General features: G+C 36.9%; 34 protein-coding genes, 2 long non-coding RNA genes, 3 other non-coding genes and 3 pseudogenes across 52 annotated transcripts in view; 18 read left to right on the top strand and 24 right to left on the bottom strand.

The window, feature by feature from the left end:
- The window catches only part of LOC103323206 (hydroxyproline O-galactosyltransferase GALT3-like), a 3,480-nt pseudogene extending 3,287 nt beyond the window's left edge, over positions 1-193 (top strand). Inside the window, exon 5 of the transcript XR_016123658.1 lies at positions 1-193. This exon is cut by the window's left edge and continues 38 nt beyond it. The product of XR_016123658.1 is annotated as a hydroxyproline O-galactosyltransferase GALT3-like (transcript).
- Positions 194-1,227: 1,034 nt separating this feature from the next.
- Positions 1,228-1,933, bottom strand: LOC148920128 (uncharacterized). The gene is made up of 2 exons (XM_089047457.1): positions 1,673-1,933; positions 1,228-1,585 (listed from the first exon to the last, which is right to left on the bottom strand). Exons 1-2 carry the CDS (start codon positions 1,887-1,889, stop codon positions 1,389-1,391), a joined length of 414 nt encoding a protein of 137 aa, XP_088903583.1. The 5' UTR covers positions 1,890-1,933; the 3' UTR covers positions 1,228-1,388.
- A 6,766-nt stretch (positions 1,934-8,699) lies between these two features.
- LOC103323207 (hydroxyproline O-galactosyltransferase GALT3-like) lies at positions 8,700-10,533 on the top strand. Its single transcript, XM_008225181.2, has 2 exons — positions 8,700-9,906; positions 10,025-10,533. Exons 1-2 carry the CDS (start codon positions 9,733-9,735, stop codon positions 10,391-10,393), a joined length of 543 nt encoding a protein of 180 aa, XP_008223403.2. The 5' UTR covers positions 8,700-9,732; the 3' UTR covers positions 10,394-10,533.
- A 14,254-nt stretch (positions 10,534-24,787) lies between these two features.
- On the top strand, positions 24,788-28,552 carry GALK (Mevalonate/galactokinase family protein). Its single transcript, XM_008225183.3, has 12 exons — positions 24,788-25,226; positions 25,312-25,496; positions 25,664-25,710; positions 25,918-26,012; positions 26,139-26,221; positions 26,342-26,596; positions 26,771-26,905; positions 27,048-27,182; positions 27,287-27,357; positions 27,858-27,935; positions 28,079-28,220; positions 28,309-28,552. Exons 1-12 carry the CDS (start codon positions 25,055-25,057, stop codon positions 28,417-28,419), a joined length of 1,509 nt encoding a protein of 502 aa, XP_008223405.2. The 5' UTR covers positions 24,788-25,054; the 3' UTR covers positions 28,420-28,552.
- Positions 28,553-30,947: 2,395 nt separating this feature from the next.
- LOC103323209 (uncharacterized) lies at positions 30,948-34,305 on the top strand. Of its 2 annotated transcripts, XR_001677407.2 has the most exons (5): positions 30,948-31,253; positions 31,675-32,563; positions 33,221-33,365; positions 33,525-33,842; positions 34,051-34,305. XR_001677407.2 is itself a non-coding variant. In XM_008225184.3 (4 exons), the coding sequence occupies exons 2-4, from the start codon at positions 32,017-32,019 to the stop codon at positions 33,583-33,585; spliced, it is 753 nt and encodes a 250-aa protein (XP_008223406.2). In that variant the 5' UTR covers positions 30,948-31,253; positions 31,675-32,016; the 3' UTR covers positions 33,586-33,996. The 2 variants fall into 2 exon arrangements, 1 of the variants encoding a protein (XP_008223406.2); XM_008225184.3 differs by lacking the exon at positions 34,051-34,305 and having other exon boundaries at positions 33,525-33,996.
- Positions 34,306-34,957: 652 nt separating this feature from the next.
- LOC103323210 (Plant invertase/pectin methylesterase inhibitor superfamily protein) lies at positions 34,958-35,868 on the bottom strand. Its single transcript, XM_008225185.2, is given in 2 exon segments — positions 34,958-35,318; positions 35,320-35,868. Coding segments are annotated over 2 exon segments (618 nt in total). The 5' UTR covers positions 35,728-35,868; the 3' UTR covers positions 34,958-35,108.
- Positions 35,869-36,321: 453 nt separating this feature from the next.
- On the bottom strand, positions 36,322-37,317 carry LOC103323258 (cell wall / vacuolar inhibitor of fructosidase 1 pseudogene; annotated as a pseudogene).
- Positions 37,318-49,429: 12,112 nt separating this feature from the next.
- Positions 49,430-49,625, bottom strand: LOC148920127 (U2 spliceosomal RNA). The gene has a single exon (XR_016124876.1). It is a non-coding gene; the product is annotated as a U2 spliceosomal RNA (small nuclear RNA).
- Positions 49,626-65,512: 15,887 nt separating this feature from the next.
- LOC148920126 (uncharacterized) lies at positions 65,513-66,173 on the bottom strand. The gene is given in 2 exon segments (XM_089044547.1): positions 65,513-66,012; positions 66,151-66,173. Coding segments are annotated over 2 exon segments (390 nt in total). The 3' UTR covers positions 65,513-65,645.
- Positions 66,174-69,747: 3,574 nt separating this feature from the next.
- LOC103323214 (uncharacterized) lies at positions 69,748-73,470 on the top strand. Of its 2 annotated transcripts, none has more exons than XM_089046284.1 (3): positions 69,748-70,334; positions 71,566-71,852; positions 72,957-73,470. In XM_089046284.1, the coding sequence occupies exons 1-2, from the start codon at positions 69,954-69,956 to the stop codon at positions 71,803-71,805; spliced, it is 621 nt and encodes a 206-aa protein (XP_088902410.1). In that variant the 5' UTR covers positions 69,748-69,953; the 3' UTR covers positions 71,806-71,852; positions 72,957-73,470. The 2 variants fall into 2 exon arrangements, with proteins under 2 accessions (XP_088902410.1, XP_008223410.1); XM_008225188.3 differs by having other exon boundaries at positions 72,942-73,470.
- An 817-nt stretch (positions 73,471-74,287) lies between these two features.
- RWA2 (O-acetyltransferase family protein) lies at positions 74,288-79,253 on the top strand. 2 transcript variants are annotated; one of them, XM_016792315.2, is made up of 16 exons: positions 74,288-74,737; positions 74,872-74,963; positions 75,117-75,254; positions 75,335-75,391; positions 75,485-75,557; positions 75,796-75,954; positions 76,275-76,424; positions 76,516-76,771; positions 76,849-76,964; positions 77,124-77,210; positions 77,285-77,373; positions 77,465-77,527; positions 77,745-77,801; positions 78,188-78,284; positions 78,369-78,527; positions 78,897-79,253. In XM_016792315.2, the coding sequence occupies exons 1-16, from the start codon at positions 74,705-74,707 to the stop codon at positions 78,900-78,902; spliced, it is 1,632 nt and encodes a 543-aa protein (XP_016647801.2). In that variant the 5' UTR covers positions 74,288-74,704; the 3' UTR covers positions 78,903-79,253. The 2 variants fall into 2 exon arrangements, with proteins under 2 accessions (XP_016647801.2, XP_016647800.2); XM_016792314.2 differs by having other exon boundaries at positions 74,302-74,737; positions 75,114-75,254.
- Positions 79,254-79,446: 193 nt separating this feature from the next.
- On the bottom strand, positions 79,447-81,969 carry LOC103323216 (Rab5-interacting family protein). 2 transcript variants are annotated; one of them, XM_008225193.2, is made up of 5 exons: positions 81,831-81,969; positions 80,863-81,011; positions 80,241-80,436; positions 80,023-80,042; positions 79,447-79,754 (listed from the first exon to the last, which is right to left on the bottom strand). In XM_008225193.2, exons 2-5 carry the CDS (start codon positions 80,976-80,978, stop codon positions 79,724-79,726), a joined length of 363 nt encoding a protein of 120 aa, XP_008223415.1. In that variant the 5' UTR covers positions 80,979-81,011; positions 81,831-81,969; the 3' UTR covers positions 79,447-79,723. The 2 variants fall into 2 exon arrangements, with proteins under 2 accessions (XP_008223415.1, XP_008223414.1); XM_008225192.3 differs by having other exon boundaries at positions 81,812-81,950.
- Positions 81,970-82,066: 97 nt separating this feature from the next.
- On the top strand, positions 82,067-84,854 carry LOC103323217 (Pentatricopeptide repeat (PPR) superfamily protein). The gene has a single exon (XM_008225194.3). The coding sequence runs from the start codon at positions 82,296-82,298 to the stop codon at positions 84,288-84,290; it is 1,995 nt and encodes a 664-aa protein (XP_008223416.2). The 5' UTR covers positions 82,067-82,295; the 3' UTR covers positions 84,291-84,854.
- A 1,082-nt stretch (positions 84,855-85,936) lies between these two features.
- LOC103323218 (desiccation-related protein PCC13-62-like) lies at positions 85,937-87,471 on the bottom strand. The gene is made up of 3 exons (XM_008225195.3): positions 87,083-87,471; positions 86,765-86,990; positions 85,937-86,524 (listed from the first exon to the last, which is right to left on the bottom strand). Exons 1-3 carry the CDS (start codon positions 87,412-87,414, stop codon positions 86,147-86,149), a joined length of 936 nt encoding a protein of 311 aa, XP_008223417.1. The 5' UTR covers positions 87,415-87,471; the 3' UTR covers positions 85,937-86,146.
- Positions 87,472-89,425: 1,954 nt separating this feature from the next.
- On the bottom strand, positions 89,426-92,582 carry LOC103323219 (Translation elongation factor EF1B/ribosomal protein S6 family protein). The gene is made up of 5 exons (XM_008225196.2): positions 92,223-92,582; positions 91,733-91,787; positions 91,538-91,594; positions 91,183-91,260; positions 89,426-89,969 (listed from the first exon to the last, which is right to left on the bottom strand). Exons 1-5 carry the CDS (start codon positions 92,526-92,528, stop codon positions 89,572-89,574), a joined length of 894 nt encoding a protein of 297 aa, XP_008223418.2. The 5' UTR covers positions 92,529-92,582; the 3' UTR covers positions 89,426-89,571.
- Positions 92,583-93,951: 1,369 nt separating this feature from the next.
- LOC148920125 (uncharacterized) lies at positions 93,952-95,147 on the top strand. Its single transcript, XR_016124342.1, has 3 exons — positions 93,952-94,321; positions 94,434-94,512; positions 94,917-95,147. It is a non-coding gene; the product is annotated as an uncharacterized LOC148920125 (long non-coding RNA).
- Positions 95,148-95,919: 772 nt separating this feature from the next.
- Positions 95,920-101,356, bottom strand: LOC103323220 (Chaperone DnaJ-domain superfamily protein). Of its 2 annotated transcripts, XM_008225199.2 has the most exons (11): positions 101,114-101,356; positions 99,448-100,381; positions 98,993-99,122; positions 98,443-98,894; positions 98,090-98,170; positions 97,896-97,994; positions 97,398-97,556; positions 97,164-97,250; positions 96,876-96,947; positions 96,412-96,731; positions 95,920-96,309 (listed from the first exon to the last, which is right to left on the bottom strand). In XM_008225199.2, coding segments are annotated over exons 2-11 (2,226 nt in total). In that variant the 5' UTR covers positions 100,273-100,381; positions 101,114-101,356; the 3' UTR covers positions 95,920-96,308. The 2 variants fall into 2 exon arrangements, with proteins under 2 accessions (XP_008223421.2, XP_008223420.2); XM_008225198.2 differs by having other exon boundaries at positions 96,243-96,731.
- A 2,753-nt stretch (positions 101,357-104,109) lies between these two features.
- LOC103323221 (F-box family protein) lies at positions 104,110-105,645 on the bottom strand. Its single transcript, XM_008225200.3, has one exon. The coding sequence runs from the start codon at positions 105,334-105,336 to the stop codon at positions 104,254-104,256; it is 1,083 nt and encodes a 360-aa protein (XP_008223422.2). The 5' UTR covers positions 105,337-105,645; the 3' UTR covers positions 104,110-104,253.
- A 424-nt stretch (positions 105,646-106,069) lies between these two features.
- LOC103323261 (protein AGENET DOMAIN (AGD)-CONTAINING P1) lies at positions 106,070-108,760 on the bottom strand. The gene is made up of 3 exons (XM_089046552.1): positions 108,256-108,760; positions 107,122-107,595; positions 106,070-106,905 (listed from the first exon to the last, which is right to left on the bottom strand). Exons 1-3 carry the CDS (start codon positions 108,679-108,681, stop codon positions 106,855-106,857), a joined length of 951 nt encoding a protein of 316 aa, XP_088902678.1. The 5' UTR covers positions 108,682-108,760; the 3' UTR covers positions 106,070-106,854.
- A 3,927-nt stretch (positions 108,761-112,687) lies between these two features.
- LOC103323222 (uncharacterized) lies at positions 112,688-113,873 on the bottom strand. The gene is made up of 2 exons (XR_513520.2): positions 113,737-113,873; positions 112,688-113,584 (listed from the first exon to the last, which is right to left on the bottom strand). It is a non-coding gene; the product is annotated as an uncharacterized LOC103323222 (long non-coding RNA).
- Positions 113,874-117,761: 3,888 nt separating this feature from the next.
- SFR2 (Glycosyl hydrolase superfamily protein) lies at positions 117,762-122,605 on the top strand. The gene is made up of 10 exons (XM_008225201.3): positions 117,762-118,151; positions 118,903-119,275; positions 119,428-119,566; positions 119,844-120,010; positions 120,198-120,419; positions 120,630-120,798; positions 120,902-121,135; positions 121,232-121,381; positions 121,497-121,626; positions 122,160-122,605. Exons 1-10 carry the CDS (start codon positions 117,980-117,982, stop codon positions 122,369-122,371), a joined length of 1,968 nt encoding a protein of 655 aa, XP_008223423.2. The 5' UTR covers positions 117,762-117,979; the 3' UTR covers positions 122,372-122,605.
- A 7,909-nt stretch (positions 122,606-130,514) lies between these two features.
- Positions 130,515-134,302, top strand: LOC103323224 (gibberellin 2-beta-dioxygenase 2-like). The gene is made up of 3 exons (XM_008225202.2): positions 130,515-131,107; positions 132,194-132,557; positions 133,815-134,302. The coding sequence occupies exons 1-3, from the start codon at positions 130,728-130,730 to the stop codon at positions 134,082-134,084; spliced, it is 1,014 nt and encodes a 337-aa protein (XP_008223424.2). The 5' UTR covers positions 130,515-130,727; the 3' UTR covers positions 134,085-134,302.
- Positions 134,303-135,565: 1,263 nt separating this feature from the next.
- A/N-INVC (Plant neutral invertase family protein) lies at positions 135,566-139,773 on the bottom strand. The gene is made up of 6 exons (XM_008225204.2): positions 138,571-139,773; positions 137,658-137,823; positions 137,179-137,390; positions 136,526-137,019; positions 136,352-136,400; positions 135,566-136,199 (listed from the first exon to the last, which is right to left on the bottom strand). Exons 1-6 carry the CDS (start codon positions 139,363-139,365, stop codon positions 135,873-135,875), a joined length of 2,043 nt encoding a protein of 680 aa, XP_008223426.2. The 5' UTR covers positions 139,366-139,773; the 3' UTR covers positions 135,566-135,872.
- A 6,797-nt stretch (positions 139,774-146,570) lies between these two features.
- On the bottom strand, positions 146,571-148,903 carry LOC103323227 (transcription factor MYB108). Its single transcript, XM_008225205.3, is given in 4 exon segments — positions 146,571-147,283; positions 147,286-147,568; positions 147,728-147,857; positions 148,436-148,903. Coding segments are annotated over 4 exon segments (1,029 nt in total). The 5' UTR covers positions 148,638-148,903; the 3' UTR covers positions 146,571-146,869.
- A 16,772-nt stretch (positions 148,904-165,675) lies between these two features.
- UPL6 (ubiquitin protein ligase 6) lies at positions 165,676-178,201 on the top strand. Its single transcript, XM_008225206.2, has 26 exons — positions 165,676-166,148; positions 167,694-167,791; positions 167,909-168,036; positions 168,853-168,964; positions 169,422-169,602; positions 170,014-170,196; positions 170,445-170,627; positions 170,975-171,056; positions 171,304-171,422; positions 171,535-171,839; positions 172,012-172,108; positions 172,332-172,475; positions 172,666-172,749; positions 172,822-172,908; positions 173,161-173,301; positions 173,675-173,800; positions 174,268-174,366; positions 174,438-174,505; positions 174,614-174,680; positions 174,919-175,089; positions 175,248-175,337; positions 176,454-176,534; positions 177,089-177,162; positions 177,286-177,357; positions 177,471-177,560; positions 177,706-178,201. The coding sequence occupies exons 1-26, from the start codon at positions 165,990-165,992 to the stop codon at positions 177,770-177,772; spliced, it is 3,108 nt and encodes a 1,035-aa protein (XP_008223428.2). The 5' UTR covers positions 165,676-165,989; the 3' UTR covers positions 177,773-178,201.
- A 3,311-nt stretch (positions 178,202-181,512) lies between these two features.
- Positions 181,513-188,422, top strand: EMB1441 (zinc knuckle (CCHC-type) family protein). 2 transcript variants are annotated; one of them, XM_008225208.2, is made up of 14 exons: positions 181,513-181,777; positions 181,897-182,009; positions 182,102-182,198; positions 182,306-182,430; positions 182,629-183,163; positions 183,309-183,494; positions 183,802-184,095; positions 184,175-184,327; positions 184,632-184,786; positions 185,431-185,536; positions 185,653-186,594; positions 186,982-187,054; positions 187,165-187,524; positions 187,901-188,422. In XM_008225208.2, the coding sequence occupies exons 1-14, from the start codon at positions 181,673-181,675 to the stop codon at positions 188,095-188,097; spliced, it is 3,441 nt and encodes a 1,146-aa protein (XP_008223430.2). In that variant the 5' UTR covers positions 181,513-181,672; the 3' UTR covers positions 188,098-188,422. The 2 variants fall into 2 exon arrangements, with proteins under 2 accessions (XP_008223430.2, XP_088900609.1); XM_089044483.1 differs by having other exon boundaries at positions 187,162-187,524.
- Positions 188,423-188,558: 136 nt separating this feature from the next.
- RPS1 (ribosomal protein S1) lies at positions 188,559-191,431 on the bottom strand. Its single transcript, XM_008225210.2, has 7 exons — positions 191,046-191,431; positions 190,477-190,752; positions 190,219-190,299; positions 189,646-189,927; positions 189,448-189,558; positions 189,073-189,159; positions 188,559-188,833 (listed from the first exon to the last, which is right to left on the bottom strand). Exons 1-7 carry the CDS (start codon positions 191,337-191,339, stop codon positions 188,726-188,728), a joined length of 1,239 nt encoding a protein of 412 aa, XP_008223432.1. The 5' UTR covers positions 191,340-191,431; the 3' UTR covers positions 188,559-188,725.
- Positions 191,432-192,067: 636 nt separating this feature from the next.
- On the top strand, positions 192,068-192,138 carry TRNAG-GCC (transfer RNA glycine (anticodon GCC)). Its single transcript has one exon. It is a non-coding gene; the product is annotated as a tRNA-Gly (tRNA).
- An 88-nt stretch (positions 192,139-192,226) lies between these two features.
- Positions 192,227-192,297, top strand: TRNAG-GCC (transfer RNA glycine (anticodon GCC)). Its single transcript has one exon. It is a non-coding gene; the product is annotated as a tRNA-Gly (tRNA).
- A 3,171-nt stretch (positions 192,298-195,468) lies between these two features.
- Positions 195,469-197,676, top strand: LOC103323231 (galactinol synthase 2). The gene is made up of 4 exons (XM_008225211.3): positions 195,469-195,857; positions 196,556-196,876; positions 196,979-197,113; positions 197,242-197,676. Exons 1-4 carry the CDS (start codon positions 195,567-195,569, stop codon positions 197,482-197,484), a joined length of 990 nt encoding a protein of 329 aa, XP_008223433.2. The 5' UTR covers positions 195,469-195,566; the 3' UTR covers positions 197,485-197,676.
- A 1,537-nt stretch (positions 197,677-199,213) lies between these two features.
- LOC103323232 (stress-response A/B barrel domain-containing protein HS1-like) lies at positions 199,214-200,717 on the top strand. The gene is made up of 2 exons (XM_016791825.2): positions 199,214-199,567; positions 200,411-200,717. The coding sequence occupies exons 1-2, from the start codon at positions 199,320-199,322 to the stop codon at positions 200,598-200,600; spliced, it is 438 nt and encodes a 145-aa protein (XP_016647311.2). The 5' UTR covers positions 199,214-199,319; the 3' UTR covers positions 200,601-200,717.
- A 2,650-nt stretch (positions 200,718-203,367) lies between these two features.
- LOC103323233 (stress-response A/B barrel domain-containing protein HS1-like) lies at positions 203,368-204,151 on the top strand. The gene is made up of 2 exons (XM_008225213.2): positions 203,368-203,601; positions 203,777-204,151. Exons 1-2 carry the CDS (start codon positions 203,459-203,461, stop codon positions 204,030-204,032), a joined length of 399 nt encoding a protein of 132 aa, XP_008223435.2. The 5' UTR covers positions 203,368-203,458; the 3' UTR covers positions 204,033-204,151.
- Positions 204,152-204,696: 545 nt separating this feature from the next.
- Positions 204,697-207,517, top strand: LOC103323234 (craniofacial development-like protein). Of its 2 annotated transcripts, none has more exons than XM_008225214.2 (5): positions 204,697-204,834; positions 205,693-205,782; positions 205,893-206,014; positions 206,105-206,314; positions 206,718-207,517. In XM_008225214.2, the coding sequence occupies exons 1-5, from the start codon at positions 204,765-204,767 to the stop codon at positions 207,078-207,080; spliced, it is 855 nt and encodes a 284-aa protein (XP_008223436.2). In that variant the 5' UTR covers positions 204,697-204,764; the 3' UTR covers positions 207,081-207,517. The 2 variants fall into 2 exon arrangements, with proteins under 2 accessions (XP_008223436.2, XP_088900607.1); XM_089044481.1 differs by having other exon boundaries at positions 204,777-204,834; positions 205,675-205,782.
- Positions 207,518-207,961: 444 nt separating this feature from the next.
- On the bottom strand, positions 207,962-210,384 carry LOC103323235 (dihydrolipoyl dehydrogenase, mitochondrial). Its single transcript, XM_008225215.2, has 2 exons — positions 209,969-210,384; positions 207,962-209,444 (listed from the first exon to the last, which is right to left on the bottom strand). The coding sequence occupies exons 1-2, from the start codon at positions 210,248-210,250 to the stop codon at positions 208,194-208,196; spliced, it is 1,533 nt and encodes a 510-aa protein (XP_008223437.2). The 5' UTR covers positions 210,251-210,384; the 3' UTR covers positions 207,962-208,193.
- A 569-nt stretch (positions 210,385-210,953) lies between these two features.
- LOC103323236 (putative protein phosphatase 2C 13) lies at positions 210,954-213,557 on the bottom strand. Its single transcript, XM_008225216.2, has 2 exons — positions 213,184-213,557; positions 210,954-212,278 (listed from the first exon to the last, which is right to left on the bottom strand). Exons 1-2 carry the CDS (start codon positions 213,391-213,393, stop codon positions 211,286-211,288), a joined length of 1,203 nt encoding a protein of 400 aa, XP_008223438.2. The 5' UTR covers positions 213,394-213,557; the 3' UTR covers positions 210,954-211,285.
- Positions 213,558-217,080: 3,523 nt separating this feature from the next.
- LOC103323238 (Galactosyltransferase family protein) lies at positions 217,081-221,467 on the bottom strand. 3 transcript variants are annotated; one of them, XM_008225217.2, is made up of 8 exons: positions 221,140-221,467; positions 219,969-220,875; positions 219,400-219,635; positions 219,003-219,281; positions 218,336-218,464; positions 218,064-218,240; positions 217,869-217,976; positions 217,081-217,633 (listed from the first exon to the last, which is right to left on the bottom strand). In XM_008225217.2, the coding sequence occupies exons 2-8, from the start codon at positions 220,735-220,737 to the stop codon at positions 217,427-217,429; spliced, it is 1,905 nt and encodes a 634-aa protein (XP_008223439.2). In that variant the 5' UTR covers positions 220,738-220,875; positions 221,140-221,467; the 3' UTR covers positions 217,081-217,426. The 3 variants fall into 3 exon arrangements, with proteins under 3 accessions (XP_008223439.2, XP_088902814.1, XP_008223440.2); XM_089046688.1 differs by having other exon boundaries at positions 219,969-220,854; XM_008225218.2 differs by having other exon boundaries at positions 219,969-220,846.
- A 370-nt stretch (positions 221,468-221,837) lies between these two features.
- LOC148920124 (zinc finger BED domain-containing protein RICESLEEPER 1-like) lies at positions 221,838-225,855 on the bottom strand (annotated as a pseudogene).
- Positions 225,322-228,442, bottom strand: LOC107880355 (zinc finger BED domain-containing protein RICESLEEPER 2-like). Its single transcript, XM_089044480.1, has 3 exons — positions 228,326-228,442; positions 225,846-227,504; positions 225,322-225,714 (listed from the first exon to the last, which is right to left on the bottom strand). Exon 2 carries the CDS (start codon positions 227,500-227,502, stop codon positions 225,874-225,876), a length of 1,629 nt encoding a protein of 542 aa, XP_088900606.1. The 5' UTR covers positions 227,503-227,504; positions 228,326-228,442; the 3' UTR covers positions 225,322-225,714; positions 225,846-225,873.
- An 893-nt stretch (positions 228,443-229,335) lies between these two features.
- Positions 229,336-231,598, bottom strand: LOC107880356 (zinc finger BED domain-containing protein RICESLEEPER 2-like). Its single transcript, XM_016791650.2, has 2 exons — positions 229,653-231,598; positions 229,336-229,544 (listed from the first exon to the last, which is right to left on the bottom strand). The coding sequence occupies exon 1, from the start codon at positions 231,193-231,195 to the stop codon at positions 229,681-229,683; it is 1,515 nt and encodes a 504-aa protein (XP_016647136.2). The 5' UTR covers positions 231,196-231,598; the 3' UTR covers positions 229,336-229,544; positions 229,653-229,680.
- Positions 231,599-233,842: 2,244 nt separating this feature from the next.
- Positions 233,843-236,547, bottom strand: LOC107880357 (zinc finger BED domain-containing protein RICESLEEPER 2-like). Of its 2 annotated transcripts, none has more exons than XM_089046569.1 (3): positions 236,402-236,547; positions 234,189-235,826; positions 233,843-234,079 (listed from the first exon to the last, which is right to left on the bottom strand). In XM_089046569.1, the coding sequence occupies exon 2, from the start codon at positions 235,822-235,824 to the stop codon at positions 234,217-234,219; it is 1,608 nt and encodes a 535-aa protein (XP_088902695.1). In that variant the 5' UTR covers positions 235,825-235,826; positions 236,402-236,547; the 3' UTR covers positions 233,843-234,079; positions 234,189-234,216. The 2 variants fall into 2 exon arrangements, with proteins under 2 accessions (XP_088902695.1, XP_088902696.1); XM_089046570.1 differs by lacking the exon at positions 236,402-236,547 and adding an exon at positions 235,937-236,384.
- A 2,033-nt stretch (positions 236,548-238,580) lies between these two features.
- Positions 238,581-241,233, bottom strand: LOC107880358 (zinc finger BED domain-containing protein RICESLEEPER 1-like). The gene is given in 4 exon segments (XM_089044479.1): positions 238,581-238,775; positions 238,898-240,380; positions 240,383-240,721; positions 241,106-241,233. Coding segments are annotated over 2 exon segments (1,806 nt in total). The 5' UTR covers positions 240,720-240,721; positions 241,106-241,233; the 3' UTR covers positions 238,581-238,775; positions 238,898-238,911.
- A 1,525-nt stretch (positions 241,234-242,758) lies between these two features.
- Positions 242,759-279,344, bottom strand: LOC103323263 (calcium-dependent lipid-binding family protein). Of its 3 annotated transcripts, none has more exons than XM_089044476.1 (63): positions 279,009-279,344; positions 277,582-277,663; positions 277,230-277,333; positions 277,017-277,112; positions 276,823-276,867; positions 276,271-276,321; positions 275,525-275,628; positions 275,246-275,363; positions 274,747-274,848; positions 274,373-274,573; positions 273,878-274,035; positions 273,358-273,516; positions 272,329-272,421; positions 271,812-272,163; positions 271,385-271,498; positions 271,107-271,202; positions 270,942-271,009; positions 269,199-269,319; positions 268,893-269,114; positions 268,546-268,770; positions 268,337-268,446; positions 267,151-267,247; positions 266,694-266,792; positions 266,458-266,598; positions 266,193-266,261; positions 265,380-265,868; positions 264,898-265,218; positions 264,599-264,730; positions 264,376-264,489; positions 264,030-264,214; positions 263,450-263,558; positions 263,231-263,374; positions 262,381-262,656; positions 261,059-261,733; positions 260,499-260,714; positions 259,883-259,983; positions 257,972-258,267; positions 257,780-257,864; positions 256,235-256,936; positions 255,820-256,138; positions 255,157-255,315; positions 254,886-255,049; positions 254,615-254,795; positions 254,221-254,484; positions 253,916-254,122; positions 253,396-253,450; positions 252,754-252,884; positions 251,679-252,638; positions 251,512-251,588; positions 249,765-250,215; positions 249,556-249,642; positions 249,036-249,191; positions 248,758-248,942; positions 247,973-248,500; positions 247,003-247,180; positions 246,757-246,899; positions 246,542-246,668; positions 246,016-246,237; positions 244,833-245,189; positions 244,376-244,534; positions 243,988-244,272; positions 243,313-243,606; positions 242,759-243,215 (listed from the first exon to the last, which is right to left on the bottom strand). In XM_089044476.1, the coding sequence occupies exons 1-62, from the start codon at positions 279,021-279,023 to the stop codon at positions 243,445-243,447; spliced, it is 12,444 nt and encodes a 4,147-aa protein (XP_088900602.1). In that variant the 5' UTR covers positions 279,024-279,344; the 3' UTR covers positions 242,759-243,215; positions 243,313-243,444. The 3 variants fall into 3 exon arrangements, with proteins under 3 accessions (XP_088900602.1, XP_088900603.1, XP_088900604.1); XM_089044477.1 differs by having other exon boundaries at positions 242,759-243,203; XM_089044478.1 differs by having other exon boundaries at positions 242,759-243,173.
- Between the last annotated feature and the right edge of the window lie 430 nt (positions 279,345-279,774).

Below are 279,774 nucleotides of genomic sequence, written 5' to 3'. Positions count from 1 at the left end.
GGCTACCTCACTTTTGGAAGGCTTGGGAATCTCAGTTTAGCTATAGACATTAAAGCAGTTACAGAGATTGAACATTCTTTTTTTCTGTTGTTGTATTGTGAATTTGTTTCCCTTGGATGTTAAAAACTAGCTGTACTGTCTTGATGTCTTGAGATGGGTGAATATATGATGCTAAATTTTACCCTATTGCTGCGTTTGTATATTGCACTTTGGTTGAAATTCTGGTAACTTTACTGGTTCATAATATGGTAAAAGTTGAATTACAATATCCTGTGTGTTTTGAACTTTGATTTCATTGTGGTTTTGAACTGTCCACTGACACAGATAGTTTTATTAGAACAATAACCGAGGACATGTTGAACAAGTATGGTAAGTACTGGGACTACATGTTCTTGCTGCTGGCAATAGCCGCAGTTTTGGATCCTCGATTTGAGATGAAATACGTAGAATTTGTTTGTTTATTGGGAGCTTTTACAATGAGGAGTTAAAGTGAGGAGGTTATTTGAGGAGACCGATCCGACCGTCAAAACATTTAAAATATTTAAGTCCCATGATTTCTTTACATTTGTTGATGGTGAGATTTGACCTCCTCAAATAACCTCCTCACTTTAAGCCCTCATTATAGCATTTCCGTTAAAAGTCAAAGGGTAGGGACGGGAACTCACAAGTTGCAGCTGTTTTGGACGAGGCCCATTTCTTAACTAACCCTCATAACCAGCCCATATCATGAGTTTCACCATTTTTAAAAGCCCATTTATTGCCATTAGAGGTGGGCGCCGTTCGGATTGGATCGATTTCATATCGAAACCGCAACTGAATTGATTACAATATAATAGTTTGGCTTAGTTCAGTTCTGATAAAAATCATGAAGGAAACCGAATCAAACCAAACCAATTTAAGACAGTTTGGTTCCGCCAGTTTGGGCCTAAGCCCAATTCCCCTTCCTTTTTCCTTTTTTTTTTTTTTTGCTTTTGCAAAGTCCGGTATAGAAAAGTCCGGTTTGATTTTGTCTTGGTCAAAACCAAACTAAACCGGTAATTACGGTTTTGATTTGCGGGTTTCATTAGTTCGACTTGATTGATACCCACCCTTAATGGCTATGGATGAGATGCAGAGGGTGTGCGAAAGTGGAGGAGAGATGAGAAAGAAAAACTTTAATTAACATACTCAAAATTCATAAAACATAATAAATGAAATATAAGCAATTGCCCATTTTTAAGTGAAAAGAATAGTAATTAAAGTAGAACTTATAAAAGGCAATTAAAGAAAAGAAAAATTAGGTTTAACTCGAAAAAAAATCTTTGGTAAATCATCATGTAGTAATTGTTTTCAAGTGTTTATAACTAGGGAAAAACAAAAACAAAAACAAAAACATTAACAATTCTGAATCATATTGATTCACGGGCTGTAGGAGTAGGAGAATACATGGTCGATTGAGCTGCTACTATGATTGGATTTCTGTCATTCCCTTTTTCAAGCTCGGCCTCAAATTCAATGAGCCATGAGCGCAATTTAGCCCCGAAACTTTGCTCTGAGTCATGCTTGAGTCTCAGTCTAGTCAAACGACAAAGGAGCCACACAGACACTGCAAGATGAATTAATGGTTATAAATAAATAAATAAGCATTTACACAAACACAAGTTCAAAATTTGATCCAAAAAATTATACTTACAAACTCCAAGATGTATCAATTGAACAGTCATTTGCAATAGGTCAAGGCAAAAATTTAGACATGCGCAAATCACCACCCATGATGTATCCGCCTTCAACAACGAAATATCATAAGAAATTGCCGGTGTAAGAGATCCTGGAATTAATACTAGAACGCCAATTTCTAATCTCTTAAGTAGGCTTAAAATCCTGCTACCAAAAGATTCATGATCCATCATCGTATGGTACAAGTTGATTCTAGAATGGCTCTAATTGCTTTGTCTCTTTTATTAATTCTTCAATATGCAACTCTTGACACACACACATATATATAGGTACATAGGATGTGAACAAGTAGGTTTAGGTTTTCAATCAAAGTGAGGAGTCTGAAGATTGAAAGGATTTGTAATTTGATGTGAAGATAAAAAACCGAAAAGTGAAAGCATATATCAATATTAATTATACAGGAGTGAGGATTCCTTGTTTAATATGAACAGTACAACTCATTTAATTTATAGCAGATAAATTATTTTTATTTTTTTTCTAATTTATAGCAGATAAGTTACTACGTAGGAGTTTTTGTCAATTGTCAGCCTAGAAAATAAACTAAATTTTGTCATCGACCTTCCTTTCCTTATTAATTGATTAAATCATTTGAGAATACTTCAAGTAAAACCGCCTAAAAGCATAACGGCTATAGCAACTCGAATTGGGTTATTTCGAGATATAACCTTTATTTTTAGTTTTTCTATGCATTTCAATTAGAGATCTTCCCTTTTGCATGGATGACGTCAATTAGTTAACAACCACCATTGCTATTCCAAAAGGTCACTTGGGTTCTATATAAACCTAAGTTGTATGATATTCAAGGAGTTTTCACCACTCATGCTATGTTAGAGTATTAATCTTCAAGTTTCCTTCCGAAGTGTCTCGAGAGTGTACAAATATATAATTGGTCCGCCAAAATCTTAAATTGAAGTGCTTCAATTTAGAATTATCAATTGTTGAATCCTGGGAGATAAACGACTATAGAACTACGAGTACAAGAGCAAGGGCGAAATCTGTTTGCAATTCTTGCAAGCCTCAATTGCTAAAGTTGTCAGAATCTCTATTTGTGTTTGTTGATTTACATTAATTTCATGTAATTTGTTATTGTATTTGATGATTATAATTTTATTGAGAATTATTATAATTTAAATTCATATTTCCTATTATTCCGCCAACACAACGTTCTCTTGTCAGATAAATATTTATATATCGCCAAACAGTATACTTACAAAACATTTTTGTATATGTATATAGATGAGATGTGTTTTGATCATCACATACCGCAGCACAGTAATGAAGGACAACCTTCACTTGGTCAATGTCCACATTTTCAGGGTGGCGCCACAAGAGAGCCATAAGAGATTGTGTGCAGGTGGGATAGGCTTGTATACATCCATGGAGAACATGTTCAAAAATTCCTCCACATCACCAAAATTAATTTTCAAAAATCCCAAACCAACCTACAAGGACGAAATCATCAGAGAAACACAAACAAATAAAGGACCATATTGGATTATAATTTACCTGCTCTGCAAATGAGGAAGGAGAGGTGACTTTGAGGGTCTAGTCAGAAGACGAGGCACATAGACAAACATCCCAGCATTGAAGTAAGGTGGTGTTGGTGAGCCCAAGTCGACTGGCCAGTGAAACTTCTCAGGGCACTGCTGGCAGTATCCAATCTTATGCTGAGGAGTCTTACTCCATGTCTTCTCACAAAAGCAATCCATCACAGCATAAAAATAACTCTCCGGCATGTCGAAAAGGTGATCGATATCATCAAACACTTGTATGTCTCCATCCAAGTATATCATCTTCTCGTACTCCCCAAACTACAAATGTCTATACGACATACTCGAATTCATTCATTTACATATATGGTACATGGTTAACTTGCATGATTGAAATGCACTCATGACTGGTAAATCAATCAATTAAGGGAAATTTTTATCTTTCATGTTTTATTTAGGGCTAACGTCAAAAGACCGCCTAAAGATTTGGGTCATTCTCAATATGGGCTTTCGAGTTTTAATTTCATCAATTCATACTTGATGGTTTTCAAATCTGACTAATTTAAGCCTTCTGTTAAGTTGATTGTTTTGGTCAGACGTTAACTGATGACGTGTCCACTGTGGGGCCCACCAATTCCTTAAAAAATCAATAAATCAATTATATAGTATAATAAAATAACATTTTAAAAAGAGCTTATAAAAAAAACCCTCCCACTCTTCATCCCTTAATTTTTTGGGCTAATCTCGTGGAATCAAGGCTGGAAATGGGTATAGACATGAAGAGGAGGAAGAGGCGAGCAAAACCCGTCCAAGATTGACGGCAACCGTGGCCGGACGACGAGATCTCTCGCTGGGAAGTCGAAGAGACGCTATGCGCAGTCCATTGAGAGAGAGAGAGAGAGAGAGAGAGAGAGAGAGAGAGAGAGAGAGAGAGAGCTATTTAACTTTGCAAAAATTACAATTGTGCCATTGTACTTCTGTAGATCATAACTTTTTTGTTTTAACTTCAAATTAAACCTGCCACCTATGAACTCATATCGTCGAGCTCTACGCAACAGTACCACTCAATTCCCCAAATTCCTTTCTGAACAAAAAGTGACTAAAGCCCCCCTACACCCAATGGCATAAATGTAATTCCACAATAAATAATCAATTGAACAGTGATTTTTGGGACGGGATGTTACATTCCATAAGTGCTCAACTGATGTTACTCAAATGTTTATTCTCGTTTTTCATCTTAAAAATGTGCTAATAGTCATCATATTTTTACCTATGTACACTCACCATATACATGTGACAACATCAGCACCAAGGAATGTCATATATATAATCCTTAGTTTAAAGGTTTAATGAATGAACATGATAGATAGCTCACAAATTGGTTACTAGTAACCAACTCACAATATAAAACATGGATAGTTTCAGTCACTAAATATATTTCAATCAAGTCAGCTTTCATTATTTTTTTAGTTCAAGCGATGATCAAAGATCACAAGTTTGTTTAATAATGTTCTACGTTTATTCTTTTTATTTTATTTATTGTTTTTGTTATTAATTGTTTCATTTAATTTGTTTCCGGCTGGTTTTAGGCCAAAAACAATTTGGGTAGACTTGTACCAAAGCATCATCATGCAGTAATGTTTTCATGTGATACAATTGTCTCCTGGATGAACAAGAACAGGAAAACTTCGAGCACTAGAACATCAAGTCCTTTCTTATTAGAAAAGAAAAAAAAAAGTACAATGACTACTGAATATAGAAAAAAACAAAGAGGATTTAGAGAAGACTAGATTGAAAAACTAATATAATTTTAGTTTTGATCAATAACTATGCAAACAATTACAACCAAGTTCTAAAAAAAACACATAACATGCATGCATTGCTACCACCATGTGTGCAAGTGATTCTACTTTGCAAATTAGCATGATTTCATGTTTCCCATTTTTATGATTCCAGAGTTGGAATCAATACCTTTTCTAATTGTAGGGGACTTTTTCTTTCGGCAGCTGTAAATGGGTCGGGCTGTCGTAAATGGCGATGATGAAATTATCCCCTTTGTCTGGATTCGAAAATTAAGCCCCAGAAATGATTCGAAAATAGAGCCTTAGGAAGTATTTTGGTTACCTTCACAGGCCAAAACAATGGCAACTTACAGGTAATTACTTCAAGCTTACAGATAAACTTTTGAGCTTGGCACGAGAGGCATGTGGCATGGAAGCAAAATCAACATGAGTTTAGCACTAAGGGGAAATTTAGGCTTTCTTGGGGGAAAAAAGGAAATGTTAAGGTAAGAAAGGAGAAGTTTGTAAGAGATTTGGCTGAGAAGAGAGAAATAAAGAACAATGCTCTTCCAGCAGCTTGACAGATACTCTGCTGCCAGAAAAGGAAGATGGAGAAGAAGGGTGAATAGTGCACGATTGCTAGATTTTTGCAGGTGGGAGAGGTAGCTTGCTCTCTCAGTGTGGATTGGTTTTGTTGGGTAAACGATGCCTCATTTTATAGCTGCGGGAAACTATCATTTCCCAAGAAACCCTAATGGTTTCTTCCCAACTTGGCCAAGCCTTTCCTTCATTTCTACTCTCCTCCCTTAACTTTCATATCTTGGTGAGATTTCCTCTATCAATTTGCACTAAATTAGGAATTTTGGGAGCTCAAGGCCCCCTTTCCCACAGCTGTTCAGTGGGAAGTTCCATTCTTAGCTAATTTTCTTCTTCTTTCCTTCCTTCTTCCCTGGCCAATTCTGATGAAGGAAAACAAATGGGTGTGCATGATGGTTTGAAGGGTGCTCCTTCTCCTGGCAGCTTACATGCTAATATCCCTTGGTTCCTTGATTGTTTTGGCTTTGAAACTTGCTCCCCCCATGTGCTGGCATCTCCCAGCAGCCTTTGTTCAATAAATCTTCTGCACTCTCTCTTCGTGGCTTTTATTTTTCTAGCAAGGGGCTGAGGCTTTTGTGGCTTGTTGTGAAGTTTTGTATGGGCTAATGTGGTTCATTTAAATAAGTGGGTTATTTTATTAAACATTGGGCTTTTGAGCCAATAGGCTATTTTGCTTGGGCTATTTAGGCTATTTCTTCCCCCTTGTGCTCACCCACATGTTTGGGTCTAAGAAATTGGCTTGAGTCCCGAGGCTCCCAAGCAACCCGAGACTTTCTATTTCTCGACCCATCAATGGGCCTTATGTTGATTTATTACCGTCCATACCACAACCCACTCAAGCAAGCCCCGGGCGTTTTGAGTGACTTGGGCCCACTTAGGCTTGTAGTGTGATTGGATGCGAAATAACGATTGCGTGCTTGGCATGGCATATCACTTGGCGTGTTTTAATTTTATCATCCTTGGGAAGGACTGTGATGTTTAATTTCGGCATGGGGTTGTAGAGCCGGTATACTTTATCTTGACTCCTAGCATGACGAATTATTTATTTAGCGTGGCACGTGAACTGTAAATCGCGTGTGGTGGTTTTAGTGCACTCCGGTTTATGTCTCCTTTTAGTATAATGTCATTTTGGGCTTGATAATTTATTCGGGCCCAATCGTGAATTTTTTGGGTCTCAACACTAATTCATATATATATATACATATATATTTGTTTGTAACATATTTGAAAAATGGGCCAAAGATGGTTTTGTTTTTCAAATAAGATTACATTAGACCCAAGCCCAACCTCTTTCTTTTAAACTAACGAAAATGGCTTTTTTAGATTGGGACCAGCAATGGGCGAAACCCATTCAAAAGCCCATTTTGGGAAAAGACCCCAGTTTTGACCCACACTAAGTTAGAAAAATGAGTAACTCTTATCCATCAACCCACGTGACAGTCTGAAGATGGGTTCTCGCCATTAAGAGTGACTTGACTGTCGTCTCTCTTAGCAAGAAAGCATGCTGGATAATGGACGTCATACCCAAGAGGAACCACCTTCCAACCTGTTTTTCAGTTGCGAAACAAACCAAAAGGACATCCCTTGAGACCAGTAGTTTCATCTGAGATATCATTTTCCCTACTTGTTGATTGGCTCACGAGGACGGATCAACAGCTGACTTTGGACAAACATCCAAGTAACCTCCTCTAGCTTTCATCATTAGGGATTCTTGCCTATAAGTATAGAGGCTCTACAACATCATAAGAGGACTCTCTCTCTCTCTCTCTCTCTCTCTCTCTCTCTCTCTCTCTAAAATCAGGCGCAACGTCTTGTAAACACTTGAACAAATTCCAAGATCTTTCAAATGGCCAATTTTTTGCCCAGATAACCAATTGACAACTCTTGTGTTTATCTTTTATTGCCCTACCATCTCTATGGTATGATTCTTGTTTAAACACTTGATATATTTTTCTTCTAAATAACTGAAACATGTGCAGATTGGATACGAGAAATCTCCCGTCTTTTCAATATTGTATCTTGTTATTGAAAAAGCAACTAATTTGTGCAGGCCCTTGTGTAAAGCTTTGGTTCCTTTGACAATTCAAATATGAAGAGTTGTTCCCAGGAACTTACAGTAATTTTATGTATATTTTTATGAATTTTAATGATTATAAATTTTACAAATAATAGAGAAATGGCACAAGTCATAATTGCAATGCTACATCAGTCCTTGTTTGCCACCAAAATTCCATAAACGCTTCAAAATGATTCTTTAGAGTTTCAACATCGCTTCATTTACTATTCACTAAAGCTTCATAATATTATTTTTAATTTTTTGACTTTGTCTTCATTAGTGCTTTTATGAATGCTTTAAGATGAACTCAAAAGACTTGGAAAGTGTCACATTGAGTTTGTAGAAGAGTGCATCATCAGTGCTTCTGACAAGCGTCATTTCGTGTTGCGCCATGTGTCAACATGGTTTCATTTTGTGTCTATTTATCTTTAAAAATTCACAAACAATTAATTTTTATAAAATAAAAAAAATCCTTAATATCTACAAATTTCATGCGACATTATCTTTAACTATTATGTGCGAAAATCAAAATTTGACTCTAGAAAATTTGAATTAATAATTCCAGGAAGAGGTGTAGTGAGGAAGAGTAATGATCTTAAACTTGGTGTGTAGTTAGTATATAAACAAATTTGAGTTTGAGAAATTATTTGAAATTATTTGAGATTGGAACTAAGGTCTGTCTTGTAAATTTTGTCTCTTTCTCTTATCCGTTGAGTTTAAAGTGATGGGTTAATGGGTTAATGGGCATGAGCTCAAATAAAGAAATTGCATGTGTGTATGTCAAATTTGACACTGGGTCTGTGACTCTGTGTTATTGGGCTCACATTAAGCATACCCAAAATAGCTCTTTTTTATTTCTCTTCTATCTTTTAAAGTTGTAGAAATGGGCACTAGTTTGGATGGACAGATTAACCAAAAACAATTTTCTTTTTGGGGAAAAACCCAATATGAGTTAATTAAAACGGGCCAGCCCATTTCGTTTTAGAGTATATATAAAATCACCAGTAATTTCGATTCAAGGATACTCCAACATTTTTAAGTTTCTAAACTAAAGAAAATCCCAATCATCATCCTCATCCAACAGACAAAATAGAAAGTTTTAGTTCTTACAAACTGTGACAAAAAATCAACATAAAGTCAGATTTTACAACCCATTTAAAAAAACGAAATTGCAGTTTGTAATTTGACAGCCAGCCTCCACGGGTCCAAAACCTGCGGGGGGGAGAGAGAGAGAGTGAGAGAGAGAGAGAGAGAGAGAGATTGTGACAAATTAATTCTGGCCAGAGTTCCCATGGAACTTTCCCGAAGTTGAAAAACCAAAGGTGTGAATACACGCCACAGTCTTAAAAGAAGCGGGCCGATCAGAAATTGTAGCAAGAAAATGATACCGAAGAAGAAAAATCTTATTCTCTGCAAAGCATTCAAGAGCCACGCTACCGATTCAGCCATCCTGCTCAGCGAACCAGACTCATTAAAGACTGGCCTGTAAATATTAATCAGCTGCTGAACGCCACTAAGAATTTCTCTCAGTGCTTGAAGAAATTTCCCCACGTTCAGCACTAGATCCACCACGAGTGATCCTGGCGATTGCTGAGGCAGCCCAGTGTTATGAGTTTGCTGAAGTAGCGAACCCAGACGAATGGAGTCAGAAGAGGCGACTTCTTGGGATGGTGGCGGTGACCCTTCTTCTATCTCGGTCGATTCACCTCCTCCTTCAGAGGGTGCCACTGCTGATGATGGTGGCACCTGTATTGTCATTTGTCAGCATAACACATAATGACAGTAGAAGAAGCAAATAAACTCATGCAAAAATGATCCCATGTAATTAAATTCATGATAACTTTAGAACACTCATTTGTCCTCTGTATTAATCGAAAATGTTATAATGTATAACACTGTTTTCATACTAATCAAATAAAGATTATTTATCATATCCTGCTCTTTTTCTTTAACTTAAGAGTAAGGTTCCTCTTAAAAAACAATAAGGGTGTTACAGGTAGAAATCTTACACCTTTTAGCAAATTTGACAGTTGATGGACTTGTTCTTTGCAATGAACAAGCTGTCAGAAGCTCCTTGGAAGAAAATCTAAATATGAGTCAGCCTAGTATTGACATGTTGACCAATGTTTCCAGGGGAGGTGCCTTTGGAAGTGCAAATTTCCCATTTGTTGAAGGGAATCCCTTTACTGCTACATTGTGGGTTGGTTTAGAGGGATTTCACATGACTGTGAATGGAAGGCATGAAACATCTTTTGCATATAGGGAGGTAAGGTCTGATTTTATTGGTAATAACAGATTATTGCCCAAAACTTGTTTTCTGCAAGACAATTCCATTTTGGAAAAAGTGAATAATTCCACCCTACATTGCTTTTTTGTATATGTAGAAACTTGAGCCATGGTCAGTTACCAAAGTCAAAGTGGCTGGTGGTTTGGACCTCTTATCTGCCTTAGCTAAAGGCTTTCCTGTTTCTGAGGATCATGATTTAGTTGTTGATGTTGAGCACCTCAAAGCTCCTGCAACTTTGAAGAAAAGGCCATTGATGTTGGTTGGAGTGTTCTCTACTGGAAATAATTTTGAGCGTAGAATGGCATTGAGGAGGGCTTGGATGCAATATGAGGCTGTACGTTCTGGGGATGTGGCTGTCCGGTTTTTCATTGGCCTTGTAAGTGAATCATTGCAGACTCTGAGTCATTTGCGTGTGCATACCAACATGGTCTCATATTCTTCAATATCCTCTGGTTTTTCCCAATAAGAAGTCTAAAGGCTGTGGTTTTGTCTGTTAGTTGAATTATTTTCAGCAGTGGTCATAGCAAGGATGTGAGTTCCTTTTCATCAGTTTCAGATACTATTGGATGTTAGTCCGATGATTATAGTCCAGTGGTCATCAGGATTTCCTGAATATTAGGTTGGCTTACGGTAACACTGGACAATAAGGGGATAGGTCAACTACTCATCTATGTTCCTTCTGGGTATTGTTTGTTCCCTAGGTGGTTAAGAGTCCGGGTCTCTTGTGATTAGTATATCTTTGTGTTGTCAACTCCTTAATTCAAGGAGCTGTTATTTGTCTTCCCTAAGCCACCAAGTTGTGGCGTAAATCAAGGAGTCAATCTCCTTATATATTGCTGTACAATTGTAAAGAACTTATGATGAAAATACAACCTTCGAAATTCTACATGGTATCAGAGCAGGAAAATTAACCTGCGTCTGCTTTACTGCTATCCGAGCGTCTTCAATCTTCAAAATGGCTGAAGACAATCCATTCGGATCAGAAGCTGAAAGCTCACCGGTGTCTTCCTCCTTAAATGTGCATGAGGTGGATGTCAACCCAAATCAACGATTAAGCTCAGTCTTGTTGAATGAGTTTAATTACTTGCCTTGGTCGAGAGCAGTGTCTCTGGCTCTAGGTGGAAGATCCAAGTTGGGGTTCATAAATGGAAACATCGAAGTGCCTGATGCTTCCTCACCAACCTATGAATCCTGGCTTAGCAAGGATCAGCTGGTTATGTCGTGGCTCCTGAATTCCATGGAACGTAAATTAGCTGAAATATTCAGTTACTCGAATCCTCATACAAGCTATGGGAAAGCAGTCAAGAAATGTATGGCAGTCAGAACAATGCTGCACGGGTTTTTCAATTAAAGAAGGATATCTCCGATCTGCAACAAGACGGCAAGCCCTTTGTGCAACTCCTAGGGAGCATGAAAATCATGTGGAATGAGTTGGAAATATATCGCCCTCATACAACCGATGTAGCTCTGCCACGAAAGAGAGCGGAAGAAGACAAGATATTTCAACTCCTGTCCAGTCTCGATTCAACATATGAAGATCTACGATGCCATATACTCATGAACACTGAACTTCCTTCCTTCACCAGTGTATGTGCGACAATTCAACGTGAAGAAGTAAGGAGGAAAGTCATGAACATGGGTACAATGGCCAGTGTACCTGAGGCTAGGGCCTATCTAACCAACGAGAGGAAGTACAAGGGGAAGCATCCGAACTTGAAGTGTCAAAACTGCAACAATACATGCCATGTGAAGGACACATGCTGGATTTTACATCCAGAATTAAAGCCTGATTTCATGAAGGACAACAAGGGTTTCAGAGGTGAACCGTGATGCACACCGTGCAAATCATGCGTTGCCTCCACCTCTAATGGGTCTGATCCATTCAAGAACTTCACAGCAAATCCAGCTGAACTCATGAGTGAGTTTATGGTGTATCTTCAAGGCAAGATAGGAGGGGCTGGAATTGACCGTGCAGACTGAAGAAGGGAACTCGACAGCATTGCTAGGCAAGTTTGCGGGTTTCTTGGCAGATACAAAACCCATACCCCAAGAGGACATGCAAGGTATCATGAAAGCCTTTAAAACTGCTTTTAAAATAAATATGTTGCATGATTTTTGGGTTGTAGATTCGGGTGCCACATATCATATGACCAACCATGTGTCAAAGTCTCATAAGTTCGAAAAATTAGCAAATCCTTCTCAAGTTTCAATTGCAACTGGTGAGAATGTAAAGGTTTTAGGAAAGGAAAAAATAAAATTAATGTCAGATGAAATTGAGTCGGTGGCTTTATATGTACCTTCCTTTCCCTTTCAACTTCTGTCTGTGGGAAAAATCACAAATACCTTGAATTGCTTAGCCATATTTTCTCCTCACAATGTCGTTTTTCAGGATTGTGCCACCAAGAAGACGATTGGTGAAGGGTTTTATTTAGATGGTCTCTATTACATATCGAAGAGCAATCCCAGAGGGTTTCAAGCCAAGTCAAACCCCATCCAAGATAATCAATTGTGGCATCAACGTTTAGCTCACCCTTCTCCACCCATTTTGTCAACTTTATTTCCAAACTTAGGGAAGGATGCAATTTCATGTGAAACTTGCCACTTGTCTAAGGCCACTAGATTACCTTTTAACTCTTCCTTGTCCAGGGCTAGTAAGTGTTTTGAACTAGTTCATTCAGATGTATGGGGACCAACTAGTGAATCTTTTGATGGTTATAAGTATTTTGTGATTTTTGTTGATGATTTCTCTCGAGTCACATGGTTGTATCTTCTAAAGTCTAAGAATGAAGTTATGGAAGTATTTAAGGACTTTCATAACCTTGTTAAAAACCACTTCTCCTCTAAAATTCAAACCTTAAGGTCTGACAATGGCACCGAATACATGTCCCATATCATGAAACAATATTTGAGCACTCATGGCATCATGCATCAAACAAGCTGTGTTGGCACACCTCAACAAAATGGCGTAGCCGAACGCAAAAACCGCGACTTACTTGAAAAAACTAGAGCAATAATGCTGCAAATGAATGTACCAAAGAGATTTTGGTCCCAAGGGGTTATGGCAGCTGCCTACATCATCAATAGATTACCCAGCCGAGTCTTGGATTTCAAGTCTCCCCTAGAGGTCATGAAAGGAAGTCAAATTGACCTCTCACACCTTAGAGTCTTTGGCTGCATCTGCTTTGTACACATTCAGCCTCATCATCGAGATAAATTGGATCCTAGAGCTATTAAATGTATTTTTCTCGGTTATTCATCTACACAAAAGGGATATAAGTGTTATAATCCCTAACTAAGGAGATTGATTGTGTCAAAAGATGTTCAATTTCATGAAACTAATCCTTTTTTCAGCAAGTCCCTTGAAATCCCAAGTCAAGGGGATGGCATCTTGGATGTGTTCCCACTACCAAGAATCGAACTTGAGGCTCCACAACAAGAAGATCCCAACCATGTCAACATTGATGCATCTCTCAATGAAAGTAGCAATAAAGGGTCTCGCCCTGATGGTACACTACATGAAGATGGTGACAATCAAGATGATCCTCCTAATATGGTCCAAGATGTGAACGAGTGTGAGACAACTCCTCCTGCTCCACGACGCAATCCAATACGTGTTAGGCAACCTCCCACAAGATTTCAAGACTTTGTCACCTACAAACCCACACATCTCATCTCCAATTGTGTGTCGTACAAGAGAGTGACACCAGCCCATGCCGTATTCCTCAGCACCATATCGAGTTACAGTGAGCCTCAGAATTTCCATGAGGCCAACAGCCAAGAGGTGTGGAAGGAAGCCATGCAAGAAGAACTTAAAGCCCTAGATCAACACAACACCTGGAGCATCACCAAACTTCCAAAAGGCAAGAAAGCTGTGGGTTGCAAATGGATTTATAAGCTCAAATTCAAGTCAGATGGATCAATTGAGAGGCATAAAGCAAGATTGGTGGCTCGGGGATTCACTCAAACATTCGAGGTGGATTACAAAGAAACGTTTGCACCTGTTGCCAAAATGAACACAAAGTAGAGTGCTACTGTCGTGGTGTAAACAAGGGGTGGCCCATGTACCAAATGGACGTGAAGAATGCATTCTTGCACGGTGATCTCAAAGAAGAAGTCTATATGAAATTGCCACCTGGGCATCCTCAAAGCAATGAACTGGATTTAGTGTGCAAATTGCACAAATCCATTTATGGCCTGAAACAGTCCCCACGAGCTTGGTATGCCAAGCTAAGCTCGATTCTCACTAGTGTTGGTTTCAAAAGCAGCAATGCCGACTCCTCACTATTTGTTCGCACAGGAGCTATGGGAAAATTGGTTGTGCTGATCTATGTAGATGATCTGATAATTACAGGTGATAATGCTGACGAGATCTTCAACCTCAAACAGTCCCTCAGACAAAGGTTTGCAATTAAAGACCTTGGGATATTGAAGTACTTTCTTGGTATAGAAGTGGCAACCTCGCACAGAGGACTGTTTCTTAACCAAAGGAAGTACGTCCTGGATTTGCTCAAGGAGGCTAACATGAGCGATGCTAAACCAGCCATTACCCCTCTTGACAGCAAGCTCAAACCTAGCTTGAAGGGCACACCACTCACGGATATAAGCTATTATCAGCGACGGTTGGTAAGTTGATCTACCTAACAATCACTGACCGACATCACATATCCTGTCAGTATTGTGAGCCAATTCATGCACTCCCCGACACTTGAGCATTTGACCCTTGTTAAAAGGATCTTACGCTACTTAAAAGGATCAGTGGGTCGTGGTATCATCATGAAGAAGAATAACAACACACAAATCATGGGGTATTGTGATGCTGATTGGGCAGGAACGCAATCGATCGTAAGTCCACCACCGCTATGTGACATTTGTCGGTGGAAACTTGGTCACATGGAAGAGTAAGAAGCAATTGTCATCGCCGATCAAGCCGAAGCGAGTATCGTGCAATGGCTTCAATCTGCGTGTGAGTTGATATGGCTCAAGGGCCTTCTATGTGATTTAAGTGTTCCTACAAATCTTCCTATGTCCTTATTTTGTGACAATCACAGCCATGCATATAGCATCAAACCCAGTGTTTCACGAGAGGACGAAACACATTGAAGTTGATTGTCATTACATTCGGGAACAAGTTCATCGCAGGTGATTCAAACACATTATACACGAAGCTTCACCAAGCCGACATATTCACCAAGCCCTTGGCTTCTCATCGTTTAACGACTCAAGCTTGGATCCATAAACCTTCGGATCCCTTGAGGGGGAGTATTGGATGTTAGTCCGATGATTATAGTCCGGTGGTCATCAGGATTTCCTGAATATTAGGTTGGCTTACGGTAACACTGGACAATAAGGGGATAGGTCAACTACTCATCTATGTTCCTTCTGGGTATTGTTTGTTCCCTAGGTGGTTAAGAGTCCGGGTCTCTTGTGATTAGTATATCTTTGTGTTGTCAACTCCTTAATTCAAGGAGCTGTTATTTGTCTTCCCTAAGCCACCAAGTTGTGGCGTAAATCAAGGAGTCAATCTCCTTATATATTGCTGTACAATTGTAAAGAACTTATGATGAAAATACAACCTTTGAAATTCTACAGATACAAAGGTCAAGGAGGTAGTTGAATATGACCAGCAGAAAGATTTAAGGACTCTTCCAGAGTTGATTTGCTCTGGAGCACTGGATCCTCGATTCAAGATGAGATATATTGAATTCTTTTGTTTAGAGGATAAGCATAAGGACGGAAAAAACAAAACAAAACAAAAACAAAAGTTGCAATTGTTTTGTGGGCGATGCAGGAACTGTTTGATGACTATGTCGTTTATTATATTTACAACGTCGTTACTTTCTTAAAGTCGACGTGGTTTGTTGTGTTTGTAGGAATATTTTATTCTATTTCATTCAAAATATTCATAATAAATGTAAAATATATCAAAAAAATGCAACGTCAACTCCTATGAAGTCATTGATATATTTTCTTCCCCATAAACCTTTAAAAAATTCAGTTTGAGTAATACAATTTTAAAATGACCACCCAAAAATAAATTGTTTTGATGAGTCATAACATCACTTATAGTTTGAGGTTCAGGGTTTAGGGTTGAAGGCTTAGGGTTGTTATTTATTAGGGTTTAGGGTTAAAGGATAATTTTTAGGGTTTACGGTTTATGTTTGTTGTATATTAGGCTGTAAAACCATAAACAATTTTATAAAATTATATTTTAAAAATATATAATTTAGATTTTAGGGTTTAGGTTATTACTTTTTAACGACGGTGATTGAGTCGTGGAATATTGAGTTTACGTCGGATGGTGAAACATCCGCCATGGTTTCTCTTTTAAACGACGTCCTTTTTACAACTGAGTCGTTTATTATTATTTACAATGTCGTTAATTAATTAACCCGACGTGGTTTGTTGTTGATATAAGAATATTTTATTATTTTTAATTCAAAATATTCAAAATAAATTTAAAATAAATCCAAAAAATGCAACGTCAACTCCTATGAAGTCATTGATATATTTTCTTCCCCCTAAACCTCAAAAAAATGCAGTTTGAGTAATAAAAGTTTAAAATGACCACCCAAAATAAAATTGTTTTGATGAGTCATAACATCATTTATAGTTTGATGGTTTAGGGTTTAGTGTTTGAGGTTTAGGGTTGTTATTTATTAGGGTTTAGGGTTAAAGTATAATTTTTGTGGTTTAGGGTTTATGTTTGTTATATATTAGGCTGTAAAACCATAAACAATTTTATAAAATTATATTTTAAAATATATAATTTAGGGTTTAGGGTTTAGGGTATTACTTTTAACGAGAGTGATTGAGTCGTGGAATATAGAGTTTATGTCGGATGGTGAAACATCCGCCATGGTTTCTCTTTTAAACGACGTCCTTTTTACAAGTGAGTCGTTTATTATAATTTACAACGTCGTTAATTTATTAACCCCGACGTGGTTTGTTGTTGATATAAGAATATTTTATTATTTTTAATTCAAAATATTCAAAATAAATTTAAAATAAATCCAAAAAATGCAACGTCAACTCCTATTGCTTCAATAGACGACGTGGTTTCTTCAAAATAAACAGCGTTATGTTCAGTGTTTGAGTCGTGGAATACTATATTTACGTCGGTTTTGGTAGAACTTTCGCCATGGTTTTTCTTAGTTTTGACGACTTCTGTTTGATTTTGCGTCGTACATAGTTTTACCACGACGTCTTTAATGTAATAAGCGTCATGTTTAAAGTGAACTTTTAACGACGGTTGTTTTTTCCGTCGATGTTTTAAAGAGCGCGCTTTCTAAAAATATTCGCGCGACCTAAAATTTTCAGATTTGGCTCTTAGTTTTATACTTCTAACCCTGAACCCTAAAATTTTCAGATTTCGCGCTACATAACATTTCGCTCTCTCACTTCATCTCTAATTCAAAGTTGAGCTCTCCAGGCTCTATCGAATCCAAGTATGCCATAATCTGTGAGCTCTGCCAACCTGTAAGTACAAACCCTCTCTTCCCCTTGTAAATTCATTGAATGATATTAGGTTGTTTTGTTAAAGAGTTTTAGATATATGTTTTGCGATATGTTAATAATGTTGTTGAAGCTATGGGTTCATGGATTTTCTGTTTAATGTTTTCTGGATCACTCTATGTTATGTTGAATAAGGAATGGATTTAATTTTGTCGGATCTTTTAATCACTCTCTGTTATGTTGAATTGGGAATGGATTTATTGTTTTCATGCTTAGTATATGTTGGTTTCATGCTTGGTTTCATGTATATATTGTGTTCTTAATAGGGTTTTGGGATCTTGAAAATAAACTGGGATATCGACGCGTTTTTAGGCATACGATGACGGTTTTTTCATAAACCGTCGTTTGTATTACTTATACACGATGGTGTTCTTTAACTACCGTCGTAGTTATAATTAGACGACGTTTATTGAAAATCCGTCGTCTATATATGTCAAATACGTCTGTTTTTGTTTAAAAATCATCGTCTGTGTTGTATATTACTTGCTATTAAATTGTATATAATCTGCTATAGTGATGGTCATTGCTTGTCTTTTCACTTTATTATATATAATATGGTATAGTGTCGGAGATGGATAAGTCATGGATACACTCGGATAGAAGATCGAAGGTATATGAGTTAGGGGTGGAAGCATTTTTGAACTTTTCTGTAGAAAATCTTCTAACTACAACACATATCCGTTGTCCATGTGTTAAATGTGTTAATTTGAAATTGTTTGGGGTTGGAATTATAAGGGATCATTTATACTTTAATGGAGTTGACCAAAGCTATAAGAATTGGACATTTCACGGAGAACCTTGGGAAGTAACTACTAATGCTAGTAGAAATGTTGAAGAAGATGATGACCATAGTAGGTACAGTTTTGTGTCCGAAGAAATAGAGATGGATGATAATGATTTTGGTGATTTTGGATCTGATCCTTATGAGTTTGCCAATGTGATTGGGGATGGAGATCAACCATTGTACCCTGGTTGTAGAAAGTACACGAAGTTATCGGCATTAGTGAAGTTGTATAATTTGAAGGCAAAACATGGGATGAGTGATGTCTGTTTTACAAAATTATTGATACTTCAAGGCGATTTGCTTCCAGAAGGAAATACAATACCGACCTCTATGTATGAGGCAAAAAAGACTTTGTGTGCATTGGGGCTGAGTTATGAGAAAATGCACGCATGCCCCAATGATTGCATCTTGTATAGAAATGAGTATGAGGATTCAACTAATTGTCCTACTTGTGGTATCTCAAGGTGGAAGGAAGGCAAAGATTCAATCTTGAAAGAGGGTGTGCCAGCGAAGATGGTGTGGTATTTTCCTCCAATTGCAAGGTTTAAAAAGATGTTTCGATCACATGAGACAGCTAAGAGTTTGAAAACTTCTTAATGATAAATGGCCCGAGTTTGGTAATGAGCCGAGAAACTTGAGATTGGCTCTTTCATCTGATGGATTCAATCCCCACAATTCTCTAAGTAGCAGATATAGTTGCTGGCCAGTTATCTTAGTTACATATAATCTCCCTTCATAGCTGTGCATGAAACGAAAGTTCATGATGTTGACCTTATTGATCTCCGGTCCTAAACAACCCGGAAATGATATAGACGTCTACTTGGAGCCTTTGATTGATGATTTAAAATCTTTATGGGATGGGATTAGAGGAGTGTATGATACACATAATGGAGAATACTTTACACTCAGAGCTGCATTAATGTGGACAATTAATAATTTCCCGCCTATGGAAACTTATCTGGTTGTGTTGTTAAAGGATACAAAGCTTGTCCAATATGCGGCGATGATACACCTAGTCACAGGTTGAAAAATGGCCACAAAATTTGTTACATTGGGCATAGAAAATGGTTACCAATCAATCATCCATATAGGAGGCAACGTACAGCTTTTAATGGGAAACCTGAATATGGCACGCCTCCCAAGCCATTAACCGAAGAAGAAGTGTTGCATATGGTTGAAGATGGTGACAGATTTTGTTGGAAGAAGAAATCAATATTCTTTGATCTCGAGTATTGAAAATACCTTCCTGTGAGGTATGTCCTAGATGTCATGCATATTGAGAAGAATGTTTGCAATAGTATCATTGGTACATTGCTGGAGATCCCTGGAAAAAATAAAGATGGGATTGCTGCTCGATTAGATTTATTGAACATGAGGAAAACTAATTTGCAACCCGAGTATGGAGAAAGACGTACTCATTTGCCTCCCGGGCCTTGGAATTTGTCAAGAGCAGAGAAGAGAGAGGTTTGCAATTCTTTCTATGGTATGAAGGTCCCTGAAGGTTATTCTTCAAATATAAAAAATCTTGTATCTTTACAAGATTCAAGACTTCTTGGCCTTAAATCACATGATTGTCATACCTTAATGCAACAATTGCTCCCTGTAGCAATTCGTTCTGCTTTTGGAGAAGCCTGCAAGGTATGCAATAACTCGTTTGTGCTTCTTCTTCAATGCTATATGTGCAAAGACTGTTGATGTTTCCAAGCTAGATAAGTTGGAAAAAGATGTAGTAGTTACTTTGTGTTTGCTTGAGAAGTACTTTCCCCCTTCATTCTTTGATATCATGGTTCATCTAGTAGTACATCTTGTCAGAGAAGTTCGTCTATGTGGCCCAGTATATTTTAGATGAATGTATCCATTTGAAAGATATATGAAAGTGCTAAAGGGTTATGTTCAGAATCGTACTCGTCCCGAAGGTTGCATTACTTAGCAGTATATAGCTGAAGAAACTGTAGAGTTTTGTACCGAGCATTTATCTAATGTTAGTACAGTTGGAGTGCCTTCAAGCCAAAATATGGGAGTTTCAAAGCCATTATCAGGTTGCACAGTGAGCGTAGTTGATCGGGACCTATTGAACCAAGCACATCTATATATCTTGGAGAATACAGAGGAAGTCCTACCTTATATCGAGTACATATGAGTTTTATTCTTTAAGTTTCCATTTTAAATTATTTCTTATGTTTATCTTGTATGTTTGGGACCATAATGCTTGAATTTTTCTGTCATATAGGCAACATATGATCCACATCAAGACCGCTTATCCAAAATTTAGAAAGAAAACAAAGTGGCTGCAGGATAAGCACAATAGTACTTTCATTCAATGGCTACGCTTCAAGGTATATGTTATTGAATAACATATTGGACTTTTAATTTTCTTCTTTCTATGTTAGATTGAATTAAGTTATGATTAATTTGCAGGTTCAAAGTGAACTTAATGAGGAAGACAATCATGGCGTATCAAAAAATTTAAGGTGGCTAGCAGCTGGTCCAAACATGGCAGTGCCATTATATAGGAGCTATCTTATTAAAGGTATTAAATTCAATATCAATGCACAAGATAGCAGAATCTCATAAAGCAGTAACTGCGGCAATAAATTATAATAACAAAGTTGTTGAATGTCGTCTAGCTTCTGTAAGTTTGATAATCTCTGTAGTAAGATATATCTTCCATGAGATCGATCAGTTTGGAGAAGAACAGAGAGAGAGAGAGAGGTGAGGAGGAGGAGAAGAAGATGAGATTGATCAATGTTGGAGGATTTGGGAATTGTGTTCAAATCATGATTGAGAAAGGAGAAAGGAGAAGAGAAGAGAAGAATAGATAGAGGGAAGGAAAGGAAAGGATGGAGGAGAAACAAAGCTGAGTCGAAATATCTGTGGGAGAGAGAGGAGGAACTGAAATTAAATTAGGATTATTATTTACCTATACTGTTCGGTACAGTATGACACCAAATGGGAGCACAAATCTGGAATCGGTGTCATGCCAAACAATAACGGGATGACACGGTATCATCCCTTTTACACGTCAACACCAAATGGGACGACACGAGATTGACACGATTTGGCATGGTTTCGGGATGGTTTCGATATTCCAGTTTTGATGCCCAACCCAACCCACAGGCTCCTGCAAGATTAATTCAATTAAAGATTTGATTTAATTAAACAAATAGAAACAACTTTAAAACTTGATCCAAAAAATATAAAAACACATGACACTTACAAAGTTGAAGATGCAAACTCGAAAACCACCATAAACGCATCCAACGGCGAAATCTCACAACAAACCACCGTAAGTTGCATAATTATAAACTCATTTTATTGACTAATATTTTAGCTTCTTCCAATATCTCAAATATATCTTGAAACGTTCTTGAAGCATTTGTACCATAAGTCCTCAACTAACGTTACTCAAATGTTTATTCTCATTTTTCATCTTAAAAATGTGCTAATAGTCATCACATTTTTACCTATATACACTCACCATATACATGTGACAACAACATCATCAAGGAATGTCATATATATAATCCTTAGTTTAAAGGCTTAATGAATGAACATGATAGATAGCTCACAAATTGGTTACTAGTAACCAACTCACAGTATAAAACATGGATAGTTTCAGTCACTAAATATATTTCAATCAAGTTTAAACAATAAATTTAGACAGATTGATTTTTTTTTTAATACCAATTATATCTTATATAGTGGTTTTAAACCGGTCAAACTAAAACAATCAAGTCAGCTTTCATTGTTTTTTTTTAGTTCAAGCGATGATCAAAGATCACAAGTTTGTTTAATGATGCTCTACATTTATTCTTTTTATTTTATTAATTGTTTCATTTAATTTGTTTCCGGCTGGTTGGGTAGACTTGTACCAAACCATCATCATGTAGTAATGTTTTCAAGCGATACAAATGTCTCCTGGATAAACAAGAACAGTAAAACTTCGAGCACTAGAACATCAAGTCCTTTCTTATTAAAAAAGAAAAACAAAACAAAAAAAAGTACAATGACTACTGAATAGAAAAAACAAAGAGGATTTAGAGAAGGCTAGATTGAAAAACTCGTATAATTATATATAAATAGAATAAGAAAGGACCCAAATTGAAGGACTCTGTGAAGGATATTGAAAGGATCCGTCAAAATTTATGAGTGAGGATTCCTTCCTAGTTTAATATGAATGAAACTGATTTGTCTTCTTTACCTGTTTTGTTTGTCTTGCCAAACTTTGGGAAATGCCACAATGCCAGGTGAAATTCAGTCTGGTTTCCGCCCGGACCTATATAGCTCGTAGCAACTCATGTGGAGACGGCCCTGCTCAAAAGCAAGTCTGATTTCAAATCGTTTTTTAATTTAAACCTACCCTTTACTCTAATTTAAATCCAACGGCTCGGGTTTAATCTCAGTAATTCCAATGGAATTTTTTATTAATTTGTTTGTTCATGTGGAGTCCACTTCAGCCAAAAAAAAAAACCACATAAAAAAGGTCACGCGAGCACGTAATAGATTGACTAACAATCTAACTAACAGAGGCTCTAATTTGTATGTTTTTTGACAAATTGAGTATGCCCACAAAAAAATTACAAGATTAGATACTAATTTGAAATGACTCTCAAAAGTTAGGTACTTTTATGTAGTTAACCTTAAAAGATTTGATATGTGTTTGTCTTCTAAGTGAATTTATTTTATAATATTGTTGTTTTTTTTTTTCAGACCAAAAGAAAAGAAACTAAACTATTACAATGATCAATTGTTGAAAAGTATAAGTTCAACTTCAAAGATAATGACTAACTAACTTTTGGTTTAGTGGTATTTTCATAATATTGAAAAAGGTTTCAAATTCAAAATCCCTCAGCCCGCATTAATTTTTAAAATAAACTTAAAATGTTCAAAAAAATGAAAATTCATTCATGCGTATTTTAGTTGTGTCAGCTTGTAATTATCAAAGTGAAGGTGCATTATCAAAGAATTTGAAGCTCAATTAGCTATAATTATTTATTCATACTTTGAAGTTTTGTGTTTGAATTTTTCCATTATATTGCATGTACAAAATGAAACTCCTATTAAAAGAAGAAGAAAAAAAAGATCGAAATTTATTGTCCATAGCTTGGTGGCCTAATGTTTTGGATTTATATAGCCAAGGTAAAGGAATGGGTTACTAAAGCAATTTGTTCCGTTAGAGACAAGACAACATTTAAAATATGATATTCGTTTCAAGAATAGTTTAGGAATTTGTTCTCCATAGCGTGGGGGCCACTAGATCATTTGATTAATGTAGCTAATGTAAGAAATGGGTTATAAAAGCAATTTGTTCCGTTAGAGACAAGGCAACTTTTTCATTTATCATAAGCTATATAATTAATGCTATCATTTGATATGTAGAGTAGGACAACACATCAATTAAAATTAATTTAAAATTTTCTTATCTTTTATGATTTAACACTTTTAATTGATGTGATTGCCACAGGTATGAATAATGGGATATAAATGTAAGTGTAGCATTACTCTAATTTTATCGATAAAGGCATATTCTAAAAGTTCGTGAAGCGGATAATCTACTCTGCTATATCTAACTAATAACGCCTATGACACACGTGACATAGCATTATTGGTCGAGTGCTATCCTGTTACAACTAAATTTTTCTCCTTGCAACGACACCAACTCCCCCCCATACAAGATAAGACAACATTTAACCTATAATCAATTGTCATATTTATATCGTAGTGAAATTATTCAAGATTAGTATTTTGGAATTAAATGCTAAAACTTATCCCTAGTTAGTGTTTTTAATTAGATGGCAAGATTAGATAAGGGGGTAAAAGGCACTCCCCGAATTTGTCATGAGCCAAATATTCTAAAAGAGCACACCAATTACCATATAAACTTTTTTTTTTTCCAGTTTCAGTTCATCCCCTAATGTAACTGAAGATAAAATTCCATTTCTTATAATTTAGCCAAGTTAGCTAGAACGGATGTGCTCATCAGTTTAAATCCCCATTTCTATAACTTTTTATAATTTAAAAAAATGAAGATGAAATTCAAATAATTATTAAATAGTTTTAGAAAATAAGAATACTACATGCACTAACTTTAGTATCAATATGTTCTTATATAAACAACAAATTAAATTACTATAAATTAGTCTAATATACAATGAGATGACCCAAACTTCGGGTGCAATAGAGCAAATTCAATACTCTAACTAGCCTAACTCACGTATAATTCAGTCCGTAACTTTTTTACAAACCTGACGTGGCAACTACCATAGTAATCCGTGTCAATGTCATCATTCATTTTACCGAAGTTATCCATAACCACGTCGGATAGTGAAATCATCCCTAACCAATTAAGAACAAAACTCCTATTTTTGAATTCGAATTATGAATTTTCCCACGTAACTAGATTTAGATTTCGCTGTAATCCGTTAAAGACAAAAAGGAAAAAAAGTGGATGAAAAGGAAAACTGATTAAACCGGGATTATCTTTTGTCCTCCTTCCTTTTTAACTTATCGGAATCTTAATCCTATGATTTTTTACTTTATCCATTAGTGGTTTCTGTCCTGCGCGACACTCCTCCCATCCACCGTTTCAGTTTTTTGGCCCAAACTCCTCTCTCTCTCTCTCTCATCTCTGTCTCTCCCTCTCTAGAAGAAAAGCCCAACGACAAACCACCTCCAATTAAACTACTACAATTTTCTCTCGCTTGATATATATACAAAGTGCAATTCAATCACCCTCGTCATCATAGTGCCGTAGATTATTATATTTCCTTGGTATTATTATTCCACCACAAGAAGAGTTAGTGTTGCGGAGGAAGCAAATCAATCAATCGAATGGCTCAAATCTTCAAGCACGAAGAGCTCCCGATCCCAATTCACGACAGCCTGGATCCTGTCTATGGCGACTCTTCCCAACTCGAAGAGGCGCAGCTTCGTTTCCACACTTTGAAGTCCAAGTTTCAACAGGTCTTCGGTCACGCCCCTCAACTGTTCGCTCGCTCTCCAGGTCTGTATCTCTCTGTCTCTGTCTCTCTCTCTGGTTTTCAATTCTGTGTATGTGGTTTTGATTTTGTGTGATCGGACGGTGGCAGGGAGAGTGAACTTGATCGGAGAGCATATAGACTATGAGGGCTATTCGGTGTTGCCGATGGCGATACGACAGGACACCATTGTCGCAGTTCGGAGGCACGACGAGGTAGAGGCCGAGAAGGTTCTCAGAATTGCCAATGTCAACGATAAGTACCAAATATGTACTTATCCCGCTGACCCTAACCAGGTCCGTAATATTTGCCTTTTTTTTTGCACTGTTTTTTTCTGAAATTTTGTATCTTTTCGACCCATAATTTTTGAATTGCGCATTTGCTTAATTACAGTGGTTCCCCAGTCGATTTTCAATTTCGGTCAAAGTTCATGACTTTTCTTTTTTTGGTTTTTTGGGTGCAGGAAATTGACTTGAAGAATCACAAATGGGGCCATTACTTCATTTGTGGGTGAGACATAGAAAAACCCATGCTTTAGTTGTTGCTTTCATCTCAGTTAATGCTTGTTAATTAATCAAGCAGTTTGCCTGATAGAAAATATAAAGGGTTGTTGGTACTTTATATTTATCTTAATTCGCCTTAATGATGATGAACACTTTTGAATATTCTAAAGTTAAAACTATCAATTATGAGGTACTGATGGCTAATGTTCTTCAGGTACAAAGGTTTTTATGAGTACGCCAAATCCAAAGGAGCAAATTTTGGCGCACCAGTTGGACTTGATGTTCTTGTTGATGGAACAGTTCCTGCAGGTATAGTTCCCATAAATTAATTAATACATATAGAAAATCTATATATTGCCAATTTTAAGGTTAAGTTTTTCTCATGTAGTGGATAAAATCTGAGATGTTACATACTGGTTCGTTTGTTTCATATAGGGTCTGGACTATCAAGCTCTGCGGCATTAGTTTGTGCTTCTACTATTGCTATAATGGCTGCTTTTGATGTGAATTTTCCCAAGGTAAACCACATGTCTACCAATAGTCTGTAGATGAATAAATAAGTTTCTTGGTAATCTTCAAGGGACCTTCTGATTTTAGAATCTCCTCTTTCAAATGCTAACATTCTTTCTTGTGAGCAGAAGGAAGTTGCCCAACTTACATGCGACTGTGAGCGACACATTGGTACACAATCTGGTGGAATGGATCAGGCAATCTCAGTGATGGCCAAGACTGGATTTGCAGAGCTAATTGATTTCAATCCTATACGTGCTACTGATGTGCGACTTCCAGACGGTGGAACTTTTGTTGTAGCCCATTCCTTAGCAGAATCTCAGAAAGCAGTAACTGCGGCAATAAATTACAATAACAGAGTTGTTGAATGTCGTCTAGCTTCTGTAAGTTTGATAATCTCTGTAGTAAGATATATCTTACATGTGATTTAATGTAATTTTAGGCATTGGTCCAAACATCAATCTTAGATCCATTTTCTGAGATCCTAATACAGGGGTGGGTGTCTTTTATTTTCAGAAATATTATATACTCACAATGTGGTCTTGGAATTTTTTTAGATTTTGCTGGGTATAAATTTGGGGATGAAACCGCAAGAGGCAATTTCAAAAGCCAAAACTCTTTCTGATGTTGAAGGGTTGTGCATATCATTTGCTAGTACTCGCGGGTCTTCAGATCCTGCCCTTGCTGTAAAGGTAGTTTCCTTCATTGTGTGCAAAATTTTCATTTTATCAGCCAGTGGTTGATACATGTAATTTATGCATTTTGTCATTTTAGGTTCATATTAATCACTCCAGTATCTTTATCAGTTAACATAACGCTTTTTCTTTACTGCAGGAGTATTTAAAAGAAGAACCTTATACAACTACTGAAATAGAGAAAATCCTTGGGGAAAGTCTACCATCTATCTTCGCAACTTCTCCATCTTCTTTGAATGTGTTGAATGCTGCTAAGCACTTCAAGTTATATCAGGTACTTCTTTTGTTGTCTCCTATATCAAGTTATCTCTAAATCTGTTGATTCTTTTCATTCAAATTGGAAATTTTCTTTAATTTTGACAAACTCCTGTTTACCAGAGAGCCTCCCATGTCTACTCTGAAGCCAAGCGGGTACATGCTTTCAAGGAGGCTGTATCATCAAATTTAAGGTGCGCATATTAGTTGAGGAAGTGGCAATTTGTGTATGCTACAAGAAGGGAATAGCCTTCCCGTTTTAAATTCTACCCCTTTATTAGACAGAGAAATAACCCACTTTTGCTACAAGAGCCAGTGGTGTGTTATATTAATTCATATGGGATATTTTCCCCTTTCCCTGTGATGCAGTAAAAGTGCGTTCTTTTTAAGATAAATAAGAAACAGTTCCATTTAGAAAACGCTGAAAATTGATGAATTCCAAATTTGAGCTTAGAGATACTCAAGTGAGCTTAGATCTGTCTGGTTTGAATGAGGAATTTATACTCTCACGTTCATTCTGTAGCCAATAGTAATTACAGGTCACTGCAGTGCATGCTCTGTGATGGACATGCACTGGTGTTTTAACATGTACACATGCATTATAGACAGTCTTTAATATGTCTGCGTTGCAGAGCTTGTTAGAGGTAGGAACATTCCCAAAGGTTTTATTCTAACACTAGAAGTATTTTTGCAGTGATGAGGATAAGCTAAAGAACCTTGGCGATCTTATGAATGGGAGCCACTATAGCTGCAGTGTGTTATATGAGTGCAGGTACAAATTTCTATTTTCCAGCTCCCTGGAATCTAGATGCATGCTGACACAGTTGCAATAGTTTTTGATCCTTCGTACATGTGTCTGTAATTTGAGATGGTCCTTACCCACTTACAATGTCTTTTCTTTTTTCACTCAACTAGCTGTCCGGAGTTGGAAGAACTCGTAAATATTTGTCGGGAGAATGGGGCTCTTGGGGCAAGGCTTACAGGAGCTGGATGGGGTGGCTGTGCTGTTGCTTTGGTAAAGGATAGTATTGTCCCAGAGTTTATCCTTAACTTAAAGGTTATATCCTTAATTGGACTCTTTCTCCATTGTTGATTTATTGGAGTTGTTGAACCTAAATATCATTATATTGTTCAATCTGTATCAGGAACGGTTCTACCAGTCGCGGATCGACAGAGGTGTCATAAACAATAACGATCTCGGCCTATATGTTTTCGCTTCCAAGCCATCGAGTGGAGCTGCTATTTTCAAGCTTTAGCATATGTCAACTTGTGCAGTGCTTTGTGATTTCGGCTTCAAACTATATAGTACTCTGTCTTAACTAAATGTATGTCGATATAAACCATATGAATCTCTACTCTAATTTAATAAAACCTGGTGCGTTCCATTCAGAGTTCTCTCCAATGTTTTAAACCTGGCGCGTTCCTGCTAGCTTGCCTTTCAATGGACTGTAGGACCATTGTGTTCAAGAGGGTAGCCTTCCTACTTGCCTCAAGCCCCACGTTATATTCATAGGCCATAGTGACTAAGGGCATCTACAATGGACTCTCTAAACCACCTCTTAACCACATATTTCTCTCTAACTTTCTTTTTTGGACGTTCTTCTTTTTCATGCATGTGTCACTTTCTTTACACTTAAAAGTTAAAACAATGTCATTAAATATATCACACAAATTAATTTTTGTTTTTCAAATTTACCCTTATTAAATGTTGGAGGTGGGTTGGAGGGAGCAAGGTTAGGTATAGGTCTCATATTTAAACACTCATGTCATCATAGTTTATGTGTGTGTGAGAAATCTCCTTCCCTATAGTTTAAACTATCACTTATACTTAATAAAAAAAAGATAACATAATTTAATCAACTACTCCCCTAGCAGATCTCCCCTAATTGATGGCAGAGTAAGTCAAGAATGGGAATCATATGAGAAGGAGCAAGTGTAAACATGCCATTACAAGATTGTAAAACAGATTTAGGTCCGTATATTGTTATGTATGTATTTCAACATTTGACCCCAAAAAAATGTATGTATTTCAACAGAATGGACCAACTTTCTTGACAACCTAACATGCTTGCATCGTTGGGTGCCCTATCCGGGGACCCAGGCTCATATGCAGCATTGTTTACGTTCGATAGCTCAGATTTAACAGAATCTTAAGTGGTCCCAAATCGATATATGTGGCCGAGGAGCAAAAATAAAAAAAAATAAAAATTATTATTATTATGCCTTCGCTGGCTTAAGTGGAAGATAACCACTTTTCTTTTTAAGTTTTTTCTTAAATCTGAATTTGAACCTGCTCAATGTTGAAGTTCCTGTGCTTTCGTTGTAAACAACTTATCAGCTGCTGGGGCTACAAATCAACTGCTACAACAAAAAACTCAACCAACGTCTCGTACAAATGCATCGACGTTTCTTACGTTAACACTCTAAAACAACATTTTAAATACTTCAATTATTTAGTTGTTTCCTTAATTTTGGGAAATTACCCACCTAAGCAATGCATGCACCACAGGAGCACAATATCTCTGAATGTGCCCTCCATATCAAAGGATGGGACACAAACTCAATTATCAACAACAACATCAACTTAATTAGCAAAAAAAAGAAAGAAAACAAGCTTTGTATTTGATCATATATACACGTATGTCGGTGGGCTCCAAACAAGTCCCCCACCTACGCAACATCAAAAGCCCTTTAATTAAATTCCGATATCACCTTTAAGATATCTGCATTTTTATTTCACGTGGAGTGTAGAGTGTGGAATTAGTGAAGTGGAGGTTGGCCTACCCCATAACCCATCCATTTTTATCTTCTTCTTTTTTTTTTTCATGGATTTTGGTCACAGAGAGATCTTTCTCAATTATATGGAGGAGCAGTAATTGGAGGTCACAATCCAGCTAAGACTATGACTATCTTTTCTTTTGTCCCTACAAATGTCCTTATGAATTTTAATATTTTGGACCAATTTTGTCTGTACGACATTTATATCATTCATATTCGATTTACCTGTTGTCAGTATCTTTTTGGGTTTTGTCAATTATCTTCATATTTTGTTTTGCAAAAAAAGAAAAAAAAGAAAAAAAAAGAATTTATTAAGAACTTGTTTAGTTTCTCTTCTTTTTTGTGTGTGTGTGTTTATAATATCTATCTTATACTATTACATGTGAATTAGTTATACCACGTCACCATACAGTTTGTTACTTATTAAAAAAAAAAGACCAAACTACTCTCGGTTAAGATTTGTGACATCTGTTTTATGAAGAAAATCATAATCCTTATACCATATGTTATGAATGATTGTAAACCTATTTCCTCATACCATATGTTATGAATGAATGATTGTGATCTTTGGAATTACAGCACAAATTTGAGGACAGAGATATATGCTCCCGGATTTATTGAGGATAAAGATAAATAACTGAGTTATTGCTAAACTTAGCATTATAAAGATTGATTAATTTCTATTACTAGACATTCCGGTTGATTATGTAGTTGAAATGTTAGTTAAAACTTCATAAATAAATAAAACATTGTTAGTTAAAACAAATAAAAACAAAAGCCTGAATTTAATTGAAAAAACTAACAAAGAATATCCCACAAGATTGTATGGCATATACCCATTGTTATTATAAAAGAATTTGAAGAGACTAATGAAAAATTAGAAGTATTTGTTACTAATCACAAAGGCCAACCCCAATTAGCCAACTGTAATCAAAAGTAGCCAAAAGGGATTTTAAAAAAAAAAAAGATTTGAATAAACAAAGTCAAAGACTCAAAATGCCATGCAAGTGTCGGTGAAGGTTTTGAGGAGAGAAGAAAACATCAGATTCCCATCATTTGCGGTGGTGTTTATCCGACGAAGATATAGCGCCACAATAATGAAAATCTGAAAATCAAAATATTTATATAAAGCACAGCACTTTCTCGGTGATTCCCCTAAAACCCCTCGTGTCCATTCCCTTCTCTCTCTCTCTCTCTCCCCCTTTCACTCTGACTCGCTTTAATTAGCACTTGAGCCTCCATATTTGACGCTAACTTCGCTGGAAGCTCTTTCTCCGCATCGGATCTGGGGTTTCTTCGCGTTCTTTTGAAGGTTTCTACTTTCCCTTTTCTTTTGTCTTTTATTAATTTTTATTTCATTATTCAAATCATTTCTCAATGTTTAGTTTTGGGTTTTTTGGGAACTACAATATTATTTTCCTGATGATGTGAAGGGGTTGATTGGATGTTCATACGGTCCATTTAAATCTTTGCCTGATGTAGTTTTGATTGGTTTTGCTTTAAAGTTTCAGTCTTTAGTTTTGTTTGATCAGGTTTGTTTCGATTTTGCATTGCTTTGGAAGCTCATGTTGGTACATTTAAGCAATTGAAAGCTGTTATTCACATTCAAGTTTTTATTATTAATTTATTGATTCTCAGCACGTTTTTGTGCACATTACATTCGAGTTTTTGTATGTTTTATTGTTTTTGGCTTGTATTATTGGTAATGGTTGAAGGGTTTTGTTGATTGACAGGAAAGGGGAAAAAAAGAAGGGAGGTTGTTGTTTAAACTTTAATGGTTGATTGTTCTTTGGGTAAGCACGTGAGCCGTCTCGAACAAGTTAAATTGCATTCAATTAAGCTGTCTTCCATTTGATTGCAAGTTAAATTGGAAAGTGTTGTTTGCTTGATGAAGCTGGATATCAAGTTTCACCTGTAAAACTAATATATATGTTGCAAAGAGGTAATTCCTTATAATGGGTTGATTCCGAAGTTTCAAATTTGGCTGTTTCCTTTTGAGGGGTGAAAATATCGTGGCTTTGATCGTTTGGAGTGTGGGGAGCAGGTTAACAATTACGTTGGGTTAATTGGTTGTAATGGATCATAACAGTCCGAGGGAAAAAGACTCTGAAGTTGATCTTGAAAGTGGGGTGGTAGTTAGTGAAGAAGATTCAAGCGACAGCGCTGTTTCGAGTGCTAAGAAGCAGGCAAAGACATTAATTTCTAAGGTTTGTGGTGGACTTTTGGATGGATCAGTTAAGGTTGAAGAGAGGGTCAGTTTGTGTGGCAATGGGTCCAATTCCAATGGAGTATCCCCCGAGAATTTGAAAGTGGCAACAAACAAGATGTTGCAAGGAAATGAAGGTACAGATCACGTAGAGAAGACACGGGTGAAGGATAAGCGTAAGAAGACGAGCAATAAAAAACCTCCTAAACCTCCCAGACCTCCAAGAGGCCCATCTTTGGATGCAGCAGACCAGAAGTTGATCAAGGAACTCTCTGAGATTGCCATGTGGAAACGTGCAAGGATTGATCGGATGAAAGCCTTGAAGAAGATGAAAGCTGCTAAGGCATCATCTTCCAATAGCAGCATATTTGCCATGGTGTTCACCATTCTCTTCTGTCTTGTGCTAATCTTTCAAGGTAATATTTCTTTTATTGAACTTGAGTGTCAGTAACCAGATCTGCGGTATTTGATAGTTCTTAACTTGTTTCTGGTGATAATAAATAGCTTAGTTTAAGACAGAACACTTTTTCCTAGTTAGGAACCCAATGAAATACATGGCCAAACTGTTTTGGTGAACTTGTGATGTGCATATCATTTTTGCTTTATGTGATTGATAGTTAAACTTTTGGATCTCATCAGTGCTTACTCTATCATTTCTTTTGGCTAATCCCTGAAACATAAATGGGTTAATTTTTACATACATTGTTTACAGAGATGCCTAAAGCCCTTTCCTTGCCCCTATTATTTGGTTTTTATTTCTGTTTATTTGATTAAATATGCCTTTTGTCTTCAAAAGTGTAATACTAGTTTCTTTATCATCTTTTTCCTCTATAGATAGGGTCAGCAACTAACATAGGGAGACTAGGCTATATCTGATTGAAAGTAGGTTAGGCTTTAGAAAACACTTTGATGGAAGTGGAATTTTTTTTTTTTTGGGGAACAATTTTGTGGTGCTTTTTTCCTTTCCTATTAAGGGTTTATGATCATTTTTCCCTACTCATTACTAGACATTTATATCCTTTTTGCTTATACTCATAACTTGACAGTAACATTCTATTGGCATTTCTGTGCAGGAATTTCTTCTAGAAGAAGCTCACCTGTAAGCTTCGAGGGATCTCCTGTGTCTGGAGGAGGAATGGAGGGCAGTTTGATCTCCGTTCAGTACTACCCAAATCTGTCATCAACTGCCCCAAATGGGCCTGGTTCTGAGTCCCCCAAGTACGTTAGTTCATTTTAGCTTTAAATGTATCCTGGTAAAATTGCTGTTTTGTTGTTGTTGGGAATCTTCATATCTTAGAATTTTTTTTCTTTAACGGGAGGAATAATATTAGTTTCAGAGTCTGAAATAAAATATTTCACTTTTATTGCACCTTGCAGTATCGTAGAGCAGGTTGCTGGTTCAGATCCGCAGGAGAAGCTGAAAAGATGGGCAGGATGATGTTGCAATTTTGTTGCCTAGTCTATCTGGAAGAACAAATTTCCATATGCTTTTGAATCCTCATGCAAGCCATTGATACTTCCACTTTTTCGTTTGAATGGTCTACTGAAGCTGATACATCCCCTGTATGTACAAAGAGAGAGAGAGAGAGAAAGAGAGAGGTTACGTACGATACAATTTTTAGTCGTGTTCTGCAGGTGTTGTCAAGTGCATACTGATGAGTTGCCTTCTTTGCAACCTGTCCAAATAAAATTATGGTAATTATCCTACTAGTTTAGTTTTCCAAGATTTAGAATCGAAATTCTTTTCCCTTGTAAATTCTAGAAAATCACCAATTCTTCTGTTCAAATACTGCATTTTTTTTACCCTTTCGGCTGAAATTGGAAGTGATAAGTGAATCCCATTGGCACTTAGTGTTTATGCAGGCATGTGATCTAAATGCCATTTTCCTTTTATGAAATTCAGGGTTTATTATGATGGGGTTTCTAAATGTAGTTTGGATTTGGATGATGCAACGGTTTCTTTCGCAAGATGCAAAGATTTCCTTTATGGCTGGAAATGCCATGAATGTAGGTATGTTTTCCCAATGAGCGCGAGGGGTTGATAATTTTGATCTCCTGTTGTTTTGCTAGAAAGTCTAGTAACTCTTGTTATGTAATGTGTATTGGTTTTGGCCACAAATGGTTTTGAAGAAAAGGGAAACGACTTTTCCAAACTTGGCAATATGGATCCATTGATTTCTCTTTTCTGGTTGTGTGGGACCATTTAAGGCAATCCCAAATGTTGTGCGCGCCTTGGTTCCCTCTTCCCTTTTCTGTTTATCAAAGTCCTGTGAACCAGGTTGTTGTTTTGACATGCTGTGAGGCATTGGCCTTGGCAATGCTGGCATGTGATTTCACATGGTATTGGCTTCATCTTCTAGTCAGCGGCTCTCCTCTGTATAATTGCTGCATGGGAATTGAGAATAGACCTGTCTGTCTACACCTGTGCTTCTAGAGCCTTCCCTCCTTTAAAAAATTATTATAATTTAAATATGAAGGGCCCCAATTAGTCACAAGATACCATTTGCCTTCACATGCATACATTAAGCAATCTTAAATGCTTGGTTAAGGCAAAATCTGGATCAAGGTATACAGTAAATTACCCTATAATCTGGTCATCTAAACGCTTTAATGAATTCTTGGAACTAGTATTTGCACCAAAAATTTCAGAATTTTTGGATCTCCCCTGGAAGCCTTCTGTTCACTGCACCATGAGGCTTAAAGCTATTGGACAATGAAAAACTTGATCAGGCCCAAACGAATTCCAAATTTCAATAACACAGCTAAAATAGTGTTATCCCCGTTTCATACAAGAAGCCCACAAAAGAACATGAAAGAGAATAGAAATTCTAATTTCATTGGCTGAAACTGCTGCTGCAAGTACAAATATCTAAACAAAAAGCTGAAAGCTTCACAAACAAAAGTTACAGAAGAACAGCAATAATAGTACATGACATTACAATAAGAGGGAGAGAGAATAATTCAGCTGCCCTTTAACAAATTGATAATGGCCACAGCCACACCAGAGAGGTTGTCTACCAGTTTGTTCCTATCAGTCAGAGGTGATTCGGTAGATCCTGAAAACTCTTTCTCACATGCATCAGCCTCCTTGGCAGCATCAGAAATGCCATAGTTGGCAAACCCAAAATGGCCATTGGTCAGTGCATCAATTGCTTGTGGCAGACTAAACTTTCACCACTGGGATGTACAATTCAGCACAGTTTGCCAAGGCTTTCTGTAACTCTGCCTCTGGAGACTGCTTGAGCAGGCCATGGATGTAATCCAGTGTATCAGTTGCCTTTGCTAGAAGAAAATCAGATATTATGTGGGCTAGTCCTGGAACATCTGTGTTTGAGCTTTGAGGGTTTGATTGTAGAGTTGACACACAGAGATCATAATTGGGTGTTTTCTTGCATGTCTTTACTATGAGATCACCGCCTTCATCTAAGGGAAAAACAAAAGATTGGGTAATTGGTAGCACCATGAGTAGAAGTACAAAATGAAGAAGAAGAAGGAATGAAATTGAGCAACTCATTTTCTGAGAGTGAAAGATTGGAGGGGAAGAGAAGAATGGGGCTAAGGAGCTGTCCAGCTTGTTCATTGGGGGGTTTTGCTTCTTGGTTCTTGTATCAGCAAAAGAAAATGGATCTCTTTGTTGGGCTTGTTTTTCTGGTTCTGTTGCGGATTAATTTATACTCATGTTTCAGTTTGATGGATTGGCAGATTGCCACCTATTATTATGTTCAATCGTCTTGCAGGCGGTTTTTGTAACCATGTGCTGCGAGTTTCAATTGCGTCTACATTTTGTGTTGGTTCACATGTCTTAAAGTTGATCATCATTCTCACACCAACCTTTTTCAAGCCAAAGTGCTCAAGTAAAAACAATTGGAAAATTGAAAGAAACATACGCTTCAAACAATCAGTATCATTTTTTTTCCCTCTTAAGCTTTGTGGCCTCAATGGAAAGAAACAGGGAACAAGGCAAAACAACAAACAGAAAAAACCAGAAACTAGAAACAAAGCTTGGAAGCAAAAGTAAACCCTGGATGGGGTAGGCCGTTCCTGTCAAGATGTGAGGCATGAAGAAGACACACAAGTCAGCATTCTTGTGCCGCGTGGACGAGATATTACATCAGCACTAAAAAGGGTGGCTTGGACAAGAAATCACAGTAAACTCAGTTCATATCAGTATCACTCAAGGAATGCAATTGATTATAAAATTGGTCTATAGTAATTTGAGTGTATTAACATCATTATGTAAATGATAACGATGAAATAAAGTGAGGCTCCAATTGGAGGGAGGAGTTCAAAATATGTGGATATAATACATGTATGTCAAGATTTGGACAATCAAAAAAGGAAGAAAACAAATGGATTTCATATGATTCCTTGGATATAGTTGTTTCAAATCCATTTCAAATGTATTGTCTACTTATTTCAAATACGTTTAATCTAATGCGGTTCTTGTTTTTTTAGCAAATTTAGCCTTATTGTCAAACTCAAATCCTTTCGAATCCCTCCATCCAAATGGAGCTTAAGGATTTTAGATACTGAAATGATTTATTGATTTACCAAGGAAACTAACATAGTTAAACAAACCAACAACAAGAAGAAACATATCAAGGCAATGTCCTGGCAATTGCTGCAGCCACAGCCGCAACATCAAGGAGAGCTTTGTTGTTATCTACCAAAGGAGAGCTGCTTGAAAAACCACTTTCACATGAATCTGCTTCCGTGGCAATATCATTCATGCCTTGCTCTGCCAACTTAGAATCACCTTGAGTGAAAGCTTGACTGCCTTGTGGGACATCATTTTGTAAAACCTCATTGTATATTTTGACGCAAGAGAGTAAGGCTTGATCTCCTGGGCTCTGCTTAAGCAGCTCGTTGGCTTTGTTCAGAGCACCGGTTGCCTTATCCTTAACTGCATCAACCATGATGAGGCCTAAACCTTTGACATCTGCACCGGTGCTTCGAGGGTCTGAGTTAATAGTAGAGACACAAACATCATAATTGGGTGTTTGTTTGCAGGTTTTGTCAATGAGACTGGCATCCATTGGCAGGTAAACCCTGCATTGGCTTGCTGGAAGTAGGGAAACTTGAATGAGAAATATGAGTGCTAGAGAGATTAAATTCTTCATCTTTTAAAGCAAAAGAAAAGATGAAAAAACTTGAATACTGCACATCTTGCTAAGATGTGAGTCCCTTTATATAATTGTGCGAAGCTTGGTTGACTATAAAAAACAAATATGGTTTCAGTAACCTTCTTAATATGGAAATCCAAATCCAATTGATTTTCTTAGTTCTGCGGGAGATCATTCAGATATGCTACTTTTGGTACCATATCTGTATAATAATAAAAAAACCGAAAATCAATTGCTTTTTAAGGAGACAATAGAGATTTTATACCTTCGAAAACCGCTGTATACAGATTAAGAAGAGGAGCTATTGACTGATGTAATGCATCATCTGAGCACAGTCAAGGGGCTGCTGTTGATATGTTTATATAAAAAAAAGCAGCCAGCAGCTTCCCATACGTAAAATTTTGATTTTCTGGGAGAAAATGAAGAATTTAAGCTTCTCTTGTCAAAATATTTTGATTTATCTTAGAAGGCAGCCAGCAGCTTGAAGATGAATTTTTTTAATGTTCTTGTCAAAATATGTAAAGCTGAAGAAGACCAATATGTAAGCATTCTTGTGCCGAATGGACAACATGTATGTGGGAACCGAATTAAATCATACTCTAGGTCAAATAATTCCTTCCATTTGGGGATTATTTGACCTAATTGGGAATGACTCAACCTAATTGGGAGTTACTCAATTTAATTGGGAGTTACCCAATTAAATTGAGAATTACCTAATTAAGTTGGGAATTGATTTGATTCCTACCCCAATTCCCAATTAAATGAGGAGTTACCTAATTAAATTAGGATTTGATCTGATACCTACCACGATTAGGGATTTGATTTACCATAATAAATCAAATCCCTAATTAATCAAATCAATTCCAAATAGGGGAGGAATAATTCCCTTCCATCTATGGAATTATTCCTCTGAAACCCTAATCTCGGAGACCATTATAAATACTTGGCTACGCACAAAGGTCAAGGTACGTCTAAATTCCTACTGAAACTCTGCAGAAATTATTTCTCACAAACCCTAGCCACCACTTTCTTTCTCTCTCTGACACAAGGCTCCGGCTACCACACAAGGCTCCGGCCACCCGGTTTTCCTTGAAATACCCTACCTAACTTAGGCATCGGAGGGCCTTTGGCCAACACCCCCCGGGTGTGGTCCTTTTACCCCGATCTGTTTTGCAGGGAGAAAGAGAAGTGGAGAAGACGAAGGAATCTTAGACGAATATTCTAGTGAGGAAATTTGTACAAACAAATTGGTGCTTTCATTGAGAGCACGAGATATATTCAAAGCGTGAGAAGAGACGCAACTTTGCTCCCGAGCGGGTCGCAATCATTGAAGCCGAGATCGATAAGCTCCTAGCTGCCAGTTTCATTGAAGAAGTCTCCTACTCGGAATGGCTGGCCAACGTTGTTTTGGTGGCGAAACAAGAAAAGGGAAAATGGAGAGTATGCGTTGATTACACCGACCTCAACAAAGCATGCCCTAAAGACAACTTCCCATTGCCGAGAATCGACCAGCTCGTGGATTCAACTTCCGGCAACCAGCTGCTCGGCTTCATGGATGCTTACTCCGGCTATAATCAAATTATGATGTACGATGATGACAAGGTGAAGACCTCTTTCATCATCGAAAGAGGGACCTACTGCTACAAGGTCATGCCTTTTGGGCTGAAGAACGCCGGAGCAACCTACCAAAGGCTCGTGAATAAAATTTTCAAGGAGCAGATCGGCAGAACCATGGAGGTGTACGTGGGACGATATGCTGGTTAAAGCCCCCAAGCGGGCAGACCACCTCAAAAACCTCACCAGGCGTTCGGCTGCTCCGCCAATATCGCATGAAGCTGAATCCAAGTAAATGCGTTGGTGTATCGTCTGGCGGTTCTGGGGTACTTAGTAGCCGCGAGGTATCGAGGCACACCCGCGCCAAATCAAAGCCATTCTCGAGATGAAGTCGCCTTCCACAGTGAAGGAAATACAAAGCTGTGACGGGCAGAGCAGCGGCCCTTAACAGATTCCTCTCAAAATCTACGACAAGTGCAGACCATTCTTCAAAGCTTTGAAGAAAGGACAAACAGACAAATGGGACGAAGTAGCTTTGCGAAGAGTGCAGTAGCTTTCCATAGTCTAAAGACCTACCTTACTTCACCTCCCTGCTCTCAAAGCCAGTTCTGGTGAAGACTTGTTCGTGTACCTGGCAGTGTCCAACTAGGCTGTCAGCTCAGCTCTCATTCGAGAAGAACTTGGGGCCCAACATCCGATATTCTACACGTCAAAAGCTCTCCTCGATGCAGAGACTCGTTACCCGAAATTGGAGAAGCTCATTTTGGCCCTTGTGGTTTCTGCGAGAAAGCTGCGACCTTATTACCAAGCTCACCGAGTCATCGTCATGACCGACTTTCCTTTGAGATCAATCCTCCACAGCCCTGATGCTTCTCAGCGACTCATGAAGTGGGCTATAGAGCTAAGCCAATATGACCTCCTCTACCGGCCGAAGACTGCAATAAAAGCTCAAGCCTTAGCAGACTTTGTTGCAGAATTCACACCATCAGCCGAAGAAGAGAAGCTGGTCAGCAAAAGAAGGAAAGTTCGAGAGCAGATAAGACCTCTCTGAACGACCAACCCGAGACATGTGGCGGTTGTGCGTAGACGGCGTCGAACGAAAGGAGTTGGGCGAGCGTCGTCATCATCACCCAGATGGAACCCTGCTAGAGCAAGCTATCACACTTGGCTTCCGGCTTCAAACAACTAGGCAGAGTACGAGACATTGCTCGCTGGCTTGCGCTTGGCAAAGGAGCTATCAATCAAAAAGCTGGCCATCTACTCAGATTCCCAGCTAATCACAAGTCAAGCCTCAGGAGAATACATGGCGAAGCACCCAAGGATGATCTTGTACCTTGACAAAGTCCAAGAGTTGTTGAAGGCGTTTCCCACCTTCACCATCCAGCAAGTTCCCAGAGCGAGAGAACGCGCGCGCAGATGCAGGCAAGCTTAGGATCGGCCGCTGGATACCCAGTTGAGCGATCCATCCCGGTCGAGCACCTTTACCAACCTAGCATAGAAAGAGCAGCGGCGGACTGATGCGGATCTATGAGGATCCTAGTGGCAAGACCCAATTATTGACTACCTAGTGAATGAAAACCTGCCCGAGGACAAGTCCGAGGCCAGAAAAATCAGCAGAAGGCTGCGAGATACTACATGAAAGGCGACATGCTTATCCGCAGATCATGCCGGGCCTCATCTCACTTGCATCAAGTACCCACAAACGCTCGAGGTTCTCTGCAAGATACATGACGGCGAATGTGGAAATCACGCTGGAGGCAGATCGCTTGCTCGAAGGCTCTCAGCATCGGCTATTTTTGGCCTACCATGCGCCAAGACTCCACGGAGTATGCTCGAAGATGTGATCGATGCCAACGCTACAAGCCTGTCCCTAGCCTGCCCGCTGAGGAATACCATCCGTAGAATAGTCCATGGCCATTCATGCAGTGGGCCATTGACTTGGTGGGACCTATGCCGACGGCACCTGCTAATAAAGAGATGATGATCGTTGCCACTGATTACTTCACCAAATAGATCGAGGCCGAGGCTTTATCTTCTACCAAGGAGGCCGATGTGGAACGGTTCATCTAGAAGAACATTATTTGTAGATTCGGTTGCCCGCAATCGATAGTCACCGACAATGGTACGATTCGTAGGCGGCGGATCACGCATTCTTTGCAGTATGGCATCAAACGGCATCATCAACACCCGATACCCGCAAGGCAATGACCAGCGAGGCATCCAACAAGATAGTCTGGACTGCCTAAAGAAAAGATTGGAAGGCGCATAAGGAAAATGGGTCGACGAGCTGCCGAGAGTCCTATGGGCTTATCGCATGACCAAAAGGAGATCGACCGGAGAGACACCATTTTCCCTGGCCTATGGGGCGAAGCAATCATTCCCCCACATCACAGTCCCTTCCATGATATTGAGGTGGCGGTCTTGACCAAAAGCGCAGCGGATGAAAGTCAACCTTGATCTGCTCGAAGAAGAACGAAAAGGCCATTGTTGAGTTCGCCTACCAGCGATTGGCGTCCTACTACAATAAGAAGGCCAAGATCAGATTTCTGGAGACCTTGTGCTTAGAAAAACTTTCATCACCGCACTAAGGCAAGGGTCAAAGAAGATGAAGCCAACTGGGAAGGCCCCTACGTGATCGCCGATCTGAGGAAGTTACACCCTTGATACTCTAGAAGGAAAAGAAATTTCGAGACAACGGAATGCCCACCACCTTCGGAGATACTATCCATGAAACTCTTCGCTTACGACAGCTCATAGCAGGCGCGAGCCTCCTGTACTTCCATTAAAGACGACCAACTTTTGATATTACCTTTGTTGTTAATTTCCTTTATTCAATAAAGCGATGTATTCACACCAACATCAATACAAGAGCAAGCTTTTCAATGAAGTACTTTTTGAGCATCTATGTCTTACGAACATACACATGCGCCTGCAGCAAGCCCTCATCTCGACATTTGCTCCCACGAAGCGAACAAACTCATCTCCATGGAGTATTTTCGAGCGCCAGTCCTTGACATACTCATGACAGCCTCACTCAATAGAGTAAGTCCCATCTCTCATTCTTGCACTCAAACTCAGCATTTGACGACAATGCTATCTCGTCTTTTTCTATGTCCCCAACATATGCTAAGCCTCACCTCCACTCATCTACAAACTTCATTGCCTTACAAGCTACTTTACAGTACAAACTCAATGGAATCTCTTTCAAGTGCTATGTCTCCGGACGTACACTTACAAGATACAATGCAATTGAAGTTTACTGAAAATTCATTCTACTGACTCACCCTACTCATTCGCATATGGTCTAGCCTTATCAACTATGCCACCTTGAGAGTTGTCTTCCTCATTGCAGCTTCATGCGCTATCTGCTCTTCTTCTTCATCCACAACATTGCTCTGCTCACGTTGAGCAGCAGGTCAAGATAAAGCTACTTATCGTCTTCATATTCGAGAGGGCAACAAGGAGAAGCACTATTCCTGCAATCCAAGTAACCGATCTCATGCTTGGATGCCTCTGTGGCTTCAACATGAGTGTCGAACTTGACCCGGTGGAGCTATCACCCTATCGGCGGTTCGCGCAACAAGGACTCTTTGCTACTCTTTAGCTCTCTTCCGTGGCTTTGTAGATGAGTCGTGATTGCTGGCAAGATGATGATTAGATCCGGTGGCAGATGAAGAAGCAACTCCCATAGGGACATTCCCGAGAAGCGAGACCCCTTACGGAAGACTTGCTCGTGGAAGAATGAGGAAGCTTGGTCGAGGACTTCTCCCGCTCAAGCTGGCAGATCATCTAGGTCAGAGCCATGCAGCTCTCATCTTTCAATATCTTGGTGAGGCGGACCATCAGCCTCATTCGATGTTCACTCGGCCGGTGCAATCCACGGAACACAAGGGCGTTCAAAGCTTGATGAACATTGGTCGTATGCAGGCGAGATCGAGCTTCTTGTGGATGTCATTTTCTACAAGCATGAGACAGCCAGTCAGTCAAACACATAGCAAAGAATTCCATGGCAGGTAGCAGATCAAAGGGATGCAACTTACCATCCACAGATGGGTGAGAGGAATGAGCGGACCGTCGCCAACCTCCTACCCATCGTGACTTCTAACATGTCCGTGCTCCACACATGATCGCCTTGACTCATATTGTTCCTAGTTCGTGACACGAAAAGAAGAAGGAATTGAAGTAGTTTGGATCAACCACAAATAAGCCGACCCAAGCGCCACTGCTCCAAGGCGGCTTGCCTCCGGCCCGATTTATATTGGGCGGACCCAAGTCAAAGACCAGTTGGCAAGTCAAAGCCTCCTCCATTCAGAGCCCAAATCCAAGGAGGAAGCCCGATTCTGGACAGCCCAACAAACAATTCACATCTCCTACATGTCACCACATGCCATGCAGAAGCTTTGGGGCATTTATGGGAACCGAATTAAATCATACCCTAGGTCAAATAATTCCTTCCATTTGGGGATTATTTGACCTAATTGGGAGTTACTCAATTTAATTGGGAGTTACCCAATTAAATTGAGAATTACCTAATTAAGTTGGGAATTGATTTGATTCCTACCCCAATTCCCAATTAAATGAGGAGTTACCTAATTAAATTAGGATTTGATCTGATACCTACCACGATTAGGGATTTGATTTACCATAATAAATCAAATCCCTAATTAATCAAATCAATTCCAAATAGGGGAGGAATAATTCCCTTCCATCTATGGAATTATTCCTCTGAAACCCTAATCTCGGAGACCATTATAAATACTTGGCTACGCACAAAGGTCAAGGTACGTCTAAATTCCTACTGAAACTCTGCAGAAATTATTTCTCACAAACCCTAGCCACCACTTTCTTTCTCTCTCTGACACAAGGCTCCGGCTACCCAGTTTTCCTTGAAATACCCTACCTAACTTAGGCATCGGAGGGCCTTTGGCCAACACCCCCGGGTGTGGTCCTTTTACCCCGATCTGTTTTGCAGGGAGAAAGAGAAGTGGAGAAGACGAAGGAATCTTAGACGAATATTCTAGTGAGGAAATTTGTACAAACAATGTACTCATGCTTTGCAAGTGGAGGGAATGTAATTGATTACCAATGGCATTAACACCTTCATATAAAAGTAATGGCAATGATGAACTAAAATAAATGTTTTAGATACTGAAATGATTTCCTTTATTGACCAACTATATGAAAGCAATGTCCTGGCAATTGCAGCAGCCACAGCCGCAACACGCCATGGACATATTTGTTGTAATCTGTGAGAGGAGAACTGCCTGAAAAACCATGTTCACATGAATCAGCCTCATTCATGCCTTGCTCTGCAACCTTGGGGTTACCTTTATTAAAAGCTTCACGGCTTTTGGGATATCGACTTGTGAAATTCTCTGTAAAATTGGGGCAAGAGCTTAAGGATTTGTCTTCTGGCCTCGATCACGTAGCTCAGTGACTTTGAAGCAGAGTACTTGATTGCCTTGGCACTGAACTATCTCAACCATTATTAGGCCTAAGCCCGAAACTCTTCCCGGGAGCTCTGGGAGTCTTGTTTAAGAGAAAAGACACAAAGACTCTAATCTGGTGTTTGTTTGCAAGTTTGTTCAATGAGGTCATTCTTAAGCCTAGTTTGGGATTGCAAACAGTTGCTTCTGTTGTGCTTTGAAAATAATTAGCTGTAAAGTAAAACAGCTCCATGTTTGGTAAATAATATTTTTAAAGTGATGTTAGTACAAAAAACAATGTCAAAACCATTTGGTAAATTTTAATATAAAATTGTTGTAACTGTGAATAATGACTAAAATAGACATGATGTTGAAAGTGTTATGTACTAATCATGTGGTGGTAGTGTTGGTGATGGAGTGGAGGTGGTGGTGGTGATGAAGGTGGAGTTGGTAGTTGTGGTTGTGGTTGTGGTTGTGGTTGTGGTTAGTGGTGGTGGTGGGGATGGCGGTTGTCGAGGTGGTGGTGGTGGTGGCAGTGGCAGCGTGGTGGTGGCGGTGGTGTTGGTTGTAGAGGTGGTGGTGGATGTGGAGGTTTTGGAGGAGGTAGTGGTTGTGGTGGTGGTGTGGTGGTTGTGGTGGTGGAGGTGGAGGTGGAGGTGAAAGAGGCGTTGGAGGAGGTGGTGGTTGTGGTGGTGGTGGCGGAGGATGTGGTGGTGGTGATGGCGGTGACGGTGGCGGTGGTTGTGGAGTTAGTGAATGTGGTGGTGCAAGTGGTGGAGTTGGATGTGGAAGTGGAGGTGGTGTCATTTTTTTTAAAATGAATGATGATATTTTGGGAATTAAAAAAATTCATTAATGGTTCATCTATGCTTCTTTTGAAAGCAGTTTTGAAAAGTAACCCAGAATCTGCTTTTAAAAGCTGCTGTCAAAAGGCCACTACTTTTAAAATAATTGGGATATTTTATTTTTACCAAACACTTTAAACTATTTAAATTTAAAGTGAAGCAGGTTTTTGGCCAAAAAAAACAAACAATCCCAAACAGGGCCTTACTCACAGGTAAGACAACCTTGCACTGGCTTGGAAGAAAGACGGTTAGACAAACAAGTTTAATGAGACACTAAATTCTGTTGGAATTTTAAAAATGTTTTAAAAATTTAACCGTTCTGATTTATTTAATTATTTTGGCTGTTTTATTTTATTTATTGTGGAGGTTATACATATTTAATTTTTAGGTATTATTTCTATATTGAATGCCTTAATTTTCTGGTTTAATGTGATAAAGTTACATGTTCTTGGATGCCTATAAAAGGCCACTCCTCATTCACATTTGATATACTATCAAAATATCACATACCACAATTACCATCACAATCTGATTCTCTCCTCTTCTACCTTTTATACTTTATCTACTTATATTATTATTTTTGGGCATCAGTTCTGTGACTTTGAGACCTACATCCGACTGTGAACGTGCTCATAACAGACATTGAGCTTGTGTATTGGGGGTCGTATCTTGAAGTCTTGTAGTTCGTCATTACCTACACGTAGGGAGGTTACAAAGACTTTAATATAGTGTCTTTGACGTGCTTCACCATACTAGGCTTACTTTCATATTCTTAATTTATTTTACCTTTATTTACCAATTATTTGTTTATTTAGTTTTACTTCACCTTAAAAGACTTTCCAATTTGTTTTATATATTATTTATATTATAAAGGGTTTTGTTTGGTTTATATAGAAAGAGGAAAACTATAATTTTATAACAAATTCTTCATCTTTGCAAAAAAAAGGTTTGAGAAGTTGGTTGATGCATGTGTTGGGAGAAGTGAATTTACCTGTACGATGACTAAGAATGCCTCTGGGGAAATCCACGAAACTCCTCGATCTAACAGATGGCGGATCAGGATTCAAAAGTCAAGTAAGCGAAACTTACCTTAAAAACTCGACTGTACGAGTGAATTTTATTGATAAAAATAAAAAGATATACCTAGTCAGGGGGGACGTAATGAGCCTTACCCTCAAATATGCATATCTATACATAAATAAAAGCTTAACAAAAAAAACAAGAAGTAAATGCAATGCAACACAAAAACTAAACTATTTTAATCTAAAATTGTACCCTACGAGGCTTAGAAATCTTAAATTCTTAAATTATCTCTTCATTATCGATACTATTAGCAAACTCTCTTTCAATGTGGAGAATCATGCAATCAGTAAGGAATTCATCAGCTATGGTGCTTCGAAGTCTATTCTTAATAATTCTCATACATGAAAAAGCTCGTTCCGTTGTTGCTGTAGAAACAGGAAGAGTCAACACCAACTGAATCAATCTGTAAAGCAAATGGTAGTTTTCTGCCAAAGTTGTTTCGCACATTATCTTGTTCATTCACCGAATATTGGCATATTTGAAGACGTAATCCCGGATCACGCTCAAGATAATTGATATTAAAATCTTGACCACAATCAACTCTTTGAGTCTCAACTCTTTCAACTTGAGGCTCGACAATGGGAGAAGAGAGAAGATTTGGCTCATCACAAATGGGAGGCATTCTAGAAGATGATGACCCATAATTCTTTTTCTTAAAAAAAGAGAACAAATTCTTTGTTTTCTTGGGGTTTCGATTGTGATCCGACATAATAAAAGATAACCTATTTAATCAAATATCCCAATAAAAAATCAAACAATTTCTCATAATAGCATCAATGAATTTAGTCAAACATTAACATACCAACAACAAATCAAACATCTCAACAATGCCAACATCAAATCAAACATCTCAACAAAATTCTTAAAATCAAATACCTAATTAATTTCAACAAAATCCCTAAATTATATTTCATTCCTAATTAAACCCTAGAAAACTCAATTTCAAATTAAAATTAAAACTAAGATGCATACATTTATTTTAGGAATAACCCAGTAGAAGAAGATAATTAAAGAGAAGAGATTAAGAAGAATACTTGTTTCCTTGTATATGAGAAGAGAAGAGAAGAGGCTGTCCAGTGTCCACGATTGCACAGCACAGCCAAGACTTGCGTTGAGAAGAAGCTCTCGACTCATGCGGAATTGCACTGCACAGCCACTATTTGGCTGCTTAAGTTATATTCTTTCTTTTATTAAAGTTTGACTGGGCCATTCATAACATGGGCTGGCTGGTTATAATTTTTTTCAGTTTTTTAAAGTTTGAGTGGGCTTGTGCTGTGGGTTTTATATGGATTGGGTAGGTAAGAGTGTATACCAACACATGGAATGGATATCAATTACATAGCTTATATATAGGTTTTTTTTTAGTGAAATATTTTTGGGTAGGCGGTAGCCTACCCTGCCCTGACTTAAGATCCACCCTTGGTCCAAAACAAATCCACTATAGAACGATGATTACAAGAAGTACTCACACACTTATCCTGGACACATTCTAGATAATATTTACTAACTTCTTCATAACTCAACTTTTGTCACGGAATGATCTTTCAACACTCCTTATGTTGAACGCAATATTGGTCGCAATTGCTTCAAGCTCGTCGAAATTCTTCCAACTCTCCTTATGTTGAATCCGATATTGGTCACAATCGATTCAAGCACACCGGCGAAAAACCAACACAGCGGTTTTGGTGTCCTCAACCATATGAGTCACCGAATAATGCAAATGAATACAATATGAATGATAAAAGTGTTTGATAAATCACGAAGTAAACATGGAACACTTGATGATTTATTTCAAATAAAAACTCAACTTTCCAAAGTTTATGGATAGAAAATATGATCATGAAAGCTCCGAAAAACAAAGAAGACAAAGGTCTTAGATTTTATAGACTTTTTCTTTACAAGAAAGAAAACATGTTGAAAACCAAATCTCCAATTTCTATGGCTTGACAGAAAATCACAAAAGTATCTTTTCTATTCTAAAAATTAGTCACGTGTAGTCCAACTAATAGGAAATGAGATATTTAAGAAAGGAAGATTTTAATCAATCACAATATCAAATGAATCCTTATATGCCTAGTCAACTATTAAGGGTATCTTGACTCCTTGATATTATGATATGATTGAAACATGATTTCCAAGCAACCAAAATGTGATAGAAAATCAAAGGGATGTTAAAACAAGAAAGTAGGAGAAGTAAATTGATTTGGGCCAAAATTGCTTAAAAAGAAAACACTCCTAAATAAACTTCAATTCACTTTTAAAAACAGTAAATCAATAAAACATGATTGTATCGTCCTTTAAAACAATCCTCTAATATACATGCATGATAATGACATCACTTACACTTGAATCAAATACCTCTCACGTGTCAAACCACAAGTTTGAATTTCAAGCATTGCTGAGCTGCATCAATCCTGCCATGATCAATTATGTCCTTAGACTTTATGAAAGCATGTTTACAGCCTATGCTAGAGTTTATGCTAGTATCTAAGAAATGCCAACACAAAATTCATACTAACAAGAAGGTTGTTGAAATGAAGAGAAACTGAAGAATTCTGCACATCTGCTAAGGTCTTTATATTATGAGTAGTGGTTATGAAACTTGATTTTCTTACCATAATGATGCATTAATTGCTTTCTACACATAAGGTAAAAAATATTTCTGCAGGTAAAGTCTATGTTACCATAATAATGCAATGCATATATAGCATGCTTCCAAAACCTGCTGCTTAGACGAACAATGAAGGTGAGTCAAGAAATTTTTGAGATCGTTTCTATTCATATCAGTTCAGCTCTAGGCTAACTCAGGTTATTGGGGAAGATTTACCTAAATGCATGTCCGTCTTACTGCTAATTAGGATGGCTCCCGTTGCACTTTTCCAATTATTAGAATAAAATTCTACTGCTTGTTATAAAAATAAAAATAAAAGACCTGCTGCTTAAACGAAATCTACCATATATAAACCATATGGTTAAATTTCTTTTGTAGGAGACAATAGACATGGCACATATATATATTAAGCGTTAACACGCCGACAGAAAGGCCACTACTCGGGGAAAAGTAATCTTATAAAATGATTTGCATTACAACTTTAAAGAAAATGACCAGAATTTTGTGGCCTACGGGTGGTTTATCAACCTTAATTTTTGGGATTTGCACTACAACGTTAATTGTTTAAGGGCCGGGGGACAACGATATAAATTATGAACAACATTTTGGGCAAGGCCGTATAAAGCTTAAACTTGTTTTGGTGAGGTGCGCCAGGCCCATGCAATAGTGCAACGCTTAGGCGACGCTTGAGAGCTCCAGTAGCAAGCTACTGTTGTGAGCCCTCCCCCTAAAGAAATTAATTTAATATCGTGTGGGCCATTGGCCCACGTATCAGATATTAAACTGATAAGAACAGATACTACACTTGATCTTAGCCAAAAGGCCGAGAAAGGTATGCTTACTCCTGTTTTGGGCTGATTATTTTATACATAGTTCCGTTCTCCTCCTTTCATCAACTGGTCGATGTGGGACAATGGGAGTGCCAATTCCCTGTCTTGAAGAAATCTTTGCTGTCTTTGTGCTTGAATGCAAGTACAGCTAAAGCCTCTCCTCCACAAACTTATTATCATCATAGGTATAAAGCATCCAATAACTATAAAACATTTTAGAAACTAAACCAATTTATTGATTTGCTAAGGTGCTACAAATGAAAGAAATATAGATAATCAACCTCATTGGCTGCATCATTCATGCCCTGCTCTGCCTCGTGGGACATCAGCTTGTGAAACTACTGCATTGTACATATCCTTGCAAGAGGTTAAGGATGGCTTATTATAATTATATGTGGTGATAATTCTTAACAAAATTTGGTTTGATCTTGACATATATCAAGCCAACGTCTCTGAAATTGTTGCAGCTACAGTCCCAGCATCATGGGCAGCTTAGTTGAAATCCCTCGGAATGTTAGGGGGCGTTTGGTATCTTATTCAAATAAGAAACTCAAAAACTTTGATTTTTCTTAAAAATAAGGAGTTCTTGAATCTATTTTAAGATTCAAAAACTTGTTTGGTATGCATCTTGAAAACTATTTTCAAATCTTAAAAATTTGAGAACTTGTGGGTTGTTAGAAAAAAATGAAAAAACATATATATTTTGTTTTTAATATTTGGGGTGTTTTTTAGTTGTTCTTGAGTTTGAGTTTTTAAAAATAGGGCTACCAAACAAGTTTTCTTTGTTTTGAACACAAATTTTGTTTTTGAGTTTAAAAAGTTGGATTCAAGTTGAATATCAAACATGTCCTTAGTTAGAGGAGCCTTAAAATTGTTCATCACACCAATCAACCTCATGGGCAGTATCCTTCAAGCGGTCTTCGGCGGCCTCATGATCACTGTTAAGGCCCAAAAATCCGTGGATTGGGCGAGCAATTATCAGCCAATCGATAGTCCGGAAGGAAAAAGCGTAAAGAGAGTGCAAAGACCCACCACATGCGAATTACAGTTCACATGCCACGCAGAATAAATAAATTTGCCAAGGGTTGAGATAAAATATATCTGGTCTACAAGCCCATGCCAAAATTAAACATCACAGGACGATGAATTAAAACATGTCAAGAAACATGCCACGCCAAGCACGAAATTGTTATCTCACACCCAATCACGCTACAAGCCTAAGTGGGCCCAAGCCACTCAAACACCAGGGCTTGCTTGAGTGGGTTGTGGTTTGGACGTAATAAATCAATATGAGGCCCATTGATGGAGCGAAAATGGAAAGTCTCGGGTTCTTGGGAGCCTCGAGGCTGGCCCATTCTTAAGTCCAAACATGTGGGTAAGCCTGAGGAAAAGAAATAGCCCAAGAAAGCCCAAAAAGCCCAAGAAATCCCAAAAGCCCAAGAAAGCCCAAATAGCCTATTGGCTTAAAAACCCAATATTTAATAAAATAGCCCATTTGTTTAAGGGACCTCTTAGCCCATACAAAACTCCAAAAATGACCCACAAAAGCCTCAGCCCTTTTGAAAAAAATAGAAGCCACGTGAGGAAGGTTGGCAGATTCATTAAGCAAGGCTACTGGAGGTTCCACCATACCAGGAGAGCAAGTTCCAAGCCAGAGATGCTTAAATAACCAAGGAATACTAGCCTACAGGTTGTCGAAGCACCCTTGGATCGGCATATATTTTCACTTCCTTTCCTTAATCAGATTTAGCCAAAGCAGGGAAAGGAAAGAAGAAAAAACAGATAGCTAAGAATGGAAGTTCCCACTACACAGCTGCGGGAAAAGAGGGCATTGAGCTCCCAAATTTCCTGAATTCGTGCAAATAGACAGAGGCAATTTTGCCAAGATAGGGAAGTTAAAGAATAAGAGGAAAAAGGAGGAAAAAACTTAGCCAAAATGGGTAGAAGCCATTAGGGTTTCTTGAAAAATGGGGGTTTCAGCCTATAAATTAAGGCATATCCTACCTAAAGCAACTCAGATTGAGAGCAAGCATTCTCTCTAATTGCAAAACCCAGCAAACTCGTGCAATGTTCATCTTCTTCTCCATTTTGTTCTTCTGGCAGCTGCCAGAAGAACTCTGCTCTTCATTTTCCCTTTCCTTAGCCAAATCCCTCACAAAACATCTCCTTCCTTACCTTAACACTTTCTTTCCTCATAAAGCAAGCCTAAATTCTCTCTTAGTGCTAAACTCATGTTGATTTTGCTCTCATGCCACATGCCACTCACGCTGAGCTAAAAGATTATCTGTAGGCATGCCAAAAACACCTATAAGCAGCCATTATTTTGGTTGGTGAAGATAACCAAAATATTTCTTAAGGCTTTGCTGCCCTTTCGAAGTATTTTTGAGGCTTAATTTTCGAACCCAAACAAAGAGGGACGGTTTCCTCAGTCCGCCTTTTACACCGGCCCATTAGCTGCAGGAAGAAAAAGTCTCTTACATAAATTGGCGACTTTGCTGGGGATTAAGTCATTATCTTCATCAATGCCTCCAAGAAAGAAGACCAGAAGCAACAACATGACTTCCCAGGATGGGCCATGCCATGCTTGACTCAGAGTCAAGGCAACATGCCTCTTCTAGAGAAGAAGAACGTGCAAGTGAAGGAACTTTTACCCTCACGGACCTTGTCGCAACCATCCATGCTATGGGTGAGACCCAGAGGGAGATGGCAGAGATGATAAAAGAACTCAAAAATTCGGCTCCAAAGCCAAGTGAAGAAAATGAGAAACACCCACAAGAGGAATCTGTTGCTGCTGAAAATGAGTCCGAACAAAAAAACCATCGTTTGTCACTCAAGAGGAGCGTTGTTGCCATCTTTGGAAAAGGAGTGAGTCGAAGTCGGGAAGATTAGAAGTATCTTCCTCACCCACCGTACCCAGCAAGCTTGCTCCCAGCCATACCCTAAAGGCTATGAAGCACCAACTTTTGTCCTCTTGGCGGAAGGAAGGAGCCCGAAGGAGCATGTCAATTCGCTTCATTGATGCCTTGGGACCATATGCTGGTGATCATAATCTACGACTTAGAGAATTTTCAAAGAGTCTCACCGATCAGCTTACACATGGTATACAACATTGGCACCAGGCTCTATTCACTCTTGGGAAAGCTTGGTAGCGAGTTTTGTAAGAAGTATTTCGGCATGAAGAACGAGTCATCACCACTCAACTCAACAACACTCGTCAAAAGCATGGTAAGGATCCTGTAGACTTTGTGCGTAGGTTCCGGGACATGGCATTGGATTGATACGATGAGAAAGATGAGGAGGGCGCTTGTGGAAATCTGCATCAGCAATATTGTGGCAGATTATATAGTTTATTTAGAGAATATTGGCATTAGTCAATTTTCTACTGGAAGCTGTGAGGAAGACAAGCATGTCCGTCAAGCCAACGGGACAAATGACTTGGAGGAATGAGAAGAAGGAAATGCATTAGACATTAGCAATAGATGACAAGTCATTCAACGACTACAATTCGCGCAAACGGAAGGATAGGGAGACGTATCCGCCACTACCATGCAAATATGAAGAATTTCATGCTATCCTTTGGCTGATGGCGCAATCAAGCCTGTCATACCCTACAAAATTCCTACACGAGAGGAAAAGAATGATCCTAGGTACTGCCGTTATCATCAATTTGTGGGGCATCCAACTACTGCCTGTCAGAGTCTGATGAGGATTTTACATGCCAAGATACATGAGGGAGTCCTTGAACTTCCCTCTAGGAAGCAAACAATTGATGAGGACCCCTTGCCAAAACGAAGGGAAATGAGGGAGCTGTTATCATTACATGTTCCGATGATTTGCTCGATGATGATGAATCGTGCCACCCTTGGAAGAATGACCCAAAGCCGCCAAAAGCTACGTGGGAACCTTGCAGAAACATGGAGAAGGCATATTGGAGTAAATATTCGAGACCTTCAAGTTACAAAACACCGATAACAACTGCAATAAAGTTTTTGTTTTAGACATCTTTGGAAGAATGCTACTCGGGGCTTTATTGGGGCAGCACAAGCATTCTTGTGACATTGCATAATCTTACGGAAGCTGAAACAAGCGTGATGGAGCTTTATTTAAGTCTGAAACATGGGCCCACAGCTTCGTAGGTCCTTCAAAGAAACCCGAAGTTCAAATCACTCTTTGACCAACTTGGTTTCGGGCCTCAAGCAAGAGAAGCAGCTGTTGTAGCTCTTATGAATATCTCTGCAGAGTCTAACCCTCATTGCTTTACCACTCAACCACAAAGGTCATTTTTGGGAAATGACAATGCTATTATCTTCACGGACGAAGACATGGAAATTCCATACCCGGACCATAGGAGGCCGCTTTATTTGGAGAGACAAATCAACGATGTGTTTATAAAATAGCTTTGGTAGACACGGGTTCCTCTGTCAACATATTACCTCTGTATGTGCTTACGGCAGCTGGTATCCCATTATCCAAAATTATCCAATCACAAACAAGCATCAGCGGTTTCGAGAATAAGAGTGAGGTCATAGTCGACATGGGCAAGTAAATTTGAAGGTCGAGCCGATTAGGTCATTTACCAAGTTCTATGTTATAGATGTGGATGTGGCTTACCATGTTTTGCTAGGAAGGCCATGGCTCAACAAGCATAAACTTGTGGTCTCTACTTATCACCTAATGCATAAAGGGAAAGGATTGGGCTAAGGCCACTACGCATACCTGGAAATCAAGCACCATTCAACAAGGATGAAGCACACTACTCGAGGCAAAATTCTACCTTGAATGCACAGGTCTTTGGAAGCAACCCACCCAAGGATTTGGGACCTACCTTCCTTCGTGGACTGAAATTCGTGATCTAACCAATGAGGAGCTCATCACCATTGTCGATCGAGAGAGAAAGAGGCACTCAGAGGTCGACAATCATGCCTATGATTATCCCCCATGCTCGAAGGTGACTCTGCCGATGGATGTACCATGTACCGCTTATGACGGGGTTGGGGGCTTGACCGTGTCTTATGGGAAAGCCCCGAGTCGGAGGAGAAGTAATGCAAGCAAACAGCCGTAAGGGTCCCAATGACAAGGCACCCATGCCTTGTGTTTTCCAAAGCCGATGAGCACAGACACATGCAAGATGGATCGGCGGTATCTGAGCAGCTGAAACAATTGATTTGAGTCACGAATCCCTCTACCCCAAGGCCCATCTCCATCAACGTTCATTTAACAAATAAAGAGAGGGAGGCCATGATATCCTTGCTAAAGGAATTCCGAGATGTGTTCGCTTAGAGCTATGAGGAAATGCCTAGCTTAAACCCAAACTTAGTAAGTCACACTTTGAATATTGAGCTCGGTACAAAGCTATTGTGCAACCAAGGAGGAATTTCCATCCCGAAATTGAAAAGCAAATCAAGGTGGAGATCGAAAAATCGTTGGCTGCTGGATTAATCAAGCCAATCAAGCATCCAACGTGGTTAGCAAATATTGTTCCTGTGAAGAAGAATACCGGAGTAATTAGAGTATGTACAGACTATCGAGACCTCAACTGAGCTTACCCAAAGGATGAATTCCGGCTGCCTAACATGGATATCTTGATTGATTCAACCTTGGGTCAAGGCTTGTTGTCATTAATGGATGGGTTTAGTGGCTACAATCAGATCAAGATGTCACCCAAGGATGCTGAGAAGACAGCCTTTTGAACGCCATATGGGAATTTTTATTATACGGTCATGATGTTCGGTCTCAAGAATGCTGGCGCCACCTATCAAAGAGCCATGACAGCGGTGTTTCACGACATGATGGGAAAGGAAGTCGAGGACTATGTGGATGACCTTGTGGTCAAGTCCAAAACCAGAGAAAGCCATTGGGAAGTTTTGATGAAGGTGCTGAAAAGGTGTCGGTTGTACAGTTTAAAGATGAATCCAAAGAATGTGCGTTCGGGGTTTCATCCAGTAAATTTTGGGGTTTCAAGTACACCAGCGTGGCATAGACATGGATCCCGAAAAGACTAAAGCCATAAATTCTCTTGCACCGCCTAGAAACCCAAAGGAATTGAAAAGCTTCATGGGAAGATTGTCGTATGTTCGACGCTTCATCCCAAGTCTTGCTGCCATTATGAGTATTTTTACTCCTTTACTCAAGAAGGGCAAGCCGTACAAATGGAGTAAGGAATGCCAGGAAGCCTTTCAGCAAGTGCAACAAATAATCACCAAACTGCCCACTATGAGAGCACCCATTCCTTGGCTTCCTCTCAAGCTTTATTTGGCTGCAACAAACACGGCGGTTGGGGCCTTACTTGCCCAAGATGATCACGGCGGGGAAGAAAGTCTCATTTATTACGTAAGTAGGCAACTAAGGGAAGCTGAAATGAGATATCCAAAGACCGAACTCTTGTGCCTTGCTCTTGTCTATGCTGCACAGTGTTTGCGGCATTACTTCCTTGCTCACAAGCTACATCTCATGGTGAAGTCTGATCCGTAAGATATTTGCTCATAAGGCCGGTGTTATGGGCGTCTTGCACGTTGGTTGCTACAACTGTCCGAGTTTGATATCACATGTACCATCCCAAAATCCATCAAAGGACAAGCCGTAATTGACATGCTGTCTCTATTTCCCAAATTGAAGAATCAATCTCAAGGCTGCGAAATGGTTGTTGTAGTCACAGAGAACCATGGATCCTCTACAGTCTTCTACATCGAAGGTGGAGGGCAGTCTTTGTGCTTGTCAATCTCGAGGGGCAAGCCATGGCCCTCTTATTTAAGCTAATTTCCTATGCACAAATAATACGGTGAAGTACGAAGCTTTCATCATGGGGATGTCTACAGCAAGGGAGATGGGTGTCGAAAGAATTAAAATTATTAGGGACTCAAACCTGGTGCTGAGTCAATTACAAGGAAATTTCACTGTGAAAGAGCCAACATTGGGGTCGTATCATACAGCTACTGAAAGGCTTGTTCGTTCTTTCAAACAAGTAGTGTTAGAACATATTCCCGGGGTTACTAATAGGTATGCTGATGCCTTGGCCACTTTGGGATCGAAGCTCTCATTTGTTGAAAAACAACCCAATATTGCTGTGATCAAGAAAGACATGCAGTGATCGAAGCAATGGCTCAAGAGGAGTATTGGAAGAGGATAGTGGAGAAAGCCTGTGAAAGAAAAAATAGGCGAGAAGTGATATCAAAGAATTAAAAGATTCTGCGATCATCTTTAGAGAACTATCAGAGGCGCCTTTCATGAAGGTATTTTGACCCGCATTGCATAGGAACAACATGAAGCACAAGTGAAGCTTCAAGAGGTACATGAAGTCACTTGCAATGTGGAGCCAACAATAAGCTTGTATCAGCGTTTACAAGCAAGGGTTGTCTGGCGAAATGAAACAAGCGGCTGAAATGCAAGCCAATTGTCCCAAGTGTGCAATGATACCCTCCAGAAGAATCATTCACCATCTCATTTACGGAAGATTGAAGGCTCCGTGGCATCCTTCATCAGCGAGTCCTGCCAACCAATCCCAAGCATGCACGCAAGCTCAAAGGGCAATAAAAGATACTTCATAGATGGGTCAACTCTTTACATAAAGGTTTAGCGGGAGCCATTAAAATGCTTAGGAAGTCGGAGGCACGACAAGTTATGCAAGAAATTCATGCTGAAAAATGTGGTGAACACCAAGGAATGAAGAAGCTTTACTGGCAGCTGCTAAGTGTTGGGTATTATTGGCCTACAATGAAGATCGATGCATACAACTTCGTGAAGAAGTGCCACACATGCCAAGTTCATGCAAACTTAAGTCACAAGCCTCCCACGCTGCTTTGCAGGACATGCGCACTCCTTGGCCCTTTCATACTTGGGGGCTTGACTTGATCGGGACTATCCATCCACCATCAGACGGCTACATATGGATCCTCACAGCCACTGAATATTTCACAAAGTGGGTTGAGGCGGTTCCTCTTCGGAAGGCCACGGGGGCTGCCGTCGCAAATTTCATCCGTGAATATATCGTATGCAGATTTGGAATCCTGTATAAGATTGTCACCGATAATGGCACCCCGTTTGCCAATAAGCAAGTAAGCTCGACGCTTAGTGGTAATGGTGTCAAGCATCGTCGCTCCACGCCCTATTATTCACAAGGAAATGGTCAAGCAGAAGCCACGAACAAAACTTTATTGAGGATCCTAAGCAAAATGGTCTATGAGTATGAAGGAGATTAGAGTGTTCACCTACCGGATGCTTTATGGGCTTACCGCACCTCTTCAAGAAGTGCCACAGGTTTCTCGCCCTATTAAACGTATGCAGGTCGATGTCATTTCACCAGTAGATATTACCATCCTCACTGCCAAAGTAGCAGCTGTTAGGGACCTCGAATGGGATACAAAGTCATGCTCGGAATGGCGCCTGCTGGACCTTGAAGCTTTGGATGAAAAAAGAGCGGAAGCCGAAAGGAGGACAGACCTTTGTACCACAGAACCATAGCTCAAGCCTATAACAGGACAGTCAAGCCTCGCGCCTTCAAGCAAGGAGACCTCGTGCTAAAAGTCGTGGAGCACGTGAGTAGACAAGTGTCGGGACCTTCCAAGTTTGCTCGCAATGGGAAGGCCCGTTTGCGATCAAAGAAGTTTACAACAGTGGCTACTATCGCTTGGTCTCTGTCAAAGAAGCCACGCTGACGGATCCCGTCAAGAAGTGGCTTAAGTCTTACTACTGCTAAGTTAATTTTATGCCCGGCACCTTTTATTATCGTATTACCCTTTGTTTAAAAAAAAAAATGAACTCCTTTCGTCTTATTTTCATATCTTAAAAAAAAAGACACTTTTGTATGATGCACCATTATGGTAGCAAGAGCTTTGCAATGAAAATGAAGGGTTATTTTGAAAAGGAATATGTGTATGAAGTTTTATTACCCCTTTATACATTTTAAATATCCTTTACAAAAAAAAAAAAAAAAAAAAAAGCAAAAAAAAAAAAAAAACATGCACTTAGCAGTAGGACATGCCAAGCAAAGCTACTTCAATGGGGTCTCGAATGGGCGACAAATACCAGGCCCAAGCAAAATAATATAAAGAAGGCAAAGTCAAGCTATTACAAAAAAAAAAAAAAAACACATGCAACCTTGAGGTCTTTGGAACAACATGATACGCATAACACAGGAGTTTTATAAAAATCCTGGTAAGAAGCATACATGTACCAGCTTGCTCTTTTTCAAGCAAAACAGGAAGCTATTTTGTCAAGCTTAGAATTTAGATAAACCATGCAAAAGAAACTTTCGAAATTCTGCTTCTCTAAAAAAAAAAAAAATCGCAACATATACCCTGTTTTCAATGACATCTAACCTGTCAGAAAATTGCAAGCAGTCCACAAAGACAAATCTTGCCAACAAAGCAATACATACATGTATATATATAGGAAACATGCAACATGCCTCAAGCATTCGGAAATTCATACAAGCTTCAGTAGTTTAATATCAAATTACAAAGGCATAACGACGTAGTCGTTAAAGTCTCAAAAGGAAAAAAAAAACACTACAAACAAAGCAAAATAAAACTACACATGCTAAAGGTTCATGCGTCCTTAAGTCACAAAGAAAGTAGGGTCATGTGCCAAGCTAACTGGTTACCAAGCCAATGATGGACAATCTGCAAAAGAAGATGTGTGTCAAAACTAGTGATCTTTGGAAGGCGTAGCGTGATAAAAAAATGATGAATGGTGAGTACCTTGAGGCTATGGGAATGTCAGAAAGAAGAAGAAGAAACCCTAGGAGATAATCAGCTGCCTCAGTCACACACCGCATCAGCGAAATACCCTTAGCAAGGAGGAGGGCATGCATCTCCATCTTTGGTTCTCCAATTCATGCTATTTAATATTCAAGGCATCTGCAGCAGCTTTTACTTCATCAGAATCGTGCGATAATTGCATACTATGAATGGCCCGTGCTCCAAAGACGGCACGCACCAAGTTCTTCACGAGTTTGAGAAGAAACTTCACGCGAAAGCCCAGAATCATGGCCTCACATATTGCATCTCGCCAGAGTAGCTTGTGATCCGTAATATCAAGGAGCTGCATGGTGTCCATCCCGTGAAGCACTAGGCCAAAGGCTCGGAGGGCGTGCACCATGCAACTCCTTGATATTACGGATCACAAGCTACTCTGTTGGCGAGATGCAATATGTGAGGCCATGATTCTAGGCTTTCGCGTGGAGTTTCTTCTCAAACTTGTGAAGAACTGGCGCGTGCCGTCTTTGGAGCATGGGCCATTCATAGTATGCAATTATCGCGATTCTGATGAAGTAAAAGCTGCTGCAGATGCTGAATATTAAGCAGCGAGGAATTGGAGAACCAACGCTGGAGATGCATGCCCTCCTCCTTGCAAAGCCTATTGTGCATTGTTCATCTTCTTCTCCGTTTTGCTCTTCTGGCAGCTGCCGGAAGAACTCTGCTCTTCATTTTCCCTTTCCTAGCCAAATCTCTTACAAAACTTCTCATTCCTTACCCTAACACTTCCTTGGAGGAGGTGACATTTGCAGCTTCCATCAAACCTCCGTATTTGTCCATAAACCTTTTCAAGGCCTCAACCGTCTCTGGAAATACAAGGGCACCTTGGAATGTCACATAACCATTGAATCTGTGGCAAAGCGGAAGAAGCTCATCAATGGATCTAAGAATGGTGACACCGCCATCAAAAAAGGCTTTGAATGCCATGTAGGAATTTTCCAATCTTGCCAAGACATGCCTTTCTCGGATGAATGCCCTTTGGAGGAACCTGCGATAAAGGCATCGCCATTCTTATGACTGTTGTCAATAATCTCAGCAAGAGCGGTCTTTGTTGGAAGTGGTGGGCAGTGCAGCCATGTCGATTGTGTCTAGGATCGGAGAAATAGGAGGAAGAAGCTGCTGGAAATGGTGGACGCAGTGCCGGCAGCCATGTCGGGTGTGTCTAGGATCGGAGAAATATGAGGAAAAGCTGTTGGAAGTGGTGGAGCAGTGTCGGCGACCATGTCGGTGTGCTTGGGATTGAAGTAGGAAGAAGAAGCCGGAAGTGGAGGAGAAGTGCGGCGACATGGCGAGTGTGTCTAGAGTAGGAAAGGTAGGAGGAAGAAGCTGCTGGAAGTGGCTGTCAAGTGTCGCAACCATGTCGGATGTGCCCGAGTTAGGAGGAGAAGGAGGCTGCCTTGCCCAAAGGCTCGGGACAACATCAACAAGTAGCGGGAAAGGCAAAATCGGTCTCAATGAGGCACTGTGTGTCCTCAATGGTGGGCACAACCTATAGGAGAAGAAGCGGAGTATGAACTATGGGACACAACAGGCAGTATGCAATGTCAATATGCCAAGTAGAACAAGCAAGAAGGTCATTTGATACCAGTTCAATGTCAACACGCTGCCCACGATCACTAGCCACAGCGGGAGGCGTATCTGAGGCATCGGGCTCCTCCAAGTTAGTGCCGAAGTTCGGATATGTGTCTTCATCATGGTTATAATATTGGTCTTCATCAAGGTCCTCATTCATACCACTTGTACTGCGAGTGCTCTCTTGCTTGTGGGTGCTAATCTTAGTCTCTGTAGCACCGCTTTCATCGCTACCATCATCACTATTATCATCAACTGTTACCACTACTTTGGGTCCCGAGTCTTCGCCTTTGTTCTTGTGGGTATTGGCAAATCGTGTTTCAAGAATGCGCATGCTCAGCCGGGATCACTGGAACTTCCTTACTCTTACCTTTATTTTGGGAGTACCTGTAAAATAAAATAAAAGGTATACTTATATATATATATGAGGGAAACAAAAGAAAGCAAAAAATGGTGGGACTTCTGAGAAGAGCGAAGCTCCTAGCTTGCTTGTTTGCTTGGAAGCTCTGTTCTTTGTTGTGGTAGAGGCTCTGGCAAGGCACCCTTTTTGAGCTAGGGGACCACTTGGTGCTATCTTGGGGATGAATCTTTTAGGTCCCTTTTAGCTTGTCTTTTCTCACTGCGGCTCTCCTCCCGTTTGTTTCCCATGTGTAGCACTTTTCCGGTGTTGTGAGAGCCGTTTTCTCCAACTTCGCTTTAGCTTCGAAAAATCACCAACAATCTCTCCGCTTTTAGAAGTGAAAGGCGATTCCGCTTCTCACTTAGGAGATGGCTTTCTCTTCCAACAATAAGCGGGTGTGACGGACTATGGTGGGAAGTAATCGATCGCAATGGGTAGCGTGGAATCGGCTAAATGCAGCAAAGCGATTCGATGGCAGGTAAGCTTTCAAGAGACCGCCACGCCATTGGCCAAAGCAAGGGCAAAAGGTCGCCATCTCGGTACATGGTCTTGATCAAAAGATTCTATGCGATGAAAGGCTCTCCGTGGATAGGTGAAAGGCACACTTTGATTAAACCCAAGCTATCGTCGGCTCGGTAAGGTGAATAATGCACAGAAATTTCCACGTCACTCGGTGTAGGCAAAGGAAGGCACAGCACTTAGCGCTTCCCTTTGTAATTGCGACCTTGTGTTGTCATTATTGTTGCCCCAACTAGATCAGGAATCGGCATAGAATGGTATACATTTAAATCCTTTCATTAGAGTACAATAAGGGCGAAAGATAAATCTCTCAACATCATCCAGTGAGCTCTTGAAATTCTGGCCCTTCCTTTGCATCTGTCGTGACCACCTGCAAATCAAAGGGAGACTTTCTATGCGTAGGAACCCTCATCGAAGTAAGCGCCTTGGCCTTGAGTAGGAAGTGGTGATACCTCTATCCCTTTGAAGCGCTCCCATAAAAGACTTGCGAAACTAGAATTCAGGAAAGTCTCCAAAGCCATGGTTCCGCCGCCCCTTTCTCAAAGTCGAACCTAATCAAGCAAGCGGTATAGGTGTCCCGGGAACATGGGGCTAGAAAGCACTGCGCCACGTGCTATCGCCAATGCCAAAGGAATACCGCTCGTGCAAAGCAGTCTTGAGAAAAATCACAAAAAATGAATCTTCCAAGCCATAATGATATAAACGCTGCAAGGCGACACGGCTCATTCCTATTAACATCCCCGAAAAATTGTATCCAGTTGCTAAACCACAGGGAAGTCTTTGGGAGAAGTTAGAGCACCCTTCCGTAAAGTCTCAAGCTTTAGTTTATCTTTCGAAGTTAGCGCAATATGGAAGGGGTCTTGGCTGCCCCAAAGTGGGAGGTGAAAAATATTGGCTACATCCTCAAGTGTGGGAGCAAACTCCCCCCATGAGCAAATAAAGGTGTGTGTTTCGGTACTCCATCGCCTAACCACGTGCCGAGCATCTTGGCTTCAATATGAATGTCGCAAGCTTTAGAAATAAAGATGGCATCCAGCACCCCTGCCCGACTCGAGAATGTCACAAGTGAAGGGTCCCTAAATTCACGATCAACCCACTCTGACCAACCCTTGCTGGTGCCACACGGATATTAGAAGAATAAAGGGACTGCTGGAAATAAGCCCCTCTCTATGCAGCATCTCGATATGGATGCGGGATCAACCACTGGAGTTGTTTCCGGTGCTGGCTTCCCGTTAATGATTATATCTTCATCAGTGCTCTTAAGCAAAGGAGGCAGCCTCCCTCTTTTCAATCTATCATCTATGGAATATAGATGATCCCTAAGGATGGATGATGGATTAATGGAGGTCATAATAACTCTTGGTGAAGCGATAAGTACCTGCACATAGAAATATGAAAAGAAGCAAAATAGAATTAGCACACGTAAGATATGTGTCAAGCATGGTTAGTTGAACTCATCCAAGCGAACATGCAATTTAAAATTCAAGCTCATGACAAGTAAAAGTCCCACTCCGTGATCAACAAGCATGACAAGCAAGTCTCTTCTCAAAGTAAAATAATAAAATTTCAACCAGGCAGTACAAAACATGCACTCTGTCAGTTTTTATTTCCCACAAGCAACACACACAAAGATCCACGATTGATCAAGCATGTGTTCTCAAGGAAAGAAAGCCTTAGGCCAAGCATCAGTCTACACCTATTCTAAAATACCCAAAGTTGGCAGAGTTATTTACCAAAAGGTTAGGACGAAAGCACCAAAAATCCAAGTTAGAAGTGAGAAATTCAAAGGTTCCAGCAGAAACATCAAGGGTTTCAGCACCTACCCTCACCATATGCAGAGGCGTATATACACACAGAAATAAATAAAAAGAAAGCAAATCATGCCAAAATTAGCCTTTTTACACACAAAAGAGGAAGCCCATGCAAAATAAAAATGAAGAAAAGGGGAGAAACCCAAGCCAACAAAAAAATTATTACCTTTCCAGCAACTCGAGCAAAATCAATGAAGGAAGAAACTCGGACAATGGCACGGGCCCTTCCTTGCTAGTACCCACTCGTGAGCACTCTTGTTGCAGCGGTAACAAGATGGGTAAAAAGGGGGTTTGGTATTTGGCTGCCAAAACAAAAAGCAACACCCATGGGTATGAGAAACCCAACAAATTCTCCAATGAATCTAAGGGAAAACTGGAGAAAAGGGGTACCTTGTTAAATCTTCCAAGGGATGGCCTTGAATGCACCAAGAAGAGGAGAAAATCGGGGATTTGAAGGCAAAATCCGCACAAAAGAAAACCCTTCCAGCATCAGTGAATGGATTCTCTTTGAACGAAGGAGGGATGACGAGGTTGAGTCGGACTGGGGCTTTCTTCCCAGCAGTGAAGATGGGTTCCCACATATGAATTTTGGTCCAGCCACTTTTTGTTGACTTTTCTCCACTTTATCTCATCTTTTTATTGGATCCCACCTACAAGAGATTTTAAAAAAAAGATGCACATGTACATCTAAATTTGCATTTCATGGTGGTGATACAAATTTACACTTGTTTACACCTCCCTATTGTAGGTGATTCCAATCACAAAATGTGTATATTTAACATACACCCTATTATACACCCCCCTCCAATTGTGGATGCTCTAAGTAGCTCATTGATTGACACAAAAAGTGAGAGAACAAATTGCCATGAGCATATCGGATGTCTTGACTCGAGGCATATATGATCTGGTAGCTTAATGTTTTGTAAAAAATGATTGTATGTTCTATATTAGCTTAAGCAATATTCTTCTCTTCTAATTCTTTTCAACACAAATCTAGCTTAAATGTGAACAGAAGTGTTTTCACCTTTGTGTATGTTTTAACACAGTTTTCTTTGTAAGGGGTTTGTTAAAAAGCATTTATCCTTGTGTCCGAGGTCTTTTATGCTCAATTCCCAATCCAATATCGCTTGTATCAAAAACATACTTTTACCTTCACTCTGATAGTGCATGAATCTCATCTTCATTTCTAACACCTATCCGGTAAGGATGTAAATAACCAACATGGACCCCAAAGGCGAAGGGCTAAAGGACAAACCCACGACCAAATCATATAATGGTCACAATAGCACAAAAGCCCAAGTAAAATTACTAGTGGATAATCGAGGTGATCTAAATGGATCCACTTTCAGGTTTTCCTTCAAATTTTTAAAGTAAAGTCGGTCTTTAGCATTAATCAAGACGTAAAAATCAACTTTGATACTGACTGTCGCAACAAGTCATCAAGCGTCTCACAAAAAGAAACTTGAAAATAAAGATGATCGTATAGAAGATTGTGTTTGTTATATAATTGACTGATCATCTAAATTTTTGTTGCACTCGAGGGTATGGCCTAGCTCAAAAAACGACGTTGCAATTCTCCTAGCGGTAACACGCCGACAGAAAGGCCAGTAATTGGGGAAAAGTGTTCTTCTTTTCTTGTGGCGATTGCAGCTTTGGTGGTTTGCATTACAACTTTAAAGAAAACTCATCATTGGACTTATTAATAACGAAAAATATTAATAATTTCTAAAGTAGCTAATTAAACATGAATAAACCATCCCAAAACCAAAAAAATGGGACATCAATTCATAAACAAATGCGTTAAAACAAAATGAAGTCGAAAATCAACTCAACCCACCATCATAAAATTGTATGATCAAATTAATTTCGCCAACTAATTAACCCAAGAAATTATGCTAACATATTCACAATCTAAATATTTATATATATATCTAATTTTTATAATTAAAAAAATTGAAGAAAATGATATGGATCAGAGGGTACAACCGCAGAAGACAAAGAAGAAGCAAAGCATGGCAGCCAAGACCAAGGACTCTACCACAGTTATCAAGGTCCACAGCACATCATCAAGTATTGAGAACCGCGGCCATCTGAAGCTCTGCAAATTCAAGCTCAAGCTCCACCCAGAAGTGAAGTAGGAGAAGTCGAATATTGCCGCCCACCGGAATATTCCTGCTGAAGGCATGGAGAAGTCAAAGTCCAGCCAGCTGAAAGCAGAGGACTACGACGTTGCTGCAGGGCACAGGATGATATATATATATGATCTGTGTGTTGTGTTCCTTCCTTGAATCTTTTTCTTTTCTTTTCTCCTTCTTTTATGTTTGACAGAGCAGAGGTTTCTAGCATAACATCAAAGGTAGACTTGGCGGAGGAATAGTAAGTGGGATTTATTAGGCTTTATTAGGCATTTATGTACCAAATCCACGTGTTCCAGCTATGATTAATTTGACCCTGCCAATTGGGTGGTGGTCGAGTACTTTGAATGGATGACCTGAGGCATGGATTAATTCATGCGGGGACGATTACTGATATGTCAATTTAAAACACAGTGACACAGATTCTACTGTATGCACTAAATATGGTCCTTTTATTTTTCTTACCTAGAAAGGAGAACATAAAAAGTCGTAACTGCATATGATAAACATGAGTAAAAGTCGAATTCTTGTTGTGAATATAAATGAAGTGAATAATCACTTTTAAATTATAAGTTCTTATAAAATTTACCCGTAATTACGACATCCGGCAATATATTAACACATAGTAGTAAACTTGGCATTTCGGGAACTTTCAACACATTATTAGTATTGTTATTTGGGTCAAAGTTTAGAGATAAATATACTCTTAGTTTCTTGTTGTTGAGACATTAGAGGTTGGATTGTGGTAGAGAGGAGAGCAATTAGGTTAAATCAAGATATAGTTGGATATATACATGGATAGATAAGGCATATGCAATCCAAACAGAACAGTGGTTTTATGTTTGAAGGGAAGGTGATCATGAAACGCTAGCAGGTATTGTCGTTTCTTGGATTCGTGACTCATGAGATGATGATGAGAGCCATCCCGGCTGACTTTTAGGTGAATATATGTCCAATGTTTTTTATTATTATTTATTTTATATATATATATATATATATAATATATATTTTGCAATGAGTTGTTAATATCGTGTTGGTTTATTCTATTGTTTTACCTACCTTACTTGGTAAGTCTTTGAACGCTATACGTTCGACCCAACAACCATTTGAACCATACCCTGTCATTCTCAATCTCAACTGTATACTATTTTTTTTTCTTTTCATTTTCCTTTTCTGACAATGAAATTTGAAAATTCCGCCTAATGGGTTTGAATGGACCGGGGACAATTTTTGCATGTTTCTCCCACTCAAGGAAAGTGTGGGGTTTCTTGTTTTTTAAGAAAAAATTAAAACCCAACACAGCACCTTACCTTCCAAAATCAAATCACAACACTATACAGAGTCATGCATATGCACCAAAACTATGTGAAATCACCAAAGACAAAATCCGAAGGGTAACAAAGATTTTTTTTTATTTAAGAAAATACAAGTTTATTGAGTTTTAGAATTTGGGTGTTTTGGGTTTGAAAATTTTGGTATATAATTGTTATTTTAAATTTAGGGTTCTCGTCTATGCGACTGTCACTATAATAACAAAGAGGAATGTTAGCAACCTTCTTTCTAACATTCTCCTTTGGATCTTCTCCTTTTTTTGCTTGACATGTGTTATTCTCTTTGCACTTAAAACAATGTCATTAATATATTATACAAGCTAACTTTTTCTTTCCAAGTTTATCCTTATTAAATGTATTCAATTTATCAAAAAAAAATTCACAACTTTCTTACCATCTTATTAATTTTTTTCTAACGTCAATTATTTTTTTTAAAAGAAAATATCTACTTTTAAGAAGAAAAGTCCCTTTTTTTAAATAAAAAAAAACACAAAGGGTTTAGATTAAATTTAAAAAAAAAAAAAAAAATCCTTTGTGTTTTTTTAAAAAAGGGACATTTCCTCTTTTTTGAAAAAAGAAAACATTTATCTTTATAAAAAAATTGACGTTTAAAAATAAAAAAAAGATGGTAAGAAAGTTGTGAAATTTTTTTGGATAAATTGAATACATTTAATAAGGGTAAACTTGGAAAGCAAAAGTTAACTTGTATAATGTATTAATGAGATTGTTTAAAATGTAAGGAGAATGACATATGTCAAACAAAAAATGGAGAAAATCCAAAAGCAAAAGTTAGAGAGAAGGTTGCTAGAATTCCTCAATAACAAAAGCATCAAGGAAGTAAAATTTTGGCCATGTTCAATAGAACTGCCAGACTTTGCCTACTATTAATGTACTTGGTTTTGCGAGATAGATTAAGACACCAGCATGTGCATCGTAGGGCCTCTATGTCCGTAAGGCGTAAACAAAAAGGTTAGGCGATATAAAAAAAAAAAGGAATAAATATCTTATGGTATAAGTAGCAATGTGCATGGTATAACCGTATAAACCATATCACAAAAGTTTACAACTTTTTTCTTATTTAAGGGAAGAGATACACTTTTCCCTAAATATGGTATACACGTGATAGAGTATAAAATTAAATGATCATAAATTATTAGAATCTATAAAGACAGGATTCAGAATGAGGGGAAAAAAGACGGGTATTTTGTCATAGCAAACTAGCATATCCCACATATAAAGAGAGGAGAGACTTCAATTAATGATATTTTTTGTATACAATGCAAAGAGATTAAGGGCTCATTTGGGACTGATTATCTAGGAAGCACTTCTACCAAAAGCACTTTTATTATAAAGATGTTGAAATTTCATAAGAAATCAAAGTACTTCTTGGAAAAGCACTTAAGAGTGCTTCCTGAAGAAGTACATGACAAGTGTTTCTCCAGAAAGTGCTTCTAAACTTTTCATCAAATCTTTGTCATAAGTGCTTTTGTTATTAGAAAACATTTTTAATTGTTCCAGAAGTAATCCCAAATGGGCCCTAAAACTGGTTGAACTTCTTGAGAATGAAACTCCATGTCTAATCCTATGAGATGGAAATGGAAGATGTTCATTCCCATGTTTGGGAACACTGGAAAATGAGGATCAGGAAATGTCACTTTATTTCATTCCCATGTTTGGTTTGTGCAGTATTTGGAATGAAAAGTTGTTGAGGTTTCAAATAATATCAATTTTCATTTATTAAAAGTTATGAATAAAATAGTGGTATTTGAAATTTTGAATATGGGTAAATTAGTCCAAAATAACTGCACTAAGAAGAGCCAAGGGTATGAAATTCCTCAACATGGGAAGTTCAGAACCAATCAGGTATTACATTCTCAATACTCAATAACTTACCAAACATAAAATGTAATTTCATACTCATTCCAAACTTATATCTAAACCTTAAACCAAACAAGCCCTAACTTAGATTAACATTAGTTTTTACACGAATTTATAAATAAACTCAATCCTAGACATGTATTTATAAAAAAACCCAAGCACTATTTAAACATAGCCAAAATTAACTTTTTGGGTGTGTTTATAAATGAGTTTTGAGTGTGTGTAAATGGGTTTTGGGTGTGTTTATAAAGTATTTTGGGTGTTGGGTTTTTTTATAATTTCAACCTCTATTTTGGGTGTTTTAGTGAAACTCCCTAGTTTTTAAATATGACTGCAAAAGAAATACACGAAATTACCAAAAAAAGGTTTTAACATTGTGTAAGAAAGTTTTGTTTAATATTGAGTTGTTTTTTTTATGAGCTCCATCCTAGCAAAACAGAAAAAAATAAAATAAAATAAAAGATGGGGGCCCACAGCATGGCTTCATAAGCCCCCTCAGAAAACGATGGGCCAGATATTTTGGTTTTTAAACTTTTGATTGATAGCCTCGATCCGGAACGGTTAAATAGCTTGCCTAGCCCAAAGCATATGGGCCCAAAATCTGGAGAACACGAAAAGAAACCCTAACCCTAGAGACCTCGAGCACGCCCTCCTTGCACGTGACGATCAGCTGACTACAAACGAATATGAAGCGCCGCAGGAAACCCCATAAACACAAAAGTACAAATTGGCTCATGAGGACCGTCCGATTTATGGCCACGTCACCTATCCGCGTGAACCCGTGTTTCAGCGGCTGAGATCACTGGTTGCAGAGCTACTGGTAGAGCGAACCAAGAAGCTCCTCTCTCGTCCCTCTCTCTCATCCAAATCCCAATTCGTTTTCCAGACAAAAACCAAGAGATTTTCTCTAGGAACTTGTGTGAGGTTTGTTTAGAGATGAAGTTTATGGAGGAAGTTGTGGAGGAAAACGAAGTTAAGCCTTTGACTGCTGAGCAATTGGAGCAATCTGAGTCGGAGTCTGAGTCGGAGTCAAATGACAGCCTAAACGACGAAGAAGAGGATGGTGATGATGATGACGAGGACGACGAGGACGACGACGATGTGGACGAAGACGACGACGACGATGAGGATGAAGACGAGGACGATGACGACGATGTGCAGGAGGTCGTACAGTCCTCTGGAGGTCCTCCAGTTCAGTCGGTCGATGACGAAGACGATGAGGATGAAGACGACGAAGAAGGTGAAGGAGGTGACGATGATGATGACGGCGAGGGAGACGACGACGACGACGACGACGAGGGCGAGGCTGAAGAGGAGGTAATAAGCTCTAACTCTTTTTTATTTTCGTCTTTTCAAATTAAAAAATTTATATTATTATTTCTTCTGGTTTTTTGTTTAAATTCATCAGATCTGGTATTTTTTGTATGTATTTTGTTCTGTTTATGTGGATAGATGTTATTTGATCTGATTTTGCCAGTAGCCTGCTCTTGAAATTTAATTTGAGGAATTTTTATTCTGTTTATTTTTTCTTTCTCAAGGTTAAAGTTTGTTTTCCCCTAATTTTGTAGTCTTTTTGTAGATTCCAAAGATTTTTCTCAGATCTGTTTTTCTGAATTTCTAGCAAACAGTATTGGCCCTGTTTGTAGTCAATCGCTTCATGACTTTGTCAACAGAGAACTATGTATTATATTTGTGGTTCATTTGCAGTCCATAGTTACATTTTTTTTGGTCAACTCAGTCCATAGTTATATGCTTTGCCTAAAGACTAGACATTTAATTAATTTCTGGTTTTCTTTTATTTTTTATTTTCGGGAATAAATTGAATGGTAGTATTATCACAGATCTTGAAGCTTTTCCATCTAGTTTATTATTTGTGCATTTAATTTTTGAATTATCTCCTGTAAGAATCTTTCTCTGTTGCTATGATAGAGAAATCCTGCATCCAGATTCTCCTTCTTGCGTTTAATACTTTGGCCTGTGACTGATGGTTGTGGCTAAGGTTTTGGACTTTTGTTTTTTGCGTTAAGCTTTCATTTTTTTCTTTTCATGTCTCATACAACTTTTGAAATTATCTTTATGAATTTGCTTTTTTCTCTGTTTCTTCTGTTAATTTGGCAGTTCGTTTATTGCGGCTTTTGGTGCTTTTTTACTTTTGGCTTGTTTAAATTGGGAAGCTCCTTGCAGCCCGTACCCTTTGTTGACTAAAATACTGATGTATTTCAGTATTTTACCTCTGATTTCCAAAATTATATCTTTTTGTAAACTTTGCTTTCTGAGAAGTTATGTGGTAAAGGTTTAAGTTTTCAAAGAAATTAATCCCCAATCTGAGTTTGAAACTGACAGTCTGATGGAATTGACAGCTTGGTTAATTTGAAGAATATGAGTTTCAATTCTCCTTTGTTTGAATAAAAATTTGTCTTTTCGCCTCCCGAGTGGTTCACTTGTTTGACAGTACCATTTTTCATTTCATGATATGCATCTGTTTCTGTGATTTTAATGGTACCTGCTGTCAGTTAGACCGTCGCTGACATCTTTTGAAACTATATAGGATGATATAGGAACGGAGTACCTTGTCCGGCCAGTAGGGCGTGCAGAGGATGAGGAAGATGCCAGTGATTTTGAGCCAGAAGAGAATGGAGAAGATGAAGATGTGGACGAAGAAGAAGATGAGGACGATGATGCGGGTGGGAAGGTGGAGGCTCCTCCAAAGAGAAAGAGATCATCAGACAAGGATGATTCAGATGGTGATGATGGTGGAGAGGATGATGAGAGACCCTCCAAGCGATAGGGCAGGGCCCCTTGTCCTTGGTTTGAGGACTGACCATTAACAAATAGGTCAATCTCTCGCTTCACTCACTCTCTTAAACTCATGTCCTGTTTGTAGAAAGAAAGAAGGATACGATGCGTCCTGAATTCTGTGCTACCCTTTTTTTTTTTGGTTGCTGTAGTATCATTGTCATGGTGCAGTATATTTCTTAGGGTTTACAATATTTTGTTAATGCTTAGTTATGTCAATCAGTGAATTGTGTGGTGGTGGTGGTGGTAGTGGTAGTGGTAGGGCATTTGAAAGAGGTGGTTTTAGAAGTTATGTAAGTTTAAGGAACTCGATTAAGGCTTGTAGCTTTAAATACTCTCTCTCCCTCGCTCTCTCATTTGCTAGGTTGTTCATTTGCAGATTTCCTTAGGTAGGACCCCCTTCCTTTTGCTCTTAATTTTTGGTTGGTTGAATTGAAACTTGGAAGGTTTGGTAAAATCTTATCGCTTGATATATTATGGAAGAAGCATCAATCCGCATCTTCCCATCATCTATTAATATTTTCCTTTTTATTTTATCGTATTTATTTGCTGGGTGTAGTAGTTGGTAGCTTTTTGGTAGAGGTTCGAAATTCTCATGCACTCAATGAATATTTGTGTAAATTCACCTCTTTTAATCGATTGTACTATTGAAAAAAATATATTGGTCGGAAACTTCAAAAAAGTTACTGTGAAATAATAATTGAAAATTATATAATACCCAACGAATTGGGATGGTGCAATTGAGTGAAAGAGACGAATGCCCTTAGAAAAAAAAAAGCAATAAGGTTAATAAATGAATGATGGGCCGACGATTATGAGTGTTCAGTGTATGTTGCTATCAGTTAGCTATTTTTTTATTATTGAGAAATTAACTGGCATTGTTTGTTTATAGTGACCTAGTCCATTGTAAAAGGAAATTAACTTCCGGATAAGTAGTTTCAAGTTTGAATCTTTACGACATCTTAGTAGTGTGTGAGTGTGAAAGAAACTTCTCTTCTCTTGTAGTTTATTAGCTTATATTAAAGTCTAATTCATTTAAGTTTTCCTTATCGTTTTTATTCAAGTTTAGTTTAGACTTAAATTTGTGTCAATGAATAATTAGTGATGACATGACCTTTTTTTTTTTAGGTCTCGTCAAAGCAGATGGGTAGTCGGGGAGTGATGGGACGACACTGATAATGAGTAACAGGAACAAACATGGACTACATTCAGAGCCATGGACAAGTTGGGCCTGGTCTTACAGTATATCATTTGGTTGGATCCGAAAATTTGACGCAAGCTCTTCAATTCAAAGTCTGCCGAGAAGAATTTTATCAGGCCATCCTTTTCCACAGAGAAAAGGCTTTAAAAAGAAGGCAAATTATATATAAAAATATCCGAAGACGGCAAACGCAGGAGAAAAATTTAGTTTAAATGGAATAACATTGTTTTTGCTTTTTTTGTCCAATAATATTATGCCACATGGAAGAGTTATCATATTTGTCATAGCGTTATTAGTTGGGAATAACAAAATAGTGTTATTCCAGTGACATGAAAGTTTTTTTCCAAATACAGAGTGCTTACACTATCTCCAATGGAAAATGTGATGAGTAAGTGTGTGTTAAAAATGAATTCTATGTATTTTTATGTGTTCGAAATGAATTTTGATTTATGTGAAGTTTTACTTTAAGTTAAATCCATATGTACTTGTAGTATTGACCTGTTTTTGAAATAATTACAGATTGATGTGTTTCTTATTATGCAATCAAACATGCGCTTTATAATTGGAGTAGTAGTTTAACGAATAAAATTTTGATAAAACAAAGACTTCGCCTTTGTAATAATATGGTTATTATTTATGGTAATAATTTCAAAACATTATAATGGAAATGGAAATGGAAATATTTTTGCTTATTATTTTAACTCAAGGTGTATACTCATTATCTTTCTTAATACTTGATACGTGTCTAAAATTGAAAACATTTATTATAGGCAATATAGTTGGATACCAACTCCATTCACTTAGGTAATATGGTTCGATACCAACTCCATTCACTCGTTTGAAGTGTCAATCTCAATCTTTAAAAAACAATATCCCTAAAGTTGAAGTTAGATGTGACAAGTTTGCTGTTCTATCTCCCTCCATTTATAATTAGTCATTGAAATTTATCCCACTTTCCCTTAACAAGAAGATAAGAAAATAGCCAACGGTCTAGCGAGTGGAAATAACTTTTACTTGCAAATGTTCACAGATCCAAATTCTCATATACTTTGACAGTGTGTGAGAAAACCTCATCAACCTCATCGCCTAACATCGGTTATATGTATAATTGGAAAAAAATTTGAAAATTTTTTGGAAAACACGGACGTTAATGTGTGGGTGTCAGAACCCACTCAATCCTCACAAGTGAAAACGGTGGATCCACATCCACACCGTCCGATTAGAATCCTACGCCTCACAAACAAAGGGCCCTAACTCCATCTATCCCCATACCATAACAAGGGAAATTAAGGAAACGATTTAATTTAAATAATAGTTAGAAGAAATGGCGCTATCCCAAGAAAATAAACGAAGTAAAACAAACAAGAAGATCTTTCATTCAAAGAATTTTTTTAAAAAAAAAAGGAAAAAGAAGGCAATTATAATCATATATGGTTGTCACTCACTAACTCACCGTCTCTCTCCCTCTGAGTCTGTTTCTCACTCGTTTTTCACCTTCTCCTTCCCTCCGACGCGCTCTCTCTCTCTCTCTCTCTCTCTCTCTCTCAATTTAATACTCTGTATCGCGGCGTATATTACAATACATTGCATTTCATCCTTAGATTCGTTTCCATTTCTTCTCTGAGCGAGTGAATCGGATCCGTGAAATGCTTGCTCGTTGATCTCTGTGTTTGATCCGAGGCTTGCTAAGATGATGATCTTTAGCCCCGTCACTGTTGGCCAGGTACTCAATTTCTCAGCTTCCAGTGTTTTCTTTCAGATCTTGCTCGGATTTGAGTGTGCGCTTTTGAATTGATGTAGTTCTGTCGGTGATTTTTGTTCAAGGATAAGTAAGGATTTTACTTCCATGCATTGCAGGTTTCGTTTTTGCTTGGAGTTATACCTCTCATCGCAGCTTGGATTTATTCTGAGTTCTTGGAGTACAAGAAGAATTCACTCTCTTCAAAATTGTGAGTTTAAAACTTTTTGCGCTGTAGTTCAATTGCTTATTGTATTATTATGCATATAACCATTCAATTTAGAACTACATTGTATGTGTATGTAACTGATCGAATAAGCGTTTTGTGTTTGTGCTGAATAAGATTGGTTTTTGACACTAGTAGGTACTCTGAAGTAAATTTGGTTGAAGTGGAAAAAGAGGCGGTTAAAGAGGATGACAGAGCTGTTTTATTAGAGGGCGGAGGTCTCCAATCCGCCTCACCGAAAGCTCGAACTTTATCTGCCTGGTCGCCTATATTCAGGTTTCTAAATTACGGTCATTGCACAAGTTTTCAATTTAAAATGCTCATACCATGTGCTTATGATTATTATATCGGTGTAGGTTCATTTTGATGGATGAGGCCTTCTTGCTTGAAAACCGGTTGACGCTTAGAGCAATGTAAGTCAATTTATTCATGGATCAAATTAAGGAGTATTCTTTACTGCTGTATTGGAATGTTGACCTTTGCCTTTCTTTCTCTCTCGTCTACAGATCTGAATTTAGTGTCCTTTTAGCATACTTCTACTTATGTGATCGTACGGATTTCTTCAACACATCAACTAAGGTGACTTTGATAACTTAGTTGTTTGTATGTTAAGCATTTCAGTCTTCCTACTCGGCATTGTTTGGTTTTCAATAAAGCAATGTCTCTAAACAAATATTTGTTTACAAACGCTGATTTAAATTGTAGAAAGAAAAAAAAGCACTAGTGAAATTCATCTATGTTCTCCATTTTGCCTTTTGTTTTTAAAATATCTCTTTGTGACAAGCCTTATATATTTAAATGTCATCTGTTTGTGCAGAGTTACAACCGGGATCTTTTCATATTTCTTTACTTCCTTCTCATCATAGTTTCGGCAATGGCTTCTTTCACGATACATAATGAGAAGTCTCCCTTAACTGGGAAATCCATTCTTTATCTGAATAGGCATCAAACTGAGGAGTGGAAAGGCTGGATGCAGGTTGGTCAATTTGTTTTCATTTATGACGTATGCTTGTTGATTATGCTTATATGTTGGTCAATTGATTTTGGCACCCATGTTCGACATAAAAACCATTAGTTCTTGGTGTATGTTCATCAAATCATATGCTTCTGTCATCTACAATACTACAAGGCATCTGGTTTTCCATGTCTAACTTTGTCATTTCCAGCACAAAAAGTTCATCAGTGTTAGAGTGCATGGAAGATTTCTAAACACGTGCTATTAGGACTTATATAATTATATATCCATGTTAGTCTTGTCATCATTGAGGTCTTACCCTTTGTTCCTCCATGTTACAGGTGTTATTTTTGTTGTACCACTATTTTGCTGCGACAGAAATTTATAATGCAATCCGAGTATTTATTGCCGCATATGTCTGGATGACTGGATTTGGAAACTTTTCTTATTATTATGTTCGCAAAGATTTCAGCCTAGCAAGGTTTGCACAGGTATGCAGTTCCCTAGATCTATAAGATTGTGTGGGTGAGTTTGTCACATTTAGCGTATATCTAACGCATTTCATTCCTTGTTGTTGAGCAGATGATGTGGCGGCTAAATTTCTTGGTATTGTTTTGCTGTGTTGTCCTTGACAACAGTTACGTGCTATACTACATCTGTCCCATGCACACTCTGTTCACTCTTATGGTTTATGGGGCACTCGGTATTATGAACAAGCATAATGAGATTGGGTCAGTGATAGCTGTAAAAATCATTGGTTGTTTCTTGGTTGTTATCTTGGTATGGGAAATACCTGGAGTGTTTGAATTGCTCTGGAGCCCACTCACATTCCTACTTGGTAAGTAACTGGTTGAGCATTATTTTCCATGTAAAGACATTGCACATCACTGACCCGAATTCCTAATAAAATTGCAGGTTACACAGATCCTGCGAAACCAGGTTTACCCCTCTTGCATGAATGGCATTTCCGCTCGGGCCTTGATCGATACATATGGATAATTGGAATGATATATGCTTACTATCATCCAACCGTAAGACTCAATAAAAATCCTGTTCATTTTTCCCTATTTTCTGATCTAATTTTATCTTTCGTGTAAACTTTCATATTTGACTGGTGTGTTCGATATGGATCTGTTTGGTTTGTCATTCCTATGATTCAGTAGCTAACCAATTGGCGTAAGTCTTTATAGGTTGAAAGGTGGATGGAGAAACTGGAGGAAGCAGAATGGAAGTGTAAAATGTCAATCAAAACAGCTGTTACACTGATAACCGTAACGGTATTATAATTCTCATAATCACGAAAATTCTGCTTCTTAAACATTCATCTCTGATCCAGTCTCTGAATTTCTAGGTGGGATATCTGTGGTTTGAGTATATATACAAGATGGACAAGCTTACTTACAATAAATATCATCCATATACCTCATGGATTCCTATAACGTATGGTATCTTGCCCTAAGTATTTTAACATTTTCGACCACCCCTAAATTTTTTTTATTTGCTAATATAGCATCTTGGTCTTGCTGATCAGGGTCTACATAAGTTTGCGCAATGTCACACAGCAATTCCGCGGCTACTCTTTGACCCTTTTTGCGTGAGTGTTTCATCTTGCGATCTCTCTGATTTTAATCTGTTTCTTCTCACACATTAGAGTCATAGCATTTGCTGCAGACACCATCGGGTGTAATTCTTAAAGATTATGGTAGCTTTATCTTTTTTGTTTTCAGTAAAAAATTACACCATTATAAAGATGCTTGTGATCTTTAAAACTTATGGTTTTTTTTTCCCTAACATTATTTTTGGTTTACCAGATGGCTTGGAAAGATAACACTGGAGACCTACATCTTGCAATTCCACGTCTGGTTAAGGTACACTGAAGCTCACTTTGTACTCCAGTTATTTGCTAAAGACAGTCCATAAGTGTTTACCAATGTTAGCAAAAAGGAAAAATTGTCATAAATTCCCTGTGAATCTTAGGGTAATTTTAAATATCCCCTCTCAACTTCTATTTTGATCAATTCCCCCTACACCAAAGAAACACAAAGAAGGTGGAGCAGTAGTTCCTTCTGTTAGTCTATAGTAAAAAAGGGATCAATATCTTAAATGAGAAATGAAATTTTCTTGATGAGTCACTGAGAATTGGTCGAACCTCAGTTTCCCTTTTAATTTTGGTTTTAATGGAAGGTCGCATGGTACACATGTTTATGCCTACATTACCTACGTTTCTTATTCTGACTTGCATGAAAACTTGCAGATCTGGTCTCCCTGATGCTCAGCCTAAGTTGTTGCTCTCTATGATCCCAGAATACCCGCTATTAAACTTCATGCTCACTTCCGCCATTTACGTCGCAGTAAGTAAAGGATGTTATATGCTGTAATCTGAAAATATCTGGCCTTTCTTTTTCATGCTTCAATTTTTGCATGCTTGCTTGCAGATCTCTTACAGGCTTTTTGACCTGACAAATACATTGAAAATAGCATTTGTACCCAGTAAAGATAACAAGCGCCTTGTCAACAACATAATTACAGCCACAGCAATATCATGTGGATTATACTTCATCTCTTTTGTCTTCCTAAAAATCCCCCAAATGCTGGTAAGTTTTACTCCTCTGAATTGGTTAATCAAGTCTCAGTCCGTTTCACGCTGTCCAAAATGTGTATGAGTGCAAATCATTCCTTGGCCTTAAAAGCTGAAGACCTACTCATGGAAATGCATGTACTAACCTCCATCCTAATGTTCGATATCGCATTTCTTTAAATAGAGAGTGGGATGGTGGGATATGTACACTACGGTTTTCATCAGGAAGGTCAAGTGCCAAGGAATGACGGCCCTACGTAAAGCTGAAATTTTGTTCCGTCAAAAATTTAACTTGAACACTACATCGGAAATTTAAAGTTGAAAGTTTTAATATGGTTTCGCATCTCACTCTGGAATTTGGTTGATACTTGAAAAAACTCCACAGGTGTGATAATTCAAATACGAAAAAAGATATATTACACAAGGCCACTTGCTTGTAAAAGTTATTCGTGAACACGGGAGAATGCCATTCCACTGCAACAGTTCTTTGCCTCCGTAACCCATTGGAGATACGGATTCATCTGCTGCTGATCGTCTGGGTTATTAATGGAAATGCAGATCATTGTATTAGTTTTTCTTTTCTTCTCAGCAATGAGCATTGTATTAGTATTAGATTTAGGGACATAAATTGTATAGGGAAGGGTGGGTAATCAATTTGACCTCCAACCAGGGGGATACCTTTGCCATACTTAATACTCAACTTTTGCTACCATTATAGTAAAGTGATCCAAGTGTTTGTCAAGCATCTCATACTTCCTTTTTGGTCTTTTCGTTTTCAAAATAGTTAGTCCTAAAGAATTTTACCCAGAAAAAAGTAGAAAAGAAATTAGTCACTTCTTTGGATGGGCTCTCTGATCCATGAATGCTACGCCTCAATATATAAAATTTCATTTCATCACCTTTATCTAACATTTGAATTGGTTAAAAGAAAACTATTTTGATTACAATCCAACGAACAAAGCAGCTTTCATAAAACAAATTACCTAAAACAAAAAGTTCTGCAGGTACGTCAATAAGCCTAAGCATGCAAGCCTTTTAGCTAAAGTGTTTTCATGGGGAAAAATAGAGGCGGACAAAGCCCACAATTACATTCGTTTAACACAAATAACTTGGCCATCCCCAAAGCAGCAGCGGATTCACTTCATTCTTGATATGGTAAAGAGTTGGCAGCAACGCAGGGTTCCTTCAGTTCGAGATGTTGCAGATAACTCCTCAGAATATATGCACAATGTCATAAGCAAATCTTTTTATGTCAAGGAAAACAAGTGAACATCAGAGACATAGGAATTAGCTAAAACGCATGTTTTCAGATTTTCACAGAAATTCGGTCTAACATGATTTTGCGAAATACCAATGCTCTTGGAGGCACCATGGTCATGCCATAAGAGTTGTCATGTCGAAAAAGTACTAGTTTTCAGATATTAACAACATCAATTCAGTACCATAAATCGGTCACACACATACACACATATTGTTATTATTAAGTATGCTCTCATTTGTTTAAAGGATACGTCCAGAACAGCACAAATGACTGCAAAATGAAAAGAAAACAGTTGTTAGTCAAAGGTAAAAGAGAAGAAGGAAATCAAGAAGATGAAGGTATTGATAATGTTAGATGTGTCATCACAAATTTTACATAAGTTTAATAACTATATTAGATATATCAGCAATGACAACTATTTTAAAGTGTAGCCTATCAAAGAGAAATGTTAAATAAAAGAGAGCGTACCAAAAGCCCACCGAGAAAGCCATCAAGTATAATCTGGTTCCAGCTATCAAAATATGAATGAACTGTAAACCCCGCCTTGGCAATGAGTCCAACTGAAGTGACAGCCATAACAAGAAAATAAAAGATAAAACCAGTAAGGCCTGTGAATCCCAAAATTCCAGCAATGACCCCACCGATGATAGACATAAATGTTCGGCTGCACAAGGGGAAATACAGAATTTTTTAGTATTGACACAGAAAGTTGTAAGAATGGATTAGCTAGCATGACAAAGTTTGAAGTTATCAAATTCTTTGGAGTGAGATCTTCCCACATGTTATTATGATGAATCAAAAAGGTTATTTTGTTACACTAGCCTGTTATCATATAGTAATCAACATGAGCAATATCTGGAACCACAATCCCTCCCAACATTTAACAAGACATTTCATCATCAATTACTGGAGAAAACTGAACAAACTATAAGAGCTAAAATCTATAAATAAATAAAAATTCCTTGTTGTATTGCCCTCCCTCCTCCTAAGATCGACATAGAAACCAACCTTTTGAGGCTTGACAAGTCAATGTAAAGAACATATGGGGGCAGAGAATAGATTCATGGTCTACGAAGTTATCAAAACAAACCTGTAATATATAACTTTCATGTTACTTTGCAAATTCTCAGCATTGAGGGTTGGCACAACATTTGCAGCCTCGCTCAGTTTCTTCTCAGATGCACTTGAGTCATTATGTCCATCCATACCTTCTCCTTTCTGTGAGCTGACAAATAATTTCTGAAGAAAAAAGACAAAATAAAAACCATCCCTTAGTTTGGTACAAACCATCAGTGAATAACTAATACAAGTTCATAGAGCACCCAGTCAGCGAAAACATAAATCATAGCATAAGCATGAACCAAAAAAAAAAAGGAATTGGAACAGGTGAAACTACCGAGGAAGCAAATATACACAAAAATTTCAGAACACAATGGGTGGACTCCTAGGTACTTCCTAAATTCACAGGCATGGTAAATCTCAAACTCCACCGCCAGAGGAGAAAAACTAGGGAGAACAAGGGTCAAATGGGTTTGCTTTAAGTTTTGCAAACACATAGAAGACTCTTTAATGGGTTTAAGATGAATTAAATTATCAAGATTTCAACATATAAACCTCACTTAACCAGCTAAAACCAGTCATGAATATTGGCGATCCTGGCGCCTTAAGTCCATATCAGACCTTTGATATCTCTCACTCAGCACATCAGCACCAGTTGAACTGGGTTATATTTTCTATTTTTTTTCCTTCTTCTAGGAACTACATCTAACACCAAGAAAATTATACATAAACAAAGATAGAATCACACAAAAATCCAATGTTTACAATGAATTACTGGAAAAAAAAAAATTAAAACCCACGTCCTTATAAAGAAAAATTAAAACACAGAATATGGTTCCGCATGTTCCAGATTCAGTTAATATAGAATAGATAACAAACGGTAAGATCTGTTATTTGGGAACTGAAGACAACATAACATCAAATTCGTCAAAAACATAAACAACCAAAACGGAAAACAGAATTGAGGAAATTAAGATTACCAGAGATGGATGTACGTACACTGAGGAGCGATCGGAGGCCTGCTCTTCCACTCTGCTGCTGAATGAGCTTTGTTTTTGTCTAATTGGGTTTTTGGGTTCTTAGAAGAAAACTGAGTCCGAGTCGGAGTGTGTTTGTGTCCGACTTTTTATTAATTCATATTTCGCCCCAAATAGTTTTATATTTACATCAGCACCCCACATTTTTATTCTACATACATATACAACCCAAACTTCTGAGAAGACGATGGTACTCCCCTCCTGAACATGAAAATCCGGCGTTGAGCTAGAATTTGAACCATTTACTGCAAACCCAACTCTAAGAAACCTTCAAAATTTCGAACTTTCATTATTTGCACACTCAAAATTTTATCTTTTTTTTTTTGGTTCTTGCTTTGGTCACCATTTTCGAATTCATAAACTTTGTGTTAGCTGGGGTTTGGGGGTTTTTGTTATTTGATGAGCTGAATTTGAGCTTGTCCTTATCATGTATTTGAAAGAAGGATGCTCCCTGCTGCTAAAAGTTCACAAACCATCAAGACCATTTGTGCTCAACACAAACCCAATTCTCAATTCAAACCCTAAACCCCAAATGGAACCCAGCCAAGCCTTTCTTGAAGAGTATGATGTGTTGCAGAGGTTAAGACACGAGCACCACATAGCGTCGGCATTAGAATACTTCAGGTCCATTTCCAATTCAAGAGCTTTCAAGCACACCCCATTAACGTACGAGGCCATGATTGTGAAGCTTGGGAGCCAATGTGAAATGGATGGTGTGCAGTACCTATTGAACCAAATGAAATTGGAGGGACTTGGCTGCTCTGAGGAGTTGTTCATAAGTGTGATCAACTCTTATAGGCGAGCTGGGTTGGCTGAGCAGGCGTTGAAAATGTTCTATAGGATAAGAGAATTTGGATGCAAACCAACGGTCAAGATTTACAATCACCTCTTGGATGCATTGCTTAGTGAGAATAGGTTTCAGATGATTAATCCGATATATAGTAATATGAAGAAAGATGGGATGGAGCCAAATGTGTATACATATAACATTCTTTTGAAGGCGTTGTGTAAAAATGATAGAGTGGATGGTGCTCACAAGTTGCTTGTTGAAATGTCGAAGAAGGGATGTTCTCCAGACGCGGTGAGCTATACGACTGTAGTGTCTGCTTTGTGTAGAGTTGGAAAGGTGGAAGAAGCCAGGGAGCTTGCTGTTAGGTTTGATCCCATTGTGCCTGTTTATAATGCTGTGATAAATGGGGTATGCAAAGAGTGCAAAATTGAGGAGGCTTTGGAATTGTTGGTTGAAATGGTGGATAAAGGAATAGACCCTAATGTTATCACATACTCAACGATTATTAATTCTCTTTCTGATATGAGGAACGTTGAGTCTGCTCTTGCACTTTTGGCTCAAATGTTTGTGAGAGGATGTAGTCCTAATATTCACACATTTACTTCTTTGATAAAGGGTTATTTTCTAGAAGGGAGAGTCCATGAAGCTCTTGGCTTGTGGAAACGCATAATTCGTGAGGGATTTGTGCCCAATATTATTGCATATACTAGTCTGATACATGGTCTCTGCTCCAATGGGAAAATGGGTGATGCTGTATCTGTTTTACATGAGATGGAGAGAAATGGCTGCCCTCCAAATGTGACCACATATGGCACTCTTATTGATGGCTTTGCAAAAGCTGGTAACCTTGTTGGTGCATCTGAGACTTGGAACAATATGATGAACCATGGTTGCCGTCCTAATGTCATAGCATATACCTGCATGGTGGATGTTCTTTGTAGGAATTATATGTTTCATCAAGCTCAATGTCTTGTGGAAAATATGACTGCTGAAGGTTGTCCTCCAAATACAGTTACATTTAACACATTTATCAAAGGGTTATGTGGCGATGGAAAGGTAGATTGGGCTGTCAAGATGCTTGATAAGATGGAGAAGCATGGGTGTTTTCCTAACATTACAACATATAATGAGCTATTGGATGGTCTCTTCAAGGTGAACAGATTCGAAGAAGCATTTGGACTTGTTAAGGAGATACAGGAAAGAGGGATGGAACTGAATTTGGTAACTTACAATACCATTTTGAATGGTTTTTGTCAAGCTGGAATGACCATGGACGGTATGCAGCTTTTCGGCAAAATGCTGGTAGGGGGAACAAAGCCTGATGCCATCACATATAACATAATTATATATGCCTATTGTAAGCAAGGTAGGATAAGCACCGCTACTCAGATTTTCAACAGTATTGGTGCGGCAAAGGAGTGGCAGCCAGATGTAATAGCTTACACCAGTCTTCTGTCTGGGATTTGTAATTTGATAGGTTTAGATGAAGCCATGGTTTATCTTCATAAGATGATAAGGGAAGGGATCTGCCCCAACATTGGCACATGGAATGTGTTAGTGCGGTGTTTCTTTAGCAGTTTAGGTCAGTTGGAGCCAATCTACATACTGGACGATATACTTCGCAATGGATAAGAAACATGAGCTTGATGTTAATATGAAAATTCATCCGTTTTATATGTTCTTAGCCTAACATTGATAAATGTGACAGATGCTAAACTTAACACATTCCATATGCTGCGATCTCCTGTCTGCTTACACTTATATGTCCTGTTACTTGCGAATATCTCGCAGTTCATATGCTAATTCCTTGCTTAGCTGCTGCTTACCTTACGATGACTTTGTAACTGCAATTTTGCCCCTTCATGACCAACGTGGAAACTTGATGTACAAATGGTTCTTGCAGCAGCAGCTATTGGTTCTGCTCTGCATAAAGTGGTATGGATGACGGTTAAGAGCTTAAGTGCAACAACCATTGACACCAGAAATGCTGAATGCATGTGCTGCAACAGGTCACTGTATATCAAAACCTTCCTCTTATGTCTTCTTGTCTTGATACGCGATTACTTTTTTCATGTAACCTACGTCCTTTGTTTCTCTTTTTTGTGTCGAAAATGATCCGTGTGGTGTGCAGACTTAAATATGTATCATGTTCATGGGGTGTATAAATGAAGAGTTTGGGATGCAACATTAACTGTATCTTCTTTATTGTCTAACTTGCAACCTTATATTATGAACCTCCAGTCTGTGAGTTAAGCTTACTGATTGGTTTTTCTGTTTATTTATTTATGGCAAAACGTCATTTTTGGTCTCTGTGGTTTGTCGCATTTACTTCTATTACTGGTGGAGGGGTAATCTAGTCAACAAGTTATTAAAAAATTAATTCTTTTAAAAATAAACAATACAAAATGGAAAAATTAATAAATAAAAAATATATCTTCTTCTCCCCTCCCTAGAAGCCTTCGTCCCTCTCTGCTGTATCTCTCCCTCTTTCATTTCTCCACCACCTGATAGCATCCTATCCCCAGCCCCACCCTTAACCCTAGCCGTGACCCACCCCCAACCCCATCCCTACCGACAACACAACCTAAAACTAGATATTCTCCAATATACAGCTTTGTTCATCAATCGATTTTTAATAACTTGGCGATAGCTATAGAGTTTACCCTTCCCAACTTCAAGTTCTGCTCCTCAAAAATACAATCAAATAAACCATAATAAGTGAGAATAAAATTGAAATAGGAGTAGTTCTTCGTGGGTGGGCTGGGTTGGAGCTAAATTTTTGTTTGTTTGTTTGTTTGTTTTTTGTTTTTTTTCAGATCTATTGGCCATATTGTAATAAATTATGAGCAATGTGGTCTTTTGCTTGCATTCAATTTTTTGGGCTGGACTTGAGACAGAGAGACAAAGAGATAGGTGAGGTGTCTTGAGAAGCTATGTGATGAGAGGGTGGTAAGGGTTGGTTGCTGGGTGGATGATATTGGGCAGTGGTTTGTTAGATGGTGTTTATGGTGGGAGGAGGGCATGGGAGAGAGAGGGGGAGGGCACCAGAGTTAAAAAGGAATGAATTTGTGTTATTTTTCCATTTTGTATTTGTTATTTTAAAAAGGAATGAATTTTTTAATAATTTGACAGAATTGCCCCCCTCACAAGTAACAGAAGTTTAAAAAATTTATTAGAAATTGAGAGTTGTCTTTGAATTACTTGAAATTGAAAACACAAGGATAAAAATGTTCAAATTGAAATCACAGGGACCTTAGTGGTAAAAGTGATAAATTGCATGAACTAAAAGTGACTTTTTGCCTTTATTTATTTTTAAACTACATTAGTTATCGAATTGAAATGTGTGCAAACTGAATCATGAAGCAATTCCTTGATCACAATCATTATTAAGAACATTAATTCTGTCTACAACTACTGAAAACACACTGTCTAAACAAGGAACCTGAACGCCATGGCAACCTAACTAGTACCATTAATTTGTTCAAGTTCTATGCATTGGGTAAATAAGATTTAGCAATATGGCCATCAGCTCCTTTAGGATAGAAACCTCCAGGGACATGTTCATTACCACTCCCATATATAATTCTTAGTATCTCCTGTGGTGTCCTGGCATATCCGAGTGAGAACTCATCCCCGGCGAGAACGTTGCCACTGATTTTTCCCTCAGCACCTCTGTATTTGGGAACCACAAGGCCTTCATCTTTCCAACCTCCATGTCCTAGCTTATTCCTTAGATCTGAAATGCGATTAGTGAACTCAGCCACTGTTATACCATATGGTTGCACCTTCTCCGGGGCACGCTCATATAGCAATGCTCGAATCACTGCATCTTGACCTGATTCCACTGCCAAAAGCCCTGCAACAAGCTGAACATAACCCACATAAATTAATAATGAGTAATGTTAGAGCTAGCTGTTACATATAGATATATATATCAAATCACCAAGCAATTTGAATTTGTCAATACTACTAATAATAAATGAAGTTCAGAACGAACCCAGATTTGATTTGATTCAAATAAACGAAACACTGCCAGATCATTTGGTGGACGTGAACAAATAATCGGGTTATATTTTCAGTTTCTTGTTATTGTGTTTGAAGCTTACCGATTTGGAAGCATTAGCTTGGAGCTTTGGGGCGGTTCCAACATACCCAGTGAGACCAACATAAGGAATCACATAGGATGCAAGGAGATAGTTGATTGAATTGGCATAAGGGTCAAAAGGGGGAACCAAGGGATGACCAAATGCAGAATCAAACACCTTGGCAAATGATTCTGTACTCAAATTCAACAACGGCCTTGGGAATCCCTTTACTACACTTTTAATAGCTCTGCATAAAATAACATAATTAATACAAAGTTTGGTATGAGAAAAATACTATAAAAAAAACTATTAAAACAAAAGAAAGAAAGAAGATTGAACCTCAAGTGTCCAACTTCTTGCCATGCAAATTGCGTGATAACATCCCTAGTGAACTGGTCCAAGTGGGCTTTTTTAGCACCAATGGGAGATGGACCTCCTTGGGTTAGGCCTGGATTAACTTCATCCAAGCCATAGCCCAAAGAGCCATACAGAAAGAACTCGGCTTCCAAATACTCTAAATTCAGAGGAAATTCTAAAAGATCAACATCTGATTGTGTAAGTGGGTAGGAGCGAGGGTTATGGCTTAAAATAGATCCAGAAGTATAAGATTGTGGAAGGAGGATGAGGAAGAAGGCAACAATGGCGGTGGTGACATAAGCAAATTGTGCCATGTTTGTTTGTTTCTGCTATAACTACTGGTGTGGTGTATGTCCTCTAAACTGAGGGCATTGCTCATTTATAGAGATGGCTGCAGGAGGATACTCGGTCCAACTTGGAATGGCCACCTGGGTCTTGATCTCAATGCCACCATTTCTTTTCCTATTTTTTTTAATCATTTTAATTTTAATTTATCATATTATTCAGATACTTATCAAAATCAAAGAGGAGAATTTAGGATCCTTAATGCACGTTTGTCTTCGCATGCATCCCATGATCGGGGCATAATTCATTCTTGAAAATAGAGACTTGCGTTTGCATTTGGAAAAGTCTGCTATGACTGTGGGTCATTTTTTATAATTAAATTGTTTTCCGCACGAATAGAAGCTTCCTTTTTCTTCTCAAAGAAATTTATTTCCAGAATTGCTATAATAATAATAATAATAAATTATTTCTCAAAGCCATCATTACCATACCTATCAAAAAGGAAAAACAAAAAAAATCATATATTAACATATTTATGAGACTGACTTTATCTCATTTTCCACGTAGTGTATTGAAAATGAGACAATCGTTTTATGGCCTTTTTGCTCTGCCCATCTAAACTAAAGTATGAACAAAGAACACCCCATCTGATTTCGGCTTTGTAAATTACGGATCTCGAATCTCTATATTTAAAGTTCGTGAATTTATTGGTATTTCACTTAATCTAAATTATTGTAATAATCTAATGATTTAGAAAATGACATGTCAACTGATAGGTAGTTTATTTTTTTTTTCCTAAATATTTTATTGTTACTGGCCCAAAAACGGAGTCGTCGCTTTGAACTCTCGGTGTTCTTCTATTTCAACATGAGGAGAGTTCTGCCTCAGCTTCTCAACTTTTACAAAATACACTCCCACACGTTACTCTCACCCACTCGCTACAAAATATTAGATAACAAATGAAAACCTAAGCTTTACTCATGCCACGTGGCCTTTTAATTGTCTTGCAATCCAAAATTTCTTAAACATTAAATATGTCATACGTAATACTTCAGGATCAGGAGCAGTTGACTCGAAGCCATGTAATGTAGGATTAGATGGTGATGCAATGGTAATGAAGGAGTTTGAACAATCCACCGAACAGTCGACGGGTTTGAGTGTTCTGCTTTCAGAGTTAATCCTTTTTTCGAGGTTACAGATCAATTGTTCCATTGACTAGAGGTTGTTCACCTTGGAGACCTAATGCGGTTATGATTACGACCGGATGTGAAATAGGAGAAAAACTCAGTTTCAATTAGGGTAACACTGTTTTGCTTATTTCTTAATAATACTATGTCACGTGGAAGTATTAACACATATATCATAACATTATTAACCGAAAATAGCAAAATAATTCTATCCCTGTTTAATAGAAGTATTTCTCGTGAAGTAGGGCTCTGGAATCTCTCAAAATGAACCTCACCCAAAATATCCTTATGTCAATTCAAGCCACGGTCCCAAATATCGCAGGAATAGTATCAACCAGAACAACTGTCATCCATAATACTTTAATCTAGAAGAAACTAAAGGGCTTATCCAAAAATAACTTCTATGGAGAAACATGCAGACCCCATAAGTGATTCTAGATAGGCCAAAAGCTCGGATTGGATCCATAAATTACATTACTCAATTTAATTAATCGGATCTAAAGTTTTATGAATATCAATTTAATTAAGGGTGGTGATTTTCCTACTCCCATTTTATCCACCTACACTCCTTTTTATTTTTTTTAATACTTTTTACTATAAGATAAAAGGGAGTATAAGTGAACAAAAAAGGAGTGAGAACATACAATTTCAAAAAAATAGAGTGTAAGTGGATAAAAAAAGAGTGGGAAAATCAGTAACCTTAATTAATCGGATTTAAAGATTTCTCAAACCACTTATCTTAGCGTTAAGCAATTCCTGTCGCTTAAAGGCCATCAAGGCTTAAACAGGTTTATTGCGGACCAAATCAACCATTTCTGTCGAAACACTGGAATATATTAAATCAACTTAGACATAAAATCAAAGCAAGCATATATGCCATTATATACTTAAATATGATCTGTTGTTCTGAACGTTACACAAATTTATACAAAAACCAATACGCAAAACTTTCTGATTTCTCACTTGTTTCAGCCCTCAGTTGTCTCATTCCTGTTTTTCCTAAGCTACTTGTTCTACCATTCCTTGTTTCCTATCTTCTATATCAGCATTGTCAGCGTCAACAATAATAATCCCATCTTCATCTCCGTACTCTTCGTCGTCGTATTCCATATCCTCCTCCTCTTCCTCATCAGAATCTGTACCTGCACCGACGGTGTGAAACTCAGGAGGAGGAGGGCAGTCCTCTGTGATTGCCTCATCCCTCTTCATCACAAGATGCCGAATGACTCTTTCATCCTTGTCCAACATGGTCTTAAAGTCATTTATCCATTTGGCTTCTATCTCAAAGTTCATCAAAATGTAGTAAGCATTCTTGGCTTTCTTTATTTGGTATGCTAGTCTTCGCATTCCCCAATCACTCACTCTCCATATCCTGGCTTTCTTCTCCCTTAGAAAACCTGCAACAAGTAATTCACAGATAAACATCAATAAAAAGCTTTGGCATTTCAACTGCAACTCAAAAAGGGAAACTCGTCCTACAAGAATTCTGATAAGTATATGCATGCATCAGTAGACCGTTCGCAAGTTCCTAGATGAACTTTCATTCTAATCAATGTCAAGTTATTTATGGGTTCAGGAAACTCAGTGAGGAGCTAAAGAAATTACAAGCAAGTAGATGAGTTTTCATTCTGAGCAATTACAAGCTGCTTTCTAAGTTAAAATTAATTAAATAAATAAGCCATCCATCCAAGTTCACAAATTGTTTTTTTACCACTCAAAATTCTTCAAATATGATATGACACCTAAAGTAAAACTGCTAAAGATTATTTGAAGGGCCAGTGCTGACCTTCTTGCCCAAAGAGACACATTGCCTGCTCTCTCTATGAAATAACATTTGAAAAGAAACATATTACAAACTGTTGGGCACTCAGAAACAGATTTCCCATTTAAGAAATGCAAGCTAAACGTGGCACCCTTGAGAGATATTCAGACATCAGAGAATTTTACCGTTCTTTTGAACTTCATTCTTGTTGAAAATAATGCACATTTGTGGTAAAGAAATATGGAAAAATCTAGAAGCTTGAAGAAATTCTATAAGCTTCATGGGAATGTCGGCAAACTAAATGAATATGTAAGAATTTTCTCAATGAAGTCACAACAAGCAAGCAGCTAGAGAAAAATGTCTATGGCGGTGGAGCTAAGAGCTATCCAAAACTAAGTTACAAGGGAGCTAGAAAGAGAGCTACCCAATCTAAGGGGGTGTGGTCAAGCCAAGAGATCTCCCAACAAAGGGAGCCAAGTGTTGAGAGTGACCAATAGTCACATAGAGGCCAAGAGCCTTGTTCTATAAAACAAAGAGTTGACCAGCCAATAGCTATACGAATGAAGGGCCCCAATAGCCTAGAGTCATAAATCTAGAAGATAGGTAACCAATAGCTACACCACTAGGAGGCCAACTAGCCTACAAAAGCCATGTACTATTCTCCTCCATTCTAATAAGAACAGTTTGTTTCAACTATTGTCTTATTGTTCTATAAGACAAGATAGTATAGAAGAACAAAGAAGCATGCCAAAAGGAAAAATAAATTTAAATACATCAAAATCCATGGTGAATTCTATCATATTTGGTTCAGTAATAATGTACACAGTACTAAGAGATTAGAAGTCAACCTTCAATTTTCTCCTTGACACTCTCAACCTCTTCCACATGCTTCTCATTAATCAGATAAACCACCTCATAGTGGCGCACTGTGACCAGGAAAACAGTGTCATAAAACATGTCAGTCTAGAAGCCAACATATCGTAAATCACGCAGTTAAAAACTCATAACATTGTCCCTTTGCTCTATGAATTATTAAAGGCAATTTATTCCACCATTTCAATATAGTAAAGCCGAATTGCATCTCAAAAATCCAACTAGCAAAGAAGTAGATGCAGCCTAGAACATAAAAGTGCATTATCCTGCCCCCTAAGGAACCACATGACAATCCTACTAGCAAGAAGAAGAAGCAGGAAGTACACTTACTTCGTTCCTCATTCAAATCGCTTTGTAGCTGAAGCTTCAAATATTCATATACCTTCTCTGCATAGTGATGAAAACAAAATCAATAACAGCAATCCCCATAGGGCCAAAATCTTTCTTCATAACAAGAAAACTAATATTGCGTCCTTCTAAAAAGATAGCAATCACCTATAACAAGTTTGAATCAGAATAACTCACCTTCTTCTGCGTCAGCAAACTCAGGGAGAAGTTTACCATCTTCCTGAACTTTCTTCTGCAATTCATCACAAAAATTCATCTCAAAATCAATTACAATTAGAGACACATGCACCTAAACTTAAGCAACCCAAAACCTTATCTTATCCAACTTCATTTAGTTTTTCAAGAAAAAGAAGATCCCTTTGTACACAAGGTTCATACTTTAATGGTGAAACATTATAGTCCAAAGAAACAGAACAAAGGAAAGGACAACTCAGATACCCACAATATGAATGTACTTAAGCCACAATTTACATAGCTTGAATATCAGATAACCAATATGAACATTCTACAGCGGTGGCTGAAAAGTAGAGGGTCGCACTAAAAAGTCTTTATATTTCAGAAACCGAAATTCGCAGAGAGGAAAGGAAATTTAAAAACTCATAATACCAAATAAAGAAGGGAAAAAAAGAGTAAAAGCATGGAGTTGTGTCAAAATTCAAAAGGCAACCTCTTTAAGCAGCACAGCTTCAGGGAAAGGGCCAGTGGCCTCATCCGGTTTTGATACGAAGCTATGATTGTCGTTCTTCTTCTTCTCCTCCTTGTTATTGTTCTTCTTTGCACCAACAATCACCGACTTTCTACGTCCAACAGAGAGCTTCTGAGAGGTAACTGGCCTACGAGAAGAAAACGAGGAGTACCCATTTGCGAATTCCAAGCTTGAAATTTGGTTTCTAGAGGACCCATTTCCATGGACCAGTTTTAAAGCTTTTGGAGTGATAAAAGCTACAGAGAAGGAGTGTAAGAGTGCCCCCATTGAACCAGCTTTGAAGCAGACTACACTGCTGCTAGGATATGCGATTTGCGGTAGAGTTGGAAGGAAAAAGGGTGGTTTAGTAATTTCGATGGAGGTATATATCATGGTTAATCCTGGTCCACCGTTCGATACATCAACTCCTTCATTAGTAGGGATCCAACGGCCTAAGTTATTGGCTTTTCTTCTATTTGTTTTAAATCATAATTGTTTTCATTTTTCCTTTTATAATCGGGTATGGGCAAACTCTCTCCTCTCCTTTTTGTCCTTTCTGTATAATGATATTGGGACCATGTTGGTACGGAATGGTTATTTGATATACTCGTAGAAGATGTAAACCTTGATATTCATTTTTAAATTCAAGTTTCCCAGCATTTTAGACCCCAAAAAAAAAAAAAGGATTGATCTGGCCCCAATTGAAAAAATACATTTTCTAATGTATGTATTTGGACCAGTCCAGTTTTAAGGCAAGATGAGGGGTTGGTTTTTCTCAAGTGTTGGCCCGGGCAAGAGTGGGCACACGGTCAGTTTTTTTTTTAATAAAGAAAGGGAGTTTCACTAAAACACCCAAAATGGGGGTTGAAATTATAAAAAAACTCAAATACTATTTAAACATATAAACACACCCAAAATCCATCATTACACACACTCAAAACCCATTTATAAACACACCCAAAAAGTTGACTTTGGGGTTGATTTTGGGTGTGTTTCTATGCTTAAATAGTGATTGGGTTTTTTTATAAATACATGTCTAGGATTGGGTTTATTTATAAATTTGTAATAAAGAAAAGGGAGCAGCAAAAGTTGACTTTCCAAATGCAATGGCCTATGAGAAGCTGCCACATGGCGCTCTCAATGACAATGGAATGAAAAGGCTAACTGCTGGCTTTTTATTTATTATTATTATTTTTTCCAGTTCAGCCTTTTTTTTCAATCCAACAGCCTCTTTTTTCAATCCAAGGACTAATCCAGTCTTTTTTATATATATAAATATATACTCCAAATAGTTTTATTTGTTTATCCTTTTGATATTTCTACATTTCAAACCTCAATAAATAGACTTTTATCTCCATCTTCTAGATTTTGTATACAGTACCATTTTGAGAGGCTAAAACAGCACCTAGTTCATTGCCCCTTGGCCTTGCATTAGACATGCAGAGGGTCTTTCTCCTTCTAGAAAAATGTGTACAAGGATGATAATTTTAGTCATGAAACAAATCAAAGAAAAAACTCGTAAACCGGTTAAGACTGATTTTTACTTATTCCTCCAAAAAGGAGAAAAGGTTGAGTGTCACCTAAAATGAATACGAAAATGACATAATAAATCTTATCGAGTTTTGTGTTGAACATGAATTATCCTATTTTAATATGGCAACCTTAGGGCCTGTTCGTTTATGTTTTAAAGGTCCGTTCTTGTTTTTAAAAAACAGAAACAGAGCAAAAACATGTTCAGTAAATAAAAATAGAAAACATCAAAAACGTTTTCATAAAATGAGTTGGACTTCACGTTTACTTCTACAAAACAGAAAAAAGATGTTTTTGTTCTCCCAGAAAACAAACGCTCAAAACAGACTTCTGCTCAATCTCTCTCTCAATTTTCTCTCCCTATCAGAATCGTTTTTCTCTCCTCCTCACTCACCCTTCTCTTCTTTCCCCCTTTCTTGACCACTCTTCTCTCTGGCTTGGCTCACTCCTCTCTTTGGCAATAGTCTCTCTTCCCCTCTTCACCACTAAGGCTTTTTGTTCTGTCTGATTGCTCCATCACCACAGACCACAGCTGCTCTTGGAAGATCTTGGTAATTTTCTATATTTTTCCTCTTTTTCTAGCTTTGGGTATTTTGTGCCTTTAGATCTAGGGTTTTTTGTTCATGGCTGTTCTAAAAATAATTGTTGTATTCTGTAAATTAGGTTTCTTATACATCTAAAAATTACTGGGAAGAAGAAGAAGAAGAAGAAGAAGAGTGACGCAGACCTCACATTAACTGAGGTAATTCCTCGTTTTTCTTCTCATTGGTGCTTCATTATTTATTTGGGCAATTTAGCTTTATAATTTTCTCAATTGGGTTCCTTGTTGTGCTTAATTTTGGGATCTTTGATAATGATTTTCATAGTTTTGAGTTGGGTTTTGTATATGGTGGGCAAACCCACGAGTTGATATAATGAAATTATGGCATGATAATTTTTTTGCAAAGGAAGCAAACTCACGAGTTGATATAATGAAATTATGGCATGATAATTGCTTAAAAAAATCGCATGATAATGGATACCAAAGCCCTTGGCTTTATGCCATTATTAATGGAGATATATCTTGTAGTGTATTTTTTTTGGGATCTTTGAGAATGATTTTCATAGTTTTGAGTTGGGTTTTGTATATGGTGGTCTGTTATTCAGTTTACTTTTGGAAGAGAAGCACGTCGTGATAGGTTGTTCGAAGAGTTTCAAGTAGAAGACATCATTGTTGAGGGTGAAGATATGGCTACACCAAATTTAGATATGTCTCCGGAAAATATTGCACAAATGACCAACATTAGAGATAAGATTGCACAAGATTTGTGGCGTGATTTCACCTAAGGCTCTTGATTATATTATTGTAATTTTTAATTTTTATTATTATTTTTTTTTCTTGTGTGTCAATGAACAAGTTTTTGTAATATTTGGTCTAGAAGCCAATGAATGTTTCAATCGACTAATTTAAACTAAGCCAAATGCATAGATATATCACTTTTTCTTAAATCTAACTTAATCCAAGCTCTTTAATTTTAGTAAAATAGATCAAACGAGAAAAACATGTTTGGTGTGCATAGTAAAAAAGGTGTTGGACTAATTACATACATAAATGTGTGAAAATGTTAGTTTAAAAAATAAAATAAAATCCTCTTACCGAACGCATATTCACTATTTTTTGTCATTTTCACAAATTACTGCCAGACGCGTTTTCACTGTTTTTGTTCTCTGAAAACAGTTTTTAACTAAGCTACCATACGCGTTTTTGTTCTCTGAAAATGCGTTTTCATTTTCTCGTTTTCATTCTATGAAAACATTCTCTGAAAATGCTCTCTGAAAACGTTACCAGACGGGCCCTTATTTTCTACTTTTGACAATTTCATAGCTTGGTAATAAAATTAGATTTATAAAACTAATTTTCTGGAATCTTTATATACGCTGTGTGTCAACCAAAATTAAAATTGACTAATAATTGACCCAACTCCCATTGTCACTCTCCTCACTTTAATTAGGTGCCCTGCAGAGAATCAATCTCAAATTGAGCCATTGGAGATTGGAAAAATATTCCAACACTACGAGTTCAAAGATATAATCATCTTGTTTTAATGGATTTTGATGTGGGTTAGATTCATCGGGGTTTTATCTGATGAGATAAAGGCTAACCATCAGATTACATGCACCAGATCAAGTTTCATAAAAATAAGTTGGCTTCACATATCATCCATTTCCATGAACATAACAACAATGCATTGTCTAACGTCATTCTTTCTTGATCATCATTCCATGCGTCCAATCCTTCCAACCAATTCAGATCCCTCCGCATACCAAATGCAAAATATGGGCAGTGCCAAGAACATTATTGCCTTGCTCCTCTGCGCAAATGTAACTGCCTAAACTTCTGGCAATCTATTTCGAATGGGTATAGCGGTCCACAGTTAATTCTAAGACGATTGAGAATGATGAAACGATATACAAACTCTGTAGTATGCACTATGCAGGCTAATGGGGGATTCTATACTTATGATTAATGAAGTCAAACTTTCCTCAGGCCTTCTTTTTTCTGAAAAAGACAATAGGCCAACATTGAAACATATGTTTTTATCAGATTCACTAATGCTTACAAAGATTAGTGAGAAACAATGGGAACAACTTGGACACTCACCATTGCTTCTTTCCCTTTTTCTTCCTCTTGTTAGCACTGCCACTGTTGCTGCCACTACTACTCTTGGTGGTACCATTTCCAGATTTGGCAGATGGGCTCTCAGTGGAGGTGCCGGCACTAAAATTTTCAAACATGCCTGTTTGCACTGCATTCTGTAACCACTCAAAGAATTCTTCCTCTGTCATGTTCTCTTCCATAGATGCCGGCATCCGGCCTCCTCTTTGTCCTGAACTTGCTCCCTTTCCAGTATTATGCTTGGAGGTCACACTAGTGTTCACATGAAAACTTGGCTTGTGAGTGTTGGCTGGACATCTCATTCCCTGCAACAAAAATTAGCTTCATGTACATTTTCTTTCAACATGACAAGAACTTTGTGTGGGTGTTGGAGCAGGCATGAGTGTTTTTAAAAAGGAGAAGAGACGTCAATGAAAAACTAATGAAGAAAAAAGTTAAAATTGAATTACCTGGCATATATACCACTCAGTAGCATTATATATCTTGCTATCTGCACAAACAAATGCAGATGGAACATCTACCTGCACGTGCAACATTATTCGAAAAGGATAATCTGGTATTAGATGCATTTCAGATACTAATGGACAACAATTCTTTATCATTTTCTTCAAGGGTTTTTTTTTTCCACTAGCAAACAATGAATCATAATAGCACATGAAGATGACAACTTAGTAAGAGCAGACAATCCAAATGCACGTATATAACAAGCTTTCTCCAACATATATAAATACACATACCTTCTGCAAAAATCCAAAGAAGAAGGGTTGGGAAGATTGTTCAACCCACCCATCACCATCTTTTGCTTGATGCAAATCCTTGCAATCCTTTCAAAAGAGAAATTCCACAAAGAAAACATCAGAACCAGGTGCAAAATCTCTCATCTTTATGAAAAAGGAGCATCATGCTTAAGGAGGATTTGATGAATGCAAACTCAAAGAACATCATTAAACACTGTAAAGGTAAATGACAACCTGACACCATCGCGCTTGAGACTTTGACTTCCTAGTGAGTACCCAGACATGAAAGTTGCCACACTTATTGCAGGCAATCCGCCTAGAATCTCCAAATGGGTCCTCACCATCAGCTTCCGGGTGTGCAAATCCAGAAGGAAAGACACCGTGTCCTCCATTCTAGGAAACACATTGCAGTAAAAGCTTAGGTAAGGTGGATATGTAAACAATCTTAGAACGAGTAATGATTTACAGCCCTTAGAATTATATTGAGTTAAAACGAGCATATAATTCCTGGCAGAAGCCACATCTATGGGATGGGACCAAAATTACACGACTTTCTACAAACAATTCCAAGTTAATGACAAAGTTGAATGGAAGGAGCCCCTTGGATTTGGGGGAACCAACTGACACGGGTCACTTTCAAGCTTAATCCTCATGGTTATTGAAGAGATTGGTCAGCAGATTTCATTTTCTCACACCAATTACAACAATGCATACAAAAAGGATGTAAATTACCTTTTGTGAAGCACTTTGAAATCTACGGAAAATGTTCAGCAGTTCCTCTCTCCTTAATTCGTCATCATATGCTTTTCGCTTCAATGAATCAAGTAAAATCTAGAAAAGATAAAAACAAAAAAGGCCAATGGTACAATCAGAATGAAAAATCAAATAGATCATAGAAAAAATCTCGACGGGTATCAAAAGATCACCTCATATGCATTCTGAAGTTTCTTGAAAGCTTCAGCAGCCTTTTCATTTCCCATATTTTTATCGGGATGGACCAACATTGCCTGATAAGAAATATAACAACCTCATTCAAAGAAAGTATTTTAACATATTATACAGCATGTTATCAAGAAACAGTAGTTCTATATAAATAAACCAATCTCAGGAAAGATAAAAGTCATCATTTAATATAACGAAAATAAAATTAGATCTCAGCCTTGGCCATACAGAATACAGATCTTGAAACTTCGAAGAGAATAACATAAAAAGAAATTACAAATTAGTCAGAAAATATCCCTTTTCATGCCAATTATAGCAAACAAAAAATGGCACATACCTTTTTCCTATACTCCCGCTTCAGTAAAGAAACATCTATATTCTCAAACCGGGACAATCCCAACACTGAATAGTGATCAGTACAGTTTAGCAGCCGAACTACTTCATCTTCAGAGGTTATCTCAGAATCAGCCCCACTGGTTGAAGGTACTCCAGGGCTACGATCAGCAGAAAACCATGGCCCATTATCAGAGGATGAAGCATGCTCCTGCTCACCGTTAAAAAAGCCTGGTTGACCTTGCATTCCAGATGCTTGTTCAGGGAATCCGGTGGGTCTTCTCTGCTGATTTACATTGTTCTTTAAGAAATATATCAGACAATCACTTGAGATAAAAGATAAATTCAACCCTATAAGCAAACCCAGCCATCCAACATATGTCCAAGCACAATAAATGGAATACACAGTGGCGACGAACAGGGCAACACGCTCATGGCTCAGTGTGAATGCCAAACCTGAATGTTGAAGAATGTTAAAGCTCAGCAAGCTGTGATGAGGAAGTATGCATAATTGAAATAGATGATCTGCAGTTTTACGAGGGTAAAAGAATCACCTGCCAAGAAGATTACAAGTGCTGTTGTCCAAAAGCTTCCATAGAACCACAAGAAAATAGCTCCAGAAATAGCAACCACCAAAATCGAAAGCATGAAGCCAATGAAAAGTCCAATCAGAGCAGCGAAGACCTAGGTATTTACAATAGTTATGAGAGCATATTAACACAAAACTTAACGGATCATCTTAACCTCAATCATCAATGCACCCTTTGCAGAAAATAATTATTCCAAAAGGAACATTCAGAAAGTCTAGAAGCTCAACAAGTCATAAGCAAACAGAAAGAACCAAATAGGTGTAAAAGGACGAGGGGCCAGACACGGGTGCATTTTGTTGAAAGAAATAAGTAAGAATAATCTCAATTACAATAATGAAAAGAAGAAAAAATAATAATAAAAAGTTTCTGGTTATAATGAAGTCAGTGGTCAGCAGCAACTTAGCAGTACTAGGGCTTACCAACACAATCAGAAACTTAAACATCCCAACCATAGCAACTACTGAGAGAATGCTGCACCATATAACAGAAAAGAAGGATGTTGTCCCCATCCGGAGTAAGCTATCGATGCCCCTTACGGTACAATCCAACCAAGCCATTGATAAAAGAACCAATATGCTCCCAAACTGCATAAGCCACTTCAGAACAATGGGATATGCCTGCTCAAACTTTGTATTGACATAATCGCGAGCATTCAGTATGTTACTTTTGACAGTAAGAAACATAGGCTCATGCCTCTGCAGCCATTCACTAGCCACCTTCAAGAAGGACAATGTTGATGCCTTCAAGTTTCTAACCAATAGGCTATCTGAAAACTCTACCCGACTCAGAAAAGTTTTCATAGGCCACCATTTCAGGGAGGACCCAAATTTTCTTTTTGTATGTTTACGGCGTAAGTCACTCCGAGGTAATGACCCATTTTCTTCTCTAGTGCTTGGAGCTTCATTGTTTCCATTGCAATCTCCTGAATCACTCCCTAAAGACATTGCCTCCTCCGGACCCCGCGTTGCATCCATACCTTGCTTATCTTTCCTCAAAAGCTTTCCAGATTTTTGTTTGCTTTTATTCTCATCTCCAGGATGATTGGTTTTACTCCCACCGGCTGAAAGAGGACTGCTTGGCTGGTCACCATTTGGTAGTTCTTCTCCAGGGAACACTTTCACCTCACTTGCTTTTCCTTGCCCTTTCGTTTCCGCTAGTGTACACCCTGAATCTGTACCCTTCCTTTTGTGCTTCGATGTCTGGCGATCTACCCCATTCTTTTGTTGATTACCCTTCCGAGCCATAAGATAAAAGGCCTTGACGTACTGTTTTAAAAAAAGTCAAGCTAAACGATCTGTAGTTGATTCAAAGCAGTGATGTCATGGATGCTAGATTCTCTGTGAGAAATACAATCTGCAATTAAAAAATAAATACAATTACAAGGATGCATATATACATAAAATCAAGTTTTTGTATAGAACTACAAAACATCATTTAAATAAATAAAACTTGGATTTGTTTTTATAAATTAATTATCAAACTGAAAAATGGTAATGACAGTCATATATCAGTAAAGATCTAAGCTACCCCCATTTGCTGATAATTGGGCCTTCAATTAGAGTTGGAGTTCTACTAAGAGTAGAAGTAGTAATAACACAGTATGCAATCCTCATGCAAAAAGGGTCACCATAGATTGGTTATGGAAAACATATCAGTATTGGGGTAACCTGCATAATTGCTGAAGCAATAAGAAAAACTCAAGAATTTCAAGCCAACAAATATCCAAAAGCTCATGCAAAATAAACCCACAAAAATAGTTTCTGAGACTTACATTGTTCATTTCGCAAGAAACAAAAAGAACCCAAAAAAAATATTCTTGAGAAGAAAACGTATTACACTGTATTATAAACACCATGGTTATCGTCCATGAATTGAATTAAAAGAGAAAAATGAAAAACCCCATTTGAGATTTAAAGCCCCAAATATTTGAAAAAAAAAAAGAAGAGGAATAAAACCCATTTCCAACTATTCAGCAACGCAACATAGCAAATAAAATTCGATGAAAACAATGAAATCGAGCAGAACCCACAAATTATAATCAATGGTAGATAAGTATTTAACATTAAGATTTTTGTACGGACATACCTGGAGCAAGAAGAGATTTCTTTGTATGAAAGAGAGAGGCACACAAAGGGATTAGTGAGATAATAACAAGGATATGAAAGTGGCAGGCTTGACCAATTGGGTTCTTCTGGAAATGAAGGAGCTGACCATCAGCATGTAATACACATGTCAGAGTTTTTGGGTCTGCAAAAAGACAGAGAAACACTCATGAAGCTCTAAAGCCGAAGGAGTTTTCTGTGTCCCTCATCCAAGACGTTGAATGCAGGTCTGTTTGGCTGACTGGAATTCCTTATTCCAAATCCGGATTGGGCTTGGCCGGGCCGCAGATTATAGTTGTCATCAGGGCTCGAAAACCCACGTGTCCTTTTTTTGTTTTTTTTGGTTCTAAGCCCATTAGTTTTCTTTGACAGTCAATAAATCAATAATTTTCATTCTGTACATTTTGATTACTATGCTGCTTCTTCTTTCTTTAGGCATGTTTACGTATCAGTAATGGAGAAAGTAAAGAATTAGAGAATTTAGGAATCGGGGAAGTATTAAATCGGTATGAAAAAATCATTCTCATTAAGTTGTTTACTAAACATATGGAATTAGCAAAGGAATAGGGTTAATTTCCATTGATATTGTTTACTAATTTTCATGAATCAGAATCCAAATTAATTTGATTACTAAAATGTCATGCACATTTTCACCACAGCACATATATAATTCTCAAATTTGCTAAGGAGACCAAACTAATCCTGTAGCAAACTAGTAAGGCGGTGTAAATATGAGGAATCAATATGGTAAACAAGATGAACAGCAAGAGTCCAATTCAATGATAATTTTAATAACACCTTTGTCCAAAGCCAATTTCAAACAAAAAAATAAACTCCAATAACATCTTGGAGCGTCTTTGAACTTCTTGGCATAAGTTTTTATTTTTTTTAGGGTTTGGGGTGTTTTGGAATTATGGTAAAGTGGTAACGGTATTTTTGGAAGTTAATAAGGGAAAACATGAATGGGAATCGTATCAACTACCTCCCTCTAGTTGATCTGATACCTAATTTTGAGGGGATGTGATTACGGATTTTGAGGTAGGGCCCACTTATTTTTATCTAATTCTAATTACACTTTTACTTTTAATAAATTACTTTTTTTTTTGTCAAACTTTTTATAAATTACTTTAAAAATGATAAATAGCACAACTCTAAGACGTTACATGCATCATAGCCGTATATGTAACGCCCTACTTTAGCTAGGACACACATAAGGTGAGCAGCATTCTAGTTTTCCTTAACTACGGTGCCCCTCTCATAGGGATGTTGGTGGTGGTTATGGTCGCAATCAGAACAAAATTTATAGGGGAATGCTAACAACCTTCTCTCTAATCTTCTCCTTTGAACCTTCTCCCTTTCCCTCGTGACATGTGTCATTTTCTTTACACTTAAAACAATGTCATTAATACATCAAACAACCTACTTTTTGTTTTCCATATTTACCCTTATTTTTGTATTGACTTTAATGTTTACTTCAATTCATTCATTTTTTTTTTCCAGCTCTCTCTCTCTTCGAATAATCACAGACTTGCAGCCCCAAATACAACCCTCTATTATCATTTTGAGAGAGGCAGACCTTCACACCTAAAACAACATGACATCTCCTACAAAAAAATCAAAATCAAAATCAAAATCCATCAAAATCATTTTGTTTATTTCTCATATTAAAGTTTGCAACTTTAAGGTGAGATTTTTAAATTTGGGTTGGGCTATTGTTGTTGGTGCTTGGTAATGGTCCTCAAACCCAAATTTAGTATAATGGCCAATACTTGCCGTGGCCTTGAGGTCTTCTTACCGTAGCCAAAACTTGCAGGGGCTTGGTTTTGTTTGAAGAGAGAAAAAAAGAGGGAGAGAGAAGGAAGAGAGTATGGGGAGGTGGTGAGGAGAGGGTGGGGTGGAGATGGGTGGCGCTAAGGAGATGGTGGGGAAGATGGAGGTGCTGGGCTTTGGGGAAGAAGGTGGGGACGGCTTGAGATAGGTTTTTTTTTTTTTAAATAAAAAAATTAAATGAAAATGAAATTTTTTAATATTTTAATATTTAATAAATTAATATAATAATTTGTTACAAGTTATTAAGAAAGCTGTAAAAAAATTAATAAATTAAAGTAAAGTCAATACATCAAATAAGGGTGAATATGGAAAACAAAAGCTAGGTTGTTTGTTGTATTAATGACATTGTTTTAAGTGTAGAGAAAATGACACATGTCATAAGGAAAATAGAGAATGTCCAAAGAAAAATGTTAGAGAGAAGGTTGCTAGCATTCCTCAAATTTATATAGCGCAAACATGATATAATCAAAAGTTGTTTTAAGACTTGGGGTTAAAACACAGTCAGTCGAAAAAGATAGCAAGTTAAACTTGTCTTCCTCGACTTAAGAATTCTTCTTCAGATTTTTGGATCACAATTGATTAACGAAATAGTAAATCGCAAAACCTTCCTCAATACAATTGCTTGCACATACTCATCTTAAATACATGTCCAGAAAAGAGAGTTTTTCTTATTATTTTTATTTTTGTTTAGCAAGGGGGATTCAAAGATATGGCATGTTTCAACACAGGAAAGAGAGCTATCATTAAGCTAGTTAGTCCAAAACAGAGAGTTAAGAGAAAGTGGAACACCAAATTAGTGCTCCCATTCTCCCCACAGTTGCTGCACTAAAATATCAAGAGAAGATGTCAAAATCTCTATGTGACACAAAGACCAACTCAAATATCCAGAAGAATGCTGAAGGATAAAGTTTTCAACTATATCCATATCTAAACAGGCAATCATGCCAGAATTTGATGAACAACTTCATTCTGAAAAAATCCATTCATAACTTCATGAATCATCGAGTCTTAAATAGTTTTCGTTACAGAAATATGGGCAAGAAATAATTATGATAGGCCCCAACATTCCAGCACAATATGAAGATGGATAGGCTAAAAATAAAGTTGAAGAAAACAAAGGATGTAAAGTGAAAGAGTAAGCCAGAGCCATACACATAAGAACATAATTTACATTTCATACTTCAAATGTTGATAACTGTTGATAACTGTTGACAAACAACAATCGGCCAAACGAATAGAGATACTTAACATAGGAAATTTATGTACACAAGTTCATTACATGCAGTCCACGTCTTAACGACAGGAAAAAATCGTGCTCCGAAATGCATGTGCCGAGTACCACAATGGGAGTGTAGAGCTGTTCTTCACAGAGTACATCTCCTTCCACACACGAGTCTTGCGATAAAACACCAAAATCTGCTTATGGGTTGCTAGGAAAACATATTCACCAGTCTGACATATGGGGAAGATGCCTGGCACAAGTCCTTTGATACATCTAAGACTCACTGTATCCACCAAATGCCATTCCTCTCTCTCATATTCTCTCAACACCCAAATTCTCATCCAAGCATCTGAAATCTGGACCACAGACAAGCAACCATCGGACTCCAACAAATAAAACCTATTTCCAGACCCGCAACTCACTTTTTCGGGCAACGACATCTTCCTCCAAATGTCATAATCCAAATCAAGCACAAGAATGCAAGAACAACTGCCTGTCAACCAATGAAGAGCACCATTTGCATACACAACTTGATTCTTGTTCATGTGGGTGAACTGATCATCCTGAAACGAAACGAACTTCCTCCATTTGTTTGACTCAGAATCATACACCATACAAATAAAAGTCCCATCGGGCCTATGACCAAAAGTACGGTGATAACCAGCTAAAACAACATTAAACTTCTGGGTGGATAAATTGCAGGCCAATCCCACTAGAGTGGCCTCACCATCAGGGTAAAATCGAGTCACATGCCTTTCCCTACTCTTTGGAAGCAACTTGAACTCACGGGTCATAGGATTGCATACATAGTAAACACCCTTATCAGGTATGCTAGAGCAACACAACAGACCATTACATGAGGCTCTAACCTTAACTCTGTCCTTCAAGAAATCTAAGGAAAATTCAGAAACACCCCTCTGATTGTCAACAACAATCAGATTTGATCTTGATCCCAATGAATCAGAAACCTCAACCAATAGCATGGGGTTCTTAGCAGACGCTTCATTGTACAGATGAATGAAATACTTATCAGAAACCAATCTATACCAAAGTTTACAAACAGTTCTGCTCCTGAAAAGTGACTTAATGGGAAGTCTTGAAAGAATCTGAAGGACAACTTCGTCCGGAAAATAACCACATCTTTGGGAATTCATTATCAAATTCCAATAACCATGAACAAAATTCAGATTACCCAGTTACCTAAATCATGAAAAGGGTATGGAATTTTCTTACCAGATGGTGATTTCGAGATGGGTATTTGATCAAATTGCGTTTGATGCAAAGAGATGAAGTGGGCTTTCACTTCTGAGTTTCAAAGTTCACCACTTTTACCTTCGAAAAGGAGGAGGGAGCATCTGTGATCTCAATTTGGGGAATAGTATTATTATTATAATTATTATTATAATAATAAAAGGTAGGGATTGGAAGAAAATTAAGGATTGTACACAGGAGTAGATCCGTGGACAAAGCAAGCACATGCGCCAGGATGAAGTTTTATAAACGGTGGCGATCTAATTTAGGCTTGGTGGGCTCTTAACAAGTTGGCCAATGACAATGGGCTACATCCGAGCATAGCAGGCTGAATCCAAGTGGATATTACATAAAGTCACTGAATTTGAAACCCAACTTCTTTTTTCGCTCCAACAAAAAATAAAAACTTCTTTATTTGTTGGAAGTTGGAAGTTGGAAGACAGAAAAAAAGGAAATGAAGACATTTTTGTACGTTCCGGGTACTCAACGTGTCCCCATTATTATTTTTTGCTGAGTTCGTATTCTTTTTATTCAATAAAGGAGGAGGCAACCTTCATATTCTTGCCATTAGCATGGAGGTAAAATGTTCCGTATGAGAATTGTACAAGGACAAAAATTATAACAAGGATATTGGTAGATGTTAAGGACTTCAAGATTGCAGAACAACTTTAGGTTGCCTGAGGAACCTCAAGTAACATATGATGCTATCTTACATATAAAGACGTCCACTGACCACTACTAAGAAAGAACAGGAGAATAAGAAGTTACAACGATTTATACCTACTAACTAGGACTACTTAAGGATTAACCCTCAATTTCTCTACACAATCCTCGATCGTTACAGATGATCATTTCTCGACAGAATAGGTTTCGTCACAGGAGATAATATCTGAGAGGGAAGTCCAGATCCAGAACAACAATGCCTACATGATGTAAAGAAACTGCTAGAAATGATTACATGATGCTGAATTGAGATTATCCTGAATGGGGAACTTTGGTACTATCCGGGGGTTACAATCAGTCAAGCACACAAGACTTGTGACAAGATCAACTATAGATTCAAAGATGCCTGAAATATGTAAAAGAAAACAACCTTCATCACTATTGACCTCTACCTCTGTTGCCCTACTGAACTTTGGCATAGTTTCTTTCAGCTATGCATCTACTGTTGAAATTTACTGATGTAGCTACCGCCTCACGAGAATTTTCCTGCATTTTCAAGAATTAGTGCTTGTTTTCAACCAAATAATGAAATTCGTGATCATGATGGCGGACCATTAAATTTGATAAATTCAGTGTGGCATAACGGACTCTCCAGAATATCCTCATACGACAGTTGTTACTGGCCCTAAACCTACTTTATACATTATTCACATACTGGAAAAAGCAACATCGTCGAGATGCCTCCTTTGCTTATTTATCTATTTCCTTTTGTCAACAAACTCTTTGCGATCATATCCATATTTATTGACCTGCACCAAACAAAAATATGCAGCAATTAATTAGAGATCCTCAATAATATAGCTTCTTGTTTTTCATAAAGCTTCCCATAAGTAATGCTTTCTCATTTTATGATAATCTCAAGGAAACACACACAAAAAGAAGAAACAAAACAAAAAAGAAAGAAAGAAAGTCAAAAACATTGCTTCATGATTTTGACATGGACAATAAACAGCTTTAAGTCATACCATGTAACCATGGATCCATCGTCCATTAATCCAGTCTTGATGAGGCCTCAAATTGGAATGTTTAAACTCTAATTCCTCATTCGTGGTGCTGAAGTAGACAACATACTTTGAGCCGCTTAGAACTTTGGAAATGGTACCCTCCCACCATCCATCATTGTACAAAGTATCGACTTTCTGGAGCACTTTGAACTGAGCAACTGGTGGAAGCCGAGGTGGGCAAGGTCTAATATAACTTGCACATGTTTCTTCTCTCAAGAGCTCTGTTCCATCATCGGTTACCAGGTGCTCGTATTCCACCAGAAACTTGTCGCTTCCTATATGGTCAATTATTTTAGCAGTGTACCAAGCACCCTTGTAACCTTCCTCATCACTGCTAACCTCCACCACAGTCCCATTTTCGAAGCTTGCCCCCGATGTTCTGTTGCTGCACTTAATTTTCAATACCAACTTTCTGGACTTCATCGGTGACGTTTTCTGCAGCTCAAGATTTCACAAACTGAGTAGACATTCGAAACCAATAAATTTATAGAAGAACGATCACACAGAAATGCATAACTAGACCATACACACATGGCAGGCATTAGCAACCAGTGAATTACCATAATGGCATAATGTCAATATCAGAAATCAAATACCATAAGCCACTTTACAAAGTTGCACAAACATCAAGAAACAAAGCAAAGCATAACAGCTGACAACATGTGCAATTTAAAATTGAGTAATGATTTCAAACCATTTTCCTTAGTTGCCTGCCTGAGACATATTTGCTTGAAAATATATATACAATATAATAATTGAATGTCAACCACAACCACTTGCAGCAAGAATCTACATACACATATAACAAATTATATAATGTCATTGCACTCTTATTATAGCATTTCTATCTACCAGAAAACACCATAAGGATATAAAAAGGAAACTAAAATAGACTTGAAACGCATCAATTCCAGAGTGAACTTAAAAAATTTCATAAAGAAATTAAAACCCAGCACCAGAAGCACAAACATAAAACTAAAAGCACCAAAGTTTCACCAGGGAAAAAACAAACCCAAGAAAGAACCCATCAAGCAAGAACATAGAAAACAAGTTTAAATTTTTTTATAAAAAAAAAAAAAAAAAATTTAAATAAACCTCTTCTTGAAAGACAGGGACCCAAGAGTCATCTTCCCACTCTCTATGCAGCCTCAAATTAAACTGCTGACACTGAAATTCTTGACCATGGAACGCAACCAAGTACTTGGAATTCTCCAAAATTTCCCTGACAGTCCCGCGAGACCACCCTTTATCTCTATAGGCGTCGACGTCGTCACCGACTTTGAAGAACTCGTAGAGCTCTTTGGGCGGCATAGGCCTGGCATTGCGCAATTCGACAATCTCGGTTAGGGTTTTTGAGCCGTCGGCGTTGGGGTTGGTTAGCGTTTGGTGCTGGACCAACATGTGGGCCTTGTCCTTAAATACAGGACGGAGCACCGTGGCTGGGTAGTAGGGTCCGGTGGAGCCATGGCCTGGCCTTGTGACCTCCACTTGGTCTCCCTTGTTGAAAGGGATCTGCGACATTGGGAAATTGGAAACCCTAGGAGGGAGGGAGAATAATATTATAAAATGGAGGTAACGGGAACTGGCGGGAGAGGGAGGTGGTGTGATCTATGTTGCAACGGACACTCCACTAAGTCCATATTTATTATAAAATTCACATATCAAATTTCAGATAAAATTTTCATATAAGTTTTTTATTTGCCACGTGTCCAAATTTATTATAAAATTCACATCTCACTCATCATACAATTGAAATAGTTATTCATTCATCATATAATTGAAATATTCTCGATCCTCATAGTCCAACACAATCGAGTATAAGGATGACTTAATCATTGGCGAAGGCAGTTTCATCGGATCATGACGTGGGGGAGTATTTTCCTTCAAATGATGTAATAGTACCATTAGTTTCGGCATGAAACGCACTGTTGGAACCGATTGCATGCATTGTTCACTTGAGAAGCCATGTATAATGGTTTTCCTCTTTTTTTGTTTTTCCTTGAATAATCTATTAAAAATTGGAAATTGGAAATGCAAGAAAATACAAATAAAAAATTGACATTAAATTGAATAAAGCGGAAATATTTTTTTTTTACCTCGTCGCCAAGATTTTGACATCTTCAAACATTTTTCCATACCCTTCTACTTTAATGGAAGAGGTCATTTGTATTTTTACACAAATGGAAATTTGTAGTAGAAAATGTGGTGTGGAAAGTGAAAAATATTTGAAGAAGATGAATTTGCATGAAGATTTGGTGTGAAAAGTGAATAATATTGATAGGTATTTATAGAAAAAAAATTCCATAATTTTTTGAATTTTTTTAGTCGGAAAATGGGCAGTTGTTGGATTGGATGACATTTTTGGATCGAAGCCTCCAGAAGAAGACACGTGGCTTGTAGCTGTTGGTTTTTAGCATCGTTGACATCAGTAGCCCGAAGGCAAGACGGGCCAAATCTCCCCGTGGGCTTGCCTGGGCTCATGGGTCCCACGCCTTGCTTAGTAAAATAAATGGAAGAAAATTATTGCATGCATCATATGATATGTTCTTATAATTTATTCACATAATAAACTATTCTTAGATCTAATCATCTGACCGTTCTTAAGAATTTTGCTTCCAGATGATTGCAACCCAAGTTTCATGCTATGTTTGTAGTTTTTTACGTTATGATTTTGACATAGTTAACTACTTTAAACTGTGAAATTGTCAAATTGCCCTTTAAAGTTTATAGTTTGAATTTTAGGTCTTTCTCTAAAATCTAAAAGTTAAACCCAAACCTAAGCGAATCAATCTTCAATTGGATTATTTGCTGCCTAATTTATTTTTTTGTTTTTGAAAAATGAATATTTTAATTATAAGGAGTATAAGGAAACAGACACACTGCCTTGACTAACTTGCTTAACCTACAACTCATCTCTGTATAATTATAACGAGTCATTCTATATTGAGGGCATTATTTAAGACCCTTAGATAAGGCCCTGTCTCTTAACCGTTTGATCAAACTAACTAATTTAATCCAACGGCTAATCTTGATCTAATAATTAAGAAATAAGGCCTTTAGATAGAGCATCTTCAACCGATGTGTCAAACGTGTCACATAGACATTTAATAGCTATAAATAACATCTCATATCACTCCAACCGATGTGTCAAAGCTGATGTGGAATGAAGGCTAGAGGTTGAAATGTTATTTTTGACATCCCAAAAGCAAGATGTCAAATGAATATTTTATTATTTTTTCTTTTCTTTTCTTTTTAACTAAAAATGAATCAACACTAAAATGTAATAAAATAATAATTTAATTTGACTTATCGGGTGGAGTGTAAAGCTGTGTAAGATGTCAAATTGCCACATCAACCATCAAATTTAAATTTGATGTTTAGTATTTGACATCTCCCTTGGAGATGCTCCAACTGATGTGTCAAAAGTGCCACATAAACCTTTAACGGTTAGAAATAACATCTCACATCACTCAAACTGATGTGTCAAAAGTGCCACATCAACATTTAACGGTTAGAAATAACATCTCACATCACTCCAACTGATGTGTCAAAGCTGATGTGAAATGAAGGCTGGAGGTTGATATGTTATTTTTGACATCCCAAAAGCAAGATGTCAAATGAATATTTTATTATTTTTAAAAGATAGCTAGATGTTACTTTCATTTATTATTTTCCTTTTTTTTATTTTATTTTCTTCTTTATCTTAAATGATTGACTGTTACAATAATTATTTATTTGACATATCGGGTGAAATGTAAAATTGTGTAAATATCAAATTGCTACATCAACCATTAAATTTAAATTTGATGTTTGATATTTGACATCTCCAAGGAGCTTAAATTCTACGATAAGAGCAATGCTAATACTCCAGCCCAAAGTTTTGTGGATTTAGCTGAGTTGGGCCTTTTTGTTTTCAGGCCTAGTCATTTAAATCATCAACCAAACAGTGTGGTAAAAATAAAATAAAAACAATAAAAAATACTTTCCAAGAAATTCAGGTCAGGGCTCTTACCTTTTTTATTTGTCAAAGTTAAGAAGATGAAGGGAAAAAAACTCACATACACGGAATTGAAGCCAGGTTACCTGACCACTCCCTTTTTATGAAATTGCAAAGCACATCTGAAATTTGGTACAAATCATTATTGAAAACGTCAATCACCCTCCACCTTTTCACTAGTCTTCAAAGGAATAATTTGAGAAAGGAAAAAGTGAATATAAAAAAGAAGGGATAAAAATAAAATGAAACAACCCTAAGCAAAGAGAAGAAGAGGCATCCATGCATGTTAGCATGTCACCCAAAGCAGGAAAAAGGGGTGGAAGAAATGGGGCCAGTGCTGGCAATACCCAACACAAAATAGCTATAGTGGGATATGAGGGAAATCATGAGATTTTCCCCATCAACTTCTCCTCACTACTTTAATTTTTTGTTGTCATGGAGAAGGTTAAAAGGAATTTAGCTTTTCAATGCCCACTTGTGAACATCATCATTTTATGCTACAAGTCACCACCACCTTCTTTCTGACCTCCTTTTAGTACTCAAAAGCTGTAAATTTATTTATTTATTTAAAATAAAATAACAACTAGGGCAGGCAACAATTCAATTAGTACCAACTTTACCTAAATGCACCCCTACCTTGCCCATTACAAGGAAGGTCCCCCTAGGGACCTTTAAACCAACAAATCAAAATACGTAGAAAATACTCAAAGGAAAATTCTGAAATCAAATACAAGTATCTGAAAGTACGTAGTATGATCGTTTTTAAGCGTCCGCTACTTGATTAGTTTCTCTATAAGCATGAGATAATAAGTATTGTCGGAAATCTTGTAAGAGTTGCCAAAGGCCATACGTTTTCATTTCTATTATTATTCAACCCACCTTTTATTCTATTATTTCACCCAAAATGTAGAAATTGAGGGACCTAATTTGTTTGAAAAGTACAAGTTAGAAATTTCACCCTAAAGATTGCACAATGTGCGCAAAAACAACAACTAGAATTGGACACAAACTACAGAAACATCATTTTCGCGACACATGAAATTGAAATAAAGCACAAACATTTGCGCAAGAATGATTGACTAATTGGTCTGGCAACCTAAGCCATTATGTGGTCTACAAGGCATGCAAAATTTTCAATACGATGCTGACATATGTTCCAAATTTAGCATGGGAATCTTGATCAATAATATATGCCAAGTTAAAAACCCCCCATTTTCACCCCACAGACAGGTTGGTAAAAACTTTTTTACCTAACAAGTGTCATGATTTAAGCATTAGTTAGTTCTAGCTGTACCTTGGTAGGTAGGACATGCACTTAACATATTCTTCGGTCAATCAATTTTTATTTTTATTTTTGAATTTCTGAATATTAATTTATTAACTTTTTTAAAATTACATTGGAGGAAATCAAACCCTAATCGCTTGACCTAACCCAAACTCGAAGATTGCTTAGTATCTGCAACCCTAAATTTGGGTGAGAGGCCATCAGCTTTTGTATGAAGCAGAAACTTTCTGTGGCACAGAAAAGTCTTTAGAGAAGAAAAAGGAGAAAGCGGTCTCCACTCTTCAATAATAATAATGATACAGTGGATAGATATATTTTGTACATTGGAGCAGAGCAGTCACGAGTTCAACTCTTCTTACAGAGATTGAGAGAAAATATATTCTCCTACTTTCTCAGCCAACAACATATAAAACAACGAAACTGATGCCTCTCTCTCTCCTCTCTTCTCTCTCTTCTCTCTCTTTCTGCAACAGCATATTTCTGCACATCCAATAATACAATATTGAAATTGATGGTTCTTTTAACAGAACAATAGTAACAGCAGAGGAGGCTAGTAGCAGTAAGTGATAATAATAAATACATATTAGGGTAATTTGCATTTTTATTCTTTTTCTATATAATGACATGGAGGACCACACACACAATCAGCATTTCCCTGACGCAAGTCGAATTTAATTGCATGAACCAAGCTTTGAGTTGAGATAGTGTTTGTTGCAAACAGGTCCTTGAGTTTGATGGAAATTTGCTATGGTGGGCTTCATATAATTAACTTCATCAAATAATTGTGGAACAGCTCAGGAGGGATAGACAAGGAAGGAGAAGATGAGTTGGGCGGCAACAAGGAGAAACGCTGGCCAAGCTCTACATGAGATAATTCTCACACAGAGCTTTGACCAAAACTACAAACAAAGACAACAGACCCGGCGTGACATCTTACAAGGTCAAGAAAAGGTCTTACAAGGTCAAGAAAGAAAGAAAAGAATTCGACGAAAGACGAAACGAAACGAAAAAAAAAAAAGAATGAAAAAGCTCAGCTAGGATAGCACCCAGTTCACATCAACCATCACCAAACAACATCACAAAGCTCCAGCTCTGATCGCTTTCAGAGCTTCCATTTCGGCCTCTGCTTTCAAGCAGACCTCCTGAAAAAAAAAATTACAAAACACAGAACATATATGAATTATCAACTCGTGTGATGACATTTTAGATTGTTACATGAAAATGGTAGGGTTGAAACTTGAAAATGAAAAAAAGGGCGCATTCTAAAACGAGCTTTGGTTTGGATTTTTCATACCTCGCTGTGGAAATTTGTGTCTGGCTTTCATCTTTGATGAGATGTTGAAAAACTCCCACATCGAGAGATTATGAAGAGAGGGGGAAGAAAGGGAAAATATTTATGTGGAAAAAAAAGTGAGGAAACGGCGAGTGTTTATAAAGGAGTGGGACTGGCAGTGGGCTGACAGCGACACGTCCAAGGCCCAGAAAGAATGTAAACGGAGCGGTGACGTCAGCCCAGAGCGACCTCTGCCCGCCGTGTGGCTGCCCGGGCTGCCCGGCCGACCGTTGGGGGTGAAAAATAATGAAAAGGGGTAAGTAAATAACAGTCAGTCAATAAGCCAAAATGTGCTTGGCCCAAATATTATTATTACCCCCACACTCTGGAGAGTCGTGTCCGTACCATCAAACAGGGACCATCTCTGAGCTCTTCGTGGTCCACGTGGCATGTTGTGTACCGTTGGGCCATGGGGGTCGAGTCCCCGTGGGGTTCTCAAATTTTGAGATTTCTGTGGCGATAAATTAATAAACTTTCTTTTTGTTTTTGGTTTTTTTTAACCCCCAAGTACGGCAGACTTAAAATTTAATAATTTGTTTAATATTTTTTAAAGAATAAAAAACAGCCTGCTTAGAGGCCGGGAACATTGACTATTATTAACGAAAGCCAGCTGGCTTAGCTATGAATCATCAAACATTAATGTTATTTTACCAAGGACAATGATCCCTGTTTACAATGTAAAAACTATGCATAGAGAGTTAGTATTGCATGTATATTATAGTTACATTTCACATTTGTGTGTACAAAAATATGTATGAACATTCATGTTGCCGACAAAATTTGCGCATGAATTTCACATTTCAACTTTTACATGTAACTTTTATATGAAAGACGCATAAAGTGAATCTCATTTGTACTTTTTTTTTATAAAAAAATTTCTTATCGAGATGGACGATAATATATTAAACTCACATACACAACACGAATGTTAGGATTCGAACCATAACCTTTTCTAGAAAAATAATTGCTCCAAATCACTACATTAATGGTCATTTGCCAACACATTTGTGTTTTAAACTGCAAACAGAGAGAATCTCTGATTCTATATAGACACAGAAATATATTGGAGGTAAGTGCCATCTCTAGGTCGAAGTATAAAAGCAAATACAAAGACGGGGAACAGGGAATCTTGTTAACTGCAAGAAACCTTAAAATTCACTATATTTTATTATTCGACTTCAAAAATATGTTTGCTCACTTCTCAGTCTAATTCATATTTATGAACTAAATGCAATTTTTTTTCTATAAAAAATTATAGAGGGTTGTGGGAAATGAGCCTCGAGGGCGTGCGGGGAAGGGGTAGCATTAGAATCACAGTCTCCCAAGATATATATGGTCAAAGTAAAGGGACGAGATCACCTTCCCCAGTATTCCTTGGCCTGCGTTCTCTAATATTTTGTTAATATTGAATTATTAATTAATTAATTTAAATTTTGTTTTTAATCACAAGGAGGTTTGGCTCCTCCCAGCTTTGGGAGATCCTTACTGGCTTGTTTCTTTGTAAAGCTGGCGGCAACTATGAGTCTATGTATTTGATTTGCTCACAAGTCCCACGTATCTAATTTTGAGATCAGAAGTCAAGTGCATATGCCCTAAAATTTTGAGCTCAACTTCTGCTTATTGCAGTGAATCTCTCTCTCTCTCTCTCTCTCTCTCTCTCTCTCTCTCTCTTGTGTGCTGTATTGATGAGCTGCCTCTAAACTAGTCTATAAGGGCGGCAGCTGCAGGATATGGTTGACCTCTTCCACCACCATTGCTTCAATTCTTGTTAACATATATCCATATATTTTCTGTCTTGGCTTTTGTCCCACCTCATGATCCATTGCCATACCTCTCTCATTGGGGGGTTTTTTTTTCCTTTAAAAAGTTAATATCCTCAGTCTGAATATTTTATGATTAGTGGTACTAAAATTAGGCACATTAATTGGTACAAGAAATAGATATTGTTGTAGCACAGAGCAGGTTAATGTGTACTGATATAAAATGAATGAATGAATGGAGCAGCTGCAAAATGCAATAGAACTTCAAGATATTTCATGAACAGCTCAGCTTGTCTTGCGCAGATGGGGAAGGTGATGTGACCTATGCATGACTAGGTTGAAGCTGTATATTACACGGTAGTTATTTTGATGTTGCTTAGAAAAAACCGTGTGGAGTTTTAACACAAAAAGCCTCGATAATATTAATAGTAGAACCATTCATTATATCTTGTATTTTACTTAGTTAAGTTTCCGATGTAAGACTTATATTCTTCAACATGTTTATGTCAAAGCAATCAAATGATTTAGTAATTTATGATTTTCTTTATTTTTACTAGAACGATTTATGATTCCATTAAAACTTGAAATTAGATGATGGAATTATTGAAATGCAATGTGAAGTGGTTTATATTTTAGGAATCTCTCAATTGAAGCTTCTTTCTGTATATATCGATCTATAAACGATGAAGATCAGTACTGTATATAAGTACCATGTAGACAAATCACGGGACTATTTTTTTTTTTTTTTGGTCAATAATCACAGGACTACTAAGACACAAGTTGGATGAAGAACCAAGTACCTAGATGCACAACAACACTTAACACTATATAGCTATATAGTGGAAGGCAGAGTAGGCTTTTGTTCCATGAGGTGACTTGATAGTTATTCATTACCAAATGAGGAATCCAATCATGTTCGATTTGGGGATAAAGCAGAGCCTTGAAGACACGTCCTAGGGGGAACTATTTGGGTATAGTTTTTTTTTTCTTCTTTGCTTCTTTGGGAAGAGAGAGAGAGAGACGCATTTGCATGGGTTTTGGTCCTTTGTAAAAGGAGAAGATAGAAAGGAACAAAGCAGAACCAGCCCTGCAAAGATTCTGCAGAGACGCACAGAGTGTGCGTGTGAATTATTTGAACTTCTCTCCACTGAGAATTCGCAGGCAAAATAGTGACATCCATTTCGTTTTCATTTTTACAGTGTTTGCTTGTGCAGATTCCTTATAAAGTATTGATCCAGAAAGAAAATCGGAAGAGGAACTCTTAATAGTTGCATATTTATCACAAAACATGTTGTGGATAAGTTATTATTACCTGATTTGATACAACTTATCCAACTTTTTAAGACTTATTTAATCACTTCAAGAGAAACAAGTGTGCTAAAAATAAAGGAACAAACCCTTTCTCAGAGTCTTAGATCATACGCCATTCATACACCATAGTCACTCACTCCCCTCCATTTCTGAACAACTCTTTCTTGAATTGTGTTTAGGTATTAGGATGGCTCCATTCGTAAGTGGACCCTTCTATGTTTGATGCTTTTCCAAGTTCGAATCCCTCTTACCACGTTAATAATAAATATAAATAAACAATTTAGATCCTCTTTTTTTTTAATGAGAAACAATTTAGATCCTTTTATTATATTAAAAAAAAAGAGCAATATGTTAAGCTTCATATAGGTTATAATGTTTTAAAAAGCACCCAAAATAAATTTAGGAGGTTCATCAAACTAAATACACACGTCTCTTGTAATATAAAGCATAACAACATCATTAGTGAAAAGACGAATACTAATGAAACCATCCAATGGCAAAACCATCCTTCAGACTAGGGTGGGCTCTAACCTAATGCAAGTTCATTGACAATTAGAAACTTTGTGCTATTTTTTTTGAATTTCACCACATTAAGTGGAAATTAGCCGACAAATGCAGTAATTCAATCACACATAATAAACCTAAAAATCATGACTCAAATAACGAATAAATAATGTGATATGGTAATGGACTTGTAGATGAACTGGTTAAGAGCATTTACGCATACTTGAGCTGGATATGGTGCATTCGGCTTTTTTCTCTTTTTGGTGGTTAGGCATACTTACACGGGTTGGGCCTTCATGGCTTTTTCCTGAGTTTAATTGGGTTGTACTGGCCCATTAGCTTCATTTTAAGGCCTCAAGGCCCAACCAAGAATCTAACGAAACAATGAAACACCTCCACGCTCCATCCGTCATTGGTAGTCGCAATCGCGAACTCGCGTGCACTCAAGTTATACTCGAGCTGCCACCCTCCATTCAAATTCCGTGACGACGTAGTTAACTGCGTCTGCCACGTGGACGACTTATACGGGTTCATACGATTACCCAATAGGCCTTCTTATATCATTTCAAACGTAATAAATTAATAATTTATGCTCAGTCCAATTGTTTGGGCACTGATTTCAAGTAGAAATGGCGGCAGTAGCTCTGTTCGTCTCGGCGACGAAGCTCGCCGGACTGCTGGTTACGGTCACAGTTGCCGCCAATGCTTTCTCTTTCTCACGTTTCTGGAAGAAGAATCTGCGGCCGTTCCAATCGCCGATCGATGAGTCCGACGAGACTCTTGCCGACTTCAATCTCGGCGGTACTGTAATTTTTCCCAACCTGCTCACACCGTAACCCTAGTTCTAATCATTTTGCTTTATAATCTGCACAAACTTGAAGTTTTGCTTGTTTATTTGTGGATTAAGTTTAGGTGAAGAAGCTTAAATTTTGTGGATTAAGTTACGAACAGCAATTTTCTCCTTCTAATTTTTGGCGAGTTAGCTAATACTGGCATTGCTTTGTATTATGCTTCGTGTTCAATGAGGTTGTGGTGGCTCATAGTTAATGACAGCCATAAGCTCTACTGGCCGCTGATTTTTACTGATAATACATGGTTAATATGCTCCTCCTCACTAATGACATCTTATCTTATCTTATCTTATCTTATCTTATCACTTTCCTTTTTTATTTTGTAATTTCTTTGTCATTAGAATTAAAGACAGTTGGTGCTGTGCTTATGTTCATCCATATTTGTGGAACTTAACCACCCAAACATTCACTAATTATGAGTCTGCTCTCTTTTTTTTTTTTTTTGTGTGGGTGAAATGGAGGTTGAGGCTTGAGTTTGGTCACTAAAAAAACAAATCGAAAATTGAAATATATCCCGAAGTTGAGGGAACCATTCTATATAAGATATATAATATGTTGTCATGCCAACTGTACTTAACTATTCTGCTTGAGTGGGGTTCAAATAGAGTGAGACTTGGTTGATCAGATTTTCAGAACTCAGAAGCACTTTTTTTTGGGGATTTGTTTATCATAAAAGTATTCCGTTATGTGATTATTTGCAGAAGGGGAAGATGAGTTTTTCTTCGGGTTGGCAACAGCTCCAGCACACGTCGAAGACAGGCTAAATGATGCTTGGCTCCAGTTTGCAGAAGAAGATCCTGATGACAAATCAGAGTCACAGGGGGAACTGCTAACCACAGATGCTATAACGGGTTCTGCTAGTGGTGATGGTGGATCTCAGCCAGTTTCCTTATCAGGAAAAGCTACGAAAACAGATACAAAAAGGAAGCCTCTTAAGATAGCTATGGAAGCCATGATTAGAGGGTATGAGAAGTACATTGAAGGAAACGGAGGAGAAGAAGAAGAAGTAGAAAAACCTGTCCCAGACGAAGATTGCCATCATAATGTAGCTGCATGGCACAACGTTCTGCACCCGTAAGCCTCACTTTTCAAACTTGATGACTTGAAATTTAATTATACTTCAAAACATGTCATGCTTATTTCTGGCTCTCATTCTGCTCTGAAATTTATCGATTTCACATTACTGATGTTGTCTTGTGGGTAATGGATTCTTGAATTGATCTCAGTGAAGAGAGGCTAAGGTTTTGGTCTGATCCTGATACAGAACTAAAACTGGCTAAAGATACTGGGATCAGTGTCTTCCGAATGGGAATAGATTGGTCGCGAATTATGCCAAAAGAGCCGCTCAATGGTTTAAAGGAAAGTGTAAGTCTGATGGTTACTGTTTATGCACTTTCTAAGCATTTGGTACACAATGATGCTTTTGGGGGAAATTTAGATACGCATAGAAATCAGGAATGATGCAGGATTTTCTTACCATATAGGGTTCATCCTTGTGTAACCTTTTCATAAAGATATAATGTTGACAAGTTAATGAATATTTGCATTGATGATCTTTTCAGGTTAATACGCTGTGTTGGTTCATTTTAAATGGATTATCATTATAAGTTTGACTGAATTCAGATGTATCTCCTTTCTTTAGGTTAATTATGCAGCATTGGAGCGATATAAGTGGATCATCAACAGAGTTCATTCATATGGAATGAAGGTGATGTTGACTCTGTTCCATCACTCATTGCCACCATGGGCTGGCGAGTATGGAGGGTGGAAAATGGAAAAAACGGTTGATTATTTCATGGATTTTACAAAGTGAGTCTTCCTTTCAGTGGTAGAGTTTCCACCAGTTCTTCTGGGGTTCTGATTTCTTTCACTGCTTTCTAGGCTGTCTAGATTATGCTAGTGCTTATCCTGTTTTCTTGTCATGTAGCATTTCTTCTTTCCTTCCTTTTATTTTTTCTTCCTTAAATTTTGATTCTTTGATTCATTCTTTTTTCAGGCTTGTTGCTGACAGTGTGTCAGATATGATAGACTATTGGGTAACATTTAATGAGCCTCATGTCTTCTGCATGCTTACTTATTGTGCGGGTGCTTGGCCTGGTGGTCATCCTGACATGCTGGAGGTTGCCACTTCTGCTCTACCAACTGGTGTTTTCCAACAGGCCATGCATTGGATGGCCATTGCACACACAAAGGCCTATGAATATATCCATGAACAAAGGTTTCTCTGCCTCATATAAGCTCTGGGAAAGAACAATTGTTTAAAGAATATAACAAGCGTGATCCTGTGTTCTGATTGCCTAATTAATTGACTACTTTATAATGCCTTAGTCCTTTCTGCTAGCGATGGTTCTGCGACTTCTTTATTTTATCATTAATTTATATCCTAAAGTTAATTACTTGACTGAACTTTTTGTTTTATCTTCTTCAGTTCCTCATCAAAACCAGTAGTTGGAGTGGCACACCATGTCTCATTTATGCGACCGTATGGTCTCTTTGATGTTGCTGCTGTTTCACTGGCTAACTCCTTGACTCTGTACCCATATGTGGATAGTATTTCTGACAAGCTGGATTTTATAGGCATAAACTACTATGGACAGGTTTCCTCACCTCTCTTAGCAAGTAAACTGACAGTCTTTTGCTGCCATCTCCTATATATAGAGCAAGACGAGTCAACTGTAACATTAATCTTCTGCCCTTCAGGAAGTGGTATGTGGTGCTGGACTGAAGCAAGTAGAGACTGATGAGTATAGTGAATCTGGACGTGGGGTATATCCAGATGGCTTGTACCGCGTGCTGCTTCAATTCCATGAAAGATATAAACATCTAAATGTACCCTTCATGATTACTGAAAATGGGGTATCTGATGAGACCGATTTGATCCGTCGGCCATATCTGCTAGAGCATTTGCTCGCTGTTTATGCAGCAAAGATCATGGTTTGATTCTCCATTGCACTTTTCAATTGTTCTTTAATTAAATATACCTTTATTTGGCAATGATGGGTGTTATAAGTTCCTACATTTGACTTGTAGGGTGTACCTGTGCTTGGGTACCTGTTTTGGACTATTTCTGATAACTGGGAGTGGGCAGATGGGTATGGTCCCAAGTTTGGACTTGTAGCAGTTGATCGTGCCAATAGTCTTGCCCGTATTCCACGTCCTTCATACCATCTATTTACTAAGGTCAACGTTTTTCTCCTTTCCTGCTCAAGTTTCTTTCCCTATTCTGCTTGTTCCCCCGAAACACAGCCCTGATTGTGCTCTTGGTTAAAAGTTTGAGAGTATGTTTTCATTTCAGGTGGCGACAACGGGTAAAATTACACGGGATGACCGTGAAGGTGCGTGGAATGAGCTCCAAAAAGCTGCTAGAGCGAAAAAAACACGACCATTTTATCGGCAAGTTAATAAACAGGGTCTGATGTACGCAGGTAAACCATGAAGCTTAATATTGTTTTGGTTTCAAGTTACTGTCTCTTTCCTCAATTTCATATTTTGTTGTCCACTATTTTCCTGTTCTTTGTGTCTTCAATGGAGACGATGGATGAATTTGCACAAGTAATCCATTAATAAACTTTTTTCTATCCAAATATCCACACCGAAAAGAACATCTTGGGGGCAATATCTGAGCCTCTAGGTACCACTGGAAGCCGGTTTTACGAAAAGTTTTTCCCTAGGTTCTTCTAAAGCTTGAAATTAGAGCAAGCTCACCATGCAATTACATCAGTCCTCAGATTGGTAGGTGAATGAAGCTACCCAAGAAAGGAGAGGGCCACCTGGATATGGACCCTCCTTCCGCACCATAAAATACTGCAACTCTCAAGAACCTTGAAACTTGTCTTGTGCATGAAAAAGTTCACTTATTCTCCATTTGTGATGGTGCTCATCTTTTATTTTTTGTTTTTTATTTTCTGATATTCTATTGATTAATGGATATCTTTTACTTTTCATATTATTATAACAGGAGGCCTGGATGAACCGATACAGCGACCCTTTGTTGAAAGAGATTGGCGATTTGGTCACTATGAGATGGAAGGTCTTCAGGACCCCTTAAGTCGCTTCTCTAGATTCATTCTCCGGCCCTTCTCCCTCATAAGGAAACCTAAAAAACACTACTCGTTTTCCAGTGAGTCGAAAACTAAGAACCCTGCTGCAATGGAGGAGTATCTTTTGTGATTCTCCCTTAATTTTGGGCCAACACTCTTTATATCATCAACTTTTCATAGATTGGTTCCTGTAATGGACATAAATTTCATTAGACATTAGTTGAAAATAAGAACTATAGATTTCTGTAGTGACCCAACTAGAGAAATTAATCACGTATGTGTAAGGAATTACTATTTGTCTATGTTGCACGGATACTCCTAATTGGAGGGGTATGCTCGTATAGTCCGATACAAAATTTCGTTTGTTGTTGGGATTTAGGTGCAATGGCTAAAAAACTTACATGGAACGGGATAAGATGTTTTCTTATTCTAAAATAATACAATGACACGTGAAAAAATTATCCTACGTATCATTACGTTATTAGTCAAAAATAGCAAAAAAAATGTTATTCCCTTTACTTGAGAGTTTCTCTTGTGCAAGGGGCATATTTATGATGGGCTATGAATTTGATGAAATCTTCAGGTCCATTTATTTCATATTCATGACTCGTTCTTATCAATCTAGATTTTTTATTTTTTTGGCCGAAAAAATGGAATAATTAATAAATTATCAATCTAGATTGGACCCAAGCTGTAGTTGACGTGATCAGTTTCCTGAACCCCATGTCAATTGTGTTGGGGGGACCTTTTCTAAATGACGCCTTTGATTATGAATTCAAGGCCACAACGTGAAGGACTAGGGCGTATAAGGGAGGGACCCAACAAATCGTTTTCATGCGTTTGAAGAAAAATAATAATAATAGGGAAAATGAAAGGGCGAAATCTTGGTCAACAAATATATACCAACGAATTCGTGGAAATTTTGAATAAAAATGAATTATTTTGCATATATGATGTCGTTCACACCCCACACATTTCGTTTTAGTTTTATTTTCCTGTTGGAGCAACGTAATTCCTCATTTTGAATGTGTGTGTTCTAGAAAGAAATTGATGGAGCAATGTCACATATCATGCAAATTCGATTGGTGACGGGAAGACTTGAGAAAAATACTTGGACAATTTATATTAGATAATGGAGAGCACGTGTGGCTCGGTATTTGGTCGCTCGTCACTATCAAAACTCACCATACATCGAGTATTTAATTGAAAATCAATTAATAATAAATGAAGAGACACTAAACATTATATATTGTAACACAAGTCTTTAAAATGCTAATGTGGACTAGATCATTGATTAACTGCAACCATATACTTAAATATATAGTGCATATTATTAATTCGATAATTTAATAACATGCCTAAATTCTAATAAATGAATATTTCATTTCTAGCATACTACATTGCATAAACAAAATATTTATAAAAATAATTCGAACTCACAATACATATATAATGACATCTTTACACTTTTTCTTTTGGTAATCTACAAATTAATTGAAAGATTCATTGAACTCAATAGAGAATAACTCAAACTTTTACAAATCCTAACAAACCATAGGCAAAGAGAAAACAATAAATAAAAAAATTAGAGAGACTCCAATATAAGCCCATACAACTGATATCCCCTAAACACAAACCCATCTATCTATATAACTACGTTGAAAACCCAAATTCAAATTTAAATGACCAGTAGGATATAAGATAGTATTTCTATGTTTTTACATCGTTGCCACTAAACTTCATATTTTATTTATAATTTATTTCAAGCATTTCATTAACTGCCATAATTGTATTTAATATACTCCCTATTAATAGCATATCAATCACCCCATTTCTTTTAGTTGTCATTCCCTCTCACATCTCGCCCCTAAAATTGCAAACAAAAAAAAATCTGTAAATTACATATCCAATAATGTACCTATGAAAAATATAATATAAATATATACATATAAAATATAGGTATATTATTTAAAAAAAAGGTTACTTTGTAATTGCGTATATTTTTCATAATTAAAAATAGGTACACAATAATTTATATAAAATATAGGTACATTATTTGAAGAGGAAAGATAGGTACATTCTTAAAGGAAAAAAATTGGTAAGTTATTTGGAGAGAGAAAATAGGTTCATTTAAAAAAATTCGTTTGATAAAACAAATAATAGGTACTTTATTCTATATTATTTATAGTAAAATAGGTACATTATTTAGATAAATAATAGGTACTTTATTCGTAGTAGGTATATTATTCAAATGGTAGGTACATTGGATGACATATAATACCTAAATCCTAATTGTAAGTACATTAAAATTAATGTAGGTATATTGGAATAGATAATTATGTACACTTTTCATACTAGGTAAATTATATTTTTCATAAAACAAATAGGTACTCAACATAATTAGTATGTACAATTTTATTCATAAACAATTATAAAGTGGATTATTAGTCATGTATAATTCATAAAAAGAAAATAACATAAACATTTTATTAAACAAACCAATTACCCAAATTTGAATTTATTGTTATTTTTTTTTAAAATGTTCCAAAATTAATTCCTACATCTATTACAACCATTTGGAGATATTTCCAAATTCAACATCTGTCATTATATACAATCCCATTAAAACTGTGTCCATATTGATTCCTACATTAATATACAAAATGCAATAATGGCTTAGTTGGGGGTATTTTTGGAATCTGAAAAGTACAATAAATCAGATTTTATGCTTAATTAGGTAACTTGCTGAGTTGGATCCTAGTCATGGGTTTTTACTTATACAAATTGGGTATTATTTATAGGAACAAAAAGTGAAGGGTTTTAGGTATGGCAAATTGAATTTAAAGGGTGTAAGCCAAATTTACTAAAAAAATTAAGAGAAAGATTAACAATCTTAATTAAGTAAGTCAACCCAATTGAAACTTGATAATTTGGCCAAAACAAAAAATTGAAACTTGATAATATATTATATATGGAGAATAAGAGAATAAATAGCCACAAATCTAAAGAAATGGGTGAAAATGACTCTTAGATTTGAAGGACTTGTGTACAAAATAATAATATGTATACTAAATTTTTAGAAAATTGATCTAAAACATGAAAAAAGATGTAAACTTGAAGAGAAAACCCTAGAAATATTAGAAGTATCATAAAAGATATTAATATATAATTTTGTTTAAAATATAAAAATGAGAGGGAGCCGGGGACCACACTGGTCCCTCAGTAGCTCTACCCCTGTCTCCATTTAACGGCTTAAATCAAGCACCGTGTTTTTGACTTTTGATGTCAATGACTTCATCAATAACTAATTTTCAGGGCATTAATGGGTGCCAAAATAAATCATCATATGTCTTGACCATCTTGATTCAATTTGTGATTATGATTATGATTATAAAGCATAATTAATAGAAAAGGGATCTTCTCTGAAAAGAAAAAAATAAAAAATAAAAAAATTTCAAAACCTAACTTGTCGTAGATGATGATTGTTGTAGGACATGATTTACTTCCAGGAAAAGGCCCAGCTAAATGGTTTTCAACAAATTTGGCATATATCATCATCAATTGGATATGGTATGGAAAATTCATGTTTATCTTAAGCTCTGTGTTTGAAGTTGAAAAAAAAAAAATCCATATATATGATAAAGACACCCACATGGATCGATGCATCTTAATCATGTGTGAATAATTTTCTCAGTATTTTTCTATTCATTATTGGCCGTTTGACAAACTCAAAGAACTTGTTATTTTTGTTCAGTTCATCAAATGTGTTAATTACCAATGTTTAATTACGATGGGATAAATTGGGAAAACCATCCCAAGTTTCAACCAAGTAGCTAGGATAATGGATTATCTACTTGTTTTTGGCATTGCTTTTATGGCATGTTTACTTAGTTGGAATGACAGACGTAAGGAATTAGGAAATTAAGAAATTGAAATTGGATTAACTACTCCACCTAGTCGATTAAATTCTTGATTTTGAAGGTATTTGATTATATATTTTAAGATGGATTCATTTATATATTCGATCAGTTTCTATCCTTTTCAAGGAATTCCATTTTGGTAAGAGTTGAATTAATACTCATCCTAGCTAGCTAGCTATAATCAACAACTTCCATCTACATAATAGCTAGCCAAGCTAGGCTGATCTTATTAAATTGCACAAGGAACTGGTCACTGGTGTGTATGTGTGTGCTGAACCAGTTCATAAATTTCTCAAAATAAATGTTATTGTCAAAATAATAATAATAATATTCGACTGTTTCATATTTTATCAAAGCAAATCTTTGATATTGTGTATAAAAAAAATACTTTCTTTCGTATCATGTAAGTAGGAGCTTTTATATTCCTTCTAATAACATGCAGTGTGACATGTGAGTAAAAATCTATCTCTTTTTTTCTGTTTTTAATGATTCTTTTATTATATATATGTCAAACTGTGATTAGCATAATGAATATAATCACATGATGAATATTTCCCTACGGTATACTGCAATAGGTTTAGAATTGGAAACTAAACTACGGAAATTAGTGCGTGCAATGAAGTAAGTGGACTACAACTCAACTACCAATCTTTATAATTAAAAAAATGCATGCAGAAAACATATATATATACATATTTCCTTCTTTTGCTTGCTTGCCGTACAGGAAAAAAGTCTTCTTTAAGCTCCATAGATGAAAACCATATCAATTTTTTTATATATTTATTCATCACAATATATAATGCAAAGGCTAATCTGCCACGCCTTTCCGTCACTGTCAAAACCGAAACTCAGTCACGGAAAGCATATTGGCTCTTCACTACCCATATATGGAACCTTCTTGTTTTGCTTTTTGTCTACATTTTTTTACTAGCTGTCTGCATTGAATCTTTGGTTATTGGGCATACATAATTGATGTCTCAAGTTTGAGTCGGTCACAAATGGGCAGCCAGTAGCATTCCTGTGTGCTTTTGTTCATGTCAAAAATGCTCATATATTGCCATCACCTGGTCACATTCTGGCTAATTTTCAAACTCGAAACCAAATCAATGCACTATTTATACACATGGTATGCAAATAAAGCCTGTTGGTTTGATAGGGAAATGACATTATAGCACTTGTTGGACCGTGGAAAATGATTGTTAACTATCAATGTATGAATATATATATATATAGGTAGTAGTTGTGGTTCACACATCAATACGCATAATCAGTGTCATCTCTTGAGTCATTCGTTTATCTATACCAATTTATTCATCTTAAATTATGATCGACACACATGATTCTCGTCAATAAAAGTACTTCAGCCTTAGTTTTTTTTAATATACATATATATATATATATATTACCATGACTTAAAATGTTGAGGTATCTTCTGTGGAATAATTATATGTTTCATAATTAAATAAAAAAAACCTCTTTTCACACACGACTTTTTTAAATCAATCAATAATATATATATACACACACATACATATACAATTAAAGTCAATAATGATGAATATGATACCATGTATGATTCAGTTAATGTGTCTCTTCCATACCGAATAATGAAATTATTGCCTGTTGCAAAACATCAATATCTTGTCGAGAACGACTGCAAATCAAAGATGAAAGATGGTTTTTGAGGCACAACTTCATGCGTACACAGATTACATTATTTTATATTAATTATAAAAAAAAAGGACATTTAAAATATATAAATATAATAACAAGGCGTGAAATCAACAATATCCATATATCATATTCAACGACCGTCTCTAAGAAATAATAACTTGAACAAGAGTCGGATTGAGACATCAAATTGGTCTTTGCCTTCGAACTATTGAAGTAAGAGGTCTGACGATTGCATGGGAATGCAAATTAACACTGCTTCTGTTGCATAGAGGTCAACAACAACTACCATTGTTATTTCAAAAGCATATCCATATTTGTTAAGAAATTAAAGTTCCCGTCAAATCATCTAACTATTCATAGATCATTGATAACCGTTGATTGATTATGACCACATTTATATTCATAGACCATTGATAACCATTGAATCTAAATTTTATGATGCAACTCATCAATCAATTATAATAAAAAATATTACGCTTTTTATTTTTCTAAATAAGAAACCTTTTAACCTTGTAATGTGCATATTGTGGTGGCCACATATCGAGTTATATAAAGATTTTGTGATGCTTCATGTTAATTAACCTGTCTAGCTACAGGGGAGAAAACGACTTCCCATCATGTTAATTTTAGGTCTAGTTTGGGATTGCTGCACTTTGAAAAAAAGTTGCTTTTGCTGTGCGTTGAAAATAATTAGCTGTAAAGTAAAACAACTCTTTGTTTGGTAAAAAAATATTTTTAAAGTGCTATTATTACAAAAAGCAGTGTTAAAATCGTTTGGTAAATTTTAATATAAAACTATTGTAACTGTGAATAATGACTAAAATATACATGATGTCGAAAGTGTTATGTGCTAATCATGTGGTGGTAGTGGTGGCGATGGAGTGGAGGTGGTGGTGAAAGATATGGAGGTAAAGGTTGTGGTGGTGATGATGAAGGTGGAGTTGGTGGTGGTGGAGATGCCGATTGTGGAGGTGGTGGTGGCAGTGGCAACGTCTTGGTGTTGATGTTGGTTGTGGAGGTGGTGGATAAGGATGATGAGGAGGAGGATTTGGTGATGGTAGTGATGGTGGTTGTGGAGGTGGTGAATATGGTGATGGAGTTGGATGTGCAAGTGGAGGTGGTGTCATTTTTTAAAATAAATAATGGTATTTTGGGAATTAAAAAAATTCATTAAAGGCTCATCTCTGCTTCTTTTGAAAAGCAATCCAGAGTCTACTTTTAAAAGCTGCTGTCAAAATGTCACTGCTTTTAAAATAATCAGAATATTTTATTTTACCAAACACCTTAAACTACTTAACTTTAAAGTTAAACATATTATTGATGAAAAAAAAAAACCAATCCCAAACAGGGCCTTACTCACCCTAAAAAAGCTAGAATCAACTTTTAACAAAATCAAAAGATTCATTCCCTTAATCAAATTAAAACTTGTCTATCATGTATGTAAGAAGGCAGCCACTGTAATTAACCCGAGCGTTTTGCACTATCAAATGTTGCAATCTTATTATAGAAACTAATGATAAAGAACATCATTCTAATTTAGATTCGAATGTAAAATAGTATGTAAAACCGATTAAATAATCCGATTAGTTGAAATATAATCTAAAAATGTCAAATTCTGAACCATTAAAATTCCTAATCAACCACTCAATTGGTCGTCCACACTTCCCCTAAATTCTAAGCATGAACATTAATATTCCATCGATTTGGGGCATGGCCAAGACTTGATGAATCATGAGGATGCCTTGAACCTAGAACAAAAAGCCAGAAAGAATTACATGTCGTGGTCAATTAAAGATGGTGTTAACAACAAATTAAAATGGACCAACACTAATATCTAGTATTGTCTTTATCACGATTAGACATAGGATGGATGGATGGATGGATGGAAAATATGGGAGCTGAAGTCGGTACCTTGGGATAAGAGTTGTTGCGCAACAAAAGGTTACAAGTTTTGTTCTTCTTTCTTTTTACTTTTTGTGCAAAAAAAGGTTAAAAGTTTAGATGATCCCAAACCCAAGCTTGATATCAAGTCGACACACATTGGTAAATGGTCAGCAATTATAAAGGCATGCCAAAGTGTGGTCAGAATAATAAGAGATTTGACCACATGCACACTAGACTATAGTAAGCAATCTGAAACCACCCACCACCAATTACTTTACTTCAATGAGAGTTAGATTTGTTCGAATGGGATGAAAGATAAAGGATATACGTTGAGGAATGTTTCTAGAATTTCCAAGATACCAAAGTTGTAAACCAATTTCACTTTCTTTCAATCTCATCACATTCCACTCATACATCATGAATTTGAGCATCAACAAATTTGGGTTGCTTATTACATGGATGGGAGGAGTCTGTAGGGATTTTTCTTTGTAGCTTCCTTTTGGGATCAAATACTCATACACACGTCTTTCTAACATATGCTAGCATCACCCAAAAAAGCTAGTGAGATGATTCAATAGGAAAACAGCAGAAAACCAAGTCAAGGAAAGAGTGCACAATTAAGTCAACCTTCTCGTGTGACAGAAATTTGCTAGTTGTACTTCACCCAAAAACAAGTCGACGATTCCTGAATCCCCAAGTAACCCTTTCTTTAATCCCAACCGCTTACATAGATTCTTCTCTCTCTCTCTCTCTCTCTCTCTCTCTCTCTGTGCCCATAAATACCCCATCAAATATCACTGCCTCTCCAAACTCTCCCCCTACAACAAAACCCTCCTCTCAGTTTTCTCTCTCTCTCTCTCTCTCTCTGCACACACAAACCAAATGCTACACAAAGTGTAAGACAGCTATACTAGATTAGAAGCCTCATCTTTCTCTTCTTAGTTTCTACAACCCATATCTCTTAGATTATTACATATTTGCAGCTCCAAATTAAGCAAATTTACAACCATGGTGGCAGCCTCTCCAAACCCAATTCACAATGAAAAGATCGAGGCCATTGAGCTCCCCATCATCGACCTTTCAGCCGAGAGGTCCCAAGTGAGGAATCTCATTGTCAAAGCTTGTGAGGACTACGGTTTCTTCAAGGTCATCAACCACGGCGTCCCTCAAGACATTGTAGCCAAACTGGAGGAGCAAAGCCTCAGCTTCTTTGCTAAAACAATGGCCGAGAAGCAAATAGCCGGGCCAGCCATTCCCCTCGGTTATGGCTGCAAGACCATAGGCTTCAATGGTGATATGGGAGAGGTTGAATACCTTTTGTTCAACACAAACCCAATCTCCATTGCTCAAAGATCCAAAACAATCTCAAATGAGCCTACCAAATTCAGGTACATCAATTATTTATTTCTTTACATTTTTTTTGTTGGTTCTTTTTGCATGTTTTAGTTTATGCTTTTTTACCTCCTTGGGTTTTTTTTTTTTTGGACGAAACCTCCTTGGGTTTTTCATTCTTTATGATGAAGGTACTTTTTGGCTAGAATATATTAAATGAAAGACGGTCGGGGGAAGGGGTAACAAATTTTGGCGAAGGGTTCGGGACAAACTGTTCATTATTTACAGGCATTACTGTTCATTATTTACTAGGCATTCACTCTTTTTTCCATCTTGGTGTTTTTCTACTTCTTTTGAATTCATTTCAATTTATTTGCTTATGCTCGTAGAAATTAAAATGAAAAATAACAAAAATATTAGGCATACCACCTTGTGTATCAGAAGCGAGATTCATTATATTGGTGGGCTTCGAAAATAGACATGAAGAAATGTAATAACCATTTTTCACGGGAATTGTCAAAACCGTACCAACTTTCAAAAGTCACATGGGAACTAATTTAGGGAAATGATTCTCTCCCGGATGGTGGGATAAGCTGTCAATTAAATTGTAGAATTTGAAGAAGAAAACAAATAAATTGAGGATCTTTTAAAACAAGCATATATTTTCCACACGCAAAGGTATACGGCGAGTGGAGGACAGGAGAGGAGAGGAGAGCTGCATGTGTTTCTCCATTATTGAATTAGGAATGAGAAGAGAGTGAAATCCAGTACAATACTGTTCCACTGTTATAATATTGAAAATTGGGAAATCAGAATGACAAGTCAGAGGCAGAGGCAGAGGCAGAGGCAGTGGCAGTGGCAGTGGCACATCAAGAAACGTCTAATCATACCAAATTAAAAAAAAAACTAAATTATTATAATTTTATTGTTGGGTTTTTGAAAGAGAAATATGAGTTTTAAATGGGCCAAAAAAGGAAACAGCTTCCAGAATTAGATGGAAGATGCCCCAGTTGCAGTGACTTTATTATTATTATTATTTATATTTAAAAAAACAGAAGAAAAAGAGAAAGGGTCAGAGTCAGAGTTGCAAGTCTGCTTGCTGCTGATGAATTGAGTGGGTATTTTTGTGGTACATTTTACAGCTCCGCAGTGAGTGGGTATATTGAAGCAATGAAGGATTTGGCATGTGAGATTCTGGATTTGATTGGTGAGGGATTGCGGGTCCCAGACACATCAGTGTTCAGTAGGATGATCAGAGACGTCGAAAATGACTCCTTTTTCAGGCTCAATCACTACCCACATCATGTAAACAAGGACTGCACCAACAACATCAACAGTAGCTGCAGCAGCAAGGTTGGGTTTGGGCCGCATAATGACCCTCAGATCTTGACCCTCCTCAGATCCAACGACGTGGGTGGCCTCCAAATCTCTCCACAAGATGGGCTGTGGGTCCCTGCTCCTGCTGACCCCACTGCATTTTGGGTTAATGTCGGTGACCTGTTGCAGGTTGGTCTCTCTCTCTCTCTCTCTCTCTCTCTCTATATTCATTCATGGTAATCATAACAATCTTAAAAAAGGATGACTGGAAACTGAATATTGAATTGATTGAAAACTGACTGAGAATTGATTTGGGTAAATCACTGCCATTTTGACTGCATGTAAGCTTTTGTATTGATGGTGAAGTGGGGGACCACCACATCAGTCCATAACCAATCAGAGTTTATGGTGGGGGACGGGGGGATTGATGACTAGACATTGGATAATTGAATGACTAGCCAGCCAGATGGTACTGAAAAGTGGTTTTGTTGGTTGGTCAGTATGCCATTTATGGGCTGTTGGGTTGGGCAGCCTAGATTCTCTCTCTCTCTCTCTCTCTCTCCAAAGCTTTCTTCCTAAACTTCTCTAAGGAATATCATAACCACCTATTCAGTCAGTCAGCAGTTCCATTTATCATGGTATGTTCCCTTTGGTTGGGTCCTTGTTCAGGATACTTCTTCCTTTGAATTTGTCTATGTGATTCGGATTTCATCCATCTCTCATCACGTGATTATACGATGAAAGATGCAATATAGATATAATAAAAATATATAATCCGTTATGATAAACTTTTTTCTCAACATAAAATAGCGTAAAATCCTTTATCGTTCGTAACAATAAAAATTTACTCATTGTAAACTTGATGAATAGGCATTCCTCTGGTAGGCAAATAGAAAGGAAAAAAAAAGGTAGTCATAACGTCTTCCAAAGTAGCTAAAAGAACTTTAAAAGAAAATAAAAGATATGGTTGCCATAACCTCTTCAAGGGACACCCAGATGCAACCTAAGAAAGGTGCTCATTTAAGGTAGTCATGTCTTGGGATAAAAGATACTTCCTTTTGGTCGGAGAAAAAAGAAACGAAAACAACTACTCATACATAATTCAAATTTTTTATTATTTTTATAAATTTTTTATGACCACATATCTAAGTTCACATTAGAGTCATTCAACACGCTCTGATACCATGTTAAATTCAAAGAAACGAGTCATGATCCACTACTAGAACAGATATTGTCCTCAACTTATCCACATACAAAGCCCAGTAGGTGTGTGGTTTTATTACAAAAAGCCTCAGATATATTAATATTGAAATCATTCACGTTATATATTTTATTTTATTTAGTCAAGTTTCCGATGTGAAACTTATGTTCTTCAACACTACAATGTGCTTTTAGTTTGATTAATTAGTTGTGTTTTATCTAATAATTAATGCCCTTAATGTGAAGGCGATGACTAATGGAAGATTTGTGAGCGTGAGGCACAGAGCTTTAAACAACTCCTCCAACTCCAAGTCAAGAATGTCCATGGCATATTTTGCAACTCCACCCCTAAATGCATGCATCAATGCTCTTCCAGAAATGGTCACACCAGAGAAGCCTCGTCTCTACAAACCCTTCACTTGGGGTGAGTACAAGAACACTCTTTACTCTCTCCGCCTCGGCGACACCCGGCTTAACCTCTTCAGAGCTTCGACAAACGACGAACTTGCTTCGTAAATTAAGGCGGGCAGCAATGGAAAGTAAAAGAAAATAAAATAAAGGCAGTGAAAATATGAAAGCAGCTTCTAGTCAAGTTGGATTTTTTTTTCTTTTTCGGGTTGCAGTTTTTCCTAAAGTATTTCATACTCAACAGTTCAAGTCATAGACTTTGTACTTAGAAATGGGAAAATGTCGTACTTAATCATCAATGAAAAGAAGAAAAGTTTTTATCTGAATCTATAATCCTTATTTAGAAGAAAGGAAAAGTGCCCTAGTACTATTTAAACCTAGAACCCCACTAAAACAATAATTTTGTGGACATCTTAGGTTTCTGAGGTGTGTGTGTTGTGTATATATTTATTTATTTAAATTTTGTTTTGTTTTAAAAAAAGTCAAGCATCTTTCTTGGTGCAGTTCTCAAGAGGAAGAATTGTTGGTGTATGCACGGGGGCTTTCTGTACAATCGGACCCCCCCCCGTGCGAGAGTCCAGCTCATGGCATGGATAGAATAATCTTTGGTAGGTGACCAACTATGAGACTATGGACCCTTTGTTTTTGCCGTCCTCCTCCTCCTACCTTCATTCCATCATTCCTTCATTCATTCATTCATGGACCAGAGGCAGACTGCGCCATAACATACAAGTAATCTTCAAAAGGCTGGGTGCATTATTGGCATTAAAAAATAGTTCCTGCTTTTCTGTGACTGGATGAGAGAGAGTGCCCCTTTTAGCCATTAACATCACTCCTCCCTTACACGCAAGAGACTTGCTAATTCTGGGTGCATACATGTATACAAGTGGTCACGTGATGTGTTCTAAACAAGAAAGACATACCTATTTTGGGTACATACAAGTGGTCATGTGATGTGCGTTTTAAGAAAATGGGGGTATGGAATGGACCCAGAAATAGGTAAGTTTTTCCACTCAAGACAGTATAATAATGTAGGGGGTAAGAATTGAACCGAAAACCATCGTAATCATTTTTTCAAGTTTTGATATATAAATGTAGCACTTACTGGTTTAGATGTAAGACTAATGTGGTATTCGCCTTCTTCCTAAGCTGCGCAGGAAAGGCCCAAAGCCAATCTCAGGGAACAATGAAGCGTCACAGGGTCTTTCTGTCCAGATGCAGGTAGTCCGCATCTTGTCCCCACACAACACACAGAATGTGGGCCCCAACTGCGTCCTGCAATTTCGCTTAAGGAGCGAGAAGGTGGGTGGGTGTCTCTGTGTAATGTGTAATGTGCAAAACGACTTCAATTTTTATTTTTATTTAGCAATCTTTAACAATAAAAGAAGAAAAAACACAGAAACCTGCAAAACGACTAATTTTCCTGAAATCAATTTTTATTTTTATTTTTCTGTATTTTGCTTGGATACGATCATACGATTCAAGACAAAATTCAAGTTTAAAGTTGAATAATCTTGAACTAAGTTGCAGACAGAGAAGCTGAATGATTAAATAATCTACTTGGACAAACCTAATTTCGATCCACAAAATGAAATAAGAAAAGCAATTTGTTAATCGTGTAAACAGGGTACATGATACATGGAATTGTTGAGCCATAAAAAGATAGGCTATACGGGCTAAAGGGCTCTCCTAAAACTCAGCCTTTCAACCACAAATCAATCTGTATTTCACTCAATGTTCTACAGAATATGTAATTTACACAAGCTGGCTGTTAGAGAAATTCTAATGCCTTTTCTTGTTTTAGATCATGTCACCACCAAATCATCTGGTATGGTTTTATTAGTTACCCTCACCAACGTGCCAAGAATCCCTATGAGCATAAAGAGATCCTTCTCGCTAAACCGCAATCTGAGATTTTGCAGCTAAGCGCGAACACTTCTTTCGACCGGTTTTGGTGAGTGCACAAACACAAGTCTCCAGAAGTTCATAATCCTCCTCCCACAACAACAATGATGCCTTCTCAGGGTTCTCCAACAGCATCTTTGAGGTTAGGTAACCAGCAATCGTCCACGTCTGGAAAAGCCGGGATTGCTTGCCTATAAATCTCCCACTTTTAGTGTCGTAATATTCAGGCCACTGATCCGCAGAAAGCCTCTTCTCTGCCAAATCAACTGCCTTTTGTGCTAACTCGGTCCTCCCCATCTTGATGCAAGCCAAGGTGAACTGAAATAATAACAGAGGACAGTTACAGAAATCAGGTAATCTGGTTGCGGAATATGGTAATAATAACTCTCCCAATTGTCTGGATCCCTTCCACAAAAAGAACCCAATAGAAAGGGGAACTATCCAAAGAAACTCGTTGAATGAATCAATACCTGCCATAGGAGTGTTGGCCAAGACCCACCATTATGATATGACCATGGCCTACAAGTGAAGACAATCAGTGCATAAGTAAAAATTTCAACCAGGAGAAAAAGCTATGCGTCTAGTCAGGAAATTTGCAGAACAATGTGGTAGTAATAAAGAAAATAAAATTTAGAGAGCCTCACGTATTCTTTGGGTCACCACCAGTAATTATTCGCCATTCTTCATACTCCAGAGCAGGGTAACAAATTTTAAGGGGCATTTGAGCCACGAAATCATCCCATTTGGCTTCAATCAAATTTAAAATACCCTCATTCTGTTTGTGGGTACCCAGAGATGATACAATAGACCAAAGATTTCCAAGTGTGAACAACCTAAAATCCATATGAGCAGGTTGTAGATTGCCAATGAGGTAACCACCTTCCTCAGGAATCCAATCAACTAACCAGGATGGAATTTGATCTGGATAGATATTGAACTTGTTGACAGCATCTGTAGAATATTCCTCTGTCTTGTAACGATAAATCTCGTTAATCTTCTTCATATCCACCCAATAATATTCTCTCATATGAAAGGAGAGTGCACTAAGTCTGTTATTGATTGCAGCCACCAAATCTTTTGTGCTATCATTGACAATGAGCATTTCACGGGAGCATCTTAGAGCTGAATAGAACAACGCCTGTAAAATCAGATTTGTTAAGTAAATAAAACCAAAGGCAATAAGAAGCAAGCAAGATAATGGGTCAAATAAGGAGGCAAGCACAGGGCAGCATCCAGCTAAGAGCCTAGGATATGACATGTACAAAGGCACTACACATTTTTAAATTTTCCAACTTACTTGGATTTCAAGAGGGTGTCCATGAATACCCATCCGTCTATCAATCATACAGGAACCATCAGTGACTAACAGGGTAGGAAACATGTCAAATCCATTTTTTAAACACAGATTAAGGACCAGCCTTATGCCTGTCTGGAAATCTACCCTTTCTTGTAATGCATAATCACCAGTGATCTTTCCATAAGCTCTCAACAAGATGATCCACCACAACCCTGTCAAGGTAGTTAAAATAAAAATCAGACACTATTTATGCCAATTCTATGATTGTAATGTCCATGTGCTCTCCTAAACTATGCCATGAAAGATTGTTAACTGAACATCAAGTATGCAGCACTTAGCCCAACCCAAAATGAAAAGAAAAAAGAAAAAAGAAAACAGAAAAAGATATGCAGCAGTTGAGCAGCTATAGGGAAACTCTAATAAAACTGAACTAGTACTTTACATATGACACAGCTTCCAGCAAAATACAATTAGATTACCTGAATCAACAGGTGCAACACGGCCAATGGCTGATTCACCAAAATCAGGATCTAAAACTTCCTCAAATGCTCCATTCATCCCATCAAGAGGTACAGTCTTAACTTTAAAGCTTGCCGGCATCAACCCTTGCCCAGGGCTGTGGCAGTCAACCGTCTTCTCCCAGCTCTAACAAAAGACCAAAACAAAGTTAATTAGATGAGATGTCAAAAAAAATGTGCCAATGCTCAATGAGGAATCAAATTTACCAAAACATATTTCAACAGCATGCCAATTTCTGTTCTTACATCACCATAGAGGTATCGATTAACGTAACAAACTGGTAAAATTTCCTATACAAGGAAAGCAAGGGACAATGAAAAAATCTCAAAATCAACAACAACTCTAGCAACAAAGTTGAATTAACATTGGTTCAAGAATTTGTTATGGGAGAAAAACAATTTATAGCATTATCATATTAACATGACTGAAAGTTGTCTAGAAGACCTAGTGTGAACGTATAGTTCACCAACAACAAATAACTTAGTGTTGTCATCTGCGATTTTCCGGAAAACAGAAATACCTACATAATCAGATAAGTGGCTTCAATGACTCTAGAATCATTTGGTGATCCCATTTTGCAAAATACATTTGTACTTTTAAATGCTTTGTCGAACATTAAATTCAGACATTTTAAAAACATCATTTCTTGTAGTTTTATTAGAGATCCTACATCATCAACTGTGTTAATAGTACTAAGTTCTTTTAACGCACTAATTGTGGATAAAAAGTATTATATTACTTTGAAATAGAATTTTTAAACTGTAAACCATATTATCCAAATGAGAAATGTAAATTCCACCAATTACATTCAGAAAATAGTGAAGCTAATGACAACATAACATTATGTGAAACTGTTAAAAATCATGACATTACCTGTAACTGCAAAGTGTGAAGCAGAAAATTCTTGACAATATCAGCTTCTCCATTGAGCAAGAAAGCGAGTGCCGATGGGACAAAGTCTCGAATGAAGACCTGATCGTAATTGAGCGGTGTTTTGTCAGCCGGATCAGTTGCAGCAAGAGTTCCCACTGGATTTCCACAATAACTAACAACTGAATCCCGAAGCAAGCTCCAGGCTTCCTTTTCAATATCAGACAGCTCTCTCTCATCTTTGGTGTCATTCAAACCCTTGGAATTACCTATATTTACATTTATATTTGAGCCATTAACCTCTACCCTAGACTCTTCTTCTCTGACTACATCACCATGATCTGTCTCAATCTTCTCTATCACCAAAGGTTTCACATTCAACCGACCTTGAATATAAATACTTTCGAAGGAGGTCTTCCCATTAACCTGAGTTTCCACCGAGGTCGAATGGTTCCTAAAATCCGACGCTACATTTGGGATGACTAAAATACCCCTTCTACTACTACTACTATTACCAACACGACTAGTCGTCTTGCAAACCCTAGTCTGACCCCAATTCAAATCGGAAACACTAAAAACCCTCCGATTCGGATCACTTACACGTATGTACCCTACAATCTGAGAATTACAGCTACGTTTTTGACGTCTCGATTGTAATTTCGACAAATTATGAGTCACTATATCGTTCAATTTCGGCTGCGGTGAACCGAAAACTGAAGAACTTCTGGAGCCATAGCCCATGAGAATTCTACAGCATGGCCTCATGGTACAGATTCCAATACAATTACTACTACTCATTCTATGTATATTACACTGATCAATTAATCCCCTAATTTTTTTTCCCCTTTTTTTTTAAAAAAGCAAAAAATAAATTGCACTTTGTTCTAATATTCACGCTCTGTTAATCTCGGAAAAATTAGAAAAACAGAGAAAAGTTTGAGTTTATATATATACAGAAGAATTATTATAACAAAATTCTACAGAGATTTCAAATTTGAACGTAAATGGAAACAGAAGAGAACGTTACTTACAGTTGATCTGAGCCAAAAGTTTGAATGAATGCGAGAGAGAAAGAGAGAGAGAGAATGCGTCTGAAGCAATTTGCAGATGAGGAAAGCGTGTTGAAGGCGGAGGTTTTATAAGCACGGAAAAGGTGAAAGTCAGTTGGATGGAAATATAAAAATGGTGGTTGTGTGGCTGTTAACTACATTAATAGCCCTGCACGTGATAGGTCTATTGCGAAAAGGGGCCCAAAGGGGGATGTATAAGCAAGGGTAAAAGTGTCTTTCCGATGTTCATTTCTGAAATGGATCAGAGGGGTAGGTTGTGGACCCACAGTGTTTCGGTATTTAGAATTTAAAAAAATGTGCGGAATTCAATAAAGCGAGCGTTTGTGGTTTTTTTATTTTTTGTACGACGTGGGGATCTGCGATTGGACAGAAGGAGATGCTCCAACAGTGACGGAGAAAAATCTATACGGAAACGCGTGCGAGGTTTGACGTATTGACCAGATATCTTTTTTGGGTCAGAAATTGACCAGATATCTTCCTCAACAACCCCTGCACGTTTAGCGTTTAAAACCTAACTTCATTTGGGCCAAGGAAATTGGGCTTAACATTAAAGATGGGTTGGGTTGTCATTGAATTAATCCAATTGGGCCTGCCTCGTACCATCTCTCAAATAGAGATGAGACTCATTGTATTGGTGGTCTCCACTCAAATAGAGAGATGATACACAAATTAGTCTCTAAAGATAGTCTTCCTAACATGATCCAAAACCTAATCATATCTCGTACTAATTATTAACTTTTTTGGTTATAATAGAGGGAATGACATATCAACATCTTTGTTTGTTACCTTATTCTCCCTCATCAATTGGCTAACCCCCAATGGCTAGAATGCACTTAGCACTAAAAAAATTTCTTTTTTATTCTTGGAAATCTTAATTGAGCTCCACATATAAGTTTCTCAAAATTCTATTTTGGCAAAAAGTCACTTTGGGTCCTTGTGGTTTATCATTTTTACCACGAAGATCCATGTGGTTTTAATTTCGTCATTTTTGCCTATGTGGTTTAAATTTGAAGCAATCTAAAGACAATTCTTAATTTTCGTCAAATTTTTTTAATTTATGTTATTAGTTGAGGGACAGTTTGGTCCACAAATGATTACAAACATTATCATTCCACCTTTTAAACCCTATATTGGCGCTGTTTGTAGGAATCAAACCCACAACCACACGGTTCACATCGCAAGTTATTAAAGGCTTCTTGAATATTTATATGCGACGGCAATCTAACGAAAAAGGACTCCAGTATCATGAAAGTTTAATACAAAGTCCTGCATGTTAGCGTTAAAAATCCAACTTGAGTTTTGGGCCAAGGGAATTCAGGTTAGTTAAACTTGGTTAATGCCTCTGAAGATGGGTTGGGTTGTCATTGAATTCATCTAATTGGGCCTGCCTGAAATAACCTAATCGTATCTTCCAATTTGAGGATGGAGCATGCTTTGCTTTGCTACCATTACAGAGGCACATGATAGAGAGAGAGAGAGAGAGAGTTTAAACCTTAACCCCTAATAAGTTAAGCTAAGCAAACTTGGAGTTGAGAGAGAGAGAGAGAGAGTTTAAACCTTAACCCCTAATAAGGTTAAGCTAAGCAAACTTGGAGTTGGTGGTTAAGATAAACTTGTATTTAAATAGTAAATCCACTCCCTAAGTACAATTTTTAATTACTTTTTTTTAGTAAAAGAGGAATGTTCTTGATGTTGAACACCGTCATTGATGGCGTATAGATGAAGTGGTTCCACTAATTGCGTACATAAAATATATGATTTATATATATTGGTGGTGATGGATGATCATGAATCAAACTCAGCTGCTTGACCCGTGTTTTACGTGTAAAATTATATATGAATGAATGACTAATAAAAATTATTTTTTGAACTTGAAATTCCAGTCAAGGCACTACTAGGTAGGCTGTTTAAAATTTAAATCAAATACTATTCTCATGTCCACAACGATCCACTTGATAGGCAAATATATGGCGCCATCTGTGGCTGGTTTTAGTCCACACAGTGTACCGCAGGTTTTGACCCATCCTTACATTTGTCGTCTAATCTAACCTATGCATGTATCTCTTAATTAAGATTAAGAGTACTCATGCTTCTGCCGACTAGCTCATAATGTAATGTATTGGTATCTCTCTTTTCGATATTGAAACAAGTCACAACTTCGAATCCTTCTCTCTATCTAATTTTTATTTTATTAATATGTAATATAGTGCTCATGTGCGATTGCAAACTGTTGATTAGTATTTCAAAACCTTATATTTTATGGTTTCACGCTTCTCATCTCATTCGTATATGCATGCCCATACATGGATATGGGTATGTGGGTGGCCATTGACATCCATGCTTTTCATTAAACTCTGCTGTCCCTTTGAGACCATGAAGAAATATTAACGTAAGCAGAATCATCAATTTATGCTTGAAATGTATAGCACGTTAGTTAAGATCAATTGAGGAAATGCCATATTGAGAATCCCAACCCAATGCTTGTAGCTAGGAAAGCAATTGCTCGCGTTCCTTTACCCAATTCAGCAAAATACATAGCATGTTCAAGGATTAATTAATGGTGTTCATGACGTAACAAAAGTTTGTACGTACTAAATTTATAGGCCAGGTGATGAAGAATATATATAGATAGATCATGCTATAGCTCGACCTTAATCACAAGCTAGCCACTCAGTGTTAGTCACGCATCTAATTCTACTATGGTTTAGGTTTAAGTACTCCTTTCAATCATATCTATGCTTCCAACTTGAATTCACTAATTCCATTTCTATGGTTATAATAATTTCAACACATTCACTGTATTTGGATTGCCTATCGGTTTCAAACTTAGTTTCATAAAAATAAAAAAAGAAATCAATCAGAAGGAAAGGCGGAACCAAGAATCGTCATGCGGATTGGTTATAATAATTTTTTTTCGGTCTATTACTTGTGGATGCTTGATAAGGTGTGGTGGACTAATTTCTACTAAATGAGGTGAACTTTCTAAAATTTACCGATAAAGTTGTAATTTTTGAAAAAGTTGCACCGGACTGAAGCTCATCTTAATTAGAAGGGTAGAAAATTGAAAGGATAAGGACAAAATGGATTAAGAAGTTTATCAGCTAATTAATCTGGACAATAAACGTCACACAGTTTTGTAGTTCCTAATCAAATTTGCTTCCTTAATTATATCATCAATGTAATCACGCCCCCTAACCAAACTGGATAAGCACAATGAATCAATGACATAATATTCCAACAACGTATACTAAACCCTAATAGTATGTTGTTAATAACTTAAAAGTGGAACCCTAACAGGAGCACTCAGTTTATACATTACGGGTAGGAAAGATCTTCTATACATTTCAAGACATGAAATTAACTGGAAGGACAAGACACAATCGATAGCTAGAGCTATCCCATCATCTCTAGAGAAAATTTGTGGCTGTGAGGGCCTTTGACGAACCTAAAGTTGGAGCAGCAGACATAGATTATATAGGAACCTCGCTTTCAACACAAAGCTTCACGCAATTGATCATCAACGATGAGACATTTTAAAAGGGTAAGGGAAATGGGAATGGGAATGGACGACACATCTCAATCAGCTCAGGATTAATGTTAGCAAAGAAATGAGAGAAAAGTGCTCCAAGGTAGCATGTGTTTTATGGCATGTACAATTTATTTGGGGTCGATTGATTGATGTGTGTATAATAATTGGGGGTTGAGGTGGTCCAAGTGTTTTAGTACAGTGAAAAGAAATACATGTGGGCTCGTCTCTAAGCACACGGCTCCGGAAATTATGAAATTATGTCTGTGAATCTGTGATTATTATTATTATCATTATAAAGTATATAACTCATAATAAGCAAACATGTGTGGCCCTAAATGTTCTCTAATTGAGGAAGTACAATGGCTGCTTTATTGGATGGTCTCGATTCACCAGTGATTTTGTTTGCATGAGGAACTAGAGAGTAGCTATAACTTTAAATCTCTCAAAGGACAAAGTGATTAATTGTATCAAACTCGTCTTTTATATAAGAGCTTACAAAACTAGATAGTTTTAATCGTTCTTACGTATACGCAGAATGTTACCGTTTTATACTAGTAAGAACTAGTTTGGGTATAATTTCCTATCATGATCGTGAACATTAGAGTTTAAAAACAATTATATTTCAAGGTTAATGCATATATTGACGGCTATTAGCAAAAGATTATCTGCTAACTAATTAACTGACTAATAAAATTAGTGTATGCATGCATGGCACTGTACAGATTATAGGTTCAAGTTATTTAACTTCTATATAGCTCAGCTTTTGGGATTGCTTGATTATTTTATTGATCAGTCATATGAAGAAGACTACTGAGCTACAAAATCTCAAAGACTTGCTGAAATAAAAGCATTTGTTGCTTTGATCAGTCCACCCTATAAAAATTTCTCTGTACCAAACTGTCATGCATCCATGGTAACTCAGAAATTAGCATACCGTAGCTCCACTTTTCATCAGATAGCTTAACAACTAGATTCTACAAGCCAGGCCTAGGGATTAATATGCTTAATCTTTGGCTATAATTAGATGGATACTACTTGTCTCATTCTCTGGAGAGAAAAAAAAACACTATTCTTTCCTACAAATTACGGTTTGATACTTGTGCAAAAATAATTCATATAAAAACACAAAAAGAAAAACTTATACACACATCATATCAAATTACCATTGGCAGGAACGTAAGAACTTCTTTAGGAAAGAGGGGAGTATTTTCCTAACCTGATTTACTATTCTTTCGTCCTTAAGAGAGCTAGGTCTATATACACATGCAAACTCACACACATTTTATAATTCATGTCTCAAACTCAGCACTAGTTAGGTAGAGACAAAACTTTTTACCACTACACCAGTGGGGCGCCGACAACTCGTTGATTATAAATGTGATTGCGGTAAAAAATTGAGCCGAGATGGGTTATATTTTTGTTCTTATCAAAATGAATATCTGTTTCTAAGGTTTGTATAATGAAATCACATGTACATATTTCGTTTATGTGGATTATATACATTCGATGGCCAACTAACTGATACCCAACCCCGCGATAAGGTTTAGTCAAGATGCCACGCAAGCCACATTGGTCCCACTTCTTGACTCAGAAGTCGTTATGCAGGAGATGGTCTACTCTCGAAAGGGAAGGGAGAGGGCGGGACCCACTCATAGAAGCTGTGCGTTGAATTAAAAAGTTGAAAAATTGGAAATCAACGTGGCGAAAAGATAAGTCTTCAACACCATTTCTGATTGTGGAGTCCAGTTGTACATTCAATCCATCTTAATCCCAGCATTTAGTATATTTATTAATGGTTGGGTTTGGATTAGATTCGAGTCGAGTCTAAGCCTTTTGTTACTAGTTTTACCCGTCTAGGTGAGATTTGTAATAAGTTCGATCTCTGTATATCAAACTATGGTTAGATTTTTTATTTATTTTAATTGAAATAGTTCAATCCAATTCTACTCGTCAAATACGACCTTAGCATATACATACGGCAGACGATATAATAGTTGAATCCAATTCTACTCGTCAAATACGACCTTAGCATATACATACGGCAGACGATATAAAGACATACATGAAATGTGTACAAATGTGGCCTTAGCATATACATACCGTAGACGATATAAAGACATACATGAAATGTGTACGTATATGTCATACGGTGGACTTAATTTTATAGGGGCAGGTTCAAGGCTTGCGGCTGTCAGTGCTTCTGTCCAGGAAGCCTAGCTATTAGCCAAGCAATAAGGGCACCCAACCTGCCTTTTACATATGTTACACGTAGAAGCTCCTCAACAACTTTCCCTCACTGGGACCACTGTGGTGGCTTCTCTTATAGGCACGCGGCCTACAAAGATTCCCCGCCGCCATACCCCTCTCATCTCTCTCTCTCTCTCTCTCTCTCTCTCTCTCTATAGTCTACCATTCCATCACGTTTTATTTCCACCTTTTTCTCACCTTTGCACGTGCCGACCTGCATATTTTTATCCCTCAAATCACGATTTATTTTTCGTTTTACACAATACAAATTATTATTCATGGATAACAAAAGGAACTAAAAATTAGTGTTATTTACGCCTTTTTAAAATTATCTCAAAAGGATTTTTTTAAAATAATTTTTTTTTCTTATTGAGAGTGGCGATAATATACTAAATTTACATACTACACATATATTCTTTATGATTGGGAACTCACGACCTTTTCAAAGAGAATATTTGCTTTAAACCACTACACTAACGGGTCTTTTATATCTCAAAACGAGTTTAAAACCAACGTATCAAACAAATCCTAATTCTAGAACCCTAAAAAAGTGAACAAAAGCTAAAATACAAGATTACCCATGTAAAGATTTGGATTATATGGGTACACGTCACACACCATCTGTGATTTGTCTTGCTAAATGGGTTCTAATTAAGCATCTTGTCATGTCCGTACGACGGTAAACAAAAATGAAATGAAGCTTTGGAAACGTACGTTTGCGTTGGGTGGGCATGATGGCTTTAGAACAAGATAAAGCTCTGGATTATTATTTTTATTTTTTAAAGTTGTGGAAAGTTGTCCTCAATGGCTAGCTTAAGTTACAAGTCCACAAATCCCACAAGGACACGTACAGAAATAGAAAATCATTGCGAATTACCTTTTTGCAATCTAGAAACTTGAGGGGACTTGAACCTGGTTCAGGCCCCATGGACAAGGCTTTCAAAAGTATTGCACTAACTTAATTAATTACATATATATAATTAACAGTTTAATAAGGACGTGTAAGTAAAGATGGTGGAACCAATTATGCACATATTTTTATATGTATTATATTTAAAAAATATCTCATCAAACATGCTTCTATAATGCAATCGCTGGTTGAAGGGAAGAAGAAGACAAAGAATCGTTTCAATTTCAAAGAAATATGAGATCGGGAGAAGAAGAAAAAAAAAATTAAATTAAATTAAATCTGAAATTACAAATTTCCTCACCCAAAAATAAAGGAAAGAAAACACAAACCGAAAATAATTTAATCCACAATTAGATCTAAGTCCTCGTTCACAAATCCTATAAGCATGAAATAATCTAGAATATTATATTAATTCTAATTTTGATCCTGGGTTTTGTTTCTAATTCCCGAAATAGGATTTCTTTACTCCCTTTGTTGGTTTTGATCTCTACAATGAATGTATATCACTTTCAACCCCTTTTGTAATTAACTCGACACGTCCGATCATCAAATGTTGCTGAGCTGCTCTTGTAAGAACCACATGTCTTCAACATTCCACAAATTGTCCGATATGTCCCCAACGTCCACGCCCCACTGATAATTGTATTGTTGCTCCATGCCTTGGAAATGTTCCGATCCCAACCCTGGATTGAAACACTGGTCATAGCTACCAACTTGGTGATTTGCTTGGACCAAATAATTATCCGGGGTAGGGTTATTGTTAACCGAGATTATAGTAGTAGCAGTAGTAGTAGGAGTGTAATAATCCGTCAGGTCGGAAACCGGGGACACTTGGGCCCCGAAAGAGTCTGATGAGGCCGCCGTACTAGAGTTGTCCGGGGTGTAACTTGGTGTGACATGTGAATGTGACGATGCCCCAAAGTGGTGACTTGGTTGTAACAACATTTGTCCTGAAGAAGATTGGAAGGTGTGTTGTTGTTGTTGTTGTTGTTGAAGTGGTGAGAGGTGGCCCCTGCGGCCGTGGCGGTGGTGATGGAGGAATTGGTGGCCGCGGTGGAGGCGGCTGCCGCGGCTTGAATTCTTTCGACCAGCCTAGGCATCCAGAGGTACCTCATGGTGTCCTTGAACTGCTTGCTGTTGACGTCACATTTGAGTTGCTTGGCGTGCTTTTGGACACGAGTCCTCCAATAGTTTTTTATCTCATTGTCAGTCCTTCCTGGCAAGTGTTGTGCAATTTTTGACCATCTGCGATTGCCACAAAAACAAACATGCTGCTTTTTAGTTTTTACTTCTTAGGGTTAATTCAAGAAAACAACAAAAAAGGGCAGAAAAGCCATATTCAGATATAGATTAGAATTTATTATGATTCTGATTGAGATGTTGAATTTGGATAATTATAATTACCTATTTCCCCAGCGAGAATGAAGCTCAAGAATCAGAAGCTGCTCTTCAAGGGTGATGTCGCCCCGTCGGACGTCAGGCCGGAGATAGTTGAGCCACCGTAATCTGCAGCTCTTTCCAGTTCTTTTCAGACCTGGGTTGGTTGCAAAAGTTCAATAATTTTGTTAGATATTTGTGTAGCAAAATAATTTGAAGTAACTAATATTAAAGTTGTTTAAGAACAAACACTTAGTACTTTATTATTTGCTCATACAGTCATTCCCATATATACTTTATGACAATTGGGTTCTCTAAAATATAGGTTTTCTTTCTCTCTTTCTAGTATCTGGGATAAGGCTAAAGAACAATCATCATGATCACGGAAGATACAGTTCACATCATCATCAATCCAGCATATGCTCAGCTCACAAATTTATTTTATTTTTACTCACTAATTTTCTTTTTCGAGAAAGTGAAGCTTTTCCCACTCTATCAAATCCTTGTCACAGGACCCAATAAGGAAGAAATAGAAAAAAGAAGAAGCATAGAGATTTCCAATCACAGCTCAGAAATTATAGGGTGGATGTTTCATTCCTTCACACGGAATTTTCATTTTAAGCCCAAAAAAAACCCCCATCTCAATGAAGCAAACAAAAGGCAGAAAGAAGGTGCCCCAAAATAAGACCAAATTGATCATCACGTTGTGAAAAAAGTCATGGAAAATAAATTTACCTGCACAGCGAGCGAGGGAGTTCCAGCGACCTTCGCCGTGGTTAGCAATGTAATTCATGAGAGCAAGGTCTTCTTCAACAGTCCAAGGCCCTCTTCTCAGGTCCATCTGGTCCTCAGCTTCCTTATGAATTTCATTTTCAATGGTGGCCGAGGCTGATGAGGAGTTGTTGCAGCCTCTTCCTCCTCCTTGAACACCGTCCATATCTCTCTCTCTCTATATATATATTATGTATATATAGTTCCTCTAAATGGACACACTTGTTGATTGAAGCAAAAAGGGTTTGCTTGCTTTCTTTGCTTGTTTTGGTTGCTCTTGGAGATTATTAGAGAGAGAAAACGAGGGAGTTAAGAGAGAGATAGAAAGAGCGAGGGGAAGAGAAGGAAAAGACAGAGGGAGTTGGATGGATGTACGGGAAAGATAGAGAGAGGGTTTGCTTTTATAGATGTATAGATGGGTTTGAAAATGGAGAAAAAATATTAAAGTTAAGCATGTGAGAGAGAGAGAGAGAGAGGTGATGAGATAGGAGGATAGAGATACAGAGAGGAGAGAGAGAGAGAGAGAGGAGAGCAGAGCCGCAATGGGGACTTGTTTTCTAGTCTCTAATTAACTATAGTTTAATTAAAGTAATTAACACACACACTTAAGTTAAGCTCGTTAAAGTAATTATTATAGTTAGAAAGAGGCTTTGAAGTTTGACCTTTTGACTCTACCTCTCCCTCTCTCTCTGTTTGCGTGCGTCTCTGTGAATTCGTGCGTGCGTATATGAGTTTAGAAAATGGTTTTCTCCTTCTCGAAGCATGCTTCCTCTTTTTCTTTTTTGGGAGGGCACCATCTGTAACTTTTTTTTTTCCTTCTTACCAAATTCTAATTTGTAATGATGATGGAATGTTTTGTACCAATTAAATACTCAGTTTTTTCTTCTATTCTTGTTCTTATTCTTTTGGAACAACAGGATACTCTAATTAATTAGTTTAATTGATCTTGTGCTTGCTAATTAGATGCCATAATCAACTTCGCAAATCAGAATTTCTCTATAGAATCACAAGGAAGAAAAGCATAATTGAGGACCACATGATCAAAAGAATTACAAATCAACTTTATCTATGTATATATTGGAAGCACTTTTCCTTTACGGGTGGAGGATTCTTTTTTTTTTGGGGGGAGAAGAGCTTACGCAACTATTATGGCTCGTTTGGGAGTATATATGTAAGTTAATAATCACTTCTATGGAGAAGCACATAGAAGATGTTTCTCCCTAAAATTACTTAAAACCACTAAATATGATTATATAAAGAATTCTTTTGTGTGGTCCTATTAACTATGTATGTGCCCATCAGATATAGTGGACTCTGAGATCTATATCTAACCCCATTGCCAAACAAAAATAAAATAACAAAGACTTTTCTAATTCAAAACATAACATTTACTCTTATATTCGAGGTCCTAAGCTCGATTCCTATATTCCTAATATCGGTTGTATAAAACATAAATAAATAACCAATATAAGAATAATACACATCCTAGTGATTACTTTTACTTCAATTATTTGTTGTAATTACAATTTTTTTCTTTTTCTTTTTTTTTTGCATGGATTGACAATTAAAGAAAAGAATACGTTTTTTCTTCCCCCCACTGGTAGCTAGTCGAAGCAAGCAATCGTATAGGCTACTAATAAATAGTCACAAACCCCAACCTACGGTCTGATGAGTGATGAGAAGAAGTTACAGCATTTGACTGCTCACTGCCCTCTTATTCTATCTATCTATATATATAATCTTATTCTAAATGATATTATTTTCTTTACACTTATTAACTTCAAGATAAACTATTTTAGCACAATTTAATTGTCTGAGATCTGTCCCCACACGTCTAATAGGTCGGCTTTGATTCACCACAAAATGGGATTTGGACCAATAATCTTGTATTATCATGCATACTTTGTTTTAATCACATCATTTACGTTGAATAGAAGAGAGATTAATTAAAAGGCTGATAATTAATAGTTTTCATCCAAATAAATGCTTGGATTACCTAGCAAAAAGGATAAAACTTTAATTAATTCCTTGTATTTAATTCTTATCCCACTTAAATTAAAGCACAGTTAGACGGCCATCAAATATCATTGCAAATTGGTGATTAAAGTTGACAATGTGCTTGTGATAATTAAAGAAACGCAATAGATGTACTCCTTGATTCCGGTACCACTATTATTGTTAATGAATACAATTTTGAAATATTTACTCGTATAATCTTTCTTAGCCCTAATTATATAGATAAACCCTACACAATTTAATTTTTATAAACAAACCTAAAAACAACCCAAACAATGACAGCTGACCCTATTGAATTTAATTGGACTCCTATATTTGGTATAATAGTGAATCTCCCTATAATTTTTAATTAATTGAAGAATGTTTTTTTTATTATAAAATAAAATAAAATTTTAAGGACTTTTCCTATTGAGAGAGGCGATAACATACTAAACTTACACACACTACACGGCTACTAGGACTCGAACCCAAGATCTTGCCTGAGGGAGTAAATACTTCAAACCACTACACTAGTGGGTCCTTTGCTAATTGAGAAGGTTTTAGTCTAATGAGCTTTGGGTGTGTTTCTAAAGTCCATTTCATATAGAGTTTTTTTTAAATAATAATTTAGACTCCTATATTGGGTATAATAGTGAATCTCCCTATAATTTTTAATTAATTGAGAAGTTTTTTTTTTTTTTTTGAGGACCTTTCCTATTTATTAAACTCACACACAATACATGGATGCTAGGACTCGAACCTAAGACCTTGTCTAAGGGAGTAAATACTCCAAACCACTACACTAGTGGATCCTTTGTTAATTGAGAAGGTTTTAGTCTAATGTAGTTAATATATCTTTATTTTTGCTACTAAAAACAAGGACTCGCTAATCAACTAGCTCTTGATCTAGTTATATATCTTATCTATTCCCAATGTTTAGAGATTTTGTAAGTTGAAATTTTCGTCCCTAATATTAAAAAGAAATACTATTGTGTTCCCAAAGTTCTGATCTTCTTATTGTGTTTTTTGCCATTTTCTCTTTGTTTCCATATTAGCAAACACCACCACAAATTTATGATATATCCTTAACTTCCATTAGAGGTTGATTCTCTACCTTGGCATGGTGTTATAGGATAATAGTTATGGTGGTGGATTTTCTCGCCATCAAATTTTTCTTATACAAGGGGCTCGAGAAGAAAATCGAACAAAGAACTCTGAATGTATATGAATAGATACTCTTAATAACTACTTAAGCTATCAATTCCTTTATTTCATAGTAAAATATTGACCATCTATTTAGCACATATTAACTTTTTGAGTTACATATATGTCTTATGACGCCATCAAACCTGTGAATTGGAGCATAGTTGGAAGGGGATTTTTGAAGATTAAAAATAAATAAATAAACAGGGAAAGAAAAAGGAAACTTGGATCATACATATATAATGATATCATCAGAAACATACATACACACAACATGCACTTTGATCGACATATTTATAAAAGTAATCCATGGACACAATCTCTGTCTGATATGAAACGTTGATATATAAAAATAGGAGCAAATATTTGATGGCATGATCAACACGTGCTACCTAGGGCCAATGCATATTATGCAATGCATGCACCTTGCTAAATTTAAGGTTTTTATTATTCGTCTTCACTCAGTATCCAATTCCGGCTTTGTCTCTTTTATATATGGCAGGGGACATCTTTTCTGTTCTTCAAACTTTATCGTCATTTTGGTCGGAAAACCATGACTGTGTTTCAAGTTTTTTATTAGGACGGTTGTCACATTGTCACATATACGTGTATATATCGTATCGTTAGTTGTTCTAATAAAATACTATCGCTTGTTCGGTGATACATTAATTTATCTTTTATATGAGTGTATCTTTCTTTCTTCTTTTTTTCGTGTAATTTAAACCAATGAGTATCAAATTGCCATGGCCATGGGATGCAAAGCAGAGAAAGGGAACCAGCCGAAATATGAAAAAGCTATACAACAAAACATAAAAGTAAATAAAAGGAAGAGGAATTGGGGTCACATGAAACATCACACACCCCATTTCCATCCGTGAGTTTTTTTATATATATATTTGGTGGGACTAGCCGCTTCTGGTGATGATTCAATTAGGAGGGGAGCCAATACGAGTATGGCCAGTGTGAACTAAGGCCAAAATAAACACTACCAGGAAAAGGTAAGGGCTAATAGGAATATATGTCACGGGTGTATTAGTGGTTTATAATGAGGTTTTCTAGTAGTGATATATCGATAACGTTTTTATTAAATTAATGGAGTTTTATGCAGGAATCTGCTACACATAGTAAAATTAAAGAGAAAAAAAATTGGAGATGGTGGAGGCCTACAGAGCACGTATGGCAATGAATAAAGTGTAAGTGCCTAATAGCTATAGTTTAATTCATATGATGAGGCCTACAATGCAAGGGACATACGTTATCTTTATATATATCCACTCTCAAAATTGAAAACACACATCGATCGATGAAGTAGCTTTTTGTAGTGAGAAAGGAACATATCTCTATTCTACAAAACCAATCATGGCATCCCTTATGCCCTCTCCAATATAAGAAAAAAGAGAAGAAAAGAAAACCATTTTATTCATTGTTGATCTGATTCAACAACCCCAAGCCTTATATAAAAATTTGTATAACCCTAGTGTTCATTTTGTTTATCTAATATTTACTATCAAGGTAGTTAAAAGATAGAGAAGTGTTTGGAACAGTTATTTGTATACGAGCGAGTGACTACAACTATTGATGCAAAATGAGACGTGCAATATGTTAATTGCTATAAATTATTAGTTGAAGACACCTTTGTAAAAGATAAAGAGTGTAGAAATGAACTTCCCAAAAATCCAAATTGCCCTCTCCAATATAAATAAAAAGAAAAGAAAAGAAAACCATTTTATTCATTATTTTGATTCAACAACCTGATCCCTATTTGAAAATTTGTAGAACCCTAGTGTTCATTTTGTTTATTTTGTAGTACAAATGTATTTATTATATAACGTTTGGTTAAAAGATAGAGGAGTGTTTTCAACAGTTATCTATATAAAAGCGAGTGACTATAATTGTTGATGCAAATGAGACACGTAATATTATAATTGCTATAAATCATTAATATGTGCATGACTGACTGTTCAAGACATCTTTGTAAAAGATAAAGAGTGTATAAATGAACTTGCCACAAATCCAAATTGCCCTCTCCAATATAAATAAAAATAAAATAAAATAAAACTATTTTATTCATTATTCTGATTCAACAACCTGATCCCTATATAAAAATTTGTAGAACCCTAGTGTTCATTTTGTTTACTGTATAGTACAAATGTATTTATTATAAAGTTAGGTTAAAAGATAGAGGAGTGTTTTCAACAGTTATTTATATATGAGCGAGTGACTATAATTGTTGATGCAAATGAGACACGTAATATGTTAACTGCTATAAATCATTAATATGTACGTGACTGACAGTTCAAGACATCTTTGTGAAAGATAAAGAGTGTAGAAATGAACTTCCCACAAATCCAAATTGCCCTCTCCAATATAAATAAAAAGAGAAGAAAAGACAACAATTTTATTCATTATTTTGATTCAACAACCTGATCCCTATATAAAAATGTGTAGAACCCTAGTGTTTATTTTGTTTATTGTATAGTACACACGTATTTATTATAAAGTTAGGTTAAAAGATAGAGGAGTGTTTTCAACAGTTATTTATATATGAGCAAGTAACTATAATTGTTGATGCAAATGAGACACGTAATATGTTAATTGCCATAAATCATTAATATATACGTGACTGACTGTTCAAGACATCTTTGTAAAAGATAAAGAGTGTAGAAATGAACTTCCCACAAATCCAAATTGCCGTCTCCAATATAAATAAAAAGAGAAGAAAAGACAACTATTTTATTCATTATTTTGATTCAACAACCTGATCCCTATATAAAAATGTGTAGAACCCTAGTGTTTATTTTGTTTATTGTATAGTACACACGTATTTATTATAAAGTTAGGTTAAAAGATAGAGGAGTGTTTTCAACAGTTATTTATATACGAGCGAGTGATTATAATTGTTGATGTAAATGAGACACGTAATATGTTAATTGCCATAAATCATTAATATGTACGTGACTGACTGTTCAAGATATCTTTGTAAAAGATAAAGAGTGTAGAAATGAACTTCCCACAAATCCAAATTGCCCTCTCCAATGCAAATAAAAAGGGAAGAAAAGAAAACCATTTTATTCGTTATTCTAATTCAACAATCTGATCCCTATAAAAAAAATAAAATTGTAGAACCCTAGTTTTCATTTTGTTTATTTTATAGTACAAACGTATTTGTTATATAAAGTTAGGTTAAAAGATAGAGGAGCGTTTTCAACAGTTATTTATACACAAGCGAGTGACTATAATTGTTGATGCAAATGAGACACGTAATATGTTAATTGCTATAAATCATTAATATGTGTGTGACTGACTGTTCAAGACATAATTGTAAAAGATAACGAGTGTAGAAATGAACTTCCCGCAAATCCAAATTGCCCTCTCCAACATAAATAAAAAGAAAAGAAAAGAAAACCATTTTATTCATAATTCGGATTCAACAACCTGATCCCTCTATAAAAATTTGTACAACCCTAGTGTTCATTTTATTTATTGTATAGTACACACGTATTTATTATAAAGTTAGGTTAAAAGACATAGGAGCAGTTTTAACAATTATTTATATACGAGCGAGTGACTATAATTATTGATGCAAATGAGATACGTAATATATTAAGGGTAATGATTTCCCCACTCTAATTTTATTCACTTACACTTATTTTTTAGTTATAAAATAGAGTGTAAGTAGATAAAATTGGAGTGGAGAAATCACCACTCTATATTAATTGTGATACATCATTTATCTGTACATAACTGACTACTCAAAATATCTTTATAAAAGATAAAGAGTGTAGAAATGAACTTCTCAATAATCCAAATTCCCATCTCCAGAATATGGTGTCAACTTTTCTTAACCAAGCGAAAGGCGCATCATAGAAAACTATCAGATAACATCTTCAACACTTTTTCCTAGACAAACTAAATACTCAATGTGGATATCACAATCACCATCTGGGTCACTCCACTCGAGAGAGATGCAGGGTAAAAAAACAATCTTTTACTGTGCAGAACAACTACTATTTGGACCTTTTCCCCAGCAAACACAAAGATTATTAAAGTGAGGAGGTTAATAATTTTGTTCTTGAATTATTCCTTTGGTTTAAAAATAGTTTTGAGTATCATCATCAGAATTTAATCATATATAAAAAGGCCTACAGACTGTACCAGTATATTTATAGTGTGAAAAGGGCTTTTTTCTTCAAAAGCTGGGGCCTATGTATAGGGGTATATTTATGGACTCGAAGAATCAAAGCTCCTACTCCCCTAAAGGAAACCAGAGGGAGAAAAGCAGAACAAGAAAAGAAAACTATGGACTCCATGCTCTGGATCTTTGACACGTGTCCCACCACCATCACCCCCAAATTTTTTTCTTCTGGGACTTAACAACTGCTTCCATCACAGAACCCACCAGCAGCAATTGCAGGTCTATTTCAGGATTTTGGGCGCAAAATTCCAGTTTAGTTTCTCTTTCACTCATTTCACACCAGTTTTGAATTTGCAATTAAATGCTCTCCTCCCGTTCCAGCTGCTTCGAAAATAGTATAAAACATGATTGTGACCCATCCAGCCACATACTTTTCTTGCACTGTTCACATATAAAATTTACCTTTAACTTGTTGGCTCAACTCATCTCTCGTTTTCTTTTGCGTAAACATGTGTGACAATTTGTCCCTTTAAAGCAGTAATTGTTAATTTCTTAGTAGGTAGGAAGCTGGAAAAAAAAAATGGTTGAAGTCTACAAATTTGATTCATTCCCTCTTCTTTTTCGCCACACTTTTCTTCCCTTCTCCATATTCCCAAATAATACTTGGGACAAGTTTCTAATTAAGTCAAGCCCACTAAAAAAAACCAATTTCTATTTAAATCATCCGAACGTCGAAATCGCGATTAATTAGGCTTAATCCTTCTTTTACTATAAGGTCTGTGTTTTACTGTGGATATGGTATGGATAGAGTTTCAGTACAACATGAAACCTTAGTAACTATGTACAACTAAGCAAGGAAAGCTGCATCTGGTCTAGGTTTGTACTAAGGAATATGCAGCCATGAAAGGAAGATGTGTCACTTCCTTCTTTCTAAGCTACTTTATACTGTTCCCACAGAAAAGCATAATATTCTAAAGGGCTCTCCAATCCTCATCATCAAAACTAACTCCATTCAATCCTTCTCTCAGAACTTTTTACAATTTTGTTTTCATCCCCCACAGTCCTCCAAGCCATATGCTCAACAATCAATAATCAAACCAATCGATCAATAAAAAGACCAGAAAAAAGAAAAGAAAAGAAAAAAAAAAAGGAGATGGATGATGAGAGTGACAGACTCAACACCATCCACAGTATCTGGGTCTGTTTGTCAAAAGTTAAGCCGGATTTTAAGGGCGTATGTGGTTTGGTTGACATTTTCTATTGGCCGGTGGTCTTCTTCTTCTCTCATCTCTGACAGTTTTATCTACAAATTTGTATAATTTTTAGTCGTTTCTCTTTTTTCTTCTGTATATGCGAAGCGTCTTTGACCCAAACTTGGTTTTGGAACCCTTTTTTCTTCCCACCCTCGTTTTGACCTCTTTGAGAATTGAGGCCAAGAGGCATGCGTATGTATTTTTCTTCTCAACAAGTATACATTATATACATGTGTTAGGTAGATATACAAATTTTAATGATTGTTTGACGGGGGTATATAATGTAATTCGTTGAATATAATTTTTAAAACTTTTCTTTTAATACGAGTGGTAATCTACTTTAAACTAACATAAACTACGGGGAGAGAATTCAAACTTTGGTGCAGAGTGGGGAGCACTTCCGCATATATGCTTGGTTGAATATAATTTCAAGGGGTAAAAAGGTGTGCCATGAAAAAATAAACCAATCCATTATATCTTACATTATGCACGCGTGTAACATTGTCAAACGACCCCCGAAAAAATAACAAAACAAAAACTAAGACATTGAAAAAGTAGAATTAAAGAATCATTTTATTCATTTCATGTATTTTTAATTATGAAAGTAAAGACAAACAAGCACTAGGTTGTAATCCTACACCAACCATCTTTGTAAATTAATCTCAACTTTTGCATGAGCTCTATATTCATGCATTGGTTAAGATCTTTATCCTTTAAAAGGAAATTAATTGGAAAACAAAAGTAAGGGTGATTAATCGATACATTAATTAATAGGAAATGCGAAACCGTCACTCTGTAATTATGTAGAACTTGTTCGTATATGATACGTATCGTAGAAAAATCGCAAATATAGAGCTTGAGTCCATGAAAGAACAGGGTATGTAACTCTGTATTTGGCAATATGTCCAATCAATCCAATCTGAACTTAAACTTTGCGCATGGTAGACTTCATTCTCAGACAAGACCAATCATATACACTAATATCCACTCGAACTTGATAGCGGTTTACTTTGGGGGAAGGTGAGGGGCTATGTACTATGTGTGGCCTGCCCAGATTGACCTTATGATCTTACAATTTTCCTACATTTATGCTCAAATGGATGGCTCTGCCTCCTGCAGTGCCTTTGTGCCAACCCCAGCCCTACATAGCCCAACCTTAATGTCCTCATTTTCATGCCAATTCTTTATTTTTTTTGTTCCCATTGTTTGGCATCTCCAGATTCTTTGAGTCAGCCTGCAACTCCAAAGGTCTTTGAGCTGGTGAGCCATATCCTATATTTTAACGAACTAATTTGACTACTTAGATTTAGATTAATTTTAGTGCATGGCTTTGGCCAATTGAGAGAGTTTGAGGAGGGCACCGAGGTCAGAGACCAAGCTGACTTATGTTTTGTTTGCTAATGGACCTCTTCAAACATAAGATGAATTAATAATATATATAAACAAGCATATAAACGGGGTGCAGCCTTGCAGACTTATGATATCAAGTTCGAACTTTATCACATGTTTGTATTGTGTATGAGAAATCTTCCTCTATTAAACTCACAATCGAACTATATTAATTAATTCATATAAAGAAAATGTAGCACTATGTCTTAATTATATGTATATAATATTTTGGACTTATTGGTTCGATTCTTTATGACGTGTAGAACGAAGCTAAAGCATGAGGAAGCCGCCAAAGAGACCAAGAAAAACAAGGGGAAAAAAAAAAGATGATGACCAGTGTCTCATCTCTTAGATGCACGCCTTCCCCTTTTTAAGGTTAAAAACTGAAAAGCTTGGGCTCCAGGACTAAAGTTGTGTCCTCTAGTGTTCCCCAGAGTCTTTGCTATTTTTGTTAGTATGCGTAACAATGTTGGTCTCTAACTACAATTAGAGGGTTTTAATTAAACTAAACATAATTAGATGGCTTGACTGCTTTTCCTCTGATTAACAACACGCTTTATTTTTGGACAAGCGTGTTGTTGCCACACTAGGCAAAAAAAAGGCGGTCTATCATAAGCTTGCTTGGATTAATCATTGATTTAAAAGAAGAAGAAAAAAAGACTCATTATGCTTGATTTGATTGTTTATTGCCTCCATTGAGCTGCTATAGTGCAACTTTTTACAATCTTTCTTACTTAGAGTTCATACTGGTGGAGGCAGACGGAGGAGATCCGATTCCACGGAGCTTAATTTGTTGTTACTATAAGTGGTCTGGATTGATGCTGATTTTAAACACTTGATGGATATGAAGTTTATTATGTTAAGGAGTAATAACGAGGTTTACAATCATCAGTGACTGTCAATCGTTATTGCTAATCATTTATGCATGTAGTCGATAATTGTTAATTATAATCGATTTACGTGAACGACTGATGGTAAGATTTCTTATTTGTTTTGGTCACCAACACATGTTTTGACACATATATATCCCTGATCATGTCCATTTTGAAGGACTTTCCCCAAATAGACACTCATTAATAGATATAAAAAAAACCACTTTTAAGGGTTATAGGAAAGACCAAGACAAAGACGGATCTTTAGCCACGGATCACTCAAGCCGGCCATCCAGTGCTTGATTATGATTCGTGTTAGCTATACTTAAACATAAGCTAACCATTGCAAATGCTTACACATGTATGTGGAGAAGCGTAAAGCAATACTTGTAGTATTAGTGGTGTCAATCTGTGATTGGTGCACGTATGCAAATTATGTTATCATATGTGCTATAGCTAGTTTGCCAATACAAATGTCAATTTTGCTAAAATCTTCAGGTTAGAGGAGAATCCCAATAGTGAGATACGATGATATGGATTAGTTCACCGTCCAAAGTTACGTTTTCATGTGGTAGATTGACCCATACGTGTACAATTAAAGTGTATCATTCATTTAATAAGTTAAACATACATCAATCACCCAATTCATTCATGCTACAATGACATCCTTTGAAGGCGATTGCAGGAGGAGGAGGAGGAGGAGATCATCTAATCAAATTGCCTGTTATATTAGCGTTATAGAAACGATTTTTAATCATTGATTGATTTTGAGTTTAACGTTAGAAGATAGCAATAAATAGGGTTTATAAGGAATATGTCGATGAGTTACTGTATGTGGCGGTTATATATTAACGTCTCTAATACAATATGAACATGAGTGATGTTGATATAACATGGCACGTACAAAAACCCATGCGTCCAAAACCTAGCTAGCTACTTCTTTGAAAATAATAGCTAGCTACCAAATACCATGTATGGTGTATAATCTTTGAGGCTGTGAGACAAATCATGAACAATGGTCAACAAGAACAGTGGTTAGATTTCAACAGGCAAAAAATGGAAAGGGTTTTATGATAGAATTATGAGAATAATAAAGGTGACGATGAAAATGACGAGGATACTGACGACATGGAATTTGATGGTAATGGTTTTGTAACTATGCAAGTGAAAAGAAAAGGAAAGAGAATGGCTGAAGATTGCGATGTGTTTGTATATGGAACCATGAATTAATGTCAAGACACATGTGATAAGACTACAGATATTGATGAAAAATTTAGACCAGATTCAATGGCACCTCTTACGATCAAAGTCCTCAAGTCCTCCTTGTAAAACGACTTCTCTCTGAGTTATCTTTTTTTCCCTACTTTTTGAAATTTTCAATAGCTTGTGTTGCTTCCCAAAAGTATTAGTTAATTACCCATTATTTCCATGATTAAGCTTCTTTTTTCTTGGCTTTACACTGCCCACTAAGAAACTAGCATTTGGCTTTCATAATGATTTATTTAACAAATCCCCACTAAGTCTCTCATTTTCAATAATGTTAGGAAATTAGTACGGCAAAACGAGTGAACTCCATTGTCATGTCGAAAAATTAGACCAATATAGTCCATTTGTGATTGATTAAAGTTTAACCCATTTTAGGGGGTAAATCATGTGGGTACCATCATACACATAAGGGAAGTCAAATTGATGAAGTTAACAAATGATTGTAATGATACTAATAATGGCTTCTTGGAGAATTATGCACGTAATTTCATTAATCACATAGATAGTTTAGTTGAAACATCAATGAAAACTTTTTTGTGTTGAATTTTGTCCTTGCAAGGAGGCGAGATGAATGGTTGTCTGATGAGTTTCCGGTGATTGTTATTAGAGTCCGATGCAACGCGTCAGACACACTAAAGAAGTGCTCGTTGTATTAAACGAAACTAACCTTATCAGAAATTGCAGTTAATCATATTGCTATATTCCTTCTTTTTGGGGTATACTATTCATATCTTCTTTTCCCATGAGCATAAAGACAGATGAATGGGAAAACGTAAAAAAGCATAGGAAGAACAGAGCAAAGCTTGAGCAAGGAGCCAAGGACTTAAAGCCAAGCCCTTTGGTAAATTAAACACAAAAAGCAAAGATAAAGTCACTAATTAAGCACATGATTTTGAGTTTCAGCTCCACATTCTCTCCAAAGTTGAAAGCAAAGAACTTGTCACATACTTCTTGTCTTTTATATATAATAGTAATTTAGAACTAGCTAGAGACATTTGGTTGGATAAAGCCCAACAGCATCGATTCATTCGGTGGAATTAAACTGGCCTATCATATAGGGCCTGCAATTCTCAGACAATTTATACCCTTAAAAAAATATAGCTTTGAAATAACTTAACCAGAAGCCACCAAAATGTGAATGCTACGAAGCCACTCTGCTTCGCATTCCAAAGCCTTTCATGATGCCCTATTATTTTATTCTAACTCATTGTAATTCATTTAAATATAGTAATTACTTGCTTGCTTGTCAAGTCAACAAAAGAAGCTTTCACAAATTAAATAATGTTGCTTGAAAAAAATGACCTAGTTCTATCCATAGTTATTGTTTTTTAAAATGGGAAAAAAAATAAAAAATTCTCCCCAGAATGGGATTTTGGTTTGAGTTAACAATTCAATTTCAACAGTAATGATTTCAGTTCATAGTTGACAACTTAAGTTCCCCAGCTGACCTATTTTTACCTACTTCCAAACAATGGATGCTAGGGAAGGAAGTCAAAACCAGAGTTTTACTTTTACCACACCAACCCCCATCCCCAATTGAAAAAACAAAGTCAGACCAAAATGTCAACTTGGAATTTGCAAGTGAATCAGCTCAACAAGCATTTTTGCAGTAAAAAATAATGAGGTCTAGATGGTTCTGAAATATAAGGTGTTCTTGTTGCTCAATGTATTAGAATGAAGCACTAAATCCATTGCTAATGTGAAGATGCAATAACACCTAACAATTAGGGTTTACAGAAAAATATCTTAGTTTGACACTGAAGGGAGGGAGGAAGAAAGATGGTGGGGCTCTAACCAACTTTGCCCATTTGTATGTTACTGTGGCAAATATGATTTAGAAGTGTTATTTCTTTCCATGGTCTTCATGGATGTTTGAATATTTCACATACAAAGTCTTAGATTCTTTGATTCTTGAAGAAGCTTTTGGCCAAGTTGCCAAGTAGCAATCTGCCTCCTGCTGATGCTGCTGCTTTTATAATATGAACACGTTGGTCAATGGATTTGACCTTCTTCCCTCTTTTATGTTTTTTTTTTTCTTCTGTCAATTGCTTGGACCACTTCGAGACCAAATCAAATCTTTTGGAATTTCCTGGGCTAAGATTTGAAAAGTCTGTATGTATATTCATATTGTCAATTGTGTGTAGGGTCTAGGGAACAACCATTTGAAGCACGTTTCCTTGGGCTGCACTGGGCTGGTTTCTGCTGGGCTTAAAATTAAATTCTAATTCAGTCCAACATATTCTAAACTTTTAATGGTGTGGACATCATTTGGGCTAGTTTTGGACCACATGAACAGTCTTTTAGACCCATTTCTTATTTTAGGCATTTTTTCTTTGGAAGAGATATATTGATCTGTTAATTTTCGCTTGGAAAAAAACTCCCCCATCCGAAACAAAAGTTTTCTTCAACTGAACCCTGAACAGAACCGAAACTGAACCGAAAATGGTTCAACCCTAACCAAACAGTTTTATAAATTTTTTTGTTAAAACTGGACATAATCAAACTGAATAAATAGTACCATATGGATTGAGGGATGTTAGATTCATGATTCATATTGAAGTTGTTTACTAAACCATATGGAATTGGGATATGAGTGATTCTAATTACTAAAATGTCCTCGTTGTTGGGCTAAAATATATGGCTAATTTTAAAATTTTAAAATTGTGTGAGGATATAATGGATAAAAAAAATGATTCCTAATGGGTTAGTTTTCTAGGACCCAAAAATTGAATTCCTCTAAAATCAAGAATTGAATTCCTAATTTTGTGTGGACCCTACTTACTTTTCAATTCCTTGATGTGAAGTAAACGTAAAAATTCTCTGAAAAGAAAGAAAGAGGTTGCAACTTTGATAATTGAGGTTGAAGAGGCTGAGAGTTTTTTTGATGTGACTCATCTATTTTAGAATTCCAAAGCACTTGAAGAGGCTATTGGAGTCTTAGTAGCAAACAAACTTTTTCAAATTGCCACATAGATTAACAAACTTTAATTTGCTACTACTATTGGAGATATTCTTACAATTTGAAAATCCTAACTTCCTCCCTATTACAAGTTTATAAACCTCTGTAAATATATAGATAAATATTGGGTTATTTACTGTAGACGTCCATAAACTTGGCCCCCATTTGCAATTGGGTCAGTGAACTTTTTTTTTGGGCAATTACATCCGTTAACTCGATAAATAGTTCCAATTGAGTCCTTCCATCAATTTGGCCGTTAATTTGAGGGCTAAAACTGTCTATCTAAATTAAAATAATTTAAAGATTTAAAAATTAAAGAAAAAAAATGAAAAAAGTGAAGAAAAAATTAAATTAAATAAATAAATAAATAAATAAACTTAAAAATAAAAAATCCAAATCCAAATCCATCTCTCTCTCTTTCGCTCTGTCTTTCCATGGCCTTTGGAGGTGTAGTGGCAGCTTCCAGAATCCTCCCATGACCTGCAAAGGTCGTTCTTGTATAGAATCTTCACCGAAGAATCCGAAGAAGAAGAAGAAGATGACGACATATCGAAGCACCTTGAGCTCCTTCCTCCTCCGGCGACTCAAACACCATCCATGACCGAACCTCCTCCCTCTGCACCCCTCTCACCGGCGTTCTATAAACTATCGAAGGCTGTGACCTCTCCATCAGATTCTGCAAAGGCAAGAAAAGTGAGAGGTGGCAACGACGCTACTTCAAGGCGTGCATCGACGACTGACTTTGAGATTGAGCGCATAAGTACCTAAACATTGGCGAGTTGAGATCCACATTCTCTAAGTTTCCTTTGAGCAATTTTGCCATTTTCGAGTTGCTGTGAAAACCTTTCATCAATTTGCTATCCTTTGCTATGTGCACAAACAATCAAATTACATTTCCGAAAAAACAAAGCTTCCAAGAAATTGCAGATGATAAAAATCATTTATCGTTTCTGAATTGTACCAAATGCAATCACAGAATTAGGTTTTGGATGAAAATCGTAGAGGAAGAAGCGTCAATCCCAATCCCTTTCTCTTTCGCTCTGTCTCTCATTCTCTCTCAGCAACCCATTCCCCCTCTTTCGCCTTGGGACAATGCAGACGACGGTGGTGGCTTAGGCGGTGCATTTGTGTTGTCAGGTTGGGTTTTAGAGCAGTGAGGCTTGTAGGAATTGTCAGTGCACAAATGGGTTCTACAAATTTTACAGACCTTTGAATTCATAGCATGGTTTTTTCTTTTTTTGTGGTTAAATTCTTTTATGCGGTTTCAACCAATCACAAATTGTTTGATATGGATTTGTATTGTAAACTTGTGAAGATGGAGGTGGGGTTTTTAGGGTTGATGATGGATGAAAAAGGTGGAGTTGTGGTCAATGATGGATGAAGAACCCGAAAGGATGCTTTTACCCTCTCACTTTGACAAATAAATTGACAGAGTTGGACGGTAGGACCCAATTGGAACTATTTATCCAGTTAACGGATAAAATTGCCGAAAAAAAAGTTCACGGATCCAATTGCAAATGGAGGTCAAGTTCAGAGACGTCTACAGTAAATAACCCATAAATATTTGTGATAAGAAATTTTCAATCTAAGAACGCAGACCTAAAAAACAAAGCATCAAAAACAAGTTTCAAGACAGGGCATTGACCAACTATATAGAATCAAGTATATATAATATTTTGAGGGTAGCCTACAAGTAACTAAAACCTTATTGTCTAATGAGAAGAAGCAACGAGTATAACCTAATGGAAAATGACATTGATTTGCGGACTAGTGGTAGTGTGTGAAATAAATTGTAATATTTCTCACCTGTTTCTTTTGTTTTATTTATAATTTATTAAAGACATATATAATTTAATTTATACAAATTTATAAATAAACCCAATCCTAGACATGTATTTATAAAAATATCCAAGCACTATTTAAACATAGAAACACACCCAAAATCAACCCCAAAGTCAACTTTTTGGGTGTGTTTATAAATGAGTTTTGAGTGTGTGTAATGATGAGTTTTGAGTGTGTTTATATGTTTAAATAGTGCTTGAATTTTTTTATAATTTCAATCCCAGGTGTTTTAGTAAAACTCCCTTTAATTTATCGACGGCACATATAAAATTTAATTTATTGTATTTGCCGAGTCGGCGTCTATTCTCCAGTCCAACCAAGAAAAGGAAAGGGAAATAGCGAGCCAAGCCAATGCGCACACACTGCTTCTTCTTTAGCTTTCTTTTCCGCTCCTATTTTTCTCGCTAACCAAACAACAAAGCCTCCACCTTTTTCACGATACATCCTCGAATTCTTTCTCTTTCTAGTTTGTCTGCCCACTTTTCCATTCGATCAAACACTCGCAGAGTCTGAAACGAGTCTCTCAAGCATTAAACCTAGCCTTAAACACCCCAATTCTCGTCGCTTGGGCTTAAATTGAAATTGACGGGGTCAATTGGGAAGGATGTTCTTCTCGGGCGATTCATCGACTCGGAAGCGAGTTGATTTGGGGGGACGGAGTACCAAGGAAAGGGACAGGCAGAAGCTTCTGGAGCAAACAAGGCTGGAGCGCAACCGCCGCTTATGGCTACGGCAGCAAAACTCGGCTGCACTTAAAATTCAGGTTTGGACTTCTGCATTCACTGTCTGTGCGATTTAATTTAGCTTCTAAGTGCAAAAAAAGTTAAGACTCTGGAATTGGTGAAAATCTCATCAATTTATAGTAGTTTTAACCTAATGTGTTGTCGCTATGTTGCCACATTATACGTGTAGGTGCGATTGAAAAATACAGTAAATTGAGTTTCTTAGTATCCTTATTGGTGATGGTTTGTGCATTGAATGATAGATTTTTTTTTATTAAAAAAAATGTCTGTAGTTTATGGATATGAACATGTCTTCTAATTGTCTCGGTGCCATATGAGTAGATTTTGTGAAGATCAAGAGAATAGGTGGCCGTTGATATGTTTGTTAATCTAGCCTTTGTTTTTAGCTGATCCTGAATGCATTTAACTGCTAAAGTACTATGCCTGATTGAGCGGGACGTACTTTTCAGATTAATATGTAGCTGGATTCAGCTATTTGTGAATGTCCGTTATGTTGATCTTCACGAATTAATGGGGAAATGCAGCTAACATGAGTTGACCTCTATGCAGACCCTCAAATTTTTTCATCCTTACAACCTTATGTTTAAATGTTGAACATGTGTGGAATTTCTAGAAGTAAACCCTTACTAGAATCCTACAAAATAATATGAGAAATGTATACACGATTTACATGTGTCTGAGGCATAATTCAGTTTTTAGTTACACTTATCGTGTAAAGAGAAGATACCAAGTTCAAATCCCTCTTCCTCAATTGTTTATTACTGAAAAGAAGAATTATACGTGACCTAGATGTGAGAAACTCATATTAATTTTCTGGTTTGTAGCACATTTTCCAAACACATTATCCTAAATGATATGTCTAATCTTTTGAGAACTAGAATGTTCATAAGAATTATCTTAAACTAGAGTTCCAAAAATATAAACTATGAAAGAAAAAACGCACATAAGCAAATCATACAGCTGGAAATAGTATCAAGTATTTAAAGGTGGTTTCCTTTTCCTTCCTCCCATTTTAATGTAGGTAGAGGAGAAAGATTACCGTCCATCCGTTGCTTTTCTACCTTTTTGTCACTTTCTTCTTTTTTCCAATAAATGAGTGCTAAATTTTGGGTCCTCCCCTTCTGACAAAACGGGAAATCCTTCAAGGACGGTATTTAAAATAATGTTTTTCCAAATTATATTTTGACTGGTCAATAAAGCTAAGTACATTTGAAGGCATAAATTTAATGGCATGAAGGTAATACATATGATCTCTCCTTTTGGTGCTTTATTAGTGAAATTATTACGTATTGCTATAAAATCTGTTGATGCACATGAAAAGGTGAATTAGCAGATGATTACACAATTTAGATCTACATTGCATGGAGTTATCAGTTTTACCGCATATCCATATAAATGATGTCTCTACCATGCCACTTATGTTGATAGGTGCTAATGAGTGCTTTTTAATTTCCTTTTATTTGAGATAGCCAATTCAACTGTCTGACTAAAGCTGTTGTCTAGATTGGCAATGTAATTACTATCAATCTATGTTTTGTAAAGTGCTGACTAATTACTAACTACAGAAATGCTTCAGAGGGAGAAAGGTAGCAGCGGCTGAACATTCTAAGGTACGAGAGCAGTTCGTTGGAACATATGGGAAACATTGCCAGAATGTGGACAGGTAAGATTTGGATCCTTATTATCTTTTAACTTCCTCTTCAGTCGTGGTAGTTGGCAATTAAGTTAATGCTCTGCTTTAAGCATCTTTACCTTGTTTGAATTGTCTCTGTGCATTCAGGTTTAGTTTTGGTCCTGATTCAGAGTTTCTCCGCCAGTTACTTTTTTTCTTTGATGCTCGAAGTGTTGGTGATTTTTCCATCCTTGTGGAGATGTGCCGGCTGCTTCAGCAGTTTGTCAGAGATACAGGTAATTTTAATCATATTCCTTTTCAAAGCTGTATTTTCAAGTAATCTTTTGATTAATATATCTCACATGATAAATCCTGTTTCTTGAAAAAGAAAACCTCATGTAATAAATTGGTGTGGGTGACTCTTCTCTGGAACTTTCATTTTAGTGCAGGGATGGTTATTACAGTATTTCTACTTGTTCATGTATTTTTAAGTCTTAAACCTGAAACCTGTCCCTCTCCCCCAAAATTCCAAGTAATGAATATATTAGCAGGGTATGTACTAGCCCTGCCGATTAATCTTCTTTAAGTTAATTTAGACATGTTCATTTAATGGTTCTCTAAATTTTAAGATAGTAAGAAGTTTATAAAGATATAACTAATTTATGGTAGGTTGTTATGATAGATGCATACTTGAAACCTTCAACCAGTATTCTCTAGATTGGAAATCACCAATTACCCCGAACAATTCTCAAGGGTAACATGCCAATTCTTCCATTAAGGATCTTGAACTGACCATGACTCCGTGCAGTTGATTGTGATTGAAAGGGACGTGACTAGGCTGTCTTCACATTAAACCCTGATCCATGATGTATTTGATAATTATGGAGCTAGCTACAAGTATGCCATTCATTTAGTTCTTATCCTGTTGAATTGTTTCAAAGTTTGCCAAGAAATAGCTAAAGAAAGCACCTTTTTAAACCTTCGGTACAATTACATAGTAATTTTGGTTTTAAGAGTTTAACAAAGACCAGTTAGAACCTCTCGAGGTTCTGCTTGTTTCACACTGCTTAGGACCTGTTGGTGTTATTAACAATTATCTGATCATGAAACAGGGGATATTGTTAGCCTCTTTGCAGGCATGGATTATTCGTCCACCCATGCTTTGGTAAATTACAGAGTAGAGCAACTTGCATATCTGTGTGTTAAGGCTGTTCATCAAAACAGGTTGGTTGTGTCCACTCAGTTTAAATTTTTTGGTCATTTGATTCTTTTGATTTAGACTATCAATTTGGCGTTATTTGCTAATCTCATGTGTTGGATTGTTATGCTTAGCTCATTTATTTCATAAGCATCTCATTTATTCATTGATTCTTTTATAAAATCACTAATCGAGTCATTATATCGATTCTCATTCCTGGGTACATTCTACTTATACCACGATGAAGCCTCTTTCATATCTAATATAACATGGAGGCATGGGATAAACGATATATTTTCACTTTCTAATTGTATGGTATACCTTTTACCTGTATAATGTTATAGCAGAGGATTTGCTGACTTGTAAAGGAGTCATTTGCAGTATAAGTAGAATATGAACTTAGTTATTTGGTTTTGTTGGTCTCAATGCCATTTACATTAATATGGTTTTTGAGTTGCTTACTTTAAGTGTTTTATTGGACAGAAATCAATTGAAGGATCAACTTTTTGCAGCCCCCGAGGTGGAAACTGTGTCAACAACTTTACTGTTAGAAGCAGTAGTTTTATTGATAGATCCCAAGCTTCCATGGGCTTGTAAGACAATTAGCTATCTTTTGCAAAGAAAGGCTTTTACCCTGTATAGAGATATTATTTTAACAGGAAAGGTATGTATCTGATTCCAGCTATTTGTTCATACTTCATAGCTTTTGTTTTAACAGGAAAGGCTTTTACCCAAAAGCCACCCCTCCAACCCCCCTATCTCTTTACAAAAGCATTAAGGAGATTAAGAAATGTTTGGTCACATCTCGATCATTAGTATAAAAGTGAATAAGAAAGATGATAAAGGATCACCTTGTCTTAGCCCTCAAGAAGCTTTCTACCACCCATCCACTTTCCTATTAACTAAAGTAGGAAAGTTAACTGTACACATTCATTTGTTTATTTATTTTTAATCTTTTCTAGTTTATGTATTATTCCAACATATTCTAGTTTTCTTGTTTCTGGAGATTTGTCATTTACTCTTCTGGCATTCACAAATGGGAATATTTTCTACAACTATGAGTATTGTGGTGCAGGAAAGTATAAAGATCCGTACTTCCATTGGCAGAGTATCTTCGTTGGAACGCAGTCTTGCTGCTGTAATTCCTCACATTGGTCAGAAGCCGTGTACCTGCCCAAACATCGATCCGCACTGGAGCTTTTCATCTCAAATTCTTACGATTCCTTTTCTATGGAAGCTATTCCCATACTTAGGAGAGGTAAATTTAAAGGGCTTGGTACGAATGGTCATCACATGCTGACATAAGTGCTCAAAACCACAATGATACTTATTTTCTTTTGAAGTTCTCTCATCTAATGAGTTGTAGGTGTCTTTCAGTATGATTTCATTGTGCTGCAGAATCCCTCCCTACCTTCTTTTGTTGTTGATCTAGTTGTCTTTTGAAGCGCTTTTTTCTTGTTTTAATATTTCCTATTCTGCAATTGTTGTAATCTTTTTTTTGTTTAGGTTTTTGCAACACAGGGGATGAGTCAGCATTACATTCGTCAGATGGCACTCTGTGTGCAAAATCATGCTCATGTACTCCCCAATGATACATCAATTGAGCTACCTGGTTATGCCTGCCTTCTTGGAAATATATTAGAATCTTCTGGAGTTGCCTTATCTCAGCCTGGCTGCTCATTTGAAATGGTAATTACTGGCCTGCTATCATAAGTAGAAGTGGGCAACATGTTATTTTGCTAAAATATGATTTAGGTCCATTATAGGAGTGCATTCTTTAATTTTGGAGTCAGTAATCAGGGAGATCCTTAGGTTCAAGCAATATTACTGACAGTTGCACTTTGTGATTTATTAAGGAAGAAAAATTTGGAAGACTAACTTATAAGGAGGGATAGGTTTTTGGCAATGTTCATTTATTTTTTTTCTCATTTTCCTATGCACTCTCACACGTGTACTTTATGCATGTGTATTTATTGGTAATGCAACCTCTTTGATGGCTTTGATTCTTGATTTTGTTGTATTCTTTATAATATCAGGCTGTAGACCTTGCTGGTGTTGCAACATTCTTGTTGGAGGCCCTTCCTTCAATTAAATCATCAAATAGAGAAAGCAGAGAAGGTATATGCCTTCCACATGTTGTACTTTATTCCTCTCTTACTCTTCTTTTAGTGGGTTTTTTTTTTCCCATGTCTCTCTCTCTCTCTCTCTCTCTCTCTCTCTCTCTCTCTCTCTCTATATATATATATATATACAGTCCCCTTGTTTAAATAATGGACACTCTCTGTATATTCTGTTCACTTGTTTGATTTGTGCAACATACATCAAATTCTGCATTACATAAGAACATGCATGTGTTGACTTTCAGAGTTCATGACGGGCGAGGATGATATGATTGTGGGAGATGATGTAATGGAGGTAGTTTTGAATAATGATTTGGAACGACAGATATGTGATGCCATAGATCCGCGCTTTCTTCTGCAATTAGTAAGCCATCTTGGATTATGTATTTCTATTTTCTATTGAAGTACATTTATATTAAGCAAATATGTCTTTACCTCTTAATTCTAAGCAAGATTTTGTTTAATTCTTTGAGCAGACAAATGTTTTGTTTGGAGGGATTTCACTTGCCAGTGGCTCACACCACGGACCGGATGATAAAGAGGTGTCAGCTGTTGGTGCGGCTTGTGCTTTTCTACATGTTACTTTCAAGACCTTACCTCCAGAGAGAATCATGACTGTACTAGCTTTTAGAACTGAACTTGTTTCGGTGCTTTGGAATTTTATGAAACGGTGCCATGAGAACCAAAAATGGCTGTCATTGTCTGAGCAGTTGGCATATCTGCTGCCAGGAGATGCACCTGGTTGGCTATTACCTTTGGCAGTATTCTGCCCTGTATACAAGTAATAGTCCCTGTTTAATTTTGCTTGAATTTTGTAGATATTTTTTATTGGTTTGAAGTATCTAGTCATTCTCTTCTCCTGTTTCATGTATGCTGTTTTGATGCTAGAGTAATACGTGGCTGCTTGAGATAGGATTAACTGTGATCGTTTGACTCCTTTTTTTATGGATCAGGTACATGCTTACAATAGTTGATAATGAGGAGTTCTATGAGCAGGAGAAGCCATTATCATTGAAGGATATCAGAGTCCTAATTATCATACTCAGACAGGTGATTCTTGTTGAATATCTGTTGTCAACTTATTAAAAGAATGGTGATCATTCTTGAACTGATAGGAGTCTGTAGGAATGTAATTAGTTGTTCTCTATGTATGACAAACAGGATATACAGTACTGTACTGATTGCTAATTCTATTACACTTACGTTGATTTGTGATTTTTACTTGGTAATTTTATTGAATTATCGTATTATGTGGATTTTCTATTCTCTGCAGGCCTTATGGCAGCTTCTTTGGGTGAATCCTACGGCTCCCACTAATCCTCTGAAATCTTTCACCAACACTGTTTCTAACAAGAAGCACCCTTTGGAGTTCATTCAACACAGGGTTAGCATTGTAGCCTCTGAACTCCTATCCCAGGTAGGAACGAGCTTTAGATGTTGAGTATGTGTTCTTTAAAAAAGCTTACTTTCCTTGTAGCAGTATTTTGCGGTTGTCCTTCCACCACAGGTTTTGTGATTTTTGGTTCTCTTTGTATATGTCCACAAATCAACAGGAAATTTTACAATCCATTTGTTTTTATCTTTTGGGTAATTTGTTGCATATGTAGTTGCAAGATTGGAACAATAGACGAGAGTTCACATCCCCCGGTGACTTTCATGCTGATGGTGTCAACGAGTTCTTTATTTCACAGGTAATGGATCCCATTCCTAGGACCAAGATCTTACTTTCACTGTGTTCTAATGTCTTTATTGTCATTCTGAAGGCCGCAATAGAAAATACACGAGCAAATGACATTTTGAAGCAAGCTCCCTTCCTCGTACCATTCACAAGCAGAGTTAAAATATTCACTGTAAGTATTTAATTGGTTATAACTTTGCTTTAAACTTTTAGCTGGAAGCCTGGAATGTTCCAACCGAGTAATGGGGATTGGGGACTGGAGTTTGACTGGGCCGTCAACAGTGTATTTTTCGGAGTATTGTTTCTTATTTCAGATGTAAAATCCTTTCTTGGGGCATTTTTAAAGAGAGATTGAAATCTTTATGTACCTTAAGTCTTATAATTTAGATTTTTTAATTAGTTTATTCTTAAACCAATTTGTCAGTCACAATTGGCAGCAGCTAGACAAAGACATGGGGCTAACTCTGTAATTGCCAGAAACCGATTCAGAATCCGGCGGGATCGGATCTTGGAAGATGCTTATAATCAAATGAGTGCATTGTCTGAAGATGATCTTCGAGGACCGGTAATTCGTGTATTTTTGTTTTTGTAGATTTCATAGATGAAGGTTGCCTTGGGAGTGCTTTTAGCAGTACCGAAAACACTTCCAAATAACCAAAAAAGTTATCTTTTACTGCTTAACTGGAAAGATAAGTGCTTTTGGGTTCACAAAAGCACTTTTTATTTGGAGAAGTATCTACAGAAGCATTTTAGACAAACTCTTTAGACAAACTCTTCAGACAAACTCCCAAACAGGCTCTGAGGCCTCTTTCATGCAACTAAGAAAAATGATTTTCTGCTTACTTGATGCTAGCACTTGAAAGGAACTGTAATATCTCCTCCCCTTCGTATCCGTTGCCAGGATAATCACCTTATCACCTTTACCTGTTTACTTGCAGATTCGTGTAACGTTTGTAAATGAATTTGGGGTTGAGGAGGCTGGAATTGATGGTGGTGGGATTTTCAAAGACTTCATGGAGAACATTACTCGAGCAGCCTTTGATGTGCAATATGGACTATTTAAGGTTACAGATTTTTTTGTCATTTATGTTTCTGAAGCCTGTACCATATTCACTTTCAAATTTAGGCACTTTTTACGAGCCACTACTTTGGATTCTGCAAAAGAAGATGCTACATTACATTTTAACATCTCAAAGTTACATACATGAAACAATAAAAGGTGTTTGAATTAGGGGCCTGTAGCTTCAGTGGTAGAGAACATTTACCCCCACACATCCAAGACAGTTTGAATCCCCCTCCTCTTTTGAATCAGCTCTCTGATAAGAAAATTACAGTAGAAAGTCCAGTTCTTCCATGAGATGTATGCTGAGATTCTGGCAAAATCTGACTCAATATGGTCAGACTGGCAGATCTTTTGCATTGTGCTGTCGGAAATTTGATATTCACACCTAGACAAATTATAACTTTGTGACTTAGGTATTTCTGCTCATGTTGCTTATTTGTTGCCTTCTGCTTGGCTTGGTATATCCAGGAAACATCCGATCATTTACTCTACCCGAATCCTGGTTCGGGAATGATTCATGAACAACATCTCCAATTCTTCCACTTTCTGGGAATACTTCTAGCAAAGGTATCAAATTTCTGTACTGTTTTAGTCGATATGGTGCTTCATCATGGTATCACATGTTTTTCTCCTTACAGGCCATGTTTGAGGGAATTCTTGTTGATATACCGTTTGCAACGTTCTTTCTGAGCAAACTAAAACAAAAGTAAGTGTGCAATATTTAATCGACGTACCAGACTACTTCATGATTCTATCTAGTATCTTTTACTACAATCTTCTTAATACTGGAATTTTCTTTCTGTTTGTTGATTAGGTACAACTATTTAAATGATTTGCCTTCATTGGACCAAGAATTGTACCGCCACCTTATTTTCTTGAAGGTAACGTAGTTCTTTCTTCCTTTGTGTGCCTCGTGGCATATTTTAGCTTGTACTGAACACTTGTGCTTCTATTTACACCATCATCTGCATTTAAATTGATAGTTTTTCTGTTGATTTTAAAGTGTTTTTTTTTTTTTCATTTTATATCATCATCTTGCGATGATTTATTAAATATGGAGTGCTCACTCTTCCTTCACCCCCACCCCACCCCCCCATTTTTTTTTTTAATGATCTGCAGCATTATAAAGGTGATATATCGGAATTAGAACTGTACTTTGTCATCGTAAACAATGAATATGGAGAGCAAACAGAAGAAGAGCTGCTTCCCGGGGGAAAGAACCTACGTGTTACTAATGAGAATGTCATTACCTTTATTCATCTTGTTGCCAATCACCGTTTGAATTTTCAGGTAGTGCAATTTTTTATCTTGTACCATTCTTATTCCGTATATCTTCGTTGTGCAAATATGACTTGGCGAAACAAAACTGGATTGATATGTTTTATTGGCTTTTCTTAAAATTAAACCCATCTTTAAACTTTCCATCTGGAACCCATTCTCATTTTCAGATACGCCAACAAAGTTCTCATTTCTTAAGGGGGTTTCAGCAGCTTATACAGAAAGATTGGATTGATATGTTTAATGAGCATGAACTTCAGGTATATTAGTCTACCTCTAGGCCGTGTTTATTACACTTTGTTTACGTAGTATCACATGATTATACTCTCTTCTTGCTTGCCTGTTGATATAAGATCAATAAACTAAAAAAAATCTTAGTCATTCTCTTCCATTTGTATATGTGTCTGTGAGGTTATTTTGCATTTAAGAGTTTCTAGTGATGCAACAAATTATTACTGAGAGCTACAGTATACTGTGAAGACATGTGTCATGTATGTCAGTCTTTGCTATGCTGTCTCCGCATTGGAGCATTAAGATTGTTCTTAAAGAAAAAACAAAAAATCTTGTGGTAGGCATTATGGAGTACAAGAGGTCATGACAATGATATATTGCATGTGCATGTGTTGTATACTCAGTAAAAGCTAGAGTTTCTCATAGGTGGAACCTGGTGTCAGATCAATATTGTTCCATTTTGTGTCAAAGTTGCCTGCAAACTGGGTTTGGATTTTTGATCTATTCCATAGTTACAATCTGATGAAAATTATATTAGGAAGGAAAAGGCTGTATCAGTAATGGATTGTTTGATACAGTTGAGTATCTTGGTAGGTAATGTTTATCAGGAATCCATCATCTGATGCAGTAGGCTGTCTTTGATTGTAATTTTTATGGTCACTGTGAAAGGTAGAGTTTTCATCTGTGGTTCCTTGCTGCTAGCTCTGGTGGCCTACAGTCCCTCTGATGGCCTATATGTAAAATATATTTTATTTAACATTTCTTTGAACGGTTATCCTTTAAACTCATGTTGGAACATCTGTATATAATTAGACTTCCATCATCTTGCTTCTTCAACTTTTGTCAAGGCTTTAAGATTTATTTGCTCTCGAGTTGAATTCATATTACAGTAACTCATTTTTCTGATTTCCTTAGGTCACTGAGACAACCATACATTTCTTTCGAGTATTATTTTCATTTCTTCCATTAGTATAATTGTTCGGCTCGTTCTTCCATGAATGTTTCCTGATTGTCCTCGTCTTTAAATTGGTATCAAGGCTGAATGTGGACTATATTGTGTTGAGTTATTTATGCGACACGGTCCTTGGTTTTTGCAAAGCTTGTCTAAGTGTCCTTTTTTTTTTTGACCTACCTTGTTTCTACAGCTTCTGATATCAGGTTCACTTGACAGCTTGGATGTTGACGATCTACGGATGCACACCAACTATGTGGGTGGCTATCATAGTGTAAGTTCCCTTACATTGGTTTTTGCTTCTTTATATTAGTGGCTTGGTGAGACTTATAAAGTTAAAGTTTGTGTCGATGTTTTCACTAGTAAATATCAGGGTCTTATATGGGCTTTTATTATCCCCACCTTTTCCAATTTTGGTTGTACATTTTGGCCTTCATGTCCATATCTTATTGGAACCAAAATTCTTTTGGTGTTTCCACGACTCCACCGCCCGGTCAATTCTGTTCCTGTAACTGTTTTTGTCATGAAAAAGAGTGACCGGCGTGTGCTCTTAGTTGCCTTGAGGAAACTTAAACATGGTTTTGTGGTTTCATCAGTGTTATTATTTTACGATTGTGGTTCTTTGGGGGTTTGAATTTTTTAGTTTTACTAACATAAGCGGGAAAATTGTTTTGTTTGCCCATTGTACTTATCATTAATCACATTTTAATAGCGCCATCTTACCTAAATGTACATTATAGCTCTCATTAGGACCTTTTCTTTTTCTTTTTCTTTACTTATAATTATAGTTCCAGCAACATATTTATTGTTCATTATTTGTTTGGACAGGATCACTATGTCATTGGGATGTTCTGGGAAGTTCTGAAAAGCTTTTCATTGGAAAATCAGAAGAAATTTCTAAAGTGAGTTTTTAGCACGTCACAAAATCCCTTGAGCACATTATGTTGGCTATTTCAATTTCCTGTGTTTGGCTTTGAAGTTAATGAACATCAGGAGAGATACTAACCACACCAGCTTTTATCCAGGTTTGTGACCGGGTGCTCCCGAGGACCTCTGCTTGGATTCAAATACTTGGAACCATTATTTTGCATACAGAGGTAAGAGTTCATGCCAGATTTGTGACTGGGTGCTCCAAGAGGCCCTCTGTTTGGTTTACCAAATTTCTTCTCTACAGTTTATCTTCGTTTACCTTTTCTGCCTCTTTCCACAGGGCTGGTGGTAATGCATCTGAAGGAGCTCTTGACCGATTGCCAACTGCAGCCACTTGTATGAATCTCCTAAAGCTTCCACCATATAGGAGGTTTGCTGTTCCCCTCTCTCTGTTTTTTGTTTGTTTGTAATAATTGAATAATCTTTTGTTTTGTTTTTTTCTAGTTGTATTCTTATGCATAAATTTCTTCCTTCCACCCACATTAACCTTTCTCAATGACATGCTTTTGATGCAGTAAAGAGCAACTGGAAACCAAATTGATGTATGCTATAAGTGCAGATGCTGGCTTTGATTTGAGCTGATGGAAGGAAGCTGTGCATTCGAAGTTGTACCAAATTATTTGCTCCAATCTTCTGTGGAGTGAACCATTCTCTAGGCAGACAGTATACATCATGCCTTGTTAATTTGATGTCCCTGCTTGGAAGTGTTGACGATCATATCAGAGCTTCACAAATAAACAAGGACTGCAAAAGCAGAGTGAAGCTTGAACTGAATGGCATGTAGATATTTATTTCTGGCAAGCTCCTGATTTGACTTGTAAATATGTTGGGGTGAGTCTGCCAAAGTTCAACAGCTTTGTTAAGTTATACAGAAATTGGGGCTCATATGAATACCATGTGACGGCCTTTTTCTCAACATAAATAGGTGATCGTTTTGAGAAGTGTAACATTGTTCAAACAATACTCTTTAATATATTTATGTAAATGAAAAGGGGGCAGCTTATTTATAAAGATACAGTGCTTTTAATTCCTCCTCTTTTAGAGAAGCCATACATAATCATCAGCTAGGAAAAAAGAGCTATGGCTGCATCCTTTCATGGAATTATGTTTTGCAAGACAAAGAATGTAACATTTCCACGAGTATTTAGTTCACTGGAACCTTTATGAGTTGTGAGCAAGTTGTGGAATGAAACTCAATTTGAAGAGATATGTCATGATCAAGATTTCACCTGCCATCTCCTGCTGCGTTTTAAAAAAAAACATGATGTGGACATGTAAAAGTGAGGTTTGGTAGAATTAGACATGATCGGGCCTATGCATTTTTCACAAATTGGCATGTAAGTCTCTGAAAATGCGGTTTCCTTGAATCTATAAATACAAAGAGCCATTATGGTTCCAAACCAAAACCCCTTCAAAAAAATTTAAACAAAGAACATTTTGTTTTGCTTGTCGTTAACTTACATTATGCAACCTCAACAAAAATACATACCCAACTTTTCTTTTTCTAATACTAGCAATATTAACGGAGGAGCTTAATCGTTGGTAAATATTTTTAACCACTTGAATTACAATTCTTTTAAAACGAAACACTACCTTCATTGTCTTTTTGGTCAACTCATCAACATCTCACCAATCACCTAAAACTAAACTAAAATTTGGTACCAAAAATAAAAGAATTGAACAGAGAGAAGTCGGTTCACTAATACAGTAGTCTTTAAAAAAAAAAAATTATTATCAAGATTAGTACTATTTCAAACCGATAATTTCCATTCTTGTTCTATGAATTTGATCTCCGTTTGGACGAAGAAATTGAAAATGATATAGAATTCTAAAATGACGGAATTTAGATTTTCATCATTTCGCTGGCAATTGAAGATTTTAGTGTTTGGATTTATGTATGTCGAATTTTGTAAATTATAGAATTTTGCAAATGGCACTAAGAAAATTGTGAAATGACACCTATCTTGGTGGAAATTAAACTCGAGAATTTGACGTCCAAATTTCCATGATTTTTTTGACCCTGTCATTTAATAAATTCTGCAACAAGAGAATTATCAATTTCTTATTTTACATTTTCGATTTCCAGCTAAATTCTGAGTTATTTCCCCTTATCCAAATGAAAAACATTATTCTCATTTTCTTATGTCGTACATTACCTGATTGATCAAGAGTGAGGCCCTGACCAACTCTTAAGGGCAAACTCATCTTAACACTCCCCCAACAAGCATTGATGTTGCTTCTCCAAAAAAAGGAAAAAAAAGAAAAACAAGCATTGATGTTGGTCACATGATCAATTTTGACAGAAAATTTAATAGATGATGTGTGACATAATCTATATATACAAAGTAAAAGGTAGAGAATGATGAAACATTCAAAATACTAGAAAATGCCCATGGTTAATGCAAATATTAAGAATTGAAATTATTAATTAAATGAGGATAATATGGTAAATTAACACTTTTTTATATTTAAAAAATTTAAGTTAAACGAAAAATCAAATAATGAATAATATTTTTATGAAACACAACTGCTTATTATCTTTTTTTATTTCTAAAATAAAATAAATTTTTTTTCAAAAAGAGCCTCGCAGGCTCTGAGGCGTATGCAGAGAGGCTAAGAGCCTTTCAATCCATGAGCCCACTCGAGGCAAGGGAAAAAAAAATTTGTGTTCATGAGCGACCAGGCTGGGGGTGTGGGACCCACCAACTCTGCCGCCCAAGGCGACTTCACCGAGGTCCAAAACGAGGGTCGGCGTCGGCCATTCTGCCATGATCGCTCAAGATCGCTCTGATACCCCGATTTGATTTTTTCCTGTTGCCACGTGGCGTCGTCTGGGCTCTCCGATCGATTTTTTCCTCCAATCCAACGGCAGCCAATTTTTTTGCAATAAAATATCTGGAAAAAATTTGGGAAATTTTTAAAAATACCCAAAAATTAATGAATTTTTTTCTATAAATACCAGCCAATTTTTTTTTTAATTTATCTGAAATTTGAAATTGAAAATTTTATCCGATTATGAGATATGAATAGTATTGACATGTAGGAACCCTAAAATCTAATCATAAAATATTATCCAAATTAATTATTGAGGTAAAAAAAATTGTGAATAAAACAAAAAAAAGAATAGTAACTGCCTTTAGCAAGGGCAACGGGTAGAAACACAAAATTCTGATTTGCAAGGGCAACCACTATTCACGTGAATAGTAGCTGCCCTAGCTCCCCCTTGCCATGGCTACGAGCATTTCAGCAGGTGGGCTCGGGCTGGGGTTTGGGTCTGTAGGCATTTCCAGCAACAAAATGGAGCCGGGCAAGAGGTGGGGCCAGCACTGGGCTGGCCCGAGGTGGGGTTCGGCCTGCATGATTGCTCTGGCTGAGCTGATGTCACGATGACGTTACCCCCATTGTTCCCAATAAAAAAAGAAAAAAATCGAAAAAAAATGTAAAAAAAATACCCACAAAATACTGAAATTGTTTTCCATAAATACCAACAAATACTCTTCACTTTTAACACCAACAACCAATATTTTTGTAATAAAAAATACCAAAAAATTACTTATTTTTATTCTCTCTATACCTTATTTCCATCTTCAACATTTAAGTAAATGTCTTTGTCCTTTTACTTTTATTTATTTTTATATTACTCCATTTACTTAAGTTTACAATGTAAATAAGGAAGTACCCCCTATTTGGATTCAAATAAAAATACTAGAAAATCAAATTCCCACCAAATCAAAATATGAAAAATCAGTTTTAGTGCAAAATACGATTTAGGCTAAAAATGATGGCTCATTAAGTCAATATATACTTCATATTAAAATCCCATAAAATCAAGTTTTCTTATTTGATGTGTAAGGAATAAAAGCCGCCAAAAATTTTCTTGAGAAAATGATTATTTCGAAAAACCATTTTTCATACTTAGTCAATATTGCACCTCCGCTAAAAATCTTGAGAAAATGATTTTACATACGTAGGAACCCAAAAATGTTATCCGAAAATGTTATCCAAATTAATTGTTTAAGTAAACAAAGTTGTGAAAAAAACAAAAAAAATGAATAGTATTTGCCATGGTAAACCTAAACTGATAGAAACATATTTTGCTAAGGGAGGGTAGGGCAGCCACTATTCATGTGAATAATAATCTGTCTAGGGCTTTGCCTTGGCAAGCTAATGAAAGTGCTTTCTAAGGGTAAATGGGTGGAGTTGCTCTAAGGGGATAGAAATAACACTAATCAACTTGAAAGAATGAGGATTAGGAAATTAGAGACTATTTTAACGCGCGTGCCTAGAAAGAATAAGTGCCCAAGTGCCATTAATACGACCCCGCTTAATTTGTCTATAAATCCCTCACGGCCAAATAAGCCCCCTGTTTGATTATTTGCTGCAAGCAAAGCAAACAAGAGAAAACAAAGCTCGCCTTGCACAGAAAGCTAGTAATACCGCCGGGCCGACCACCCAAGACGAAGAGAGAGGAGGAAGACGAAGATGGTGAAGGTGCGCATGAACACGGCCGATGTGGCCGCCGAGGTCAAGTGCTTGCGGAGGCTCATCGGCATGCGCTGTGCCAATGTCTACGATCTCTCTCCAAAGGTCCTTTCTCTTCTTCACTCTTAAGCCCCTCGAGCAAATCAATCATATCCTGTCATGAAATGAAATTTACATTCTTAATATGTTGGTTTTTTGAATGTGGTTTGGAATTGGATTTGCAGACCTATATGTTGAAGCTTATGAACAGTAGCGGTGTCACCGAGTCCGGCGAGAGCGAGAAGGTATTTTTGTTGATGGAGAGTGGCGTCAGATTGCACACTACTGCATATGTTCGGTATGCTTATGATTCATTGGGTTCTTTTACAATTTACAGATAATGCAAAAAAAGAATGTGGAATTTTGAAATTCATATTGGTTTCTGAGCAGGGACAAAAGCAATACTCCCTCTGGGTTTACACTGAAATTGAGGAAGCATATACGCACAAGAAGGCTTGAGGATGTGCGGCAGCTTGGATATGATAGGGTATGAGTTATAACATCCCTTCCAATTGGGTTCTTCTTTCATTGTTGGATTTAACTTTCTGCATATTTTGGGTTTTTCCTCTGATTTTTGTGTGGCCTCCTTCTCAGATTGTTCTCTTTCAATTTGGGCTGGGTGCTAACGCCTACTACGTCATATTGGAGCTATATGCCCAAGGAAATGTTATTCTTGCAGATTCTGATTTTATGGTCATGACTCTTCTTCGCTCGCATAGGTTAGTGTTTAACATCCATTTCCTATGCCATTTTAGTAATAAATCATAAGAGACACTCAAAAACTTGAATATTGATTAGAAACATGTTTGCTATCTTCTGATTGTGCTCACTTGTGTTCAGTAAGAGAAACACAAAAACTTCTGATTCTTTTTCTTAAGTCGAAATATTAATTAGGTGGTCAATTTTCGTTTAAATAGGGATGATGATAAAGGGGTTGCGATCATGTCACGCCATCGTTATCCAATTGAAATTTGTCGAGTTTTTGAGCGAACTACTGCTGCAAAGTTGCAGGAAGCCCTTACGTTTTCTAAGGAACCTGATAACAATGAATCTGTTAAGGATCAAGAAGGTGCAAATAATGTGTCTGATGCACCGAAAGAGAAAAAAGGTAGTCGTAAAGGTGGGAAGCCTGCCGAGTCAAGTAAAAATACTGGTGATGCTAAAGCCAAACAGGTCACCTTGAAGAATGTTCTTGGGGAGGCATTAGGCTATGGACCTGCTCTTTCTGAGCATATTATATTAGATGCTGGCCTCATTCCAAATACAAAACTTTGTAATGAGAACAAGTTAGATGATGATACAATTCAGCTTTTGGTTGAAGCTGTTGCAAAGTTTGAGGACTGGCTGCATGATGTTATATCAGGTGATAAAGTTCCTGAAGGGTACATTTTGATGCAGAACAAAAATTCAGGGAAGAGTAATCTCCCATGTGAACCAGGAAGTTCTGGCCAGGTTACCGATTTCTCTGTGATAATTTTACCTTTACATGCTTTAGAGTAGAGTGTAATTTCCCCTTTTTCCCTTGGTTGAAGGAGATCTGCTTGGTCAGGTTTCCATTGTGTGGTATCTTAAATGATTTCTGGACTTATTTTTGTAGATATATGATGAATTCTGCCCCATATTATTGAACCAATTCAAATCAAGGGAGTATGTGGAGTTTGAAACGTTTGATGCTTCTTTGGATGAATTTTATAGCAAAATTGAGAGCCAAAGGTCAGAACAACAGCAAAAGGCGAAAGAGAGCTCTGCCACCCAGAAGCTCAACAAAATACGCGTGGATCAGGTTTTGCACTGTTTCTTCTGCTGTGCTATTTGAAAATCAAAGGCAGATTTGTGTGTGTGTGTGTGTGTGTGTGTGTGTGTGTGTGTGTGTGTGTGTGTGTGTGTGTGTGTGTTTGTATGTGTTATGACTTGAGTTTAACTGAAATTCGACATAGCCCCATCCCTCTTTGTGGTGAGAGAGAGGGGAGGGCTGGATGGTGGGGTAGGGTGTTTGAGAATATCAAATGTTAACACATTTTTGGTTTACATTCTGTGTACTATGTATGTGTGGCATCTTTCATCTCAGTTATTTCAATCCTATGATATAGGAAACTCGTGTTCATATGCTAAGGAAAGAAGTTGATCATTGCGTTAATATGGCGGAATTGATAGAATATAATCTAGATGATGTGGATGCTGCTATAATAGCTGTTCGTGTAGCTCTAGCAAAGGGCACGAGTTGGGAGGATATTGCTAGAACGGTGAAGGAGGAGAAGAAATCTGGAAACCCTGTTGCTGCCATCATTGACAAGCTTCAGCTTGAGAGGAATTGCATGACATTACTGCTGAGCAACAATCTTGATGAAATGGATGATGATGAGAAGACTCTCCCTGCAGACAAGGTGTGTCTGAAGCTTCAATTTTTTCTTTATCTTCTCTAGAAATGAGTATCTTATCCATTACCTTTCTTCTCTCCTATAGGTGGAAGTTGATTTAGCACTTTCAGCACATGCCAATGCTCGGCGGTGGTATGAACTAAAGAAAAAACAGGAGAACAAACAGGAGAAGACTGTAACAGCACATGAAAAAGCATTTAAAGCTGCTGAGAGAAAGACTCGTCTCCAGCTGTCACAGGTAGCTTCATCTTCTTGGTTTAGCAAGCCCATATTTTTGTCTATTTAGGTAATATGAGTTTTCAAGACAGCAGTGTCATAAATGGTAGGACAGTCTAATACAGCATCAGAGCATAAATACTGTGCGTGTGTGTGTGTGTGTGATGAGTGCCATATGTCAACATCAAAACAACCAGAATATGAAGAATATGTATTCCTAGAGGAACGGCAATTAGCTGTAAATATTTGTCACCATTGCCTAATATATTCTTAGAAGATAAATTGTTTTCCAGTTCTTAATTACATTTGTTTCAAATAATATGCAGGAAAAAGCTGTTGCTACCATTTCACATATGCGCAAGGTTCACTGGTTTGAAAAATTTAACTGGTTTATCAGCAGTGAGAACTATTTGGTTATCAGTGGACGTGATGCTCAACAAAATGAGATGATAGTCAAGCGTTATATGTCAAAAGGAGATCTGTAAGTCAATTTAGACATTGAAATAATGTTTTTTATTTATTTATAAAAAATTCTCATCTACATAAACTACCACTGAAGCACTATAATTATAGGTTCAAATTGTGCACCTAGTGGTTTACGACTGTTCTGATCTATGACCATGGGGTAAAAAAATTTGTTCCTGTAGCTTATATGCATCTTTTAGTTATGTTTATTTTACAAGTTTTTATGTCCTTCGGTTGGGCCACTGGAACAATCTCCGTGCTTAGTCTCATAATCTTCTCTATGGCTGACTCTTCTCAAGAAGTTCCTGTGTGTTGCAATATTGATAATTCTTGTTTCCTGTTTTTATTTTTTTGGTCTGAATTATTGTTTCTTCTTCCAGTGACTTTGGTCTTTCTTCTTTTCATGTTCTCTCCATTTTTCCTTTTTATGATTTCTCTTGTTCATGCTACTCCAAGTGAAGAGAAACGAAATCCTGTTCATAAATGCAGATGATTAATTTCTTGTCATGTTGATGCGAGATGGGAATTCTTAGTTGGTCAATGTCACGTTTTCAAGAATCTGGTTGCATGAAATTTTAGTTTACACACTTCTCTGCTCATCTTGTTTATTATAGCCACACTTAGCATCTTCTTTCAGATGTTGATTTTGTTATGTAACAGGTATGTCCATGCAGAGTTGCATGGGGCTTCTAGTACGGTGATAAAGAACCACAGGCCTGAACAACCAGTGCCTCCACTTACTTTAAACCAAGCTGGATGCTTCACAGTAAGTCTGACCTTCCTGTAATGCTTTTGTTTTCATATTAGTTTACTGTGTTATTGTGAGTGTTTCATATCATCTGGATGTGTAATATTGAACTGTTTTACTGATGCTTCGTATAGGTTTGCCACAGCCAGGCATGGGATTCAAAGATTGTCACTAGTGCTTGGTGGGTTCATCCTCACCAGGTCAGTAAAACTGCTCCTACAGGGGAGTATCTGACAGTTGGGAGTTTCATGATTCGTGGGAAGAAGAACTTTCTTCCCCCACACCCTCTAATTATGGGCTTTGGGTTGTTGTTCCGGTTGGATGAGAGCTCCTTGGGTTCACATCTGAATGAGAGGAGGGTAAGAGGTGAGGAGGAAGGGACGAATGATGTTGATGAAAGTGGGCCTCTAAAAGAGGTATCTGATTCTGAGTCGGAGAAGGAAGTTGCAGAGGAAAAACTTGCAGAAGAATCAAAAATCACTCCTGATTCAGCTATACCAATCCAACAACCAGTTCAGAAAGACCTATCTGAGGCTATGTCCTCTCAGCATGGATTAACTACAACCATTGATAAAGCGCAAGACTCACATGAAATTCCCAAGAAAGACAGGACCTTAAATGATTCTGATCAGAAAAATGTAGTTAATGTCGCTGTAAACGGTGTTGCATCTGTCACCCCACAACTTGAGGATCTCATTGATAGAGCTCTTGGGCTTGGATCGGCAGCTATGTCCGTTAAGACTTATAGTGTTGAACCCTCTCCAGTTGATTTGGTAGTGGAACATAATGTTGAAGAGAATAAGGCTGCAGTAAGAGAGAAACCTCATATCTCAAAAGCTGAAAGAAGAAAGCTCAAGAAAGGCCAGACCAGTAGTGTTTCTGAAGAACATGCTAAGCAGCGAAACGAAAAATTGAAACATGATGTTTCTGCAAGTCCGCCTGAAAAGGAAGTTCATGATAAGAAGCCAGGTGGTGGAAAAGTTGGTCGTGGACAGAAGGGTAAACTCAAGAAGATGAAAGAGAAGTACGCTGATCAGGACGAGGAAGAAAGAAGGATCCGTATGGCTTTACTAGCTGTGAGTACAGTAACTTGCACCATCCTTATATTGATCGTCATAACCATTTGATTCTTTCTAGCCTATAAATTTGTCTGTTATCAGCTCCCAATTTGAGTCTTCATGCCTTTAAAGTTGATTATCTATGAGAGTTTCCTGCCTTTTCTGTTGGCATATTTTCTCTCACCACTCATGCATTTGTAACTTTGTAGGCGCATAAGTTGTTTAGAATTCTTATTCTGATATGTCCATATGAATGAACAACTATAAAAGTATAATTTCCATATTGAATGTGGGAAAATCAAATACATCCTTTGGAATTATACCCTCAATTCTCCGAAGTTACCTCATATTTTTGTTCAAAAGACCTGATCATCGATCTAAATGACAATGTTTTTGAATTTTCAGTCTGCTGGAAGAGTACAGAAGAATGGAGAGCCACAAAATGAAAATTCAGCTCCAGCTGAAGATAAGAAACTTGGTATGTCATCTTCAATCTTCAACGGTTTACTGGTTATTTTTTATTAGTACCATGTTTAATGGAAGTCTATTAGTTTTTTGTAATAACATCAATTCTCTTAAATCTAGCAGGTCCTGAGGATGCTCCAAAAATATGTTATAAATGTAAAAAGCCAGGTCATCTGTCCCGGGATTGTCAAGAACATCAAGATGATTCATTACATAGTCATGCAAATGTTGGAGTTGAAGATGATCCTCTGGGTTTGGATAAATCTGCTTCTGAACTAGACAAGGTGACAATTGAGGAGGATGATATTCATGAGATAGGCGAAGAAGAAAAAGAGAAATTAAATGATGTGGATTACTTGACTGGCAATCCACTGCTCAGTGATATTCTGTTATATGCGGTTCCTGTCTGTGGTCCTTATAGCTCAGTCCAATCTTACAAATATCGTGTGAAGATAACTCCTGGCTCTCTGAAGAGAGGGAAAGGTAAATGACTATCCCACTTGGTACTTGGTTTTTTGTATTTATGCTTTCCATGACAGTAGGCAGATGTGCCTGCGTTGCTAGGAAATTTCTTTTTCCCTTTACTCTGGCAATGGAAGTAATAAACTAGTTTTTGCGTTCGTAGAGAGTGGACTAATACAATAATACTATTTGTATCACATTCATTGACAACTTTGCTGACCTCCTCTCTAATAGAGGTGGGCCCCACTAAGATATGTTGGACCCACCTGTATTAGAGAGGTGGTCAACAATGTGGTACAAATAGTAACACTCGTGGGATTATGGAATTTAAGTTTCAAGAGCTTTCTTTTATCGCATAGATTGATCATTGACCTCTTATCTTTCTAATCTTTTGTAGCTGCAAAAACTGCCATGAATTTGTTTAGTCACATGACGGAAGCAACAGTTAGAGAGAAAGAGTTGATGAAAGCATGCACTGATCCTGAGCTGGTTGCTGCAATTATTGGCAATGTGAAGATAACATCTGCAGGCCTCACTCAATTGAAGCAGAAGCAAAAGAAAGTCAAGAAGAGCAACAGCAAAGCTGGAAGCTAGACAGCATAGTGCTGCGTCAAGTTTTGTAAAGACTGACCACACTAGTTTTCTCTGTTTTGGGGCTGTCTCCAGTATGTTACTTAGGATAATCTTTACTGTAAAAAAGCAGCTATCGACATAATCCTGCTAGGCAACTTGAATGTAAGAGCGTTTTTACGTGTCAGAGAAAAAGATTGATATCAATTATCAAGGGTGTTTCCATAGAAATAGAGCCTCTCCTTAGATCATATTTATGAATATGGTGTCAGACCAAATGAAAGAAAAATTGAATTTAGTTAATTGAGATTGATCCATAGTTAATGTAAATCGCATTTCATTTGTTCAATATCATTTACTGGTAAATACCTAGAAAAGAACAAAGCCTGTTTAGTTGATAAACATCCTAAAAATCATACAAATTTTGTAGCTTGGCTCGGCCGTACAAGTACAGAAATATGATTTTTGAGCCACACTTGCAATCATTTTGAAAGCTATATATATTCAAAATGAATAACAAATATAAACAGTTTGGTTAAAGCAATGCAATTGTGAATTAGCATTACAGGCAGACTGGGGTATGTGCTTTTACAACAATTTTTACAAGAAAATTTAAGCAGGAAAATCCTCAAAATGCTGAAGAACTTTTGTCTCACTCGGTCACTTCAGCCGGGGGAACGTCGCTCAAATCTAAACCCTCTACTGGCAAGTCTGAAGTAAGCGGACCCAAGATCCCATCAGAGCTGAGGGTTAATCCACTCTGCAAATTAAGGACAGACGCATGGTTAAGTTAACAAAACTGAGAACTTTCAAGGTAACACACTTTTTGACGCAATCGAAATGAACCGTAAAATTTTCCCATTGGATGGCTATTTTCATCTGCCCGAAAAGCTGATTTAAGTTCATCCAATTTTGGTATCCTAATCTAGCCTCCTTTTTTCCATTTTATATTCAGATCAAGTCATAGAACCTATTATAAGGAAACAACGCAGCAAGTACCTCAGGCTGGAAACGGAGCATGTCTGCACGAGCCATAGCTTCTGCTTGAGCAATTCTCTGCCTGAATGTCTGCGCCATCTCCTCCGCCTATTGGAACAAATCACAAACATATATACAGTCATTTATCTGGTTTCAGGAAAGCTAACTAGTGTACAATTATGTTAAATATTAGGAGAAGAGGGAAACACATGATAAAACTTTAGCTATTCTTGTCCCGTCAGACTACAAGATTATAAGACCATGTTCACTACGAGAAATTACTATCTATTGGGGAAAAAACACAAGAAGAAGACGAGACCGACCTTCACTACTAGAATTAACTATCCAGTAAGTGCAATTTGTAAAGATCTTTGGAGTTTATTATCCAGAAAATACCTTCTCAAAGACAAGCTTTGGATTGCGAATCATATCTCCAGGAGTAGGTTCTAACTTCTTGGTAGAAAGACTTACACGGCCTCTCTCACGGTCATGGCTCAATATCATGACCTACACAAAGAGTAGCAGTTTAGAAATGCTTAACAGAGTGGCAACAAATTCTCAGCCAATAACTTGCCTAGGATATAGTATCTATACCTTGAGAGTGTCACCAGGTTGGAGAACTGTTGCAATATCAGAGACTCGGTCATGACTGATCTGACTAACATGAAGTAGGCCGTTGATTCCACCAATGTCAATAAAGGCACCATATGGCTTCAGGCTTTGAACAGTTCCCAGGACAACTGATCCAATTCCAAGCTGTGCTTGGTTGTCTGCCATGGCCTTACGGTTGCTGAGGACAAGCCTGGACTGTTCTTCATCAACCTCCACAAACTTCAGAGGAATCTCTTTATCAAGAAGCTCCTCTGCCGTTGATTTCTAAGATATACAAAAGTAAATGTGACAATCTCAGATACTGAAACATTAAGGGCTAAATGTGATCAAAATTTGGAACTATGCTAGTGACAGCTGAATGCAGGATTGAAAACAATTTCGGGAGAAAGAAGCGAAAATTGTAATGGAGAATCACTGCCTGTTCATTTTGGCTATTATTACTTATAAGTTACAACTGTATTATTTTACCGCACAAGAAAATGCAATCAGAAAGATAGTGTAAATATCAAGCTAAGAAGACGCTTGGAAACTTAGAAGCCAGGTTAAAGAACTAACTGTTGATATCTGTGAGAAAGGAACAAAACCTCTAAGGCCTTCCACCACAGCCACCACTCCACCTTTGTTCGCACCAACAACCTGCATAAATATATTTTAACAGAGCTTTCTAAGAATATATAGAATAAATAGTTAAACACATGAATTTGTCTGCAAAGAAGAAGAAGAAATTTGTGTGGAAGACTACAATTTTTTTCTTTTTGATGCTTCAAATATACAAGAACTCCAGGGAAGGAACCAAGACAAGCAGATACCCACCTTACCCTTGACAACAACATCCTCAGCTTGGAGCTGTCTACATCTTTCCCATGCAAGGTCATACTGGATAGACTTTAAACTCAAAATCAAGCTATCGTCAGCTTCATTTTCACCAATAATCACAAACTCCTCTCTCACTCCAGGAACTATGCCTACTTCTTCTACACTCTTTATTTTGTGAATGCATGCCTCTTGTACAGGCAAGTACGCCGAAGACTTTGCAGTAATGTCGACTAATGCTCCATAGTTATCTATATTGAAAACTGTACCCTTTACCTGATAAAGACAAAGAAATTCAGATGCACGAAGTTAACAAATTAATCTTCCATGGAATCACAAAGACTATGCAGTAACGGTTACTCACTCAAGCTCACGTTGCCAAGGTATAGGCTAAGTGAAAAAAAAATCTCAAATCCATATAATAAATAAACTTACATAACCACCAACAGACCCAGTGTCAAATTTGACATACAGACATGTAATTTCTTCATTTGAGCTCATACCCATTAACCCATTTTCACTTTAAATTCAAAGGAAAATGAAAAAGAAACAAAATTTACAAGACAGACCTTAGTTCCAATCTCAGAATTGAAGTCATACTTCTCCAGAGCGGAGTAAAAAGAGTCGAGATTGAAAGAGACGCCTTCCATGGGGGCAGTACGACACCGTTCGTGGGCATCTTCGAAGAGTTCTTTGAGCTTGAGGCGCTCTTTGGTCTGTGCGTTGGAAATGGCCACAGCTGAGACTATGGGAAGCAAACCCGGCATTTTGTTTTGCTTTGGAAAGACTGATGGCTTTGAGAGCCGCGAGGTTGAGAGTGGCGGGCATCTCAAGCCTGTGAATTGTTGAGCCAAAGACGCCATGTCTCTGCTTCTCTATCGCTCACAGTGCTTTTGAGGAAATTGAACGCTTTTGGTCTCGCTTAGATAAGGCAGTGATTTGGAGAGAGAGTACTTGCATGGATAATGTGATTATGTTGAATTTCATGGGTTTGAAATTAGGCCCATTGAAGTTTATCAAGATCCTTTTTTGGGCTTAAATGGGTCTATGGGCCCATCTGGCCCATCATCCCAATTGAAGACTTTTTATTGAGATGTTATTTAGAAATTGGTCCACAAGGGAAGATTGGACCATGTTCCCATATTGTTGATCGAGTCCCTTCGAAATCAAGGTCTCGTTCACAAAAGTGAAAAAAATTACAAATGAATTAATAATAAGTTGGTTTTGTGCACCCATACTAAGAGAGTGGAATGTTCCGCCATTATTTATTTTGCTATAACATGCTTTTAACAAGCTCATTTGAGATGCTCTTAATATTGTTTATGCTTATCACCTATCATCTCGCACGAAATTACCACCAATCCTGTATTTAATCTTAACCTTCATTTGTGTACTCTCATTGTCCTCTTTTGTTGCCCAATCCGTAACTTCTTTCAACCCTTTCTTGTTATCTTCCCTCGGTTTCAGAAACTACTAAATCTAGCTCTTGTTTTCTGGTAACTAATAAACCGTTTCATTAAAAAAAAAAAAAAAAACTAAAAAAGAGAAAACAAACATTAAATACCATAATACTGACAGTGACTTGCAAGCAGCACCAGTGGTCTAGTGGTAGAATAGTACCCTGCCACGGTACAGACCCGGGTTCGATTCCCGGCTGGTGCATTTGTAACTTTTTATCATTTTTTACAATTTATTTAAATCATTTTTCAGCCACTTATCAAAACATAATAATACGCCAACATTAAAGAAAGCACCAGTGGTCTAGTGGTAGAATAGTACCCTGCCACGGTACAGACCCGGGTTCAATTCCCGGCTGGTGCAAATTTATGTTTTTTTTCATGTTTTCGTAAAATTATTACTTAAATTTTCGCTTTTTTAGTTTGTTTTTGTAGCCAAAGTTAAAAATAGAGACGGGGAAAACTCACACACATGTTTATCATGGGAGATTATACCCAGGATCACTTGAGAGCACCTGTGCGAATTCTACTAACACCCTACAGCTTTCGCTTTAGTTAATGTTCTTTTTTCTTTCCTTTTGGTAAGTGTTTTATAATAAGGAAAAATCGAGACTAAGTAATCTCGAAAGATCACACCCCATAGTTTTCTTACCACTTTGATTGCATCTCCAATAATATGTCACCTAATTTACTGGAAGTAATGTCAAAAAGAAAAAGGTAAATTTGTTTAAACCATATCTTCTGATTAATTGGAAAGTTCTTCCCACAAAAATTTGTATACATTTTATCAACGTTCCAAGCAATGCAAGTAAATCCTTTTTTACTACACTTAAAAAAAGCACAGAAATTTTGGAATTTATATATTATCCTCAACCAACCCAAAGAAAACACACTTTTATGATTCTCCACGTATGAGATATATAGTTTTCAGCTGCAATGACCTCATTCGTTTAAAGGCTAAAGCAACTACATCATGTTATTGCTTTCTCTTCTCCTTCTACTTTGTACAGCTTCCAAATCTCAGAAAAAATAAATAAATAAAGCATGCAGAATTATTCAGGCAGATTCCCATGATTTTGTGTCACCATGTACACTTGTTCGCAGGATACAAGTATAGAGTCTATACATGTCCAGGAACCAAACCAAACGAATAAATAACGAATGTGACGTTTTTTCTTCTTTTAATTTATAGAAAAAAGAAAACGATATATTTTATTGCACAAGTGTTTTGCGTGAATCCTGAGCCTCTACATTGTGCCAACTCCAATCAATTAATAAGATCACAACCAACTATAGCATTATTATTTATTATTTAAAATTATCTGTTTAAGTCAGTTAGCTACTAAACTAAACCCTTTATTAAATGTTATCGTTTGCTCATGACTTTACCTTAATTTGGTCCAACCAATATGTTAAAAAAAGTGTGTGCTGATTTCAATACGTGTTTGGTTCAAATCAAAACGACGTGCTCCACAACAACTAGTAATGTAATGAGCTGTAGTAAACGACAATAGCAAGGGATCTTCATCTTTTGTGCATAGTATATACCATCTTTGCAATGGCAAACTGATCGATCTCTCCACTATGGGTGTTTCAACCGTGTGGAACATTTTGTTCGTCAAAAACAAAAACAAAAGGATATTATTCTGAGTATATCTTAGCCTTTTGCTTTGATCTTCTTTTGCTTGTTTGTGTACAAGTTAAATTTGATTCTTTACCAAAGCAATATGTCTTCCCCTAAGTTTGATGGAGGAGCTTTTGGTGGAAGAGAAGTAGAATGTTATTGAGAGTTCGTTTAAGAGTGATTCTGAATAGACCAATCGCTTAAAATCGCTTAAAGTAATTATATTGAGAAGCATGTGGGATGTGCTTTTACTCATAAGTGATTCTGGCCCTCCCAAAATCAATTTCAAACGAACTCTTAATACTTTAAATTTACAATTGAAGTATACAAAATATACTTTGAGAATTTCTTTTGCTTTTGTCCCATATTAAGTTGTAAATTGGTTTGTGCTTGAACTATCCCTATTATGGCTCAAAGTGAAAAGTATTATTTAAAAATATACAAATTTATAAATAAACCCAATCCCAAACATGTATTTATAAAAAAACCCAAACACTATTTAAACATAGAAACACACTCAAAATCAACTCCAAAGTCAACAGTTGTATATTTTTTGGGTGTGTTTATAAATGAGTTTTGAGTGTATATAATGATGGGTTTTTGGTGTGTTTATAAAGTGTTTTGGGTATTGGGTTTTTTTATAATTTCAGCTCCCATTTTGGGTGTTTTAGTGAAACTCCCTAAAAAATATTGACTCTTTTTTAAAAATTGTTTGAAAACTGACTCTTTTTGCATGGAAAAAAACAAAAAGTGATTTTCACACTCCTCTTTAATCCGTTTTGCCTTGATTTCATTGTGTTTAGTCTTTGATTCTCATTTTGTGTGTTCAATTACTTTAACACAAAAATTTGATGGAAAAGTGTAAATAGATAAAATGAGAATGTGAAATTCGTCACAAAAAAATAAATATAAATAAATAAATAAAAAATCCTCCATCTCCGGGGAACTCAACCTATCTTGACTAAAAAAGATTGATTTTTGGATAGTATATTTTTCATTTAGACCATTAATTTTAAGCATAAAACCCAATTTATTTTTGTCTTACTGGTTTTTAATTAAAAATAAGTTGATTAAAGATAAATCTCATACGGGGTGTAGTCAAAAGTTAGAACCGCAATATGTTTGCTATCTAGAAGAATCTTACTCAATTAAGGTAAAACATTATTGTTGGTACCTAAATGGAAAAAGAAAAAACATTAAACCGATTGAATATGAGAACTTGTATCTTTTTTAAGCTTCAACTAAGAATTGAAATTGATTTCTGATCTTTACTTATGGAATTAATTCCCGAAATGATCAGAAAATCTCTAAAACCTAGTCACTCAGGATCCTAAAGTTGATCGAGGATAGAAAAATAATGATTTCCTAATGAGTATTAACTTCTCCTCAAAGAAAAAAAATTGTAAAATAGGAGGGAATTTTTTTTATTTTATTTTTTCTGGTGAAACGTTAGGGAAATTAAATTACGTCATAAACACAGTACATATACAAAAGCCTCAACGGCTAGAACCAACGCCATAGCTTCAAATTAAAGAAAATTATGACATATGGTAAGCATCCTTAAATAAGAATTTCTGCTGTTTATTAAGGAAAATATTATTTAGTATCAAACCCTAACTTTCAGCACATATATATGATCAAATATTAGAAAAAATCAAATAATTATTAAATATGAGTGAGTGATGTGCTGAAACAGGAAAAGTTGAGAGCCTCATGCAAACAGTCCAATCTCTTTATTTTGTTGCCACGTACATGCTGATAAATAAAAAAGGTTACACAGAATCATGTACACTTGACTCAAGCTTTTTCCAGACTTGGCATTTTCCCATATCAAATGCCACCGCATCAAACATTCATGCCTCTATATAAACTCATCTCTACTTCTTCAATTTCCTCAATAAATCTTCAGCATCGAATTTTCTTTATCTTCTGCTTTCCAAAACCCTCCTCTCAAATAATTTTCTGCTTTGTTCTGTGTTTTTTTCTTTCTTTCTTTTTTATCCACAGATATGTCGCCTGCAGAGACAAAAGGACCACTGAGGGCCTATGTGACCTTCTTGGCTGGAAATGGAGACTATTGGAAAGGTGTGGTTGGCCTGGCCAAGGGCCTTAGGAAGACCAAATCTGCATACCCGCTTGTGGTGGCCGTCCTGCCTGATGTTCCTGAGGAGCACCTCCAGATTCTTGAATCTCAAGGATGCATTGTGCGCCAGATTGAGCCTGTCTACCCTCCTGAAAACCAAACCCAATTTGCCATGGCTTATTATGTCATCAACTACTCAAAGCTTCGTATTTGGGAGGTACCAAACTAATAAACCTTGTGTGTTATTGTTTTGTTTAGTGTTAAATATTATATCTTATGTCGGTCTGCCGATTTAAAATTTCGCATAGTTCATTATTCAAACTTACAGTCATTAACATAACTTATCGCACTATTACGCATGTTGATTTAGTTTAATAACATTTGGTCTGCACTTCAGAACATAACATACCGGACCACCCACTTAAACCATGCATATTAACAAAATTAAATTTCGCATAATTTATTGTTCAAAACCAACCGACACTTTTTTTGGGTCCCACCTAGACACTTTGTCAACATAACTTATCACACCATTACGCATGATCATTTGGTGTAGTAACATCCGATTTATATTTATGACATAACATATCGGATCACCGATTTAAACCATACATATGAACAAATTTTTGCATGATTATTGAAACGGATCAACACTTTTTCAAAATAACTTGTCAAATTATTATGCATGATCATTTGGTTTAGTAACACCCGGTTTGCACTTTGTATTTTGGGTTCAAATCTCATGTACATCGATAGCACTGTTATTAAATAAATAAAACATGTTACTCTATTTGGCAAGAGAAGAATTTCCCTTAATTGATTGATTTACCAGTCATGAGTGCATTTCAATCATGCAAGTTAACTGTGTACCATATATGTAAATGAATGAATTCGAGTATGTGTATACATTTGTAGTTTGTGGAGTACGAGAAGATGATATACTTGGATGGAGACATACAAGTGTTTCATAATATCGATCACCTTTTCGACATGCCCGAGGGTTATTTTTATGCTGTGATGGATTGCTTTTGTGAGAAGACATGGAGTAAGACTCCTCAGTATAAGATTGGATACTGCCAGCAGTGCCCTGAGAAGGTTCAATGGCCAGCCGACTTGGGCTCACCACCACCACCTTACTTCAATGCTGGCATGTTTGTCTATGAGCCTCGTCTTCCGACTTACTATGATCTCTTAGAGACCGTCAAAGTCACCCCTCCTTCCTCATTTGCCGAGCAGGTAATTATAATCCAATACGATCCTCTGCTTGTATTTTCTTTGTTGATTTCATCCTTAAAACTCACCTAGGGATTTTTGAAAATTAATTTTGATGATGTGCAGGACTTTTTGAACATGTTCTTCAAGGATGTATACAAGCCTATCCCACCTGCATACAATCTTGTATTGGCTCTCTTGTGGCGCCACCCTGAAAATGTGGACATTGACCAAGTGAAGGTTGTTCATTACTGTGCTGCGGTATGTGATAATCAAAACACATCTCATCTATATATATACAAAAAATGTTCTCTAAGTAGACTGTCTGGCGATATATAAATATTTATCTGACAAGAGAACGTTGCACATACTATAATATGTTGGTGCAGGGATCAAAGCCATGGAGGTACACAGGAGAGGAAGAGTATATGGAGAGAGAAGACATAAAGATGCTGGTGAAGAAGTGGTGGGATATTTATGAGGACCCGTCACTGGATTACATTAAGAATAATGATGATGATGATGAAATTGCGGTGAAGGCAGACGAGCATGTAAAGGTTGGACCACCCTTTATTGATGTAATATCGGAGACTGATGCTGTTGACCAAAGGAGTGCACCATCTGCCGCTTGATTTGGTTAATTACTACTTAATTAGTCTCCCACCCATATTATGTATGAACTAAATATATAATGGATATAAAGTGCATGGGATTATGGATAAAAAGCTACCAATTTGTATAGTGTAGGAAACTACACTTTGATAGTGTGTAAGTCGTGGGTTGTGTTCGATCAGTTTGCAATAAAACAGTACTATATTGCACTATTTAGAGTTTTATTCTATTTATTTACCTTCTTTCTGTTATGTACTTTTTGGGTTGGGGTTTGAGGCATGTTTTTCTACATTATCAAGGTAATCTCCACTAAAAAAAACAGTGGCAACAATCAAGTCATCAGAAAAGGCATTTAGTCACCCCAGCATTAGTCATCAAATATCACCAAATAATGGTGACTGTTGCCACTTTTTTTTTGTAGTGGATCTCACCTTGAACGTTTACCCATGTACTCGAAGTCCTAGGTTTGATTCTCTTTTACATGTTGCTTGTATATTAAAAAAAAAAAAACAATATGTGAGCCTTTTTAATTTGATGTAAGTATTTAAGAAAAGAGATTTTCCAAATCAATATAAAAAAATTTATGTTGGAAGAACCATAAATTATGATCTTTGTGCTTTGAAAGTACTAGTTACAATTATTCTATCATTTGAAGTCCATTTTGAAAAATTAATGATAATTTCTTTCTTCTTTTCCTTTTTCATACAAGTTCAAGTAATTTAACTATTAGCAGACACAAATTTAGCTAAGTGGGCTAAAGAGGGTGTGATCTCCACTCTGCATTCGAATTCGAATCCCCCTCACTATAATTTAGATTAAATTAAAGTAAAATATCGGTTGTATGAAAAAGTAATTTAACTATTAAACATTTGAATAAAGTCCTTAAATTTGAAATATTCGTATCGAAATCATGCATTATAATTAATTTTTTATAATAATCGTACTTCGTTGAAATTATTCTATTAAAAATTTGAGATAATTGTTGGTACTCATTGGTTGTGTTAAGAGTAATTTAGTGGGTGCACTTAAAGTTAAATAATAGTAGGAATAGGTTCTCTCTTATTTGTCTTTCACTATTGAAGGAATGGTTTCAATAGAAACAAAATAAATATATAATTTAATAAATAATATAAGTTAAACAAATGTTTGTAACTTAAGAGCTTTTATTTATGTATTTATTCTTTTAGCATTGCTTTCCTCTTCTTTTTATGGACGGAGGCATTCATATTTCATGAAAATCATAATTTGACATATACGACAATATCTAAAAAATAATTTATAAAAACCACAGGAAGAGAAATCTCTACACACATGTCAAACTGTAAGAGCTCTTCCACCCGTTGTGCCATGGCAAAGAGTAAGGGCAGACACTATTCCTGTAAATAGTGACTACCATAGCAATTTGTTTGATGCATTCCCACCCATTGCTATGACACTCTAAAGCTAAAGATAACCACTATTCACATGAGATATATGGAGAAAAATTGTATGAATTTTGGTGTGGGAAGTAAAGAACATGACTAGGTATTTATAAAAAAAAAAATATGAATTTTTGGTATTTATTTCAAAAAATTTAAATCTTTTGGTATTTAAATTAGTGCTGACGTCAACTTGCCCAAGCAGCTCAGGCAAGTCTTGCCTTTGGGCTTGCCTAATTTCATGGCCCACTTCTTGCCATGACAATTTTTCCTTGAGTGGAGGTTATTTTTGGAGTCTAGGCTCCTTTTGCCAAGGTAGGGAAGTAGGAGTTCTTACTTCCAAGAAACGAGACAAGTATTTTTCGCGCAGTTTTTGTGGCTGCGTTATCCGATTATGAAAATATCCTATAATTTATTATAAATAAATAAAAAAGAAAATGGTTGGCACGTTTTTTTCTTTTTCACTAAGTAGGTGTGGAGTGGACTGCGGAGCGAGAAACATTAGAAAAAGGAGAAGATTCAGAAGACGGAAGAGAGAGAGAAAGATGGAGGAAGCGAAGGGAGTGGTGAAGCATGTATTGTTAGCAAAGTTCAAAGAAGGAATCTCAGAGAATCAGATTGAAGAACTCACCAAAAGCTATGCAAAACTTGTCGATCTCGTTGAACCCATGAAGTCCTTCCACTGGTACCTCTTCCATTTTTCCTCACACTAATCTCTGTTTTATATTGAGTTCAATTCTCAGATCTTCTTGGTAATTCATATTTCAAATTCTTAGATTGAATTTAAAGACTTGATGCATTTTCGTACCTTTCTTTAACCGCAATTTGTTAACTTGGGAAGTTATGTTCTAGCCAAATACACATATCTTGTCCTGTATTCACCTAATCTGTGTCCAGTATCATCTTTCATTGTAAAACAGAGTTTTTAGCTTATATTTTTGGTGTCACTTTGCGTTTCCTGATTCAGTGTGGGAGTCAGATGGGTCCTCAAAAGGCTAGATTTTTGGAAAACTTAGCACCCATTTTTCAAAGATTGCAACTTTTGTTCAAAATCTGATGTTGGAAAGGGGTTCAATCATCAAATATTGGTTAAAGTTGCAGTTTTTGTCTTTAAAAAAAGGGCTATTTGTATTAGATGGGCAAATTTTGGTTATTTTTCCTGGAACTCAAAATGCTAGACCATCTTCTTATCACTCAGGTTCACTATTTTCATGTTTGGCATATCACTCTGTGGTTCCTTGTATCATCCCAAGAACATATAGGATTATGACCCAAGACCTGAGCATCTAACTGAAATGCCAATCTTTTAACCTGAACAACTTCTTTAGCATTTCATAGATTATTAGACACGACTTTGTAGTTTTTGTTCATGTGTGGCCATGGAATTTTCCCAGATAGTGCCCCTGCACTTAAACCTATCACCAAGTTTTCTCAACAGTTAGATAAGTTGCAGTTAATTTTGTGACTCAAGCATTAGGATATGTGGTCTGCATAACTTTTTAATTGTTCGTTAATGTTTTGTAATCAGGGGAAAGGACGTGAGCATCGAGAACCTGCATCAAGGTTTCACCCATATCTTCGAGTCTACCTTTGAGAGTATGGAGGGTGTGGCGGAGTATGTAGCTCATCCTGCCCATGTTGAATTTGCAAATTTGTTCCTTTCCCATGTGGAGAAAGTCATCGTGTTCGATTACAAACCAACTACGGTTCGTGTCTAAATTGGAAGGCCTATCAAGGGTGTCATATGTAAGAGTTTGATTTGGCTCTGTTCCTCTGATTTACAAACACTCCGTAAAATTCAATAATGAGAGATGAGCTAATGTTGTTCCAGGTCATTGCTTGCGTCTCAAATTTTCACATTGCATTTGACTGTTTGAACTCTGTATTGAGGTTGATGTCAATTTATATTTTGTTGCTAAAATCTCCAATCTATAGAAACTGTCAAGCACATTAGTATGGTTGAAACAGCATACGAGAGATTACTGAAACCATAAAGATCTAACAAATCCCGAGTATCTTGCCAGAGTGTTGATGGTTCAGCCGGTGGCTGCCTGAAGTTCTCTGCACACCCATTGAATTCTCCCAAGGCACCAGATGCTGCATCTCTTACACCACTATAGACACCAAGACCTACACTTTGCCTGGCTTGCTGGAAATCAGCAATGGCATCATTGTAATTGCTGGAACAAGATGTGTACCTTGCCCTCAACTGAGGATTGTCCGTACGTTTTTGCCACTGGACTAGGTGGTCTCTAGTGACTGGCATTGGATTGTGCCAAATCTACAGTGACATAGACAAGGCTGTGAAGAAGTGACTTGGTCACGCGGGGATCAGAACTCAGGACCTGTGAACAAAAAGAAGTGTTCAAGGTTTTAGAGCAAATAGAGTTTAGATCAAATGCATAGGAGGGAGCCATAGCCAAGAAGGACATTAGCACAATGCAAGCTATGGAGATTGAGGTTATGCTACAGAAAGAAGAACCCATTTTTGTCAATTTCTTTGAAGCTTTTTTTCTTTGTTATACAGAAGTGTTACAATTGGTTTCTTTATATAGTGACTCATGGGAGGTTTGGTTTTACTTATTCGGTAAGTAAAAACATTGACCATAACTCGTCAAAGTTTGTCAAAGTTTTTCCGAGGTTAGTAATTAGTCATTGAATGCCTTGGTTAATATTTGGTGAAGAAACAGTGTATTCATGGTTATGAGTCAAACCTCTTCATTCATTTATGGATCTGGATCCTCTTCATTCATTTAATGAGGTGGCGTATGGAGAACAAAAGTAAAGCATATCATGACAGAGAAAATCAGAGCAGAGGATCCGGATCCATTCAATTATATACTTCCATATTCCAATTGTCCACATTGTAGTAATTAGGTAGACGAAGATGACTGAATAAATGGAGTACATGTCATTCTTATGCGGTGAAGTGTCACGAGATATATGCATTTGAGAATGTTAGATGTAATTACATTCTACGGTGAAGTGTCATAAGATACATGCATTTTGAGTGTTAAAGATAACTACAATCTGAATTGGGAATGGATGTATCTCGTGCAACTTCACCACCTAAGAATGTCTTGTGGTCTAAAGGTGCTAAGTTTGTTGTACCTAATCGAATTTTGGCAAAGGAAGATGAATTTTTTTTTTTGGACGAAATCTTGTTTCATTAAATATAAGGTCAAACACCATAGTCGGTGTGCATTTGACCCATTTCTTTTGCAAATGGTAAAGTTTATTCACCAATTACTTGAGTTTCTCTCTTACCCTTATATCTTCTAAGTCATGTAGTTCTGAAGTAGTAGCATTTCCACACCCAAAATTTCATTTCATAAACAAACTCTATTGTTTTTAAAGTCAATAGCTTGGTTTTACCCAAAAAAAAAGGTCAATAGCTTAGCCCAAGCTCAAACCTCTCGATGTGTGGCCCAACAAATGGCCCAACAAACACAAAACTACAGCACACAGGTTGGTATGAATTAATTTAGGTACAAATCAGTGATTAAATTTTTTATTATTTATACAAGCGATATTGAAGAAATGAGGATTAAAAAATAGGGCGTTTCACTAAAACAACCAAAATAGGGGCTGAAATTATAAAAAAACCCAAAACCCAAAACCCATCATTACAAACACTCAAAACTCATTTATAAACACAACCAAAAAAATATACAATTGTTGATTTTGGGGTTAATTTTGGGTGTGTTTTTATGTTTAAATAGTGTTTGAGTTTTTTTATAAATACATGTCTAAGATTGGGTGTATAAAAAATATGACCTCTGCAAACCCATTATTCAATACTTAAATTATTAGATTAGTGGGTTCATATATATTATACAAGCAGACCCAAAAAAGAAAAAAGAAAAAAAATTTGGGGAGGAGACAAATAGTTATATTATACCAGGACTCTGAGTTTAAAAATAGTTTCATAATACTATTTTTTTTTTTCTATAAATAGTATAGCCGATCGGCTATACTAGGGCATTTTTTATTTTTGAAAAAAATAGTACAGCCTCGCTGCATTACTACGGTAATTTATTTTAAAAAAATAGTACCGCCGCCCGCCTATACTTATTTTGACACACCGGTCCTTTTTTCTATAAACATATACTCCGGGTTTTTGTTATCATTTAAACTAGTAGGGCCGCGCGGCTTTACTATGGGATTTTTTTTATAAAAAATAGTATAGTCGCGCGGCTATACCGGTGATCACACTTGGGAGCCTGGCGCTAGGCGGGGTTTTTTATATTATAAATAGTATAGCCGAAAGGCTATACGTGGGGTTTTTTATATTTAAAATAGTATAGCCGTGCGGCTAAACTCGGATTATTTATTTATTATTTAAAATAGCGCGGCCTGACTAGTGTTTTTTATCCCAAGGTCAAACCCCTCAATGGTATGGCCCAACAAACACAAAACGACAGCACACATGAGGAAATGAAGATTAAAAAATATGACCTCTGCAAGCCCGTTAATCAATAATTAAATTATTAGATTAGCGGGTTCGGATAGGAGACAAAGAGGACTCTTGAGTTTAAAAATAGGAGAAGGCAGATCACAGTTCACAGACACAGAGATGGAAGAGGAAGCAAAGGGAGGTGTTAAGAATGTTTTGCTAGTAAAATTCAAAGAAGGAACCTCAGAGAGCCAGATTGACCAACTGATCCAAGGCTATGCCAACCTAGTCAATCTCATTGACCCCATGAAGTCCTTCCACTGGTAAAACAGAGTCCTCTGTTTTCTTTTTTTCTTTTCTTTTCTTCTCTCTGCTAATTTTTTCTTATTTTTTGGGGTCACTTTGGCTTTCCTGGTTCTGAATATGATGCATATTTGTGGTCAATTTTCATAATTAACTAGTTAATTATGTATGAATTGATGTTTTGTGATTAATCAGGGGACATGAATTGAGCATTGAGAAGCAGCTGGAAGGGTACACTCATGTGTTTGAAACAACCTTTGAGAGTGTGGAGGGTGTTGCAGAGTACATAGCTCACCCTGCCCATCTTGATTTTGCAAACTTGTTCCTTCCCAATTTAGAGCAATTATCTTTCAGCTCAACTGCAGACCAGCAAGTCATCACCAAGAAAAACCCTAGTGAAATACAGGTTATGATGATGGAGCTGCTACCAGATCCAAAAGATCAATCATAATAAACCATTTTGTCAATTTCTTTTCTTTAATTTGGAGTTTTATTTTCTTAGTAATTAAAAGTGTTAACTGATTGTAATGTCGTTAATTTTATGCAATGAAGCTCCCACCTTTATATGGACTTTGTTTGTCTCTGTTTATCTTTGGGCTTTGTCCTAGTTTCTTTTATGAAGGCCTGCTCATAGGAAAAAGAAGAAGAAAAAAAAGGAACATGATAATTTTTTTTTTCCCCAAACAGATTGGAGGTTGTATTAATAAATTACGTCACGAGGGTAATACAAATACAAAGCCAAATGACCATTAAAATTACCCACAAAGGGATCAAAAAGAACTGAGATTGGTTTAACTACGTACAAAATTTTTTACATGGGCAATTATTTATCCAAATGTAGGTTATATTAATAAATTTATACTGTAATACAATAATTATTTTTGATATTTTGGTTTTTATCATTATATTTTGGTTCTCAAGTTTAGAAGTATAAACTATAAATAATTCATAATTAATGTCTTATTGATTAATTATAAATTTAAACAATTAGATTTGAAATTAATAAATAATTTTTATAACTAATTAGATTATCTTCCAATTAATTAATTTTAAATTGGCGGGTTAATTAGTTATAGCCTCATGGGCCTCCAACAAGTCAGAAAAGCTAGAAAGGCTTTGGGTTTCTTCGGGTACCTCGGAACCCAATAACAGACTTCTTTTTTATACCACCGACGCCAAACCAATGACTCTCCACTTTTGTTTGTCATCGATGGCTACCACCACCACCAACGCTCTCGGTGCCTCAAGTTCAGGTACGCATTTTATTTTTATATTTCTTTATTTTATTTTATTTTAATTCCTTCTTTGTTTGGCTTACGCTCAGTCGGGTCTGTTTGTGTTGCACGAGAAAGGACCTCTGGAGATTTTAGAAAATCAATGGGTTTTAACGATGAAAACAGACTGAGCCCTGACAATATTTTTGCCCTTTTATTTTCTGGAAAATAATGGGTATGTGAATTATAAATTTTCTTGGGCTAGGTGGTTTTGGAGCCTTGGTAGGTAGTATTTTCTTTGGAGCACTCATATATTTATGAGCCAAAGATTTTTGCTTTTTCTGTTTGTAATCGAAGATGGGTGAAAAGCTGCATACCCAATTCATAAAATAGTAACTTGCGTGGAATAGTGTCAGATTTTCAGCTGATTTATCTACTGATAATGGGTTTGAAGCTTTTGTTGTTGTCATTTGCTTAACTCTCATCAAACTGTTAAGCTAAACTTCCTTTCACTTTAGAATTAGGTGTTTTTAGTTTTAGATGCCACAGAATATGTAATATAGGTGGAGTAGCACATAAAAACATCGAACCTGACCATCACAGTTTTTGTTGTAATGTAATTTACCAATTTTTAGTTACAATCCAATTTCGGTGCTTGGTGTCCAAAATGATTTGGATATTACAACTATCAAAGACCTATATTTGTAATTTGTTTTGAAGTTTTATATATTATAGGCAAAAGACAAGATCGTTGGTCACTAGATCTATTCATTTGATGATTTTGTTCAGGCACTGCCAGGGCTACTCATATCACAACTTTTTCATAGGCAACTTGGGTGCAGTTTCGTTTTTCTTTTTTTCCTACTTATGATTGAGTAGTTTGGTTTTCTGGTTCAGGTACTGCAAATGAAAAGGATGCTTTACCAATCGAGTCTACCAATGGAGCTGCTCCCCTTCCAAGCTTAGAGACTAAACCTGAACAGACTGGTCAGAATTTTTTTTTACTCACAAGTGCTTGTTTATCCAATTCCTGTTCTGCTGTTTGGTCACATAAATTCATTGATCAGAAGGACTAATGTTTTTTCCTATCTTGATAGATGTAAAATCTCGGGTAGATGCCATGTGGGAGCAAATGAATAAAGGAGTATCTAATAAGAAATTCAAGGATTTATTAAAGAAGTCTTCAACTGTGAATAAAAATCCAAAGAAGGCATCTGATGTGAGGATTGCCTCGTTCTTTCCATCTGTGTTGGAATTATAAAAATATTGTTTGCTAGAATTTAATCTTTTACTTCTATTTATTTCTTAGAACTGGAAGGCATATCTGGGCCTGGCACCAAAGAAGGCAGAGTCACCAAAAGAAAATGCACCACAGAAGGGATCAAATGTCACGCAGAACAGCTCTAGTGATGATGTCGTGCAGGACAGCTCTAGTGACAAGGCCAGGAGGCTTGCTGCTGCTGCTCTTGTAGAAGTTAAGGATGCTGCAGCTGCAGCATCAGGCAGAGGGAAAGTTGAGGTTAGCATATTATTTGAATCACCTGTTTGTCTGTGTTCTGTTGGGAGACCTGTCTGTGGGTAAACTTTGGCTTTTCAGATGTGGAACTAAGTAGTGCTGCTTAGTTTCTAGTTGTTAATTTCCTCTCCAATCACTTTTGAAGATATGATGTTACACACACATGTTAATATATGTATTTGGTTACATGCCAATTTTTACCACCTGAGTAGTCTTTGTGATGGCCAAGCAGTTTTCCTGTTTAACTTGAATCTCTCGGAGCTGATCCTTAAACCAAAAATCATAATTATCATAATGATGTATACAAATTAGTTTTAAAAAAAAAATTTAATGGTATGGACGCACAGTTCATTTTTTAAAATTTATTGGCAATAATCATATTAAACAGATCTCTTTCATTTTATAGATCACAGAGGTTAGGGATTTTGCCGGTCAAGAAATTGAATATAAGAAGCTTGTTGATGCTGATTCAAAGGAAGCATCTGAAAAGGCGAAAGCTCCAGCAGCTTCAGCCGTGGATGCAGTGCTCGAACAGATTAAGAAGAAACAAAAGCTCAGTGTGCTTGACAAAACAAAAAAGGACTGGGGGGAGTTTAAGGAGGAAAAAGGGTTGGATGAGGAGTTGGATGCTTACAAGAAGAGTTCAAACCAATATTTAGATAAGGTAAACTTCTTGCAGAGAGCAGATTTCCGGGAGTTCGAACGGGAGAGGGATGCACGGCTAGCCTTGCAGTCCAAAAGGAGGCCAGATATGCGGGAAGATCCATAACTGCACAATATTCTGGGTTGCTTTCAATTGTCTTGTGCAAACGCCAAACTGGGAATTGTGGAGAGGAGAATGGGCAGTTGCTGAAAGTTTTATTATGGTTTTCTGCTTTGAACAGAGAAATCAATCCTTAAAATATCTTTTAAGGGGTATTGTGCATTTTCGTGAGGTATTTTTCAACAGTTCCTGGATTTTCAATGAGAAGAGAGAAAGGCCATTAATTGTAAACTAGGGAAGGAATTTTCATCCTATCAGATTTTAGGGGTGGGATTTCTTAGAGCAGGAACTTGCAGTATCACAAGATGGGAACATGAGTCACAGTTCAATTCTTTCCCTTCATTTGTCGAAAGTAAGAAAAGAATGGTGATCTGATGACTTCTCTTCGCTCTCTTTCTTCTGTTTTTGTTTGTTTTTTTGTCAAATAATCGTTGGTCTTCTAACTCGACTGTGCTTTATCCTTTGCAAATTTTACGGAGTGTTGTACTAAAACCAGAATCGAAACAGGAACAGCGTGATATTAAAATCTCCCACACGGGAGATGGGATACTGAGACTCAATTTTGAGCATTGCATCTTGAGAACAAATTCTAGTCAAAAGGGGCAGAAACAAACAGCAATCTTGAGCATCACATACAAGATTGCTGCATTTTGGAATGAGCAAATTCTTGATAAGTATTAGGGAATTGTTTATATCATGGTATCGAATGCCCGTCAGTCCATAATCTTATGTAAATCTGCCTGGAGAGTTGATTACGAATCTGATTACGTTAGTTCAACTTTAAGACATGATAAAAGCAAGAGATCCGATGCCCTAATTGGCCCCAATAATAGCATACATGAACATGTAGTTGCTGAACAGTAAACCGTGGTAATGATTCATTAGCATTAGCTCAACATACCCTGCTTATGTTGTTATTCACAGTGAGATGAGGAAGCATACAGAGTTGGGTCCCTTATTGATGCCAAAGGGACAGTTAAAAAAACAGCAATCTTGTATTCAAGCACTTTTACATGCTACCTTCAATGAAGGTTAAACAACTAAATGGAAAGTTCTTATCAAGTCAATCCAAATTTCTTAAACAAAAATGAAAACAAGATTAATCAAGTAATGATTTTTCTAGATGTGAATGGGCTTGTCATAAGTAGCCATGGCAGCTTCCTTCAAGGCCTCACTCATAGTTGGATGTGCATGGCAAACTCGTGCAATGTCCTCGCTTGATGCATCATACTGCAAGGCTATGGCAGCCTCGTGAATGAGCTCTCCAGCATTGGGAGCCATGATATGAACTCCCAATATCTTATCTGTTTCCTTATCAGCCAAAATCTTGACGAGTCCTTCAGCATCATCTATTGCCTTGGCTCTGCTATTTGCCATGAAAGGGAACTTTCCAACTCGGTATTCAACACCAAGGGACTTCACTTGTTCCTCAGTCTTTCCAACAGATGCAACTTCAGGGTGCGTATAGACAACCCCAGGGACCAAGTCATAGTCCACATGCCCAACCTTACCAGCAAGGTACTCCACGCATGCAACCCCATCCTCTTCTGCCTTGTGGGCTAACATAGGTCCAGGAATAACGTCCCCGATTGCATAAACACCGGGGACATTTGTAGAAAATCTCTCATTGACTAAAATTCGCCCTCCCTTATCAGTTTCAACTCCTATCTTATCCAAATTAAGGCCGGATGTGAATGGAACCCTACCAGCAGACACAAGAACAACATCAGCTTCAAAGGTGGTCTGGTCGCCACCGGCTGCTGGTTCAAGGGTCAACTTCACACCATCTCCAGAAGTATCAACTGATACCACCTTTGTTTTGAGCACAAATTTCATCCCTTGTTTCTCAAGGGAACGCTGAAATTGCTTGCGGATTTCCGAGTCCATTGTTGGGACGATATCAGGTCCAAACTCAACAACAGTTACCTCGGAACCAAGTCTACGCCACACTGAGCCCATCTCTAGACCAATATATCCTGCTCCAACCACCACAAGTTTCTTTGGGATTTCTGTCAAAGCCAGAGCTCCTGTTGATGATACTATTTTCTTCTCATCAATGGCAATCCCAGGTAGAGATTTGACATCAGAACCAGTGGCAATTATGATATTTTTGCCTTTCACGACTGTATTCTCACCATCAATGGTGTCCACTGAGATTTCGGAAGGGGAGATGAACTTTCCATAGCCTTTAACATAAGTGACCTTATTCTTCTTGAAGAGCCCTTCAATTCCTCGAGTAAGATTAGAAACAGCTTTATCTTTTTGGGACATCATGGCAGGTAAATCTACCTCAACAGAGGAGAACTTAACACCATGGTTGTGAAATGCATGCTTAGCTTCATGGTACATGTGAGAGGAATGAAGAAGCGCCTGGACACAAAAAGCAGATGACATTAGAGATAAATTTCACATGCAACTAATACCAATATATTTAATTCCATTTCCAAGGGAAAAGAAACACATCTACTCATACCAAGAACAACCAAAAAGAGAATATCTGAATATGTAATTCACACAACCAGTAATTACTAAACTGTGGCAAATTATAGAATTTTCAAATGTAAATGCTTATCCACTCAAGATTGTTCTTTTATATACTTTTGAGGAAGCCCTTTTAGCCCAGAGTGAAATAAATTTCCACAATTTGGCTTAAAAAAATGCGATTATATTAAAAAATTTAGTATTAACTAAATTCAATCCAAATGAATATTATCAAACACAAAAATAAAATCAATCAACCGAAATTCAATTAAATAACACCAGCGAACCAAAAAATTAGATCTGACAGGTGGTAAATCAACCAAACAATCCACGAAATTTAGGGACAGATTAAGAACCCTAGCAGGCTAGTACGAGACTGTCCAAGTGAAGTAAAGAGTGTAAAAAAGAGAGACCTTGGAGGGTATGCAGCCAACGTTGAGGCACGTGCCGCCGAGAGCCCCGCGCTTCTCGATGCAGGTAGTCTTAAGGCCGAGCTGAGCGGCCTTGATGGCCGCCACGTAACCACCAGGGCCACCGCCAACCACGACGACGTCGTTGTCGTCAGATCCCGAGGAAGCGTAGCCCCTGGAGAAAGAGGTGAGCGAGAAGGAGTACCTGACGGCCTCCGATGACGTGTTGGACAAGTTTCTAGAAAGAAGGTAGGCTTTCCGCCTCGCCAAGCTTGCCATAGCCATTCTCTCACACTCTCGATCGTTAAACCTCTTTGGGTTTGGTTTTGGTCTGGTTTCGTTTTGCGCTTCGGCTTTTGGTAAAGGCCTTCAAATAGGACCGCAGACTATTGGGTGGGTGCTTTGCCTTCAGAAATTTTGTGTTATTTTAACATTATATTCCTTTTTTCGTAATCTTGTGTGTTAGGGTCCAGAAATCAGTCCGTGTTACTCCATCCGATATTCGCCACGTAAACAATGCATTTGTGTTTCAGAAATGAGAAGGAATGATAGCCGTTGGATCGTGATCGATTCTACGCTTACATATTTGACTACAACAATCGGTTGGCAAGGCAATTATTAAAATAGTTTTTTTAAAAAAAAATTTATTGGTCACAGTAGTTGGAAGAACATAATTATCTGCTGGGTAGCTTTTTTATTTTATTTTTTATTTTGACACATATATATATATATATGGAGAAAATGGTAGCCTCACAGAGTCTTAGCATATCACCATTTGGAATGTTTGGAGGAGATGTGTGCAATTGCCATAAGATGATGAGGTTATTTGTTGCTGCGAATCAAAACAATATTGAAGCCAATCCATCAGAAGACGGTGACCCATGATTCGTTCAATCTCCAAAGGACAACAATTAGAAAGCTTGTTTGGATGAAGAGAAAATTTCCTTGAAACAAATTCAATCAACTTCACACAATCAGGCCAAAAAAATTAAAAAAATTTCCTAATAATACATTTCAGCCATGCTGGTGGCACAGGCTCACTGAGACAAATGGACCTCAGACATGGATAAAATGATGTAAATAAGAACCGAATATGGAGGGCCATTCTGGTGAACCCAACCCATTTAAAAACATACATTTGCAAAAAAATGCAATTACGTTTTACCGCTACAAGCCACAAACTCAACATTACATTAAGTCCTACTTCTGACCTACAAAACTGCTAGCTGCTTTGTTCAAAACTAATCTGAAACAGCCACAATGAGATAAAAATGATTTTCCATCAGGAACCACTAAATAGTAATCGACTTGTATTTACATTCAATTGCCTCCTAACGAGCTTCTCAACCGGCTGCGTGCTTCCTCAGATAGACTGCAGATCCTCAACCTTGGGCGCTGGGGTGAGCACTCAACAACACGATTAGGAGAAGAGAGGCGCACAACAATAACGGTGAGATTGTCAGTTGTATTCAAGCGCAAGGCTTCCTTGACAAGTTCTCTGGCACACTGATGCGGGTCATCATGCCTCCGCAGACCACGCCGAACAAGACTTACAGCATATTGGCTTGACATAACATCCCAGATCCCATCACAACCAATGATCAAAAACTCATCATCTTCTGTTAACATAACCTGTTGAACATCTGGCTCAGCAATGAGAGGTGATGATGAACCGAGTGGCAATTTCAAGTCCCAATCTCCAAGGGCCCGAGTGACTGAGAGACCATTAAGATACCCGTCATCAATGCGACCACCCAACTGCTCAACTCGCTTGCGTTCCGGCAAGTAAGTAGGCTTGTGGTCTTGAGACATGTCAACTGCTACTCCTTTCCTGCAAAGAACTGCTCGACAGTCACCAGCATTTGCAACCAGCAAATGCCTTCCAAGAATTAAAGCAGTCAGTGCAGTTGTTCCACAAAAACTACTCACGCTGTGTTCATGAGCCAAGGCATCGTCTGCCAATAGAAATGCTTTCCTATGGGAATTCTCCAACTCTCTGAAGAAAACAGCATCCATATCCATTCTCTGCGGCAAATCAGCATCTTCAAAGAAGAGTCTCATGGCATGCTTTTTGACATAAGAAGCTGCCTCAGGCCCACCGTGACCATCAAAAACTGCATAAAATGCACTTGGCACGGGAGACTTGAAGAGAGGCCCCGCATGGGCAGATAGATCATCTATCCGAATGTGTTCATCATCCATCGAATCCCTTCCTCCGATGTCAGTGTGGCTTCCTGAATGAATGTCCGGGACAAACTTGATGGCAGAAGACTCCATTACAGCTTTATTAATGGTCTCTGTGCAACTCACAACCTGATAAAAGATCAAATAAGTAGGTGACTAAACATGCTCCATGCATCTCAAAACCAATAATCCTGAATTGAATATGCATTTGTAATATGCAGACACAGAAATATGAAATTCAACAAGCATAAAAAGGATGAATAACAAATCTCCAAAACTAAACAACTGACTGTTGTGGAGCATACAAGATTTCACCCATAAAGTTTCTTTTAGAATTACTACAGAGTAATTTCTCTAATTACTTTCATCTTGCATTCCATATTTAAACAGATGTTGATTGCATCAGTCAGATTTTCCCAACCAAAAAGCATAAAACCAAATTCTTATAGAAAGAAAAACCAAAATCAACCAATCAGGTCCAGAAACTTCTGACAAACCCATCAAACAGAATTTCCAGCATAGCAAAAAGCATATAATACAATCAATTTTAAAGCCCTAATAAATAAATCTGCACAATATCTAATCCAGAGGGCTCATAGAGACAAGAAAATATGCGAACAGTAGAAATTTTACCGAGTAATAAATTCTCAAATCAATTGACCAAAAACAAATCTTACAAATCAAAAGTTTACTTGGAATTTACTGTAAAGAAAAACCACGAAAAAATTACTGAGCTCATCAGAAAAAAATAAATAAACTTTGCAGACTAATGACAAACATTATAGCATCCAAAAAGGGATAAGGAAACCCTACGGACTAGCTATTCAGTAGACTCTAACTGAACCCACAAAAATTCAAGAACCAATGTTGATTTTCTTCATATAATTCTTAAAACCCATAGCTAATCTTGAGAATAAACATCCAAGAAAATCAAAGAAATAGAATAAATCCCAATTCAAAAAAATCAATAAAAGAAAACAGCAAGTAATTCACTAATTCTTCATACAAACTCGTAACAAAGCTAAAGAACATACCGATTCGAAGCGAGATATCTCAGTGGAAATCGTTTCGGAGACGCAAACCTCGCCGAAGCTCGGAGCAGAAGAAGGCGGGGAGGCCACGTCGATCTGAAGGTTGTGGTCCTTGGAAACGCAGACACGGTACTTCATGTCCAGCACTGGCATGGCCATGGTCTTCTGGCATATAACCTCCGCTTCAGCAACCATTTTCTCACTCACAATCATCCTCAAACGCCGTCGTACCGTCAAAAAAGAGCAATTTAGGGTTTTTATTCTCAGTGAAGGTGAACAGAGATGGAAATTAGGGTTTTTATTCGTTATACGCTTCGGTTTTAGTTTCTAATTTTCGATCGCTCTGCCTCTCTTGAATTTCTCTGTGTGTTTTAATGTGAAAAGAGTTGGATTATATATGTAGAATAGAATCCATTTCCGGCTCGGAGAAGTAAACGACCGGCTGAACCAGTAGACCGGCTCTTGATGACCGCCACGTGCCTGTGGCTGACACGTTCGGGTGGTTTTAAGGGAAGTGTGCGCCACACGTGAATCTCATGGCGGGTAATTGCTGGAGGTAACCTGAAGGGGCTGTATTAGTTTTGACCGTTTTACCCTTTTGCGTGGGTATATGCTTTGCGGCTGCCGATTCCATTTCGGGTTTAGCTTTCCTTTTACGGAGTGACAACTAAACAGCACCGACGCATTCCTTAGCGCTCCACCTTACTTCACGCCTCTATTATTACTAGGCAACATTATTTAATATTTTACTTTTCCGAAGATATTGTTTTTCTTAATTATTTGGTAGCACGGATTTGTAAGGAGAAGAACTTATATGTCACTGAAATAACATTGTTTTGCTATATTTATGTGTTTATTAACCTATTAAATTCATAATGAATCAAAACTTATGTAGGTTACAAATTAAAATTCGTAATTAAATATCTTCAAAATCATGAATGAAATCATATAGGAGGGTAGTTGAACTAATTCTTTTAACTCCTCAATTTAAATTTTTCGATTCATGACTTTCCTCATTAATGACAAGTAAACATTTTCATTTACCACCCGAAGTTTATAAAAACAAATATTTTTTTTCCTTAAAAATATAAAGCCATGAAAATAAGCAAGATCCTTCTAACTTCAAATCACATGGGGCCTTGTAGGTTACAAATTAAAATTCGTAATTAAATATCTTCAAAATCATGAATGAAATTATATAGGAGGGTAGTTGAACTAATTCTTTTAACTCCTCAATTTAAATTTTTCGATTCATGACTTTTCTCATTAATGACAAGTAAACATTTTCATTTACCACCCGAAGTTTATAAAAACAAATTTGTTTTTTTCCTTAAAAATATAAAGCCATGAAAATAAGCAACATCCTTCAAACTTCAAATCACATGGGGCCTTGATGTAGAATGCACATAACAAAGCATTGAATTGTGTAACAAAGTAGATTATTAAATTAGGGAAAGGGCCATCATGAATGAATGATGAAGAAAATATTGCCGGAATTTCTCCCTCATTTCACACATGATTTTATAAGGAATTCGACATGCATGTCGATGTCCCCATATAAAATGCGGTGTTTATGTTACATACACGTTCTTATATTTTATTCATCTCAAGAATTAGGTAAAGTAAAATTATAATTTTTTAAAATTAAGGAAGCTGACTGATTATGCACCTTTATTAGTGCTGGCACTTTATATTAATCATATACAAAGGTTGCGTACCAAGGTTTAGTTTTCGTTAGTCGTTGCCTTGTTGGATTTAAAGTTTGTGGCCAGAGTCAGCAATTAGCACGCTTTGATTACATTTATGGCCAAGACTAATCCAAGTAACTTAACTAACAAGCGTCTTAATTTCCTCTACCTTTGCTTTAAGAGAATATCTTTGTTTACCACTTTAACTTAAGATGTGCTATCACTATTATTATCAACACTTGACACGTATCTTTATTTACCGCTTTAACTTAAAGTGTGCAATCACTATCATTATCAACACTTGACACGTGTTCGTGATGATACACATTTTGAGTTAAAATTGTGAGAAAAAATATTTCCGTTCTTTAATGCCTATCTATAAAAAAAACCTAGCATTTATCTTCGTTGTTATCCCTATCATCATAAGGTGGAGGTTTTTTGTGCACTGTCTTGGTGCTTTGTGGATCATTCAACTTTACAAAAATTAAAAAAAAATTACATACAACTTGTAACTTAAAATGGTTAAGAACAGTTATTTCGATACTCGAAGTTTTGTGTTCGAATTCATCTAGTATAAAAAAGTTATAAATAATAACAACCCGTGGTTTTTCCTACAAATAAATAAGTTATTATTTAACATAAATTAAAATGCTAGTAGGTGAGGTTTCTAGATATTAAGCACCATAAATTGGTTGAAAACCTACCAGCCATTTCAAAATTTTAAGATATTTTTGGGTTGGATCTTACACGTGGCAGAAGAGAAGCCATGAATACTTTTCATACGTGTAAGTTAGTTCGTTGTAAATGACTATATTATTCAAGAAAAGTTCCTACTTTTTTTCGGCCGAGGTGTAGACACTTTGTTACGAAGAGTGTCACCAAAGGAGAATGATGTGTACAAGTTTTTGCGGTACACGTGTCTCAACGAAAATCACTTATATTGCAAAGTTCTTACCATCCAAGAGTTTGGATTCTGATTGAAGAAAACATACCCATACTCATCAAATCAACACCTGATTGGCCAATCTTCTGGTTTGTCCAATCCGCACTGGCCAATGCTCATCAACCAGCTGGAAAAATGTCACATCAGCTTAAAAATAGAAAATTAATGCGACTCTTGTCTGTCGGCAATAATATATACCATAATTTAGTACTATAAATAGAAAAAAAATAAAATGAAAAGAGTTAATACACGTGGCTTGTGTGAAACACAATGCTAGCGTGCCCTCCTCATTATTTGATCCACAATTGATGGCCCAGAATTGGAAGTTGGGAGGGACCGCCTTACAGCCACAAGTCAACTTACCATCCTTCTGTTTCCATTATGATACGAGGTCAACCTCATCTAACTAATTTTTTTTTTTTAAAGGATTTTTAAGGGATTTTTAAGAGATTTTTTTTTGTAGAAATGTCACCTTAACTTATATATCAGTTTTAATTTGTCATCTTAATTTTTCAAAATTCATGATTTGTCATATGACTTTAAACGCCATCCAATTTTCCATCTATTTTAAAAGGTAGTTCAGTCTTTCCATTTTCAAGAGTACTTTAAAAATGGAAAAATCATTATATAAAAAATTGTGTTTAAAAAAAATCTCACATTCCCCCATACCATGTGCGCCACCGGCGGCTCTGACCAACTCCGCCCACCTTGAAATCCATTCCCCCTCCTCTCTTCACAAACCCTTCCTCCATTCCCTCTTCCCCTTCCTCCTCTCTCTACCATGGAACACCTATCCTCCACACACAAATTCACTCAGCCCACCCGAACTAAGTCCACCTTTTTCTTCTTCTTTTTTCTTTTTGGTATTCTTCCATTTGTGTATTGAAAATTTGTGGAGAGAGAGAGAGAGAGTGAGAAGTGAGGGGAGGGGAGGTCTTGTGCGATGTGTTTTGGGGGCGTGTAGGGTTGGGGTGGGGGAGAAATGGAGAGAGATGTCACTTTTTTTTCCCCATAAAATAGAAAGACTAAAATACTCTTAAAATGGATGGAAGATGATGTTAAAGTCAAATGACAAATCATGAATTTTGAAAAATTAAGGTGACATTTCTCTTAAAATTTTCTTTTAAGGTGACAAATTGAAACTGAGATATAAGTTCATGTGACATTTCTATAAAAATCCAAATTTTTAACTCAAATGGTCCCCAAACGTAAACATGATTTGCATTTTGCTTCATCAACTAAATTATTCGTTCAAATGTCTACATACTCTTTATTATTCGGCGAATTGTCCCACCGTTTGATTTGCCACAAAGGAACACATCAGGTGTGGAAAACCACCTGAACCTTACTCTAAAATCAGTGAAGAATACAGTTTGATCCAAGAAAACACAGGTTCAGTCCAAAATTTTCACCTCTTCAGGCTGAAGAATATACCTGTACAGTTATAATTTTATCTGATGTTGCCAAGAAAACCCCACAAAAGAGTAAAATTTTGAGTTTTGGTATTTGAATCTGCTTGACATGCAGTTGAATTCTCATATCCTAAAGCTTTCAGCTTTGGTTGTTACATAGAAGAGTTGATCTCACAAAAAGGCTCGCATTGCATGGTTGGCATTTACTCACAGCAGACCGGTTCGTGCTCTTTCTGCAGCTTCTCCCAAAGGCACAACACCAACCTTGGACTTTGGTAATGAGCGAGAATGTAATTTGATTCACATCCGGCACTGTAAAACCTATCATCCGTGACATAATTCACTTCATGACCGCTGTTCTTGAATTGTTCGATCCAAATGCCCATTGCAACATCCTCTAGTTTAAAAAGCTGAAAAGTCATAATGCTAACAGGTTAGCCAAGGAATGAGAAAATCAACACACTGCCTGTTGGCACCGCTCACTTGTCTTTACATGCCCCACTTTGTATTTCAGTGACCAGTCTTAAAAGAAAGAGAAATTCTATGTCATTTTCTTTTCAAGATAAAGTGACATGTTCTACAAACTTCGTGCAGATCCTTAGAAGAATGAGCCTTAGAGGTTGCATTTTGCATAAGTAATTTTACCTTGAGGTTGCTTTCCTGGTGGCCGCGGACAATGAATTTGGCAATGTCCCGAGAGATAATGTAACCTGGACCATGGGCCCATGGTGGGTACAAAGCATGAGGCCATTCCTGAGAAAAATAACACTCATCAAAATCAAGTCAAAGTGCAATAAAGCAAACATTAACCATATATAGAAAGAAATTTGATGTGAGTACCTTGTTATCAATATACCACTTGCTGCCTTTCTCCCTATCAGGCGCTGATTCAAAGGCTATAAGACCATACAAGAGACCATTCGTTGCCCTTCCCTTGAGGCTAGAGATCACCTCATCAATTCTAACAAAAGCATCATCATCTGTTTTCATGATATATTTAGCAGGGAGGATCTTGGTCTGCAGATTTAAGATAAAGATGATTGATAACTTTTCTAACAATGTATATATTGATAATTCAGTTTGCTGGAACATAATATTTTGTATTGACGTACTCCAAAAATACAAATTGCAATTGTTTTCAAACTGATCAGGCTGTAGTAATCAACAAATGGCATCAGTTGGATATCTCCATATGCTTCAGCTTCTCGCCACAGCTCAATATTGACTTGACTGTTCTTGTGCTGCAGGTATGAACAAGTTGTAAACTTTGATACCAACCAATTTTTTCTGAGCAAGCAATATGTTGATAAAATTGTAATTAGAATGCATATATTGGAGTACCAGGAGTATGTTACATAATGAGATTGTTTCAATTCTGCAAGTTTATAATGTGAGAGTACCAGAACCAAAAAAAGAAGAAGAGGATTTTGACGACCTAGATCTAGGATAAGGACAAAACTAAATCTCCCAATTGAGGCACCACCAACACAGCAATTCTTGCTGAAGAACTCTTTAGATGATCAAGTGTTCCAGTCTGCATGGTACTGGCATCACAGATGGCCTTTTCAAGCCATAATAATTTCTAAAACACCATGCACACAACTAAAGGAAACCTTATCTTGGCATCAATAAGTGGCAAATTGATGAAAATACTTCAGCTAACAGACAAAACCACAGCCTTTAGACTTCTTATTGGGAAAAACCAGAGGATATTGAAGAATATGAGACCATCTTGGTATGCACAAGCAAATGACTCAGAGCCTGCAATGTGTCACTTACAAGGCCAATGAAAAACCGGACAGCCACATCCCCAGAACGTACAGCCTCATATTGCATCCAAGCCCTCCTCAATGCCATTCTACGCTCAAAATTATTTCCAGTAGAGAACACTCCAACCAACATCAATAGCCTTTTCTTCAAAGTCGCAGGAGCTTTGAGGTGCTCAACATCAACAACTAAATCATGATCCTCAGAAACAGGCAAGCCTTTAGCTAAGGCAGATAAGAGGTCCAAACCACCAGCCACTTTGACTTTGGTAACTGACCATGGCTCAAGTTTCTACATATGCAAAAAAGCAATGTAGGGTGGAATTATTCACTTTTTCCAAAATGGAATTGTCTTGCAGAAAACAAGTTTTGGGCAATAATCTGTTATTACCAATAAAATCATACCTTACCTCCCTATATGCAAAAGATGTTTCATGCCTTCCATTCACAGTCATGTGAAATCCCTCTAAACCAACCCACAATGTAGCAGTAAAGGGATTCCCTTCAACAAATGGGAAATTAGCACGTCCATAGGCACCTCCCCTGGAAACATTGGTCAACATGTCACTACTGGGCTGACTCATATTTAGATTTTCTTCCAAGGAGCTTCTGACAGCTTGTTCATTGCAAAGAACAAGTCCATCAACTGTCAAATTTGCTAAAATGTGTTAGATTTCTACTTGGAACACCCTTATTGTTTTTTAAGAGGAACCTTATTCTTAAGTTCAAGAAAAAGAGCAGGATATAATAAATAATCTTTATTTGATTAGTATGAAAACAATGTTATACATTATAACATTTTCGATTAATACAGGGGACGAATGAGTGTTCTAAAGTTATCATGAGTTTAATTACATTTTTTCATATAATGTGCTCTTCAAGTTTGAGCCACCATAGGGAAAAAAAAAACGAGAATGTTCTTGTGAAAGAGTTGGACTTGCAATTCTCATACCGTCTAAAGTCTAAACAAAAAATTTACCTTTCAGGTTGTTAGCAGACCTGTGAGAAGGACATCTTTCCTCTTTGCCCCACCCAAGTTCATGAGTCCAAATATTTTGAACTACAAATGGCTCCTCTGTCATGTTATCACCCGGGAGACTGACATTGTAATGCAAGATAATAGGAGGCTCAGGCTCTCCTGCAAGTTGGGAGCCTAGAAGTTGAATTTGAAAGCTTCTAGCGTGCCCATCAGGAATGCCAACCAAAGAAATGGAAGAATCATCAACGAGGCCACAAGGGATTTCAAGAATAACCCCGTCTCTTGACACTATCTTATCAAGTGTACTTACAGAGAAAGGGCAATTTTTATCTTCTTGGCGGTCACTTTTGCTTAATTTGGAAGCCTTGTCCTTGTCAATTGCAGACAACAAGTCTTTCCACGCCATGGAGGCCTCTTTAACCCCTTGAGCAGTTTCAGGCAAAGCATCAGACCTTGACAGTAGGGGACGCATGTGAGGCCATACAAGCAAGGCCCTTGACCCTTCTTTGAAGATGTCATGTGAAGAAAACAGCTCATTGGGCCCATCAACTTCTATAAAATGGGGTTTCTTATATGATTCTGCTTCTTTTTTCACTTTTATCTCTGACGACGTAATAAAAGAATCATTGGTTGGATGGTTTCCGAAGAAATCAGAAGCCGACTGCTTCCGCGACTGCTTTGGTGGCTCAATTTTGACAATGCTGCAGTAACGAAAAACCAATATCATAGCAAGAGCAATGATAAACAAGCCTCCGGACCACTTCTTCATTTTGGTTATCTGGTGAAGCTGATGCTTAAACAAAACCACATGACCCTTCTAGAGTCCTCTTTGTCTGTAACCCAGTTCGTTAACTGTCATCTTCTGTAAGCTTCTTGCTCTGATTTGCTTGCAAAATGACATTGAATACTACTTTCGATTATTCAATAGCCAATACACACACACACACACACACACAAATAATAGTTGAATTCTCAAAAATCAAAACTTTAGGAAAAAAATAAAATAAAAACTTATGCTCCAGCTATACACACAAACACAGAGAATGTCACCAAAATTTGAATCTTCCTAATGAGGGTCTAGTTTTAGTGCCACTATCAAGTATCAATCAAAGCAACGAATGACTGAAAACTCTATAAAGCTTTGAATGAACACAAGCTTACTCGCACATACCTTATATGCTCCTCCAGAACTTGAGCACCTCAAATCTGATTCTCTCCCGCAAAAAAAAAAAAAGAAACCAAAATTCGAAAGGAAATCTGCTGTCTATGAAAAACTTGCAAAGCTTTTAAGAATGGTTCTTCTTCTTATTATTCTCAATTTGAAAAGATGATCTTCTTGTATTCTGGAAATCAACTTCCAGATACTGCACTCTTCACTGCTAGTAGATTTCGGAGAGCTCCTAATACGGCGTCGTCTAAGGCGGTTGCCTTGTCAGGTCCCAGGTGGGACGTTGCTGTCTGGATTATTTTGGTAAGTATCTGATATCTTTTTTTTTTTTTTTTTTTTTGGGGAATAAGTGTCAGATTTGATTATGAGATTTGGGGGGGTCGCTATCCAGTGTGTGCGGTCGCACCCATCAAACTATCAATTTTTGTTCAACCAAAAAAAATATATATCGAATTTTGAGCTAATTTTATTCTGGTAAAAAACATATATTTTCAAATCTTCGGAATTTTTTTTTCTTCATTTTTGACTAATGATTTTATTATTTTTATGGTCCACCACAATAATTTAGGTGTGCGTTACTTGGGCAACTGCTGTTAATTGATATGATGAGGTATAATTTATTTATTTATTTATAATTATCAAGGTTTAAGTTGTTGTTTATATTTATTAATAAAGTTAAGTTGCTTGCTTCTTATAAAAAATGAAATAAAAATAAAAGCTATAAGATTTCATCTCTACTTGTAGTCTTGTACACAGATTCATTCATCAACCAGTCAAAATGGCCAGAATTTCCACCACAAGACCCAACTTCATATCTTGAACAATCTCCATTCTCCAGGAGAATCCAAGGGAAACAGATCCATCAAAAAGATACATTCAAACAAAATTAGTTTAAAAGTCTACTCTCCATCATGGAATTCAACATTAATAAACTTGATGTCCATGCCAAATGCTATATACTAAGCTGATCTGATCCCCATGTCTGTCAGAATAGAGCTAATCACAAGCTAGACAAGAGCAGCAGAAGGCCAAAGAGCACCTGTTCTAGACATTTACTGCACCACAACAAAGAGAAAAATCAAAAGAATCTTATAGTATAACATTCTGCAGGATCTACATATCGAAAATTGTTAAGGATAAGAAACAGGAGAGCAGAGGAAAATTATGTCCATAACCCATTACTATTCTTTTAGTGTACGGTACCAGCTTCGCGTGCACATCAAGGCATTTCCCAAGTCTGGCTTCAACCGAATTATATGTTCATTAACTGGCCTTGGTTCGGTATAGAATGATGCCTCATATGAAGTTGCAAGAGAAACTGGAACAGCCAGAAAATCACGTGCCATCTTTGAAAGGGTAGGATACTTAGCGCCTGTAGTTCTCCACCAAGTCAATGCACTAAAATCCTGGCTCCAAGGTAAGATAGGTTCCTCCAAATAGCAATCCAAGTCTGATTTTTTTGTAGGCTGATTACTCGATTGGATGAACTGGTAGTAGTCTTTCAACACACCAAAAATATGATTCACATGTGCTGGACTAGGAGAGTGTCCTTCTGAATTTGAATCGGAAGAAGATGAATCACTCATGAAGTTTTCTTTTTCAGGAAAACGAATCACATATTCATCAAAATGTTTGCGGATGGCACCCAAAACAGCTGCAACTTGTAATCCAAGTCTGATTTTTTTGTAGGCTGATTACTCGATTGGATGAACTGGTAGTAGTCTTTCAACACACCAAAAATATGATTCACATGTGCTGGACTAGGAGAGTGTCCTGAATTTGAATTGGAAGAAGATGAATCACTCATGAAGTTTTCTTTTTCAGGAAAACGAATCACATATTCATCAAAATGTTTGCGGATGGCACCCAAAACAGCTGCAACTTGTGAGTTCCCGTCCCTACCCTTGACTTTAGAACAAACAAATTCTATGTATTTCATCTTAAATCAAGGATCCAGAACTGCAGCTATTGCCAGCAGCAAGAACATGTTGTCCCAATACTTAACAAACTTGTTCAACGTGTCCTCGGCTATTGTTCTAATAAAACTATCTGAGTCAGTGGACATTTTGATCAGAATTTCGTGAAGCTCATGGAGGTGATAAAGATAAACATTAGGAGTTGGATGTTTCGTCTCAAATAATGCATTTGATACTTCATACATGCTCCCTACAATTTTACAAACACCTTCAACTTTCTGCCATTCCTCAGGGGATGGTACATCGTGAAAATCGATTATTTTTTTCGAAGAGAATTCTCCCATAGCCCGCAACTTCAGACCTTGTTGTAGATCCAAAATTTTGTGATTCCATCATAAGGGTAATGATTTTACAGAAGAAGACAATCCATGAACTTTGTTGATGATATCTATAATCTTGCCAAACGCATCCTGCACCATTTCCCCACAACAATACACGCGAAACCCACAAAACAGCTGACCATTAAAACAGAGTTCCTTTGTTTTCTTGGATATGATTTATCACATACTCAGCCACACAGCCATAACCATTAGTCATACAAATGTAGAAATCTTATCCTTAATACCCCAATCTTCAAGTGACTTAAAAATGCCCCAATCTTGACAAGAGACATCATCAGATAAATCATCTTCATCACATGGATCCAAAACACAGCGGAAGTAAAGTACCCGCTTTCTCAGTTTCCAATTTTCATCAATAAAATGTGCGAAAGGCACAAAAACTTACGGAAATTATAGTACTTCAATATCTCCATTGAGAGGCTAATCTGTCCTTCATAATTTCCTAAGTTATCTTAATCTGTCCTTCATACTTTCCTAAGTTATCTTTAACTGTCTCTTTCCTTCCCTCATAGACTTTGATGCATTCACTTTCGACCTCTTTGACGCTAATCTTAAACAGCGGGTTAAACTTATGTGCCAACTTTCAAAAATCACTACCTTCAACCAACTTAGGTGGAACATGAGCAGAGTAAAAAAAAAAATTTGCAAAAGCCCTCAGAGCTTTTTGCTCATCAACTTCAAACCCCTCAAACCTTGCATCAGAATCAAATGACATGCCATTCACATCATCGTTGTCGCTACCCTAGCTGTCATTTTCATGATCACACATTCCTTTCATTTTAGAACCAACAGCTTCATCAGCTTCACGAATCCCTGACACATCTAATGAACACAAACTTTTTAGCACCATAGCTCCAAACAAGTGAAAAATCTAGTCTTTCACTTGGCTTCTTTTACATTAACCCCATCATTTTTCTTTGAATTCATGCATGCCAGCATCTATTTACAACTACGGAGCTAAAGCACAAAATAGAATCAATGATGGCGTAAAATCATGGATACTCATTAACAATATAAGCAAAAATCTCGCAATAAACTCTTAAGAACAAATAAATTTATACACCCTCAAAATTATTATAACCAAAAAATGAATACAAACAAAGCATTGTAAAGACAAAAAGAAAACCCAGAAAGCGTAATACAGTACAAGAAAGCAAAAAGCGCGTGATCATTGTTTAGAATGTATAAGAAAGACACAAACTTGAGATTCAGACAAACCTCGTTTGGGATGGTCGCCCAGAGGAAAGAGCTCAAACCTCGTTAGGGTTCTGTTAGAACTTGGAAGTGGAATTTGACTCTGAGGGAGAAATGGGGAGCTTATGCTTCATTTTAGCGGGAAAATTTTACGGAATAGCCGTACACGTGGCTCCCTTATTTACAAGACACGTCCTTCTGTTTTTAAGTAAAATATATATTTTTGTTGTGTTTGTTTATAATTATATTTTGTTTAAGTTGTGAATTTTAGCATTTTGATTCATCAAATTTGGTTTTTTTTTAATATATATTTTAATTTTTAATTTTCAATTTTTTTACATTTATAAGGAAGGGGAATTCGAATCGACGGACCTCTTCCAATATTCACATAGCAAGTCTGAATAATTGTTGAAAAAAGGAGTAAGAAATCTTCATGAAGAAATTGTTGAATTTAATTTTTTTTTAAAATTACAGTGTTCTTTACAAAACTTCCAAAAAGAAAGGGTTGGAAAAAAAGTTTGGGATAGGGATTCAAAAATATGATCAAGTCATTTTTTATTTATTACAGCCCTGATTTCGATTTCATTTATTTTTGTAACATGCTTAGGATAGATAAAGTCAGAGGAATTTTTGTTCCTAATATAATTGCTGAGCAGCAAACTCCATCATGTCCATTGTCTCTCCACAGAACAGTTCAAAACTACAATGAAATCAAAGTTCAAAACACACACGATATTGTAATTCCACTTTTACTATATTATGAACCAGTAAAGTTACCAGAATTTCAACCAAAGTGCAATATACAAATGCAGCAATAGGGTAAAATTTAGCATCATATATTCACCCATCTCAAGACAACAAGACAGGAGAGCTAGATTTTTACTATCCAAGGGAAACAAATTTACAATACAACAACCGAAAAAATTAATGTTCAATCTCTGTAATGGAGTTCAGAAGTAACTGCTTTAATGTCTATGTCAACTGCTTAGCTAAACTGAGATTCCCAAGCCTTCCAAAAGTGAGGTAGCCATAAGCTAGGGAAGAGCAGCAAAAAGAAAAAACTGTACCTGTTCTCGACATCAAGCACACGCACAAAAAAAGGGAAAAAAATCTTGTGAGAATTAAATCATCTTGCAGGATACATATTGAAGATAATTAAGAACAAAAAGAACAAAGAAGAAATAGTATTGACAATTACCTGTTAACATTGTATCAGTGCCTGCCTACTATACCCAGCTTCGAGTACACATCAAGGCATTCATCAAGTCTGGCTTCAAGCGAACTATATATTCATCAGCTGGCTTTGGTACAGTATAGTATACACCATTTCCAGTTGACAGAGACATTGGCATGGCCAAAAAGTCCCGTGCCATCCGGGAAAGGGTAGGGTACGCAGTGCCTGCGGTTCTCCACCAAGACAATGCATTAAAATCTGGACTCCAAGGTAACACAGGTTCTTCCAAATAGCGATCCAAGTCTGATTTTTTCGCAGGGTGGTCATTTGAACGGATGAACTGCTGGTAGTCCTTCACCACTCTAAAACTGCGTTTCCAACGTCTAGAACGACAAGACTCCCCTTCGGTTGGAAAACGGATCACATAGTCATCAAACAGTTTCTGCATCGCCCATAAAACATTTGCAACTTGTGTTTTTTTGTCCTTACGCTTAACCTCTGAACAAAAGAATTCAATATATCTCATCTTGAATCGAGGATCCAGTGCTGCAGACATTGTCAACAGCAAGAACATGTCATTATCCAAATACTCATCAAACTTTTTCAGCATGTCCTTAACTATTGTTCTATTAAAACAATCTGAGTCAGTGGACATTTTGGTAAGAATTCCGTGAAGCTCATGGAGGTGATAAAGATAAACATTGGAAGTTAGAGGTGTTGTGTAAAATAATGCTTCTGATACTTCATCTATGCTCCCTATGATTTTACAAACACCTTCGACTTTCTTCCATTCCTCTGGGGAAGGTACGTCATTAGAACCAATCACATCTTTGGTAGAGAGTTCTCCTGTTGACCATGACTTCACAGCTTCTTGCAGATTTAACCATATTGTAGACCACAGGGGCTCAGAAGTTTTAAAAGAATGCACCTGCTGAACCTTGCAAACGATATCTTCAATCTTGTCAAATGCATCCTGCACCATTACTCTGAATATTTCCCCACAACAATACACAGGAAACACTGGATTAAGTTGGAATTCCTTCTTTTCTTGGATGTGCCTTTTAACATGCTCAACCATTTCCTTATAGCACTTCCCATTATTCACAGTGACTGCGCGTATCTTGTTCTCAATGCCCCAATCTTCATGTCCGTGAAGGGAATCATCAGACGGACCCGAAACCGAACGAGAACTAAAGCAAAGTACCCGTTTTTTCAGTTTCCAATTCTCATCAACCAAATGTGCGGAAAGGCACAAATAATCACCACAGCAGCGAGGGTCAATGTGATTTTCGCACCTCAAAATGTCCACCGAGAGGCTAATCTGTCCATCAAAGTTACCTAAGATTTTCTTGGTTTCCATTTTCTTTTCCTCGTAGACTTCCATGCATTTAGTTTCAAACTCATTGAAACTAGGCTTAAACAGCGGATTAAAGATACTATTTGACCATGTAATATCTCCAGCCCATTCAGGTTGAACTGCTCCAGAGCAAATCAACTCTGCAAGAGTCCTTAAATCTTTCTGCTGGTCATATTCAACTACCTTCTTGACCTTCGTATCTGAAACTGATGAAAAGGAACTCACATCCTTGCTATGACCACTGCTAGAATTCTCTTCAGTAGAATCAGATATTCCATTCTTTGCAGACCCAGTAACTGTATTAGATTCAGGAACCCCAGACATATCTAAAAAGACACAAAATTCTAATAAGCACCACAGCAACCTCATTTTGTTCTACTAAATCATGTATGCAGTCTATTTCTGGTTTTGCATTTTGGAGTTAAAAGTACCCAAGAAAAGAAATCTTGGCGTACAATCATGGATACCCATCAATAATATAACCAAGAATCTTATTAAAAACACAAACTTTATTCACCCACTGAGCAGAGAACTCAACGATAATATAAAGAACGAAAGAGAAATAACAAAATAGGCAAAAATGATCACATTGGACCCGAGAATGAGAGAATAAGGCAGACCCAGAACGAAGAAACATAAAAAGCATAACACTTAATGACAGCAGATCAGAATAAGCAAAATGCTTGTAATCTTGCCCTGCAATCATGGATACCCATGAACAATATAACCAAGAATCGTACAGTGAATTCTTAAAAACACAAACTTTATTCACCCACTGAGAAGAAAACTCAAAGATTATAAGCAAGAATCTTACAGTGAGTTCTTAAAAAACACATACTTTATTGACCCCCAGAGAAGAAAAGTCAAAGATTATAACCAAAAATCTTACAGTAAATTCTTAAAAACCCGAACTTTTTTCACCCACTCGACAGAGAACTCAAAGATAATACACAGAATGAAAGAGAAATAAATAAAAAAAGGGAAAAATGCTCTGAGAGTGAGAGAATAAGGCAGACCCAGAACAAAGAAACATAGAAAGCATAACACATAATGACAGTAGAAGAAGCAAAATGCTTGTAATCGCCATTTCAAGAGTTGATTTTGATAAGAGATCGATAAAGATACAATCTTGAGTTGAAGGCCTAACCTCCTTAGCGTCGAGTAGCCCAGAGGTAGAAGGAACTGAGGACAAGGGAGTTTTGGCGTTCTGTGGGAAATGCAATAGACCGGGAGAGAAACAGAGAGAGTATGAGTTATGAGTTGCTTAGCGCGAAAGTATGAATAAAATGCCTCAGAACCGTTATTTATAACACATGCCACAATTTTCTTTCGGTATTTCACAAACGAACATACCCTGAAAATACGGCAGGTGCGCTATTTGGCAATTTCTTAAAAACATACCCTGAAATTTGGGCAATTTTATAAATTTTAATTTTTGTTGTCTTTTTCTCAATAATACTCAAAAAATGAACAAAATACTCTAATAATACAAAGACGGAAGCAGAAATTTATCTAGGGTTGGCTAAATTATTTTTTTTCAGCAACATTATATAAATTATTGTTGTTGTTTTGTAAGTTTTTCAAAGAGTGCATTGTGCTATATATAGCACATGGGAGCTATAAACTGGTTCGTCCTTGTTGCAAAATTTTGGAAAAACGTGTATTATTTGTGAAAAATACGTTACTACACTATAATATGCGAGTAACATGTTTGCACAAAGTGAGTTTTCTTCATATATGAAAGAAACAAAGAAGTATTTGAGTAAGAAATCTTGTGTGTTTTGACGGAGAAAAAAGGAGCCATAAATCTTCATGAACAAACTGTTGAGTTTCATTTTTTATGACTATTCCACAACCTTAAATCTAAATAAATTGGAAGTAAAAAATTTATTACAGACCTTTCTGATGGCGTAAATGTTGTTTCCAATATAGAATTTTTGTTTTTATTTATTTTTTAAACATACGAAAAATTCAGGGTCAGAAAAGGTAGCTCCCAATTAGGCATCAAGTCAGATGAATTTTTTGCTTCGAATATCATGGCTGGCGGCTTCCAATTATATTTATGATCCAATAGAGCATGATATTATAATTGAGCAACACATTCCACCATGCTCTCTCTTTTCAACAGAGCAATTCAAAACACACACATAAGGGCAATAAAGACAACTAGTTTTTACCATCCAGGGGAAGCAGATCCAAAGAAAGTTACAATACAAGAACACATAAATGTTCAATCTCTATAATGGAGTTCAGAAGTAACTGGTTTAATGTTCATGCCAATTGCTTAGCTAAACTGAGATTCCCAAGCCTTCCAAAAGTGAGGTAGCCATAAGCTAGGGAAGAGCAGCAAAAAGCAAAAACTGTACCTGTTTTCGACATCAAGCACACGCACAAAAAAAAGGTCTTGTGAGAATTAAATCATCTTGCAGGATACATACTGAAGATAATTAAGAAGAAATAGTATTGATAATTACCTGTTAACATTGTATCAGTGCCTGCCTACTATACCCAGCTTCGAGTACACATCAAGGCATTCATCAAGTCTGGCTTCAACCAAACTAAATGATCATCAGCTGGCTTTGGTACAGTATAGTATGCCTCAATTTTACTTGCAAGAGAAACTGGAATGGCTAAAAAATCACGTGCCATCCGGGAAAGGGTAGGGTACTCAATGCCTGCGATTCTCCACCAAGCCAATGCATTAAAATTCTTACTATTACGTAAGACAGGTTGTTCCAAATAGCAATCCAAGTCTGATTTTTCTTTAGAGTGATCATTCAAATGGATGAACTGCTGGTAGTCTTGCAACGGAAAACGGACCACATATTCATCAAACAGTTTGTGAATGGCCCCCAAAACAACTGCAACTTGTGAGTTTCCGTTCCTATCCTTAACTTTTGAAAAAAGAAATTCAATATATCTCATCTTCCATCGAGGATCCAGTGCTGCAGATATTGCCAACAGCAAGAACATGTCATCCCAATACTTATCAAACTTTTTCGACATGTCCTCAACTACTATTCTATTAAAACTATCTGAGTCAATGGACACTTTGGCCAGAATTTTGGGAAGCCAATGCAGGTGACAAAGATAAACATTCGGAGTTAGATGTGTTGTGTAAAATAATGCATCTGATACTTCATTTATGTTCTCTAAAATTTTACAAACACCTTCAACTTTCTTCCATTCCTCTGGGGAAGGTACGACGTCATTAGAACCAATCACATCTTTGGTAGACCATGACTTCACAGCTATTTGCAGGTATGCCAATTTGAGAAACCAGAAGGGGTAATCAATATTAAAAGTATATACCTGACGAACCTTGTGAACGATATCTTCAATCTTGTCAAATGCATCCTGCACCATTACACTGATCATTTCCGCACAACAATACACACGAAGCAGCTTACCATTATTTTCTTGGATGCGCCTTTTCACAAACTCAACCAATTCATTATTGCAATTATCATTCTTCAGAGTGAGTGCGGAGATCTTGTTCTCAATGCCCCAATCTTCAAGCGTCCTTAAAATGCCCCAATCTTCATATTTGTGAAGGGAATCATCAGATGGACCCGAAACCGAAACCGAAATACAAGAAAACTGAAGTACCCACTTTTTCAGTTCCCAATTCTCATCAATAAAATGTGCTGAAAGGCACAAATAATCACCGCAGCAGCTAGGGTCAAAGTAACTTCCACACCTCAGAATGTCCACCGAGAGGCTAATCTGTCCGTCAAAGTTTCCTAAGATTTTCTTGGTTTCCATTTTCTTTTTCTCAAAGACTTCCATGCATGCAGTTTCAACCTCATTGAAACTAGGCATAAACAGCGGGCTGAACTTACCTATTGAGTGTAAGGAATCAAAATCTTGAGTCCATTTAGGTGGAAGTTCTGCAAAGCAAAGCAACTCTGCAAGAGTCCTTAAATCACTTTGCTGATCATCTTCAAGTACCACCTCCTCATTGCCCTTCGTATCCCCAGCCATATCTAACAAACGCAAAATTCTAATGAGCACCATTTTGTTATACTAGATCATATATTTCTGGTTTTGCATTTTGGAGTTAAAAGCAGCCAAGAAAAGAAATCTTGGCCTACAATCATGGATACCCATCAACAATATAACCAAGAATCTTACAGTGAATTCTTAAAAACACAAACTTTATTCACCCACTGAGAAGAGAACTCAAAGATTATGTACAAAAACGATGACAGAGAACAGAGAAACATAGAAAGCATAACTCATAATCACAGTAGATGAAGCAAAATGCTTGTAATCGCTATTTCAAGAGTTGATTTTGATAAGAGAACCATAAAGATACAATCTTGAGTTGAAGGCCTAACCTCCTAAGCGTCGAGTAGCCCAGAGGAAGAAGGAACTGAGGAGAAGGGAGTTTTGGCGTTCTGTAGGAAATGAAATAGACTGGGAGAGAAACAGAATACGAGTTATGAGTTGCTTAGCGCGAAAGTATGAATGAAATGTATTAGAACCGTAATACGTGGCTATTACGATAAAATAATCCATCCACAGACCAAACGAAAGAACTTTGGCAACTATGTGAAAGTATATTAATTCAAATGACAAACTCTAAAGCAAACCTGTCAGCTTTGAATAAACTTCTTATCAAATGATAAGGCAGCCATGCCCTTACTCATATGTCGAGAGAAACTCTCATGTAACGGGGAATAGCACTATTTCCGATTAATAACGTAATGACATATAGAATAACTTTTTCATGTGTCATGTGTTTTTTATCAGGAATAACAAAACGGTATTATCCCTGTTAGATGTAAGTTATTTTGTCCTATTTCAAAGTGCACTACTTGCAGTTGAAGAGGTTGGCCTAGGAGATCTTTCCAAATGTTTGAAATTGCAGTACTTATCATTGAACTCTGCCTCATTCACACGTTCTCATGAAACCTTTGATTTAAATAACAAATGTAAATATATTGTGTTAAATGTACTCTGTGAAATATATGATGCAAGAACAGTCCACCACGTATACATTGCAAAGTCAGATGAAGAGTTTATAAGTACACGATGCAAAGCTAAAAGTCATCTCCAATAAAGCATTCAACAGAGAGACTTTGATAATGAGCTTTCACATTCCTATTTGGCAAATTTTTACCCTGAAAAATTGGGCCATTTTGTTTATTAAAAAAAAAACTTGTTTGTTTAAATTTGGTTTATTTAGTCTTTTTTTTCAATAATGAGTGAAAAATATGAATAAAATATGCAAATAGTACGTAGTATAGCAAAACAAGGGTGGAAGCCAAAATTTATCCTGGCACGGGCTAAATTTTCTTTATTTCTTACAGCAACATTACGCAAACTATTGTTGTTGTTTTGTAAGTTTTTCAAAGAGTGCACTGGGCTATAGCATGAGAAACACTTGTGTGACATGGGGATCATATTGTTTTGTTATTCGCGGCCAATCATAGTATGTTATGCGTGATAATTTTTTTACGTGACATTCTATCATTGGATGGAAATAGCAAAATAGTGTTATTCTTGTTTCACACAAATTTATCTGCAATAGCACATGGGAGCCATAAATTGGTTCTGTCCTTTTTACAAAATTTTGAAAAAACGTGTATTATTCGTGAAAAAGTACGTAAGTACACTAAAATATGCGAATAACATATTTGCATTAAAAACAAAAATCATACTCTTCCGTAGTTTGAGAAGTGGGATAATCGATACCATGTATTTTAAATCTAATGTAAATATTTGATAAAAGTAGGATAATTGAATGTGAAGGGGATTAAAAGTGGGATAATTGATAATTGCCAAGTACCATGTATTTTAAATCTAATTTAAATGTCTTTTAAATAATAGGGTTTAGCCGGCATTTCATTAATATTGAGTGACAAAGTGAGTTTATATATATATATATATATATATATATAAATATACTATACATATGAAACAAAGAAGTATCTGAGAAAGAAATCTTGTGTGTTGTTTTGGTCAAGAAAATCTTCATGAACAAACTAGTTTCATTTTTTATTACGATTCCAAGCCACGACGTTAAGTCTAAATGTTGGACACCATAGAGAATTGAGCACACAAAGAATTCTCTAATCTGTTTTAGAAGTTGTGTAGTTAGAAGGAAACCCCAACGTCTATCATTCAAATGTCTTCCAAGGTAATACTTCATATTAGTTTTTGGTCCTTAAATTAAAGGGAGAGTCACTATTATACCTAATATAGAAGCCCAAATTATAAAATAAAAAAAACCTATATGAAATAAACTTTAGAAACACACTCAAAACCCATTTACAATATAACAAAAAGGCTTTTAACTTTTTGTAAATTACAAAAATCAATTTCTTAAAATAAGCTCAACCTAAAACCTCATAAAAATACTCAAAACACTCAATAGAACATCAAAGTAATTTAATAATCAAAATTAAACTCAATAAGGTCAACTGTCATTTTTTGGGTTTTTTTTTTTAGCTTGTTTATTGAAATTAAATGATGTAAGGTTTATCTATATTATTAGTGCTAAAAATGGGTATATGACTAAATATCTCTAAATTAAATTAGCATAACATTGGTTTTGCTTCAAAAAACCAAAAGAGAAGAAAAAGGAAAAAAAAATTGGTAAAACTTTAAGTTACGCATTCAATATGTTGTTTCCAAGGCATGTTTTTTGGAAAAGATCAAGTCAGATGAATTTTAAGCTTCTAATATCATTAGCTGGTAGCTTCCATCATATTGAGCATGATACGGAGCAACACATTCCACATCTTTTCAATAGAACAATTCAAAACTACAACGGAGTTCAAAAGTAACTGGTCTTAATGCCCAAGTCAATGGCTTTGCTATTCTGATTCAAAAGCCTTCCAAAAGTGAGGCAGCCATAAGCTAAGGAAGAGCAGCAAAAATTAAAAAACTGCTCCTGTTCTCGACATCAAGCACACGCACGAAAAAAGGGGGAAACAAGTTTAGTGAGAATTAAATCATCTTGAAAATAATTGAGAACAAAAGGAAATAGTATTGATAATTACCTGTTAACATTCTATCATTGCCTGCTTACTATACCCAGCTTCGAGTACACATCAAGGCATTCATCAAGTCTGGCTTCAAGCAAACTATGTGTTCATCAGCTGGCTTTGGTACGGTATAGTATGCCTCACTTAGAGTCGCAAAAGAAACTGGAATGGCTAAAAAATCACGTGCCATCCGGGAAAGGGTAGGGTACTTAGCGCTTGCTGTTCTCCACCAAGCCAATGCATTAAAACCCTGACTGTGAGGTAAGACAGGTTGTTCCAAATAGCAATCCAAGTCTGATTTTTCTTTAGGGTGATCATTCAAATGGATGAACTGCTGGTTGTATTGCAACGGAAAACGGACCACATATTCATCAAACAGTTTGTGAATGGCCCCCAAAACAACTGCAACTTGTGAGTTTCCATTCCAATCCTTAACTTCTGAACAAACAAATTCAATATATCTCAACTTCAATCGAGGATCCAGTGCTGTAGATATTGCCAACAGCAAGAACATGTCATCCCAATACTTATCAAACTTTTTCAACATGTCCTCAACTACTGTTCTGTTAAAACTATCTGAGTCAATGGACATTTTGGCCAGAATTTTGCGAAGCTCAAGCAGGCGACAAAGATGAATATTGGGAGTTAGAGGTGTTGTGTTGAAGAATGCTCTTATTGTCACTTCATATATGCTGTTTACAATTTTACAAACACCTTCAACTTTCTTCCATTCCTCTGGGGAAGGGACGTTATGAGAGTGAGTAACATCTCTGTAAGAGACATTTCCCTGAGACCATAACTTCAAAGCTTCTTGCAGGTTTAACAATTTGAGAAACCACATGGGGTAATCAGTTTTAAAAGTATACACCTGACGAACCTTGTGAACAATATCTGCAATCTTGTCAAATGCATCCTGCACCATTACGCTGATCATTTCCCCACAACAATACACACAAAACAGCTTACCATTAAGTTGGAGTTCCATCTTTCCTTGGATGTGCGTTTTCAGAAACTCAACCAATTCATTATTGCAATTATCATTTTTCACAGTGAGTGCGGAGATCTTGTTCTCAATGCCCCAATCTTCAAGCGACCTTAAAATGCCCCAATCTTCATATTTGTGAAGGGAATCATCCGATGGACCCAAAACCGAAATAGAACAGAAGTGAAGTACCCAATCATTCAGTTCCCAATTCTCATCAATAAAATGTGCGGAAAGGCACAAATAATCACCGCAGCAGCTAGGCTCAAAGTAACTTTCACACCTCAGAATTTCAACCGAGAGGCTAATCTGTCCATCAAAATTTCCTAAGATTTTCTTGGTTTCCATTTTCTTTTTCTCAAAGACTTCCATGCATTCAGTTTCAATCTCATTGAAACTAGGCTTAAACAGGGGGCTGAACTCACCTAAGAGTGCATAATCAATATTTTCAAACCGTTTAGGTGGAACTTCTTCAAAGCAAATCAACTCGGCAAGAGTCCTTAAATCACTTTGCTGATCATCTTCAAGTACCTCCTCGGTGCCCTCCGTATCTGAAACTGATGAAATGGAATTCACATCCTTGCTATGACCACTGCCGCTATTTTCATGATCAGATATTCCATTCTTTGAAGACCCAATAACGTCGTTAGCTCCAGGAACCCCAGCCATATCTAACAAACACAAAATTATTAGCACCATTCATAGCAAGCCCATCTTTTTTTTTTCCCCACTAAATCATGTATGAAGTTGAAAGTACTCAAGAAAAGAACTCTTTCCGTACAATCATGGCTTGCTCCAGGAAGGAACCCCAGCCATATCTAACAAACACAAAATTATTAGCACCATTCATAGCAACCCCATCTTGTTTTTTTTTTTTCCCACTAAATCATGAATGAAGTCGAAAGCACTCAGGAACTCTTTCCGCACAATCATGGATACCCATCAACAATATAACCAAAAATCTTGCAGTGAAGTCTTAAAAACACAAACTTTATTCACCCAATGAACAGAAAACTCAAAGATAAGATAACGAGCGAAAGAATAATAAAAAAACACACAAAAAAGTGACCATATTGGTAAGCAAATAGACCCGAAAATGAGAGAAGAAGCCAGACCCAGAACAAAGAAACATAAAAAGCATAACACATACTGACAGTGGAGGAAGCAAAATGCATGGAATCGTTATTTCAACTGTTGATTTTGATAAGAGAACAATAAAGATACAATCTTGAGTTGAAGGTCTAACCTCTGCGTCGAGTCGGCGAGAGGAAGAAGGAAAGGAAGTGAGGAAGGAGGAGCCAAAGGGACTTTTGGGTTTCTGTGGGAAATGAAATAGACTCTCAGAGAAACAGTGTGTGAGTGAGTTATGAGTTGCTTAGCGCGAAAGTTAGAATGATCAGCATCAGAACCGTACATGTGGCTAAGCTTATTGATAAGACATGCATTAAATTTCCTTTTGTGGTATAAGACAAAACATGTCTTTTCATTTTCTCGCTTCTTCTTTGTAACCTTTTTTGTTTAAAACTGGGAAACCAAACCATTTTTTTCCCAAAATAAAAATTAAAAAAATCAATTTCTGTAGACAAATCTCTAATTCTTACATAAGAGATGCATACATTACCTTTCTCGTATGTTTAAAAGAAGGGAAAATGTTAGGTTTATTAAATTTATATACCATATTATGTACTCATTAGTATAGTGATTTGGAGTAATTGCTCTTCCAGGCAAAGTTTTGAATTTAACTTCTAATACTCGTGTAGTGTGTGTAAATTTAATATATTATCGTCTATTTCAATAGGAAAAGTCCTCCAAAAGAAAAGAAAAAACTTCACATTGTTTACCACTTTTCTCATAAAAATGGAGCCCACTAATATAATGAGGCTCACATCCATTAAAAAAGTGTATACTACGGATATAAATGCAGTAAGCCTAATATTTTCTTTAGAGGAATGCTAGCAACATTTTCTTTTGGACATTCTCTCTTTTACTTATGACAAGTGTCACTTCTTTCTCACTTAAACCAATATTTTAATTACACAAACGAACATTAATTGTATTTTCGTATTTGCCCTTTTTTATTTTTTAAAATAATAAACAATAAAAAAAGGGGTTCTTCAATCACCCAATCCCCACCCCAACTAGCCCTCGCCCCTTCCTTCCCTGGGAAAACCCAACAGTCAACACCCACAACTCATCTCTCCTTCTCCCACCTGCGCAGCCACCCTCACCTCCCACCCCAGCCATTAATTCCATTTTCCCACCACAACCTCGACTCCTCCCCCGCCGATGAAAACCCAACCCCTCAATGTTTGATCTTTATTTATTTATTTTACAATACCTTCTTCTTCACACGTCTTTAGCTAAGAAATAGAGAGCATCATTGTGGATGTTCTAACAAAAAAGTTGTAAAAATTTTGAATAAAAATATTTAATAAGGGTAAATTTGGAAAAGAAAAGTTAACATGTTCGCTGCATTAACAATATTGTTTTTAGTGTAAGGAATGTGACACATGTCATAAGAAAAATGAAGAATGTCCAAAAGAGAAGATTAGAGAGAAAGTTGGTAGTATTCTCATTTTCTTTAAAAAAAGGTTAGACGATTGTTTAGACTACGAAAAAAAAAAAAAAAAAAAGGAAAAGGCGATTTCTACCAAACTTGAAAGTTGTCACATGGCCATGTTTCAATTCAATATACTAGCTCCAAAATGCATGGCTAGAGCCTAGACTGACTGAGAGAGAAACACAGTATATAGGCAGGTTGCTTGCGTTATAGTTCATTTTAGCGGGAAAGTAAAGAGGACAGCATCAGCACCGTACACGTGGCTAGGTTACATTAGGGTGAATCCAACTCTTCACCTATCACAATCCTAATCTAATTATTTCGTCGTGTTGTTGAAGTTATTGTGTTGTTTGGCTGTTGACCACTTCACCTTTTGCATGAAAAAAATTGGCGTCCAATCTCTTAGGCATATAAATGTAAAATAATAGTAGGCAATCTAGTTTTTAAAATATCATAAAATTTTAGTATTGCCATGCCACATGAATCCCATCCCACCGGACGCCAAACTATCTCTTTATTTTTATTTTATTTTTATACAAGTGATATTTATTGGGCTAGACCCCGTTGGCCCAAAACATTTATCTTTTAGATCCTTCAAATTTTATGTTCATATAGGTTCAATAAACATAGAAATGGGAAGCTTAACCCACTTTCATTAATAACTAAGATTAAGAATCATTAACAACTAAGAAGATCTAATACCAGAAAGACTAATATGGCATGGAATTTGAATAACCACGAGAACAAAACATTCATAAAGAACAACAACAAATGGGATAGGCATCAATTACACTCGACAAAATTGAAGATAGGCTTTTTTCTTTTGAATTCCCACAAGTGCATCATCTCACACACACAGAGGCTATTAGTCAAATATGAAATTCATATATTAAACCATCCCTGGACATCCAAGATAACAAATTCTCACTATCCAAGGGAAAATTATCCATAAACAGTTCTAATACCAGCAAAATTAAATATCCGATTTCCATGCCAATTGCTTAACAAAACTGATTCCCAAACCTTCTAGTAATCATGAGCTGAAAGCAAAAAACTGTACCTGTTGAAGACATCAACACCACATTAAAAAGAAACAAACACGTGAGAGATCATTCTGCAGGATAGAGAATAATAATAATCAAGAATACAAAAGAAACAAGAGAATAAAATTGCACTGATAACCTGCAAATATGCTTTCAGAAGAACCTCCCATGCCAGCTCCGAGTACAGATTAAGGCATTCATCAAGTCTGGCTTCAAGCAAACTAAACGTTCATCAACTGGCCTTGGTTCAGTATAGAATGCATCAAATGAGGTTGCAAGAGAAACCGGGATAGCCAAAAGATCTCGTGCCATCCTGGAAAGTATAGGATACTTAGCACCTGCGGTTCTCCACCACGTCAATGCATTAAAATCCTGGCTCCAAGGTAAAATAGGTTCTTCCAAATAGTATTCCAAATCTGATTTTTTTGTAGGCTGATTATCCAATTGGATGAATTGCTGGTAGGCTTGCAGCACACCAAAAGTATGATTTTCCTGTCTAGGAGGAGACTCCTCTTCTGAATCTGAATCAGAAGAAGATGATTCGCTAATGAAGTTCTCTTTTTCAGGAAAACGGATCACATAGTCATCAAACAATTTGTTAAAGGCCCCCAAAACAGCTGCTACTTGTGAGCTTCCATCCCCACCCTTAACTTTTGAACAAATAAATTCTACATATTTCATCTTAAATCGAGGATCCAGAACTGCACATATTGCCAACAGCAAGAACATGTCGTCCCAATACTTGTCAAACTTTTTCATCATGTCCTGAACTATTGTTGCAATGAAACCTTCTGATTCTGAGGACATTTGGGATAAGATTTCGCGGAGCTCATGAAGGTGATAAAGATAAACATTGGCAGTTAGATGTTTGATTTGGAATAATGCATTTGACACTTCATATATGCTGTCTACAATTTTGCAAACCCCTTCAACAATTTTCCATTCCTCAGGGGATGGTACGTCGTAAGAATCAGTCACATCTTTTGAAGAAAATTCTCCCATAGACCATAACTCAAGAGCTTGTTTTAGGTTAGAACTTGTGAGATACCACAAGGGTAACGATTTTGTAGAATACAGTTCACCAACTCTGTCAATGAGATCTCTAATCTTGCGAAATGCATCCTCAACCATTTGACTGATTATTTCCCCAAAACAATACACATTAAACAGCTGACCACTAAGTTGAAGTTCCTTCTTTTCTTGGACGTGAGTTTTCACATACTCAAACATTTTAGCGTAGCAGCGATCATTACTTGTGGCAAGTGTGGATATCTTGTCCGCAATCTCCAAATCTTCAAGGGACTTAAAAATTCCACAATCTTCAGAGCAATTAACAGAGGGATCGCAGCGACAACGGAAGAAAAGTACCCACTTTCTGAGCTTCCAATTCTCATCAATAAAATGTGCAGAAAGGCATACATAATCATAACAACAGAAGTTACGCACATTTTCATATCCCAATACGTCCACCGATAGGCTAATCTGTCCATCCAAATTTCCCAAGTATTCTTTAATCCACCATTTCCTTTCCTCATAGACTTTTATGCATTCACTTCTAACCATGCCATAAGTAAGATTAAACAAAGGGTTAAGCCTATTTGCCAACTTTCTAAAAGTAATATGGTTAACCGAGGTGGAAAGTCTACAGAGCAAACAAAATCTGCAAGAGCCCTCAGAGTTTTCTGCTCATCATATTCAACCAGCTTATATCCCAGATTCAGAAAAAACATATCTTCAACCACCTTAAATGGAACTAAACCTACACAGCACATAAACATTGCAAGTTCTCTTAGAGCTTCTTCCATATCATTTTTAGACCCCTCATCATTCTCCTCTGTATCTGGATCTGATGGAATGGAATTCCCATCATTGCTACCAACAATACTGCCTTCAATTCCATGATAAGATTTTCCATTCTTTCCAGAACAAATAGCTTCATTATTTTCAGGAACCCCAGACATATCTATAATATAAAAAATTATTAGCACCCTATCAACCCCATATTTTGTATAATTAAAACAAAAGTAAAATACTATTGGTAGAATCATGGATACCCATTAACAACAGAGCCAAAAATCTTGCAATGGAATCTTAAAAATGTAAACTTTATTCACCCACATAACTGTGAACTCAAAACTAACATAACGAATGAAACAATAAGAACAAAATATGCAAAAATGACCATGTTGGTATATTATAGACGTGAAAATGACAGAATAAGCCGGAACCAGGAAAAAATATAAATAAAAAACAAGATAAGAAGCATAACAAAATGACACTTTTTGCTTCTTTCAAATATTCATTTTCAGAAGAAAATAAAATAACACAAAGTAAGTTGAAGCCAAACCTCGTTTGGAATGAGTTGCCTAGAGGAACTGAGGAAAGAGAAGAGGAGAAGAAGGGAATTTGGGGTGTTGTATCTTATGGGAAGTTGAACAGAGTGAGAGAGATAAAGAGTGTATGTGTTGCTAATGCTTCATGTTAGCGGGAAAGTAAAGAAGAACAGCATCATAACCGTACGCGTGGCTAGCTTATTAATAAGATGTCTTTTCGTTTCTTGTTTATCTCTCACCCCCACGTTTCCCACTGTAATTTTTCTGCGTACATCAAATCATTTCTCTTTTCAACCTGTCAATTGGTTTACTTTTTTTGTTCTGATGGAAAGACGTCAATGATTTGGTTAAATAAAAAAATTTGGTTGATAAATTAAGCAAGCAAGGCATCTCCAGTGCTAGAGGATTCAATTGATTTTTTTTTTCCCTGTATATATCTCGGACTCAGACTAAATTTTTTTTTTTTCTCCAACCATGCCTCAAACAATTTTGTGTGTAATTTGCTTTGAGTTTACTTTGATTTATGTGATTTATTGTTCTCAACATTTTAATCTAAAAACTTTCAAATTTCAAACACAAAATTTTAGTACATTAAATACAAAAGAGAAGTAGATAAAAGATAATATTTAAGTCAACGGACATAGTCTAGTGAAAAAGTGCACCCCTAAGATTACAACTTTCAAAACAACTTAACAGTATGTATGAGAAAAGCTCCCTCCCCAGTGGCGGCGGAACCAAAAAATCTTCACAAAGGGGGCACCTTATATTTTGAAATATTTTTTTTTCAGTGACAACCAAACTAATTACAAACTTATTTTACTTGTTATATTAACTATCTACTCATTATTGATCCTAGCAAAAAATCAAATGAAATTTACTTTATAAAAAATACTCACAAAGAAAATTTGAACGATAATTTATCACTATAAAATCAAGAGTCGGAGCAATAAGAGATATTGAAAGGGTAGCAATGATAGTGAGAAGGGAAAATAAGAGAAAAATACGAAGAGGGAAATAAAATTTGGTTAAGAAAAGTATGATTGTATTAAGAAGACAATAAACTCAATGAAGAGTTGAGAGGGGACACATGCCCACCTTGTTCCTTAGCTTCCTCCGCTGCCCCTCCCTTAATATCGTTTGTATATATTAAAAAAAACGATTAAAAAAAAAGATAACATTTTTTGTTTTTGTTTTTGGGGGAAAACAACTATTATAATTTTTGGAATACTTGAATGAAGGACACGTGATGGCCAACAAAGGGAAACTGTCTTACCTGAAAAAGGAAAAAGACAAAAGAAGCAAATTCAAATGGTGGCCGTTGGATCTCAACAACCACAGCTCCCTCTTCCTGAAGCAAGCCACTGAAGTTGATGAAGTTTGGACCCTAAATATCTGAGTTGATGAAGTTTTTGGGCCCAAATTCACAATATTTGGGCTTAGTAAAATACAATATAATAGTTTGATTCTGTACTTGAACAATAAACAAAACAAGAAATATCACGGGCCACGGAAAACAAAAAATAAAAGTTAAAGAACCTTCATTTTTTGAGCTGGGCGTTTTTTCTGATCAAATAAAAAGGAAAGGAAAGTCGCTGACAAAATCTAGTTTATTTTCAAGGCTGACAATTGACAAAAACTCCTACGTAGTAACTTGCATGCAGCAAAGATATGAAAACCAAAAAGATTACAGCTTTATAATTGAACAGGTGAGGTTTTAACTTTTGTTTGAAGGCAATTCATATGCTACACTACACCATACATTAAACAGGGTGCCCAACCACTAGGATTTTACTTCCTAAGCCTATCCGTCACCTATAATATATCATGATGCTCATACGGGACCAGATCTACAGCTACTGTGGGATCTTAAACCAATCGGCTTGATCACCTTCAGTAATTTCTGTTCGTATACATTGACTATTCTAAGACATATACATGGAAGGTTCAAACCTGTACATATTTAGGAGAGGGGTATCTATAAATATAAAAAACCTATGGATGTGTAATTGAAGCTACACCGTTCATATCCATGCCCTACAAGGTCTTTGTCACTTGTCCTTGACATGGCTTCTTATAAAACACCTACACAAACAACCTCTTCATTGTTGTAATCTGCAAAGATTTCTGAACAAAATTGCATATTACTGTCATTAAATATTTGAATCCATACACACATCAATATAACTGCAATACATTCATGCAACGATCACAAATAGAATACCTGTCAAACGGTGAGAACATCTGAACATGCAGGCTGAAACCAGAAAAAGAAACACCAATAGTCGGAATTCATGACCTGACCCACAACAGAAATCCCAAAAACCATATTTCCCCAAGGGCAATGATCTAGAAATCAATTGCTGCTGCTGCTGCTGCCAAAAGTTGAACTACGAGGAATTGATGTAGGCACCTGTCGGGGCGACAAGACACTAGCCCCTTCTTTTGGTATAGCTTCAGCGCTGGCGCTATCAAACATTGGTGCATATGGAATTGTCACACTCTTTTTCAGCATTCTCTGAATTAAAGCAAAGTTTTTCATTATAAAGTATCCAGAAGAATGCCGCATAACAAAACTATTTAGGAAGAATATTTCAAACTTTAGTAACTTGTTATATGGGTGCTGCGAATGAGCCCCCAAAAATAAAGTATTTATCAGCTACGCCAACAACAGATCATTAATAAATGACTCAAGACAAACTTACCATATGCAATCTATTTCAGAAAATTTTACATTCTTGTCGAAACTTTCAATGCAAGGGGATAATACATTTTAGAATTTCATTTTTAGTTTGCAGGTATAATTTTAGCATTCTATGGTCAACCAACCTTGACAAGGTAAAAGTCAATGCAATAACCTGACACTGCAGAGCTCAAAGCGATGGCATTAAACACTAACCTTTGGTTTGTTTGACCCATAAGTGTTCATTGCTCGTTCAATCGAGGAGTACACCTCAAGAGCCTGGGGGGTATCAGGGATGCATTTTATGACTCGAACTTGTTCCCTCACCTCAGTTGATTTCTCTTGTAAATAAAGAATGACCCTTGAAGGTGGGGCTTTTGGGTGGTCCTTTTTTCCATATGACTTTTCCATTATGACCAGGTCATCCCAAAGTACATCCCACAGTACAGAACATGGATCCCTAGCCGGGTTGAACTTCCTCTGAGCTACGGTGAAGGGTTGCTGAATGACAAAAAATACAATGTCATTGTTTGGTGACTTTTGAGTATGGTGTATAGCAGATAGGAGGGGAGGGATAGAAATGATTCTAATCCAGCTAACTTACTTGCAACAGTATCAATCTTCGATGAGTGACTAGAAGAATTTTTCCTTTGCGGAGTAAAAAGTGATCTTCATAAGCATCTGATAAGGCAAACTTCCCACGTACTTTAAACAGATCAACCTGGAGGAAAAATGAACCTGATTCTGCCAGCTGCAATATAGCCTTCATGACAAAAGAAAAATAATTAATTTTAGCTACTGAATAAAAGTAGATTATAACCAAACAAGACAGCAAGCTGGATATCAACCAACAAATAATCATACAAGTAGATTTACTTAATTTAAGGTTGAAGAAGATGAGAAAGTATGGAATATGAAGGGGTATCAACCATAACTTTTCATTTTATGTTTAAGTTGGGAGTAGAGTGAGCAATAAAAGGGGTATCAATAAAACCAGCCCATGCTCAATAAACATAAAATTTCTAACATAAAGATTTTAAAGAAAGTCAAACAACTAGTACCTGTCCCTGTGCCTTGTCCCCATCATATGGCCGAATTAAATTATCACCACCAATAACACGAGGCAATCGTCTGCGGAGCAGTTGCTCATCAGAAGTTATAGCTGATGCTATCTTCATTCTCATCGCATTGGCACCCTCGGTAGTTTTTGACAAAAGATCTAGAACCCCACTCACTGGTTGTGCAGCTGCACCTATTAATCCTTTCCCAACACCTTGCACAAAACCCTCAACGCCAGAAGTTTTTGCACCTTCAAGCGGCTTTGTTAATATTCCAGTGACTCCTCTGAAGAGGCCTTTTGCCAGTGCTCCACCGCCCTCTCTAATAACATCACCAAAGTCCTCCACGCCCTTGCTTTCCTGCCAAAGTAAATTTTTTAAATAAATTGCAGACATTGAGATTCATGTGTAGAAATTGCAATGAGCAAGAGATCGAAAAGTACAACACAAGGAGAGTATCGTAGATTGCACGGGTTGTTTTCATGTGCCAGACCATATACGAACAAATCAATATAAAAATGGTTAACTAAGAAATCAATGTACTAAACATCTATCAAAAGATCAAACTAAAATTTTAAAATCTGCTCATGGCACAACAAGAATCCAATGCAAACTCATCACAGGGTGGTCATGGTCCAGCGATAGAAAGCCTTACATAATGACCAAGGTCCAAAATGAGCAAATTTTAAAAACAATTTTAGTCACTTTGCAATAAGAATGAAAAGGTTCCAGTTTATTCCTCTAAAGCATCGCACGTATTGATAAAGTTTGTCAGTTTTACAAGTCCCAAAAGCTTAAGTGATTAGGATGTGGCCATCAATTGTTTTATAGATTCATTACCCCTGGCATGCAGGTCTCCTACCACCATTAAGCCCAATATGTGGAATTCAACTTTATAGTGGAAAGATGCAATCAGAGACTCAAACTCAGAAACTCCTGCTCACATACCGTGATAAATTTTTTTCGTTTACAGTCCCAAAAGTTTAAGTTAGCATATGGGCCAATAATTATTTATTATTATTTTATCTCCTAACATGTATGATAAAGTACCAACTAAAAATTTGTAACGTATGATAAAATAATCAGTCCACAGGCCAAAAGAAAAGAACTTTGGCAACTAACGATATCCAATTTTAAGCAATTATGTGTAAGTATATTAATTCAAATGACAAACTCTAAAGCAAACCTGTCTCTGTCGGCTTTGAATAAACTTCTTATCAAATGATAAGGCAGCCATGCCCTTGCTCATATGTCCAAGTGCACTACTTGCATTACCCAATATATCAACACCGGATAGCAGTTGAAGAGGTTGGCCTAGGAGATCTTTTCGAATGTTTGAAATAGCAATACTAATCATTGAACTCTGCCTCATGCACACGTTCTCATGAAACCTTTGATTTATCCTCACCTGAATAACAAATGTAAATATATTGTGTTAAATGTACTCTATGAAATATATGATGCAAGAACAGTCCATGTATATATTGCAAAGTCAGATGAAGAGTTTATAAGTATGCGATGCAAAGCTAAAAGTCATCTACGATCTACCAAATACATATTTCTAAGTACGTTATCCCATAATAAAGCATTCAACACCGAGACTTTGATAATGAGCCTTCACATTCCAATTACTTAGGTCCAGACAAGATATTCTGGGAGGAATTCCAGAGAAGAAAACCTCAAGAAATAGGAGGAAGAATCCCAACACTTACTGGCATATTCTCAGTGTTGCCCAATGCAGTCATCAAAGATGCCCAAAAGCCAAGAACACCTCTTGGCCTTTGACTTGGTGACATAGCCATTGACACTTTGAATCGAACCTCTGAGATGCTAAGAACTCTGCAAATAAAGGTACCATAAATTAAGGGAATTACAACTAAATGTAGCAAAATACAATGATATGCCAATTTTGAAAGTCCTTGCATACCCAATTTCAATGATTGGATCAACAGAAACAGCAGTTGTTTGAGTATCATACAACCGACTAAGGTTGACCTGCTGAATCATTTCATGAATGCGCCAGATGATAGGTTCATGAATGTTTATCAAAAAGGCAGAGTTCTCAGGTCCCTGAATAATCAGTAGACATATAGTTAAAATAAATTGGGGGGAAACAGGAAGTAAAAAAAATCAGAAATCTTCTTCTAGGTAATGAGAACTTTCTTGTACTTACATGGAGACCAATATATGGATAGACACACAGATCTAGCGACCCATTGGATTGCATTGTGATTGAAAGTTTCAAGATATAGTCAGTCTCTTCCCCAACTCTCTGTGGCCTAAAAAGAACCGGCGTTGGAATTAATGGCAACTGGTTATCCAATTGTATCCCACGCATTCTAAGTTTCAACCTGCAAACAGGACAAGAACATAATTCCTGAATTAATAATTGTCAATCATAAGAGATAAAAATACAATTCAACAATAGCATCCCAAGGGGCCTCAGCCTTTGTCTAATTAAGTAGCCAATTTGTAGGTAATCCATAGGTTGGTCAGTTGGAGAGTAAATTAAGCTAAGTTTACACTTCAGAATTGTGATTCTCATATACATCTGCTAACAGGAAACAACCACAAAGCTGTCTGTTGAGACTTACATGGACCGCATAATATGAAAGCATGTCACCAACTATTGGCCTCCAGTATACTGTAAATCTTATTTTACTAAGTAAGACTCAATTTTAAGTGAAAATGAAATGTATCGAAGCGTATACATGGAATGTGAAATATTTCATGAAAGATTATATCTAACTGAAAATAATATTCATCAATGCGCATTGGTGCATTATAAACAATATAGTATCAATGCTTTGATTCTTGCTTGGTCCAGATTTTTCAGTCCCTAGGTGATATGATTGTTTTCTATTTTCTATTTCTGCTAATAAACAAACTATCAATAATAAAAATGAAATTGTAAAAAACAGAGGGCAAAGTGTCTACAGACCTAAAATTCGACTAGCAACATTTATTAGCAAGACCAACAGAAAAATACAACAGTAGATATCATTGCGTAAACACTCCAGGTCTCAATTGTCTAATAAATTAAGCAAAGAAAAAAGGCAGCAGAGATTTACTTGGATCCATTGACTAATAAATTAAGCACTTTGTTCTCTAAGCCATCAAGTCTCAATTGAAAGCAAACTTACCGACTGATTCCAGAGCCTAAGCCAGTTGAATATGCAAACAGAAGATTCTGAACCGAAAGGTAGAGAATTTCTTCGGGTGTATGGTCAATAATGGATATCCCAAGCTCAGCTAGCTCAATGATAACATGAAATTCACAATCAGAGAGAAAAGGTGATTGTTGCTGTATAGAAAGTTGAGACAAAAGTGATGACTGGCTTCTACTCAAAACTCCAGCAGGTTCACTTTCTGGCATCCAGTCACTGATCTTAATGACATTCACTTTCTCTTCTTTTATTACAGTAACACGTAGAGCTTTAGAAGGTCCACTTCCCACGTGAATAGGTTGGTGATCAGAAATCTCATCAATATCATACTTCCCTGATTTCAATGGGTCTTCCCCCTCTACCAGGATTTCTAATAAACGCCTTCTGCCAAGATCTTCCCATAAAAAAGAAACTGCTGTATTAGGAAGAAGAAAGTTCCACGAATCACTAGTACCATCCACTTGCCGAATTCGGATGGGTAGAAACATGGAACGATTTTCAACCCTGTTGATAGAAAATTATCAGCATTGGACCAAGAAACAACAAACACATGTATACAAGTAAAGAAGAAGAAACTAGTACATATGATTTTATTGTACTGCAATAAGAAGACTTCCATGTTAATAGACACAACTAGTTCAAGAAATTTTTCCCAAAATATAAAGTCAAAAACAATCCTTTTGTTCTTATGATAAATACACTGCCATCAACATCATCTTTTTTTATTTCACAAACTTTCACAAGAGATAGTAAACTGTGACCTGTAAGGACTCAAGGAAGAGTTTGGACGGAAAATAACTTCATAGCTTGAATTCTTTGCTCCACTTCTTACAGCTATTCGAAACTGAAGTTGTTCATTTCCAGTATCCTTCCTCACGCAAACACGCATGATACCTTCATTACAAACACTAAATGGTGCACTCCATTTGTAACCATCCACCCGCAACTGAAAAGAAAAATAAACCCCACATAGGAGTCAGACGATGTATGCTATTCATGATAATTATGTGAATATGAAATATTATTAAACTTCACTGACCTTCAACAATTCAACTTTGGCACAAGACTGCCAACAGAAGGGTTTTGGAGAATCTGTGGGATGAATCCATGCCACAGACTGAGAACCACACTGCTGCAGACACAGGCTGGAACCAACTCTATTAATAAACAAGCTGTGGGGCTGGAATTGCACAACCTGAATATCAACCATTAAGGAATTTTTTTATTAATGAAAAATATATATACATACCTATATCAATGAAACTTAACAAACGCATAGCTTATGACTACCACCAAGTACGAAAAAAGCAACTATAGTTTTTACAAATGAGTAAAACCCTCCCCATGCAATGATCCTCCTGTTCATTCTAAACATGCAAATGGCCTGCTGACCAGAATCTTTTATCATATTTTTTTGGGCTATGGGTCATCTTATTTTCCTAAAATCAGATCTATAGACAATATTTATCAGTCTAATTTGGCAAGTCCATCATCACATTTTTGCAGTTCCTCAGAGGAGAAACATTAAAGATTTAAGTCACAAGATATTAAAATCCAACCTTTGTTCTGTCTGAGGTCATGTTCAGTCGCGCTGAAAGCTTGTAATAAGATCCATCTGAACTGAATGCTTTGACATCAATCCTTTCCTGGAAATGAAAATTCAAGAAGCATCATATGATCGAGAACAAATTTCAGCAACTCCAAAGCAATAGTAATTAAAAGGAGAAAGAAGAAATATTAGAAGCCAATTTGATGTTCTTATAGTCACCTTCTTTTCCAGCTCAAAAAGAGATATCCCAGGACTGTATATTTCTGAATGACGAATGGCAACAGAAAGGCCCACTCGTGAGGACAGATATACATCTTTTTGAGATGGAAACAGCGAAGCCCCACTGCGGCTTGCATAATCTTGTGGAGAAAGCATATTAGGAACAGGACTAGTGTCCTCAATAACTTCAAGTACTTGAATGTTTCTCCTAGTGGAAGAAAGCTTCCTGTCCATAGAGTTTGTAGGACTTTTCAAGGCTGTTTTTGCAGACTTGACTCTAGAAGGTATTAGAGAGTCTGTATCTGCATTGTCTAAAGGTTCTACTTCCACCACTCGATATGCCAAGGGAATAGATGAATCATTCGTGATCCAATATGGAACAAAAAACCTTATTGTTTTGGGTGCAACAGTGGTCCCTCCCATGTCACGTTCAATACTCACGCGCAGTCTCCTGTAAAGATGAGTGTAATGGAGATCATGGATATGATAATTGATATAAAAAAAATTCTTCATACTAATTACAAAAAGTCTTTTTATTTTCCAATACGTACAGATCTCAGAAATACCAATAAGACATCATCCTAACACATTTGTAATGGCACACAGATATAGCGGAAAAAAAATATGATGAAAGATCATATATTTATTTCCCTTCACTTCCAAATATTTCCATTTGCAAGTGCCAAAGAAGAACGGATGTATTGTTTGTTTTTTTTTTTTGAGAAGAAACGAAATTTATTAAGCAAAAGAACACGGAGGTGGATAAGGCAACCACAACCGAAGAACAAAGACAAAACAGAAAGAAACAAACAGCACCAACCCCTCCCAAACTAACAGGGAGGAACAAAACCGAAAAACCACAGAACAACACACCCCCCAACCCTCATTTAACCGCAGCTGCCATATCCCTCATAATTGTGGAATAAGAGTAGTCTTTAAAATCTTTTGTAACAGAAGCCCACAAAGCTGCCCAGTACATAACTCTATCCCAAAGATCGCTCACTCCCACTCCCTTATAGTCTTCAAAGATTCTCCTATTACACTCCATCCAAATGTTCCAGAAAACAGAGTGGACCAAACAGCCCCATAAGGTTGAAGCGCGCTTCCCCGATCCCCAAACCACAAAGTCAGAACAAAGAAAATCAGAGCACCCTTTCAGAATCACCCAAACAGTCCCAACCTCCCTCCACAAGAGCCCCCAAAGACTCAAGGAAAAAGGGCAATGTAAGAAAAGGTGGTCCACACTCTCCTCACAAAGCTTACATAACACACACCAATGAGGAGACAGGTACATAATCCACATTATGAGAGAGTGACAAATTTAATAACCATTTCAATGGCTCCGAGTTAGTGACAAAGCCAGAACTGTATCCCAGTGGGGGGGGAACTTTAATAGTAATAGCAAATATCAATTGAAAATTACAATATGAAAAAATATTCGGTCCACATCCTAAATCTTAAACTTCTAGAAACAATGGTAATCCCAACAAAATCAAAAAAGAAAAAAATTTAACATAGCACAAGAGGGGGAGACTCTGAGTAATCCTTACAACTGAAACCCTCTTTTTATTTTTGGGTCAAATATAACTGAAGGAAAATTGAAAATTACAAGTTGGGATCCATAGTGGTAAATAATATGAATCAAACTACATCCTAGCAGCTAGAGCTTTTGTGAACATGGGAACAACAGCAAAACAACATAATTTACAACAAATTTTAATAAACATTTTTCTTTTGAACCACAAACCTTCTACTTTTCTGGTGAACCATCCAGAATGATGAGACATGGTCATTGGAATAAAGATTCAAAACAAGAACGGGGTCCTGCCAGAAAAAACCAACTATATTTATTAAACTCACAATGGTGTATAGATATATAAAGTAAGTCACTTGTATTTAGACAGAGCTACTTACCTTCTCCAGAACCCAACCACCCTGAACAAACAATGTAAGATATAAGGGTTTCTGAATGTCTGCGGAATATATATGAACACCCCCACGTGAAGAGATCATACCATGCTGTCGTTCAATGCATTTTCCATCTTTTGTTCTTTCCCAGATTGTGAATTCAGCCGGAGAGGGAAGTCGATTTTCCAACTTCATAGGAGAGTTGACAGATATTCTCCAATCATAAACAGGTGCATTCAATTCAGTATGAAGAGCTGAGGCATCTGCCCCAACACTAAGCCAAAATTGTTTATTTATGGTACTAGAACAACACAAAAGTATATCTTTCTTCTCAAGCTGATTCAACCTAAAAGTAACATTAGGCATCTTATTTTCCTGCTTTGAAGTATATTGTCGAGAGAGTGCAACCTGATCTATAAGAGTCAGGTCCTTTCCATATGTATAACCAGAACCCACTGCCACGACAGAACCCCATGAATATGGAGGCTGAGGGTCATCAACAGAAGGACAAATTTGTAAGCACTGGTCGGAATCATTTGATGTACTTCTCCAAGGTAAAACAAAAGAACCTCCAGGATTTATGTTATCACTTTTTCCTAGAGAGGAATCATAACCTCGAATCCGAGAAGCATGACAAATTGAAAATTTCAAGTTAACATCAGTCTCATTTACAACTGTTGCAAGACCCCTGAAAATTGCATGCTTCTTGCCATTTTTCAGGACAACTTCCAGTGCCATGAAATCATTCTGTAGTGATTTGGGGACAACTGACAATGGAAGCAATGACCGAATGCTCTCCCAAAGACCATCCGGGCCAAGACCAACAGAGAAACCTATGTCTCTATCACTTGCATTTTCAGGCTCTTGATCTCTTTGAAAAATTGGAGTTGTTTTCCTCTCAAAATAAGAAGTTGAAACCAACAGACATCCACATTCGTCCATGTCATCAAGATTGTTATGTTGAACCTTCAAAGTACAACATCATATAAGCATGAAAAGAACACCCAATTCCACAAACAGTACATGTGCACAACTGACGTCACCAATCAATGCAAAAATAATGTGAAATAAGAAAGCTCACCCTCCCCCTTAGCGGATATGATACAACGCTCTGACTATCATGACCTTGATTGAATACCCTCACGGAAGCTATTTTCCTCAACATATTTGCACCTTGCCCAACAGAAAATGAGAGTGCACCCACCACTTCACCTGTATTTTTGTTTTGAGACCATAAACAATGCATGAGAAGTCTGAGTCTAAATGATTATTTATTTGGTGGGAAATTGCAAAGAAAGGAGGGTAAATAACCATAAATATGTAGTTTCAGCACAAAAAGACCTGAAAGGGCTGACAAAAAAAATTAAAACAAGAAACAACCCAAAAGAGAACAATCATGATTCATTTGTTACGCACACAGGATTAATAAAAGGAACTGCAAAAAAAAAAAAAAAGGCAGTTACAAAGTGGAGCTGGTATTTGGGAACAGTATCAGAGCAGCAACAGATAGGTTATGAGAGAAGTTCCTATGATTATGAACATACAAGATGGTTACATGTAGTAAGAACCAAGGAAGATATTCAAGATGTTGGAGATTTCATTCCCCTCTTGAGTGTAAGGTTCACTAGTTTTAATTTAAATAAGCATGTGAATCAGCAAGCTAAATGTAAGAATCAAAAAGTGTGGATGCGAGTTCACAAGAAAGAAAGGGGTTGCCACATACCCTTTCCTGCTTTTGCTGCAAGGTTTGTCACCTCCACTTCCAGTTTAGCTGGTCCCTGCAACACTTACACACTCAAGCTCAGAAATTTAACACTCAGAATATCAAGTCTAAATGCTTGCTAATGCCATCAACAGTGTAACTTAATTAGTGGCGTTCAATGTCTAAGGTTTAGCATAATCTGATGAACTTCAGAATTTTGGGCTGCGTTTGGTTCATGGGAAACTATATGGGGATTGATTTCATATCAATTCATTTCTGTGAACCACACGGGGCCTTGAGGTATAAATGCAGTTTCTCTAATACATAAACACAGAAGACGAAACTTCTAAATTATCACCTTCTTCAATGTGTATTTTTATAATTTGTTTCAGTGATCTTTCTAATTATTCTTGCAATATATATATATATATATATATATTGCATTGTATGGAGAAAAATCAAGAAATCCTGTCACATAATTGATGGTTGCCTTCCGAGGAAAATGTGCGTCAAAAGTAGAAGATAATAAATTTTCAGATACCTTCCGAGGAACTTCAAATATGAAAAGTTCATTCCATTCCGCCTTGCCTTCATTCAAGTTATTGATTTTCGAAAGTGCAGGCTTAACACATTTTGTCCTGGCACTTTGAGGAAAGAGTTTTTGTTGATCTGTCGGCTGACTATCAACAACAAGGCGCAAAGCACAGAAGAAGTTATGGCTGTTGCCATCATCTACAATAGGTAAATCCTGCAAACAAAAGCATCCATCTTAACTCCTGAAAGAAGGAAACAAAATGATACATAATCTTAGGGTAAGAAAATAGATAATCTAACAACATTTACAACCTTGGCTTCATGAATCTGAATAGCAACATAATAGCGCGCTTCCTTAGATTCATCTGCAACATTGAACCTGTCAGAAAACCTTGGAGGTGGCACCCATATAGAAATACAATCACCATGACGCAACCGATCCACTGCATCTGTATTTTCTTCAAATTTTTTCAGATATAAATCACACCCAAGTTTATTCTCTACAATCACAGTCTGAAAGTCATCTTCATCCAATGCAGACAAAGTCTGATCCTGTTCACATACACCACCAGCTTCCTGCAAAGATGATTGGTGTTCAGAGTATAGTTACTGCACTCCTCCCCACACAACACCCCCCAAACCCCCAAACCCACCCCCGAATAAAAAAGGAAAGCATTGTTATACAACAAATCATCACTAGTATTACCTCATTTATCTTCATTGCTTTCTGTTCAAGTTCTAATTGTCTTCTCCATGAAAGAATGCTCCCTATAAAAGTTTCAAGGTTTGCAGCACTGACATTTAAATTAAGGATACTGGTAGCAGCAATACGCATTGTCTTCCCAAATTTTGAGGGCGAGTGTACATTGGTGTCATATGTTTCAAACCTTGAAAAAGCCAAGAAAAATAATTCTTGAATATTACAAAAAAATCAAGTAAACTGTATTAAGACCAAATAGAAAGAAACAATATAATACTTGAATATTCCATCAAAAGGTTCCACAAGTGGCTCCCATGCTTCTAACTGGGTGTTGAAGGTTGATGCAGCAATAGAGGAGATCAGTACTGCATTCATAGCCTCCAGTCGACCATGTGTTGCAAGCTTGATATTGGTGATTGTCGTGTCAAATAGTGGTGTCATCTGAAAGATCCAAGTTACTCAATAAAATCTACAAACATTAACAGTAATAAGAAAGAGAACCATCTTTACATCAGACTGCAGACTTAGGATGTGTTTATAAGACATACCATTCCACATAAGCTGTCTAGAACAGTTAAAGAGAAGCATCTAAGCTTCACTTCTGCAGTTATGTTTTCCCTAGCCTTTGGCTTCATGGAATCACCAATAGCATAAGCCAATCTGCTTGACGGTTTTTTCAGATCAGCCCGTGCAAGAAAAGTTGATGCCTGCAAAAACAGAAGAGAGCCCTAAATTATGTAAAAACTTGTAATCTTGTGACACGACCAACAGAATAAGCTAAATACAAACACCTTATAATAAAATATAAAATAAAAACTTCCCGTTAAGATAAAAGTTACTTTTCACGGACAACTATACCAAACTTCAGCTATGGCAGCTGCATGTGTACACGCCAGATTCAGACTGAGAGAACTGAATATTCATCTTAACATGTTTTGGCTTCTGGCTGGATTATTTGGATGGAAAGAAATAACAAGAAACTTGATGACACAGCCAGGAAGTGGACTTATATGGGACAGAATCAGATATTTAGCTTCTTTATGAACATCACTGTCAAAGCAATCTAGGGATACTCCTTTTAGTGTCATTAGGTGAGAGATTTGAGCTTAATGTGACTTAATTTCTTGTAAAGCCTGTCGCCATCAGTACTTCTTTCTCATTAAACAGAAGTTCATGTTTCTGAACAACCCAAAAAAAAAAAAAGACCTAACCTGATTTTCAACTCTCCAAATGCTCCAGCATTGAGATCCCTTAGAAGTCGAAGATCTTGAAATTGGCACCTCAAGAATATTAGCTTGGTTAACAAGATCCATCCTAGGGCAACAAAACGTATCTACACATGGGGCTTCATCCATTCTGGAGACTATGCAACCAAGAGAAGCATAACCAGGTGGAGCAAGTGGGTACCAGAAGAAGACTTCATCCAAACCTTTGCCTACAACATGTGCAACTTTAGTAAATTGCACGGGTTTCGCAGATACTTCGGGATCATCAGCCTTAAAAACTATGCCCACAGCTGGTGGCTCTAAGCTGAAAGAATGAACACATGATGGTCAATAAAAAATACAAAATTTAAATCAAATGACTAAGACTGATAAAGAAAACTGAGAGATAAAATTTTCTAACCCTTCGGTAATGCAATCACCCATTATGGCATAGCCTCGACGCGCAATGGGTCGCCATATTGAGACTGGTCGGCGGAGGTCACTACCCTTGTCCCACCAGATTCTCTCAAAGTTAGGGGTCGACATATAACAATTATTTGCCTTTGAAAATGATCTGACAATATCCCATCCAGAAGAATTTCCAGTCTGGTTTCTGGTTTGCTGACATCCAGAGCTATGATCAACAGCCAAATTTGAGGCAGATTCTTTAGGAGAAGAATGATGCCGATTCCAATTCCAAAGAAGAAGATGACTGAGGTTACAACAATTGTTTTTGGAAGGGCATTCAGCAGAAGAAGAGGCATGAAATGATCCAAGAACATTTTCTACACGCCAGATGCTAAATCCAGATGCAAATTGAGGATTTGACGGAGAGCAAAATAAGCATTCTGAATATGTTGTTGACGTTACAAGATCAGAACGAATGCAATAAACAATGTGATTAGTTGGGGGTTCTTTCCCAATATTTGCTATACAACCCAACGCTATGTATCCTGGTGGTGCTACAGGCATCCAAAGAGAACAATCACTACCAACATCAGAATCACCCCCACCAAATCCTTGAATAGCAGAGAACAAGCCTATGAGATTGAAACCAATTGGCTTACGCACACGGCCATATGCATTACTCACTGCCATTACTGCCTGTGAAGGAGGAATTGGCCTGAAGACATATCACAAAAACCCAAAATAGCTAAATATAGCATCTGAACACACATAATAGAACTACACGAGAAAGCATCTTACCAAAATAGAGCGACATTTAAAAATAAACTAAATACAACAAGCTACCAAGCTCTACCCTAAACCATCCATATATTATTAATTAGTTCATCTCATTTAATTATTCATTTCAAATGCAAATCATGATTTATATTATTGTTTACACCATTATGCATGCACTATCTATTTTGTTATTAAACATTTTTTTATTAAAACTCCTCAAAGAGTACTAATTCCACATGATGAAGGAACATCAGCAACATGCCTGGCATGTTTCTACATACTGGCAACCTAAAACAAAGAGATCTTTTTCTCAAGACTGAGAGATTGACTTGTACTTTTGTTGTGAAAAGAATGAAACTTATATTAATATCCACTCAAAAAGTACTGTGGAAAAGAAGTCCACCTTCACATTCGGAACCACGAAACATACAGGCAAGATCCAATCCATCTTTAACCTTAGACAACTAATCCTAACTTATTACTGCCTTCCAAACTAACCGGATTAACTTATACTCCTGATATGTACATTACCTTCCTTTCTAATTAATTACCGCTTGAGAGCCTCTGCATAAATCATAGCATACTTCTTGTATTCTTTGATAACTAGTACCCCAAATAAGAATATGCAGCATGGAACAACATTCTTTGATAACTATTCTTGTCAAATAGGAGCTTTTAGTTTCATATCTGTTGATGTGAACTGCTTGTCTACAGATTGCTATTTCCATTTCATTAATGAAATTCTATTTCTTCTCAAAACAAAAAGTCCATCAAATTCTACCTTGATGTCACACAATCTCCCAATATAACATAATTTGAAGGTGCTCGAGGCCTCCAAAAGGTAAGGTTGTAACAAGATCCATTTTCTGCATAAATATAGACAAAACTCTTGATGACTAACAGGAAAGCAACACTCATGGAAAAAATAGTACAGGTAAGATATCAAATTGCTCCAGTTAATCTGATGAAAGACCTTTTGGAGACACCCAAATTCGATCAAAATTGGTACATGCAACCAAGGGCATAGGATTTCCAAATTGCAATGCTGCTGTTGCCTGGCTTTGCAAATTAAGTATAAGGGAAACAACACTCAGTGAAAGATGGAAGCAAACATCAGTTGATAACAAAGACATATTTGTTTTGTCCTTAACAGAAGTGTAACCCCCAGATATATCTACTGGATCAAGAACAATAAGACCAGAACCAGCCTCAACTGTAAGATCTTTCACCAGGGCTCGAATCCAGGTATCATTTTCTTTAGATGCATACCTGTTAGATTAACAGGTTATATAGCTCAATTAGTTCAAATTCTTTTACCACTACAATACTACGTTGAATACTTTTAGAATATAAGTGGTAAATTTCCAGAATGCAAGCTCTCAAGAGTATCATTTATGAGAAGAGCGAGAGCAAATGGAGATGGAAAAGAATACATATATACATGTATGTGTGTGTGTGTCTATAATCAACCCAAAAGCTGCCAAAGAACTGAGGCAACTACAATTCACATATGCATTTTGTCTTAAGACATATCAGCCACAACAAATATAGGTGGAAAGAACAAAAAGGAAACATTACCTGAAGATGGAAAATCTAGAACTAAATCACATATGATTCAAAGAACCAAAAGCAGGGAAACAACATCATTTTTTTGGGATAATTGTGGAGTCAATGGATGAACTATGCCAATAAATCAAGACTTTGGGCTTCTCTATTTGGCCTTAAGTTTCTCCTGATTTCCGGACTGCCCTTCTTTTTCTTGAACATGGATTCGGAAGCTGCTGTGTCTTGGTCATTGAGTGTCAATTGGGTGGTTAATGTTGCTGTTTTTAGGACTGAGTGGTGTTTGTTCGTGTAGTACAGCTATTATGTTTTGCTCTTGTAGGCTGTGCCTAATATCTTTTGTGGACTGCTTGTGCACATCAATTACATCTTTCAATTTTTCAATACAATTAGTTTGTTCCTATTTTTTTTTTTAAAAGAAAAAGAAAAAGATTTGGTTATCAATCTGTGTAGATCATCAAAATTTTCATAAAATTCTGATCAACACTATACACATACACAATGATGATGAGTGATGATAGCACATTCAAAGAACTGGCTACTGTAGATGGTGGTACCTTAAGTGATGGATGACAATGGGTAAGGTGTTGTGCTGAATCCTAAACAGACAGGATGAGGGCACTTTTTAAAGTGTTTTTTATCAGTTACAAGAAAAAAAATTGTGTGCTTTTAACGTATCAACGCCACACATTGTATTCGCCCTAAATATCATATAGTTATCATAGATATACTAATCAATAAAGATTACTACTGCTTAAAATTGATGCATTAATGATGGGTTTATAATTCCCCAGAATTTTACTAAAAATGTCTATGTTTTTAAACGAATATCCATGGATTTGTGCCTATATCAGTACAGATATCTCTGAAATATGCTCACAATAAATCCGTCAACATTAATATGTCTATATATATCAAAAATAAAATTCAACTCATATTTGCAGTTAGATTATATTGCACCCTAACTTTTCCCAGGAAAATATAAAATTATTATGTGAAAATAAAATATCATATAGTTATCATAAATATACTAATTAATAAAGATTACTACTGCTTAAAATTGATGCATTAATGATGGGTTTATAATTCCTCAGAGTTTTACTAAAAATGTCTATGTTTTTAAACGAATATCCATGGATTTTTGCCTATATCAGTACAGATATCTCTGAAATATGCTCACAATAAATCCATCAACATTAATTTGTGTATATATATATCAAAAATAAAATTCAACTCATATTTGCAGTTAGATTATATTGCACCCTAACTTTTCCCTGGAAAATATGAAATTATTATGTGAATAAAATATGACAACTCTTACATGAAGCTAAAATCCAACTTTGCACGGAGAAGCTTTTCACCATATGAATCATCCAGAGAAGACTTTGAAGCATCATAGAAGGTAAACTCAGGAGAAACAACCTAAAAATCATTAAGTACATCAGAACCAGCATAACTACACAAAAGGTTATCAACAAAAGCAAAAAAAAAAAGCCATGCTAGAGACATTGACCCCCTTGTACCTAGTAAATAGTACGCCATAAACAGATTTATCATTAAGGGTTAACTGGTGATTTGCCCCCTAAACTTGTACGTAGGTTTCGATTTACCCCGTATCATATTTTTTAAGAAAATTACGGACCCAAACTAATTTTTTTCGCCAATTTGCCCCCGGACATCAAAATATGCCACTTCCCATCCATCTGGCCATCAAGTTGGAGGTTACTTTTGTCATTTCACGTCTCCACCAAAACACCAACTTGATGGCAGAATGGATGGGAAGTGGCAGATTTTGACGTCGGGGGGCAAATTGGCGAAAACAATTAGTTCGGGTCCTTAATTTTCTTAAAAAAAAAGGATAGGAGGTAAAACGAAACTTAGGCACAAGTTCAGGGGGCAAATCACCAATTAACCCTTATCATTAATAATTTGCTTACCTGTGCTTCAAAACTGAAACTTGGGATTGGATCATTTTCAGAATACGAAGAAATATTTGAGGTGTCAGAAGAGTTATGCAAGTATTCCAGGCTCTTCATGTCGTCATCATCAGATGAGGAACTGTCCAGCAACATGATGTCTACACCATCCTCAAAGGATACTGAGTAGCTGCTATCATTACTCAAGCATGTATAATTCCTCAAAAGAGAACCATTCTGATGTATAACAGGAAAGTATCAATCAAATGTTGAAAAATGCAGCAAACTCAAGAAAGAATATACTATACACATGCCCAATACTAAGACATGAGACAAACCACCCAAGAATATATATAAATAAAACAAAGCAAGGCTCATGATCACATAATCTCCATCTTCTATAGTCACTTTTCCGGTTTCTATATCCTTGTCAGACACGAAGTTTCTCATTCTTTATTGGAAGACACCAATTGCACGCCATCTAAATAGTAATGAAATCTTAGGCCTGTCTTGATTCTGCATTAAAATAACTAAAAAACCAGCCACAAATATTGTTACAGATGAAGGGGAAGGATCAGTACCTCAATTTTGACATTCATAAACCGCAACCTCTTTCCACGTCCAATTATAATAATGGGTCGAGGCCTAGTTGAATGGAGTTCTTTTGCATCCATTTCCCCACTTAAACAGATGGTCTTTCCACATCCATCATATGTATATTCATCAATGTGTAAAGAATCTGCTATTAATTGTCTACTTGGAGACAGGTGCACCACATCTTCTGTCTGTTTGTAAATAGGTTCAGAGAAAACTATGCTACTGTTTTTACTAATGGGATCATTCTCATGATCCATCACTTCCTCCCTACCAGTTATTGTCCGCAATGCAGGCACAAAAAATTCACCCACAGCCAGAAGGAAATCAGCTACAACAAGAACTCGAGGCTGCTGAACCCTAACCACAAATGATTGGGATGATTTACGCCATCTATAGTCCATCAAGAACATTGTTGATACTGGTAAATCCACATGAAATCCAGCATCAGAGTCTGCTCTTCTAAAGCTCCCCTTGTTCAAAGAAAATGGCAAACTTCCAGAAGAAACTTGTTTAGAAGCATCAGTGGATGATCCAAGCATTAAGCGCATTTCAGGTTTTGTATCAGGGCGAATGTCAACCACAGAAAACTTTGGAATGGTTATGTAGAGATCTGTCTCAGACAATGAAGTCATCCGATATGATACCCAAAGACCTTCTAGCTGTAAAGCAGAGAAACAATTACATAAATCCATAACCACATCTTCGGAGAAAACATACCATGTCAGAAAACAACCAACCACTCTTTGTTTAAAATCTTAACACCAAAATAAAAGCTGAAATCTCAGAGAAGCTAAAACAGGACCTAAAGGTTGCTTTCAGCTGTTATCCTGCAAGATTGATGCGCTGAGTAGGGGGAAGAAAGCTAAAGTTCTGTGGGGTTGCTTGGTGCATGCAGTGTTCTGGAACTTATGGTTGGAGCGTAACAGAAGAATTTTTTAGAACTACAAGGGCGTGGGGGTGGCTGAGATGTGGGATAGAGTGAAGTTTTGGGCAGCGTTATGGGCTTTGGTCACTCCTGTTTTTAAGGATTTGGCTCTCTCTTCTATTATGAGAGATTTGTTAGCGGTTGTGAAGTGACGTGTTGCTCTTTTCTTTTTTCCTGGGTGGCCTTCTTGTTTGTTTTTGTCCTTCTTTCCTTTGTTTGTTTTGGTCTTAAGGTTCCTGTTTTCTTTTGTTTTGCTCTTGTCGATTCCTTATCCACTTGCTTGTTTCTTTGTTTATCTCCTTTGAATTTATAAAGTTTCTATTCAAAAAATAATAATTTGAGAATAAACTTCACCAAAATATAACTGATGTAAATACTCACAGCAATTTGAGCAAAAGGAGACTCGGCATGAATGCCATTATACAACTCCAACAGGGCATGATCGACTACAACCGCCACTATGGTAACAGTTCGTGATAGAAGGATTTGACTATTCATGTTGACCTTATCAACCAGCAGCTTCATTGTATCCTTCGTACCAGATTTGCCACCACGGAAAGTAGGGGGAAGCTTTGGCTCTTCACATAAATTCATGAATGCACAGTCCAGAATGACTTTATATTCTTTGTCAGACATGACAGCGTGCAATAAGCCCACCTAGTTTAAGACAATCAAAAGGACTCAACAAGATGATTGTGACATTCTGCATGCCTGACAGTAAAAATCCAATAAACTGAAAGACTGAAGAACATCAATTCAAAACCTATTTGAAATTCAGGAAAGTCAAATTCATGCAACTATGTAGCCGTCTAGAAAGCAAAAACAGTTGAACAATTAAAATAAAGTTAATTAAGAATTTGAACCATATGAAGTGGAATCTAAAAAAATCATATCAAGCTGAATAAGTAAAGACACAAACCATATAACATGTTGTCCCAATCTATTGAATACAAAAAGATCAAGGATCGATCCAAAATGCCCAGAAAGTCCCAAGTATGTTCACCATGTGAAACATTATATTGTTGAACCCCATGTACTTGACATCATCCAATACATGTATCAACTACCAACCACCACAAGATGAACCCTACCCTACCACCCTATGTAAATATAAACAACCATAAGATGAACTGCCCCCCACCAACATAATGCCTACCAAAGATGTGAAACCTGCAGCAAGATCAGAAAGATAAATGCAATGAAATTCTACAATTTCACAAGCAAAAGTTACCTTCACTTCAAGAGAAAATGTTGGGACTTTTTTGAAGACATCCCTCAAACTTCTCCTCACATGAACATCAAGTCCTTTGCCTTCTCGTATCATTGATTTACCCAAGCAACCGTCAATTCCTACAGACATGTTGATCCCCAGAATCTGCAATTTTATGTCAGAGGTAATGAATAATTCCGTATTTCAATCATGATGTACAAAAAAACAATAATCATCTACCTCAGCATGAAGGACATCAATATGGACAGCTGAAGGATCTTTCTCTGGGGAACCATGCCAACTAAATTCATTTGTGACTTTTAGCTGGCCCAAATCAAGTTGAATGAAACTGCAATTGAACAAAACATAGAGACAATGTCAATATTCAATACTGGTATAACAAATGCATTCAACTTTGAAAATCTAACATCCAGTCATAAATCCGGTCATTAAGCAACAAAATCCTGGAGTTATGGTACTCCAACAAATTCTTCAGTTATACACTGCCTCATTGCAGCCACTATTAACACCAGCATATTCTTCAGCACGGCACCACTGCAGGCACCTCAATCAAAAGCAGCACCACCAGCAATGGCACTAAAGCTTTCACCTCTCTTTATCAACGCCACACTATGCCCCTCTAATCTGTGACAACTATTCATCTGCTAACTGTTTGAAATTTGAACAGAACCATTTTCATAACTTTTATTTAATACCCTTTATCAGATAGTTCTCAATCCATTCATCCAAATGCAACTCAACTTTCTAAGTAAATCGGATATACATTATCCAGTAAGAACTAGCATTCAAATTTACGCACTCTTTGCTTGTTGAATTTCTCGGAACAATAATTATTGGAGTATCAAGTGACAAATCCAGCTTTAACGCTGTAGCTCCATCAATCTCATATTTCTGAATTAGCCACTCAAACCCTCCAACTTTATCAACAAGTTTGATTGCCTCTTCAGTATGTGGGGTGGCAAGTTCCATAAAGTACACTGTTATCTGCATTAGCATGCCCATAAAATATTTCATAATTCAAAACAAAGATAAATTATCATCAACAATAAAATAAAGAATATAAAATCCCAAAAATATAAACTTAAGGCATTTGGGTTGCAAACAATAATACATCCCCATGAATTTGTCAGCAATGTCAAACATACCTCCTGAACAAACCTATATAGGAATATAATGCGGACAGCAGAAAGTCTGCCACGTAAACTGTAATCATATCCTTCATAATCATCATCTTCAGCATTATAAGAATTAAATTTGAACTGCAAAACAAATGAAAAGATAATAGTATCTCATAAAAGGGAAGAAATATCTTAATAAAACAAATTGGATGTCCGCAATGCAATAGTTGATCAAAAGGGTCATCTGTACCTTGATAAGCGATTCAACACCTGGATTACGTATATCACAAAGCCAAGCCCAACAGTGATCTGTTCCAAGAGACATATCACGGAGTCTAAAATTTCCAAGGGAGCCTTCAATGGAAAGAGAACTTGGGTGCACCTTAAGGAACAAATAACTCAAGTCAGTTGATACAGTTAACAAAAGCTGAATATCAACTGAAAGTACACATAAAAGTAAATTTCAACTAAAAATACTACTTACGTGTCACACATATTGAAATAAAAAACGAAGATTTAAATAATTATTAATCACAATATTCCCATCACCTTGAGATCCAGCAGGAAACTTTCTTGCACAAACATTGCAAATGGAGAGCCATCCTCCTTGTTAAGAAACACAGCCACACTGTCAACATTCATGTTTAAATAAAATACTACACGACCCTTACCATAACCCAGCAACCCTTTCACACGCCCATTTTCTTCAATCTTTTCTTTGTTCATCAAAGGTTTATCATCTGAAAGTTTACTCATGTCTGCACTACTTTCCGTGCAGTACACAGAGCTTAAATCCAGGCCAAAATCAATTAAAGAAACAAGAGTGGGTCTGTTGCAAAAGAATTCCAGTTTGGACATGCGGAGATTCATCTGACAAAAATTCAGTACAAAGGGTCAGTGTGCAAATTAAACTTTTTTTCTATTTTATTAGAAACAAAGCTTAAATTAATTTAGTTTGTCATTGAAAATTAAACAAATACATTAAAGATCGAGGATCTCTAACTAGGTCAACTGCCCATGTCAATCACTACCTGTGTATCAATACCATCATAATCAGGCGAGCAAGAACTCCGAGTCAAGAAGGTAACAGATACAAAATTTGAATTATCACCGCCCTCCGCCTCATAAAATATCTCTCCAGAAATGACCTTTCCCTTTACCAGATTCTTTTCAAGAATCAAGCCGTCAGTAGAAGCAAATCCAGTACCATCATTGATGTCCTCAGCTGTTGCACTTGTATCCATATTCATAATTTGTGAACCAAAAGCTGCATCTGATATAGACATAAAATCTGGCAAGGCATCTGTGAAAGTATCATCATCCGCATGAAGCAAAGTAGACATTTCTTTCCAGTGTGGATCAATTATCACAGGAGAAGAAACTGAATTGTCATTATTCAGCACTGAGCAAGCTAAATACTGTGGGGTTGTTGACAGGCGACCTTGAAGCTCATCTTTGATTTTCAAAGAGTGCAGTTTCATCTTAAGCGTCAGGTCACCTTCCCAACGACTCATGTGTAGCTGTAAAAGAAAATGGCCTAGTATTTAATACCAAAACACTTACACATGACAAGGACCCAAGAACACTAGTACATCATAACAAGAAGATAGTGAAAAAAGTAAATTACAGGGAAACTTCTTCCCCGCCCACACCCCAACTATTCTGATGCAAATATGCAAGTGAGATCAGAGACATAGAAACAATCATGAAGATGAACAAGACAACAATCTCAGTATATATATATTACTTTCAAATCTCATATACTTTCACACCCAAAATTTTCACATGAACGCAAGACACAAGCTGTCATAAATCATAACGGAGTATGAAATAGTCACACAAACCTTCCCCCCATTGGCAAGAACTTCAAGAATAAGAGTCTCACCAAGTTCTTCATCAAGTTTATCACCAGTCTGCACAATACAAAATAGAAGGAAAAAAAATTCAAAGTGCTTAATCAGTAGGCTTGTAACTTTTTTCCTTCTGTCTTCATTGCCTCCTAAAGAACAATTATGCATGGCTATAAATTTGCTAAAATAACCAAAACCAAGAATGATGAGGACCCTGTAGTTACTTTGACAAGATGGATCTACTGAAAGAAACACTAACCTTTCCATATATAAATAACTTTGTCTCCACCAATGCCCCATTAATGACAAGGTCAGCTGTTTTTGAGTTCATGATCTGTGGTTCACCAAAGTCAGTGACAGGATCACTTGTTCCTCCCAAAACATCAACTGACGGAGGAGCCTATATCCAGAATAAATACAAATTTCAAAAATAAGGACCAAGGATATAAATAAATTAGGACATTTAAGATCCAAGAGCGAGAGTTTATATCGTACAGAAGCCTGATATGTGGCTTGTATAAGTCCTTTCAACCAAATGGCCTTCTCCTCCTCAGACCGAAACTCTATAATCAAGGTACTAGAAGACTCCAGAGCCTGCAAAAGAAACAAATATGCGACAACAAAAATTAAACTAAAAAATTAAATCTAATGAAGGAAAAAAATCCCAGCACCAAGCACAAGGGCTAGAACAAAATAAACATAAACATATGTATGTTCTTCCGCAATCCAAACATCCAGATATAGAGTCTAAAGCACAGATATAACTTTTCAATTCCCCTGTAATTGCTGCTTCTCCAAACGATTGACAAAAGAATGAGTGGCACGGTGAAGATATGTTTGAAAGCAAATTGGCATATGCTAAGACTCAACGCTTCCTTGCCATTTTTTCAGTTTTAAGTAAAAAGGATATATCCTTAATGTTAAAATATCACTTCAACCAAATTTGACACACCTTTTGATTGTCCATCCCCCTGTAACTCACAGCGAGACAAAACGATGAACCACCAATGTTGGCTGGAGGAACCTCATACACTTGTCTGCCAGCCATGCTGTAGCATCCCAATGAAAAGATTTTCCGTTAGGAGCATAAAACATTCAATTGCAGGAAATAATAGCAAAAGAAATACCCAATCAAAAAATTTCATATTACTCGAGAAACCAAACCGTAGGGCAAAGAAGAGGAAAAGCAATTTACATGAGTGTGCTCAGGTGGGGTTTTTGGCGTACAAATCAAGTGATGGGGTCCTATAGAGTAGGAGTTTGGGAGAGAATTGGGACGAGGTTGACCTCTTCCTCTAATCTTATTGCACTAAGGTGGATGATGGGCATAGAACTAGCTTTTGGCATGACGTATACTGCGGTACTCCTTGATAGATCTCCTACAGAGCTTTATCTTATTGCTTTGAACAAAGAAGCATTGATCACTGATTATATGGTTTGAGACTCTATCAAATGGGGGATTTCAGTGGGCTCCAACTTTTAATAAGTTGGCACACATTTGAAACTAGAGCCTGTTTGTGCATTTCTGGATTTGTTGTACTCTGTAAGGATAAGGAGGAAGGAACCTGATAAGCTGTAGTAGCTCCCTCGCGAAGGGGGTATTATTAAATGTAGACCTTATTATCAGTTGTTAAGGGATAGATGGCATGTTTCTTGCCAGCGTTTGGAGGGTTGATTGGGCTATATGTGCAAAGGTAGTGATGAGACAGTGGATCATCTCCTCTTTCATTTCTCATTTGCAAGAAAGTCATAATGTTCTGTGTTCCAAGACATCAATATAGCAATGTTGCGAATATGATCCCATTGTTGGCTAGTCCCGTTAATCCTTTAACTCAGGATCTGATGATGATTCAGTGAAATTTCGGTTGTAAATTTCTGGTGTTTCTTATGTATGCTCCCTCTACCTAAAATTCACCTGGTTCAGGTAAACTTATCTTTTACTTATCAAACAAAAAAGTTAAAATACATCATAATTTTATTAATATAATCTAAACAAAAATACAACAATAGAGAACCAGAAAGAAAACAAAATAGATGAGGAAAATAGAAAACCTTGGGCAACAGTCCTGATAAATATATAGCCTCGTTAACAAAAAGGGAAAGAGAGGGGTGGGGGAGAGAGAAAGGAGAAAAGCAACCTTGAGTGTCGCTGGTGACTCTGTGACTTTTCAGACTCCAACACATAAAGATTTATTCCCGACAACACAAGAAAACATGGTTGCCATGTAGCCACAGAATTGCCAATCCCCTGAAAAGAAAATAAAAATAAAAAAGAGGAATAATTAACACCAGGCACAGAAATATTAAGAAAACTACCAACTTGTTGTCCTTAGAATTGAGGACATACCCTCCATACTAAAATTCTAGCATCTCCAGAAAGATCTGCAGGGCTCCATGGAGTTTCTGCTTGAAAATCATCAACAGCAGGCTGACCACAAGTTTCCAAAGTACCATAGAATATGTTTAACAGTTTCATAAGCCTCTGAAACCTTGATGGTGAAAAGTGAATCCCAAGGTTTGGCACTTGAATTGAAATCCGCATTGACGGGTAATTTGGGTGGGGCACTTTGATCTTCAATTAAAAGGTGCATAGCTATTATTAGGAATGATTCTAATAACTAAAAGAAGCCAGACTAGAGCTCATACATAAAATAGTATTTGTTTAAAAAGTAGGAGAGCGACAAGATAAAGTACCTGATCAACAAGTACAGCCATTCCACACCTATCTATGAGAGAATAAAAATTGTCAACATTGTCTGGGGAAGGAGATAAAAGTGGGTGATTATCATTATTGGGTACATCCCAAGTGCAACTTTGACAGTCAGAACCAGAATCCATAAAAAAGGCAGCAATATCTCTTCCAGTTATAAAAAACCGAGAATATAGGTTCTGCCTCTGTTCATCAGGCTGACTATCCTGCAGTGATTATTTATCATTTCAGGCAATGCAAATTCAACCTGAGGCAATTTTTAAAAGTTACATAAATAAAAAAAGGCATACCTTGGTGTGCAGCGTGAAATGACCAAAATCTAAAAGAAAATGGCTATCGCATTTGGAAGAGCCACAAGTTCCTATGGGAACTCTTACTTTCGGAGCATCTAAGTCAATATCAAGAGCAAACCTGAAACAGGATAAGTAATGTAAGTCAAAAGTTGAAAACTCATTTTCTTTCGAGTGTACAGAACGAATACAAACAAAATAGAGATAGAAAAGCATTTACACTTTGTTTCCAATTTGCACCTAAAGCTATGAAGAAATGTTAATCAATTAACAATACAGCTCAATTCTAGTTGAGCTCTAATTTTTAATTATTGGTCTGGGAATATGTGCTAAGATGGCAAATTTCTAGGTATTATGGGTGGTAAGGGATAAAAGGGTATTTGAGAATGTGCTTGTTGAATTCTAAGTGGAGTGCTTATGGGATATCGTGTAGTGCTTAGGCTTATTTGTAGACGTCTGTAGCTTTGGACTTCGGTATTTAGAGAGTTTTCCTTCTTTGTTATTTTACCAGATTGGAAAGCAGCTGTTCTGTCGTTTTTTACAATTCTATGGTTAATGTGTTGATGTATCTCCCGTAGGGTAGAGTTGTTGCAGGCTTCAAATTTTTAAAAGATGTGGACTCCTTGTTCACTATTTTTGAACTTATTTTCTAGTTAATGAAAGTTTTGTTTCCCATAAAACTTGGAGCTCAAGCCTATTCAAGAAACTAAAAACTCAGCATTACAGAAACTAGTTGCAAAATCTAAATGCTAAGGATGCTCCAACCCTCAGAAAATACTCACCTCCATGTCATAAAACCATCTCTCTATCAAATGAACACTTGACCATAGATAATGCAAAACAATATTCGAGCTCTACTGCAACATTTTTCAGATTAATTATACAAATGCAAATGCAAGGGACTTATCGTCACCAGTTTCTTTCTCACAATTATTAGGAAACATCACTATAGCAACCAAGAAATTATTCGCTCTCACTATACAACCAAGTACTTTTGACCACTTGACAAACTTAGATCACTACTAACCATAACAACTCCTCTTCACCACCACAACACATCTGTATTGGTCTTCAAATCGTGCACGAAAAGCAACGTCTTAGCCTACTCAGTCTTATCTTATCCTAACTGCCATTGACACCCCTACTTTCACTCTGTTTTCTGGAACATTTGGATGGAGCGTAATAGGAGAATTTTTGAAGACTACAAGGGGGTGGGAGTGAGTGATTTGTGGGATAGAGTTAAGTACTGGGCAGCTTTGTGGGCTTCTGTTACTGAAGATTTTAAAGATTATTCTGTTTCTACTATTTTGAGGGATATGGCAGCAGTGGTTATGTGAGGGTTGGGGGGTGTGTTGTTTCAGTGGTTTTTTGGCTTTGTTCCTCCCTGTTAGTTTGGGAGGGGTTGGTGTTGTTTGTTTCTTTGTGTGTTGGTGTTGTTCTCCGGTTGTGGTTGTCTTATCCAACTCCGTGTTCTTTTGCTTTATAAATTTCGTTTCTTCTCAAAAAAAAAAATTCTTCTTCTGTCAACACTGTCCACCTTCACCATATTCTTTTTAAGAAAAGCACCATGTTCCTTGAATACCCAATACTTTACACCATCAGACGTAATCAGTTCATGGCCAATATAATTTTCCGATAAACATATGAGCATTGGAAAGAAAAAACAAGTTTAGATGTTTACACTTAAAGCTGAACGACTAGAGGTATTAATTAGTGAAATAAGAAATAATAATGTATATTAACCTGCTTTGTTCTTCTAATACCATTTGAAATTGCTCCTGTGCTCTACGAGTAACTTGCTCAATTTTCATCTGCTCTCAGAAATGAAGGATAAAAGGTTAATCCAACACTATTATGATCATGTTAGACATATCAAATCAAAAATAATAACAAAGATGATAACATTACCTGCAAAGCAGTTGCAGTTTCCAATGTAACAGTAGGACTAACTGCATTACTCCTTTTCACAAATTCCAAAAAACGATGAAAGCTTTCCATTAAAACCTGCAAATAAAAAAAGATTCATCAAGCTCCATGTAAAAAGGGATGTTGAACGAAAGGGGGGAATGCAAATAAAACCAAAATTGAGCCTTAGGGATCCATGCAAGTAACCACTTCAAGAAGATGGTTCTTTGAAGTAGGTTTCACTCCCTCTATCTCCCTATATTCAAAGATTGGACAATCACCGTGACATGGCAGGGAGAAATTGTAGCCGACAGCCTCCAGTCAACATTCTCTCCAACTGGATTGTACACAAAGCTAGCAGCTAGAGCATTCACCTTCTTCTCACTAGAGACACTCTGCCAAAAGAGAAAAAAGAAAGGAAGAACAGATGAATAACCTTGCCCAACACAAATGTAAATTTAAAGTACAGCACCATTTTGATTCCATGTCAAATTAATATCAGAAATCCACTAATATTTGAGAGAAAAAGTTGAAGTAAAGTACCAAGTAACAATTTTATAAATAAAAAAACCCTACAATTTGTACAATGTTACTAAGTTAAGAAAAAAATTCATACAAAACAGTTTCGAACTCACATCACATTTTCCCGTCACCAACTTAAAACCTAATGCTGTGAATAACAATGCTGACATTTATGTGGCAACAAACCTGGGCAAGTGAGCCTTCTGGAGCTGACAAACCATAGAATTTCAATGACACATCACAGTAGGTACTTCGATGTTTAAACTTGGTTGACACTTGAAGTTGCTCAAATCTACAACACACAATCTCGGTTTGGTTTATATCAATGATCCTAGCAGCAGCTTGACCGATAGACACAGTTACCAAAAACCGGATCATATTCTGCACGTCCTTTCCTGAGTGTGATGTCAATGCTTCATCTGGTTGATAACTCAGTAACTTATTAATTGCCTGCCATTCCTCTTTAGTCAGTCTTTCTTCCGGTAACTGTGATCCATCAGCAGCATCCACAATAGTAGAACCTTCAGCAGGTGTACGCCTAAGGAAAAAAAGAAGTGAAACTAAACAAATTGGGAGGCGTACATAGATAAAAACTGCATGCAGATTTTTCACAAAGACAGAGGTTCAAATAACTTAAGCACGGCACATGGCCAAGAACAATCACAGAACACAAAGAGATTGCAATGGTGGGGATCAGACTAACCACATAAATGAAAACCAGCCTTTCTTCTGGAACGACCTCTGTTCAGCTGCTTCCTTGGATTTAACAGATTCTACCTTTGCATGTGCAAGTAACCTATATGATACATGCCCAACATACAATTAGTACAAATGTAATGTATGTTTTCATAGTATATATTAGCAGAGAAAGGCTACAAGAACATAAAAAGTGGTCCCTTCAGCAAAGAAGCCCAGAAAGTAAAATATGTAGAGACGCTAAAGATATAAATCCTTTAAAAATCCTTAAATGCCCCTTCGGTACGCCCTCCATGGAAAGTAAAGTTTAAATTGAACACTCTATGGTCAAGTAAAGTAATTCAGAATAAGATAATCTGATTAACACATTGAAAGGAGGGGTAACATTGATAGATCTCGGTATACTTACAAAAGCATGACAAAACTGCCCTATGCCCCGTCAAAACTCTGACATGCAAGGGTAACTTTTGGGTTGAAGACAAAAACATATAACTTAACGATTTGTATTAATATGAACTGAACAATATAAATAAATTCCTAGCAGGTCCCAAGACTAAATTCCAAGTTTAATCACATGTGATCGTCTTATACTTTGGCATTTCAAGTAATATAAGGGAACGTTAGCTAATCACTTTGTACATTCCATACCAAGCATACCAGATGGGGTTAACTCAATACTCTAGATAGTTCAGTTGACATCTTGTCCTGTATTTTGAAATTAATGCGTTTTTATTTTGATTTTTTTTTATCTTTATTAATTAATTTCTTATAAATAAAGGGCTCCGGGAGCATGTTCTGTAATTGCCCCATGAAGATCAATTGTATGTTTATTCTGTCAGACTATACGTTGAAAAATCAGAAGAAAAAAAAAAGGGAAAGGTCTCTTGCACTTCATATAAATAATAGAATCCAAATTTAATCCAGACTCAAGTGTTGTTCCTTTGAACTTGAAATAATAACTATGAAGCATACAGCAAGATAAATATAGAATTAATCATACAGGAGCAGGTATATGTGCACAATTTAAATCATTTACCTCCATAAAAGAATTACTTTTGAATCCAGATCTTTCTCAATTTCTCTAATTTCTGCATTATTAACATTTGACAAGTGTTGCAATGAACCAGCATACAACTGAATGTAGCGGCGACGAAGCTGACAGAGACTCCGAATGCGGTCCCATGAGAATCGGTAACTGATTAGGAAAACAGCCGTAAAGTCAGAATCGACTTTGGGAGATTCATAGAAGTGCATTCCCAATTTGCAATGTACCAAAAGTATGTGGTGAAAAGGTTGAACCAACTTCTGAAAGTTAAGCTTATCAAAATAAAGATCTTCTGAAAGTTAAGCACTCTTGAACTCAATCCCAATTTTTTGTTTATAACATTGACAGATATATGTTCAGAAAATAAGAACAAGAACAATTAAGCTAACATGTAAGCCTTGAATTAAGGCAACCTAACAGACCGTAAACAGCCTATGCTACAAACATAGACAATAACATATGTACATACATGCATAATTCTCTATCAAGTATACAGAAACATATATATTACCACATTTTCTTCTGCTGCAGGCCTGCTTGAGCAGCATAACGCCACCACAAATAAGGACCCTCTGAAACTGGCACCACAGGTCTTAGATGGGAAACTTCAACATATGTCTTGTATCTTGAAACAACTTCCAATAGTTTTATCCAATCATGATATTGTGCCTGAAAAAGAACAAGTGAAAATCTGTTATAGCACTGCAGCTGCTTACCAAGAAAGTATGAAAAAGAAGAAATTTTATGGGATGTGGAAAAGAAGAAATTAACACCTCAAACCCTCCTTGGAGAGCTAAGAAAAGCAGCACATATTAGAAGAAAACGTTGAGAGGGAGGGAGGGAGGAACAAGAGAAACTAAAATTTGAAAGAGGTCCTAAAAGAATATTAATTGTCATTTATTAACTCTCACCAAGAATTAAGAAAAAAATATATAAAGATATTGCTTCTCAGCAGCAGAATAGGTGAGAGTTCGGATGCAAAGGATAGGAAGGAAAAATTGCACACCTCAGTAATTGTTAAAGAAACATCACTAAGGACAAGAGAAGCCTTCTCAAATGGAACCTCCGGATCATTTTTTTCTTGATTTCCAACGCGGTGATATTTTAGAGCTCCATTTATAGGTGACACCAAATACTTGCGATTTACAGCCCACTTAGACACCATTCCACGATCATCAGCAGGTTCATTTATACCATCTTCAAATATCTAGTACAACATCGATGCAAAGAAAAGAGGAAAGCAAAATTATTAGGAAGTACACAATATTTGGTTTTTTGGTTGCACACAATATTTGGTTAGGATATACAACATGACCAAAAGTAGATGCATTTAATATAAAAGAGTATACAGACTAGTAAGACTGCAGCATAAGAACAAACCTGAACCCATTCCTCGGGAGTGAGATCTTCCCATCCCTTGTCTATCTTCCAAGGAACACTATCTGAATCATGATACATAGCAAGCCTTTCAAGTTGCAACGACTGTCACAAGGAGATTATTTGTAGGCAACATAAGATTAAATATTAAATGTACAAGTAAAAGCAAAAAAAATATACAAAACCCACAAAACACAATAGACATTGTCAAAAGTTAATTATCAAAGCAATGCTACAAGGGTTGGACGTCCTTATCTAAGCATTTAGGGATGTTCCCTATAGTGCGATTCATCTTGATTGGTCTCTTGTTGTGTGCAAAGTGTTGCTGCTGGTTTTTGGTTTTTTCAGTTGAGCTAAGTGTGGCTTTGCTTCTTTTGTTAGGTGGCTTGGTCCAGATAGACATCAAAACAATCAAGAAAATTATACAAAATGGAATTTGAAATTGTGATCCACAGATGATGCATTCTCGAAAAGGTCCACAAGAACAAAAGACTAGGCTAACCTTCCGCAACTTATCAAGCGCACCACTTGTATCAAATGTTTCATTCCCTTGCTCATCCATCGTAACAGCAGCAAGCTTAGCCAAAGTTACACCCGAACAAAATGGATGCCCTGGATTACTACAAAACAAACAGTTGTTTTTAGAAGCACACAAAGAGCATGTTCAAATTGAATACAATTTATCCAGACAGAAAAGTAGAAATAAACTGAGTTGAGCGTAAACAAAATTAATAAAGATATCAGACTTTCAAGGAAACAAAGGAAGCACATTTTTACAAACCTGACTGAGTCCTCATATCTAATATGTACATTGCTAATTGATATCTTTAAATTTCCGATAATGGTAGCAATAAGGGAACCTAGCCATGAATTTCCAGGAGGTGGCTGCAAAACAGTCAGCTGTCAACCAAACCGATAAATTTTGTCCCAAACAATGGGAACGAAACTATACCATCTATTTCACTCAGTAAACAATGATAAGTATATCAATGAACCAAGTAGAAAAATGACTACATCAGAAGTACACAAGAGAAAGCTCAAAGAAAGATCTCCATTCCTAAAACTTAAATACAATGGAAGAATAAATCACAAATTGTGATAATAGTCTTACACAATGACAAGCCCCAACATCTTAAGTGTTATCCTCCCTCACGTGGAAAGGCAGAGAGATGGAGGGAGAGAGAGAGAGAGAGAGAGAGAGAGAGAGAGAACTACATGCCAAGAAGATTGATCTTGTTTGTGGCCTCATCCAAAACCTATTTTTAGCTAGGTTACCTCACTTAAAAATATATGAGAATTTTGGGCAGGTCTTGTGTTTCTTATAAAAAAAAAGATCATAAAAGAAAAATGTAGGTCTAACTAATATGTGCCACAAACATATACCACAGGCAACTCCAGCGACAACTAATACTGAAAGAAGCAAGACAAAATATACGAGAGGGGTTACAAAAACCGTTCAGGATGCATATTAAGTTCAACCAATAAAAGAGTCCCAAAGTGAAAGATCAATAAAATTAAGAACCATACACTTCCTAGCTTTGACTTTGATATTGCTTCAAGAGTCGCTGACTCTGTTTCCTGCACGCAATATAAGAAGAAGAAAAAAATTCTAAATATTTTACTTGGGATTAAATCTGAAAACTTCCCGTGTGAAAATGCAAATTTTATCGAAACATAATATTTATAAATAAATAAATAAAAACTTTCATATACCATGACCAATGAACACTTCAATTTGAATGTATAAGAAAACCCACTAAGCAGAACATAGGTGTTGTATGCATTTTTTTCCCGAATCTTTTTTTTTTTTTTCTACATCAACTAATCTTAATTATCTACCTCCTTATATAGGATAACTAGGCCAGTCATAGACCCATACTATACTGTCAAATTCAAAGCTCTTCCAGTTCTAAACCTTGCAATAAGAATTTTCTATTTTGCTCCTTTTACCAGTATTTTTATAAGAAACACAAATTTTACTAATAAAGACAATATTACAAGTGGGATGAATGAGATGTCCATCAAAACCATACATTGACAGAGCATATATAGACACAATTACATGTACATAAATTTCACCTCAATCTGTTGAAGTTTTGCTTCAAATAGTTTTTCCCCGTCCTCCTGCAAAACAAAATTAATAAGTAGAATTATCAAATTGATGATGATGACAGTAATTGTAAAACAAGACGATCTTAGGACATAAGAAAAGAGACATCCAACAATATGCAATTGAAATATAATTTTTTCACACAAAAGAAAGATCACCCTACCTTGAGAGTCCGGCCATCAGTAAGTGGATAAGCAAGAATGAATACACGGTCAATGAGAACAATCACAGGCTCTTTGCCTAAACTTTTCCAGGGAACCTATGATTTATAAGAGAAACAATGCAATTTAGGACATCAAAAAGAAAGGGACCATAAGATTAATGGAAATTAAGAACCAAAACCCAACCAGTGAGCAAGTAGTGAAGAAGTTTCTACCTTTAATGTAATGGTACCAATAAAACCAGCTTTCACAGTGACTGGAAGTTTTAGTGAATTTAGGGCCTCTGCTTTCAATTTCAAATCTTTTAGAACAACATCACCTGTTAATTTGAGGAAAGATATGAGTGTAGAGTCCTATGGAAAAGAAAAACACCAACCATTATTTTGAAAAAAGGGCCACATCAGCGAGTCATTTTAAACCACTGTATGCCAGTACATTTTGCAAAGACGGTAACCACATTGCTTAAAAGTTCCACAAACATTATGACCAAATGTAGTACTCTTAAATAATTAGGTAGGAAGGATGAGAAAATACGCGGCTCAAGCCCACTAAAGTCATAATACTGACCTTTCCAGACACTGATTCTTAAAGCTTCAACTGAGAGTCCATGGACATATTCCCCCAAATATCTTCGAAGCAAGTGCAGAACCTACCAACAAAGCATTATAAGTTATCATTTCATGTAGAGCTACTAGATACGATCAAACATGATGTTCGTTAGTGTTGAAACGTAAATCCGTTTTTTCATTTGGTAAACATAACTTTTGTTATCAAGAAAGAAAAATTGCAAGCAGGGGCAAGATTTTAATCTAAATCTAAACTACATTATAAAACTTACACAAAATTATATTACATGCAGAGATTTTGGAATACAGGCTCTTCAAGCCAAAATCGGGGAAGTGATTTTCTTATGGGACTAAGAATTTCCAATGATTTCAGAGATATCCTTATGTTCTGCGGAATATGAACTGGAATACTATTGTTTCTTAGGCAGTCAGTGAATTTCATTAATTGTATCTCTGTCAGCTCAGTGCATCGCAGGTCCATCGTGATTGAACTTTGATTTGCTTTTAACGCATCCTTTCCACTCCTAACCTTTTGTGTCTCACCACTTATGAGGAGACTTGATGGCAAGTATGTTAAGATTGTAGGTAAGCGTGTTAAGATTGTATACATGGTTGTGACAATGTTTTTTATAAACTTAAAACCTTGGAGTTATAAGTTAGGAAAAAAACTTCATAATATATCATTTTCAGTCTGAACTCGAATCTTCCAATGATTTTTAAGTTAAAAAATACATCCAGTTTTGAATTCTAAGCATTCTTTTCTTGCCACTCTCAATGTTTTCATTCTAGCAACTTCATCACGCGCATACCAATAGTGTATAGAGTGTGAGAGAGAGAGAGAGAGTGGGTGATGCTCTCGAACCAAACTATTCATCATGATCATTCTTATGTGTCGTGTCAAGCATTGGGTTTATCAACTTTTGAGCAACTTCATTTGGTCTTTAAAATAGGTTTCATTAAAATGAAAAAAATCACACTATAAGTATGTGAAACTTGGAAATTCAAAATGCTCAACCCATTGCATTGTCATTTGCGGAGTGCTAGCCATCAAAAATCCCAACATGCTCAACCCATTGCTTATCTTAACCGAAAGAACAATCACTTCCTATTACACTCTTAGGGCTTAAACATTCTAAAGAAGCCAGTTCTCCGCTGTCACGCCAGCCAATTCACATAATGAAGGCTTAAAATTAATAATAATACTGAGTTCTTTTGACTAATCACTTAGATATACATAATACCTGGAAAACAGAAAAAATCATATAGGAAGTAATACGAATCCAGCAAAGCCAATAAATAAATGAATTTCGTCAAATTTCAAGAATTAAACAAGTTAACCCGATCAAATATATCAAACTAGAGCACCAAGACAGTCAAATTCATGGCGTTAACAATTAAAACCGAAAGAAGAAGAACAAATAGACTTACGTGTGCTTCAAACATGGCGGCGAATCGAACCGATGCCTACCGGACGCGATCGGCCGGAGATCACAACCTAAACAATGCGCGAACTGAGTGTGATCGGCACCCGAGCATTGCCATTGAAGCCGGGTCAAATTAGGATTTGAAAACTCAAACCCTTGCGGCAGGAGAGAGAGAGAGAGAGAGAGAGAGGCGAACGGTTTGAGAGGAAATGACAAAGAGGAAGTGGAGCAAATGAGGACAGTCTGTGTAGGAACCAGAAGAGGTAACAAGGCGTGTGAGTGAGCCTTCTTCTGTATATATATATATGTACCGGGTAAAATTACGCAATGTCGTACTCTCAGGTGCTTGGTTTCAAGCAGTGTCCTTTTTCTTTGGGATTTTTCAGTTTTTCCTTTTTCTTTTAAGAATTTCTCATATTTTTATTTTTATTTTCCATTTTCCATTTTTGCCCTTTTTTCCTTTCGAAATTGCACTTGTAGTGTCGCTACACGTTCAGGTGCCGTTTGATTTTGTCTTTTTTTTTTTTTTTTCCTTCGAAAATGATATTTCATTAACGGAGGGCCAAAACCCCCGGAAACAAGAACAAAGCAGAGGGATAGTCCCAACCAGTAAGCAGGACAATCAGGGACAGCCGAATACATAAACAAAGCAATTAACAAAGACGTCACCCACGCAAAGGCTACAACGTCCAACCTTACAAATAAGTAATGATTTTGTCTTTTTGTTAATTCCAAATTGGAAATAATTTGAAGATAAGTGAATAAATGTA

This window comes from Prunus mume, linkage group LG2 (genome assembly GCF_029339155.1).
Source record: "Prunus mume cultivar Tortuosa linkage group LG2, ASM2933915v1, whole genome shotgun sequence".
NCBI classification, from domain to species: Eukaryota; Viridiplantae; Streptophyta; class Magnoliopsida; order Rosales; family Rosaceae; genus Prunus; species Prunus mume.
This window is presented reverse-complemented; position numbering and strand designations above follow the sequence as displayed.

Excerpts from the sequence above, each read along its gene's own strand:
- LOC148920128 (XM_089047457.1), bottom strand. The coding sequence starts at position 1,889 with ATGATGGATCATGAATCTTTTGGTAGCAGGATTTTAAGCCTACTTAAG. Across the intron at positions 1,586-1,672 it reads ATTGATACATCTTGGAGTTT|TGTCTGTGTGGCTCCTTTGT; the intron begins GTAAGTATAATT and ends TTCATCTTGCAG.
- LOC103323207 (XM_008225181.2), top strand. The coding sequence starts at position 9,733 with ATGAGTCAGCCTAGTATTGACATGTTGACCAATGTTTCCAGGGGAGGT. Across the intron at positions 9,907-10,024 it reads CATCTTTTGCATATAGGGAG|AAACTTGAGCCATGGTCAGT; the intron begins GTAAGGTCTGAT and ends TTGTATATGTAG.
- GALK (XM_008225183.3), top strand. The coding sequence starts at position 25,055 with ATGGCTCAAATCTTCAAGCACGAAGAGCTCCCGATCCCAATTCACGAC. Across the intron at positions 25,711-25,917 it reads GGCCATTACTTCATTTGTGG|GTACAAAGGTTTTTATGAGT; the intron begins GTGAGACATAGA and ends AATGTTCTTCAG. Across the intron at positions 28,221-28,308 it reads AGTTTATCCTTAACTTAAAG|GAACGGTTCTACCAGTCGCG; the intron begins GTTATATCCTTA and ends AATCTGTATCAG.
- LOC103323209 (XM_008225184.3), top strand. The coding sequence starts at position 32,017 with ATGGATCATAACAGTCCGAGGGAAAAAGACTCTGAAGTTGATCTTGAA. Across the intron at positions 32,564-33,220 it reads TCTTGTGCTAATCTTTCAAG|GAATTTCTTCTAGAAGAAGC; the intron begins GTAATATTTCTT and ends ATTTCTGTGCAG. Across the intron at positions 33,366-33,524 it reads CCTGGTTCTGAGTCCCCCAA|TATCGTAGAGCAGGTTGCTG; the intron begins GTACGTTAGTTC and ends TGCACCTTGCAG.
- LOC103323214 (XM_089046284.1), top strand. The coding sequence starts at position 69,954 with ATGAAGTTTATGGAGGAAGTTGTGGAGGAAAACGAAGTTAAGCCTTTG. Across the intron at positions 70,335-71,565 it reads AGGGCGAGGCTGAAGAGGAG|GATGATATAGGAACGGAGTA; the intron begins GTAATAAGCTCT and ends GAAACTATATAG.
- RWA2 (XM_016792314.2), top strand. The coding sequence starts at position 74,705 with ATGATGATCTTTAGCCCCGTCACTGTTGGCCAG. Across the intron at positions 74,964-75,113 it reads AATTCACTCTCTTCAAAATT|TAGGTACTCTGAAGTAAATT; the intron begins GTGAGTTTAAAA and ends TTTTGACACTAG. Across the intron at positions 76,425-76,515 it reads GCCTAGCAAGGTTTGCACAG|ATGATGTGGCGGCTAAATTT; the intron begins GTATGCAGTTCC and ends GTTGTTGAGCAG.
- LOC103323216 (XM_008225193.2), bottom strand. The coding sequence starts at position 80,978 with ATGGATGGACATAATGACTCAAGTGCATCTGAGAAGAAACTGAGCGAG. Across the intron at positions 80,437-80,862 it reads ATGAAAGTTATATATTACAG|CCGAACATTTATGTCTATCA; the intron begins GTTTGTTTTGAT and ends CCCCTTGTGCAG. Across the intron at positions 80,043-80,240 it reads GCTTTCTCGGTGGGCTTTTG|TCATTTGTGCTGTTCTGGAC; the intron begins GTACGCTCTCTT and ends TTCATTTTGCAG.
- LOC103323217 (XM_008225194.3), top strand. The coding sequence starts at position 82,296 with ATGTATTTGAAAGAAGGATGCTCCCTGCTGCTAAAAGTTCACAAACCA.
- LOC103323218 (XM_008225195.3), bottom strand. The coding sequence starts at position 87,414 with ATGGCACAATTTGCTTATGTCACCACCGCCATTGTTGCCTTCTTCCTC. Across the intron at positions 86,991-87,082 it reads CAAGAAGTTGGACACTTGAG|AGCTATTAAAAGTGTAGTAA; the intron begins GTTCAATCTTCT and ends TATTTTATGCAG. Across the intron at positions 86,525-86,764 it reads AAGCTAATGCTTCCAAATCG|CTTGTTGCAGGGCTTTTGGC; the intron begins GTAAGCTTCAAA and ends GGTTATGTTCAG.
- LOC103323219 (XM_008225196.2), bottom strand. The coding sequence starts at position 92,528 with ATGGGGGCACTCTTACACTCCTTCTCTGTAGCTTTTATCACTCCAAAA. Across the intron at positions 91,261-91,537 it reads CGATTTGAATGAGGAACGAA|TGCGCCACTATGAGGTGGTT; the intron begins GTAAGTGTACTT and ends TCCTGGTCACAG. Across the intron at positions 89,970-91,182 it reads TGTCAAGGAGAAAATTGAAG|GTTTTCTAAGGGAGAAGAAA; the intron begins GTTGACTTCTAA and ends TACTTGTTGCAG.
- LOC103323220 (XM_008225198.2), bottom strand. The coding sequence starts at position 100,272 with ATGGCTCGGAAGGGTAATCAACAAAAGAATGGGGTAGATCGCCAGACA. Across the intron at positions 97,995-98,089 it reads AACTTCAGAATGCATATGAG|ATTTTACTTGATTCATTGAA; the intron begins GTGATCTTTTGA and ends TATCTTTTCTAG. Across the intron at positions 97,557-97,895 it reads TTCAAAGTGCTTCACAAAAG|AATGGAGGACACGGTGTCTT; the intron begins GTAATTTACATC and ends TGTGTTTCCTAG.
- LOC103323221 (XM_008225200.3), bottom strand. The coding sequence starts at position 105,336 with ATGAATTCCCAAAGATGTGGTTATTTTCCGGACGAAGTTGTCCTTCAG.
- LOC103323261 (XM_089046552.1), bottom strand. The coding sequence starts at position 108,681 with ATGTCGCAGATCCCTTTCAACAAGGGAGACCAAGTGGAGGTCACAAGG. Across the intron at positions 107,596-108,255 it reads TCCCTGTCTTTCAAGAAGAG|AAAACGTCACCGATGAAGTC; the intron begins GTTTATTTAAAT and ends CTTGAGCTGCAG. Across the intron at positions 106,906-107,121 it reads GATGGATCCATGGTTACATG|GTCAATAAATATGGATATGA; the intron begins GTATGACTTAAA and ends TGTTTGGTGCAG.
- SFR2 (XM_008225201.3), top strand. The coding sequence starts at position 117,980 with ATGGCGGCAGTAGCTCTGTTCGTCTCGGCGACGAAGCTCGCCGGACTG. Across the intron at positions 121,382-121,496 it reads CATACCATCTATTTACTAAG|GTGGCGACAACGGGTAAAAT; the intron begins GTCAACGTTTTT and ends TTTTCATTTCAG. Across the intron at positions 121,627-122,159 it reads ACAGGGTCTGATGTACGCAG|GAGGCCTGGATGAACCGATA; the intron begins GTAAACCATGAA and ends TTATTATAACAG.
- LOC103323224 (XM_008225202.2), top strand. The coding sequence starts at position 130,728 with ATGGTGGCAGCCTCTCCAAACCCAATTCACAATGAAAAGATCGAGGCC. Across the intron at positions 131,108-132,193 it reads AATGAGCCTACCAAATTCAG|CTCCGCAGTGAGTGGGTATA; the intron begins GTACATCAATTA and ends TACATTTTACAG. Across the intron at positions 132,558-133,814 it reads ATGTCGGTGACCTGTTGCAG|GCGATGACTAATGGAAGATT; the intron begins GTTGGTCTCTCT and ends CTTAATGTGAAG.
- A/N-INVC (XM_008225204.2), bottom strand. The coding sequence starts at position 139,365 with ATGAGTAGTAGTAATTGTATTGGAATCTGTACCATGAGGCCATGCTGT. Across the intron at positions 137,020-137,178 it reads GACACCCTCTTGAAATCCAA|GCGTTGTTCTATTCAGCTCT; the intron begins GTAAGTTGGAAA and ends CTGATTTTACAG. Across the intron at positions 136,200-136,351 it reads GGCCAACACTCCTATGGCAG|TTCACCTTGGCTTGCATCAA; the intron begins GTATTGATTCAT and ends TTATTATTTCAG.
- UPL6 (XM_008225206.2), top strand. The coding sequence starts at position 165,990 with ATGTTCTTCTCGGGCGATTCATCGACTCGGAAGCGAGTTGATTTGGGG. Across the intron at positions 167,792-167,908 it reads CATTGCCAGAATGTGGACAG|GTTTAGTTTTGGTCCTGATT; the intron begins GTAAGATTTGGA and ends CTGTGCATTCAG. Across the intron at positions 171,840-172,011 it reads GTATTCTGCCCTGTATACAA|GTACATGCTTACAATAGTTG; the intron begins GTAATAGTCCCT and ends TTTATGGATCAG.
- EMB1441 (XM_089044483.1), top strand. The coding sequence starts at position 181,673 with ATGGTGAAGGTGCGCATGAACACGGCCGATGTGGCCGCCGAGGTCAAG. Across the intron at positions 183,495-183,801 it reads ACAAAATACGCGTGGATCAG|GAAACTCGTGTTCATATGCT; the intron begins GTTTTGCACTGT and ends CCTATGATATAG. Across the intron at positions 184,096-184,174 it reads AGACTCTCCCTGCAGACAAG|GTGGAAGTTGATTTAGCACT; the intron begins GTGTGTCTGAAG and ends TCTCTCCTATAG.
- RPS1 (XM_008225210.2), bottom strand. The coding sequence starts at position 191,339 with ATGGCGTCTTTGGCTCAACAATTCACAGGCTTGAGATGCCCGCCACTC. Across the intron at positions 189,559-189,645 it reads AACCTGGTGACACTCTCAAG|GTCATGATATTGAGCCATGA; the intron begins GTATAGATACTA and ends CTCTTTGTGTAG. Across the intron at positions 188,834-189,072 it reads TGCTCCGTTTCCAGCCTGAG|AGTGGATTAACCCTCAGCTC; the intron begins GTACTTGCTGCG and ends CTTAATTTGCAG.
- LOC103323231 (XM_008225211.3), top strand. The coding sequence starts at position 195,567 with ATGTCGCCTGCAGAGACAAAAGGACCACTGAGGGCCTATGTGACCTTC. Across the intron at positions 195,858-196,555 it reads CAAAGCTTCGTATTTGGGAG|TTTGTGGAGTACGAGAAGAT; the intron begins GTACCAAACTAA and ends ATACATTTGTAG. Across the intron at positions 197,114-197,241 it reads TTGTTCATTACTGTGCTGCG|GGATCAAAGCCATGGAGGTA; the intron begins GTATGTGATAAT and ends ATGTTGGTGCAG.
- LOC103323232 (XM_016791825.2), top strand. The coding sequence starts at position 199,320 with ATGGTTGGCACGTTTTTTTCTTTTTCACTAAGTAGGTGTGGAGTGGAC. Across the intron at positions 199,568-200,410 it reads CCCATGAAGTCCTTCCACTG|GGGAAAGGACGTGAGCATCG; the intron begins GTACCTCTTCCA and ends TTTTGTAATCAG.
- LOC103323233 (XM_008225213.2), top strand. The coding sequence starts at position 203,459 with ATGGAAGAGGAAGCAAAGGGAGGTGTTAAGAATGTTTTGCTAGTAAAA. Across the intron at positions 203,602-203,776 it reads CCCATGAAGTCCTTCCACTG|GGGACATGAATTGAGCATTG; the intron begins GTAAAACAGAGT and ends GTGATTAATCAG.
- LOC103323234 (XM_008225214.2), top strand. The coding sequence starts at position 204,765 with ATGACTCTCCACTTTTGTTTGTCATCGATGGCTACCACCACCACCAAC. Across the intron at positions 206,015-206,104 it reads ATCCAAAGAAGGCATCTGAT|AACTGGAAGGCATATCTGGG; the intron begins GTGAGGATTGCC and ends TTTATTTCTTAG. Across the intron at positions 206,315-206,717 it reads CAGGCAGAGGGAAAGTTGAG|ATCACAGAGGTTAGGGATTT; the intron begins GTTAGCATATTA and ends TTCATTTTATAG.
- LOC103323235 (XM_008225215.2), bottom strand. The coding sequence starts at position 210,250 with ATGGCTATGGCAAGCTTGGCGAGGCGGAAAGCCTACCTTCTTTCTAGA. Across the intron at positions 209,445-209,968 it reads TTGGCTGCATACCCTCCAAG|GCGCTTCTTCATTCCTCTCA; the intron begins GTCTCTCTTTTT and ends TTTTGTGTCCAG.
- LOC103323236 (XM_008225216.2), bottom strand. The coding sequence starts at position 213,393 with ATGATTGTGAGTGAGAAAATGGTTGCTGAAGCGGAGGTTATATGCCAG. Across the intron at positions 212,279-213,183 it reads AGATATCTCGCTTCGAATCG|GTTGTGAGTTGCACAGAGAC; the intron begins GTATGTTCTTTA and ends ATCTTTTATCAG.
- LOC103323238 (XM_008225217.2), bottom strand. The coding sequence starts at position 220,737 with ATGAAGAAGTGGTCCGGAGGCTTGTTTATCATTGCTCTTGCTATGATA. Across the intron at positions 218,465-219,002 it reads TCCGGTTTTTCATTGGCCTT|CACAAGAACAGTCAAGTCAA; the intron begins GTAAGTGACACA and ends TCATACCTGCAG. Across the intron at positions 217,634-217,868 it reads ACCAGGAAAGCAACCTCAAG|CTTTTTAAACTAGAGGATGT; the intron begins GTAAAATTACTT and ends ATGACTTTTCAG.
- LOC107880355 (XM_089044480.1), bottom strand. The coding sequence starts at position 227,502 with ATGTCTGGGGTTCCTGAATCTAATACAGTTACTGGGTCTGCAAAGAAT.
- LOC107880356 (XM_016791650.2), bottom strand. The coding sequence starts at position 231,195 with ATGGTGCTCATTAGAATTTTGCGTTTGTTAGATATGGCTGGGGATACG.
- LOC107880357 (XM_089046569.1), bottom strand. The coding sequence starts at position 235,824 with ATGGCTGGGGTTCCTGGAGCTAACGACGTTATTGGGTCTTCAAAGAAT.
- LOC103323263 (XM_089044476.1), bottom strand. Across the intron at positions 260,715-261,058 it reads TTATGAATGTCAAAATTGAG|AATGGTTCTCTTTTGAGGAA; the intron begins GTACTGATCCTT and ends GTTATACATCAG. Across the intron at positions 259,984-260,498 it reads GTTTCAGTTTTGAAGCACAG|GTTGTTTCTCCTGAGTTTAC; the intron begins GTAAGCAAATTA and ends AATGATTTTTAG.